We start from the raw sequence: 279,000 nt of genomic DNA on the forward strand, positions 1-279,000 counted from the left end.
CTCGTGAACGACATCATCAACAAGTTATTTTTCGAGATGCATTTACCTGGCTACCAATACTGCGAACCGGGTACCAAACTCGAGAAAAGATTGGAGAGAGGAGACAAGGGTGTGAATCCGTTGGACGCGGCATGCAAAGATTACGATATTGCTTACAATACGCACACGAATTTGGATGCACGTCACGAAGCAGACAAGAAATTGGAGCATGTCGCTTTCAGGAGGGTCATGAGCAGAGACGTTTTTTTTTTTTTTGGGAGAAAAAGTTGTAGCATTGGGCATCACTATCGCCATGAACACGAAACAAAAATTTGGATGGGGAATCCTACCTAGAGTTATTTTTAACTGGCAACGAGGTGATCTTGGTCAGCACGACGAACCCTCAGCTGTTATAGAAGATATCTGAAACCAGCTTACACTAGTTACTTATAGCTCCCCCAATTTTCTCACGATGGTGGGTTGCTACCGGCCCTATACGTAGGCCGGATAAATTCCGACCAGAGCCGGATTCGAACCTATGCCGTCTCGCAGCGAACAATCTCAAGACGAGTGAACGCCGTAACTCGCTCAGCTACGGAGGAGGACTCTCTCTCTCTCTACTCTTTCTCTAATTTTCATCATTATTGTTAAAATTAATCCAAGAGAAAATATATATTTTGTGTTGACATGGGAAATATGTAATAAAAAAATGCATGATCAATAGTTAAGGTCAAAATTTGAATAAATAGTGAGGGTGATACACGCAAGCTTCCAGGCATGTGATTTGCACAGAATTAAATATAAAATGAGAGATGGAAGGTTTTTGTTACTATTAGAATTTAAGGACGGAAAATATGTACAGCGAATGAATACTACGTTTGACTAATCGTGAAGATGAGTATCACAGTACGTTTTTATCGTTCTTATATAAACGTTGAAACGTTCTTATACGTATAAGAACGTTTACCGAAACGTTTCAACAATGTTGAAACGTTTCGGTAAACGTTCTTATACGTTCTTAAACGTTTCAACGTTTATATAAGAACGATAAAAACATACTGTAATACTCATCTTCACGATTAGTCAAACGTAGTATTCATTCGCTGTACATATTTTCCGTCCTTAAATTCTAATAGTAACAAAAACCTTCCATCTCTCATTTTATATTTAATTCTGTGCAAATCACATGCCTGGAAGCTTGCGTGTATCACCCTCACTGTTTATTCAGATTTTGACCTTAACTATTGATCATGCATTTTTTTATTACATATTTCCCATGTCAACACAAAATATATATTTTCTCTTGGATTAATTTTAACAATAATGATGAAAATTAGAGAAAGAGTAGAGAGAGAGAGAGTCCACCTCCGTAGCTGAGCGAGTTACGGCGTTCACTCGTCTTGAGATTGTTCGCTGCGAGACGGCATAGGTTCGAATCCGGCTCTGGTCGGAATTTATCCGGCCTACGTATAGGGCCGGTAGCAACCCACCATCGTGAGAAAATTGGGGGAGCTATAAGTAACTAGTGTAAGCTGGTTTCAGATATCTTCTATAACAGCTGAGGGTTCGTCGTGCTGACCAAGATCACCTCGTTGCCAGTTAAAAATAACTCTAGGTAGGATTCCCCATCCAAATTTTTGTTTCGTGTTCATGGCGATAGTGATGCCCAATGCTACAACTTTTTCTCCCAAAAAAAAAAACAAAAAAAAAAAACGTCTCTGCTCATGACCCTCCTGAAAACGACATGCTCCAATTTCTTGTCTACTTCGTGACGTGCATCCAAATTCGTGTGCGTATTGTAAGCAATATCGTTAATCTTTGCATGCCGCGTCCAACGGATTCACACCCTTGTCTCCTCTCTCCAATCTTTTCTCGAGTTTGGTACCCGGTTCGCAGTATTGGTAGCCAGGTAAATGCATCTCGAAAAATAACTTGTTGATGATGTCGTTCACGAGTCCCTTTCCTTCGGCAACGTTCCAGAATCTCGGAGGCAGCGTGTTGATAATTTTTATCAGGTAGCCGATACCTTTGTCGTCGTTCACGATGAAGTTGGAAAGTTTGCCAACATTGTAATTGGAGAGTGATGTTACCCCTACAGATTTTACTTCACAATGGAGGTTGTTGACACTCATCGAGACACACGCCTCAGAAGACAACTGGTGGATGGATAGTTGTGTATGCCAGCCACCAGTTAGGCCTGCGATCAGTTTAGTTGTTTTAAATTGTGAGTGTGTGTGTGAATTGAAACACTTCAATTTCTTACCAAGTGGTAATATATCGACGTTTTGTAATCAGTGTGTCCTATTCCGAGTTCCAGTCAGGTCGCATAATCAATGTTTCAGATTCCATTTTAAACATATCCCGAGTCGTGATTAGCCTATGTGTGCAAAAAGTGATGTTAAAACAAACTCTTGACCTCAATAATACAAGTTGTGTATTTTCTTTCAGCTGTGGTCCCCTCTTTTTTTTCGCGAGAAAATAACAAATTAACCTAATCATTAACTCAACAAATAAAAAATACATCTCTAAATTAATTAATAAAAACTGTTATTACACCCAAACCTCTATTTTATCGTAAATATAAATAAAATATCATCTTACATAGTGAAAACAATGTGAAAATTGTTCTAGTAAGTGATATATGATTGTCAAACACATACATAAATACATTATGTTACAGATTCCACCGATGTAGTTTCCGGTGAAATAATTATGATGAAATTACTTTCCGGTTCTCGTCGGTAAAACCTTTGATCGCACACCGGACACGTTTCAATGTTATTGTGAGATTGAAGTTCATCGCTGGATAATAGGAGCATTTGGTTTCGATTCGCGTAAGAGGCTACCAATGGTCTCAACCTCTTCAACTATCTTTTCAAAAAAATGTTTGATTACGTCTGGTCCTCGGTAAACATACGGTTCATCTATCCTATCCTGTCGCACAACAACAATATCCGAAACTCGAGGCTTCGTGCGGTGTTGTGGAAGAAAATTGGGGGGGATGAAGAATATACATGACTTGATTTATTTATTTCTTCTCTTGTTTTTTCTGAGGGCATATGCGAGTCTTATTCAAGAACTGGAATGATTGTGCCTTTCGAATCGAATTTATGGAGGGGTAGAGAGAGGGCCAATATGAACAGGTTAGAAACAAGTGATATTATGATGATAGCCGTCGCCATTTCAGAGTGGCAAATGTTTAACATTAATTGTTGAATTTTATTTTAGGCTAGGCATATTGACTTCGTCAATTTTATCAAAACAACCATTATTCATCCTCATCGTTACCATTAGCCAAAATAGCCTCGCTTCTTTTCTTTTCCCCCAATTTTCGTTGTAATCTCCGTTCACACTTGGCTTTTGTAGATTAACAAAAATCGTCTGAAGTTTGAACACGTCATACAGGTGCAACCTGATTTTGTGATTGTTCTCATCGATTATTCAAAATGTCTAATTTTCGCATATTCAAATACACACAAGTGGAGGGGGTTCATGCCACATTAGTGATTTTAAATTGTATTCTCGGAGCCACGCACACATTTCCTAACATTGTTACCTTGTAGTCGATGAGTTGTGCAGGTACAGCTGTGTAGTTGTTAATAAGACCCAACACAGACAAGTCACCCAACATTACTTTTCGACATAGATTTTTAACTAGAAAAATTGTTATGATTACAGTACACCCATATCAGTATTCAATAACATGGTGCCATTTTTTCTGTTTCTGTTGCCAACAAAAGCAAATCTACAGACCACAGGTTCGAGAAATAAGACATTAACTATATTTTGCATACATGTAGGTACGCCCCCGCGAGGTGTGTTATTGGAAGACTCAATACATGTGAGCAGTGGAGTAAATTTTTTTTCTTTTATTTTGATGTCCATGTATTTATCTGAACCCCCTTGTCCAACCAAAACAAAAGCTCCGGTCCCATCTGGAGACTGCAAAAACTGATATGTATGTTTATTCAGAAAAACCATCCATGGACAATACCGTTGCGCCCTCCATGTGCATTTTCCTTGTTGGCTGAACGCGAAGATGCCCGAGACTGCTTTCGAAATTGCTTTCAGCCTCGCATCACGATACAGCCGTTTTCTACAATTCTATTAGCCTACTATTATTATCTAAAACTATTTCATCACACACAATCAAAAAGATAAAAAAAATAACATTTCTCTCCTTCACTCGCTTTTAGCCTTCGTCCAGTGTCCTTCTAGATAGCAGGTGAATCGTGACTAGCAAAAATATTGAAATCGAAATATGAATTATCCGTTATAACCCCTCCTCCTTTTTTTTCTCTCCCCTTCTTTACATGCCCGCTCGATGACATTGAAATAAACGAAAACACACCGCTATGCTTAAAAAAAAAAAACATCCATTGTACAACTCTATAGGTCGAGGTTCATAAGCCTCGTACATCTCATGCGAGGGGCTGCATATCTTGTTTACAGTTTATAGTGGCATCATATTCCTTCACTCGGGAGACTTGCAAGACAGCTCATTACTAGATCTGTTTTGTCGATATGAGAATGCTTGCTATCAGTAATAAAATTTTTATGGTGTTTAACCTAACAGCTGAGGGGCCGGGGCATTCCACATTTACCTTTGCTAGTGCAATAAATATCAATATTTTTAAGTTATGCAATAATTTTTGACATTATATTCATGTCTATTTCCAAAACTAGATTTATATACACAAACAACTCGCTCTTGCAATATATTATCTATTGTGAAAAATTCTCGCATGTTCGCGAAACAGGAAATACACGTCATAGCTTCCGTGAATCGAGCGCAAGGTTACTGGAGCACGCAAAATACCGTATGCCAAGAATAAAATATTCCAAATGCAGGCATCATGCACAAATAGAATAATCGGGTTGAATTTACAGTCTAAAACCACCATGTTCTGGCGGCAAGTGTCAAAAACATGTGGTTAGAAGATTTTGATAGGGAGTGAATAAAATAGTTGTTGCAAATTACCTTTTAAACCCAGTACATGTGTAGGAATATATTGCATATAAGCTGTCTCACTCTCTCCGTATGTGTGTCAGGTGGTCGTGTTGATCGTTAGTTGTATGTCACAGCTTAACCGTACTAGGTAATATTTTTACATAAGGTAAGTTGGCATACTCTGCGAGGGTATATGTTTCAAGCTTCTAGCTGTAGAAGATTAGCTTTAGCCTATTTGAGTTTGGCTCGTCGAAAGCAACTCAAACAGTGTTGCCAGCTGTAGGTTAATTTTCCCCGTTATACAATTGCAAAAGGTGAGTTGCTTATACCCTATCTGGAAGATGTGTCCATGGCTTATGTCGTAGGTTAATTTAGTTTGCAATAAATCTTGTGTGTTGACCCTTACAAGTGATATAGCTGCCTTTCTGCCTTTGAGTCACCTGTAAGGCTATATGTGAATGGGCGAGTGAGGTTAGTTTAGTTTACGATAGATCGACTTGTCATGCTATGTACTACTTTCTGCTTTTTGAGTTACCTGTAAGACTATATGTAGGTAGGTAAGTGAGGTTAGTTTAGTTCACAATAAATCACACTTTGAATTTACTCACACTCTCTCTGTCTGTGTGTCAGGTGGTCGTGTCGATCGCTAGTTGTATGTTACAGCTTAACCCAAACTAGGTAATATTAACTGTACTTCAAAAAATAAAATTGTGTATATCTCATATCAAACTAGAAATAAGAAAAATCAAACATTAAGCATTCATGCAGATTAATTAAGCCGTAAATTCAAAATTTTGACCCCCACACAAATCGCATTACATACATACATACATGTAGAAAAACAAAAATATGCTTTTTTTCGTCCTCGTAGTGTTTACAAGAGTCCCCTGTAAGTAAGACTAATCAGGGGTGGACCTACAGTTTCAAAAACCACTTGTGCAAGTATCGAATCCTTAAATACCACTACACCATAAGAGGGAGGAAGCCCGGTGAGAGGGGGTAGAAAACTAGAAACATTAACACCGCTATTGCCAGTTAGCATCTTCTTCATCTTATTGCATACTTATCATCTTATAGAAGATTACGCCGTCAACTTGTAACTTGTAGGTTAGCCTCACCTGTGAAATATCATATATTTAAAAAACAAAAAAATTGTGAAGCAACTAGTCAGTGTTGCCAACTCCTATTGGACGAATCTTCGACAACAACTCTCTCGCATAATTCAAGCACGAAGACTTTCGCGACAGACCTCGGTGCGAAAAATAAATTTCCCTACTGGTCCAAGCACACTCTTCCACGCATACAAAAACATTTCGACAAGCACATGTACAATTTGGATTTCACCTCAACAGTGCTGCAGAATAACAACAATCCAGCCAATAAGGCACCTCTGATCAAATTAACACTGCACACTACGATCAAAATCCAATATAAGTTAGTTCAATGCGCAAATTAAAAAAATAATAACTCACAAAACTCTACAGAGGCATTAGGCTTTTGATAGCTATGACCGTTAGAACTGGTGTTGAGCACCCACGCACCCTGGCGAGGTTATAGAGGCCAGAAATCCTAAAAAATAAAAAAAATTATTATTTGTTTGTTTGCATCACAATACAAAAATAATAAAAAGCACGCGCACACATGTGTGGCACATCGTTCCCGCGAGAGAGGTTTACAAAAATCCCGATATACATTGGCGCCCGGGACTTGGAAATAATACGTATTCGCTCACCACTGTTGCCAGCTATAGGTCTCTCTCCCTCCTCATCTTACAGCAATGTTGGTGTGTGTGTGTGTGTGTGTGTGGCACATTGTTCCCGAGAGAGGTTTACAAAAATCGCGATATACAAACATTGGTGTCCCCGAGACTTGGAAGATTACGATAAAATGCATTCATACTTCAAAAATAAAAAAAAAAGCATTTACTCATCACGCTGTGTCAGCGCAACAAATAAATGCGCAGAACATGATCTACCCATGATAGATAAATAGGCGCGCGCGTGTGTGTGTGGCACATCGTTCCCGAGAGAAAAAGCCGTGTCCGGATTGGCAAGCACTCCATCCCGTTCTCTCCCGTTGCTCTCGCATGCCGTCGAAGTCACGTCCAAGTCGTCCGAATCTGCATGTCCCCTTGTAGTACGGCTGTCACTTTTCCCGCCAGGTATCAGCCCGAACTTCACCCACCGCGCTCTGGGGCGCAAACAAACATGACAATAATTTCCACCTATTTACTACTCATATTAAAAATATAACACACTATTTCATCATTTACAATTTTTCTGCATTCAGTATTATCGATAAAATATTAAAATATAACTGAGTTTTACATCCTCTAATCAGTAAATATTGTCTGTACAAAAAAAAAATTAGAATATGGCTGCCAAGCGCAGCGTCACAGCAAATTCAAGCATGCATCTGTCGCGCCTCTCTGCTCTTCCCTCCAACTCCACGTCTACCGCAAATTCGGACAACAGAGATTGGCTGAGTCCCGGATGGAACAGCGCTCTAGGTAACATCTGTTGCTAATTCGGACGCAGCCCTGGCTACCTCCACTAGTCAGTATTGCCAACTCCCATTCGTAGGTTAGCTTCGCCTGTAAAATATCATATGGTGAAATATTCTTGAGGTGAGTTGGCAATACTGAACCGCAATTGATGTTGCCAGTGTTGCCCGGGACTTGGAAATAATACGTATTCGCTCACCACTGTTGCCAGCTTAGTCTCTCTCTTTATCTTACAGCAATAGGTATCTCTATCTTTTTTAGTTGCAGATGGGTTGCCAACACACTCTAGTTAATAATACTACATATTATACGCACACACGCACACACATACTGTGTTGCTATCCATCCATCTCTTTCTCTTTTACGGCAGTATATATTTGTTGCCGGCACTCCTTGCTAAATTGGCTAAACCCTTGCCAAGTAAAAAAGCTGTAGATAGATGTTGGCAATACTGCCGGTTGTTTAACTCTTCCCTCTCTCTTTTTTTTTTTTTTTTGTAAAAAACTATGGCAAAAGTACCAGTAGGTTGGCAAATTGCTTTATGCACTGTAAGGCCTCAAGCAGAATTGCCAGCTCCTCGCTTTAGGTTAGGTTAGACAAAAACAAAAATCTTGGTGACTTTTCGAGTAAAATGTTGGCAACTCTCCTTTATTCTCGGGATTCATGTCAAACTGCAGTTTGCCGGAGATGGGGAACTGGTAATAATTCAAGTTGTTGTTGAATATGTAGAAAGTCTTGCCCACATCCTCGTCGTACTGGGTCAGGATGCTATTCAAGTGTATAATCAACAAACCGTTGAGTTTAGACAATAGGGAGGGCAACAGGTCCAAGCTCGCAGGTGGCGACGGTGCACTTTGGGCGAATGCCTCCATAGCCTGCTTCCTGAAGCCAAACAGGTTCATAGGCATTGTTATTTTATTTTATATTTAGCGATTCGTTTCGAGCCTCAAATAATAATTCGAGCGTCAAATAATAATTCGAGCCTCAAATAATAATTCGAGCCTCGTCAGTACTGCCACTATTTGTAGGTTAGCTTAGCCAGTGAAAGATATAGTGGAATCTTCGGATGGGTTGGCAAAACCCCCTCAAAAAAGCTAAAAAATTATACAGCGTAAAAGGCTACGCCGAGTTGGCAACACTGTGAGGTTAACATACACCCAAAAGGCTACGCCTTGCCCGAGTTGGCAATACAGCAAGACAAACCTCAAGCAGTATTGCCAGCTCCTTGCTTGAGGTTAGGTTAGACCCAAAAACAAACCTTGGTGATTTTTTCAAGTGAGGAGTTGGCCACACTGCGAGAAAAGCCTCAAGCAGTGTTGCCAGCTCCTTGCTTGAGGTTAGGTTATACCCAAAAACAAAAACCTTGGTGATTTTTTCAAGTAAGGAGTTGGTAACACTGCGAGCGCCACCGAGCGCCATTTTCGGGCGTTGAACCGGGCCACCTGTACTACTCACGCTCAACTGTATATTTTGAACGTTGTCGTAAGAAGGCACGTCGACATAATTTTTTATTAGCGTTTTCAGTTCGGAATCGATTTTCAGAATGGGGTCGAGACATTGCGTTTGGAGCGTAGCTATTTCCGACTCTAAACTTTTGTTTAAGGTCTCCTGCAAAGAGATCAAATCGCTCCTCAACTTTTTAATTCGGACGTCCAACATGAGAATCTCTTCTGCGTGGTCTACACGCTTAGTGTGGCCGAAAATGTCGTTAGGCATTTTTTGGTAAACGGTTATTTATAATAGGATAGACGATTCGTAATTCTACGAAGAGAGGAATGAGTTTGTCGTAATCTCCTAGGAGTTGAACGTAAAGATAATCTCCTGCAGAAACATCGTACGTAATGTTAGAAAGCATCTTGTCGTGCTTGATTCGAAAAATGTTCTTGCCGGTAGATATTTTGATTTCGCCTACGTTTTCCGGATTCACGGTGATTTGAAGTTTCCCGTCGATCGGAATCTCGTAGAAATGTAAATTGTTATTGAAGACGTAAAACATCTTGCCCACATCGTCATTCAATTTCGTCCATATACTGTTGAGGTGAACGATCAGTAGACCATTGAGTTTAGTTAACACGGAAGGTAGATCTGTCGTCGCGCGGTGTACAGTCTCCATGTTGATCTGTTTTCGGAAACCAAAAAGATTCATTGTCCTTGCTAGTTACTTATCGTGTATGTGAGACAGTTTAAGTTTATTTTTTTTTTCATTTGCATTGCCTACAATTTTTACTAATTTCTAAACGATAGTGCCCCCAAGGCAACGTGTGGATTCTACAAGACAAAATACATCTTTTATCGTCATGCGGATCTAATTCTACTTTCCTAACTTCGTTTGCTGTAATCACGTGGTCTACACTTTGGATTCTTTGTTCTATACTTAGTATCGTCGATTGTGAGTAAAGGCAATCGATGTAATCGTGGAAGGTGAGTTTGTTCTCCACCGTATTTTTGCCCACACCTTTTGCTTTCTTCGTGACGCTACTCTCTGTTCTCATGGCATACATCTTCGAACGCAAACCCGCGAACTCGACGATAATATCACCGTTACATTCATCTTTCAGTTTACCTAGGACTTTTTTGTTGAGGGAAGGAATCCCAAATCTGTTGGGTTGAGGATACGCAGAAGTATCGAAATACTCGAGCATGGAAGGATTTTTTATGTCTTCGTATAGGTTATGTGTTTGTATGCTGTAAATGAAGCTGTCGGTGTCCGTGTACAAAAGTGATATCTTATCATTGAAGAAGGGTTTCATCACGTCGTAATGAAATTCGAACATGTAAAGTTTCGACAAGTCGAGAACCGTTGCGCCAACGTAAATTGGTTTTCTGAATTTCATCAATTTTATATCTAGGTTGAAAAGTGCCAAATTCTCGTTATAAATTTTTCTCGACTTGAATCTAGGATCGGCTATCCACTTCATGCATTTATTTTTATCCGAAACCAATTTCACGTCTACGTGATTCCGCACGTTTTCCATCGTCTTGCCATACACCGCGTTATTCATCAATTTAAAAAAAATCTTTGTCTAAATCGGAAGTGGCAACCGTCCTATGTTGCGTGTTTGTTTCAATGTACGGTTTGAGCCACTCGGAATGTTTAAACCTGAGGACTCTTCTAACATTCGCTACCTTAGCACCCTTCCCGATCAAGAATCGGAGATTCGAGTAATGAACAACGTATCTCTTTTTCCCCTCTAGAGTCAACAAAAGCTTGCATTGATTAGAATGAGGCGAAGATTTGAACTCGGACGCCGGTGGTAAATCGCTGAACAGATCGTGTAAATGGTCGGGGAATTCGATATCCACCTCTGCGAAGAAGCCATACTCACTATCGTCGAAATTTTCTACATCTATTGATGCCCATTCGAATCCCCCGTAAGGAAGTTTCTGTACCATGGCATGTCCGTAGAGATTATTAACGTCGGCGTAGAAGATGTAATTCGATGCTCGATTTGAATCATAATCTTCTTTCATGTGCACGTTGTTGGCTTTTGCATATCTCTGCACACATTGTACCATCCCGCCCCGAATCCCCCTCTCGATGAAAAGTAACATGTCCACGTCCGATATCAGTTCCAGCTTGACCTTTGTCTGGAATAACATTGCCGACCACGCTAATCCCGGTAGACTGTAGAAATACGCTGGATCTAATTTGTAAATATTCGTTGCCGTTTTTCTGAACGCTTGAAAAACATCCGCGAGTATCGTCACGTCTAATTTTAAGTAGGCATCGTGGTAGTCTCCGAGTGTCCTACATTCTAATTTCTCCCACATGAGTTGCGCGTGTTGGTATTCTTCGTCCGTGATTCCTTTCTCTCTGAGTCTGCTGTAAAATTCTCTTGGAGGTGGGAGAGCGTCGTCGTTAAATTTAGAATTATCACTAACGTATTCGTAAGGATAAATCCCTTTACGTCTAACGAGTTCTATGTCTACGTTGGGAAAACTAGCTTTTGTAATTTTGAATTGTTCGTCTCGAAATTTGCTGGCAAGAGCGTCCAGGCTGGCAGAGAGAAATCTGTATGAATCCAGAAACCTCATCTCGATGGTATTTTTAGTCTCGGGAATCATAACTTTCTTACTTATAGAGATGTATCGTTCTTCGTTTTGAGCAAGAATATCTATTTTTTGAGTGTCGTATCCAAGTTTCCTAATTAATTGATGAAAATCGTAATTAGAACCATTGTGAAAGAATATGGGGATGAATTTTGGTTTTTGGATTTTGAGGTTGCACGCATTACAGATTCCGCTTATGAAGCGACCGTCCGTATGCGAATGGTGAAACACTTAACGATTGTCGTCTGTGAAGTGGTTATCGCACACGGGACACTTGACAGTGTCGTAGTAATTTTGAAGTTCGATAGCAGATAACGGAAGCATCGGTTTCAATGTTCGCAGCATGCATCCAATTTTCCCAACCTCCTCGATCATCTTTTCGAAGAAGCGTTCGATTGCATCGTGTCCTCGGTATACGTACGCTTCATCTATTTTATCCTGTCGCACGACAACGTAACCGAAACTGTTTGGTTCGTGTAGCTGGTAAGGTGTGGTGGAAGAAACTTCGGGATCCGGATCGCAGTACGAGAGTGGTTTGAGGAACGCCTCGAAATCAGCAACGATGATGGCCGGATGTTCCGACAACGCCTTGTGCATCTTGAATTCTTCCACTTCGTTCTTTTCGGGCATCAACATTCGAACCGGTCTGTTGTTGCCGCAATATATTTTATGTTCGGCAAGTTTATCGGTAGCAATCTGACGTCCGGTGTATTTTCGATAATCGACTTGTTTTATATCGTTGAATGTGGTTAGGCATCTCGGGCAAACTTCGATGCAATGTTCATACTTGGTAGTTTGACTTCTGACCAAACGTGATAGAGAACGAATGAGACAGTAATGGTGAACGCTGTCGTTTGAAATAAGAAGAAGATTAATCACACGAGCATCGTCATCGTCGATATCGCTTATCCTGACGGGATGCACGAGATATTTATCTGACGTGAAGGAATATACATTAATAGCGATGCGTTTTCCTGCACGATTTTCAAACTTTGTTATATCCGACAATGTCACCGGGTATTCGATGCCAGACATTACACTTTCAAACTCGGACTCGTATTGTTTGTAATGATAAACCCGTTCTGGATGATTTGACCAATGAATCGGATGAAGTTCTGACAACACACACCAAAGGAAACACTTTTTATCGCTGTTCTGTATATTTAACACAGCCCTCTTGTGTTGAATGTTCGGTGGAAGAGGAACGTAGCTGGAAGCGCGAAGAGGCGAGAATCGGTTCACGTAAACGGTTAACGTGTGAGGACTTCCACACAGAGACCATCCCGACCCTTTAGCCTCGAAATCGTCGTGTTTCTTAACCAGTTCATTTGAGAGATCAGAATAAAATTCGTCCAAATTATCGACGTTCGCCAAATGAAGAGCCTGGTTTTTTGTTCGATGATAAAAAATACTTGTTGTACCATCGACTTTTTCGTATTCGGAAAATAGATCAACGTATACTTTTATAGAATTATTTTCCAATTTATTTTTTAGAATATTTATCACGGATGTTTTCGTTTCACGCAAGAAACTAAGAATGTCCCGGCCTGGTTCCGAAGTAAAAGAGAAATCCTGAATATGACGGTTGAATGCAGATCTAATTGGTTTGCGTTCATCGGATAATTTAACTTGTTTGGAAGTGGAAGCTTCCGTTTCTGAATTATCGATTTTTCTTTTCAATGTTCCTCGTTCGGTCGATGGTTTGCAAATTTTAAGATGTTTACTTAAATGTGTAATGCTGATCATCTTTCCGCATCGAGCACAAGACTTAGAAGGTAACGAACGATTAATTCTCGAACCTGTTTCGCTACATCTTGCCCTGTGTACCGATAAATTGTTCCTTGAGATTAGCTTCCCACAAGTAACACATTCAGTTTTATCATTTTTACGATTGAAACTGGTGGTGGATGCCATTGCGCTTTCTCCAAAATCACAGAAATAAAAAAAAAAGTGTCTAGTATATATAGCGATACAATTTTTCAGGTATGTTATTTTATATAGAATTTCTTGGGTGTGAATACAAAAAAAAAACTCAAGAATTCAATCTATACTGTGAATAGAATTTCAGGTATGTTATTTTATACAGAATTTTCTTGGGTGCGAATACAAAAAACTCAAGAATTCAATCTATACTGTGAATACTATTTTCAGGTATGTTATTTTATATAGAATTTTCTCGGGGTTCATGCGGCATGGTCGCAGCCGGACTCTCCCCTTTCAACGTGAACTTTGGGAGTGGCGCGCTTTCCACGACGGAACGTCCGTTCCGCCCGGCACGGAAGTTGATGTTTATCGCGGCGTTACGAATCCAACAGGCTGCACGGAAGCTGATCTTCACGTGTATTTCTCACGGGACACGCTCAATGCCACGTGCATACGCAAGATTATGGCCTTGCGTAAAAAAATCAAAGAATTTAAAAACGATAAGACTTTACCGCCGGGCAAACTGCTCGAAATGGACGCCAAACAGAATACGGCTAAATTGATGATGAATAGCATGTATGGTCAAATGTACGAATTGAAAGACATTCCGGAAGAGATTCGCCCCCACGTCAATCAATTCTACGTTCGAAGGCCGTACGGAAAAACCTGGGGCTCGTTCGTTTCCAAGAACCCCGCTTGTGCTTCACTCGTTACTTTTCTATCTCGGACCATCTTATTGAAATCGCGGGACGTGGTGGAAAATTTCCCCTCGAACCCACGTCCGCGCATGATGTACATGGACACGGATTCGCTTTTCATTCTCATGGACAAGCGCCATCAGGCTAACCTAATCGATTACCTGCACGAGCGGTTGGTTCCCGAACTGCGGGTGAAGGTCGAATTCGTGTTGTAAAACTTTTTCGCGCTGACCAAGAAAAAATACGTCGTGCAGCTGGCCGACAGCGACGAGGTGCAATTCAAAGGGTTGAGGACCGCCATAGACGTGCGAGAGAGAAATTTTTTACTAACAATCTTGAAAAAAGCATGGGACGAATATTTCAACACTGGATATCGTACCACGGACTCGGTCGAACAGATCGTCACGAGCATCGTGTGGCCCACGGCGAAGCAGAAGCAGGTGGTGGTCAACGATCGCACCAACATCAAGATCGTCTGCGAGTTCAACAGTCCGTTGCCCGAGGACACCGTGTGTAGCGTCATCCTGATTGCAGAGAAGTCCCTCGCGTACGACGTGAAGAACGAGAGGGTCACAGAGCAGTTTTAAAATATATTGCCTTCGTCGAGTAAGAATGGTTTTTCTACATTCCCAATTACAAAATTTTTAATCTAAAACACACCCAAAGCACTCCAATAGGTTTGCAGAGGATCAAAAAACTAACTTGACAAATAGAATTTCTTGAAAAAAAAAACAAAAAAAAAAAACATTGAGGGACGCGCGCTTGCTTATACTCTCTCCCCCAAGCTCTATCCTATTTGTTCACTGAACATGTGTGTGTGTGTGTGTGCCCTTCACGCGGCACAGTCGCTACAATATAATTGTTTTTTTTTTTGCATCATGAGGAGAAAAACATCGTAGCAGGGGGGGGGGGGCAAAAACATCGTAGGAGAGAGGTGTCCCGGTTTAGGTCGTAGCAGGGGGAGGGCACACATTGTAGAAGATCACACATGAGTTTAAAAAAAAAAAAAAAAACATCGTGGCAGATTACGCTGAGAGTACAAGGTCGTGGTAGATTACACTGAGGAACCTTACAGTAAGAGGAGACAGCCTCCTTATAGGAAAATGTCGTAAGTCATTTCAAAAGTGTAGGTCAAAAGGCGAGGTAGCATAAGAGCAAGATTTTGCAGGAGGTAAAAAAATATAGCTTAAAAACTGATGCCAGAGCTTTTCTTCTGTCCAATTTTCTCTCATTGTAGGTTAGTTTAGTCCGTAAAAAAAAACGGATTACGCTGAGAGCAGAAGCCTAAATATTAGCAGGTCGTGGTAGATTACACTGAGGGACCTTACAGTAAGAGGAGACAGCCTCCTTATAGGAAAATGTCGTAAGTCATTTCAAAAGTAGGTCAAAAGGCGAGGTAGCATAAGAGCAAGATTTGCAGGAGGTAAAAAAAAGCTTAAAAAGTGATGCCAGAGCTTTTTCTGTCCATTTTTCTCTCATTGTAGGTTAGTTTAGTCCGTAAAACGTCGTAAAATAAAAAGTAGGTCAAAGGGTAGGCCCAGAACGTTGGGTTCCACCTACTACCTAAGTAGGTCAAAGCGCGTAGAGGCTCTCGTGTAGTTTAGCACGAATAAAATGGATAGGTTAAGTTATATCACGTAAGATCGTGATATACCTACCAAGTGCGAGTGGGAAAAAAAATAATGCATTGAAAATTGTACTAAAAACATCGCTAAACGCTAAAACGTTGACAAAAAATTGTCAAAATATGTCAAAAAGTGATATTCAATTGATAAAAAAAGAGGATACCTACAAAGTGTGGCTTTGAAACGATAAGTATACACTACTGAGGGGGATCGTCGATAGGCTATGACAGCCTTTGGCCTCTCGCTTAGCAAACGAGAGAAACGTTGTAAGAGAAAACGGTACGATATTTTGAAACTCTAGGAGTTATTCTTATGTTAGCACACAGTGAGACAGTTTCACATATGATATGCTTAAAAATAAAATAATAATGCGCTTATTACATACAAGTCCCCCCCCCAAGGGCACCCTCTGTTTCAAACAGAGTGGAAAGAACGACGTAAGCCAAGGCTTCTGGTTTTTTTTTGTCAATTGTGTGCTGAGCACACGATCAATGACTTAGAAGAAATACATTCTTCGCTATTTTTGTGTGATGTTGGACCAGCATGGCTTTAATAGAATACTTCCGCATTCTTACGCATATTATTTTCATTGCACGGATCTGAGCCAAGCCTTAGTCAAATACGGTTATATGGATACCGACGTTTTATAGATGGACAAAGATCTGTGCGCAAATAAGGACAATAAGTAATAAGTAAATAAGTTAATGAAGAGTGTAAGAGGACTTCTTCCATAAGTAATTACGAGACGGAGATATTATTATTAATCCGTGCATCAAGCAAGCCGATTGCCTAATGGCGACAGTTCGCACATTAATTGTCTTAATGTCCTCAGGAATCGCTCGCAAGTCCGATTCGTGAAATCTGCCTTCGCTTACAACCGCGCTCCCAGCTGCAGACTCGTATCACGGCAGCTTTTTGGTTTCAGCCGAATGGACTTCGCCTGTATTGAGCTACGGCTCGATTCATTCTCTCTTTCTCCCTCCGTGTTTAGCTTGGACGACCAGTTTTACCAGTCCTCGCGTTCTGGGTTTAAATTCTCCGTCTTTATCTCTAAAGACGGAACTTTCTCGAGACAAGTCGCGAATGAAAAGCCACCAGCATCGAACGAATTTCACTCTTGCATCGCCTCGGATAATTGCAATTCAGCTTTCACACGGTTTTTTCTCACACGGCTTTTGAAAGCTGACACCATCCAGGAGCTCTGCACGACATTCCTGCGTATGTTCGTGGCTCGCAGTTTTTACCTCGCCTTGAGATTGAGAGTATAAAGTCCACATATATCCCCCCCCCCACCTTCCCCGGAGATTTCTATGGTACGAAAGGACATCAGCCCGTTAAGTTGTGTATCTTTTTTAGCCTAGGCCAATGTCTTTTGTTTTTTTTAGCGTCGCATAAAAAGGTTCTTTTTGGACAACCCCAACGAATCTCCCAACTTTCGGCGTTAACCTTAAAATAACCCTTCGTTTATTCCGTACGCTCACCAGGTCACCTTCTCGACATAAATCGTCGCTCAAGCCGATACCTTTTGCCTAATCGCAACGAATCTTCTTACTCATAGCATTTCCGCCGCAGTGAAGGAACATATATATTGCCTTATTGCCCTTCTCTTTTGGATTCATTTTTCGATTTACCCCCCTTTTATTCACTTTACTCTCCTTTTTGTTCCCTTTGTACGATAAAGTAAACACCCCCCCACCATTGCTGCCAACGTGGACAACAGAGGCCAGGACATTTAATTTCTTCCACGACTGTAACTACCCTCTGGAAGAAACCCTTGCCGCCCCCTTAGGGAAGATGATGTCCTTCATAACATTATTATTATCGACGATTATTATTAGTATTATTTTTTATATATCGATATGATAGAAACCCCCTCATGTCTGAACAGGTTATTTATTTTTTTTTATTTTTTATTTTTACTAACTTCTCTCTCTCTCCAAAACCCTAATCTATGTTCGTGTCATCCTGGAACCACCGGAGGCTAGCATTTCTTCCGGAACCTCAACCGGGAAATCCAGCACTCCGGCAGGACCGCTGGTATCTGCTCAGCCCTAATCTTAACGAATATTTTGTTTCCTTTTATTATCTGATACAATGCTCTTTTGGTTGCTGATATTATCTTATAATTTTATTGTAACAGACAAGTTAATGCGTTGGTAAGTTTCTAAACCCGACTAAAACAAATGTAACGTCACTGCTTCTCAACAAATGAATTGCCAATATACCGATTGAATCACTCATATGTAGTCGTCTTGATTTCAACGGGTATATTCTGGTCTGTGAATACATATCTTATCGTAAGGTTACCACAAGATTGAATAGGTTTTCTCGGGCAATCACCTGGCTGATTGCCCGAAAAAACCTCTTCAATATTCGCCGCCAGGAAAGCTTCCAGGATTATACCACAAACTTAGCTTTAGTAAGTCTCAAGTTTCCGGTAAGCAGAAATTGGCGATTAGTTGAATAGTTCTAGTTGCGTCTGCACTAGAACTATTTCGACCCTTCACCTTATTTGGAAGAAACCCTTTGATACTGTGATATATTAATATGCTCTCAGATAACAGACAAGAATAACTCTTGCGTAAACGGACGTGCTTAATCTTATATTTGTTAATCTTAATATTGATTAAACACTCTTGACATATCTTGAAATATGTCAGTGATAAAGATATAAGTTTCGTACTTGCAAACATTTATCTCATTTGGAAATTTATAAATACGAAACAGGGTATAAACTTGAAACTTGATGAGTATGCTTCAAATTTCACTATGGGAAGTTATACACACAACATAGTATATTAAAATAGTTGCCTCAATTTGGCTATTTAAGAAACTTACTTTACAAACATAAAAATTTTATAAACAATCCATGCAAATTAAAATTATGCGATTATGTAATGTATCTTCAACAGTAGTTTGTTGAAAAAAATTTAACCACTAAGCTGGAGAACATGCCGATGCCCAATTTCGTACCCATAGACAGTGGTGTGCCCAGGACCCCTTGATTACAAGGCGACGACGTTACCACTGCGCCATCGGGGAGACCCTTGAAGAAGACATGTCTAAAGCTATTTGCAAATTTAAAAGTAGATCTTCTAACGCTCCAAATAGTGTAGGTATTGTAGAAATCTTATGAAGAGAGCAATTGTTCATAAGGTTCCTAAATATAAGACCAGAGAGATTTCCTGCTATTCGTAAATTGTAGCAACGGTGCTAGATTGATCACAAATCTAATAGGTAACTTAAATAATGATCTCTAGTGAACTAATTGTAGAAATATTGGACGTAGTTCGGTATCTCGCCATTGCTGTACTCCACACTCAGTAACATTAAATTATATTACCTAAATAAAAATAAATTTTCCGTGTTTGTATTGCATTATTGTCACCAGTTATCATTCTTGTATTTACTGTATTATCCCTATGTAATTGAAGACTAAAATTGGTAAACGCTGTAATTGCCACAATAATTCAAACACCGTTTTCCACGTTAAACTGTAAAATGTGCCATGCTTTATAATGTGGTGCATGTGAAATGTAGAGAGGTCACTAGTGTGCACGTTCTTACGGGCTGATGTGCGGAACGATGCGATTTCCCAACACTTTCGCTTTTGGCACTTACAACGTTTACCACTTTTAGTCCTCAATTCTCTCACATGTGCTACACGTTCCCCAATCTCCTGTATCATGTATCGTGACGTTTCATTCGTGTATTTGGTCATCCATTCGTTAAGAACATAACAAAAATAGAATAAAATGTACGGTTATAATGATATAAGTAGCAAATTACTTGATAAACTGTCAGTTTTCTTGCGACACTGCCCCTACATAAGCAACTATAATTTCATCCCTCTCATCCTAAACAGCACTCTTGTAATATAATGAAATAATTACCATGATGACATTTATTAAAATTGAAATCGAATAAATTCTACGAAGAAGTTGTAATTTGTCCGGAATAAACTCAAAAGGAATGAGTATTGTAACCTTAACAATTAATATATTATTACTATACTAATAGTGCTAATACACTTTGTTATAAAACTTCCCCGTTCCTCTAGATTATATTACATAGTACACACTAGCCCTAAATATATTCAACACATTTATTTACTGTAGCATGTGCATCTATCTATTTACATCATAACATACTTGTGAACTCTGCATTACGTAACAGTACATTGTTTGCCCAGTGCGTTGTCGTTCGTGCACATCCACACACGTCACTAGCCGTTCCTTAGCACTGTAACAATGTTCGCTCACAACGGCCATGGCGCAACAACTGACACACGATTTCGAGCGAGCGTTCCATGGACCTTCAGAGCAGGGTTGTCAACCACGAAAACGAAATCATTCCCAAGAAACCGGCCAGTTCTCAACACAGTCGAAACAGGATACATGCAAGTATATGGGTACGGGGACTTCTCTTTCGGATATCGACTACCATCATAACTCGACACCTTGATTTTTTCGCACATCGGAAGCACAGTTCATGGAAAATGTGTGATAACCTCCATTTTGCTTCTTAGTCAAATGACAACGTGATTAAGAAATCAAGTCATTGCGACAGTTTTGGGTTTTGATTTATGTAATTTCCTCATAAAAGTGATTTACATACTGGCTGTATGCAGATTTATCGTAGTCTTCACGCTGAGAAAATGTACTTGAACTTGAATTACTTTCAAGTAAAGTGTTGCAGGCTTTGGGTACGAGATAACCTTCAGAATCCTCGGGTAAAGTGTTAGTTTCAGGTAACGGCCTTGTTCCATGACCAGTCGAAGTGTTGACCTCTTCATGCACTATGACATCTACACCATGTGGTCTATGCAGCCCAACCATATTAATACTTTGTTGCGCTTGATTGACCGGGGAATAAAATTTAATGTTAAAACGAGAACAAATATTCCTTATAAACAACTGACAATAACATTTGTGTTCCTCATTTAGCCCCTTGCACTTACCGAAAGTAACCAATAAGATAAGGCTAACGACAACAATGAGAACAGTCAACATTATGCAGAGCGTGGTCCACAGAAATCCATTGCTTGTTAAAATATGTTCTTGTCCTTTTGTTTGTGGAATGTGGACGCCAACAGGGTAGAATTCGGATTGTGTGATGCCAATGGACGATGTGGCTGTGACGTCTTCAGTATACACTGCATTATGGGTAACTGTCACGCTTGTTTGTGATTGTTTTGGTAATGTAAACGTAGTGTCATTTTTTGCACATGTTAACGAACTTTCTAAGATCCACTTAAGTTTTGTACCATCTGTTTGAAGACAACTGACTTCATAATGGTTGCTCTTCATGGACTGGGACAAGTACAGATTACGCACATCGCTAAGATCACAACTGCACGACCAGGGATTGTCAATCAGTTCCAGCTTCCTCAAACTGATTAGTGGAATCAGCACAGTCGTCTGCAAAGTTTGGAGTTGGTTACCAGTGATATCAAGTGACTCCAACCTCTTCAACTTACTGAATGCTACGGCAGGGATATGATTTATACCACAGTTTCTTAGCCTAAGCACTTCTAGTGATTCTGAGATTAGAAAAGGACCATCTTCTTGAAAACTAAGATTATGATTTCCACTCAAATAGAGCTTTTTTAACGATGTGTTATTAACGAACAATGTTGGAGAGATATATTGTAGTTCATTTAAAGTAAGATCTACGTCGGACAAGTTCACTAAGTTTGTAAACACATTAGACTCTATTAGTTTTAAGTGACTTGCGGAAATATATAATGATAGCAGATTAGGAAAGTTTTCAAGTCCATTGTCATATAATACGGATATGTTATTCTTCGATATTTCCAGAACTTCTGTACCCGTTATGAAAATATCCTGCGGTATGTTGGTGAGTCCTTTGTGGGTACAATTTGCTTGAATTCTTTTACTGCTGTAGCACTGACACAGTGTACACAGAGGAACATCCCTTTCACTTTTCAAGGCCACTATGTGAAGGCAACAAACTATGAGAATCCAATGAATCTTCATTCTGCTGAGGTTTCTTTAAATATCCATTGAACTAAAACGGAAAAGAAAATTTTACGTTATTGGAAATGTTTCAATTAGAAATCCAAAACAAACATATCTACAATATAAAATCAATTTTCATTTGCAGAAGTCCATACACAGAAAAAATAATGAATTTGTTCTGAACGAATGAAAAACGTATGGGCGATTCCATTGTAAAGGGTGTGATATTTAGACAAATTCATTTTTAAATGATTTTCTTAGCACCTTCAAATATGTTACTCTATCAATTCATGTAATTTCATTTTCCTTCATGAAAGTTAATTTATTTAAGAATATTCCTCCTCCATCTCAATTTTCAGCTACAGAAAATACATTTTTCTAATTGTGACAGATGTGACACTTCCGAGACTCCTCAGTCTTTCAGGAAAAAAAACTGTCAAGTGTATGGGTTTACTGGAACAATTTAATTTTATTTTCACAAAGCAAACCTTACTCGACATTTAGATGCTTTTAGTTTCTAAAAATATCACTACCTACTTTTTTGTAAACATTTTTGACCTGTAACGGGTGTGACAAATTTTGTGACGAGTGTGACATCGTGCACATTATTTACTGTGTAGGATTATGGAACAATGCTAATTCTAAATTCTGCATAGTTTTACCTTTATTTTCATATAATTGGTACTCTCAATATAAATAAAGTTAACCTTGTTTGCCCATTTTCACATGGAATAGCTGATATACAAGATTTATAGTATTGCTACGTCGATAGCCGATATTTAATAAATCCTCTTTCAACATTATTACAATTAACCCCAGCACTCCCATATTATTATCTGCAACCTTACATTTTCCTTTATATGTATTTTTTTCAAATTCTATAATTTTAATGCATGCGTGATATACGTGCATGATTTAGCGTTAATGTCAGGTTATTTAAATATATAAATATATCCTGGTTCGCTTCTAGGAGTGGACCTAAATCGTCTCTCCCATACTTTTAATTCATCGGTAACTTGGAACAACTGTGAGAACAAGCAGGGCCGGATTAAGACTAAATTGGGCCTGATGCTTGAAATCTTCGGGTGAACAATGAACACAACGACGTTATAGTTACGTCACAGCGCAAAGAATAATAGTAACTGTATAATAAGAAACGCTGTGTCTAGGCGTCCGAATTGGGGCTCCAAATTGCATTCTAAGATTTATTTTCAGGTTAATGTAGCAAAAGAAAACTGTTAGGCTTTTGGAAAATTCTCGTCTGTTTTCATCTAGGCCTATTTCAGGAATGGGCTTAATGCTGCAGCATCAATAGCACCCACCTTAATCCGGCCCTGAGAACAAGCCCAAGAATATGTGGAACCTTACATTCACATAATGTGGAATGTGCAGGGAAGAGCATTACCTTTTCAAAGGCTTATTATTTTCCATATACCTAAAAGGAGTATCCAGTTGACATACATTATCCTTGTATGGCTGAAGGATAGTTTCAACATCTTTTAGGTTATCCAGTTATCCTTAGATTTGTAAAAATTAATTAACGAATTAGAATCTAGATTTAAACAATCATTGACACTAAAATAAAGAGGAGATCACTTTGTACTATGATGCGACATAACCGGCTATTGAAATTATGAGAACAGAGAGGAAAAGATATGTTGGCACAAGCACATTGGCACTTGCAATTCTGCAATGGATGGAAATAAAAACTCTTCTTCCTCTAACATACGATTAAAATTTCGTACCTTCTTACGTAGTAAGAAGTATCATGGGGAAATCCAGCAGATGGTTGGAAGGACACTTGCCCCATGGAAAAAGAATTGTGAAATTTTCCATAAAAAGTAAAGTAAATGTTATTTCCTTTTAAATTAATTCAAAATAAAACATTAGTTTTGATAGGGGCCCAAGTATTAGTACATGGCTACTGGGTTGCCATTCTGGGGAATAATAAGAAAAAAAAACATTGTGATATATATTCTGTTGTTGGCTTTCAATGTCGAGCCGACATGCGTTGCGGACTGTTTAGCACAGCGAGCTACGGCGCCAGAGTTTCTAGGTTCAATTCCCGGCATGGATGTTATTTGTAAATGTCCTTTCATGAATTTCATCATATTATCACTCATCCTCGTCTTCGCGATTAGCCAGAAGTTGTAGAAAAGCGGAGTAAAATAAAGCAAATCAATGAACCAATCAGTGCCAGTTACTCTTGCAGGCTTATGTTAGTTGTCAATTAATTATTGTTTTCGTTTTTTATAAAAGTGTTGCCTTTTGTCTTGTTCTCCTAATCGCAACCTGCAAATGAATGCCTCATCTATGAACCTTGCAACGTCCTTGTCAATAATCCTGACATTATGACGCATTTCTGAACATTTGTGGTTGACGACCAACCTTCATGTTAACCTCTAAGAAAAATGTGAGAAGCTAGAAGATTTGGTTATGAAAGACAACAGCATGTGATAATGAAGATATTGGTTGATGGCGAAAAGTTGTAATATTGAATGTAACAATTAGTAAGTTACATATTAAGTATTTTTCAGTGCTTTTATGCGATTAACGTTGATTAATCGGCTCCGGTACCCCTTTCTACACCCTCGATTTCAGGCACATTTCAAATATTTTCGTAAAAATATTTGGTTCCTCATAACAAACAGTGTTTTCAAATAGCGCGGAAGATAATTTTTTAAATCTACGTTCTACGAAACTTAAGTTTTTTTTTAAAAAATAAAATTCCTTGCGTAACGTCAAAAAGGTTTTTCAGAGCTTCTATGATGGCTGATGATGGATTCATGTCACAGGAGAAAGTCTGAAGATTTCGGATCATGGATTCATGTTACAGGCGCACGTCTGATTTTTTCTTTTTCTTCTTATGATTGACTTGTGCAATGGGAACATTTGCGATTGGGATATGTTATTTGTGTGATATATTGGCGGATTAGACATTTCAGACATTGGATTTCATTTGTGCGACTTCAGAAATTGAATTAATTATTTCTTTTTGGCAACTGCAGGCCGTAAAGAGGAGGGTTGTATTTTCTAAATGACTTGTTGGGTGGGATAATTTGCGACTTCTTTTTTTTATGATGGGAAGGGTGGTATTCTGTGGAAAAGGACAACAAGGACTTTCAACGTAGGAGTTACTTCATTTTTTAACTTAAAATTTAACTTCGACCCGCAATTCAGTGCCTGGCCTTGGTAAAAAGAGGTAAGTTACCTTCTTAGGTGTAATTGTAGCCTTCATTTTTGGTATCTTCATGTGTCAATGCAGAAAACAGTGAGAAATAGTGTTGGGGGCAGGTGACTCCGGCCAATTTCTAACATGCCTTTAAAAGGGACTCTATAGATAAAGGCGGGGCCGCGGTAGCGGTAGGAGGCGGTAAGTCAGTTACCCCAGGGGCGGAGCCCGGAATCGGTGGGATATTTGGACACAACAATTTCAAACGGCAAAATTTCAACTTTAAACGGCTGTACAGTCGTAAATACTTCTCTCCGCGCTCCAATTTTTTTTATTCACAGTTAGGATCACATAATCTTCATAAAGGAAAAAAAATAATTGAAAGTTCGAGGGTTTAGAATAGGGTACCAGACCCGATAAATCTTAATATTTGTGGAAGTGTGTAGGTTTCTTAACATCGAAGAAGATAAAAATTGAAAACATATCTGAATTTTGTTACTTGTGATAGTGAAACACATATTTCTCTGCACGCGTAGAGGTTAGTGTAATATAAGTAGTTGTGGTTCCTTCCGTGTTAAGCAAAACCTGAGAAGTCCGATGATGGGAAATTTGCCCCCACACCTCCCCCCAGGGCAGCTTCGGAAAATTTTTTGAGTACTCCCATGCACTGTATTACGTAGACATTTAAGCTAGAATTGCAAGATGAGGTTAAGTCCTGGTCAAGCCTACGTTTTTTACCTAACATTTATAATTCTGTAGTTCCCAGAAATTTCTTCCAAACGAGAAGTCAATGGCAAGTTGAAGAATTTAAAGTTAAAGAAAAGGCTACCGTAGGAAATTTCACGACTTTGTATCTGAAGGTGACTTTCTGATTCTGATAAGTGAAACAAACTATGATCCAATTGTACATGGAAACATTTGATGTGACGTGGCTATAGAAGTTGACAGTTAGAGCAAACTAAGACTAATTTCTGCTATTTGAGACATTTTTCTGCATTGTTACTTATAAGTTAGGTCTTATGTATGATGAACGTTTACTTTAAATATGATACTCACCTTAAAATTTGAATAAAAGGACACTTATATGAATTCGTAAGGACCGAATAGCACTCTGGGAGAAAGAACGCCATTTGTGTCTAGTTTATCTCTTGACTTCGAATACAGATAAGATTACGAGGTTATTCATTGCAGTCTCAAATGGACAATACAACCTGTGAAGAATTTCTAAGTTAAGGTTATGATAAGACACTAACTAACTCCCTAACCTTCTTAAACCCGAAGGTTTATGGCTGCCGAAACACAAGTCTTCCATCTGTATCTCTCCTGGACAAAATCAATCCAATATTTTCAATCCTTTAGGTCCATCTCAACGTTATTCCTCCATCTTCTTCTTGGCCTTCTTACTGGTCTCTTACCATCAGGTTTCCCAACAAGAATCGTCTCTTCCCTAGACATGAATACAAATTATGCAGTTCTAAATTATGTAACCTTATCTACTCACCTGTCTACTCATCCCTTTTATATCCAAATATTTTTCTAAGGATTTAATTTTGAAATACTCTTAAGAGAGTTTAGCTAAATTCCCAAACTGAAACCATAACGGATTTCAGACCAAGTCGCAAGCGATAGCAACACGTGACACGACGAAATGACACGCCACACGTACCCTTTACTGGAAGTAAATATGGGAGAGGGTGAACAGAGGGTGTCAATGAGATTTTGGAAGATTTGAAATTTAAAAAAAATGTAGTTTTTGCTTTGCAATTTCCGTGATAGTTCTTGATTTTTGTGTGTCTAATGGTTTACGTTCGTACCGAAGCTCTTCAATGTCCACAGCTGTCACACAAACAATGCAAGAAGTCAAGCGTCAAGGGCGCACGACAGTACACTACTGGAGAATTGGACCAAAAAAAGAAAAAGATTTGGTTCAAATTGGTGGTCAGTGAAACACGGCCGTGCATATCAGAGTAGGTGGCTGGCCCCCATGGCGGAGTGGTTAGCACATCGTGCTGCGACGCCAAGGGTCCCGGGTTCGAATCCCGGTCGGGCACGGATGTTTGTGAGTGTCCATTCATCAATTTCATCATGTCTTCACTCATACCCATCTTCGCAAATTAGACAAAAGTGGCACAAAAAGTGAAGTAAAGAAATCAAATCAATCAATCAATCAGAGTAAGTGGAGTCAGTGTGACAACTCACAATGTAGTCTTTCTTCTCCCGTTTTCTGCGGTGTAAAACTTCAGAATCTGAATCCAATATGATCATAACATTATGAGACCAGACTCTTTGGGTTCACGCCGTTGATAAGGAATGATCATTCTCTTTCTATGGTGCGTAAGATCACCGAGTCGAAAGGGACCTGGTCATCAGTATTTCTAAAATAAGACTGTAAAAAAAAAGATGGCAAGATTAGGGACTACTAAAACAAAAAGTATATGTACCCCCACCCTTTTCGAAATACCTGGGCACGCCATTTGTGGGCCATCTACTCGGAATTTTATCATACATACGAGATGTCACGATAAGTTTATGGATTGTTAATTGATTGATTTAGTTTATTTTACTTCGCGTTTTGTGCCTCTTGGCTAATTTGCGAAGATGGGGATGAAATGATGAAATTGATGAATGGACATTCACAAACAACCAAGCCCGACCGGGATTCGAACCCGGGACCCTTGGCGTCGCAGATCGATGTGCTAACCACTCGGCCACAGGGTCGGGCTTATGGATTGGTAATAAACTAAGGTTTATGAAATTTTGAAAGTAAATCCCTTTCAACTAGTATCGCGCCCATGAATAAAACTTGTTTCAATACGTTTAAGGTATCGCTATCTAGAATCAAGAAAGGCGTGGTTAAATCATGATAAAATTACTTGAAAAACCTGACAAATTGACACCAGATAAATTTTATCGGAAACCTGCGTGTCTAACTGTTAAACTCACCATTAGATCAAAATATCACCATTTTGCAATACTGTGAAATAAATTAGGTGTTCTTAACCTATGGTTCGCTGACCGACACGAGGCAGCATTTCTCTCCAAGGGTGTACCCAGGAACTCTTGAAGAAATGTTACAGCCTTCTACACTAGTCAAGAAGGTGACAGAAGATCAGCATATTTAAATATCGGTTTTCTGGAGATATGAAATAAACCGTTACCATTTTTATTAGTAGGCATTAAAGATTATATAAACTTTCAATTATAAACTCATCATATTCATATCGACAAGGAAAAATCCCTGCGATATTTATGAGCTCATTTACACAGAGTAAAACATCCTTTTCTGTTCCTAGTTATCATAAAGACACGTATAACAACATTTGGTAAAAGTAGTCAGAACTCGGAATGCACATTTTAGCTATCAAGCTCGATATAACTATGGACTTGTAATGAAATGCATCAGTCTCATTCCTTGTTAATAATAGTAATAATAATAAGAATACATTTCTTTATTAAGCGGCGTATAGGCTGCTCTGCCACCTAACCCCTGTCAATGTAATGTTAGATGTATGATAACTGCAGTAAGCTATACTGTTCACATTATTGTTCATTTAGTAAAAAAATATGAGTATCGCAATAAATTGTATAACTGTATTAGTGAGCAAGATGCAAGTGCGTTGGGAGTCCAGAAAAGCAAGAGATATTTAAATATTGTTGTTGCAATTGAGAAGTTAAGAACTGCTCATACTAATGAAATAACAGAAAACCGATAAACGTTTAGTTAACTTTGCTAGGATCGAAATGTTTGTGCGATTTGTTATAAATATAGCCAACTCGATGGCTGAGTGTGTTGAATGTTCGGCGTGTGATCCTACGGCCAGAAATTCTAGGTACGCGTGATTCTCTGGATATGGGTGTCTCTTTGTAGGTATCCTTTTATCAATTTACAATAGTGTAATAATGAATTATCCTCATCTTAGCAATTAGCCAAACGTTGGAAGTAAAGCGACATTCCTGTGCAATGCCAATGCGACTTTCTTATGAAGGAGGCATTTTGATGTCTGAAATCCAGATGTTCAATTGTATTAATATAATTATCATTCTGGAAATACTAAATTCAACCATCACTGAACATCTATCTAATGAATGAATTTGTTAATGTGGCAATCTTAAACTACGTACATATACACAGTCCAACATTTAAGTAATGGGACGGGCTTTATCAAATGAAAAGGAAACAAACTATTTGAACATTTCCTGTTTATTAGTTAGTAAAATATATACAGTATCTCTCCTGCATCAATAGAGCAATTGCCACTGCTGGCCAACGATTGTAGCAATCTGTAAGTCTTGATTTTGGTATGACTTAAAGAGTCGACGCCACAACCTGTTGATCTTCCTGTGTTCATCAGAAGTACGTAATTCCAGCAACAGGTTCACTGACGAAACATGAAATAGTAACGGGGGATAGATCTAGCGAGTAGAGAGGATGATTCAACATACTTTTTTTCGGGCTAGGAATACCTAGACAACCACTGCAACCATGGTGCATTATCGTGGAGCAGGAACCAATTGCTCGATTCATAATACTAAGGTCGGATAGAACAGTTATCTTACAATATCATGAGAGAACCACTATAGTAACACCCACAGTTTCATCCACTGGAACAAGTACATGATGAATAATGTCTTTGCTATTAAAGAAAAATCACAATATTGCCTTCAGCATAGACATTAGGAGTTGCATTTTCTTGCCTGTTGGTAAATTTAGCGACTTCTATTCTGGGCTTTGTCGCTTCGTACGAGAACCATACAGAAAATGCTCCATTTTATGCTCCACAATAATGGAATTCAAGAAATATTTATTCCTGCAAACAGTTTTAAGGATGTTTTTCATGAAACTTGATGTTCACTCGCTGCTCCATAGCGATTACGTAACGACACACTTACAGCTCCATCACGACATGGCAGCATCACTCCCAGATTGTCCATCGCAAGTTCATGGGGTGTTGTGATTGTTGCCAGGTTGTAGACCACGAACACGCTACTTCACAGATAGAATGCACACTTGGGAAAACATAAAATCAGTCTCATTACTTAATTGCCGGACTGTATATCACGTTTAGAAAGAACAAAACTGACTGTAAAATGTTCCAAAATGAGATTCTCCGAGCACGGCACCTGCTTCATTGCAGGTGAAAATCATCACAGTCCCAGTTAAAAAAATATATATATATAGGAAAAAAGTGGATGAACAACATACTGGGGTGTTGTGTCATGCATTAAAGATTGTGACTTCAACGAGAAATTTCAATACCACAGTTTGCAATGGTATCTTCTATTTTCTGAGGTAGATTACAACGTGTTGTTTGATAAAAAAAAAATGTTACATCAAGTTCATTCATTATCTTCACGATATTCTTTTGTTCTTGTACCAAATTTAAGGAACAGCTCATCAATACAACCACAAAACTTTTTCATGCAAATTAAATGGCAAGTTTTCATATTTGTACATAACCTACCAGTGGGATTAACTTCCAAAAATATGGTGGACCCAATTCAATGACTTGTTACTGTTGCAGTGTGAATACACATATAAAAATTAGAAAAATATTGAAAATACCATATTGTGACCTGCTGGTGAAATTAACGTTCAGTGTGGTCTGCTTTCCATGTTGAACATCATGTTGAATAATTAAGAAAGAAATTAACAGTTGCAGAGTACTATCAAGTGTTTTATTTGACTAATAATGAAGTAAAAGTCAAACAGCATTGCCATTTTGCATAAACAGATTTTCTTTCTGGTGTCCAAAACTCCTGATAGTTGCCATTTTGTTTCAACATACTGTACCAAATTGATGACATACACACGGTTCCTAAGAAACTTTTTTCTTTGTAACTTCTATAAATGTATTTGTTTTCTTTAACAAATGATTCCAAGTGCAGCAATAAGCATTTTACATTGGAATGTGCGTACAAAAAGTATCTGAAATAAACAGAGCTACCTAAATAAGTACCACTTGGTCCCTTCACCAATTAAAATTTTCGGAACATCCTGGTTTACCCTACTCTTAAGGAGTGACACTTTTGCCAAAAATACATCCTTTAACTCGTCTATGCCTTTCGTCAATTTTCGTTGCTTGGATCTGTCTACTGCGGAAACTATCGGTTTGTTGCCAAGGTACATATGTTCACACTCACACAAACACCACGTACAATACCTTCGTGTGGTCTTCAAATATGCACATTACTTAATATAATTCTATCCTTAAAATATATATGAATAATAGTTTGATTTATGAAATAAAATCATTACCTCTAGTAAAATGTACTGGTACAAACATATGTACACAGCAAAAATTCAATTCAGGTGTTACACTCAGGTCCCATCGCGAAGTGTAAACGTGTGAGACCTTCGATTGTGTTCGTGCTTACTAAAGCACCATTGTTCACCAAATTTTTCATGAGATTATGTTATTAACTTACAGATCCATAGTGGGGATACGTGTCACAACGTTACCCTTTCCAATTCACACCAGTGCCATGTTAAATGAGTGAGACAACATGGAGTCCGCCTATATATAGCCCTTTTCGTCTGTAATGTGTAACTGCAGACATTTGTACACATAATTTCCGTTTTGAGATCAGGTCCGTACTGTAGGAGATTGTCAGTTTCATTTGTACAATTTCAAATAGCATAGTGTATAGGTTTTTACCCTTAATTTTCTGAAATACTCACGCTCGCATTTGCATTAAGGAGAATTTTTATGCACTCCGAATAACTCCCTTCCGCTGCACAATGCAAAGGAGTTTTGTTATTCTGGTCTCTGCAATTAACATCAGCCCCTTTTGCTATAAGTAATTTACCGCAATTAACCAACCCATTTAGCATGGCCAAATGTAAAACAGTTCTCCCATCATTGTCAACAATATGAACGTCAGCCTTTGCATTCAGTAGCTCTACCAGGCAATCTCGCATGCTGCGTTTGTCCTCTTTCCAAGTATTACTCGCGGTCTTTCTCTCTTGTACTTTGCTACTGGGTGGATTCATTTTCGTACTTGTCCTGTTATTCCTGCTTGTCTTTCTTGGTGATTCAGTTTTGACGGGAGAATTTTCATTTTTGTCTTTTCCTCGTAGTAAGCAGTGCAACGGTGTTTCTTTCTTGCCTGTTACAGCGTTCACTTTGGCCCCACAGGATATTAACTGCTTCACACAATTTATGTGACCATTCTGTGCAGCCAGGTGTAACGGTGTGACACCAGATTTCGACTTAACGTTCACCTTTGCTCCTCTTTGCAAGAGTAGTTCCATACACTGGCTATAGCCTTCTTCCGCAGCATAATGTAAAGGCGTATTCTTGAACGAATCTACAGCATTGACATTAGCTCCATATTGCAATAGCTGCCTCAAGCATTCGGTATGTCCCTCTTTAGCTGACAGCATTAATGGAGTCACGGACTTGATTTTCTGAGCGTCCACTTCTGCGCCCTTCTCAAGCAGAAGTATCACGCATTCCATCTCTCCGTTCTCAGCTGCTAAGTGCAAGGGTGTTTGCTTCTTGTAGTCCCTGTGATTAACGTTTCCGCCGTGCCCAATCAAAGTTTTCAGGCATTGAACCTTTCCTGCTCCTGCTGTGATAAATAATGGCGTTTTCTTACCACTCCCTTCCTTGTTCACTTTAGCACCAGAAGACAACAGGAGCTTGACACATTCCAACATTCCGTTCCAAGATGCTTTGTGAAGGGGAGTCCAGGAAAGGTTGTTTAAAAAATTGACGTCAGCTCCACTCTCAATGAGTAACCTCGCGCACGTCACGTGTCCACTTCTGGCTGCTAAGAACAACGCTGTGCTCTCTCTCTTCCCTGGGCTGTCTACCGACGCTCCTTTGGACAGGAGCAAGGAAACACAATCATAATGTCCCTTGTCCGAAGCCCAGTGAAGCGGGGTCCACCCATTCTCGTTCACAAAGTTTACATCTGCTCCTTTATCAATCAGTGTAACAGCACATTCTTTGTATCCGCTTCGAACTGCAAGAAACAGAGGACTACTGCCGTAATTCCCACTGCTGTCAACGTGTGCACCTTTTGATAAGAGCAGTTCCACAAACTCGACAAATCCATGTTCGGCTGCAATGTGTATGGCCGCATCACCGTCTTTATTTCTACACTCCATGTTTCCTGTGTCTGTTGTTAAAATATCTATTACGTCAGAAAATCCAAACCGCGCTGCGTAGAGTAACGAATTCTTCAAAGTTTTCTTTCTTTTCTCGCGCGAATCGTGTAAAAGAAGACAGTGCGTGCAATGACGCCAGCCATTTTGCGCTGCGTAATCTAGCGGCGTGAGACCTATGTCATCCGCATATTCACTCAGTGTACTGTATCGTAACAGATACTCGCAACATTTAACATGGCCTTTAATGGCTGCTACATGCAATGGTGTCATACCATCCCTTGATCTGGATAGTACATTCGCATTATGTTTTGTCAATGCTGAAATGCATTTAACATGTCCTGCCTTAGCAGCAAGATGCAACGCAGTCTCCCCTTTATTATTCGTAGAGTTTACGTTGCATCCAATATTTATTAGCAACTGAATACAATCGTATGAGCCTCTCGTAGCAGCGCTACGTAATGCTTTATTCATTTCTTCAGCCTTGGCGTATTTTGATAAAACTTTAATGGCCTTAATTTGATTGTTCACAGCAGCAATTTCAACAACATTTTCTAAATAATTATCTCTTACAGAGACATGTACAGTATCAGAATGTAAATATTCTAGAATAAAATATAAACACTCGTAGTGGCCATTCCCTGTTGCCAGGGACAAATGCTCTTCAAAATCCACATTGGAATTAAGTGAAATGTTGATCTTCAAGAATTCCAGTAAAGTTAAAAAGTGCCCATTACAAGCAGCCAAATGTACAGGGGACATTTTGACTTTATCCTTTAAATGTAGTAAAACACCATAGCATAGAAGATAGGAGCAACAATCCCTAAATCCTTTTGATGCCGCTAAATGCAGAGGTGTTCTGCCACAAATGTCTTTCCCATCTGTGCACACACCCTTAAGTATGAGATATTGAACTAAATCATTGCGGTTGTTTTCAGATGCGACGTGTAGTAGATTGCAACCATTCTTGTCTCTTGAAGTGAGGGATTGTCCCTTTTGAACAAGATATAGAGCAGATTCCTTGCACCCGTTAGCAGTTGCCAAATGCAATGGAGTCTGCTTCTTTTTATTTATAGATTCAAGAAGAGCACCAGACATCACTAAAAAGTTCATCGTTTCCCTACAATCAGAGACAACGGAGATGTGAGTGGATGAATTTCCCTCCTTATCCCAAACATTTACATTTTCTCCGAAATCCAGTAAACATTCGAATATGTCTGCGTTTGCACACTGAACTGATTTGTGCAGTAAAGTCCTACTTCTTGAGTTGACGGTTTCCACAGCAACCCCACAATCCATCAACAATTTCACGCAATCATATGCGGACGATTCAACAGCCCAGTAAAGAACTTGAGAATAATCAAAATGCCACCCGTGCTCCATCAGAACAGCAACACAGTCTTTATGGTCATGCATTATGGAAAGCATTAGTGGAGTTTCACCTCGGTCGTTGGGTATATTAAGGAGAATGCACTTTACCTTTACCAGGAACTTAACACAGTGTACCCAACCTTTCTCACACGCAAAATGCAGAGCCGTGTATCCTTCGTCGTCTGTCGCAGTGACATCTGCTCCTTTCCGCACAAGTTCTTGAACGCAATCTGCACGTCCGAACGAAGCTGCGACATGCAAAGGTGTAAGCCCGTGTGTAGAGCGATTGTTAAATCTTGATCCATTCTCCAACAAGAACCTCACACACTCACTGTTACCTTTCTTAGCTGCCACATGGAGTGGTGTGAATGCATTGTTGTCTAGGGAATTTACGTCACTTCCCGCATTTAACAACAAAATAACACACTCCACGCTTCCTCCCAGGGCGGCAAGGTGTAAAAGTGTCTGTCCTTTATGATTATTCTTCTTGAGACACAACCTCCAATCTATTTGTAATCCTCTACGTGAGGTGTATTCTCGTTGTATATATCTTCGTACGAACATTTCTCTAAAAAAGAAGACACGTGTTAGTCATTCAAGTTCAAGATGTGAAAGCAGCAAAATCAAAACATATAGCGAATTGATAACAAAAAGACAGACTAGTAAAGAAATATACCGGATGTTTCATAAATAATTGAGTGGTTACAAAAATGTATGCAAGTAAAGAATTGTATTGGACTTACGTTAATGAAACCAGTCCAGAACGAACGAGGGACTCAGTATGTGCGTGTATGTTTCTTTAAGCTGAGGGTTCATATCCCTGCAGCTAGGCGACACTCAAATTATCCACATCACTCCTAGTGTTTTGTGCAATGTTTTGGTCCCCAAGATCACCGGACCTTACACACCGTGTGACTTCTTTTTGTGAGGTTTCAAAGACAGGGTATTCATTTCACCGATTCCGCGTGATATCGTAGCCGTGAGTAAGCGTATCATCGCAGCGTTAGACACTATCGACAGGTCCATGTTGATCCGAGTGTGGCAAGAAGTAGACTATCGTGTCGATGTGTGCCGTGTCACCCATGGTGCACACATTGAACATTTCTAGGTGTAAAGAAAACTGTTTCAGCTCCTAGTTCGTTCTGGACTGGTTTCATTAACGTAAGTCCAATACAATTCTTTACTTGCAATATTTTTTTGCGTCCTCTCAAGTATTTTTTGTTTGGTTTTTAGTTGGTGTTTTAAGTCCACTTTATGCACAGTAAGGCTAATTGGGACTGGACCTACAGTTTAAAGTGGGATCCGAACCACTTGTGCCTCCACCTGGTATCGAACCCGGGACTCAAGTATTTGTGAAACATCCGATAATTACTTGTTTCTGTAGGGATTAAGCTTTCCCATTTATAAGGATTAAAATTCCCTTAGATTTATTTACAGCTTTCAAACACTTTACATTAAAAATTTTCTGGAAGATTAATGACCTGAACATCAGCTGTTACCTGTTTGTGGTCTTGCCACTGTGAACACAAAATTGAATCAACTTGATCAAAACAACGTAAAGCAGCGTCCACATAAGCTTAACAGAACACCGTTCCGTAACCGCGTAGCGTATGAAGATTTATACGGGGCAATGTACGCGACGATGTTACGGCATGAGAGATTTGCAATCCGCACCGGAATCCGCACCGGAGTCCGTAACTGCAACATTGCCGCGTTCCACCAGTTGAGTGTGTACAAACATGGAAGTAGATGCAGCGTACATTTACCTGCATTACGCATTGGAAAGGAAAGGAAAACAGAGAAGTTGGTGGGAAACACAATGATACAAACGTAGAACTAAATATGGTGGTTCAACCTGCTGGCGGATATGAAGTTTCAATCAGTTAGTGGACAGTACAAAACTTTACCAGAATGTCGCCAACAGGTTTCGAATATTTGATGAACTTGATAGGGCCTAAGGTAGCAAAACAGAATACTAGATATAGGGAAGCAATCTCGGTCCAAGAAAGACTGGCTGTGACAGTGCGTTGTGTTCAATTCTGACGCCAGCTGCTCCCACACATCATGTCTTAAAATTTTGTTGAAATGCCTGGGATGTCTTGTATCCCATTAGATCTCTTTCTCTCTGTATAACTCAATAAAATTTAGAGTACATTCTTGGGTCCACTCCATGTTTCTCTTCGACTGTCACGGAATGAGTGTTACGCGTCTCTGTTCTATGCACGTCCAGACTTGCTGCAACTTGAACGCGCTGAGCCCTTTGATGCGACGCGATAAAACCGACAAGTCATGGAACTGTTGCGGGCTCTGGTTGCGCGTGCAAGATACGCAATACCGTCCAGATACGAACGCGTGATAGGCTACGCGGTTACGGAACGGTGTTCTGTTACGCTTATGTGGACGCGGCTTCACAATCGCAGGTCATAAGTAAACAAAAAAAAAAATATTGTACAGATACACAGACACAAATGCGTACGAAAAGAAAGTAATAGAATAATATTAAATATCGTCATTCCAGGAGGTAACAAAGTTTGTCCGGGAGAGTCAGTTCGGCTGGGAGGGTTTGGAAGGTTCCAATTAATAATACTTGATCAAACAGATAATTACAAATTGACCCATTCATTTGTCTCTCCATGCGAACACCAACCTCTATCACACATTAATTTGATAGCTTTCAATCATTGAAGGACCCGTTCTTTGACAGGAGCGTTATAGACCAAACCTTTAACTAGCTATTTCATAAATATATTCATCAAATCCAAGAACAGCCGTACATACCTTGCGAACAAATTTTACAAATGGTAAAGGGGTGACTTGGATTGGAATCCTGGATAAGACATGGAAATTTCGCTCAGATTGTTCCTTCATTATCTCGTCCAATCACCATTCATCCTCATCGTTGCGAGTAACCTGGAGATGAAGAAAATTTCTTAAGATAAGATACACAAATACGAAAGAAATCAGGTGGTTAGTTATTATCTAACTGTTTACTTAACAAGTGTCACTCCGTTTCAGCTTAGTCACCGTTAAGATGGTTCAGCGCGGCTGGTCCAACCGGACAAGCAGTTTTATCAAAAGTTGTACGCGACCATTTGCTCAAGATTTGTAGCAGGCTGGATGGGTATTTACTCAATTTTTACAGCTGAGATAAATTTATCCTATTTTTTTAAGCTTATCTTATCACATTTAGTACAGCTCATGCCATTACTACGCACCCGTGTGTTAAATAATTAATATGTTTCAATTTCTATAAATTGTAGGAATTTGACTCATAATTGTACTGAACTCATCCACATAAAAGTAGCGCGTGGTTGAAGGACACATTCTACTGTGGGTTCTCTATACTTTCCACTACAATTGAATTTGAAAAAAGTATTGCCTACCTTTTACTCATTGGTCTAAAGTTTACTTGTAATATTCTTACAATTAAGGAAATACAATTTTCTGTTTAATTAAAAATTCAACTTACATTGTGGTGTTAGTGAAAGCAGGAGAATCAGATGCTTCAAGAAGAACACCGCACACGACATGATGTAGACTTCAACTGGCTGATCAAGTATCTTATCAGCATACCGAACTCCACCTCCTTCGATAAGGTAATTTGAATGATAAGGGAATTGGAATGATAATGAAAATACTGTTTTTTACGCATCTGTTGCGTAGTATGGGCGTAACTTTGGACTTACCTTGTGGGAAGGGCAGAATCAAAAAGTTTTCTATTACATAAAAATAGCGTCCACAACTATTTTTTAAAAATAACTGTTACATTTACGAAATTATAAAAAATACTCATTACTTGCTCTTCAGGTCCTATCGGAAGATAGTAAAAATACTATGTACTTGTAAATTTTAATAAACTTGAAAATTTTGGAGCCACGAGCTCCCCTTACACCCACCAAATTGCACCCCTGCTGCGTAGTACGTGGAAGATATACAGATTGGTCAGGATCTCTGAATATCGTTACCCCACACATTTTAGTCACCTGATAGCCAGTGGCGGCGATTAGGGGGGCTGATGGGGGCAGTTTCCCCCCACTTTTCGCCATTCTTGCCCCCGCACTATGCTAAACCTTATCTACAAAGGGAAATATACCGCCTTTGCCCCCTCCCCCCAGTTTTGGCACCTTGCCCCCACAGATTTGGAACCCAATCACCTCCACTGCCTGATACACATGAAGTCCATTCCTAAATATGGAACTTCGATGCATTATTCGCACGGACACAATTATTCATTTCAATCCCTTAAATGTTATGCTCAATATCCTGCAGTATGAGACAGGCAGAAGCACATCAAATCCAGCTGTAATAACGAATGTATAATCCTAGAAACTTGAAAGGTGCTTGCCAGATATAAATTCTTAAGTCAGAACTGACAAAATCGTTAATTCGTGTATCTGCACGTAAAGCTAGATTCAAGTTTTAAACTGTATGGGCCTCTCCTATGGTGCAGTGGTAGGGTCGTCGCATTGTAATCAAGGGGTTCCGGGTTCGATACCCGGTAGAAGCACATATTGCTTCGCATTCCACTTTAAATTCAGTCGTAATTAGCCGTACTGTGCATAAAGTGGACTTAAAACACCAAATCATTAAACTGTATGGGTAGGGAGTCAGTAATTAAGACATCTTGCTACGTCCCCGGCTAGGAGTATGATAACTCTTTTACACTAAGGTCTTGCTGGGTTTAAGTAACAGTCTTAATATCACATAATTAACGTTTTATTAACAGTAAATTGATTTGACTAGAAACTAGTTAACATACTTCACTCTACACGTTTAAAAGACACTTCCACTCAGATGTCTACTTTAGAAAGCCTTGCATACGCAAATCTTTCACTTAAATTTCAACTCTGCTATTTGTAGCAGATTAGAAACAACAAATAGTCACAAGATTACTCACATAATGCCTTGAAAAATCACAAACTTAGACTTACATTAAAATAATCTTTCCTTTGCTTTGTAACCAAACTCCAAGGAAGAAGAAAATCTCTAACTTTTCCCATCGTCACCAACTCGCTTAATTTTGCGGAGTTGCCAACCTCGCACAGAAAATTATCATATGAACATACAGGTCCTCCTATACGAGTGATAACACTAGAAATCTACTTTGACCATAAAGACCGTGTTATACAATGAACGAATAACATTTGGTCAAATGAACATAAACAGAACTAATAAGTCTTTTGATACGACAAAACTTGGGTTGTTGCAATCTTTAAAGAAACAAATTATATTCATTCTACGCCTTTAAGATAAATGCAAGGATTAGGGCCAATTAGACGCTCTGGTTGCGACTAAGAGCAAGACATTTAGAAGACAAGACCTTCAGTCAAGCAGACTGTATTCTTTAGGCATTTTTCTTGTAACCTCGAGCGAAGTTGAAGACAGCGCAGATCATTTATACGATATACTAAACACAACATGTTATTAATTATTTATTTTCTAAAATAGCTTCAACACGGTATATACGCTAACTATTTTGCAACATTGGAAAGCATTTTGAGATATGGCATCCAATTTTGGGAAAACTCGATACAATGCCAGAGGATTTTTAAAATACAAGAACAGGATTGTCTATTTTAGCAAAATGCACATGAAACCGAAACATGGAAACTTTTTTTTAACTAACATTTCCAAATTTACATCTTCTTGAAACACTTACTTTCATACACAAAACGAAACAAACTTAGATACTCACAATTACAATACATTCCCAAAATGTGGCTAACTACATACCAAAAAGGAGCATTTGGTACACTCTATGCATCCAGTTACACAATTTCTTATCAAATAATTACAAAAACATTGAGATTGTTGGAATATACTCTATATTCAGTTCACTAATTTCAGAAATTAAATAATTTTATATAATAAAATAGATTGTATACATTACATAATACTGTTCTATAATATTGTAGTTTTACAATACAAATGTACTATCGAACAAGAATATAAAGATAAAATTAGTTTTGTATGTTTTTATATTAGTTTATATCATTGTTATAGTACTACGTATAAAACTATACTGCCTAATATAATATGTGCTTTGTCAATATACTATTATCTCTAATGTACATGCACAAATGCCTCTGAAGGATATTATCGGTATCAAATTCTCAATATTTCTCAGTACCATAATATGAAATCTTGGGGCCAGTAGTTTTCATCACACAATTATAACGTCTGAAGATGAGAGTGACGTTAGCTCTCGAAAGCTCGGAAGCCTATCCAGAGATCACCTGGCTGATATCTCGAGAGAACTTCTTCATCAACCCCAACTTCATTTAAATAGGAAATATTACGAGCAGTTCTTTCTTGTCAATAAAAATAATAGTAATTTGTCACCGGAGTCGTAATGTACTGTGTTACTGGATGTGGTCTTTTTTTTCGATACGAGAAGACAGTGACGGCGAATGGGTTCCAAAACCTGGTTGGACAAGGTGCCAGAACTGGGGGGGGGGGGGGGGCAAGGACAGTTTATTTTCCTTTATCGATAACACAGTGCGGGGGCAAAATTGGCGAAAAGTGGGGTCAACTGCCCCCTCGGCTCTTTATCGCCACCACTGCTAGAAGACTATAAGTATTTAGTAAATTTTGTTCGTTTTTGTTTGTCAACAAACAATATTAATAATTTGGTATTTCCATGTTAATGGCCATTCAAATGTTCATCGGTGTTTCTCGGCTACAGTACAAAAATTAATACCTTCTGTATTCTGGCTACCATATCCATCCATTTTTACGTATAAATACGTTATTGAAGATAATACGAAATTCCTTAGTAGTCACCAAATTTCTTTTCGAGAAAGCAAATAAGCTTTAGACCTTCAAATACTGTAACATAAGATTGAGACTCATTATTTCATCAATATCCTACATATCATTATTAATGTTAGATATATAAAGGATTGATTGATTGATTTAGTTTATTTTACTTCGCGTTTTGTGCCTCTTGGCAATTTTGCGAAGATGGGGATGAGTGATGAAATGATGAAATGGATGAATGGACATTCACAAACAACCAAGCCCGAGCGGGATTCGAACCCGGGACCCTTGGCGTCGCAGCGCGATGTGCAGATATATAAAGGAGTTATATGTTTTATGAAATAACTTTTTTAAGAAAAATAGTAATTGTGATAACATTATCAATTTCTTCAAACGTTTATTGAATTGATGAAAATACCAAGATTTATTTGTCAATACAGTATCTAGAATTACATTATAATTTTTTTTTACATTTATTTGTGTACAATAAAGAACAGATGTGGGTAAGGATTGTATGCGGAAGTTAAAGGCGTGCAGAAACCTTTAGGGACTATAGTGATAATAAACAATCCAAATATGTGTCTTAAAGGGCCATATATATATATTATGAAAATAATTGTTTGATAAACAGAACATTTTATTTTGTATATTTTTAAATATAAATGTGTTAACATAAATTAGCGCCAGTGATAGAAAAATTAAGGTCAATTTAATGTACTGTAAAACAATCTTAGGCAACACATTAATTTTGGATGAATAATGCATTAAATCAATAGTATTTTTAATTCGTAAAAGTGGATGAAGTAATGCTAAAAATGTTTCCATAATGTATAAGTAATCACAACAGGATTTATGTGTTCTACTTACTTGTGTAAGCGAATCGCAATAATGATGTTGAAAAAGTATCACAAATATCTGGTCAGATCTCAAACCCAGATTTATCAAGTATGCAGGGAGTTGAATAATGCTGTAGGATATCAACAATGCTTTCTTGCTTTTATAAACAACCCCATATATTTAAGTTTTATTTCGTTAAAAACCAAGTTGCTGTGATACCAGGAAGAGAAAGACAACGGCAAACCCATAAACTAAAATGGACAGTCATTTGTTTTCTTCTCTCGCTTCACCTTCGTTGTTGCTGTGTGCCTGGTGTTCCTAGCGCAATTGCACTTGAATGTGTGCAATTGCGAACGTGTGCTTCATATAGCCTACTACATACTTATTATATGTACATATATTTCCAGAAGTGAGTAGGTTAAATCTGATTCGCTCTCAAGGTCGTATGAACGCTGTTGTCACCGATCTCCGTATTTATTTTTCTTGACCGATTTTATCTCACAATAATCTAAGTTCACTTTGAAACTGGAGAAAATGGACTTCCAGTCTATGTTTATCGGACCCACAAACGTCTATGGGTCTACTCGGTGCAACAGAGCAGAACCGTTGATATTTTTTATATTTGAGACTCTTCATTAAAATCTTGAAGAGAGCCGTTGTTTTCACGTCGCCAGTTTGATTGTGATTTAATTAGAACCGCTTGTTTGCCACTTTTGGCTAATCGCGACGACGAGGATGAGTGATGATATGATGAAATTGAGGAAGGAACAATCACGAAGAACACCCATGCCCTGGCCGGGATTCAAACCCGAGACTTCTGGCGTCGCTGTGTTACCCACTCGTCCATGGAGGTCGGCTACACGTCGCTAGTGACAGCGTAATTATACTTTACACAACATATTCAAAACAATGCAATGGTCTGTGTATCACGCGATTTGCTGTCCCATTTCTGCATTTGGGTTGGCTGTTATCCAGCTTGTTGGAAAATTTCATGTTCAGAAATTCGTAGTAGTGGTAGCTCGAATATGTCAGTGCTGTGCGAGAGACAGACCGATTAGCTTTGGATCCATTATGCTTACGTTCAAGCTGTCTAGCTAATAGCTTAACCACAAGTCATGCAGATGTAGGGGGAAAATTTATAAACTTTCAGTCAATTTCTTCATAAATGTGATCTGAGAACCCTTTGTAAGTGGACGATTCTTCATCTTCACGCATAGTTTCCTCACACTGTTCTTTGATCAGAGAAAGGGGTTCCATTCTAATACAAGCAGGCGAAATTTGACTGACTTGAGAATATCTAGTACCAAAGCAGCAGCAACAGCTCTGATGGTTCTTGCATTTCTTTACGCAGTTACTCGTAACAATCAAAACTAGAATCACTACCACGACTATGACAGACAAAAGAATACACAACACTGTCCAAAGCATTTCTGTTATTAGCAAGTCTGTTGTACTTGTCTGGGTTGTAATGTACGTTGAAAGATATGTGGTACTGGTTGTCTCGATATGACGTGTTGTGGTGTCCGTCGTTACAATGGCTATACTTGTAGATGGTAATGTGGAACGTGTTTCTTTCATTGTACACATGTCATAATTGCTGTGAATCCAGACAATTTTGGTGCTGTTTCGCAAGAGGCAAAGGATTTTTTGGTCGTTGCTAGTCAGTGAATGGTTAACGTACAGACTATGTACTTCAATAAGTTCACAACTGCACGACCAAGGATTATGACTAAGCTCCAATTTTGTTAAACTTTTCAGAGGAACCAAGACAGACACTTGTATTGATATTAAGTGATTGTAGCTGATATCTAGCGACGTCAAGGATCTCAAGTTTGCAAATGCCATAGTAGGTATGTATGTAATATTGCAACTTTTAAGTCTAAGCGTTTCTAGAGATTCAGAGATTAAAAACGGACCATCGTTTTGAAAATGAAGACTTGGATTACTACTTAAATATAACTTTTTTAGTGATGCGCACTTCACAAATAAATCTTTAGGGACAGTTTGTAGTTCGTTTGAACTTAGGTCAACTTCAAACAGGTTCGATAAGTTTGAAAACACGTTAGGTTCTATTATCGTAAGGTGATTGTTTGCGATATACAACCATTGCAGTGTCACATAATTATCAAACACATTGTTACATAATTGGGTAATATTGTTATCATCAACTTCTAGAACTTCTACTCTGCTTCCCACAGTTACCTCTGGTACAAGCGATAGTCCCTTGTGTGTGCAGTTTACTTGCATTCTTCTGGTGCTATGGCACGTACAGATTCCACACAGAGTATCCATTTCTGCGCAAATCAAAGTCTCACATTGCAGACAACACAATATCAGAATCCAATGAATCCTCATTCTTCTACAGGAAGTTTTGCCACAATCATTTGCACTGAAATGGACATACAGAGTACAGTATACTCACATTGAGCTGAGTGAAACTAATGTTATATATATTGCGTTCGTTCTGGCTCTGGGCCGAGATAGCGCGTGACATGGAGTAGATGTCGGTATTTTCGTCCGTAACACATCGCTTATTTACGCACATGTCTTTGGCACGTAGACAATTCTATTCATATTGAATAACGAGTACTAACCTATGTTATAATAGTTGTTCAAAGTTTTTCACATAGTACCTCGGTCCACAGCCACTCTATAACCCTGAGAGTAGAGGGATTGGAGCTGTTCAAAGTAATACTTGGTACGAGGCCTATTATTTTTATTAATTTAAGCACAGTGGAAAACCTATTTTGACGATGTTTTGTTGATTTTATACTATTGCAAATCTGTGTTTTTTCACCTCATACTTCGTACGAGTGTCATAATTTCTTTCGAGTTAAAGTACGTAACACCTACACCCACGCACACCCACGCACACCCATGCACACCAACACACACCCACGCACACCCACACCTACACCCACGCACACCCACGCACATCCACACCTACACCCACACACAACCACGCACACCCACACAAATTTACTTCCGGTCTACTTCCGGTCTACTTCCGGTTTACTTCCTGTCTACTTCCGGTCTACTTGACAGACACCTGTGGGTTTTTCTAGTTTTTTATAAGTACATATATTTTGGTGGTTCAAAGCCACACTTGGTACGAGGCCTATTGTTTTTATTAATTTAATCACAATGGTAAACCTATTTTGACGATGTTATTGTCGATTTTATACTATTGCAAATCTGTAATTTTTTAACCTCACACTTGGTACGAGTGTCATAATTTCTTACGAGTTAAATACGCAACATTGCGATGGCTCTTAAGGTAAACTATTGTTCAATGTTTACGCAACAAGTTATTACGCAGACCCGTATCTAGCGTGTTGTTGGTTATGACGTAATGGGTGTCTTCTGATTGACTTACTGTTTCGGATGTTTTCATCCGCGCTTAGGTTACTTAAAGGGTTTTCGCATTACAGGTCAGTCAATATCGTGAGAGTGTTTTGAAGAGTACGGATGTGTTGTTGCAGTGTTAAAAGTGAAGTATTTAATTTATTTTAAAGCTACATACTATTTATTATTTTAAGTTTAAAAAAGTGTATCAAGTGATTTTTTTCATAGTAATTTCGATCAGATTGAGTTTTGATGTGATCAGATGTTACTTGTTGTCTCCGGAAATTCTGTATAAATAACACAGCTGAAAATTTTATCGTAATAGCTACAATTATTTTATTTTGAAGGCGGTTCAAGTCGTTTTTCACACAGATTGAATTTTGACTTGATTGTGCGTTTTGTATTTTCCCCGAGAAAATTTATATATAAATACCGAGAAACTTCTATTTAAATAACACCTTGTGAAAATGACAACTCGTATAACCGACTTACCACTCGAACTGCTGCACAAGATTTTTGCGTACACATTCGACGGAGGTGAGGATGTCGCGAGGCTCGTCGACTTAAGCAAAATAGCGCCTGAATTTCGTCCACCGTGCGAGATGATTTTTATGGACAATCTTCGCAAAGTAAGTGGTATGAAAAACGTGCAGAATCCCGATTCTCTTTCTCGGGCTGCAGGCAAAAAGTTGGCCGATAGGATGGGCGAGCTTCATGAGGCGAGGGAAGGAAAGAGACGATATACGGACGATTGGTATGAGTCAAACGCGGAAACAGACAGCATCATCACACAACTCATCGCATTGACTGAGGCGCGAACTTTCTTCCTGTCACGTGAATTGTGTTGATTGGAGAATTTTCCCGATTAGTAAATTGAGGTTATAAATATAATATATTCTTACTATTTATGTGCGTCTAGTTTTATACACCACACATAAAAACGGTTACACAGTGCAACATAAACTCGTCTATTTTGTTAATTTGGTGTTAAGTAGTGTATTTGGTGTCTGCATGTGTAGTACTACGTTCTGGAGAAGTGTAGTGTGTGGTGTATGGTTACATGGTGCGAGCTAACTAAACAAATGAATGTTTAAAGCAGAGGCAATTGTTGAATTTTTGGAACTTGAATACAGCTATTCGCCTATTTGGTTGAATACAGTTCTGCTCTACCTGCCTGGTGCTGGGATGTACCTGCACTCCACTATATTTCTAAAAGTGCAGCGAACTAGTCGGGGCTAATAATTTCTTAATTGCAATTATTTTTCTAAAGAAGGTGACACACACAGCGTAAATTTATTCTTGTAGTGTTTAATTGATTAAATTGCTTTATTTTACTTTGCTTTTTGTCCCTTGCTGCGACTGTTGTACATTTAAAGAAGGTAGGGAACATGTTTCTAAGAGGTATGGATATAATTGATCGAGATAGAGATTGTGAGAAAAGCGAAAATGTGTAAGCAGAGGATAAGGAAAATTTTATATTTTGAGTTCCTTATCGTGATAGAACAAGGAGATAAACGGATTAATTTTTGCAGGCAACCAAATCTCATGAAATATTGATAAAAGATACGCTTTCTATTAAAAATGTAATTACTTATAAACATAGAATATGTGATATTCTCGAAAAACTTAACTTCTCTTCCCTCCCTTCAAGAATTCGAATCCTGTTAAAACAAACAAAAAAACTATCAACACGGACAACAAACATGTATCACAAAAAATAATATCATATGAACTAACGATTTTTTTTAACAAACCTATTTTGTTTAATTAAAAAAAAATCTAAATTTAATATCTAATGAAAGCATATGATAACAACTTATTTGAACTAGTTTCTAAATTCAAATATTTAGGAGTAACATTAACAAACGAAAAATATATTAAAGAGGAAATAAAATAAAAAGTAGGCTTAATTCAGGAAATGCATGTTACTTCTCTCTAAGAAACTAAAAGTTAAAATATACAAAACAGTAATTTTGTCTGTAGTATTATATGGATGTGAAACTTGGTCTATTATATTGAAAGAGGAAAATAAATTGAGAGTATTTGAAAATAAGATTGTTAGGAAAATATTTGGACCTAAAAGGTATGAGAAGACACTTTAGTGGAGAAGGTTACATAATTTAGAACTACATAATTTGTATTTATGTCCAGATATTATTAGAATAATTAAATCAAGAAGACTTAGGTGGGCATGCCATGTGGCACGAATGGGAGAGGAAAGAGGAGTTTACAGGATTATTGTTGGGAATCCTGATTGTAAGAGACCTGTAGGAAGGCCAAGACGAAGATGAATGGTTAACGTTGAGATGGACCTAAAGGAAATCGGTAAGGATGGGAAAGATTGGATTGATCTTGCCCAGGATAGGGACAGATGGAAGGCTTGTGCTGCTGCAACCATAAATCTTTGGGTTTAAGAAGGCTAGAGAGTTAGTTAGTTAGTTATGAAAGCTAAACAACTATAAAATATTACAATCCCTGGCATAAAATGAATTTTAAAAAAATGAAACTTATTTCCACGTAATGAACCTCAACCTATACAATTGTACATTTTTTTTCATTCTGCAGTATTTAAATGAAACAGACTTAAATAAGAATTGGGAAGCACGTACATAGTAAAATAGAATCAACAGTTAAATAATGTATACACAAAGAAAAAAGTAACCAATGGTTCGCATAACCTAATAGAAATAGACTTAGGTGGTTAAATAACACCATGTTTAGAAGTAACAAAATAAGATTACTTGAAAAGTAAAATTAATGCAATTGAAATAAACGTATCAGAGGTGCAAATACATTTAGAAAGGAGTGGCAACCTAAAGTAAACTTGATGAAAAATGGTCAAACACTCTCACGATACTGACTGATCTGTAATGCGAAAACCCTTTAAGTTACCTAAGCGCGGATGAAAACATCCGAAACAGTAAGTCAATCAGAAGACACCCATTACGTCATAACCAACAACACGCTAGATACGGGTCTGCGTAATAACTTGTTGCGTAAACATTGCACAATAGTTTACCTTACGAGCCATCGCAATGTTGAGTACTTTAACTCGTAAGAAATTATGACACTCGTACCAAGTGCGAGGTTAAAAAATTACAGATTTGCAATAGTATAAAATCGACAAAAACATCGTCAATATAGGTTTTCTACTGTGCTTAAATTAATAAAAATAATAGGCCTCGTACCAAGTATTACTTTGAACACCTCCAATCCCTCTACTCCTGAGCTTTGGAATGTACATGTTCCAGGGAGAATAAACAATAAATTCAGTGATTCATGTAAAATTGAAAAAAAACTTCCAACAAACAAGTTAGTAGAGTACATTTTGTTCTTGATATTTCATTCTGTACTAGTACTAGTGGCATCTAGTAGACTACAGGATAGGTTTGACTCATGTTGACAGTGTATAGCCTCCTCGATGGCGCAGTGGTGGCGTCGTCGCCTTGTAATCAAGGAGTCCCGGGTTCGATACCCGGTGGAGGTACAAGTGTTTATGATTCCACTTTAAACTGTAGGTCCAGTCCCGATTAGCCTTGCTGTGCATAAAGTGGATTTAAAACACCAAATGAATCCAATCATATTGACAGTGACATTTTGCTTCTCCTAATGCATACTTCTCTCCCTCAACATTTTGGCCATCAATAATGAATCACCCCCTATACATAATTTATATCGAAATGCTTCAAAAGTAGTTAACAAAATCTGTTACGTACCCAATAGGACCAACTCATGTAAACGGTTTGCTAAGGTGGATAAGAGATGGCAGCACGAGGTGTGCAAGATTGAAGATTAACACAAGAGACGCGAATGGCAGAGTTAATAAGAGCAGAGTAATTTGGAAAGATGAATAACAATAGAATCCATTATAAGAGGATGATGAAAAGATATGAAAGCAATAAATTAATGTAAATACTTAATAAATTAGATTGGTGCTCATATGTAAATATACCTGAAAACTAAAGAAGTGAATACACTGATACATATTTGTGCGTTTTAATAGATCTCGAATCTGTTAGCTTGATTTACCATCCCCTTAGTGGACATTTTGATTTATACCATTGGCTGCGCGTTCCAGTAGCGAACTACGTTATCTTTGGTTGCACCTACTTGGATGCGCGTTTCAGTCGTCTGGCACCAAGTATACACTTTGTTGGACTTATTTAGTGTTGGCGCGTTCCAGTCGTTGCCTCAAGGGAGGAGAGTAGAAATAAGCGGCGTAGACATCAACCCTCACCCTCGAACTTGTAACCCTCTATGACTTGGTGTGAATGAAGAAAAAGTGAAGGTCTTACCAGATTGTGAAAATAGAATTTAGTGAAGATGGAAAATCTACATATGAAAATACCAGAGGAATTGGAATATAGGATACACTTTCCAGGGATTACGTAAGAGTGCAGAAGGAAGCCCAGATCCAAATTCCCACAAAGAAGGAAGTCCATAAGGAAGTCCAGATCCAAATTCCCACAAAGAAGGAAGTCCATAAAGAAGTCCAGATCCGAATTCCCACAAAAAGGAATTCCAGAAGGAAGTCTAGATTCGAATTCCCACAAAGACGGAGGGCCCGAATGAAGGAAGTCAAGTTCCGAATTCCCACAGAGAAGGAAGTCCAGAAGGAAGGAAGTCCAAATCAGAATTCCCACAGAGAAGGAAATCCAGAAGGAAGTCCAGATCGGAGTACCCACAAGGAAGGAAGTCCAGCATATACGAAAGAGGATTATACAAATTAGAAAGAAGAAATAAATTCGTAAAGCATACAAGTTGAATTTAAATCAGAATCACAGCAATACGTCGCTTATTATGCAAATATCCAAATCCACGTGTCCTTGTTTAGATAATATAATCGTTTAAACGTCACCATAGAAAGGCTTCCTGTCTGGTTTCGTTTTCAAAAAGAACCTTACCATGAAGATATATTAACCGTGGTTTAATATTAAGATTTATGTACCTTGCACATATAGAGGTAGCATAAATAATTTGCGCCTAATTTTTGCGACTTGAAAATCAGGAACCAGACAGAGAGGAGAGAAAGAATCATTGAATATGGAGAAAAAGGATAAAGTTGGAAATGAGAACGTAGAAGCTATGATGAAGGATGATGGAGTTGGTTTGAGCTGCTGTTTTAAGTCCACTTTATGCACAGTAAGGCTAATCGGGACTGGACCTACAGTTTAAAGTGGGATCCGAACCACTTGTGCCTCCACCGGGTATCGAACCCGGGACCCCTTGATTACAAGGCAATGACGCTACCACTGCGCCATGGGGGAGGCCGAAGGATGATGGAGAGAAAAGGGAAAATTTCAGCTGTTGTGGAGAGGAAGGAAACAAGGAAGAAATTATTGTAAGGAAATGAGACACTGGATGTGAGAAGGAATAAGAATGGAAAAATATATATCAATAAGCGAAAGGAAAGAAGGCTACATACCTAAAAACTGCAAGAAATAAAAAAAAAAGAAGACAGAGTAAATTAATATAATAGATTTTTCAAAGAATGTTGATGCTGATGGATGCCAACGCCCAAAGGGTAGAAATGAAGTTTGATGAGAGTAATAGAAGGGTAGAAGAGAAGTTAGAAGAATGTAATAGAAAGGTAGAAGAAAAGTTAGAAGAGAAAAACAGGGAATTGAAAGAAACGCTCGATGAAAATAGTAGAACATTGGAAGCAGTAAGATATGAAAGCAAGGAAATGTACGAGAAGATAAATGAGACTTGCTAAGAAAATAGAAGACTATTGGAAAGAAAAATAGAAGAAACAACTGTGCTAATTGAGAGAAAAATCTTGGATATAAATAGGTGAATTGAGGAGGAATTTTCGAAACTTAGAGAGGAAAATATGCAAAGAGCACTGACAGCATGGAAAGAAAACTTACTGAAAATAAACTGCAGATAGAAGCTACATTTTCTAGAATAGATGAAAATAAAAGCAAGATAGAAGAAGCCAAAGTCTTAATGAAAAATAGAAGATGGGAAATAAACAATAGAATTGAAAAGGAAGTTGTAAAACTCAGAGAAGTAAGCACGCAGGAACTATACGAAGTTCAAGAAGAATCTAGGATTATGGAAAAGGAAATTGTGGAAAATCGAACTGAAATGAATACAGCAGATAAGAAGGGAATGGAAATGGGCAGAAAATTTAATGTGGCAGTATCAAGAATAGATAACACAGATAAAGAAAGTAGAAGAAGTGGAAAAGAAGTTAGGAAAGCTATTCGTCAAAGAAGGAAACATGAAACCTAGCTTTCGAGAAGGTCAAGAGACTTATGTTAAGAAAGAACTGCGAGGGGAGAGTTCAAATGATGAATCGACGACGGAGCAAGAAGAGAAGCGGAAGAGATATCGAATAGCAGGACGGCACAAGAAAAGGAAATGGAAGAGTAGAGTGGGTGGAAGTAATAATGAAAGGCTGTTAGATAGATTGGAAAATGAATTCCCGAGGGACGATAACTATAGGACCAGGATCCCTAGGCACAAGAACTGCAGGATCTTCTAAAATTCAACGGGAACATATCTGATAAATGCCCTAGAAAGTTTTTAAGAGAACTAACAACAAATGTCAGACTTATGAGGATCCCCGAAGGAATGATTGTGAATGCTATAGAGACATGTATCGAGCAGTCGGAAGCAGGATGGTACCAACTAAATCAGCACAAATTCATAAATTTCGAGGAATTCAGCCAGAAATTCCTGAATTACTAATGCAGTGAAGACATAAACGAAAGGCAACTTGAAGCTTTAAAGAGAAGATATGTAGATTGGTCCAAAGTAGATAGCTTAGAAGAATATACGTGGGAGACCCTTAGACGCTTCAAAAACCTGAAGGAAGGATGTAGTGAAGGAGCTAGTTATACAAGTGGTACAAACATTGCCTTTGAGAATACAGAGAGCTATAGCAGAGGTTAAGATAAAAGCAGTGGATGATTTGATCAAATATTTAAGAACCAAAGATGTGCTAACGAAAACTAAGAACTCATGGAACGATAAGGAAGGTAGATTCTATGGAAAGAGGCAACATTCAGAAGAAGAGGGCCGCTCAAAACCGAAGTTCCGAAGACAGGAATTTGATGTAGGAGAATAGAAGTAAGAAACCAGAGACCAGGGACAGAAATAAGAGATGTAGGAAGAAACAATGGAAGATATGAAAGGAACAGGGACTCTGCCGAAGAGAGAGAGAGAGAGAGAGAGAGAGAGAGAGAGAGAGAGAGAGAGAGAGAGAGAGAGAGAGAGAGAGAGAGAGAGAGAGATGAGAGAACGATATAAAGCGAAGAGCTTGGAGAAACTATAGATGCCGAAATAATTTCCCAAGATATGGAAGAGGAGAAAATCAGCTATGGAGGAACAGATATGAACAAAACGAAAGAGAATATCGAGAGAATATGCCTAATGAAGAAATGGAAATAAAAAATGTACCTCCGGATGTAGAAAAAGATGAAGCCAAAGAATTAGCCAGAAATTATGGTAGTGACGGAAGAAGATTCCAAGAGGAAAATAGAGCAGATGAAGACCCAAGGAATGCAGAAGAGAATAGAGGGTCGTACATGTAAGGCTCTTGCAGCATCTCCCAGGTGTGAAAGCAAAAACTGAGGAAAAGGCAAGGCAGGGAGAAATTGTAAATAGAGATGTAAATAATAAGAGAGAAAGTCTTGAGTTATATTTAATAGAAGAGCAAAATTTCAATGATATGAAGCCAGGAAGAACTTTTTACGTAAAGGCAAAAATTATAGATCTAGAAGAAAAGTGTCTTATAGATTCTGGTAGTGTGGTAGAAATGATGAGCTATGATTGTTGGAAGAAGATAAAAGGAAAATATTCACAAGGTCGTCTAGATGCATCAGAAAGGGATAAAATAAGATTGGTCATGACAGCAAAGAAAGAAGAATATAAAATACAAGGAACCATTAGCGTAATGATGAACCTTCAAGGGTTAATTTTTCCTGTTAGATTCCTCGTAGTAAATGGTTTAAGAAGTGATATGATATTACGAATATTATTTTTGGAAAAATATGATGGTCATATTTATATCAAAGATTTAATCTAGAGTCATTGGCAGAATAAAGACTAGATGTTCCTATGAAAACTGTAAACAGCAAAATGGAGAGAGAAGAATGCATTAGCAACCTCAGTTTAATGTACGGAAAGATGAAGGCAGTGTCAAATGATATATGTGACTAACTAACTAACTAACTAACTCTCTAGCCTTCTTAAACCCGAAGGTTCATGGCTGCAGCAACACAGGCCTTCCATCTGTCCTTATCTTGAGGAAGATCTATATACTCTTTTCCATCCCTACCGATTTCCCTTAGGTCCATCTCAACGTTGTCCCTCCATCTTCGTCTTGGCCTTCCTACAGGTCTCTTACCATCAGGCTTCCCAACAAGAATCCTGTAAACTCCTCTTTCCTCTCCCATTCGTGCCACATGGCCTGCCCACCTAAGTCTTCTTGATTTAATTATTCTAATAATATCTGGACATGAATACAAATTATGTAGTTCTAAATTATGTAACCTTCTCCACTCACCTGTCTCCTCATCCCTTTTAGGTCCAAATATTTTCCTAAGGATTTTATTTTCAAATACTCGTAATTTATGTTCCTCTTTCAATGTAAGGGACCAAGTTTCACACCCATATAACACTACAGGCAAAATTACTGTTTTGTATATTTTAACTTTTAGTTTCTTAGATATTAAACGAGAAGACAAAAGTTTATGAAGAGAGAAGTAACATGCATTTCCTGAATTAAGCCTACTTTTTATTTCCTCCTTAATATAATTTTCATTTGTTAATATTACTCCTAAGTATTTGAATTTGGAAACTGTTTCAAACGAGTTGTTATCAATAATTAGATTTTGATTATTACCTAACACTTGGTTTCGGCCTGTAAGCATATATTTAGTTTTCTCTTTGTTAACTTCCAAACCTATCTCTTTAGCAGTTTTGAAAAATATTTTAGCATTATTCTTAATTGTGTTCACATCATCCCCCAGTAAGTCTACATCATCTGCATATGCTAACAACTGAGTCACACCATTTAATTTTAGTCCTTCTTTATTTTCTTTTACCTTCATAACAGCATATTCTAAGGCAAAATTAAAGAGCAATGGAGATAATGCATCTCCTTGTTTTAGCCCATCATGAATTGTAAATTTGTCAGACATATTAATACCCACACGAATTTTACTTTCTGTTTCACTGGTGCATATTTTTATCATACTAACAAGCTTCTTAGGTATTCCAAACTCTACTAATATATTATATAATTTATCTCTTTTGACCGAATCATATGCTTTTTTGAAATCAATGAATAGCTGATGGACATTTTGATTATATTCCCACTTTTTTTCAAGTGTCTGTCTGATGTGAAAAATTTGATCTGTAGTTGATCTCTTGCGTTTAAATCCACATTGATAATCACCTATAATTTCATTAGCATATGGGGTTAGTCTTGTTAAAAGAATGTTAGATAATATTTTATATGTTGTCGAGAGTAGAGAAATTCCACGGTAATTATTGCAGTTCATTTTATCACCTTTTTTAAACACAGGAACAATTATGGATTCTTTCCAATGTTGAGGGATTTCTTCTTTATTCCATATTAAACAAATTAATTTATGAATTTGACATATTAATGAATTTCCACCATATTTAATTAACTCGGCTGGTATTAAATCAGTGCCAGGTGCTTTGTTATTCTTTAGCCTTTTAATAGCATCTTTAACTTCAGTCTAGTTAGGTTCTGGAACTAAAGGTTCTGCTGTGTGGACTTCATTCACTTCTGATTTATCTCCTACATGGACGTTTAAAAGGTCATTAAAGTAGTTCTTCCATCTATTTAGAATATCGCTTGGGTCAGCAAGAAAATCACCGTCTTTATCTTTTATCAAGTTTACTTTAGGTTGCCACCCCTTTCTAAACTCATTTACACCTTTATATAAATCTGTGATATTTTTATTTTTGCTGTTTGATCAATTTCGTTAATTTTGCTTTTCAAGTAATCTCTTTTTTAATTCTAAACGTGCGGTTAACTTCTCGCTTTATTCTATTATAATTGTTTAGATTTGTATCATCAGAGTTATTTAACCACCTAAGTCTAGCCTGATTTCTTATTTCTATTAGATTATGACATTCATTATCAAACCATGGCTTACTTTTTCTCGGTTTATGGTATCCTATACTTTCTTTAGCTGCTGATTCTATTGCATTACGTATGTGCTCCCAATTCTTATTTCCGTCTGTTTCATTTATATTTTCATCATCATTTCAATCCTGCAAAACATCAAACCTATTTGGCAGTTTAATTTGGTAATCTTTCTTAATTCTTTCATCAGTAAACTTTCCTGTATCAAATTTTAGAACTTTTAGATTTTGTTGCTTATGATTTATCACTGAGAGTCTCTCTCTTAATTTAGCAATTACTAAATAATGGTCATTGGCACAGTCAGCACCTCTATGTGTACGAACGTCAATTATACTAGTATGCCTTCTCTTATCAATGAGAATATGATCTATCTGATTATGAGTTTTACCATCTGGAGAAGACCAGGTATATTTATGGATATCTTTATGTTTAAAAGTGGTACTTTTCACAATTAAATTCTTTGAGGTTGCAAAAGTAATCAATCTTATACCATTATCATTACTTAATTCATGAAGACTTTCTTTACCAATCGTGGGTTTAAATGTCTCTTCTTTGCCAATCTGTGCATTACAGTCACCTAACAGAATTTTCATATCATACTGAGAAAATTTATCAAAGACCTGTTCTAACTCTGTATAAAAATCATCTTTAGTATTATCATCTTTATCTTCCGTTGGTGCATGTATGTTTATTAAAATGATTTTACACCACCTACCCTGTAAAACTGTATATGATATCCTATGATATATGTGAAGAATTTGAAAATGAAATGAATAAAGAAGATGATGAAAACACTGCATCTGTTGAGGAAATAAAGAATAAAGTTGATGAGTGCAAAGATATGTTCAATGAAGAGAGGAAGGAATTACAAAAACATTGTTAGCGCATAGGAATTTGTTTAGCCAAAAACCAGGACACACAAGAGAGTATTCCTACGAAATAGAAGTAGATGCAGAAGGACCTATAGTATCTAAGCAGTATCTGATACCTTTTGCGAAAAGAAAAGCCGTAAAGAAAGAACTTCAGAAATGGTTAATATGGGGAATTATAGAAGATTCAAATAGCATACATGTAGGTCCTATGCATGTCGTTGACAAGCCCAACGAAGGAGTTAGACCAGTCTTAGACCTGAGAGTACTAAACAAACACGTGTTACTTCCAAGAAACCAGGTGGATAAAGAGACGAGATGATACACTCATTTGTAGGAAGTAGATATTTTACCTCTTTTGATTTGAACCTGCGATATTTTCAAATTGAGATAGAGAAGAAGTCAAGAAAGTATACAGCATTTAGATATGGCTTAAGATTGTTTCAATTCAGAAGATTACCATATGGTTTAAACTCATCTGTTTTAGCATTTATGACTACCTTATACAGGATATTCGAATTGAGCACAGGATCTTGGAAATTTAGAAAGAAAGTGATATCGGAACTGTACAGTGGGATCCATGAGTATTACCGTGCAAATTGCCCATCACCATGTTCATGCCCTTTATTTGACCCAATAAGGGCTTCAAGAATTAAAGGAAAACTCAAAACAAGCTCTTGACAACTTCTGTACCAGCATACATAAAAACTGATCCCTTAAGAATTCATAGGATGTAAGAGAAAAATTAATGAAAATAGTCATGGACAATTTGCACGATAATACTCATGGATCCCACTGTACAACAAGAGAAATAGAAGAAAATAACTTAAAGAAAATAAATATCGAGAAAGGAGACTTAGTGTTTTGTAAAACCCACCCAGTGAGCAAAGCTTCAGAAAAAGTTATTAAAAAGCTATTCTTTATATATGAAGGCCCATATGAAGTTATAAGTATTTTCAGAAATACAGTTTTGCTAAAGCATTTAAAAACAGATGCAGAAAGAAGAGAGAATTTAGACAACATTAGAAGATATAACTGTACAGAGGAAAAGAAAGAAAGCGCCAAGGGGAAGGTATAGACTTGTAAATATGGATACATGTATTTGAAAAAACGAAAATTATCTACATATATTATATATACACACTACGATGATTTTTTATGGCCAATGGGGGAATATTGTGTTACGTACCCAATGGGACCAACTAATGTAAACGGTTTGCTAAGGTGGATAAGAGATGGCATAACGAGGTGTGCAAGATTGAAGATTAACACAAGAGACGCGAATGGTAGAGTTATTAGGAGCAGAGTAATTTGGAAAGATGAATAACAATAGAATCCATTATAAGAGGATGGAGAAAATATGTAAAAACAATAAATTAATGTAAATACTTAATAAATTAGATTGGTGCTCATATGTAAATATACCGGAAAACTAAAGAAGTGAAAACACTGATACAATTTCGTGCCTTTTATCAAATCTCGAATCTGTTAGCTTGATTTACCATCCCCTTAGTGGACATTTTGATATATACCATTAGGGGCGCGTTCCAGTCGCGAACCACGTTACCTTTGGTTGCGCGTCTCAGTCGTTGCACCCACTTGGATGCGCGTTTCAGACGTCTGGCACCAAGTATGCACTTTGTTGGACTTATTTAGTGTTGACGCATTCCAGTCGTTGCCTCAAGGGACGATAGTAGAAATAAGAGGCGTAGATATCAACCCTCACCCTCGAACTTGTAACCCTCTATGACTTGGTGTGAATGAAGAAAAAGTGAGGTGTTACCAGATTGTGAAAATAAAATTTAGTGAAGAGGGAAAACCTACATATGAAAAGGAAGTCCAGATCCGAATTCCCACAAAGAAGGAAGTCCAGAAGAAAGCATATACGAATGAAGATTATATACATTATAATGAAGAAATAAATTCGTAAAAGCATACAAATTGAATGTAAATCAGAATCAGAGCAATACGTCGCTTATTATGTAAATATCCAAATCCATGCATCCTTGTTTAGATAATTATAATCGTTTAAACGTATTCATTGGAAGCTTCCTGTCTGGTTTCGTTTTCAAAAAGAACCCTACCCTGAAGATATATTAGCCGTGGTTTAATATTAAGATTTATGTACCTTGCACAAATAGAGGTAGCAAATCCCCCTAGCAATTATACAAATACCACACTGTGTGTGTCTAATTGACATAATAAAATTCAAAGAAGTTATGCTGTGTAAACGCAAAATTATACTGCACGTTCCTAAAAATAATATGTTGTGCACAAATTTTCGCATGAGAAGCAGTGGAACGTAACTACAAAAATGCTGTTTTCAATTTCGTTTAAATAAAATTCCTCTGATAGAGCTCCATTCTGAGTCAGATAGACATATCTCCACTTTTAATGACATATTAGTAAGAATACATTATTTCCTCTCTCCAATAAATTTGATAAATTGGAGTTACATTCCCTTGCTCTCTCACGACGATTAATTTAAATTTATTTTAAAGAGAAATTCATAAAAAAATAAGAAACATATCAGAATGTTTTAGCCATCATAATCATTGACATGTTCATCTTGTTAGCAAAAGAAGCCGTGACCACAATGTGTACTTCTGTACACCTATTCAGCTTTAATTAGACTACTGTTGACAATATTCAATGCACTTTAGGATGTAACAGCGCTCACGTTTTCGAAATTCAGAAAAATGTAAACTTGTCTGTTCCATGTACAGTGTTATCCACGAGTATTACCGTGCAAATTGTCCATCGCCATGCTCGTTCACTTTTTTTGACCCAATTAGAGCTTCAAGAATTAAAAGAAAAGTCAAAACAAGCTGTTGACAACTTCTGCACCAGCATACATAAAAATCCATCGCTTAAACACACATAGGATATAAGATAAAAATTAATGAAAAAAGTCATGGACAATTTGCGGAGCAATAGCTACTAGTGGATCCCACTGTAGCACACAATAAAAATGTATTCGTGGATATCAACGGAGTTCCTAACGAGTGCAATCCTGTATGTTTTTTTTGTTGTTGTGATGTGTGTTTCTGATATTTGTGAGATAAATATAACTCATAAAATGATATGTGGCAACGATGAGAATTATTACTGTAAACGTTTTTCTTGATGCTTACATTAATAATTCCCATTATTATATTTGTTTCTTTAATTCATTATCTATTCATTAATAACGATTAACAAGAGTCAATGGAACGTCGAATTAATGTTGAATGTTCCTTCACACATGAACGGTTATTTTTAATATTTGTATATTCCCACGTGACGGGGCTACTATAAAGGATTCATTCGATTTCAAAACACTTTATTTTCCATAGTATTGCACATGCAGATATGAATGATACATGAAAATAACTGTATACTCACCAAGTTTTCCTCATATTCTACAAATGTTCTGTGTGTGCCCCTCTTGTCACACGACACACATCCAAGTGGTAGCAGAGTTCCACCCATACATTTTGCAACAATCCCCTGTCAGTGGTCATCAGAGAAGCATTGATGCGTTCCCTGAGCCTACCCTGGTTTTTTTCTGTACTATCTTGAATGCACGCTGCACTTCAATGACAGATGAATATCTCGCATATTCCAACACACAAAAACTCTTTTCTCGGTTTGTCAACATTTTGTACTGGTGTGCCACGATGCAAACTTCGTCAATTTACAGTTATTTTCATGTATCGTGCATATCTGTATGTGCAATACTTTGGAAAATACAGTGTTTTGAAATCGAATGAATCATTCATAGTAGCCCTGTATATGTCACATGTGTTATAGTTTCACATAAAAAATGTTTTCCATTGTTCTAGCCTTGAGTCATAAACTCATAATATTTACCTGTGTAAGTTGTATGCGTAGAATCATCTGAAATTTCTTTCTTTCCAATTCATTGAACCCTTCTTATCCTTCAGCGCCATCTTTGTACAAAGTACCTCAGGCAACCTACTGCTCTCCATTCAATGATATAGCCAGAACTGAAATAATATAATGAAATTTAGCAATGCATATGATTTTAAATTCTGTTTACAAAAGTTAGATTTATGTGTTAAACTGTATTACTCGTATGTGTGAACAGAGAATATTTAGACAACCTGTAATCGATTGTCATATTTATGGCGGTACAATATGCCCACGAATAGAAGATCCGTGGAAATTGATATTAGACAGATTGTTGATTGTTTATAGCGGAAACAATAATTTCATCCAACTTGAATCCTTAATTTCGAAAAAATACTAAAATTGAAGTATCTAAAGTAAGAGTCCCGTGCGGGGTTGCTAGTCCCCCATCGGGCGCCTCCCTAGGTGGCGGATATGGGAACGCCCTCCAGATATGAAGGGTACCGGGAAACCGGGGCGGACCAAAACTAGCAAAAGAAGGGCGGACCAGGCTCAAGAGCTGTAGTGAAAGCAACTGGTCTAAGGGACGGAAACCCGAATCAAATGACATGGGGAGATGGCCCCATAGCCCTGGTAGGCGACCATCTAGGGGAGTAAACCCCAACAGAAAAACCCCTCCAAGGGTTAAAATGGTTGAGCGTTAGGCTGACAACCTCACCTCGTAAAAAAGCAACTTGTTAAGAAACCTGCACATCAGCCTCGGATAAGGATGGGAAACACAGATGATGAACTAGGCAAGAACAAGGTACATGATTGGTCCATAGCAACATGGAACGTCCGAACAATGTTAATACCAGGTAAAATGCAAGAAATAGCCAATGTAATCACACAACGCAAAATTGATATTGTAGCACTACAAGAGATCAGATGGCAAGGACATGGTAAAATAGACAGAAAAGATTACAGCGTATACTATAGTGGAACAAAAGAGAAAACAGGACAATATGGAACAGGGTTTATAATAACAAAAAACATAAGAGAAAGAGTCCTATCATTCGAACCAATCAATGAGAGGATATGCAAAATAAGAATTATGGGTAAATTCCAAAATATTAGTATACTGTCGGTACATGCTCCAACCAATGAAAAAGAAGATCTAGAAAAAGAACAATTCTATGATCAACTAGAAAGAACAATAGAAAAAATAGCAAGATATGACATCATAATAATTGCAGGTGATTACAACGCAAAAATAGGAGTGAGAAATAGTGACACAGACATAATTGGTAATCATTCCCTACACAAAAACAGTAATGAAAATGGCGTACTTCTAACACAATTCGCAATAAGAAATAGGCTGGTAATTAAAAGCACCTTCTTCCCACATAAGAAGATACATTTGGGCACATGGAAATCACCAGACGATGAAACAGTAAATCAAATAGATCATGTATTAATAGATAAGAGACACTCCTCAACAATTATAGATGTAATAAGCCAAAGAGGACCAAACTGTGATTCAGATCATTTTCTGGTAAAAATTAAACTAAGAGCAAGATTAAGCAATAATCCAATCAAACAGAACATACGAAGAACAAAATGGAATTATACAAAACTTGACAACCAAGAAAACAAGGTGAATTATCAAACAGCAATTAAAAATAAGTTACAACAAAATACTCAAGAAGAAACAATAGAAGGGAAGTGGAAAAGAATTAAAAAAGTGTTAACAGAAGCTGCAGAAGAAGTAATAGGCAAAGAGAAAACATCAAGGAAGAAAGAGTGGTTTGATGGAGAATGTCAGAAAATAATCAACCAAAAAAATGTTGCAAGAATGAAGATGCTGCAAAGAGAAACAAGAAGCAGTTGTAATAAATACAAAGAACTAAGGCAACAGGCAAATAATTTATGTAAGAAAAAGAAAAAAGAATGGATAAGAAAGAATATCCAAGAAATAGAGCAACTTAGTCAACAGTCAGAGATTAGAAAGTACTATGCAGCAATAAAGAGAATAAATAAAGGATATCAACCCAAAGAGATAGGATGTAAAAGGAAAGATAGGGAGATAATAGGAGACAAAGAAAGCGTACTAGAAAGATGGACAGAACACTTCCAAGAACAATTATACAATGAAACATATAGAGAAGAACAAATAGAAAATAACGATGAACAAAACACAGAAGGAACACCAACAAGAGAAGAAGTTGAGAAGATAATAAAAAATCTAAAAAACAATAAATCACCAGGAGAAGATGAAATAACAGCAGAAATATTAAAATCTTCTGGACCAAACATGATAGAAGAAATATACGAAATGATAAAACAAATCTGGCAAGAAGAACACATACCAGAAGCATGGAATAACGGAATATTGTGCCCAATACACAAGAAAGGTGACAAAACAGAATGTAGTAATTATAGAGGCATCATGTTACTTAATACAACTTACAAAATATTGACCAGCATCATACATACAAGATTAACAGCAATAACAGAAAACATAATAGGAGAATACCAAGCAGGCTTTAGGCAAGGAAGAAGCACAATAGATCAATTATTTATAATAAGGCAAATAATGGAAAAACATTATGAACATAATATAATTCTCTACATGTTATTCATAGACTTTCGTAGTGCTTTTGATAGTATAAAAAGACACAAATTAATACAAATTATGACAGAATTACAAATACCTAATAAATTGATCAGATTAACAAACATGACACTGCAACGCACATATTTTAAAGTCAAAATATGGAGCGATATGGGTGAACTAACAGAATATAACACAGGTGTAAAACAAGGAGATGGACTATCTGCATGCTTATTTAACATAGCACTACATGCAATAATAAGCAAAATAGACAAAAGAGGAACAATATTTACGAAACTCAGCCAAATTAACGCATATGCCGACGACGTAGTTATAATATCCAGAACAGAAGAAGAATTAAAGAGAACATACAGGATATTAGAAGAAGAAGCAAATAAAATTGGGTTACAGACAAACATGAATAAAACCAAATTCCTACTGCTGACTCCAAAGCAAGATGGAAAACGTTACCATCAATTTACAATAGATGACAAGAAATTTGAAGCGGTAACAAACTTCAAGTATCTTGGAATGACGATAAATGATCAAAATAACATGCACGATACAATTAGAGAAAGAATAAATGCAGGGAACAAAGCATATTATGTCAACATACAATTACTAAAAAGCAAGTTAATTAGCAGATATACCAAACTATTGATTTACAAAACACTTATTAGACCGGTAATAACTTACAGTGCTGAGGTATGGACAATGAGTGTAGAAGACGAACAGCAATTAAGGAAAACTGAAAGAAGAATAATCAGAAAAATATATGGACCAATCAAGGATGGAGATTTCTGGAGAAGCCGAAACAATGAAGAGATAAATTCCATCTTAAATCAAAAGGATATAGTAAGATTTATTAAAGCCAGAAGAATTAGTTGGATGGGTCATATAGAACGTATGAATAAGGATAGAATGCCGCGAAGAATCATGTATGAGAGAATGTACTCCACAAGAAGAAGAGGCAGACCCAAACTAAGATGGCGGGATAGTGTTTTAGAAGATCTACAAAGAATGGGAGTCCATGGATGGAGGGAGAAGATATTGGACCGAAATGCTTGGAGGCTGATAGTGCAGGAGGCCAAAGCTCACCCAGAGCTGTAGAGCCAATTGGTAAGGTAAGTAAAGTAAGAGTACTTTTGTGTTGTAGGAGAGGGTAGAGTGGATGAGAAATAATGAATGACCCAAGTATTTTTTTTTCTTTCGAAAAGAGAAACTTTATGATCATTGAAATGGAACTCCCTGGATATATGGGTTATTAGAACGTGACTCGTGAAATATTCACGTTTCAAAAAGTCATATTCGGTTTAAGGGGTCCTTTTGTTTTTGCAGTTTCGGAGACAAATATTATGGTATTTTTACGCTATGCAACTTGGGTTTGAATTTTTTTCTCGCATGAAATGCACAGTTTAAAGTAATTTGCCGAAATATTCACCATTTTCTCAGATTGTTAGAAAACTCAAAGTAGAACAGAACCCTAGATATAAAAGTAATCATTCTTGTAATAGATTGAAACCGCGTTTTAAGAGGAACATTGCCAAATTTGTAAAGTATAAGACAAAAAACATTTAAACCCTGTCTCGGGTATCTGTGGAGCAAAGCCTCGCGTGAGAGTAAAGGAGAAAGCATGCGGGCGGAGCAAAGCAGTGAGCGCTGCTGCAAACGGCTGGCAGCTGCAGTCGCGTTGCCCATCATGCACTAACACCCCCTCTCACGCGTTCATTCCTCGAGCTCTCCCGAGTCTTGTTTTCGTTCGTTTGCTCCAGAGTTTCCCCGGATTGAATGTTCAGAAATCCAATATGTCTACTAATTTCTTTATTGAAAATGGCAGAAAAGCAGGTATTTTTATAGGACGCACATAATAGCTCTTAATTCATCTTCCCTTTGCTATATGACCTTTGGATTTAACTGTGCTACAGGGTGAATTGTGAAACAAGGATTTTTTTTTTACGCGTAGATTGAAAACGGTGAGAGATACGAAATGGGTTAATTTTTTAAGAAAATAAATTCGATAAATAATTCCTGAGTTAACTTACCAATAGAAAGACGAATGTAGTGTTTCCTGGCAGCCGTTTTAATGGTGTCACCACTGGCGAAATAAGGGAGGGGCTGGGGACGTGTATCCAGGTGGAACTTCAAATGTTGCTTCCTAAACATCCTGAATATAAAGTTTAATACTAGTAGCTGGAAGCAAAACATTCTGTCAATATTCAAACAGTATCCACGAATATATTCATTACACTCAATACTTTTATCATTAACCTTCACAATTACTTTTAAAATATTTACAAATATTAACAACTATATTTATATTTTAAAAAAAATCCTTTTCTCCGGATTACTATTTCTAAGCAGAAAATTGCCTTGAAGCAAAGTTTGTCAAACTTTTAATTTTTTACTTACCATGATTGATCTCGAGAAGGTCGAAGAGTTTCTTCGTATGTTTTAAGGCACTGTTTTTAAAAATCCATAAAAGCACACCGCATACTTGATAGTGTATTTTCTCAAAATATGATGAATGGGATGTAATTAATATTGTAATGCAATCTAAAATAATATTTCAAGATTCATAAGTGAAAATGTAGTTGGAAATCTATTTAATTACTTTGTGCAGTTCGCAAGAAATGCACACCATACATGTCACCTAACACCATTCACCATACTGGTCACTTTGCAGTTTCTGAGTTGTTGAAGGTTGGGTATATCTACCAAAATGTCCTAGACCCCCTCCCATGACCATCGATTAGCCTATCCGAGAAGAAAGTGACCATAAAGCAATGTTTTCTGTTTGGAATGTGATTTTTACCTCCATTTAAGAATTTTGTTTAGCCTTTTTAAACGTAAACCCATTCACGGCTTTATATATGATAGTGGTCCCAATGTTTTCACTGATATGATATGATTGTTCCAAACATGTGCGTGCTTATTTAGTCCTTTTTTCAAATAAAATATTTCTGAATTTCAAATATGTATTTATTTTATAACTTAATGCAAGCAACCTCACCACACTAACTGAGCTTTGCAAGTGTCAGATAGGCCTACATCCTGACTTGGGTGCCACGGAAAAATCTCGAAACATTACGGGCGCCGTGAAACGAAAACGTTTGGGAACCCATGACTATGAGTGTGTACTGTCATGTCACCATATTGCATACACCCATTCTGTACCAGGCTAAGATAAAAATATACTGACGAATACTTGATTATAATACTCTGCATTACAGAGTAATGTAGTGACTGATTTAGTTAATATTACTATATTCAATACACTTAAATTATATTAAGAGTACTTACCATAAAAATTGAAATTATTGCTTAATAATTCTTAAATATGAAAAATCCATGCCAACTTAGCAACGAAGAACCATGACATACTCATTCTGTTATCAAAGAGAAGATAAGATATGAGAGACACCCGTATGAAGGAAAATGAAAGGGTGTTTCCACAAGAGAGATTTTGAATTGAATATTTAGTGCTAACACACGATTAAGATCTGTTTCCTTGATACAAAAAATGCATTTTGGTTTTGTTCCGAGTTTGTGAAAGACACTTTTTTTCTAATATTCACCGTAATTTCTTTACGCCCACACTAGCAAATGCAAACATATACTTTACTTTATACATTCCCGCACCGTGGCCATGCTGTCTAGGCCATAATGCTTTAGGTTCCGCCTACGGGACGATCGCTGGTTCGAGTCTTCTGGGGGAAGCGTAATAACTTGTCTCCTCAGATTTCGGTCTATGTATGGTACAGGTGGCCACCCACTTACGCAAGGAAATTGGGGAGCTACGAATGAGTAGCGTAACCCGGTCATGGAAACCTACACCAACGACTGGGGGGTCGTCGTGCTGACCACACGTCACCCCTTCACTGATTGGACACCTCTGCTGGGGCATGTGGGTGTGAAGTTGGCAGTCGGTGGGTAGCCTCTGGCCCTAAATAACCACCACGGGTTATTTGTACCCACACTTTGATGAGCATAACACTCCGTTGGCATTTAGGACTCGGCACTGGTAGCAAAAGCCTTGTAGAACTGTGTAGTCTGTGCTCATGTGAGATGAATATTAACTTAAATTATGATATTTGCATTACTTTAAGGGGACGATGTGCACTCCATTTACACCCATTGAGATGACGGACAACCTGACCACGATAAACACTGTGGATTGTTACGTACCCAATAGGACCCAGTAATGTAAATAGTTTGCCAAAGAGGAATAGAGATGGCAGCACCAGGCGTGCAAGGTTAAGAATTGGCATAATATATGTGAATAACTTTATAAATAAGATCAAAGCAAATTGGAAAGATGAAAAACAATAGAATATATTATAAGAAGACAAAGAATAAATATGAAATAAATAAATTAATATATACATTTTATAAATCAAATCAGTGATCATATGTAAGTTAATATGAAAATTAACGAAGGCAAAGCACTGATACAAGTTTGTGTCTTTGACCAGATATTGCATCTGTTTGATTTATCATTCCCATAGCGGAAATTTTGTTTACATCAGTGGCGTGCGCGTTCCAATCGACGCCCCACAGCACTTTTTGGTTGCGCATTTTAACCGTAGCACCTACTTGGATGCGCGTGTCAATCGTTTGCACCAAGTATACACTCTGTTGTACTCAATTAGTGTTGGCGCGTTACAATCTCAGCCGCAAGGGAGGATATTAGTATTATTCCCAAAGCTTAAAGGAAAAAGTTGGAAAAGGATAAAGGAATTCGTTAAATAGTCAAAACATAAACAAATTGAAATCCAGAGGGAAGTTTACAAAGAAGACAAGAAGGAAGTCCAGATCCAGATCTGTCCATTACGAAGGAAGTCCAGATAGAAGAATATTCAAATAGAGAAAATAAATAATAAAAATCATATTGAGATGAAAATTGACTGTAAACGAGAAAATTATAGAAGAACGTAGCTTATCATGTAAAATTCTTACTCCATGTATCCTGTGTTTACATAATATATTCGTTTAAACGTCTCCATTGGAAGGCATCCTGTCTGGTTTCGTTGTCTACAAAGAACCCTACCCTGTAGATAAGCTAGCTGAGTTTTAAGATTAAGGTTTATGTACCTTTGCACCAAGTGAAGGTAGCAGGTTGTGTGAGGAGAAACGAGAAAATCAGCACCTGTGATTGTGAATTTTCTAGGCCGTTCTTATGCGAATTATTATGGGAGAAGTAATCCAGTTGGTGAATTCATTCGCTGTGCATGTTGCAAGCCGCGCGGTTGGTGCTGGATGGATCATTGCTCCTTTGTTCTATGCTTTTGTGACACTTTTGTCACTCCATTTGCTCACATTATATATAGGAATTGTTCTTGCTGTTGTTGATTACAACTTGCTTGGAAGCCATAAACTTTATCCTACAAGCATCCGATGTTAGATAAGTATTGCCATTGTAAGTAAAAAAACAAGAAGTGTGAATACTGACAACATATTCTCACTTTTACCTTACCATAATTCATATATTCATACTTTGAACGTCCAAACGTTGATACACAATTATTCACTTCTTATAAGATACTAAGATTGCAACGAAACCTTCATGTTCCACAGTTTGTTCAGTAGTCATAATAAGACATTTGAATGAGACACTAAAGCAACAGCTAGAGCAAAAAGACACGTACATAAATCATGTGAGTTGCACTAAAGTACTCTTCAATCTTGTTTTTATTCCTTTTCCATAAGAGGTGTGACATTATGCAGACAAGTGTTTAAATAGGTGCGAACGGGCAATATGAATTTACCATGTCTTTTTTCTGCCTTATGTTTATTTTTGAGCTGTGCAATGTCATTCCGTATTGTAGATGCATATATATATCTCCAAGCTTTGAGTAGTAGAGAATTATTTAAAGCTTTGTTACTAATTCATAACTGATGGAAAAATATTTTTTCGCTTCTAATTGAAATAAAATATAATTTAATACTATTTTTTCAGATTTTGAACTGTTGTCAGTACGATGCATTTTGTCGTCAATCCATCCAACAGCAGTTAAGTTCCAAATTTTCGGATCTGCCAGCCCTGAAGGAAGTCCTGAGTACGGGCCTGGGAAGGAATATTATGAAATTGATGAAGGTAAATTTCATCGCATCCCCATTCGACGACTCAGTGGTCAGGTTGAAATAAAGCATCATAGTTTATGCTGTGCACACTAAATTAAAATAACTAGACCTACTGTTCTTGCTCTCCTCTGCTCCCTAATATTAATTCCTTCCACTGTCTGCTTTGTTTCCATCTCAGCCTCAATCCAATGTTTGAGCATCCTTTAAAGAATTATGAACACCTACGTTTAAAAACAATATCTCATTTAAAATAGGAGGCATTAAATTTTTTTTATTACCTTTGCGAAAAATCCTTTCAGGAAAGAAGCACAACTTTTCGGTTGTGCACTCCTGAAATATAATCGCCATTTTCTATACTGACTTGTGCATACTCAGGTACAATCAATCCTCTTTTGTGCAATGAGCAGTTTTGTTAATCCATAAAAAAATGTGAAGATATTTCATCATAAATGTAGTAAGAGTTCAGAAAATTGTGAGAATATTATTAAATATGTTATACCATTCACAAATGTAGCGAGTTAAATGTTTCTATCACTAAGTACACTGTCCAACAAAATTGAAGTTTTTGTCTGTTAAAAGATAAGTCCCAAGGTTTTGCGAGAAGAAACGAGGTGAGAGTCTAAAAAGTGTATCTTCAGAGACATATTACACCCCAGAGCATGATAGTTCTGAATCAAATAACTGATACGTTCTCTGTAATTTTCTGACTTGTAGTTTCTGAGGAAATGTATGCAAACTTCCTTCAAAGATTGCCAAGCAGCCAATTCCAGCTCATTTAGGTTCTTTTCAAAGTCATAATCTTTCATTAGTTTCCTGATTTGAGGGCCAACAAATATTCCCTCTTTTAGTTGCGCCTCAGTAATTTGCGGAAACCTCTCTTTGAAGAACATAAATCCACCACCCTCACGATCCATTTCTTTTACAAAATTCTTCATCAGACCAAGCTTTTTGTGGAGAGGATGCAGTAAGATTTTGTCTGAACTTACAAGTAGTGGATGAACAAAATTCTCCTGTCCTGCGATGAGTGACTCTCTCTTCGGCCAGTTCTTTTTAACAATGATTTTTTCTATCTCTGCTGTCCCATTTCAATAGGAAACAGCAACATTTGGTGTAACCTAGTTGCAATCCTGAGAAGATAGCAATAACTTTTAAATCTCCACATATCTGCCAAGAGTATTTACAGTACTAGGTATTTGTTAATAACAGTTTCATATTTTCATAACTTTCCTTCATGCCCCAGGAATATGCTACGGGAATGCTTGGATATTTATCTCCATTGTGCAGTAGAACTCCTTTCAAACTTGTTTTCGAAGAGTCAAAAAACAAACGCCATTCTTCACTTTTATGGACAACACGTAGTGACTCTAATAGACCATCGATGATACAACAGAAAACAAGGTCCTTATCTTCAGCATACATATCTACAAAGTCTTTTTGGCGTTACCGGAAAAAAGTAACTCTAGTGTCACTCTCCAACAAATGCCATCCTTTTAATCGCGATGCAAGCAGTTCTGCTTTACCCTTACTTAACTCTAGATCTCAAACTAAATCGTTAAGATCCTCTTGAGTTATTAAGTGAGGTTCAGCTGTCGAAACACTCCCCACAAAATCAGGATCATTATGCAATTCGCTACATTTGTCAGGAACACTTTCCCTTTCTTCCGTTACACATATGTCATCTGGTGGAGCAGGTATGGGAACTCCAGGTCCATGAGGCACCTGTCGAGTTGCTGATTCTAGTGATGGATATTTCACTGTATGCCTTGATTTCGAATTTATCCCAGATATATTTGTCAGCAAAAATAGCAGTTTGTTATACGATCCTTAGGTTTCCGCCATATTATAGGAACTCCAAAAGGCATATAACGAGATCCTCTCAGCCAACCACTCAAAAGCGTTACACAGTTCGCACAACAGATATCAGGGGCCCATTTCTTGTTTTCGTCTATCTTATTGCCAAAGTAACACTCAAAGCTCTTCTTACACGAGGAGTAAATGTTCTCCTATTTGCTTTCAAGGTCAACTCACCACCGATATAACAAAAATTGTTCCTGTCATTTACGCAACTTCTTAACATGATTCTGTCTTTGCTTCGAAACACTCACTGGAACTGAAGAACACTCAGGAAAAGCTTCTTTCCTCCAGTCGACTTGCTATTGAAATGAGAAGTAGACATAACAGTTAAATCACAGCATTGTGTTGTAAAGTTAATCGTTGTCAAATTTTTCAGTTGAATTGTTTAACAAGTTTACTTGTTGTCATTCATGCAGACATCAAAGGCATAAAGTTACCAGCGTATTGTTGGAGCAAAGACATAAAAGTATTTTAAATATTGAACACCAATCAGCTAATTATGGACTGCATGCTGCAATAATAATGCATAATTATATTTTTAATGTTACAAAAAAATGGTGGGTGATTGACAATCTCTGACTTCATTTTCGGAATCAGCAGGTGTCAAAACATGAAGAACCGTTGAAATTTTACTTTTAACAAAACCATTGTTGCACAGTGTTATTATCAATGCTCTGCCCTTGGCTTATTTCACTCCCTGCAGCTTGAATGTATAAACGCCAACAGTTGCTATCTTTAAACTTAATAAGGTGGGCTGACACCACTAGGAGAGTTAGCCTGTGATTTGTCAACTGGCGTGTGGTCACTTAAGTTGATAATTGATTTATGGACACTGTCGATTTATGTTCAACTATGCAAACATAAGAAGTGAACGACACTTTCACCAACTCTGCATGATGGAACCCCATATCAATTGCATACATGGGCTTAATTTTCTTTTAAGGTATAAGATAACAAAACTATTATCTGATCAATCATTGTCAAGATACTGTGTAAAGGGCAATAAATAAACAATTTCATGCTGTGTTTAGCCTATAACTGCGCCATAGGTAATAAGAAACCTGTACAATATCCCACACAGCACACAAACGTCCAAAAGATATCCACTGGATATATTTTGTATATTTGTGTCGGAAGTTCTGAATATCCTAAAGATATCCAGGAATGTCCAATTGACATCCACTGGATATCTGCTGGGTATCTATTTGTCCGCATACGTGATATCCAAAAGATATCCAGAAATGGATATGTTTTGGACATTTTCGGATCACTTTTGAACATGTTTTGGACATCAAGTGGGACGTAATCTGGACATTATGCTTTGATTTAGACATTTTTGTACGTAATTTGGATATTGTATGAACACAAAAAGTACATATGTCTATGCTAAATATAAGGAACGGGTATTCCCGGTTGAGCTAAGTAGGATTTACTCGATTTTAGTCTCGATTCTATTGTAGCGTTTAGTAAGACTAAATCGAAATTTTCTGATTCTAAGAAGAAAAATATTAAATCACTAAATAGAACAAGTAAATAAGTTTCAATTTATTACTCCATATTAACCATATACATTCGTATTTGGAGGGTTCAGTACAGTTCATATAAAATAAAAATATATAATTACAAATTTTCTATAATTTACAATCTAGATATTCACTAACACTATATTCCTTATTAACTAATAGTTTCTTTAATTTATTTTTGAAACTTGTCATACTTTCTGCTTTTATGTCATTTTGTAAATGGTTGAATATTTTAATTGTGGCCGCGGTGGCTCAGGCGGTAACGATTCTGACTACCATGCTAAAGGTCCCGGGTTCGATCCCCGGCCGGTTCAAATCCGGGAACTTTTCTAACGATGGAAGCGGCTCCGGCGCCCACCCAGCGTCGAATAACATGGGTACCTGGGGGAAACCCTGGGGGGTAAAGGCGGTCAGGGGCGTGATGCTGATCACATCACCCCCACTCACGACCGGATCAAGAAAGTGTGGGGCGTTACCCCCACACCCCCTATACGCCTTCATGGCGTGGTGCTATGCACAGGGGAACACTTTACCTTTTTTTTTTTTGAATATTTTAATTGCCATCTGTTGGGGTCCTTCTTGAACTAATGTTAGCCTGGTGAAGTAAGGCTTTAAGAGCTGCTTATTTCGGGTGTTATATGTGTGTTCTATTGAACTTCGCAGCGCAATATTTTTTCTTGCATATAATGACATTTCATATATGTACAGAAACGCTAATGCTTCAATTCAATTATTGTTTCAATTGCAAGATAAAATATAAAAAAGTATACACAACGGGAATACTATGATAATTTTCTAGGCGTGTGCGGGACAGAACTTTTTGGGTCGGGACGGGAAATTTTTTAAATCCCGACATTCGGGAGGGGAAAAATTCGCAATTTCCTGACAAAGTCGGGAAATTTTCGGGATTGCTAATGTTCAAAATTTCCCGAAGCTCTGGAAATCTCGAATTCTACACGTAATTTTCACTTTAAGTGATTGTTTTCGCATTTCTGGTACAAAAACGAACAATTTTCCATAAGTTACAGACATTTACAATGCAGAAAACGCCGAGAATTAACGACTTTTAAAAATGACCATTCGGTATTTTCCGACTGCTCGGGATGCCGAAAAGTAGGGAATTCATTTCGCGAAGTGGGGATTTGGAAGATAATTTTTTTTCCCGATCCCGGTCCCGACTTTTCGAGATCCAGCACACTCCTACCAGTTTCTAATATTCAAAACATATCCTATTTATGTTCATTGTTGGATAACAAATTTTGGATCAGTTCTATACATGTATTAGATATCCAGAATTGTATGTATTTTGGATATCCAGTTTTGGAAGAGATCTGGCGACGTATTGGATATTCGGAATTGGACAATGTTTCTTACAACCAGTTCTACACACGTTTAGGCTATGTATTAGAAATCAAGAATTTGTCGAGTTTTAGATGTCCAGTTCTGGATATCATAAGACGTCCAGAAATTTATATCTAATGGACATTCAATGGATATCCATAATATCCATGGATCTTATCTGGACATTGTGGATATCCAATGGATATTCCTGGGAGATTTTTGCTGGTTGGGATAATCCGTCTGCCTTTATCGCCGAAAATCTCAAGCGCGCATGCGCTGGCTGGACGAATCCAATGCCAAAATGGGGGTGGATTGGAGAAGAGAAACAGGTTCAGTAAAAAAACTGTTTGCTGCTGAGACAACGTGGAAGTTTCACAGCTAGCAACGTCGCCGGCAAAAGAACGTTAAGGTCAGCCGCACACCATACGAAACTATTGACCCGAGTCAGCGTGCGACAGGTTGCGACGGTTAGCGACAATACAACGAAGGCCCTTGGAATTTCGTCTTGCGTGGAGCAGTTTGGAACAAAACGATCTGCGCATGCGCGAATCGATTTACTTCAGGCAGAGACATCTAATCACAGACCAGAGACTCGGGCAACTTGAAGCCAGCAATTAAATGTTGTCATTGAATCTTATATTAAATGGTTAATTTCGTATAATCTAACCAATTATTTGCTAGAAATATATTCAATTCACAACATATAAACTGATATATCAATTCTACATACACATTGATACACTAATTCTGCTGTAAACTGTTATAATGCATCGTTACCCACTTCCCAAATTATAAAAGACAGACCTAGGCCTTTTGCGTACATGATCGAAATCTCCTATTCTATTTTAGCTAACAAACAAAACGACTCGTCTTGTCGTATCGCGTTTATGCAAATATTCAATTATATTTACAAAATTGGGAGAATTATAGATTCATATACACAGATGCATCAAAAAATAAAGAAGAAGTAGGATGTGCTTTTATTGACTCTTCAAATGGAAATATTAAAAAGTTTAGACTACATGGAGAGTATTCTATTTTCTCGGCAGAAGCATATGCAATATATCGTGCATTGATGTACATTAATAATATTCCAGATAAAAGGATATTAATATTAACAGATGCTAAAAGTGTTTTGTACAGTGTGCAATCTTCATATAAAAAGTTATATAAGGCATCAGCATTGGTACTTTACATAATAAGATTGTATGGTAAGTTAACTACAGAGGGAAGGACAATTCATTCTGCATATATGCCAGCACATTCAGGGTTTCATTATAATGAACTGGCAGATAAAAATGCTAAAGAAGCAAGAATTATGGATCGCAGAACGAATATATTATTATCATATACAGATATGTTACCAAGAGTTAAAAACAAAATTCAACAAGATTGGGAGATATGGGTCAAACAAAAAGTTACATATATGGGTCATTCATATAAAAATGTACTAAATTTAAACAATAAGACTCCGTGGTTTTATACATTTAATATAACCAGAAAGTTTTTAGTTTTAATACTAAGATTGAGATCAGGTCACATACGTTTAAATCACCATTTATATAAAATTAATTTAGTAAATTCACCTATGTGCAAGTGCAATCTAGATCAGGAAGATGCTCATCATGTTATATTTCAATGTCCAGTTTATACCACTCAAAGGGAGATGTTATTCAAGAATCTAATAAAAAAAGGAATACCTGTTCCAACTTCTTTATCCTGCTTAATATCGTCACCAGATGTAACAATTGTATTTATCATTTGTAGATTTTTTCATGATATTAATATAGACATATGAAAATTGTAAATATTCAAAATGTGTAACTTGATATAGTCACCAGATTTAACAATTGTATTTATTATCAATTTTAAATTTGTATGATAATAATGTAGATAAATTATGTATAAGAAAACTGTATATATTCAAAATTTGTAATTTGTGTAACAGTGTCATGCATGACATATTTTTAGGACACTTGGTGTAGAGCTGGTATAACAGCTAAAACCAATAAAGTATGAATGAATGAATGAATGAATGAATGTCGTATCGCCTTGTGACTCGTCGTGTCGTGTTGCGTTGCGTTGCGTCGCGTCGCGTCGCGTCGTATCGCTTCTTCTCCGGTGAGCGGGCTGCATAAGAGTGTTAAAAGCCATCACAAATCGAGCGTAATGAACCAACGATAATATAGAAGTGAAGGTATTGAAATCATAAATTAGGAACAATCTTCTTCCGAAGCAATGAAATCACCTCAACCTTTAAAGCATGAAAATTTATTTACGATAGACAATCGTATCCAATTGCATAGAGTATGTGGTGTAATGTCACTTTACGTAACGATTATAAAGAAGATACATTTTATCCTGAATTAGACGAACATAAGATTGTAAATACACCAGTAGCAGTTATTTAAGTGATTTGCAAATATTTTCTGGTTTCATATCATTTGGAATAGAAAAAAAAAACATGATGCATAAACTAGACAGTGTTAATGCAAAACAACAAAGAAAATACAAAAATATCTTTCAATGTATTACACATTTATTTCCCCATTCCAATTACATGTGAGACTTTATTAGCTAAATGTTAGTGTAAGTTGAAGCTAAATTAGACATTATTGAGAAGCTAGAAAAAATAACAGCTCAAGCAGTGGCTTAGTTTTTAATTCTAATTTGGAGATAACTGTTTAATTAGACACATTACTAAATTAAGACACATGATAACTTTTCAGAAATATTTGATAACATTCGGCACATTCAGGTGCCTGAAATGCGTGAAAATTATTATATTTGTGTAAGTGAAAGTGACGTAAAGTATATCATCGTGTTTAAAATATACAGAACAAAGTCATACTTAGATTGGTGTTCCCTTCGTGTGCAAGAAGCATAGAAAATGATGAAGTGGATACTTAAGCATTACAATACAGAAGATATATTAATGATATGACTCACAACATGTATTTGGGTTAGTACAATCGTTTTCATACTTCTCGCACAAGAAGGATCTTCTATAGTTACATTTGAGATCATTAACTTTTCCCGTCTTAAGTAAAAGTCCACAGTCTTCATTCCCGACATTGTTAGGCTCTCCACTATTCCAATTATTGTACATGCCATATACGAGATCACCTGCAGGAAACAAAAGTACACTAATTACCCAAAGTTCATTAAATTGTGAGATTATACGAGGGGTAGTTAAAATTTATAAGCACTTTCACCATAACTTTCTTTAGGCTGGCTGCACAGACAAGTTCTCTCGTCTTTTTTTCTCGCTTTTCTGTTCTTTTTTCTCTCTCTCTCTCTCTCTTCCTCTCTTGTTTTTTCTCGCTTTTCTATTCTCTTCCTCCCTCTATGGGTTATCTATTTCTTTATCTCTTGCTCGCATCTCTATTTCTTTCTTCTCTCCGTTTCTGCTTGGTTTCTTTCAAATGTCTATTTCCTATGTCTTTCGCTTTTCTGTGTCCTTTCTTTCTCTCTCTCTGATCTCTATTTCTATCTCTATTGCTAGCTTCTCTATTACTTTCCCTCCCTCTCTCGCTTCCCTATTCCTATCTCTCTCTTTCTCTCACACTCTCTCTCTCTTTCTCTCACTCTCTCTATCTCTTTCTCTCTCTCTCTCTCTCTCTCTCTGCGTGTGTGTATTGTCACGCTTTTTTATTTATCTTTCTTTATCAGCCTCCCACTTATGTTTCCCGTCTCTTTTCTTTTCTCGCTCTGTGTTGTTCTAGAATTCTCTCATTCTTCTTGTTCTCTACCGCTACTTCTCTCATCTCTTCTCTCATCTCCTTCTTCTTATCTTCCTTAAAACACTTCGTGTAAACATGATGTCGATTTTGACATCCCTTGGAAAATTTTCTTAAGGTGTCCATGTAGTAGTACTCAAAACATTGTGGTCTGTTCATAAATTATTGTGTATTCATGTACAGTGTCTCTCAAAAGTTTTAGGACAACGACATTTTAAACTAGGCAACCCAATTTACACAAGGCGTTAGTGTGTTGCATGTAGAGTTAGGCTCAATTTCAGGGTTGCCACATGCACATTAGGTATTTATAAAATACGCGAAAGAAAGATTTCCAAATATTATTGCATAAAACTAGAAAAAAATCAGTATTACATTTGTTGCAATACTCTCAGAAAGAAGGTAAAGGTAAAGTGCTCCCCTGTGCATAGCACCACGCCATGAAGGCGTATAGGGGGTGTGGGGGTAACGCCCCACACTTTCTTGATCCCGGTCGTGAGTGGGGGTGATGTGATCAGCATCACGCCCCTGACCGCCTTTACCCCCCAGGGTTTCCCCCAGGTACCTTCCACCTACCACCTCGCTTCCATCGTTAGAAAAGTTCCCGGATTTGAACCGACCGGGGATCGAACCCGGGACCTTGAGCATGGTAGTCAGACGCGTTACCGACTGAGCCACCTCAGAAAGAAACAACATCGATTTTATAGTATTTCATTGTTGATGAGTCTACACAAAGGAAAAGTGGAGAGAGGAAACGAAAGGGAACAAAGGAGAGGAGAAAAGAGAAAGCAAAAGGAGAAGAGAAAAAGTAAGGAAGGGAAGAAAATAGAGGACAGAGGAAGTGGATAGGAGAAGTAATAAGGAGAAAGGAAAAAGATGCGAGGAGAGATGAGGAAAATGGAGCAAAGAGGAGAGAAGAGAGGAAGGAAAGCGAGCTGATAGAAGAAAAGGAAAGGAGTTTGGAGAGGAGAGGAGTAGACAATAAGAGGGTAGTGGAGTGTAGAGTAAAGGAGAGAAAAAGAGAAGAACGAAAAGAAGAGGAGAAGAGTGCAGAGGAGTCGGAAATATAAGACAGGAGAGGAGATAAGAGGAGTGGAGAAGAGTGGGATGGAGACAAGAGGCGAGAAAAGTAGGGAAGGCGGTACGAGATAAAAATAGAGGAGAAGGACGGGAGAGAAGAAGGAGAAGGAGAAGTTAAGAACAGAAGGGACTGGAGACGAGAGGAGAGAAGGGGTAGTTGCAGAAAATATGTCTCGGCGTCAAGAACTGATGCATTGATAAAATTATCGACATGAAACATTCATTAACATTTTATAATGTATTGGAGAATGTATTAGATCGGTGCGAAGTTCCTTTTGGCCGAGTTCAGACCAAGATAAAATCTTCCACGTAAGATCTTTGATTTTACCTGCGATTATACCACTAAAAACATGAATGTAATTTTCATATTTATCCAATTTTTCTCCTCTACTCGGTTCGTTGAAATTTTGTTATTTAACATTTCCCCTCCCCCCATCGTTAATTCCAATCTGAATCATTCCGTTTCATACGGCGTGGACAATGAACGCAATGGGGTATGTCTAAAACGTACGAAAAGTTTCTGCCACCGAAGGGGTTTGAACCTACGACCATCAGATTATCAATCCTTAACAGTAACCACTACCCCACAAGCTTTCGCTCCTGAACACAGGTAGAAGGAGCTGACCAATGTGAAATGCAGATCCAACCCCCCTCCTACATGTCATGTGCAAAGAAAACTTGTTTGTAACAAAGAAAACGAAGGTAATACGACTGGGCGAAAATATTTAATGGAGAATTACACATGATGGAAACTTTTCAGTCGATATTTGTGAAGGTATCTTTGCATTGAACTCGAGTGGAAAAAGGGTTAATATTAGTGTGTCCTGAATTGCCACAAATATAATGATTATTTGATTAATATTTGTCAATCAATGTCTTTGAAGCAGAACACAATTATCGTTAGAGTATCATAATTCAAGATCTGATACGTGAAAATATCCCTTTAATCGTGTGTCAATTAATTTATTTGTTTTTTTTTTTTAGTAAATTCCAGTTTTAGGACAATCTAGCCACTATACACTATTATTACAAATAATGTTGCCATGCTCTTGTTTAATAGAAGGAGAATTAAATAAAAGAGAACACCTCGTAAGGAGGATCGAACCTGGGACCGCTAGCAGCCTATATAATTTCATTCAATTCTCAATTTCAGGACTTTTCAGGACAGACAATCACAAACATCAATACCCGAGCCGGGATTCGAACCCGGGACCCCCGGTGTTGTAGCGCGATGTGCTAACCACTCCACCACGGGGGCCGACACCACTACACCACGCCCTTATCTTCCGTTGAATCAACAATGTTTAAGTATTCTGTTCCTCCAATATTGTAAATGTCCTTGGATATACATGTAGTTGAATTTTACTTCAATTTTGAATTGTTTCTTGTGGTATAGCAGCTATCTTCGAGAATATATTTTGGAAGTGATGAAGAAAAACAAGAATATTGGTAGTTGTTGTGAAAATGCTAGTTACTTCTTCTAACTTATTATGTTGATTAGACATTATTAATGAAAAATATCTTGAGCCTTGAACATTGCAGGGCGATGTTCTCTTCTTGTGATACTGCAACATATGAAATGCTTGTTTTCTGACGCAAGTCTCTTGTCCAGAACAGTCTTATGAAATGTATTTGCTGTTACGTATGGTAACATGAAATAATTACAGCGTTTGCAAAAACGTTTGCGAACTGCTAAATGTGCGTGACGTTATACGTAAACAGGCGGAAAATTGTATTCATAAAATCACATCACATTTGACAGTGTTAGTCAATAGAGAGTCGTGGAACAGTGTGTTAAGGTGTTGGATTAAATCCTACTTATTTTACTATTTCGAAGAACAACAATTTTTAAGGTAGAACAACAGTCATTCCGTTCCGCTCTTTATTTCTTTTAAATTCTTACACGTTCCTTTAATTGATTTAAAGAATAAATAAAAGTATTGCTTGCTTTTCTGTCATTGGCCTAGACAGTGGAATTATGCGTGCAAAGTTCCTGAAAGCTCAGATAGGTTAAACCGTTTATTGATAATCGTGAACTTTTCGTTTAATAGATAATATTTGGTATATTATCCTTGTACATAGAGACACTGTACATAGACACACACACATTTCTTTTTAAAATAAATCTTTATTACTTTCTATTCTCACCTTAAAAAGATGCAGGTACTGCGCACCGTTGCGTACTACCAGGAGAAAAGAACTACTTCCTGCAATGCAACTCTCAGAAAAACTTTACTGGTCGCGTTTCCAGCTGGCGGTTGGAAAAGAGCGAATCAGGGATCAGTTGAATAATCTTCGACTGGCCTCGGGCATTTACGTGTCACAAGGAGCGAAACAAATGAACGTCGGGTGCACCGTTGCCAAACGTACTGTAAAGCGAGGGAGTTCTCCGACAACGATATCGTCAGCACCACAAATGAACGGGAGTTAATGGTACAACTGCACACGTGGTGCTGGAAAATGATGTTTCCGGAACGACTACCCACAGGTCGATATGCAACTGGCCAAACGAAATACGCTTGGCAACGTTGCTTCGGGAGTATGATGTTACCTCTGCAGCTTTTACTTCGCAACTGAGTTGGTCGACACCCATCGTGCCAAGCAGTCCTGAAGACGACTGGGTGACAGAAACAGCCAGGAATAGCGACGAAGGTCAGCAGCCACCTGGAAATGCGACCAGCTATAGGAGAATCCTTACCTTCAACTGTCTCGAAGACTCCCTCTCTGTTGACATCATGAATCCCCAGCAACGAAATACGACCTTGAAGCAAATTCTTTATTCCATTTTCTTCCTCTGCCGAATTGACGATAGCCAAATGGGCCCCTTCCAATGCGCAAATGACAATAGCTTCTTCCCACGTCTTGATATCAGTATGGTATATGTAACGCCCCAGACGCTGACCCGGAATGTAGGGCCCTATAATGCACTGTTCACCTGTAACAAATAAAATAAACTTAAAAGTTTTCCACCTGTAGTCCAAAAACTTTCTATTGTTGCTCAACGCTTCAGGTGTAAACATGGGCGTCGGGGGGGAAGGGTCCGTCCACCCCTTTGGAAATTGGCAGCGTTCATTTCGAGTTACAAATGAGCAAGAACATGCTATTTGTTATTGTTAAGTGTTTACCCTAGCCCTCCCTTGCCGTACGAGAAACGTATGTACTTGAGGGGTTCTTTCATAGGCCCACAAGTCTTTTTTATCATTAAAATTCAAGAACCGTTTTCTTTTTGAATCACTTCTTCCTTTCTTGATTATTTATGTATATTAATTATATTAATTACAAAAGTTACGATCATTAATAAAAAAAAACGAATATTGCATGGTGTCACACACATATTTTCGCTTAAACTCACAGAAAACAATAACAATTACAAAAAAAAAAAACATCATTACCAACCAATTGTACACTGTCACTGGATGCGTGTCTCGATTAAACCGTATTCAAAAAATGGTGCCTGATAGGCCCAAGTGCATATTGCCTCCTATTTACTTTATATTTATGGTTTTGTGAACAAAAATAATGCAGAAATATTGAAATATAGATGGTGGGCCTGACAGCCCCTCTCGGGTACGCTAGCGTTAATAACAAATTAGGTTAATTTAGTTACTATTTGATCAGAACCGAAGTAAACACTACACTAAATCAAAAACAATCAGAGTACAATACAGTAACCACGTTATATTTTCATTTTCTACTATTTATTTCAAAGAATAAATGATTCCAACATTTAAATAAAATAATATCTATAGTTTTATGTAACATAAGTTTCATGAGTAAATTGTCACCCTAACTTTTACAACCTTTTATTGAACGAGCTGTGTAATAGTTAAAAACAAAATACAATTGCCAACGTTGTCCAATATTACAGTAACGCAGCAATTCTATATTCTATGTCAGTAAGATATGTATTCCGACAAATGAAAACTTTATGATACAATCATTTCAAAATATTTGCATTACAAATTCAAGTCTTATATACTTCGATGACATGTTCCGATGAAATCATTATATTGTAAGTGAATAACTGGTATAGTAAAGTATTTCTAGGTAAATTTACCTTCTTTTGTAAACTTTAACTACATATAGGCCTATTAAATGTCATAGAAACACCTTACTAGAAAATGAACCTTAAAATTGAAATTCATAATGTGTTCTTAATTGTTAGAGATTTTATTCTCACTTCAGGTCCGATCGTTTCATAAGTAATATATGAAAGTCATGCGTCATATTATCAGTATTCCTGCGATCAGTATTTGAGTAAATATAAATTAAAATGTGAACTTACCTGGCAGAAGATATGCATCACATCCGAATATTGAGATCAACAATAATATTACAGCAGTTGAGAAAATATTCATGGTCTTGTTTTAAAGTTATACTCTGTAAAATAAGAAATAGGATGTTATTTAGTCAACTTATTTAGGAGAAACAGAGGATTAGAGGATCTTTCCGCGTATATATTGAAGGGTGGAAAATGGTAATATGTGTCGATTTACCAAAAAATGTGAATCTTCATTGTCGAGAAAGAACTATGAGATTCTTGCTATCAAAATTGAAAATGATTTTTTTTTCGGACACAAAGATTTCATCTGTAGGAATAGACACCGTATGATAATTACGCAAGAAATATTTTGGAAGAAATAGAATTTATAATTATTTACATTCAATTGTTAAATTTTTTTTAAGTATATCCAAATTCGTTCATTACTTTTATTGAGTTGAATTTCCTTACTATACATGTGCAATATTTTCGTTGAGAAGCAAGTAAGGGTAAGAAAGCACACGTTGAAACACAAAACAATCATAAACACTACTTTCTATAGTTTTGTATGTGGATATTAATTCAATACTTACAAACGTAGAGACACGTTGTTACTTTAGCTGAAGGAGAGTGAAACTCATTCAGTGTAGAAGACTTTATCAGAGAATATGTACGGCTTCTTTTCCATTATCTCTTCATCGACATTATTTAGAGTACAGTGCTGTATGAAAGTTGAGTGATGTGATGGTAAAATCCACAGAGAGCAATACAGCATGCATATTAAGATATTGTTGACAAAGAAAATGTGTATTATCAGTTTCTTTCACCAGCGCCAATTCTCCTGATAAAGAAATTGTTAATGTCCGTGGTTGGGGGTTACACTGTTACAATGTGTCAAAAAAGTTATGTCATGATGCAGTCGTGCTGTGAATGAAGATAGCCAACGCAGGTGTAACGCCCTTTTAGGCCAAGGCAATTTCTCTTCAGTATATTTTTCCTTGATTTTTGCTTCTGTGTGAAAGAAAAATATTTTACGATTGATTTTATCCTAGCCGTTAAATTAGAAATCTCAAAGAGTAACATTTAAATCCCTTAAAAAAACAACAACTGGTATCTATTTTACGGAAATAATTCCAAAAATACCCATATGGCCATTTCCTCTACTCAAAATATATTCATCAAAACCTCGAACGAAAACAAACCTCTGTACAGGTAGATCCTCGACAGGGCAGCTTCAGCTATCAGCCGTTTAGCTCTGCCTCTCGCTTTCTCCTCTTATGTACTGTTATGTGCGGCCTTACTCTACAGATTCCTGATGCAGAGTGTAGCTGCTGTGCTTTATTACACTACCTGCTACTAAATATAAAAATAGTAAGGCGCTCAGAACCTTAGAATACCAGATTCTATAATTTGCCACCACACTTAACTCAAAACGATATTCCACTTAAGTAGTCGAAAAACCAGTTTCAAAGTTATGGGATAGCATAATATGTCCCCAAGCTTTTGTTTAATTCCTTACATCTTCATTGGCCTTGCCAATAGCTTGCCATATATCTAAAATAACATCAATTTTAAACTGAACTCGTTGGCACATCAACCCTTTCAAAGTGAGGGCCTGCCAAGTGGTTTTTCCATTATGTGACGAGACGGAGCCCGCTAATTCATCTTTCAAGTGGCTCCGCGATTATCCTCAGGATGATGGCTTAATAGCCCCTACCCCAAGAAAAATATACGAGGGCGTGCTGACCGAGTTTCTAACAGCAGAAAATGTGTCCCCCAATTGACATTCATCAGAGATTGAAGGCTTTTTATGGCAATGAATGTGTAAGGTCAGTACTGCATGATGTTGGGCTGTTCATACTCACAATGAAAACCCTGCCGAGGAACTCTCAACGTGTGTGACAAAGAACTTCTTCTCGTTTAAAAAAAATTCAGGTTACAATTTCAAAATATCTTATAACATAGTAAACACATATAGATTTTCCTTCAATTTCACATATTTTACGAGGGCTGGTCAAATATATAAGGAGATAAAGAGACTTGGAAAGACATTAGCTCTCCTTGATCAGTCCATCTAATGCCTTTTTTGGGGGAAGGGGCAACTGTAACCGATTATTGTAAGACTTTTACTCCGGAACGAATGAGGAGAAAGAACACTTCAGTCCTCTCTTAAGTAATATACTGTTCTGGACTTTTGGCGCACAAAGAGTGCAGTCGGCGGTTGGGTGTTATGACGTCGCATATTTGCGGTTCGTGTCCGCGCGCTCGTTGCTGGCAAAACTTGGAAAATTTGCAGTGGCACGAGCAGTTGACATTTTGACATTTCGTTACGTTGAAATGCTGAATTGAATAGTGAGTTCGATCCCAAAAAGGAACTTGCACGGTGAACTTGCAGCCTGGAAGAAGGAAGAGTTGCAGCGAAACCGGATCGGATCGCCTTCTACAGACTGAAGCGGAATGATCAGGAAGTGCATTTAAGAAATTAGGAAGATACGTCAACAGTGGTTTGATACGTTCTTTAGTCACTTCCTTGAAAGATTGCCAAGCAGCCAATTCCAGCTCATTTAGGCTCTTTTCAAAATCATTTATTTGGTTTGAACAACGAAGAGAGATATTAGCCCATACCCTGAGAGGCATCACGTGTATTCTTTCGAGTCTTTCATGTGAACTTACTATTTGCACTTGTCAGTAATTTGATTCTGAACTATCATGCTCTGGGGTGTAATATGTCTCTGAAGATACACTTTTTAGACTCTCACCTCGATTTCTTTCCTCAAAACCTTGGGACAATGAGCGACGAACATGGAGAACGTTTCCATCAGGAAATTGGTGAAATGGAAAGGCGCTACCAGGGAAAATGGACTCCAAATATGTTGGCAGATTATTGCTGGACACTAAAAAGAGATGTTCCTCAGGCAAAGTACAGCCTAAAATCAAGTTCGAAGACATTCTAGATATGCCACTGTAAATAATATTGCATCGTATCACTATGAGGCTATATAAGATTTGTATGTACCTGATATTTTGTATGTACCCTGTTACTCAAACTCCATGAGTGATGGAAAAAATCTGTAACTAGATTTGAAATCAGCACATCAAATTCAATTAGAATCACCCCCAACTTTTCTTTTAACAGACACAAGCTTCAGTTCTGTTGGACAGGGACAGAGGGAGTAATTAAATGTTGTACTACATACAAACGCATAAATTTACTTGTAACTGATCAGGAGACAACTATGTTTAGTTTGGGATAACAATTATTGTTCTTACTCTGAAATGAATAGATATACAGGAACTCTCTATCGTACAAATCTCTCATTCAAATACATGTATTTCGCCAAAACGCACGACTAATCTTTTGACGTCATCAGTCCTTTGACGTCATCAGGATGCGGCCCGTACATAAGTATATAAGTATCTCGGAGGCCCCGTATCAACCTTGCAACGAGATTTGCAAATATTTGAAGTAGTTGGGCGTAAACAGCCACATGTAAGCTGTAAGTTCTACAAAATTTGTTGATATTTGACATGTAGGCGGAGACAAAATCCGATATTGCCACTTCATTTTGAATGCGTTGTTTTTCTACCATTTTACGTATCGTTGGTTCACTTCCCACTTCCCCTGGAATGACTGCTGGTCTTCTGGCTGGTAGGTTGTTTCCCTAGATGTTCGGTCTACTGGACGCGTTCCTATATTCGTTTTGCATCTCATAATGTGATTCGTAGTCTGTCATTTTTCCAAAAAAATTGTGTGTTCCTTGCAACACTACCGTGGGGTTTCGACGCAGGAACTGACGTCACAGATGCGATCAAATGTTGCGCTTGGTTGCCAGCATTCAGGCGGCAAAACGGGATTTTTTGAACGACTGTGCCCGCCGAAACTACGCAACAAAGAGAAAAATGTTACCGGGAAAAGTTGTTCGTTTTGATGTCCTCTATACGTTTGTGTGGTCTGTGGGCGCCATTAAAATGACACGCTGTATACAGGGTGATTGGTATTTCGACCTATTCTTGGAAATGGGTAATACTAGAGCACATTTGCAACAAATTTGACCCTATGCACCGGGAGTCGGAAATCAATGGGTTTCGAGTTATTGCAGTTTGTAGATTTTCTTGACATATCCCGACTTGCGATCAAAAAACTACTAATTGTGAAAAAAAACTACTACACCCTGGGCACTTAATCGACACGTTGCTAACAGCTGACGAATGCGTGACTACTGGAAAAAATTCATAATCAAAATTCCCATACCTACAGAAATAAACAGTCATTGGAGCACACATCACGAAGAAATTTGGAAATTATCGTTTAAATCGAAGAGGATTACTCAAAAACTGGTAACACACAGCGTAAAAATTACGGAAAAAACTTCCTCGTTTCATAAGCTCTTCGAAAAGATACAAATGTTGTCAACTGGCACACTGGTTGGAGGGAAAATCTGAATAGAAAACGGAGAAGGCGCGTTGTAGTCCTCTTTGTAAAGTGAAAAGAAGTTGTCGGTTATGAGGAATAAAGGAACGAAAATGAGTGAAATAATAATGTTATTTACGATACTCATGATTCCAAGTTGTCAGAATTAACTGTCACAAAAACTACAAATCCTGCTCAAATTGCCTCCCCCGGTTACGTATGCAAGCACGCAGCCTGTGGAGTACTTCAGACACAGTCACTCACGTTGACACACTGTCTCTTATGTATTGGGCGGCTGTCACAATTCTCTCTTATCAACTCTTCTTGGGAATCCACTGTTGTACTGTAGACTAACTCTTTCATGTAACCCCAAATGTAAAAGTCGCATGGTGTTAAATCCGGACTCCTCACCGGCCAAGGGGTCGGGCCGCCTCGACCAATCCATCGCATGGGGTAATTGTCGTCCAGCCACTGTTGCACACCCCGGAAATAGTGGGCTGGGCAGCCATCATGTTGGTAAATCATACCCCTTCTTGTGGCGAGCGGCACATCCTCCAGCAGCGTTGTCAATTCTTCCCTTCGTTTTCGTAGGTAATGCCGTTTAGGTTTTGGGGCAGAAAGAATGACCCGATCACGTGATTGTGGATGATTCCCATTTAGTGAGAATTTTCTCTGGTGAGCCATTTCTTTAGATTTTCTTGACCCTTAGGGGCCCAAAAAGCGCATTATGAAAATTCTTAATACCATCGCGGTCGTATTTAGATTCGTCCGTCCACAGAATTCTTGTCCACTTTTTATTCAGATTTTCCCCACAACCAGTGTGCCAGTTGACAATATTTATATCTTTTTGGAGAGCTTATGAAACGAGGAAGTTTTTTCCGAAATTTTTACGCTAAATGTGTTAACATTTTTTTTAGTAATCCTATTCGATTTAAACGATAATTTCCAAATTTCTTCATGACGTGTGTTTAAATGACTGTTTCTTTCTGTGGGTATGGGAATTTTGGGCATGAATTTTTTCCAGTAGTCACGCATTCGTCAGCTGTTAGCAACGTGTTGGTTTAGTGCCCTGAGTGTAGTTGTTTTTTCACAATTAGTAGTTTTTGGTCGCAAGTCGGAATATGTCAAGAAAATCTACAAACTGCAATAACTCGAAACCCATTGATTTCCGACCCCCGGTGCATAGGGTCAAATTTGTTGTAAATGTTCTCTAGTATAACCCCTTTCCAGAAATAGGTCGAATTACCAATCACCCTGTATGCTGGTATAGCATTCCTCCACATTGTGTGACAGGTTATTTAGTTCAACAGAAATCGAGAAATTTCAAAACTTTTGTGGAATTTCCATTTTGGAATAGAATCGGCATAACCTGGGATTAGTAGTGTGGTAAATTGAGAGGAAATTATTAACGATTTACAGTAAGGTTGTAAAAGTGTGTATTGTGCGATTCCGAATTGTTTATATTCATAGTGTATGTTGTTAGCCGTGGTATTTAAATACAAGAATATCATGTTCAAGCTAGAGAGCATTAACACAACAGAGAAAACACACATATGTATTTGCATAAGTTTAAATTTTATTTTCCCATTGAAATTTACATTGCATTGTTCATTAAATAAAATGAATAATTACAATTTAAGACTGTTCCTAAATCAATGATTGGTAATGATTTAAACCCGTTAACGAATTAATAATTCTAATAGTTTGAAATAATTTTAATAAAATACTACAAATTACAACATAACACATTTTGTGAAATATTGGTTAAAATTCACAAATTTTGAGTATCCGAGAGGTAGCCGATGTGTTTTATTCGTGAGGCATTCCACGAAAAGTGGTCCTACTCCATGCCAATAACAAAATTAATGAATATGGAAATTATTATTGCTTTTAATTGCATTAAGTTTTAGATGTTTGTCATTGCATATAATTTACACATTTCACCAATATAAGTTACAAGCATCTGCGGCCTATTGCTTCACAGACAAATGAAGCCAAAGTTTGCTACATTTTTAAACCGTTACACACGTAACGTACTTTTGTTAAAGCTTTTCATGCATTCAGCCTATGCCATCATACTATTTTTTTTAATTTGTTAGCAGGCCCAACAAGGTACTTCACAGTACTATGATATCAGTTCATTATGTATATTTTAATTACTTTTTGTATCTAGAACCTTAAATTTTGTATAAAATGTCACACGTAACGCTGAAATGCCCCTAGTATATATATTTTTGTGAATCAAGGTAATCTGTACACTTTGAAAATCATACAAAACAGTCATATTGCTTAGGTTAGTTTATTCTCTAACCCCCTAATAACCCGAATAATTATGAACGCAGTTTTCCATCACCGAAAACCTACAAAAATAAATTGCAAAAATTATGCACAGCATGGCATGGTGAAGCAATCATTGAAATACATTTCGCACAAAAATGGCCTCGGTTTGGCACATTGACCGTCGTTTAACTTTGCGCTCTTTACAATATTCCCGCAATTTTCATTTCCACCGCTGTTATTAGGTTCTCCATTGTTCCAGGAATAGTATATGCCATACAAGAGGTCTCCTGCAGGAAATAAAAGGAATCGAATTAGTCAAAGCCAGAACCACATTCTTATGGTGAATAAAGATTAAGATTTCGGTACAAAAAGTGGGCACATTTCGGGACGAAAAGCGACATTCAAAATGATATTTCGGTGTTAAAATGGTGAATAGAACAATAAATTTGATTTCAAAAATGTACTTATTACTAGTGAAAGGATTTTAAGGTGCAGAATTATGGTCGGGGAAGGGAGAAAAAGGTTCTGAAAATGTTTTCAAAAAGGTTCAATAGATGGTGCTGATAAAATACTCTCTTTATTATGCGCCTTCTGTATATAATTCGCGCGGACCGCTGAGAGAACTGTGGTTCTGCCGAATAGGTTTTGTTGAAGATTGTGTTTTCTTTCGCGGGTTTTGATACATTATCTTGGGAACTATTGGGGCTGCAATGATTATATTATGCCATTTTATAGCTCTCGTTCTGCTCTACAAAATGAGACTATAGGATTTTATGTAGCTGCCCAAGAAGAAGAGTGAAAATCATAATTTATTTTTCTGTCCAATTCTTTAACAAAACATGACAAAAAAGGAATGGAAAAGGTGCTAAAGCATCAATGAGAGGTAAGAAAGGGGATAAACGTGCTAATCTCACAAAAAGGTGCAACAAAGTGTGTTCATTTTACTTGATTTCATGTCCTGTAATACATATCTCAAACGATCGGTATGAAAACAGCAATATTTTTGGAAAGATACTGCTCCTTAAAATCCGTTAAAACCCGTTCCCTACTTATTTCACAAAATAGGCTTTCCCTTCCAATAGCACATTTATGTAGTTGTTAGAGTATTAAGTTTATTTCTATTTGAAGGAGTTTTTCATTAAACATTTGCAACAGAATTAATCAAGTTTAACTGAAAGGATATTTCAGACTTCTGGAAGTGTCGCGTCGGAAAATAAACTCCAAAATGATTTGGAAACCCATTTTGTACAGTAATTCCGTAGAAGGTAAGTTATAATGTGCTTTTTTGTATAATATTTGAAGTAATAAGTTCTGATAGATTAGAAGAACACATTGGTTCGGTTTAGTTGTCTTCTCTTTTGTCACTTTCGGGTAATTGCAAGGATGAGGATGAGTGATGATATGATGAAATCGATGAAGAGACACTCGCAAAGAACATCCCTTGCCCAGGCTGGGATGCGAAGCCAAGACCAATGACTCACCTTCAACTGTCTCGAAAACTCCCTCCTTGTTCAGGTCATGCATTCCAATATCTGCGTAACTTCCAGAAATACCAACTTTCGATACCAAATTCTTGATGCCGGCTTCTTCCTCAGGCGTGTTGATGATGGCCAAGTGGGCTCCTTCCAACGCACAAATGACTGTAGCTTCCTCCCAGCTTTTCTTTTCAGTGTGGTATATATAACGCCCCAGACGAAGGCCCGGAATGTAGGGGCCTATGATGCACTGCTCGCCTGTTGCAAGTAAATTACAATATTTACATCAAATAGCTTTTCTTCCTTCCTGAAACCTTAATAAGCATACGGAGTAAAAGTATAACGTAACATATTTAAACATATAAGACTTATGAACTATTCACCCGTCGTGTTTACTACACACATCATTTGTCATTTGTGTTTCACAGCAAAACGCCCCTTTTATCTGGACGACCCTCGTATATATTAATGCGTGGCTCCATTTAGTGACGGGGATCGCTGGAAACACAGGGATGTAGCTCGAAGAAAAGCGAGAGGTTAAAGCCCGCTTCAGACGAAAGCATTTTACTTAGCATTTTTCTTAACATTTACGCCATGACCAAAAAGCTACAGTGTAAAGTGAGAAATCGTATGGCATTTGTCAAGGATAGGCTCGGTCTGTATCACTTTTCGTAGCGTAACCAATCAGAAGCGACCTGTAGGTCACGTGTGCAGCTGTAATGGCGGCCGCGTGAGATGTAAACAACGTATCACTTCACATTTTTAAACTTCGATAACTATTCAACCGAGAGGAATATCTCTTTGAATTAAATTGTTTTAGGTAGAGAAGAATGGCGCTGATAAAATACATACTTTACAACGTTTACTATACACGTATGGAAGAATATTTTAGCTTTCCAATTGTGAACACCGAGCACACAGCATTGACGGTTTAACTCGACGTGCCTTTCGTGCTGTATGTAGTGTACATTGTAATTGAATCAGGTAACAGAAATGTTCCATAAAATGCTTTCGTGTAATATGCTATCTGTTATAAGATTTTTGGAAGCATTTACATAGATAGCATTTAAGCTAGCAAAAATGTTAAAGGAAATGCTTTCGTCTAAATCCGGCTTAAGTTTAACTCGTCGGCCCGCCTGGCCGAGAAGAGAGAAGATGAAGAAGACGGAGCTCTCTCCACACTTACCTGGCCCAATCGCCGCTGGCTACCCGCAGGCCCATGCCGGTGTCACCGTCTCGTCTCGCCTCGGGCATCCTCCGTGATTCAACTCGCTCGCGGAGCTTACCGCGGACATCCCGACGGTTTCTGTGATCTACGATAACTGTTCCAATTCACCCCATAGGCGACGTTATATTCTCTGTCATAATACGTTGAGCCTGCAGGTTTTCATTCCTCTACCACCGGTTGATTGTCTCTACCAGGCGGATGAACCCGGTAGCGACGGAAGAATGTTAGTGCTAGCCCAGCGGTATGCTAGATATTGGTTGCACGATTGAGTCAGCGTACTGTGTTCAGAGGCGATGTTCTAACGTTTGATCAGTCTCCCTCATGAATATACGTGGCTTGTAAATAAAGTAGTGGCAACACTGTCAGGAAGAGGTGATAACATCATGCATGCACTATCAGGCAGTGAGCCAAGTCAGTTTGGGCCCATCTCGATGTGTGGAGTGCCAAAAGTGGTCGGTAGAGCGAGTGCTGTGGTGTATGCAGGAGGTTGAAATGAACACCATTTTCTGTACTTCTCTAAAACATGTTCATAAAGGTAGAACATTGATTGCGGATCAAAATCCAGGTTGCCTGTGGACAAATGCACGACAATGTCAGTAAGACTTGCCTGAAGCCTGTGGCAACAATACGTAGCCGTATCTGATGGTTGCATAATGGGTAAGTGCATTTCTTTAGGAGGTTGCGATGCGTCCGTGAGAACAACCTCAGCATGAGGAAAATTGCATCATGCTGGGTTTCTGGAATTGTCACCATTGTGCAACCATCAGTTATTGTTCCTTCAGGCCTCATGCAAGTTTTGATCGCATTCTTGTGCATTTTGCCATGATCAAACCTGGATTTTGATCCACAATCACTGTTCTACCTTTGTAAACATGTTTTAGAGCAGTACAGAAAATGGTGTTCATTTCGACATCTTACATGCACAACAGCACTCGCTGCACCGACCACTTTTGACACTCCACGCATCAGCATGGCTCCAAATTGACATTGCTCACTGCCTGATAGCGCATGCACAGTGTCATTACCTTTACCAGGCAGTGTTGCCACTACTTTATTTACAACCCACGTATAGAAACGACAAGTGATGTGTGCAAAAAATTATGGTGCAGAAACCATAAAACCACACATTCGCCATACCCATTCAAGCACTTATCATAGCGTGATACCAGTTTGTTAATACCATCACTGTTCTTGGTTTCCGCCATTGTATTCAATCGTGTCGTGGCAGCGTCTTTGAATGGTCGTGCTGTTAGTATTAGTATTAGTATTGCTCATAGCACAGCAATAGGGGACTTCTAGGTTCAACGCTAGACAAGGGCGTCTTCGGTAAAGACAAAGTTACGTCATAAAATCACTTGAGCTTCATTCCAATATAATCACAGGTTTCGACCATATATTAAAATATCATATATTTTATGTAATTTGTGAGAATATTTTTATATACTACGTCTATAATACCATTGCTTAATAACTGCCATTAAACATGTTGTCAGTTGATTCCTAATTAAATCTAACATGATTTTAGTTGTATTAATAGTGACAATTAGTACATTTTAAACCTCGCCTTTGCCTCACTGAAAGTTAGAATGAATCACAAATTTCACGGAGATTTCGTTCTTATTTACATCACAGGTATAAACCAGAAATGTGTTACATTAAGGAAGACTGACAGGTACAACCATGGATTACACAGAACCATATTAATTAACTAAAATTACTATTAGTGTATATTTAATTAATAATATTTTCATCGTCCTTCAAATTACCGGTTGTAATCGAGTATAAAGCGTTAAAATTACCTGGGGCAAGTAGTGCGTCACATCCAAATGCTGAGATGGACAAGATTGTAAGAAGAACCGGAAGTACATCCATTGTCTCGTTGTAACGTTATATTCTATGCAATGAAAAAAATATATATTATTATACAGCCTGTCCAGATATAATTCACCCCATAAATGTTAACCTTAGAAAACTGTCTATGCAAGTGGAGAGGAGGTCATTTGTATTAACATGAAGATGATCTAAAGTAAAATATTCCATGTACTTGGCAACACTAGGTACCATCATGCATTACGGCAAGACAGTAAAACAGTGAAAATGGCGATGGTGCAGGAAAAGGCAATTTGTGTGTTGTGGTTGAGGAAAACAAAGTCTCCTGTACAAAATGCCCTAGATTTCTTTATGTGCGGTTACGTGAAGGATATCGTCTACAGCAAGAACGTTACGAACTTGGTTGAATTGAAGCCTAGGATGAAGGGGGCTGTGGCATCAATCACAGTGGATATGATTTACAACACGTAGAGTGAATTCATCAATATACTTGATATTGTGCAAACCGCTCAGGGTGGCCATGTAGAAGTTTACTAATAATGAGAAGTATGTTCACCAAAATTCTTTTAATTCAATGAATGAGATTTCATGTCTGTTGTTTCCGAGAAACTTTTTACAGTAAAGATCTGTTATGGGATGAATAATTTATGGACACCCTATATATTATTTTAGTCACCTTCATTCCTGGAGAAACAGAATTTCTGCAAGCTTAAAAATTGAAAATGTACAGTACATTTTGTCTCTTCAAAAAACACACACTCAGTCGCAGGCGCACCATTTAATAATTACAATTCAATTTTCTTTTTTATAACTTCGCCCGTCACGTTTAGCGTAATAGGGGAGTTTGAAAACTCACTGAAAATTATACATATGAATAAATAAAATGTTACCGTTATTGCACGAACAATGAATAATACGATCTTAACACTGACAATTTCATTATTTTGCAATCTATCTTTCAAAACTTGAAAAATGCCATATATTTTACCCATATCTTCTCTTCAAATATTTATTTGTACCGTAGATGTCTATTAACGTGGTTGGATAATCGTGAATGTGAGATGGAATGATGAACTGGTGAAATAGTTTGCCAAAACAAAATGGCACATACATGGTTTGTGAGGGAAAGATGTTCAGTTTTCTTGCTAAATCACATTTTGCAACACGATATTTTGGTGGCACGATAAATATCACTGAAACTATACCAGCAAAGTATCGTATTAGCAACACACGCATGTCGCCGATACCATACTTACAGTGAAAGAAATATATTGACGATATTATTATACAAAAATATCGTAGTGTTTCGACATAAAATTTCCTATAACATCTATTCCTGAAGGCAGGGCATGAAACTAGGCGCGTGGTTGAAGTTCGCGCTGTTGCCACGTCGGAGTACAACCCGTGTGTTCGCAGATTTAAGAGAATGAAGGATCTCGTTGTAGAGTTGCTCTTTGTAATCCGTGTGATACAAACTGACAGTATTTTGCTCGAAAGGTCAGGGATGACATGGTCTGACGCTCGAACTAGGCAACGCAGCCCGGTTGACGTTGCCACACAGTGCGCGGGAACCACCTACTTTTATCCCGCTCTCGCTTTGCTTCTCCCATATGTGGCAACAGCGCAATTCTGCCCAGCCGCCTATTTTCATGGCCGTGCGTATAGTTGAAAGTATCATACTTAGAAGGTTGGCCCCCTTTCTCCTAAATTCCGAAAAATAACGTCAAATCCAACGAAAACTTCCAACATGGCTCTTTGCGTACGTTAGATTAAAATGCACCAACTTATTTCAGCCAAACCTTCTACTTACAAAAGATCTAGTCCCTTCACTGATGTCTGTGCTCATGCGGAGCTAAAACATAGCTAACTTACCTGAAGAACTACGAACCTGTTAAAGCTTAGAAGGTGGAAAGAACTTCCTGCGTAGAATGCTTTATCAGAGAAAGTTAAGTTGTTTCATATGTGAAAGAAATCCACGGGTGGCAAGATATAGCTCGTGTAGCTATGGCTGAGTAATTTATGTTCGTTACAATATTATCAGTTTCACCACAGTGGCTTATATCTTGATGCAAGAAAACTTGGGGCGCGTTGCAGGACGTTTTGTAGTTGCATTGCAGTGTGATAAATTGCTTTCATTAACCTTATTAGGTTACAGAGAAAGTTGATAAAATGTTACACGTGTTTGATGAATATCATAGCAACTATTTAGTCAGAACACCTTCTTCATTACTACTTTATCTCTTTATTTGATCAGAAACATTGCACCTAGAGTCGTTTTCATGTTCAGAAGACACAATGGGCTCTTATGGGCAATGCTTTTCTTATGGGAAATACGAGCGCGCTGTTGTGAAATTTCTGGATTTACAAATTTAGCTTAAGTAAAATCGGTTCCTGCAGTTTTGCAGGAAATTTTGTAGAGAATACGATGGTGAACACAAAAAACTGATAACTTGCTTACATAATTTTAAATAAATTAAAAACGCAAATTTTCTGTGAAAACACAATTTTTACATTGTTTTCATTCCTAACGTTGAAACATGCCGTAAAATTGAAGCACTCATTATTAAAAAAATTGACACTGTTTTTTAATTGTCATAGGTGATGGTGGTACTCAGAATTTATCAATACATTAAAGCATATTCGCATTAAAAAATATTCAAATAAAGTATGTGGAAATTTTTTATATTCGTGCAGTAGAAAATGTCGTCACTGGCCATTTCTTGTTCTGTAATTCCAAGTAAAAACTTCCAGCGACAAAGTTGTGGAGAAAATAATGAAATTATTTTTATAACCACTCAAAGGTTCCCAGAAATATTACTTCCATGCATTTATAGTTTCTTTTTAACCCGAACCGCGCGCGAAGTAAGGAGACGTTGTCTGGCCATCTTGAGCTGGCTCACCGCAGCATTCCGGCTAATCACCACCAAGTTTTCGAGTTGTCATTTTATTTCCATTCAGTAAAAATATGAACTTCATGCAGTTTGTTATAATAGAATTGAAATTACTTAAATTTAATAATTGACAATTATTTCCAATGCTGCTGTTGTGAGAAACATAAGTGCTGCGGCAAATACACGTTGTTTTTGTTTACATTACTGTCGACATTAATACTGAAATGAAGATCACCTTTCAGTTTCCAACGTACACACAAATTCATAGACACCATATTAACATTTGAAAGGATTTCCAACACGTGACAAAATATGGGGCTTCAAGATAGAAATATGACATGCCTTGCTTGAGTCATTCACGTCTTATCAGTTCACGTGGGCCATAACTCACTTGTTTGTTTGGGTTGCAACTTGATTTTAACCCATGTGCCAGGTTCCCCTTACTTGAGTGAGAGATCTACTTTGGTCTGTTTAGACTTTTTCCCTCTCCCGAAAAAAGTGTTTTCAGTTGTGTGAGCTCTCAGTGATGTTTACTTTTTTAAGTGATTTCTGAAGTGTCATATTCGTGCATTACACTCGCGTGTGTAGTGATCGCAATGGATCATAGTAAAAAGGGTAACTGTAACGTTCACAGTATAATATTAATAATTACATATAATTATCATTATATATACAAAATATGTAACACCTTCATTGTGAAGGAAGGTCATCATTTCCCGGCGACATGAGCTAGCGCTGTATTGGCAACACTGTGCGGTTTCTCCATAAGCGCCGTTGTGTCTTCTGAACGTGAAAACGACTCTAGGGCAAGCAGATAGAAACTGACCTTTTTTCCTGCAGAAAATTTATTGCCATATCATGATGATTCTGTAGTTTAAGTGCATTTTACACTCTGCCTTGGGAATCGCTAAAGACAGCAAATGAAAACAAGTCTCTGTTTGGCCAATGAACGTGTGAGAGGCGGAGTGATTGCATGGAGGGGAAATCGCGGCTGCAGCCGTTTATATATATATATATATATATATATATATATATATATAAAATCAATCAATACGGAATATCAAAGATACAAGTAATGTCAGGCGAGCCTTAAGGACCGGGAGTCCTCGGGGGTGTCAAGCTTTATTTATGATTACATAAACGTGTTTATTTGTTTGTTTGAATTTATTTTAAAGTCCACTCTGTGCGCCGACGGAACGAGTTTACAATACCGGACAGCTCTCCAATTTCTATGAAATTTCGCCTACTCACTAATTGTGAACTACTGATCACGAATCTGCATGTAATCATTGGCGGTCGAGTATGGAAATCGAGAAAAAAACGAAATAAACTATGTTTTCTTAACGTAACGTAACCGTACCATAAGAACAATAGCTCCAAGGAAGACGCCATTTTCCCAACATGAAGAAATCAACAGGCAAGACAAGGTATAGTTCTGTTAGCTCAAATGTTAATTTTTCTTTGTATTTATGCTAATGGAACCTAACCTAACCTCGTAGGCATTCCTCGTCTGACGTCAGCAAGATTGTTGTGCGTAAAGGAAGACCATTAACGAATTGCGAAAGAAAGATGGTTCCGAATTGCTGTGTATGGACAATCACCGTGGTAACTCGCAAGGTTATTTTACAAGTTCTACACGTAAATGTACAATTTTAACAAGTGACCGCCAAATATGAACCACATATATGTCATCAGGACACCGAAATTAGTAAGTAGGCGAAATTTTATAGAAATTGGAGACTGGTCCGGTATTGTAAACTCATGCAGCACAGACTGCTAATCGGGACTGGACCTACAGTTTAAGTGCCGAACCACTATGTGCCTCCACCTGCTGCGTGGCTATTTGTTTTAAAAAGAGTTGGATATTATTGAAAAAATATATTAAAGTTACTGTTGCATAACACAATAACTATATTGAAAAATCATGTAGCAATTTAAGCTAAGATATTGATGTTATTTTGTGTCATTATGTAGGTATTAAATAAACTCTACAGAATGCTGCAGGGAGAGGATTTCTTTCTAGCGTCAAATAGTTCGCACGGATGACGTTAGATAGTGTAGGGAATTGAGAGATTTTTCGGTCGAGCGAATAATGATCGAACAGGCAAAACGAGCGGTATACGCTCGAAGCCCAGTTGTGCACGCATAACCGTAATTGGTCTGTGGTACTGGGACCTCAAATATGGATCGTCAAGACGCGGTGAAAATGAAACTTAAGTGGACATAGTCATTATCTCTATGTTAAAATGTAGTTTAGTTTATCTTACCAATACATGTATGAAAATGATTGTGGACTGAAACTACCAAAGCGGATATTTTACACATACGTGTCTACGATTATTAAGTTTTAAGTCCACTTTATGCATAGTGGGATCGGAACCACCATGTGTTTGCACCGGGTATGGAACCCGTGACTCCTTTGATTACACTGCGCCATCGGGAGGCCACTCTACGATTATTGTCAGATTAAATTAATTTTCCATTGTACACGCTCGAGGTTGAGAGACTCGAAAGAGTACGAGCGAGCGAAATTGGTCCCATGCAGAACTGTAATACCTACAATAAATGAGTTCTTTAACAATAACACTTAAAGTACTTATTTTTAAAATACGGCTATTATTTCTAGTTATGAAACCAGTGTACAAACATTGGCGGGGGTAGGGTGTAAAATAGGGGAGTTGCCGGAAATCAATCTCGCCCTGGTGAAAATTTCATCTTGAGCCTTGCCTGAACAATGTACAGAAATGCAGAAAGAGATATGAGTGTATCATAAAGAAAATATTTGTGGTGAAAGGACAATGCATGAAAGGAAGCCAATAGAACAGGTACGAGTGGCGTAGAGCATACCTAGATAGTGCTTGACGGGATTGTGATAAAAATTGATTGATTTATTTTCTTCGCTTTTCTGCCACTTTCGGTTCATCACGAAGATAAGGATGAGTGATGATATGAATATGATGGAATTGATTAAGGAAAACACACAAATAACACACGTGCCAAGGCCGGGATTTCAACATGGGGCCCTTGACGTCGTAACGTGCCGTGCTAACCACTCCGCCACGGAGATTAGAATTAAGAGGTGGCGGTGTTATGTTCTTCGCAGAGGAGAGTACCTTGAAATTTTGTGAAAAGTCTTTGTCCTTAAGATTTGAAGTTGTTTTCCAAACAAATTAATCCTTTCAATGAAAGTATTTGGACTAACACGTTATCGGTTAGTCAGTATTTTTGATAAGACATGGAAGATATGCTTTTGCAACCGTAGTGCTTATCTCATTCTGTTAAATTTTTTGCTCCTGAGAGATGAAACTACAACCTTCCTGCTACAAATTTCACGGTGAGTGTCTAATAGCATTTTTCATCAAGCATATTTTAATTACACACACATGCACAGACAGACATATGCTGATGACCTCCGAGGCGGAGTGGTTTGCACAGCGTGCTAGGACACCTGGTGTCCCGACGTGGGTGTTCTTTATGTGTTTTCCTTAATCAATTTTATCATATTATCTTTGTCTTCATGATTAGCCAAAATTGGCAGAAAGCGAAGTAAAATAAGCGAAATCAATCAATCGTATATATAGAGAAAGTCACCAAAACTGGAATCCACGACTTTTGCGACTCCGTCGTATGCGACACTAGCATTTCTGCCGTCATCTGCGACACTGTATGGAAAATATATTCCATGACAGTTGCGACACCGTCATCTGCGACACAAAGTGTAAATAGCTTCCCGTCACACTTTATCCAGGCTTAGGACTGGCAGCATCATGGAAGCTGGTGTGTTTTTGAAAACCTTTATTAGTTTTCCTTCACACTGGCATCATGGAAGCTGGGTGTTTAAAAGCTGGATGTATTTATCCTTCTTCAATGACGGATTTTTTAGATCCCTTGTCAGTATAGGAGCAGACTGCAATCCCTTGTCAATGTAGAAATATAGAATGCGTCGTTTCTCTTGTAGTTGAACCAACATCTTACTATTTTCATTCTAATTTCTGAATGTACGCCATTCTCCTCAAAAAGCGCTTAAGATCTCTATGCATTTCATAGTCGGCAAACGCTCTTTGTATTCTCTCATCTAATGTAATGTACTGACGTCGTCTACGTTTCCCTTTAAGATTCCAGGCCTTCCTCGCACATAAGTAGTAGTTGTACACAGCTTCTAATCTTAAAGTCTTCACTAATTGGTACACGTTAGGACTTGACTTTTCCGTCAATACATTAACTGTATGGTTCCATCCCGACTGCATTGTTAGTCCTGTGCCGCTGTTGGGAGCAGTTCCACATAGAAATGTCGAAAACAGAGTTGTTCATCCACTGTTCAACGAAATAATCCAAAAATGTTCTCAATATGTCGTGGTTTGGTGCATCTTCCATCACATACAGCCATCCATCATCGACGTCAGCCACAGGGAGGTAAGCCAGAGCTGAACACATTCTTATACACAGCCGCAAGTCGGGATCTGTTAGGTAATCGTTTGTCAGTCCCAACTCCTGCACCTTTCGCCACAAACATTGGTTGAAGTGATAATTACAACCACTGACCTGAGCCTCGGGAAATACTTTCTTCAGAGACGCTATTGATGCTGCACGTACGCAAATGTCGCTAATTCTGGTAAACAAATTAGAAATCGTAGGGGAAAATCCAAGCAGTGTCGCTTATGACGGGATAAAACCAGTTTTTGCCTTAGTGTCGCAAATGATAGTGTCGGAAATGTCGGAACTCCCCAAAACTGACATAGGTTTCCTAAACCGACACACCCCTATTTCACAGCCGAGAAGTCCTGCCTCTTCGCAGCAACAGGGTAACTCTATTCTCTAGGCTCTCAATTGTGCGACCAGCGAAACACGTGTTCGTGACGGTTTTCTTTGTGTAGGGAGAGATTTTTGTTTTGGGGTTTATTTCAATATTTTTGTTAGTCTGTATATTATTCATAGTGGAAGGATGAGTAAAGTTTTATAGTTTTAATCACATTATTGTAGACAGAATAATGATTCCAATTATATATTTCGTTTTATTTAGGAAGATGTGTTTTTAGATTTTTTTAGGTTATTGTTGTTGATGGCGTTGTTCAGTAAACCGACATGCGTTCCCTAAACCGTTGCGCCAGATGAAGATGTCCTAGATGCTGAATGTATTTCTTGTGAAGGACTTTATTCTGAGGATGCCAGTGGTGAATGTGTATCATGTGCAATCTTCAGGCTCATGTTCAATCTGCAGGTGCAGAACATGACATGTAGTCTGTGATTTCTGAAATTGACTTTATTTGTCCCTTTATTCTCTAATAGAAGCAATTAAAATATTATCACATAGATTCGTTTGTGTTGCTTTGTAATTTAATTCCTTATTTAAATAGATATGTTTTAAGAACCCATTTCATCAAATGGCGTAATTGTACCTTTTGTGAAACAAAATGTTGTTGTAATGGATCTTGTTACACAACTTATACTTGTGCATTGAATTCATGTTCCCATTGATGTGTGTTTGCACATGGAAGAAGATCATGGCAAAGACTTAACTCCACACATAATAACATGAATAACGAATATCTAATTGTAGTATAATTTCAACCAGAACATATATGTGTAGCAGAATATAGGAATCAAGTCGCTGTTGTGACATTGTGCACCTGAGTTTGGTCGAAGATATAACTACAAATGCTTCACCATTCAGAACCAACCGAAATCTCTTTGTAGATACATGTCAATGAGCTTATATAACGAAATAGTTGTGATGTTTATATGAGAGATTATGTTTCTTTATTTTCTTAAGGCCTTTATTCAGGAGTTAGGCATAACTTATATTTTTACCACACACTTGACTTATTTCCTTTAATAAGAACAGCATCACACTCTGCCTTTCTTATATTTCATGTAGTCATAAGAATAAAGTATACTGTTTGTAGTTAGCTGTAGGTTTACTTATACATGTATTTACCAGTTAATGTTCTTCCAGCTTTGAAGAAGAAAAACAAGAAAAGAAAGTTTCTCAATGAATGGATGAGAGGTGTGGACTAATTTCCAAATGAAAGTACATTGTAGTACCAAGCTGATGGTCATCTAATGCAAACTCTGTTGAAAGATCATCATGTAAGTACAATTGTTATCACTATGGAATGTTGTGTGCCTGTACATGATTCTGAGATGGGTGGTGAAATGGTTAGAGTCTTAGACAAGGGCGCCCGCAGGGAGGGGTCAGGGGGAGCACTTTTTCCTCCTGAGATTTCTCGAAAGAGTTAATGTAATTCGAATGCTGAAATTGTAGCGATATTTTATAATAAAAAAATATTTTTTCTTTGACTTACAGGCCGTACGTTACAGCAGCAACTATTATTATTATTATTATTATGGTTTTACAGTACCCTTCGGCACATAAAACATGGAGCAGAGGTACCATGAAAGACAGTAGATTAAGTGGTCTCTTGATTGATATATGTGCATTGTGAAGGAGTACAACAAGTAAATGAACTGGTCGTTAATCAACAAAGTGATAGTCCAGATGCTTATTGAAAGGAAGAAAGGCGAATCCAGTTTCTGTCTAAGTAGTAGACTCGAGTCTGAACTTGTATACAACGCCAAGTATTTTCAATTCAATTTGAATTTTATGATTTGTAAAGTACTAGTAGTAGTAACATAATAATAACAACAATAATAAAAAGTTTCTATGACTCTGCCCCCCCCTTGAGAAAAAATCAGCCTTGGATACTAATCCAGATAGGCATGCTTCTTTGGAAGTTACCTTTTATTATCCTGCCTCAACGTGTTATAGCAATATTACACTTTAAAAATCAGTGCATTTAAAATGAACTCGACTTAAATTACAACACACTTAATCACTCGTTTTACCTTTCTTTGATTAATATGACTTGGTTTTCGTAGTTCATTTAACAAATCATATATTGCGCCCATTAACCACTTGAAGTTTAGATTCCAAAGTTTTCTTACTTTGTTCTATTTGTCCGCCATATTTAATCACCTTGCCATCTTGTTTAGTTGCGTAGATCCGCAAAGTCAAGGCGAGAGGTCGGCTAGGGGGTTTGAAACCTAGGGCGCCATTCACAGAGGGCGCCATTAATTTTTATTTGTAAAAAAAAACGACAAGTAAGATTACAATATGTAATGGAAATATTCAAACTTGCAATTTTCTGTTTCCAAAAGTAGTAGTAATAGTAGTTTTTTAAAGATGTACTTCAGACACTAGGACATAACTGAAATATTATTATTATTATTATTTTTTACAGAAATGTTAATTACGAATCTTACATTTTTGTGAGTTTTTCTCGTGTTTTCTCATTTCAATGTTTGTAGGATGTAAATAAGAATTTAAACCGTGGCATAACAATTTTTTATTTGATTTTCTGTTTTAAGTCCACTTTATCCACAGTAACGCTAATCGGGACTGGGCCTACAGTTCAAAGTGGAATCCGAACCACTTGTGTCTTCACCGGGTATCGAACCCGGGACCCCTTGATTACAAGGCAATGACGCTATCAGTGTGCCATGGGGGAGGCCCCGTGGCATAAGAAGAAAATATGGAAGAACGCACATAAAATGTCGATGCTTGGTAGTTCGGCGGAGGGGGGAGGGGGAGGGGCAACTAGCTAGCTACGGTGCTGGATCCGCACCGTGGCTGTGCGGTGTAAAGCTTCACGCCCACTGAGATGCCGGAAGCGCGGCAACGGAACGGACCAGTTTCGCTTCCGGCGTCTCAGTGGGTGATACTAGGGATTGGATTTTGATGGCCTTAAAATTGCCAATAAATGACCTTGAAAAATGCATTTATGAATTAAAACATGCAAGAAAATGCCCTGTAAACTTAGAAAAATGACCTAAAAATTCTGAACGATTTGTAAAACAAATGTATAAACTACCAAGAGAAATTCAAATTACACATTAACATTACAGTATCTATCACATGTTCATTACGTATGGTAGTACAAGTAAGAAAGTTCACTTTTTGTCATCTTTTACACTTTAAGTACTGAGGTGCAGTACACAATGAAAATCATATGCAAATTTTCAAAAGTGAATGTCGGTTGTCGGACAAGAGCACCTTGTACATTAAAAACTTGCTCTCGACTTCCACCGACACAAGAGGAGCGTACTTGAAATGAACAATAGCTCTTGCTGTTAAGTCACTTTCAATTGCACGGAGTGCAAATTGCTTACCTGACAAAATGTCCGATACAGTGCACAAAACTTTGTACCCCTTGTTTTTCAACAATAATCCGTCTGGCGACAATATATTTACTGATAGAGGGGGAAATCACATTGTTTGAGCTGAAATGTTACACAACAGCTTGTGTCAACAATACTGCACAGAATTTCTTTGTTTCTTCAAACACGGTCGTTCAGAACTGCGCTGAAGCCAATGATAAGAGAGTCGGGAACCTCTCTCCTTCAAAGGATTGCATTTGCATGTAAAATGCCCCTTCTTTCACAAAAATGTAGAAAAATGCATAATATGACTTTTAATAGGCCAGAAAATGACTTAAACGGTTTAAAAAGTTTAAAAAACGACCCTTACTCCAAAAAAGGGTCAAAAATGCAAAGAAATGCCCTAACAAAGGCATTGATTCACTTATGTGTAAAACACGTTCCTATCTACTAATGCAATGTTTCTACCTTACCAAAAAAGATGCATTTGCATCAAAATCCTAGCACTAGAGATAACCCTTCAGATAACTTCTAGCTGGGAATCCCATGCTTCGGCTCAGCGCGGTTCTCTGCAGTGGGCGTTACACCATTTGATTTCAATAGAAGCAGACAACGGAAGTTGCTTTGCCGGATATTTCCGTGTTTCGCCGCCTCTCATTGGGCGTCAAGCTTAATGCTTGGGACTCCGGCAACGGAACGCGCGGAGGTTGGAGTCTCCTGCGGGAAGTGTGACAACCTTGCGACCGGTGGCCACCCACCATCGTGAGGAAATTGGGGAGCTACGAATGAGTAGTGTAACCCTGTCATGCGTGGGAGTTCGTCGTGCTGATCACATTAATATTACATTACAATAGCGTGTTTCAATTATTCTAAAATGGCGCATGTTTTGGAGGGGGGCTTTGGATGTTGAAAATTTAGCTGCGCCTTGAATTTTATGGTGTTCTGGATTCGAGTACATATGTATGTTAAATATACCATCGCATAATTACTTTTATATTTCATATTTATTCCTGCATAACATCTCAGAACTGTTGGTCTGCTGTTCGAGTAGAAAAGATTGGACAATTGAAAATAGGCCCGAGTCTTCTCAATCCACACCATGAATAGAGCATGTGTAGACAATACATGGAAGTGGTAATGTGGTAATGGTAGTAGTGAAGACTGCTTGTAATCAAGCGGTTCAGAGTCAAACTGTAGGTCCGGTCTCGATTAGCCCATCTGAGCATAAACAAACCCTACAAGTGGTAGTCCGTTCTTGCCAGAGATCGAGAATTACACTCTGTCTCGGGAATCTGTGGAGCAAGGTCGCGCATAACGGTAGAAAAGAGGTGAAAGCGAGCAAATCAGTGCGCGCTGCTGCAAACGGCTAGTTTGCTGTAGTCGCATTTCCCCTCCATGCGGTCACTTCCCCTCTTACGCGTGCATTGGTCCAGCTATCTCGAGTCACTACTTGATTTCGTTTGCTTGCTCCAGATATTCCCGTAACAGGGTGTAGGTGAATGGAAAACATGTCGTATTTGAAATCTCAACTGCTAAGCGTGACATATTGAAATAATTGGTTCTTAATAAAACTTACTAATTGCTCGACTTTAATGATTTTATAATAATGGAATCATGATGAGTAGCAATATTATAAAGTACATGCAAAATAATACAGGGTGAGTCAAAAGTCAGGAATCATAGTGTTATTCACCGATATGCTCAATATGTTGACCCTCTTCAGCAAAGCATATGTTCAGACGACGCTCCCAGTTCTTCAGGACACTGAGGATTGTGGCAGGCGGTATCCTCCTTTGCAGATGGTGTAGTTTTCGAATCTGGGTGGAATAAAGCATTGCCTTCAGGTGACCCCATAGGTAGTAATCTATTGGTGTGAGGTCAGGGGACCTTGTCAGCCACTCAGCGGGGCCTCGCCGATCCATCCACCTCCCCGGAAACTTGTCATCCAGCCACTAACGTACGATTAATCCAATTGTCCTATGGCTCCTGACTTTTGGCTCATCCTGTATGTAATGTGCCACATTGACTTATGTCAATATCTAATGTAAATTATTGATGAGATAATAAAATTAAACAAATATATTTAGATAAATATTCCGGGCTGGATTAAATTAAACTTGTACTTTCTTTTAAAGGAAAACTGTCCTGGATTACATGAATACTCTATTGCAACCGAGAAGAGAGACTTCTCAGATGAAGTGTAACTTCTCCATAGATTCCAGAAATCGAGAAGGACAAACACTTCTGCATTTCGCCAATGTCGACTGCATCAATCTGCTACTGAATACAGAAATTGATATCAATCAGACAGATAACAGAGGATTCACACCTTTGCACGTGGCTGCAGAAAAAGGCAATGTAGAGTGCGTTAGAATATTAGTGAAGTCAGGGGCAACAATAAATCTCCACTCATCAGATGGAATTTCACCTTTACATCTCGCTGCTATGTCTGGACATGCTGATTGTACTGAAGAACTTGTTCGCAATGGCGCTTGTGTGAATGCCACCGATTGCAACGGCGACACACCTCTTCACATGGCGTGCGGCAGGGGATGGACAAAATGTGTTACAGTTTTGGTTAAAGAAGATTGTGTGATTCTTAACGCAACAAACAACAAAGGTTTTACGCCTCTGCAGGCGTGTACAGTGAATGATCACGCTGAATGTGCTGGGATATTTTTCCAAACTGGGTGCAGATTCGATTATGGACAGTTCCTCAATTCGGCATTTTCTAATGGAGCATATACTTGTGTGCAGTTACTTCTAGAGTGTGGAGTAGACTTGGAAAGATATAATATTAAAAGTAGGAAGCTTGTGCACAAGGCATTTCAACGTGGTGATACCAAAATTGTTGATTTATTGATTGAAAGTGGTATCGATATGAACTTATGGGATAAATTTTGTAATTTAGGTACTGACATCTCATCGAGAAATGATGTTAAAATTCTTGACCTATTGCTAGACTCTGGAGTTTTCTTAGAGCTTACCAAAACTAAGAAAACACAATCTCATTTACGAACAGTTGATTTCGCTGCACGCACGGGACACGTTCAACTTCTACTGGAATTATTAACTGGGACGTTTGATGAATCAGTCTCTAATTCAGAACTATTGCTTCTTGCTGCAAAATACAGGAATATCGAGTTCGTGTACGCACTAATGGAACACCACTCTTTTAGATTAGAACACAGCGGGGATGGAAAACGTTTTATAGAGAAGACTCTCGAAATTTTCACCTCACGTTCTGACGTACAGTGGGATCCATGAGTATTACCTTGCAAATTGTCCATCACCATGTTCGTGCACTTTATTTGACCCAATAACAGCTTCAAGAATTAAAACAAAACTCAAACAAGCTGTTGACTACTTCTTCACCAGCATACATAAAAATCCATCGTTTAAAAACACACAGGATGTAAGAGAAAAATTAATGAAAATAGTCATGGACAATTTGCACGGTAATACTCATGGATCCCACTGTACAATGCATTCGTTTATTATCGAAGTATGGCATTTGTTTAAATGAAGCTCTGCTCAGCGTCTCAACATATGGTTCCGAGAATTGTATTGAATTGTTAATACAACTAGGAGCAGATGTTAATTACTTTGGCGAGAATGGATATACTGCAATTCACCATGCTGGCAGTTCAGGAAATGTTGAGTGTATCCAGACGTTAATGGAATATAATGTGGATTTGGAATGTAGAACAAATAATGGTGAAACACCTTTGCACTTATCAGCTGCCGGCGGTCATGTTGATTGCTGTGAGATATTTTTGAAGAACAATGCTTCTTCTTATGTCCTGGATAAAGAAGATCTTTACCCTTTGGACCGAGCTGCAATGGAACGGTGGCGACAATGCACACATCTTCTGCTTAAGCATACTTTGGTCGACGAAAGTAGAATGAAACGCTTGCACTACGCCGCTCAGTTTGGATTTCTTGATATTCTGGAAGATATGACTATTAGTGAGGAGGAACTAGATTCTGAAAATGATGAGAATAACACGGTTTTACACGTTGCAGCAGAACATGGATTTACAGATGTGATTAAGTTTCTTTTGTCCAAAGGTGCATACGTGGACGTCCAAGGCTACTATAAGAGTAGTCCCTTGTTCCTTGCTGTTCGAGGAGGACATACAGAGTGCGCCGATATATTGATTGCAAATGGGCCTAATGTCAATTTCATTAACGTGAACAAGTGGATTCCTTTACATTGGGCATCAGATAAAGGCCATGTTGACTGTGTTTCTTTGCTTTTGGAGAAAGGGGCTGCAATCAATAGCATTGCAGGTAGTGGTTACACACCATTGTTCTCAGCGATTGTTAAGGGACACGTTGCCTGCACGAAAGTTCTCATAGATCACGGGGCCGATGTGAACTATACCAAGGGTCTACAATGGTCGCCTCTTTACAAGGTTTGCTACTTAGCAGATCTTGAGCTCGTTGAACTCTTGTTGTCTCGTGGTGCTAAAGTAGACCAAGAAACCATAGACGGACATACTGCCTTGTCGATCGCTGCAAAATGGGGACACGTTGAGTGTCTTGAAGCAGTGATCAACCATGGAGGAGACTGCAATCACAGAGACAAAAAGGGTCAAACGCCTTTGCATTTGGCAGCCGAAGTAGGTAACGAGAAGTGCATTTCGCTTCTTCTTGAGAAAGGAGCTGAGGTCGACGCTAAAGAAAATAACTTTCTAACGTCATTAATGTTAGGCGCAGAACGCGGACACGATGGATCCTTGATCAAACTGTTAAAGTATTCAGCTGACGTTAATGCAACAGATCAGGACGGTTATTTCCCACTGCATTACGGCGTGATAGGAGGGAATTTGAATTGCGTGAAGCAGCTAATTCATTATGGAGCACAGGTTAATACCGTGTCCAGTAATGAAACTTCTCCGTTGCATCTGGCTGCTGAGAATGGGCATGAAAAGTGTGTAGAGATGTTGATTTTATATGGCTGTGAAATCAATGTTGTCACAGATCAACATGAATCTGCATTACACAAGGTTGTTCAGGGGAAGAAAACCAAGTTGGAAGACGAGCTCCAAAACTCCGTAGATGATCCTAGGACTGATGTATCAGCAACAAATGAGGAACCAGTTAAAAAGCGCGGAAGATGTCTGTTACAGCTGTTGGAAGCAAACTGTGACATTAGTGTAGCAGACAAAGAAGTCAGAACAGCTTTGCACTTGGCTGTCATGAATAATTTACTGGATTCTGTTCTATTGTTACTAGAGAAAGGATCAAACGTTAACTGTGTGGATTCTCATGGTAAAATATCACTTCATTATGCCGCTGAGAACGGTAATGTGGGATGCGTTCAAGTATTGCTTCAGTTCGGAGCAAGGGTCAAGATGGGATGCAAGCTTTGCATCTTGCTGCAAAGAAGAAAGGCAACAATGAAGTAATTGACATCCTGATAGAAAATGGAGTTGATCTTAATCCGGAAAAATTGTGTTCTGTTAAGTGTCCGACTCATATTGCAGCCGAAAGACGCCATCTCAGTAACTTCGAATCACTCGCAATTCGTGGTAACTGTGTTAATTGCAAAAATGCGAGAGGTCAAACTCTGCTACACTTTGCAGTTGATTATAGTCGGCATGGTATAATGAATACTTTGCTATCAAAAGGGGCTGAGTTGAATACCAGAACTAATGCTGGTTTCACAGCTCTTCACAGTGCAGCATTGAAAGGATGTGACATTTGTGTTAACATGCTATTGAGAAAAGGAGCATCCACTAATGTTACTGACTGGAACGGAAAAACTCCTTTAGATTACGGTAGTGAATCAGGAAACCAAAAGTGCATTAAGTTATTACACAGATATAAACAACAGATAAATTCAAGTTCATTGAACTAACATTCATTTAATCTGAAGCGATCGGTGACTTGATTCTTCAGCTGCGTACTTGGCTAATGCGTCTGCTATGTGGTTCCCTTCTATGGATGTATGCCCAGGAGACCAGAAAAAATAATTACTGTATCCTGAGTTGGTTAGTTTGTGATACAACATTTTTATGTTAACAATGTACCAGTCTACATAGTAATCAACTGTTATCGATCCCAGGGAGTGTAAGACTGAAGCTGAATCAGTAACGATCACTACCCTCTTGAGGATTTTCTCCTGTATATGCAACAATGCTTGACGAATAGCAAACGCTTCCGCCGTGAATATTGAAAATTCTGTTAGTAATGGGTAGATTTTGTATTGCATTAGATTATATTGCAATATATTGCAGCTCCAGTGTTACCAGTTGCGGACTTTGATGCATCTGTATGAACTATGTAAAAATCTTCATGCGCTACAGAGTGTATATATTCCATGAATATGTTATTCAGCATACTTAGCATTTCCGTTCGTGTATCTTTATATGGATATGGAGGAAAGTGAACGGGAAGTATTTTTTTCTAATTTAAAATAGTCTGTCGTAAAGTACGGAGACGTTGAAAATCTAATAACTTTCGGTATGAAATCCTTAATCTACTTTGTATGCTGATTTAATTTATATTTAGCTGTATGGTTTGATGACATTTAGGCTTGTAAAAGTGATAATTTGGTATTATCTGACTGGATATGGAAGACATCTTTTTCATTAAGAATTTTCTCGCAAGATATTGTTCCCGTAGATGAAATTTTTGTTCTCCTACTTCAACAAACGTAGCACGTTTCGGTGTTCCTTTCCATAGACCAAAGATTCTACATAAACTATGATATTGTATTGAAGATATTTTCCCAAATGCCCAATTTAGATTATTGTTAATCAAGAAAGAGCCATATTCTAATCTTGAGTTTAGCATTTGCTTGTGAACAATGTGGAGTAGTCTAGGATCTGCTACCCACTTTTTCTTGACTGTGAGACATTTCATAATGTTAAACGCCTTAAGCGCCTTTTCTTCCATGTGTTCTACTTTAGCTTTCCATTTCAATTTATCATCCAACATAATACCAAGAAATTTGTGTGTCCTAGTTTGTTTTATGTGTGATCCATTAATGTCGAACACAACTGGAGTTTGTAATCTTTTTCTATGGAACACAATTACAGATGATTTTTCTACGTTAATGTTTATGCCATTGTTATCACACCATGTTCATAATTCGTTTAAAGCCAGTTGTGTTTTCTCTATACCATCAGATAGATTCTTGCTGCTTTTGTATATAACAATATCATCTGCATGTTGCAATAATCTAGCATACTTCAATACTTGTTTACCAAGATCATAAGTATACAAATCAAATAATGTTGGACTTAACACCGCACATTGCGGAAGTCCTTGACTAGTTATGCGAGCATTCGGAAGTTGATGACCGTAACGAACATAAATTTTTCTCTGTAGTAATAATCCAACTATACTTTTAATAAGTTGCTTAGTAAGATTGATATTTTTTAGTTTTTTAACAAGCAAATCTATAAGGACTGCATCATATGCATAGAAAGATCCAGAAAAACAACTATATAAAATTTGCGACGAACAATTGGCAACCATATGTCTAAAATAAGTGTAGTCAAAACATCTATTGTCCCCATTTCTCTTCTGAATCCCATTTGATATTCTGGTAATATATTGTTATATTTAATCCACCAAGTAATTCTATTAAATATAAGATGTTCATACATTTTTGATAAGCTTGACGCTAGTGCTATTGGCCGATAATCTTTAGAACATCCTGGTGTTTTTCCTGGTTTAAGGATTGGAATTATGTTTTGAGTTTTCTTTTAATTCTTGAAGCTCTTATTGGGTCAAATAAAGTGCACGACCATGGTGATGGACAATTTGCAGGAAAATACTCATGGATCCATTAGGTAGATATGCATATTGTGTACACAAATTGTTTCTGACAATTATTTTTAAGTTTATATATTTGTATGCCTAAATATACTGCACTACGTTCGTATTATACTACATGTAAATTTATACTTTTTGAATACAGAACATCCACGAGTAAATAATATTATTTCATCTGAACTAAATGTATGCATCTGTTGTGAATTTTTAAACATGGGATTCGATGTAACGATTTCCATTGTCCGTTATTTTGAATCTTGTGACTTATTTAGTTATGTGTTTTGCATAATAAACATTGTAAGATTATATTATTTGCATTATTTTTGTGGAAGACCTGCTTTGGTTAACGCGGCAAAAATTATTATTGTTCATTGCTTAGTTGTAAAGCTGTTTTCTTTTTCAACTACAGTTCGGTAATATTTTGGAGACACTTTGTACCCGTATTCCAATACGTGCACACTAGTATCAATATATATCATCTTCCACATTTATTATTATTATCAAACATTCAGCACGACTCCAAATCTCCGTCAGTTTCTGAGAAGCCAAGCAAAGGTCATTTGCCTTGCCCACAAAAGGTGACGGCTATATTTACGCTTTCTCTCCCAGAAGCCCTTTGTCTCCCCAACGTGAAATATTTCCATTCTTCCCTGCAACCAACCCCCTCCTCCACGTCAGCCAATAGAAAGTGGACATGGACAAAAAACCCTAATCCAACGGTGAATTTTGGCGGTTCAGTGTGCGTCTATAAGCTAGACAGATGACATCGGTGTTGAGAATGCAAGTGAAGAGTCGGAGTTGAGAATTCAAGTGACAAGTGTGTGTCTAGAACTTGTGCCGGACAGCCTGTTGTCGAGAAGCTGCGATAGAAGTGTTGAGGATTTGCCTTAACAAGTCTTTGTCGAGAGGTTGCGCTGAAAGTCCGTGTAAAAATGGTTATACTGAACATCCTGTGTCTAGAAGTCAGTGTCCGTCAATGCTGAGGGCATAGCATTTACCACATTTTTGCGATGAACGGGATAGTTTCCTTCAGAAGATAAACTATATCTTTTTACATATAAAAGTATATATGTACTAACTGGTCAGTGTACAGAAGACGGATGTGAACTGTGACGTGTGCTTCCGCGGCCTGATACATATGTAGGAATCGTCACCGGAGGGCAGTGTGATTGACACCACGGACAGTTGGAAGATCCAGGTTCCCTAACGACAGACAATGGAGACATCAATACACAAGCGCCAGGACATCGGAGTAAGTGTGACCGGAATTGAAATTAAGGTGTGGACTTGCAGTTCTCATATCATGTAGAGATTCTCAACATAATACATATTCACATCTCACAGTCCACCAATTAAACCGCTATAATTTCATATGCAACCCCATCCTTTTCCCCAATCTCAATAGTATTTTTCTATTTGTTTATGTGCACCGTGCAGGTACAGCCGGGCATCGAACCCTGGACGGCTTGGTCCCCAACCGCCTATTGTTCGGCTTCAACCAAGCGGCCCAGGGGGAAAAGAGCTAGCCTGTACAGGCAGGAATATATTTACGTATTGAATTTGCATCAATACACATTACGTGCAGCTTGTATCTTGTTATAGTTTCTTCAATCTGTAATTTCAATGACATCATTGGAAAATAATTATTATTTCTGCTATAGACATATAATTTATATTGACAGATGTAATTGTCACTTTTAAAAAAGTAAAGCTTTTCTCTGTGCATTGCATCGTGTCATTAAGGCACATGGGAGAGACGGATGTGAGCCCCCACAACATCTTGATGTCTACCATGGTGGAGGTGATGTGATCAACATCAAGATTCGAGTACTTTTGTACCTGAGAGTATGGTAACATCTCTTATAAGAGTGTGTGAGCACAAGAAAAATTTAAAATTTCCTTCTTGATATTAGTCCTCCAGGCAGTGATGAATTCAGGGGGTGGGCCTGGGGGGATCCCCCTCCGGAAATAGAACCTCCTAATAACAGGTAAGAAATTTGTGTAACATGTTCACTTTAATTTAACTTAGAACATACTGATTCAGTCCTCTTTATAATTAAAAGTCAAAATTTTGAACGGATTTATATTATAGTCGATTTTGATAAGTGCTAACTAATAATAAAATTCAATTTTATTCAAACTCAACAGTGGACACGTATAGAGCGGCAGAGCTGGTGTAACATAAGCTTCTCTTGTGTAACAAATTTCAACTTCTTGCAGCTATTTTAACGGTTAGTCAGTCAACAGTTTGCTGTGGAAAGGTGGTAACTGGCTTGTGCAATCTTTTCAAAATTTACGCTTCATTTAATTTAATTACGTATTAGAGGCAACGAGTAGTTTATAAACATTAGTATTGTTTTTATTATTATTATAATTTCATGTCCATGACATGAAATTAATTCAAAATTTGTTTTCCCTTTTGAGGAAAGAGGATGGATTCAAGTCTGCCTCCACGAAATCAAACCCTGGTCTCCCAAGTGACAGCCAGACGCCATTCCGTGTAGACATCAGTGACTCCCTTAATCGCAATCGTACAGTATTAACAATTCTAGTTTTGAATGTGCCTTTATTGAAGAACAGATAACTAGAGTTTGCGAAGATAAGCTGCAGAGATTAGATATTGGAAGACAAAATACATTGTTTCCTCGTCAAAATGGCTGACAAGTTAGTGTAGTTAGAAATGCATTCGTTCACATAGCTTCTACGGAATGTAACCTGGCTAATGGGAAAGCTACCTATCTACAACAGGTAAGGGGTAAAACACAAATATCATGTTTTTGTAATTTGCATCCATTGTGAATATTACATTACTTTTACATTTTGCAATTAGTATGTGTTTGAGGCAAATATGTTGTGATTATTAAATAAATTGGGTTATACATATATTATATATGTGTACTCCTCACAAAAGTTTGGAATATTGTTATATTAAGCGATAGATTTTGACTGATTGATTGATTTGGTGTTTTTAAGTCTACTTGATGCACAGTAAAGCTAATCGGGACTGAACCTGAGTTTTAAAGTGGGATCCAAACCTCTATGTGCCTCCACCGGGGATCGAACCCTGGACCCCTTGATTACAAGGCGATGACGATTAGACGATAGATGATAGACAAGATGGCATATGTCAGCGAAAACTCGAGAACGTGCAGCAGACAGATACAATGTGTTGTTGAATTCCAAGATCTTGCCTATCCACGTATTGCCTAATGCAACAATATTCAAAACTTTTTGTGAGGAGTGTATATACACTCACAGACACGCATAATACATGCGGTAATTGTATCGTATTCGAAATCAATTTTCTTTTATTGTGTGTGAATTTAAATTTTACCTTTGGAAGGGAGTGATAACGATTTCTGGTTGGGTACGTTATGATTGATGTAATTGGTTTTCATTTACGTCTCTTTTCTACCCTTTCGGGTAATCGCAATAATGGTGGTAAGATGAACTTGATGAAGAGACAGTCACGAACACTATTGACAAGACAGGGTGATTCTTTATGTAGTTCACAACTTCAATAATTTATAATTATTTATTGGAACCACATACAGACTTGGTTTATATGTCATTATACAGCAAAACACTTCAACTTTTTTATTAGAAATCTGTTATGGTTCAATGTGTGCACCGTTGGTCATCCTGGACACATCCCAACGAAAGTCTATTTCCTGCCAAACATTAACCAGCATTTCAGGGGTAACATTAGCGATGGCTGTTGTGATGCGATCTTGAAGTTCATGAAGATTATGAGGTAGGGTAGAGGTGTACACCCTATCTTTCACAAACCCCCACAAAAAAAGTCGAGTGGAGTGTTTCTTCGAACCAGAAGACGCACTTAGTGAAAGCCATTTTCAACGATAGACCGCTGGCGCCGCATGTGATCAACTCCGCAACTACACACTACGTGAGTCAAAACTTGAAGTGTTTTGCTGCATAATGACATATAAACCAAGTCTATATGTGGTTCCAATAAACAATTATAATTTATTGAAGTTGTAAACTACATAAAGAATCACCCTGTACAAAACAAACCGCTACATAGATAATGCCTGTGATTCCAGACGCCAGAGCTTCGATAGTCTGCAAAATGATGACGAGGGTGTGCTACGTGGAAGCAAGGTTGTCATTTGGGTGTCTACGGAAAGGGTAAACATGAAAATATTTAATTAAATTGATAAATGATTAATGAAGAAAAGAAAAATATAAAATTAAAATGAATTGGAAATAAATAAATATTACAAAGAAAAAGAATAAAAGTCTAACAACAGCAAAACATACACGCTAACGCATTCTTCATAATAATAAGACGGTTTTAATGTTATGTTGATATATGGATTTCAGTGCTTACATATTTAAGCGAATTCAATTTGTGCCCAGGGTATGCTTGCTCTTTTGTACATTGGGGTCCATGAGTATTACCGTCCAAATTGTCCAGCACCGTGTTCGTAACCCAATAAGAGCTTCAAAAATTAGAGGAAAACTGTTGACAACTTCTGCATCATCATACATAAAACTCCATCTCTTAAAAACACATATGATGGAAGAGAAAAATTAATTAAAATAGTCATGGACAATTTGCGCGGTAATACTCATGGATCCCACCGCACAAAGTATCTTTGTGTCAATTAAAAAGTATTTTAATTGCGTAGCAGAAAGTAATTAAAGTAAAGTATTCCGTGGCGCAATGGCCCTTTGAGAGCCAGGCCCTGGCAATTGGCTTTTAGTTGAGTGAAGCGTATTGTGTCCCATCAGTGGCGTACGCAGAGGGGGGAGCTGATGGGGCTACAGCCCATCCCGAAATTTTGAGAAAATAAAAATTCTGAAATGAAAGCAGTAAAGAATCCGCCTGAAAATGACCGCGATTTCAAATTTTCTCTTTGAACAAGACGAAGGTTGAAAGTTATAATACTTTCGGAGCTTTTGAATAGAAAATCGGGAATCTCTGGAGCAAGGAAACGAAAACAAGTTTCTGCACGTGATGACTCGAGAGGGCTCGATCGGTGAACTTGGGAAATTGGAAGTGATGCACGGAGGCGGAACGCAGTTGCAGCTACCAGCCGTTTGCAGCAGCCCTCACTGCTTGGCTCCGCCCACTCGCTTTCTCCCCTTCTCTACCGTTATGCGCGACCTTACTCGACAATTATAAAATATCTAGAAGACCAGGAAAGAGAACCATTACTGCATACTATATTGATACAATATGGCTTCTCGGTGGACGAGGAAGTTTCGTGGTCGACTCATCAAAGGTATCAGGTCAGGGTGCAAGGGTCCCATTTTGAGTGTACCTTTATCAATTTCTTGTATTCATCATTCGTCTTGATTGCAGAATTGGCTAAAGGTAACAGAAGATAAACAATTGATACTAACAAAATGTAAGGAAGTACCTGGGAGTGTATTTTCACTACCATAATGATCCACTTGAAAATGTCTTACTTTATGATGTAGCGTAATACGTGAGATTAAATTTAAAAAAAACTAATTACATTTCTCTTAATTTCAGGAGTATTAAAAGGCGTTGAAAAAAGAAATTATGAGTGCTTTCCAGTTGTTGTACTTTTTAACTCTTGGCATGGGTTGCATATGCATTTCAAGTGGGCAAGGAGACTGTGAAGGAAGATGTGAATGTTTTAAAGAACATGGAAAACTAATAGCCAACTGCCAAGATTCAAATTTTCTTAAGATTCCCACTAAATTAAGTAACGATATTCAAGTACTCCACCTCGAGTTGAACAATGTACAGATCCTCTATAAAGATTGTTTTCTTGACGCTAATCTTGTACACATTGTTCACTTGTATCTCTCTGACAACATGATGGTAGAAGTGCAGCCTGGGGCCTTCAACGGTTTGGAAAATCTTGTCGAAGTTGATTTATCGAATAATTATTTGAGACGTTTAGATCCTCAAACCTTTGTCGCCAACAGCAGACTTACCACACTGTCCCTCAAATGGAACCGTGAATTGCATCTCGAAGCTGGAGTTCCATTGTTGCAAAGTACTAAATCTTTGACAAAGCTTGACTTAAGTTACTGCAACCTCAAGAACATCCACCAAGGTGTGTTTGCTGACTTGAATCTACGAGATTTGAATTTGAAAGGAAATCAACTTGTGGCATTGGGGATCGGAGTTCTGAATAACATGAAGGACCTTCTGGAATTGGATCTGTCTTCCAATCCATGGGTCAGTGATTGTGAACTGTTGAAGCTGAAAGAGTGGTACTTTAATTCCGCTTTTGATAGTTCACAAGTTCCACATTGTTCTTCGCCTGAGAACTTTGCTGGTATGTCTTGGAGTGAATTTCACATCTGCATCTCAGAAAGTGTGAAGAATATAGAACCGACTCTGTCGTTGGATGTAACCACGAAAACCTTCCAGCGTGACAAAGGTTCAAATAATGATATAATGCAAACGCTATCGTTAATTGTTCATATATGGTTAGTACTTTCAATGATGTTTACAATAATTTACTGTTAGCAATATAAAATAAGGCAATTCTGTAATCGCCGACAAAATCGAATTCGGAGGAGTATATATGAATTAATAAATTTTCGGTGATTTTCTTTCAAAATGTTGTCTTTTTGTTTAGCATATCCTATCTCAATTGTTTAGATATTATTGCTACGAATCACCTCGACTAGAATGGTCTCTCAGATGGAGTATTGAAAACGTCGTCTATAGAGTCCCTGGATGTATGGAGTCGTCGCCTTGTAATCAAAGGGTCCTGGGTTTGATCCACGGTGCAGGTACATAGTGGTTCGGAAGAAACTAAAAACTGTAGAACCAGTTCCGATTAGCCTGTCTGTGCACAAAATAGACTTAAAACTCAACTCATCTAGTTAAAAAACTGATTATGTAGATTAATAATCCAAACATAAATATATTTATATTTCATACTTGTAGAATATTTATCCCATAACTACGAACATTTAACACTTCTTGGGCTTAATTTCATAAAACAGTACTTCAATAAAATATTTTTAAAATATATTTACATAATTTAATTACATTGCATTCATCTATTAGTTTAATAGTATATAGTTTAAAGAAATCCATGCAAGATGTTTAAATTTCAACTCATATTGCCATTAATTATCTGATGCTCATGCGATTTATGAAATTGACTTTTTTATAGAATTGTGATTCTTTTCTAATCAAATATTACAATTTCTATAGCGATAATGCAAGTAATTTTCGTACCCATTCGCAATGACGATGTTTATAGAGATAATTTTCATGTGAATTTTCATCTGAACAGCACTGCCAAAACTAAGGCATGTGTCATAAGAAATTTCACTTTTAGTAAACTATATCGAACATCATTTTTATTATTCACTAAATATGTATTTCTTTGATGTTAATTTCCTTGCCAGCACGGTTGTTCTCATACAAATTTTGGAATTCTTAACTACATAACTTCACCTAAGGTAGATAATGAATACGTGCATTTATATCCCTATTCTCATATCTTATTTGTACCTATTCATTTAATAATAAGAATACAATACGAATAAACACATTATTATATGTAAATTCTTTAACGCATTAATATCAACACCTATTATTATTATTAATATTATTACTAATACTGTTGGCTCAGACTCCCACCCCGAAAAATACTTGTCAATTAGTGCCTGGCCCGCACATACTTGAGAGACAATGAGTGTCCACGGAGCAATTTATTTCTGACAGTCAAATAGTTCTTCGTTATATAACATTGCTGTTCTTATCTCATCTCTTTTATATTATTAATGGTATGTAATCAGTTGTTATCTAAGTGTCGTAAGGTCAAAGTTGTTAATCATAACTAATTTTCCTTCTGCTACATCTTACAAGATAATATGCAGAGTTTTGTGAGGCAGTTTCAAATATATTCTACTTGATGTAACATTTTAAATGTATTCAGTATATAGGTTCATAATCAATATGAAATACAAACCCATGATTCAACGAATGCTTACTTGCACTAATAATATGTGCCACATGCATAGGCGTTCGCACGGGGGGGAGGGGGGGGTCAAGGGGGCCATTGCAGATATTTCCGCGGAGGGACAAGCAGGGTATTTTTCCATGGGGCATATTACCCCGATAATAGTGTTGCCGAAGGTGTGGCCATCCTTGGCCCCCTCCAGACGTCCACGTCCCTCATTCATTATTGTACTTTCACCTAAAAATTTAGTGGAGTAAAAAAAAAAAAAAAAAAAGTAAAGTGTTCCCCTGTGCTTAGCACCACGCCATGGAGGCGTATAGGGGGTGTGGGGGTAACGCCCCACACTTTCTTGATCCGGTCGTGAGTGGGGGTGATGTGATCAGCACCACGCCCCTGACCGCCTTTACCCCCCAGGTTTCCCCAGGTACCCATGTTATTCGACGCTGGGTGGGCGCCGGGGCCGCTTCCATCGTTAGAAAAGTTCCCGGATTTGAACCGGCCGGGGATCGAACCCGGAACCTTTAGCATGGTAGTCAGACGCGTTACCGACTTTTTTTTTTTTTTTTTTTTTTTAAAGGAAATACCCCCTACACGGAGGTATCCCCCACCATTCACACTTATTTCACTTTTTACACTTTTCAATTCTTACAGTTTCTCAGTTTCTTTTCATCAGGACAAACACAAATACCCATGCCTTGCCCGGGACTCGAACCCAGAACCCCTGGCGTTGTAGCGCGCTCTGCTAACCACTTCGCCACGGAGGTCGACTACTGAGCCACCGCGGCCACAAAATTTAGTGGAGAGGAATCTTAATCGTAGTTATTAAACAAGCCGATTAAAGCTCAAAGCAACTACGGGGGAAAGCTGAAACCACAAGAGGCATTGCCCCTCCAAAACCTTGGACGAAAATCAATTCTAAAGGGGCAAGGGGGGCAAACATTGAGGTAGAACAAAGCAAGACTGCTAGAATCTTAAGAATAGCAGGACAAGAGGATAATTAAGATGGAATTAGTTTTCACATCTTTCTTGCATTTTTTATTCCAGACAGAGACTATTGCCTCCCTCGATATAATTAAAATACATTCCGCAAAATTTTCTTGCTGGCTTCCCTCTTAATTTTATTGTTTTATGTACTGCATTGTAAATTACCAGAGAGAGAAGTTATAACTACTAAGCACTTCAGACTCTTGCTGCTAAACAGTTTTGTCTTACATGTATGAACACAATTGTTTGCAGAAAAAAGAGCGCTCCACATTTCAGAGACAATTCATTTATTCGTTATGCTGCTGCATTATCTATGCATATACATATTTATCACTGCATAGATGGGTGAACAGTGATAAGACGAGGTTTTTCTTTCCCGACTGAATTTTCATCAAAGATTTTGTACACCCTAATCAGAGGGTCTGCCCACGCCTATGGCCCACATGTTGCTGTTTAGAACAAGTTGCAACCAGTTGAATTCAAAACATTAAAAGTGACGACTGGTATGAGTACACTTGTAGGGTTGTTAGACGAGGCCAGTCAGTGCCGTGAACTTCGGGATTGGTGGTAGTGATAACATCAGTTGCCAGTCAAGACAAGCATACTTGATTTCACTAGCCTGGGCAGATACTGGCGCATTAGCTTGTCCAGCGATTGGCATTAGTTGTTTATGCTTTACCAGTTGCTGGCTTCTAAAGTCTTACAACTTCAACTGATGCCTCTAAAAATTGAACTCTATTGTTTTCTACTGCCAAAAAGAATGTAGACACAAACACGTTGGCGGTGTTATATCTGGGAATGAATTTGAGAAATTGTGTAGTAAGCTGTTTCGAAAAAAAATTGGAAATTCAAAACGATATACGAGGATACAATAAGCATTTATTCCACAACAAGCTTTCAATTCATAGCTAAAAGTATAAAAAAATATATATCATAACTTTACAATGCATTGCCATAAACCCACCTAGAGATAATAAAGGGATAGGGTTTGAAATTATTTGCATGTCATTTTAATACAAATTTGTAAACATTTACGTTTGTGTTAACACACTGTACAATTCATTCTAGTGGATCTACCTACGTTACATTTTGCAACCTGAAATTCAATTAATAGCAATAAATGGTATATACTCCATAGTCGTTAAGAACGCCTACACGAAATTCTCTCACTTGGAACACTTATCTTTAAGCACGAAAGATAAACGTATTTAACGAAGATAACTTACGGCGTGATATGTATCGAAGCTAAGAAAGGACGTTTTATGTTCGTTCTCGTAAGACATATAAGTAATTTATATAGTATTTCTGCTACTTGCATCAACATACAAGTATGATGTGCTTTTGAAAACTGCTTCTCTTTCTGCAGAAGGTAAGAAATATATATTAGTTACATTTATCTATTCAGCACATATATTATGTCTATATATGCACAATATTTTCCTCCTTTTTCACACATAGAGTTTGTGTACTGAATCTTTTACTTCCTACCTATCCAGTTCATTTTCACATCAAATATGCTGCCTTGTAATTGAAAATTGCGTGTTGCACAATCTGCAACTAGTATGCGAAACTATTTGAAATTTAAGCTTATGTGAACTCTTATCTACCAACAAAACTTCATTTTTACGAAATAAGATATGTTTTTTCTTTCGAATTTGTCATTCCAGAGCTTTTTTAAAATAATTTATTTAATTATGTCAATAGTATCAAGTTTTATAAACTTTTTTGCTTTAAATGTTCTTGATATACTCATCAACTATTACGCTAGAAAATTAGAATTTCGTCATGACAACAGACAAAATTAAAATGAAATAAATAGTAAAGGGAGTGTGTGGAATGGTATCCTCAACAAAACAACATCCTAAACATAATTTTCCCTGAAGACGAGAGCAATGTATGCCCTCGAAACGTTGAAAGCAAACTCCAATTTAACCTGGCTGGTAACCCGAGAACATTTGTTTGAATCACGTCGCCAGGAAAGCTATAATTCCTAACATCCTAAAAGGTCTAAAAAATCCGACAGGATCCTCGGCCGCCATATTAGAAAATGGCTACCAAAGTACTAAATCGTAGAAAATGTTTTCAAATGACCCAAAAATCATAAAGAATGGCAGAATATCAACATGGTCTCATACGAAATGTACTCAAATGTTAGAAAAAATCGACTGGAACATTGTACGCCATGTTGAAAAATAGCTGCCAAGCAAATAGTAAGGTCATTCCAAATAACTCCTAAATGATTTCTTATAAAAATGTTAAATTCTACCTAACACAAATCAAATTAAGTTCATATTGTTTTTGGCTTAGAGTAGAGGCGGCTCAGCATTAAGAGAATGGATTTTACAGAAAACTGTATCCTGTGCACATCAATCTGATAGCTAAGGATTTACATGCAAATGAATGCTTTTTATTAAAATGGATATTTAAAAAAAATATTATTGTCTACTACTTTTCGACAATAATGTAAGGTGGACTCTCTGGTTCGATACTTGGTGGAGACACACAGTGGTTCAGATTGTACTATAAACTGTATGTCCAGTCGCGACTAGTCATTCTGTGTATAAGGTGGATTATAACACACTCAAACAAACAAGACAATTACGTAAATTACACCTATGTGTCTAGGGGAAGTGTTCACCATAAAAAGTTGTAAAAACGCATATTTTTAGTGTGCAAAAAATGGTGTATTTTATTGATAAGTTGCTATGCCATTCTAGTTGATGACATACAACATAAATATATTTTTCTATTTCCAGAAAAATAATGTTTGACGAAGAAGTGACTCTTGGAATTTGCGAACTTCCTGCATCATGAATGCTTATTGTAAGTGGTTGTGCAAACTCTTGGTTTTGGCTGGATTGGTTGGCATATCAAAGGAAGGAGGTGTTTGTGAAGGAAGATGTGAGTGCTATGTGGCACACAGAAAACAGACTGCTGACTGCAGAGAGTCTAATTTTATTAGGATTCCAAGCACTCTGTATGAAGACACTCAAGTTCTCCACATGGAGGGGAACAATATTGCTACCCTCTTCAACAATTCATTCATTGATGCGAAGGTATTGGAAGTTGCTCATGTTTTCCTCGCTGACAATATGATGCTTGAAGTCCAACCTGGGGCTTTCAGAGGTTTAGACAGACTGGTGGAAGTAGATTTGTCGAACAACAACTTGAAGCGTTTACACCCTCTAAGTTTTATTGCCAACAAAAGGTTAACCATACTTTCCCTGAAGATCAACCTTGAGTTAGAACTACAGGAAGATGTTCCCATTTTGTACGGAGTTCCTTACCTGTCAAAACTTGATTTGAGCCAATGTAAACTCAGGAACATTCCAAAATCTGCATTCCGTAATTTGACCCTACGAGATTTAAACCTCAAAGGAAACCAACTTAGGAGTTTCAGTGTTGCATCCGTGGAAATTATGACAGATCTTCTCGAATTGGACTTATCATCAAACCCCTGGTATTGTGATTGTGAACTGAAGAAGTTGAGGGACTGGTATTTTGAGTTCGGTTTAGACAGTCCACAAATACCAAAGTGTGCGTCGCCTGAGAAGTTCGCAAATAAACCTTGGACTGAATTTCACGTGTGCGAGTCGAAAATTGAATTTAACGTGAAGGAAATGTTACCAGGACAATCTTCAGGGACAGATGAAAGTAATTGGTGGCGTGCACATGCAAATGATAACGAAACACTGCAACTCCTGTTATTTAACATCTTATTATTCTTTTTGTTGTCTGTAGTGCTTGTCTTAATTTGGAAGTTCAGAACTAATATTAGAATATTTTGTTCAAGGCTATTGTGTAAGAATATGTTTCGTTAGCTTTTAAACATATGTGACCGTGGATGATCTCTTTAAACCGATAAGTTATGCGAGTTCACATATGAGTCTATGGTAGCAACTGAAAGTAAATCTCCAGACATTATTTTTTTCAAACTGTCAAAAAAATTGTCAAGTGTTTCGATCAAATTTTCACCTTAGCCACATTGCCTTAATTAAAGAAGTTAATGATACATCAGTCTTTGTATATTGATTAATACAAAGTATTACTTGTTGTACAGAGTCATACATACATAGGATATTCATCCCTGCACCACGTACGAATAGTCATAGGCGTGCGCAAACCCTCTGATTAGGGGTGGGGGGCAAAAGTCTTGATGAAAGCTCAGTCGGGAAAGAAAATCCTTATTTTATCTCACCGTTTTAATTTTATTGCATTGATATGCATGTGTCTGTGTGTAAATGTGTGTGTATATATATATATATATATATATATATATATATATACATATTTTAAATATATTCATAATCAATTCATATTACATAGGGGAGAGTCGTACAGTACCGGCCGTCCTACAGTATCGGCCAATTGCTAGTTCGGATATTTGACGCTACATAGCAGTAGTTCACGAGAGTAGGAGGGAAGGGTATGTATTCGTATGCGCTATAGTTCGGGGTCACCCGCTTTCACGCAGTATTGTGAGAGCTGTGCCTGTGTTACTGTGGAGAGTGAAGTGGCTGCGTGAGAGAAGTTATTTCTGGGGCCCTGGTATTCATGTTCGAGGTAAGTGTTTGATTCTATTGTCATATTCAGTTTATCGGTATTCTATAAGGATACGAAAACCTGTAAATAGTTTAACAAATTGAGTATAAACAAACTGTAATCGGAACTTTTATTACCACCTAATGATCGTACAGTATCGGCCACAGAGAATTTCGTACGCACCTACTGCAGTCCTGCTTGCTTTGTTTTCAGAGTAAGATGGCAGACGAGGAGGGCAACATAAGAGGTGAATGGACTGAAGAGGTCATGAAAGAAGCAGTAAATGAGGTAATGACAAACAAAATGACAGCAAGACAAGTAGCTAGGAGATAGACTGAGAGCAATTCAACGTGGTATGAATGTGGACCTGACACCTGACACCTCATATACTTTCGTATATGAAAGACTTGGACAATAAGTTTATGCCCCTCAGTAAATAAGAAGACAAAGAAGACAACTGTAGGGGTGTAAGGGGTGACCTTCCACGTAGTACACCCAAATGTCAACCTCACTTCCACGTTAGTACACCCTGGACTGAAGACTAACGAGGCTCTGGCGACTGGCCCCATGGCCAGTATAATTTTGTTTGTATTGTCCTGTTCTTTTGTCCTTATGTGTGCTGAGTGCCCCTTTACAGCCTCAGCTTTTAATGAAAGTCAGAAGATTTTAATATTTTATGATTTTAGTTCTGCAACGTTAGAGTTGTTATTTGTAACGATAAGAGGCTGGACCCCGTATAGTGTGACGGGTGCAAAATAGCCTTAGTGCTGACGCACCCAAAATTTTAAATTCAAATTCAAAATTCAAAAGACAACGTAGAAACTGCACAATGCATAATTTGTCTAGATTTATTTGAGGAAGATTGGGCTCAGTGTACCGAATGTGGATTTTGACAAATATTGAATGCTTAGACCAAGGAAATATTTTGTATTTTTGTGACTATTGTAAAAATGTGATTTCAACTCTGCCTTAAAGGACTTTATTTCCACATTTGTTAACTACCATACTTTTGTACACATGGATCACAGTTTCTTCTCAAATCTGAAGCATTTATCAATAGTTACCACCACCTGAAATTAAAATATTGACTGGCCGATACTGGACGACAATTTTTCCACTCATTGAAAATTCAGCTTTGCGTTTTTTGTATGTATCTTGTAGTTCTGAAAACATTTCAGAAAAATTAAACCCGTGTTCCTTAAAGTGTGCATTGAGGTATCATATTACTATGTTCAATCCGACTATATCCTAATCCTTTATCAGTTATAATCAATAAGCTTAAGGTGGCCCGTACTGTACGACTTTCCCCTAACTCAATTCATCCGCCCAAAACAAACCAAGAGCAAAACTTATATAAATTGTCCCTCAAATGTCTGCATTATTTTGCCTACTTCTCTCTCTGGTAATTTACAATGCATTACTGATAATGAAATTGCGAGCGAAGCGAGTAAGAAAATTTTTAGATCTAAAGTTTTGAGAACTGGAAACAATATTGACTTAATAGGGTACAAAAAAATCATGGTCGCAATAGCATTCTCTTTTAATTTTTTTTTTCATTTAGATTGTTCGGCGCCCGGCGCCAACTTCCGATAAAATTTGAAATCGAGGGGGCAATTGACCTCTGTGCCTCCTACAGGTTCTCTTGACCGTCAGGAAGAAATAATGCAAGATAGACGTGAAAACTAATACTATCTTGAGTACCCTTTTGTCCTCCTAGTCTTGCTTTATTTTACTTCAATGTTTGCTACCTTGCCCCTCCCCCCAGAATTGATTTCCATCCAAGGTTCAGAGGGTAAGGTCCCCCTGTCCTTGTGGTCACGCCACTACACTCCCATCCGTCGTAGTTGCTTTGAACTTTCATCGGCTTGAAAAATACTTCAGCAGTTTACGTCATTATTCCAACCCATAATGGAAGTACAGCACCCGTGAGAACCAATCAGAAATTATTTGAACTTTACAAAGATGTACCCATCTCAGCTTATATAAGAGCTAAAAGGTTAGAGTGGGAAGGACATGTAATCAGGATGGATGACAGCCGAATCCCCAAGAAGATGATGCAAGGAAGTGGGGAGACCCAGAAACAGATGGGAAGAAGCGGTTGGAGCAGATGCAGTCCAACTACACTGATTAACAAAAAAATAATTTCGGCGGATATCTTGGTATCCAACAAACGTTCTAAGATAATTGAAACATGCTGATTCAAAATATGCAAACCATTTGTCTGTAACACCCACCATTCTTAAGATATACGACATCAACCATTTATACATGTTTAACATTGTATCAAAGCAAACAACTCACAGACATAGGTTTCACTAGAGCACTTTTTGTTACATACAGTACTATTGAACATGGCTTTAGCTAAGAAAATAATGCAAATGCATCACATAACATATATACTATATAGTAACATCTAGTTGAAGATATAATACACATATAAAATACATACATATCGAAAATACTTCCTTAACTTAAGGTGTTTGGTTTGAATTTCTTGGCTGAAGAGTTGCGTTTGTGCTGAGCATTTGGCATGTCGTGCTGAAGCGTCCCACAATAGTCCGCCTACATTGCTCCACTCCATCGACACTGATAGCGTGATTCCATCACCGAAAATGTTCACCATGTTTGTCGCTGACGGAACCTAGGTTCTCGGGGAAGAAGTCAAGATGTGAGATGAATTTTGAGGGACATGTTGCAACCCAGCTGCCTTCTGTGCGCACTAATGCACTTCTGCACGCACTAATGCACTTCTGCACAACATTCACATAGTCAGCAGATTTATAATTTCCAAGGAAATTGGCTAGGACTGACTTGAATGCCACCCATGCATCTCTTTCAGTGCCACCCACTAAGTCTTGGAAGTGGCTTTCAGCAATGATCTTCCTTATTTGTGGACCTATGAACACACCTTCTTTCACTTTCGCATAACTCAACTCCGGAAACTTCTTGCACAGGTACCGAAAAGCTTCTGAGTCGTTGTCTAGTGCCTTCACGAAATTCTTCGAGTCCCAGCTTGAAATGAAGCGGTGGCATGGTAACTTTTTCACTCTCAACCAACGGCACACGAAGGACGTTTTTACTTCATGGCTGGATTCTATCTCTGATCAGCCAATTCTTCTTTATGTAGTGGGGTGTATGGGGCGCTTCTTCCACGTAGTGCACCCAATAGTCAATCTCACTTCCACGTAGTACACCCTGGACTGCAGACTAACGAGGCTCTGGCGACTGGCTCGATGGCCTGTATAATTTTGTTTGTGTTGTCCTGTGTTTTGTCCTTATTTGTGCTGAGTGCTCCTTTACAGCCTCAGCTTTTAACGAAAGTCAGAATATTTTAATATTTTATATTTTATGCTTTTAGTTATGCAACGTTAGAGTTGTTATTTGTAACGATAAGGGGTTGGACCCCGAATAATGTGACGGGTGCAAAATAGCCTTAGTGCTGACGCACCCAAAATTTTAAATTCAAATTCAAATTCAATTCTTTATGTAGTGGTGCTTCCTATCTCTGCTATCCCACTCGCAGATGAAGCAGCAGTACTTCTTCGCCTTCCTTATTCAACCGAGCAAGTTGCGTGCACATGTCAAACATATGAACTGTGGTGTCCACAACTTACCACTATCTACCTTTGAATCAAAGTATAGTTCATATGCTTTCTTCAGAAACGGTGTAAAAGTCTTCCGATGGGATTTCTGTTAGATAGCCGCACACGTAGCAAAACAGATCTGGTGAATTTATGCAACCTCTGGACGCCATAATCTACTGTCACTCAAAATAAAAAAGAAACAAATGAAAGTATAGTAATGCAATCTCGAAAATATTTCAACGTATTACATTAAGTATAACTGTGTACACAAACGACGAAAAAAATTTCGGTGTTGCACGAAAAATAACTAAAAACGACGATTTTTTTTTTGAGGAACAGTATTCCATGAAAAATAAAATTTTGTCGATATCTTCAAAACCTGACGTGATAATGCAAAACGGCTTTTAGATTTGAAATCAGCATGAAAAACTGTATTAGAAAATGTCAACATCATGTCAGATATCTACGGCTTGTTTATCAGTGCTATTGATAACTAGAAACTGGAAGAGGATAGGACGGGATGGAAGAGTGGGATTGGGGAAGCCTTGGACCTAATAAGGACCGGAGTGACATAGAAGAAGAAGAAGAAGAATGTGAAGCATGCAGCAATAAGGCTTTTCCGTTCTTATTGAATGTTATACCAGTGTAGAGCCTGAGCGGTGTATTGTACGGTGGAAATTATAGCTTATCGGATGGAAAACCACATATTTCTGACAGCTTTCCATTCTTTCCAAGTTTCGCTATCTGCATTAATACCCGAGTTGTCTTGTGATGCCGGACTTTTGAATCGCCCTGTTAAATATGACGGTTTGAAGCCCCTAATTCAGAAACGTTCCTGTACCACTGCAAGTAAACAAGATTATATTGTGTATAAGGTTAAATTATATAAATTAGATAGAGAATATATTCTGAATAGGAGATAAATGTTTACGAAATGAACTTTGAAAGTTATCTTATCTGCAAATAATGAAAGCACACTGAAAGTGGCTCCTTGAATCTTAACACTTTCGCTGATTTCGATGATTTGTCCTCATTAAAACAGTGGAAAGATGCAACGCAAGGATTGATGTGGTGGTCAGTCAGTATTCAAAGGCACCATTATGTAAGTGAGGATTTATTTATTCATATATGTTAAATGCATGCGCGCGCGTGTGTAATTGGCAAACTTTTCACCACCCTTAAGTGATTTTGTTCAAATCTAGAAACTATCTTTAGGCCTCCCCGAGTGGTAACGTCGTCGCCTTGTATTCAATGGGACCCGGGTTCGATACCCGGTGGAAGCACTTAGGTTTTCAGATCCAACTTTTAACTGTAGGGCTAGTCCTGGTTAAAATATCTGAGCGTGGTGTTGAACGGAAACAAAAACTACATCCCAAAACTTAAACCCTAAAGAATTTAAAGTGGTGTTCAGTAGGTTTACTTTAAACCGCTGTATATCCACAAAATACAAGGCGAGATTGGATACTTAGAACATTGCCCCAGTAAATTCAAGCGTTTTTTTTTTTAAAAAAAGTAATATAATCCCAACAATTCAAATCTATATAGCTGTACTAATACTATGACCCCCAAATAATTCTGTAAGCACTGTACTTTATTAACCTATGCTTCAAACAACTAAGATTAAATTCCATTCCTTCCTTATATTACCTTTAAAGGACACGCGTGGCAAGAGGCCCACAATCTCGTCCTCCAAAGCCCACGCATGTAGCCATCTTGGATACAGTACAAGTGGAGAAGTCACTCTTTCTGATTTCATGAATATAAACGTCTGAATATTTTTTTTTAGTTTTACAATATGTTTCATTACAGAAATATTGATGTCGCAGTTTGAGCGACGAAACTATCCTGTCATTACAGCTCCTCTTCCTTATTATTATTATAATTATTATTGGATTTCTATTTTGAAACCTGGTGGAATCATTTATATGATCTCATTCAGATACGGCAACTTATTTGTATGTATCTCGTCCGTTAGAGACAATACGTCCTAAAGGGCCTTCAAGATTGACCTCTACAGGTCGTAAATAACCTTCCAGGTTCGGTGTCTTACCATTTGGAGAAGCTGTAGCTCGGAAGCACTCGCTTTGCTGCATCCTTCATCTGCGGAGGTACCTAGATAAACTTAAACAACACCACCTTTTAAATGAATTGCAACTCACACGTATTCAGGTTAAAATGACCTTAACACTGCATTGGCAATGTTGGCTTGAGAGAAAAGCATATTACCTGTCTCGTTCTCGAAGAGATGATCAGTAAGAGTTTCAAAGTTAACTCTCACACACACGCTGTCGTTAGTCTCTTAGAACTGCCTCTTAACTTCTCTGCACTTCTCTCCCGAACAAACTTTCGAAATGGCGTTCGCCTTCCATAATAAAGATCGACTTACTTTCAAACTAAATCTGTCTCGTTCGCTGTCAGACTCTCGCTAGACTCTCTTTTTCAGAGATCACACCGCCTTCCCAAATTCAAAACCCACAACTCTCCTCTCAAACTCCAAAACCCCGACTGTCCTGTTCAAGATTCAACTTGCATGGTGTCCACCTAAGCTCCTACTTTTCTCCGTCTACCCCACTTTTTATCTCTGCAATAACTGGAAAATGCATTATGCCTGCTATATGGCTAAGCGTAACTCGAAAATGAGAGGTACGCTACGAAGTGTAAACGAAATTACCCAAACACTGCCAACTTCATTGTGTCCCTTGTGTAAGTTGATACATTTCCATTACAGTCCAATCATCTAAATAATGAGCACTTCAGATAAAGAATAGCTCGGACCATGTGCCAATATTTTTCACTCAAGTACTGTTAATTTTTCGCAACTGTCGTTATTTCCTCGAGCTTCCACTCTGTGCCTTTCTCAACAGGCTGACAAACGTGGAAGAATGCAAAGATAGCTATTGTTAAAGAGGATTCAAGAATAGATTAGTTAAATTAGACATTTTTCGAAATTACAGTAATAGAGAAATTTAGGCTAAGCGACATAGCATTGTCATGGGTGGGACACCCAGATTACATCTTTGGCATTACTACTGGTAGTTAAGCAACATTTTTCTTACTTTCTGTGCAATGAATTAAATAACTGTATGCTTTTTATTACACACTAGCTGATTACTCGGCGTTGCACGGATATTTATTTATCCCAATCTTCTGTTAGACAGGAATATAATGAATTCTAACAATAGTGTAATGAACTTGGTGTTGAACGGCATTGGGAGTGTCAATATTCATCTCGGCTGCCCTGAAAACTATGGATTCCACACTAATATCGGTCGTTTTCGATTATTTTTACATGTCACCCCCTCTAAACCCACACCCCGAAAGGTGCGATGGGTGTCTTACCCCAACAGTATTTCTTTCGAGATTGCAAGTGATAGGTGTTCCAAGTTTGGTTGAAATCGCTCCAGACGTTCGAGAGTTATGGTGGAACAAATACACATACATACACTCATACATCCATTTTTATATATTAGATTAGATAACTACTCTTAACCTACTTTCCCTGATCTATAGTTATCAGTGAACGTTTGTGTCACGGGAGGGACAAATAAAACACCGCCTCTCTACTTAATAAGACAGTTTATTTTAATATCTGAATTTTCCAATGATGAAAAATAAATTACTTGTATTTATGAGAAAGAGGGAAGGTATTTTTACATTTGAATATTCTAGTGGAGTTGAATGGGAAAGTAACAGAAAAAGGAGAAATTAATTGTGTTTTGGTGTAACGGGTGGAACACAATACAAAACAAAAATAAATTTTAAAAAAATAAAATAAACGAGTAATATGTTAAATATCTTGTTGTTGTTTCACAAGGATAAAGTCACAGCATTGCATTTAATTTTAAAAATTTAGGTTCAGGGGCACTTTCACATGGAATGTACCAATATATACATGCAATGTGAATGTATGTTCGTGTTAATATTAACAAAGTGTGTAACAATATGTGCGTGTTTGTGTCTATATAGGGTGCCCGGAAATCCCCCTTACAAACTTCTAGGGCTAGTAGAGGGGACTGAGTAGACAATATTTGGAATAGGAACCCATGTCCGGAAACGTACCGTTTCCATGCTACAACCATGACAATGTGTCGGATGTGCCTGTGTTGGTATGCAACCGGGTAGGCAGTACTTGACGTCAGAAGATCACCTGATGGCACGTGACGTCTACCCTGCCGCGGTATCCTGCCTGGAGCCCCATCCACGTGCCTCTGCGTCTCCGATGAACATGGTTGAGTACACGTTTGCAGAATACACGGACATAATCCTTGTGTATGGGGCAACAGAAGGGAATTGAAGAGCAACTCGTCGCCTGTATCAAGAGTGTTATCCACAACGTGCGACTCCAACCCATACTCTTTTTGCCAGCATTACGCAACGGCTCCGAGAACGAGGTAACTTCACCGCCGACAGGAAGGACTGTGGTGCTCCAAAGAGACGCTACACGCCCGAATTGGAAGAGGCTGTACTGCACAGGACCCGTCAACAACGATGCAAACAATTGAAATGGGTGTTTCTCGCAGCATCTTGTGGGAGGTTTTGCATGAGCAACAAATACATCCTTACCACCACCAAAGGGTACAGGCTTTGACACCAGCCGATTTTGTACCACGTGTTAACTTCTGCACGTGGTTTGTGCACCGCAGCATCGAGGAGCCCCAGTTTCCACGTCGAGTTCTGTTCACAGATGAATGAAAATTCACTAGGGAGTGTGTTCTCAATTCTCGAAACAGCCATGTCTGTGCAGACGAAAACCCTCATGCGACGCATGTCCGGAAATTCCAGCACAGATTTACTATCAATGTGTGGGCAGGTATTCTGGACAGTCATGTGATCGAGCGGTACCTTCTTGCAGCCAGGCTAACGGGTGCCGCGTACTTGATATTCCTACAGGAAGTATTGGCCCTGTTCTTGGATGCTGTGCCATTGAACGTCCATCAGGATCTGTGGTTTCAGAACGATGACGCACCGCCTCACTTTACACGTGACGTTCGGAGACATCTTACCCGAAGATTCGGACAAAGACGGATAGGAAGAGGTGTTCTAACCGCGTAGCCCTCACGATAGACGTATTTAACGCCATTGGACTATTTCTTGTGGGGTCGTATGAAGAGTATGGTGCACAAGACTCCTGTAGAGACAGAGGAAGAACTGCTGGCACGAGTTATGGTCGCTGCACAAGAGATTGACGGGACACGAGGTGTGATGGAGCGAGTGTACCGGAACATGATTCGTCGGTACCATATGTGCAACGACGTTGGTGGTCGTCACATCGAGCCACTGTTGTAGTTGAGTAGTGCCGTATGCGACACATCCAGTGCAGAAGACAGAAACGAATTGTTGCGTTTCACTGTCGACACAAGCGTTATTGTGATCAATGAATACGTAGTACGTTTCTTTTATGTTCCCTTGGCATTGTTCCAAAGAAAATTGTTTGTACTATGTACTGAGTCATATGTCATTCACTTCTGTACCTTACGTAACACCTCACTTAACATGGTTGTAATAATTGATTACACTTTAGGTCATCAGGTGATATTCTGACGTCATGTACTGCCTACCTAGTTGAATGCCAACACAAGCAAATCCGACACATCGTCATGGTTGTAGCACGGAAACGGTACGTGTCCGGACATGAGTTACTACTCCTCCACTCAGTCCCCTCTACTAGCCCTAGGAGTTTGTTACGGGGAATTTCCGAGCACCCTGTACATATAATATAAGGTTAAAGGTGAAGTTACCCGTGCATAATGCACCGTGATATGATCCACATTTTTATATGACGTCACCAGTAGAAAATATGTCACTAATGTATTTATTTTTGTGAAGGAAAGCGTAATTTCTTTGTTATTATATGTAATAATGCACCTTGTTTGTAATTTATATCTTTTGTTTATTGTTTATTATATTTTATGCTACATTATGGGTAATTTAATGTATCTTTGTTTGAGAGAGTGCACTATACGAATTTGTATTTCTAAACATGCATAGATGTCAGTTTTGTTTTGTTGGTAGAATCTTTTTGTAAATAGTGAGTGATTCATCTGTACTTGAATCTGTGTTCTCGAAATAGTATAAAAGAGAGGATATCGCGTAAGAAATATCACACTTTTTCGCCACGACGAAGCTTTTAAACTTAAAAACAACTCCTCGGTGTTGTGCATACATCCTGGTATGGTAGTTCGGGGCGCAAGCTAGGCCTATGTGATTATAGGTACGCCGATAGCCATGAATTGATGATATGCACTATATTGCAACCATTCTACGTCAAATAATAAAGTTAGCCTAAGGATTAATTTGGAAATAAAAGGCTAAAGAGCAAATAATTGCTCAGTTATCATTGCATATCTCTTGGTGAGGTAGTTCGGGGCGCAAGCTAGGTCTATGTGATCATAGACTTGCCGATAGCCACGCATTGAGTTTATGCGTTTTAGTTGAGTCAATTCATCGACAAAGCGAAATCCTCGCCTTTGTCTCAAGTATATTTGCATTATAATTCCAATAAATAAAGAATAAAACCTTTCAGTTTATACATACTGCAGTAATGTGGTTTTATTTCTCTGTGCTGTGAATATTGTCTTTGCCTAACACTATCCCTGTACCTGAGAGGAGTCTGTGTACTTCACCGAGTCTCATCGTTCACCGCTGAGTATTATTAAGTTAATATTAATAGTATAATAATACAATGCGTACATAAATATTAGAACGTATCAACCGTGCCATTGAGGCAAATTTATGGGATGTGGGGGTAAAGCCACACTCATTCTCGATCTCTGCCAGATTGGAGATGGTGTGATCAGCACCACGCTCTGGCCGCCTTTACGCCCCCCTCTCCAGGTTCCCATTTCTTTGAGGCTGGATGAGCCTCAGAGGCGCTTTATGTGGAGACGCGGCCGGAAAAATTCCGACCTTAGATCACCCTCCGTGGGAATCGAACCCGGATCTCTCGCGTCGCAATCAGATGTATTGTTATTATTATTATTATTATTATTCGGCTAAAGCAGTTGACTGCACTCGGAATGTTCACATCGGAAAGATAGGACACTACTAGTTGGCGGAGAAAACCTTGCTTGGCTTACGTTCACTTATAATCTGGTGTAGAAACTTCTTCACAAGATTCTAATTATGGCCCACGCGATTAAAAGTATCGTGCGGGGGTTTATTTGATTAATTGATTTTGCGTTTTACGTCCACTTTTTGCTCAGTATGGCTAATCGGGACTGGACCTACAGTCCCTCCAGTGAGTATCGAACACAGGGCCCCTTAGTTACAAGGCGACGCAATCACTACGCCATCGGGGAGGCCAGGGTCCTTCAGTATAACAGCTTATCATTCAACGATAGGATATCATGCTCGAGAGCTTTTCAAAACAATAGGTATTACAAGCACTTGAGCATTACACAGTAGTTTGATGTTCTATCTTTGATTTCATCAGGGGCGTGGTGTGCATTTAGGTATTGTTAGCATCGCTTTAAAAATAATCCCGGACGTATAGTGTAACCCACCAGTTTCTGCAGCGATCGAAGAAGCACAACGCCAGAACCAGTGTTGCTAATAGGTTCGATGGAGAAATCGCTACAGTGCGCCGAGGCACAGCTGTTACAGAAATCAGCTCTATCTAATGTTAAGTTTTGAATGCCATGCATTGTAACCAGAGGTGGGATTGATATGTACAGTCACGGACAGTTCTGGGTTGTAACAATCTCATTAACTTTCAATGGATTCGTTACAATTCAGTAGTGTCCGTGACTGTACATATATATGGACTAAAACTTCGCTAAATATGGACTAACACATGCGTAAAATTACCTAAAATGATGCAAAGAAGACGTCTTCATAGTGATTCATTATTTGTGTGATTTAAAATAAAGTAAAAAAGAAAATTCCATTGGATTAATGGACCTGGTGCCATTTTAACTGTTCACTCCCAAAAAGCCCGTCCACACTGGTACTGAAACTGAAACGATATGTGAGTGATTGATACACGACTGACACTACCACTCGTTTGAGAACTAATAACTTGCAAATGTGTTAAACCGCGACAATTGGACCACAAACACTCCTTAAGCAGTATTATTGCCCCTCTGTGATGAGCGACAGTCGGCTGCCTTTGTTGTACTCGTATATTTACAAATGATACCAGCTTTCGCAACAATAAGAAGAATAAGAAGTTCATATATTGCCACGAGACAATAATCTGTTTCCTTTGTTATAAACTTGTCACCCATCACAGCATGCCAATTTTAACAAAGAAAGCAACATGCATCGCATTAGCAGCAAAAATAACAGCTTCCGTCATACAATTTCTACAAGAACACGTGCGGGAGTCGAGAGTTGAAATTCTCATGCATCCACAAAGTTATTTCGTTTGAGCAATTCTAAAGTGATGAATTATGAACAATAGTACTGGAGGCATTATGGAATTTAACGTTCATTAACCAAACACATACACTTTCACATACACACACGCAATACACGCACACAACGTCAAACGAGTCAAATACTTAAAAAAAAAAATATGGTGCTTTCAATTCAACAAAACCCACCGCCACTTTGCCTTTCTTCTTCCGTGATATAATTAGTGCTTCATTAATACAGTTAGCAACACTAGTTATTAGCTAGCCAATAAACGCGCACTGCATAAAAGAAGCAACCACTACGTCATGCTATACTGCCACATTACCGTCCCTGTCGAACGCTGTGAACCGTGACCTGGAGCGCAATTCAATTCTTTTCAATGATGTCCAGCAGGGTAGAACACGTGATGCTGAGAGAGAGGGAGACGAAACGAAAATTTGGATCTGCGCAACGGCAAAGATATGTGTGTTGCTCTCTAATCCACACAGGTCGAAATTTAACGTATTCAAATATTAATCAGCATGGCTAGCTTGTTCTAAGATTGCTACTCAATAAAGTCAAGAGACGCCGGACTAAGCGATGCACTTGCCGTTTCGATTGTGAATGTCATCAACTGAAAATGACTGCGTCATTGAATACGTTTTCATGTTGAAATAGTTTAGTGCAAGGCGTTTCACAGAGAAAGCGAACATTTTACCAAAATGAGAAAACATAATGTACTGCGTAAAACTTGTCATTTTCCTTCACACTAAAAGAAAGTACACTTTTTGAATACTTTTGGTTCACTTACTTCTAAAAATTGTGTACAAAATCTGCACTGAAACCATACCAAATGGGTACGAGATGTACTGAACGGCCATTTTAGAAACCATTAAAAGTAGACTTATTGTACATTTTTATAACACCGTTAGAGCTTAGGTACTCATTTGGAACACTTTATGCACGCTTTTTAAAAAGTTAAGTCAGTGCACATTTATAACATTTTTGGTACACGTTTCGTATGACAAGAGAGATGCTATCAGATATTGGAGGCCTTATGAAAGGAAAGTGATTTACAGACTTGATATACTCCGTGCAACAAATGAATCACGCTCTGAATTTTACTGATTTTATTAATTTTACGTACAGCTGTACTGTACGATCTTTTATCAATAAAACTTGTTTGTCTTAACATTGCGTACCATTTTCACTGTATTATTTGATTTGCTTTACTTATAGTCATTTAAAATGTGCAAGTCTGAATGGATGATATTCAGCGAATAACTTCCCACACAATACATTGCGCGAAATCAGGCAGCCTCCATATTTCCAGCAAACGCACAAATCCTACATTGAAAACATTGTGCGTATGGTCTTTGCCGAAGTGATTTAAGGTAAGATTATCATCACCGTATGAGGAATGTGTACGTATAAAATATTGTAAATTTTCTCACTGTGAGAAGACAGTTTCTTGCCATAATGCACTGCGTGATGACGTTACTTTGAATATCATCCATTCTGACACCTCATGTTCTCGTGTTCTTCTTTACAATATTGGTCAGGATTTTTCTACTTTTTAACCTAATCAGTGTGATATTGATTAGCTATTCTGTGCATCAATGAAGATTGAATAGAACTAGGAGAGTTAAGATACATGCACAAAATAGCCAATCAATAACATCAGACTGATTAGGTTAAAAAGTAGGAAAATATATATGAAACCTTGCAGTAAGTTATTAACGTTACTTCCATTATATTACCTTTTTTTTTAAATCAATTGGTGAAATATGAATTGTAGCTTTCTTGGCGACGTGATTCGAATAGATGTGCTCGGGTTACCAGCAAGGTTAACTCGGCGTTCCAACGTTTCGAGAGCATACATTGCTCAAATCTTCTGGAGTGTAAAAATGGATGTTTGTTTTCGTTCGTTGTCATTACTGGGTTTTGAACAGTTTCATGTATTTCTCTGAAATCTCACTACTCATTACATTGTAATTACATGATTATCTGATGGCATCACATGATTTGACAGGATAACTCCCGCAACTGTCGCAGGGAGGAAACGTATGTGCTGTTCCGAAGACGACCCAAGACGAACACAAACAAAAAACCATAAAACCAAATAAGATGGCAGACATCAGCTCCTGAAGAAATCGAAGCCTGTCATCCGTATCCTTAGCGCGCTGGAGGGCCTGTAGTCCCTCCACGAATACGCGTAGTGGCTGAAGCAAAGCTGAATTCAGCAGTATGTTTAACAGCCGACGTAGTACCTCCAAGTTGTCAGCTCTCTGACTTGGCGGTCTCGATGAACAGGCCTGTGATTGGCTGGGAGAAGGTGCGGCCAAAGTTGGACTTGCTTCTGACTTCCGTGGTTGAACTGCACTCGGTGGTCGGAGCTGGTTTAATAGGAGGAGCGGAGACCGGGAGAGTAAACATTTTATTCCTCTCCTGGATGTTGGTGGTCCTAGCTCACTTCTTGAGACCGGATCCACTGGAAGCCTGTAATAAACGTAAATACAAGAAACAACCCTTGTAATTAGCAGTGTGCAACCGAGCACAGTTGACACACTTTACTGGAATTTCCGGTGAGCGCTTTGGGCAGTCGGTGATCCAATATCGCCGATAGCATTTAACGCATCTGGGGCCATTTGACAGTATCTTTTTCCGTGTCCGAAACGTTGACATTGGTGGCACTGTAGTAGCTGCTGGAGTCGGAGTTTTCGCACCTTAATTTTGAAATTAGAGATGGAGACGGGGTCAAATATATCCGAGGAGGGTCTGGTCGGAGTCCAATTCTGCACGTCGTAATGTGACGACAACCAATGGTAAACGTTTTTGCAAGCCCGATTGTTGGTTTCCGACGGATCTCCCTTGTTGGAAGGTGACGGTCTTTCTTTTAGACGTCGAACAGTATCCACGTGGAAGTCGAGTTCTCTTAGGGCGTAAAATATGCTTTCCTCTGAGTAGTCCCGAGGAACCTAGCGAATAAGTATCTTACGATAGTTCCTGGCAGCTGAGCCTACTGCTATAGATGTGTGCGTCTTGAAGCCCTCATCTTGAAGGTATAGCCATTCCTTGTTAAAATCGCGCACGGTTTTGCAGATTATTGTGAGTAGATTACGCTGACAGACGAATGTAGAAGGCGTGGAGGTTACCGTAATCAGTTCCGCAGTGTCAAGTACGGGTTGAGAGGAAAATACGGAAATCGGCCGAATGTAATTTTCGGTGCAGAAAGGCAACTCATCATAATGTAAAACCATGTAGACGAACAATTGTCAAATGGATCTTCATTCCGTGTCGAATTGTTCAGGCGGCGTTTCGCCCGTTTCCAGGCAACGAAGATTGAGACATCCTGTCTCTTCAAGTCCGAGGCCCGGAAAAGCACCAATCTCAACAGGGACGTGGGACTCCATCTCAGCCACGCCTGAAACCAACTTCTCCGTAAAACACGACATCAGCCAATGAGAACACCAGGATCCAGAGAGAGCCAATAGGTAAACAGTGTCCAAACTCCACCCCTTCAAAGTCATATACACATATATATAACCCTACACCGGTCTCCATTTTTACATTCCCTGAAGATGAGAGCATTGTATGCGCTCGAAACGTTGGAAGCTAACGTTGTCTCAACCTGGCTGGTATACCGAGAACATCTGTTCGAATCAATTGATTAAGTCTGACACAAATTATATGTGTCTGCTTGAATATAGGCTTGATGAAAATTCAAGTAAAAGTTTACTTTCTTTTCAGGAATTTGGTTACGAAATTTAAGGAGTACATCTTCCCAGTTAGAAGAGGAGAAATTTCAATAGCCAATACAGCTGTACCTATTCTAAAATCAAAAAATCACAAGGAAAATACACCTCTGCATCTTGCAGTTGCAAGAGGAGAACCTGATTGTTTGAATGTGTTGATAGAAGCTGAGTGTGAAATTAACATACACGATGTCGACGGTTACACACCTATGCACGTGGCGGCTGAGAAAGGCAATGCAGATTGTATTAGAGCCTTACTGCAAGCTGGAGGAAGTGTCAATGTGCATTCAACAGATGGTCTTTCACCTTTACACCTGGCCGCCATGTCTGGACATGCGGAATGTGTTAAAGTGCTTCTCATCAATGGAGCTCTTGTAAATGACACTGATTGCAACGGCGACACACCTCTTCACTTGGCTTGTCTCCGACGACAGGAAAACTGTGTTAAAGTGCTGACTTCGGGAAGCGGTGTATTTCTTGACGAAATAAACAAGAAGGGTGACACGCCGCTCAAGATTTGTGTAATGAATGACTACAAACAGTGTTCTGCAGTGCTTGTGGAAAGAGGATGTAGGATTGATTATAGTCAGGTTATCGACTGGCTCGTAGATAGTAGATCATATATTAGTATGCTGTTGTTTCTTGACTGTGGAATGGTATTCGAAAGTTCCAGTTTTAAGGGTACATACGTTTTGTACAAGGCAATTTCGTATGGTGATACTAAACTTGTTCAATTGCTGATAGAATGCGGAATCAGTGTTAGCGTATGGGATAAATCTGGTAATTCGTCAATTCGTGCCTCATTGGAAAGTTTCAATGTTCCGATTGCTACTCTATTACATGATAGCGGAGCTTCATTAATGCTTTATAATAGAAATGACAAAACAGTGTTGCCTCTAGTAGGAGTTAGCGGTTTGAATGGTTCCATTAAATTTTATGCTGAAAGTGGAAAATCATTCACATTAAAAGATGTATGTGACATTTCACTACACTCTACAGCTGAAAAATGTCACACTGGCGAAACTATTTGTTTACTGAACGCGGATGCAAACATATTTTATAGAAACAGTAGTTTGAAGAATCCAATACGCTTAGCAAATTCAAGTGGATTTAAAAATTGTTTATCTCTTTCCCTTAAAGAAGATACCCTTGAAACCATATCCCATGGACAAAAAGAGTCCCCTCTGTATTTAGCTGCACAAAGTGGTGATATTCGTGTCCTACTGGAACTATTGAGAAATCAAAGTGTTCATCATTTTATCAACAGTTTTTCAGAACCATTGCATATTGCTGCTGTATACCGTCATGTTGAGTGTATATATGCGCTACTGGAACACTGTTTTGGTGAAATGGATCTCTGTTGCAAAGGCAAAACAGTTCTTGAAAGAATTGTGGATATTTCTGCATCACGGGATGACGTAGAATGTATTCGCTTATTATCACAATATGATATTCTTTTAAACAATGCCCTACTTTACAGCTCAAAACATGGCGCAGAGAATTGCATTCAACATTTAATAACATTTGGAGCCGAAGTTAATTTCGTTGATGAGTATGGATGTTCGGCAATTCACTATGCTTCTAGTTCAGGAAACGCTAATTGTGTTTCCAGATTAATAGAACATGCAAGTGATTTGACGCGCAGAACAAAAGATTGGAAAACACCTTTGCACTTTTCTGCTATCGCTGGTCATGTTGATGTATGCGAGATACTTTTGAATCACAACGCTCCCTCTGATGTAGTGGATGAAAGTGAACTTTCTCCATTGGATATTTTATTTTTGGACATCTATCATGTGGTCCTTCTTTAACATATATTTCTTTCAGCTGATTCTGGAATGGTGGTGAGGTGCTTGTGCAGTCTTTTCGAAATTTATGCTCAATTTAATTTAATTATGTATTAGATGCAAGGAGTAATTTAGAAACATTAGTATTGTCTATGACCTTTCTCACGTAAAATTTGATATCTCTCCCTGAGGAAAGAGAATGGATTCAAGTCTGCCTCCACGAAATCAGAAATCACACCCTGGCCTCCAACATGACAGCCAGACGCCATTCCGTCTAGACAGCAGTGACTCCCTTAATCGCAATCGTACAGTATTAAGAATTCTAGTTTTGAAAGTTCATTTATTGAAGAACAGATAACTAGAGTTTGCAAAGATAAGCTGCAGAGATTAGATATTGGAAGACAAAATACATTCTTTCCTCGTCAGAATGGCTGACAAGCTAGTGTAGTTAGAAATGCATTCGTTCACATAGCTTCTACGGAATACAACCTGGCTTATGGGAACAGGTAAAGGATAAAAACACAGAATATGTGTATCACTTTTTTGTAATTTGCGTCCATTGTGAATATTACATTACTTTCACAATTTGGAATTAGTATGTGTTAAAGACAAATGTGTTGTGAATATGCATAAATTGTGTTCTACATATATATGTGTGTACATATACACTCCTTACAAAAAGTTTGCAATATTGTTACATTAGGCCATAGATTTTGACTGATTGAGTGGTTTGGTGTTTTTTAAGTCCACTTTATACCCAGTAAGACTAATCGGAACTAAACCTGAAGTTTAAGTTTTAACCTCTATGTGTTTCCACTGGGAATCGAACCCGTGACCCCTTGATTACAAGGCGACGACGATTAGACGATAGATGATAGACAAGATGGCATATGTCAGCGAAAACGCGAGAACGTGCAGCAGACAGATACAATGTGTTGTTGAATTCCAAGATCTTGCCTATCCACGTATTGCCTAATATGACAATATTCAAAACTTTTTGTGAGGAGTGTATATACACTCACAGACATACATAATACATGCGGTAATTGTATCGTAATCGAAATCAAAATTTTTAATTGTGTGTTAATTTAAATTTTACCTTTGGAAGGGAGTGATAACGATTTCTGGTTGGGTACGTTATGATTGATGTAATGGGTTTTCATTTACGTCTCTTTTCTACCCTTTCGGCTAATCGCAATAATGGTGTTAAGATGAACTTGATGAAGAGACAGTCACGAACACTATTGACGATACAAAACAAACCGCTACATAGATAATGCCTGTGATTCCAGACGCCATAGCTTCGATAGTCTGCACAATGATGACGAGGGTGTGCTTCGTGGAAGCAAGGCTGTCATTTGGGTGTCTACGGAAAGGGTAAACATGAAAATATTTAATTAAATTGATAAATGAATAATGAAAAAAAGAAAAATATAAAAATTAAAATGAATTGGAAAGAAAGAAATATTACTAAGAAAAACTTACATGCAAGAATAAAAATCTAACAACAGCAAAAAATACACGCTAACGGATTCTTCATAATAATAAGACGGTTTAAATATTTTGCTGATCTATGGGTTTCAGTGCTTATATATTTAAGCGAATTCAATTTGTGCCCAAGGTATGCTTGCTCTTTTGTACAGTGGGGTCCATGAGTATTACCGTGCATATTGTCCATCACCATGTTCGTGCACTTCATTTGACCCAATAAGAGCTTCAAGAATTAAAAGAAAACTCAAAACAAGCTGTTGACAACTTCTGCACCAGGACACATAAATATCCATCGCTTAAATACACATAGGATGTAAGAGAAAAATTAATGAAAATAGTCATGGACAATTTGCACGGTGTAAGGGTGTACCTTAATCAATTTCTTCTATTCATCATTCGCCTTGATCGCAGAATTGGCTAAAAGTAACAGAAGATAAAAAATTGATACTTAGAAAATGTGAAGAAGTACCAGGGAGTGTATTTTCATTACCACAATGATCCACTTGAAATTGTCTTACTTCATGATGTAACGTAATACGCGAGATTATTATTTTTTTTAAAAAAAAACTATTTACATTTTTCATTTCAGGAGTATTGAAAGGCGTTTAAAGAAGAAATTATGAGTGCTTTCCAGTGGTTGTACTTTTTAACTCTTGGCATGGGTTGCATATGCATTTCAAGTGGGCAAGGGGACTGTGAAGGAAGATGTGAATGCTTTAAGGAACATGGAAAACTAATTGCTGACTGTCAAGATTCAAATTTTGTTAAGATTCCCATTAAACTAGGTAACGATACTCAAGTACTCCACCTCGAGTTGAACAATATAGAGATCCTCTATAAAGATTGTTTTCTTTATGCTAATCTTGTACACATTGTTCACTTGTATCTCTCTGACAACATGATGGTAGAAGTGCAGCCTGGGGCCTTCAACGGTTTGGAAAATCTTGTCGAAGTTGATTTGTCAAATAATGATTTGAAACGTTTAGATCCTCAAACCTTTGTTGCCAACAGCAGACTTACCACACTGTCCCTCAAGAGGAACCCTGAATTGCAACTCAAAGATGGAGTACCATTTTTGCAAGGTACTAAATCTTTGACAAAGCTTGACTTAAGTTACTGCAGACTCGAGAACATACACCAAGGTGTGTTTGCTGACTTGAATCTACGAGATTTGAATTTGAAAGGAAATCAACTTGTGGCATTGGAGATTGGAGTTCTGAATAACATGAAGGACCTTCTGGAATTGGATCTGTCTTCCAATCCATGGGTCTGTGATTGTGAATTGTTCAAGCTGAAAGTATGGTACTTTAATTCCGCTTTCGATAGTTCGCAAGTTCCATATTGTGCTTCGACTGAGAACTTTGCTGGCATCTCTTGGAGTGAATTTCACACCTGCAGTTCAGAAAGTGTGAAGAATAGAGAACCGACTCTGTCGTTGGATGTAACCACGAAAATCTTCCGGCGTGACAAAGTTTCAAATAATGATATAATGCAAACGCTATCGTTAATTGTTTATATATTCTTAGTACTTTTATTATTGTTTATCATAATTTCCTTTTTGCAATATAAAATAAGACAATTCTGTAATCGCCGACAAGATCGAAGTCAAGGGAGCATATATGAATTATTAAATTCTTGGTAATTTCTTTTCCAAAATGTTGTCTTCTTGTCTAGCTTATCCTATCTCAATTGTTGGGATATTATTGCTACGAATCATCTTGACTACAATGGTCTCCCAGATGGAATATTAGTAACGTCGTCGCTAGAGTCCCTTTATGTATGGAGTCATTGCCTTGTGATCAAAGGGTCCTGTGTTTGATCCAAAGTGCAGGTACATAGAGGAAAAGTTCTAAATATGGGCCCCCTTTTTATTTTTTCATTTTCGGAGGAAAAAAATAATATATCAAGAACCTGCCTTTAAAATGCATATCTATGAAATATATAATTCAATGTAATAACATGCTAAAGTATAGAAAGTCTCCATTTATTTTTTAAAAAAAGCAATTTCCAAAAAAATGGTAAAATGATGTATTTCAAAATTGTGGTCTAAATATTGACTACTAGTAACAATATCACAAAAAGCAATTAAAATTTAAAGGAAACAGTCATTTATCGGTAAAACATTATCAAATTCATATTTATGAATAATCTGCTGTTTTGAAAATCACGCGCAACCGGAAAAATCGAAATTAAGAAAAGCATCCAAATATTTATTGAAAATGTGATCTCAACAATAGACCTCATGTCGTAGCCCATATTTAGATCATCACGCCATATTTCTTCTGCAGTTTATTTTCTCTCTCTGTGGTACATATTTCACAAACAAATCAACGCATTATAAAAGTTCACATTTGTTTTATGTACCGCTAATATCATAACCTATGCAAAGCAGATGAGAATACAGAAAACGCTGAGTTAAAACATACCTGCAAAAGGTTTTCGGAGGTCGCAATTCTGTCTGTGCACTAAATGGACTTAAAACTCAACTGATCTAGTCTAAAAACTGATTATGTAGATTAATGATCCAAACAAAAATATATTTTATACTTTTAGAATATTTATCCCATAACTACGAACATTTAACACTTGTTGAGCTTAATTAATTTCATAAAAAAGTTCTTCAATAGAAGAGTTTTTAAAATATAGTTACATAGTTTAATTATATTGTATTCATATATTAGTTTATTAGTCTATAATTTAAATAAATCTGTGCAAGATGTTCATATTTCAATTCATATTGCCATTAATTTTCTGATGGTCATGCGATTCATAAAATTGACTTTGTATAGAATTGTGATTCTATTCTAATTAAACACTACAATTTCTATAGCGATAATGCAAGTAATTTTCGTGCCCATTCGCAATGACGATGTTAATGGAGATAATTTTCATGTGAATTTTCTTCATCTGAACAGCACTGCCAAAAGAAATTTCACTTTTAGTAAACTATATCGAACATTCTTTTTATTACTAACTAAGTATTCAATTCTTTATTTCTTTGATGTTAATTTCCTTGCCAGCACGGTTGTTCTCATACAAATTTAGGCATTCTTAACTATATAACTTCACGTAAGATAGATAATGAATACGTGCATTTATATCCCTATTCTTATATCATATTTTTACCTATTCATTTAATAATAACAATAGAATACGAATAAACACATTACTATATGTTAATTCTTTAACGCATTAATATCAACACCTATTATTATTAATGATACGCTTGGCTCTGGCTCCCACCCCGAAAAATACTTATCAATGAGTGCCTGGCCCGCACATACTTGAGAGATAATAAGTGTCAACTGAGCAATTTATTTCTGACAGTCAAATAGTTCTTCGTTATGTATCATTGCGTTTTTTCTCATCTCCTTTACATTATCAATGATATGTAATCAGCTGTTATCTAAGTGTCATATGTCAAAGTTGATATTCATAATTAATTTACCTTCTGCCACATCTTACAAGATAATATGCAGAGTCTTGTGTGGCAGTTTCAAATATATTCTACTTGATACAACATTTTAAATTTATTCAGTATATAGGTTTCTAATCAAATATGAAATACAAACCAATGCTTACTTGCACTAATAATATGTGCCACATGCATAGTCGTTATCGACATTATTAAACAATTAAGCATTTTCAAGCCGATTAAAGCTCAAATCAACTGCTGGGGAAGAATGCGAGCACAAGGGGCAATAGGCATTGCCCCTCACAAACCTTGGACGAAAATCAATTCTAAAGGGGCAAGGGGGGCAAACATTGAGGTAGAACAAAGCAACACTAGTAGCTGGACAAGAGGATAATTATGGAATTAGTTTTCACATCTTTCTTGCATTTTTTCTTCCAGACGGCCAAGTCACTTGCGGGGGGAAACAGAGGGACTATTGCCTTCCTCGATATAATTAAAATACATTCCGTAAAATTTTCTTGCTCGCTTCGCTCTCAATTTTATTGTTTTCTGTACTGCATTGTAAATTACCAGAGAGAGAAGTTATAACTACTAAGCACTTCAGACTCTTGCTGCTAAACAGTTTTGTCTTACATGTATGAACACAATTGTTTGGAGAAAAAATAGCGTTGCACATTTCAGAGACAAATTTATTCGTTATGCTGCTTCTATGTTCCTGCATTATGTTAAGTTGAGGTTTTTCTTTCCCGACTGAATGTTCATCAAAGCTTTCGTCCTCCCTAATCAGAGGGTCTGCGCACGCCTATGGCCCACATGTTGCTGTTTAGAACAAGTTGCAACCAGTTGAATTCAAAACATTAAAAGTGACGACTGGTATGAGTACACTTGTAGGGTTGTTAGACGAGGCCAGTCAGTGCTTTGAACTTCGGGATTGGTGGTAGTGTAACATCAGTTGCCAGTCAAGACAAACATGTTTGATTTCACTAGCCTGCGCAGATACTGGCGTATTGGCATTAGTTGTTTATGCTTTACCAGTTGCTGGCTTCTAAAGTCTTACAACTTCAACTGTTGCCTCTAATAATTGAACTCTTTATTGTTTCTACTGTCAAAAAGAATGTAGACACAAACATGTTAACGGTGTTATATCTGGCAATGAATTTGAGAAATTATGTTCATAGGCAGTTTCGAAAAATTTTGAAATTCAAAACGATATCCGAGGATATAATAAGCATTTATTCCACAACCAGTTTTCCATTCATTGCTAAGATATATAACAAAATCGAACACAACTTTACAATGCATTGGCATAAACCCACCTAGAGATAATAAAGGAAGAGGGTTTGAAATTATTTGCATGTCATTTTAATACAAATTTGTAAACATTTGCGTTTGTGTTAACACACTCTCCAATTTATTCTAGTGGATCTACCTACGTTACATTTTGTAACTTGAAATTCAATTAATAACAATAAATGGTATATACTCCATAGTTCTTAAGAACGTCTACACGAAATTCCCTCACTTAGAACACTTATCTTTAAGCACGGAAGATAAACGTATTTAACGAAGATAATTTATGGCGTTATATGTATTGAAGCTACGAAAGGACGTTTTATCTTCGTTCTCTTAAAACTTATAAATATTTATATAGTGTTTCTGCTACTTGCATCAACATACACGTATGATGTGTATATATTAGGTACATTTATCTAATCAGAGCTCATATATTATGTCTATATAATGCACAATAATTTTTATATTTTCCTCCTTTTTCACACATAGAGTTTGTGTACTGAATCCTTTACATTCCTACCAATCCAGTTCATTTTCATATCAAATATGCTGCCTTGCAATTGAAAATTGCGTGTTGCTTTTAACTTGACTGAAGTTAAAGATGCTATTAAAAGGCTAAAGAATAACAAAGCACCTGGCATTGATTTAATACCAGCTGAGTTAATTAAATATGGTGGAAATTCGTTAATATGTTAAATTCATAAATTAATTTGTTTAATATGGAATAAAGAAGAAATCCCTCAACAGTAGAAAGAATCCATAATTGTTCCTGTGTTTAAGAGAGGTGATAAAATGAACTGCAATAATTACCGTGGAATTTCTCTACTCTCAACAACATATAAAATATTATCTGACATTCTTTTAACAAGACTAACCCCATATGCTAATGAAATTATAGGTGATTATCAATGTGGATTTAAACGTAACAGATCAACAACAGATTAAATTTTTATTCAGAAGAATAGAAGAAGTAGTTAAGCCTTCTACAGAAGAATAGAAGAAGTAGTTTATCCTTCTACAGAAGAATAGAAATAGTTAATCGTTATACAGAAGAATAGAAGAAGTACTTAATCCTTCCACAGAAGAATAGAAGAAGTAATTGATTCTTCTACAGAAGAATAGAAGAAGTAATTAAGCCTTCTATAGAAGAATAGAAGAAGTTAACCTTTCCAAAGAAAAAGAAGTTAACCACTCCATAGAAGAAAGGAGGAGAAGTCAACCTCTTTCCTAGAAGAAGAAGATAACTTTTGTATTGAGAATTTAAGCATATAATCTTTGTAATTATAAAGGTTTCAGAATATAGATTCTCATCCTTATATCCATTGGCATATATCCCTGCTTTCTGATTTACATTCCAAAGAAAATAACCCATAACCCTCGAGATTAGTAGTACTACATATTCCAGCAAGTTTTGTTTCATTTTTTTGAATGTACATATTTACCTCCAAATCTGCCTAATTTGATTGTACAATAATAGTAATGCAACACTCAGTAGCGACTCAAGCAAGTTCTTATGCTCGCCAAAATAACAAAGATAACAGATAACACCAGAGATTTATTTACACACCACATAACACCCCCAAAAGTTCCTCAACACCCCCTAAATGTTTCACAAGGGCTCAATTTATGGTCATTTGGCTCTAAATTTACATTAGACCCCCATAATTATTGACTTACACCCCAGATGTAAACATTCTGGATAAACCCTTGAATAACACACAAAATTGGCATGTAAGATAAGGAGCTCTCAAAGTCTCATACAATATCTTATCGGGAATAAAATGCAATTCGTTATGTTCGTCATTTAGGATTACTTATCACAATATCAATATACTGATTGCGCGAAGGATGCCATTTTTCAGCACGTATAAGTATATTTTCAGTAATGTAAAGTGTTCTTCTGATTTTCCTGTTGCAACTGTCGTCCTTTAATTAGAAAGAGAACGTTACATACATTGCTTTTGGTCGAATGTGGATGTGAAATCATATTCAATACAGAAAATGTATTAACAAATCTTCATACGCCAATTTCTACACAAATGACGTCATGTAAGGAGAGGTGCACTTCAGTCTATAGGTAAGCCTAATATTTTCTTAACCCCTTCTGACCCTTTGTATATGATCATGTACATCACTTTTATTATTTTTTTAATGCGTGATTTTTCAGCATTTAATTTTTTTTCCGCATGATTTTTTACATTTCGTCTGCTGAGAAATCGCTAAGCTACTGCCATCTGGTATCACCTTCAGAAAATAGAGAGTAAATAGCAATGATGGCGGGAATAATTGACGACATTGAAAGTAAATATCCTACATTTTGTATCACTTTAACATATATTTAGATTAAGTCATGAATATGCCAAAAAAGTATGAATATGTTTTCAGAAAAAATAAATGTTGTGGTTTTTGTAACAGAACACCTCTTAAAACCTAATTTCTATTTACTACATCAATCATAATTCCTCTAGATTTTGTATACAAGTTTCCGTATTTCCCACCACTTTTGAATGAACCTACTTTCTTTCCAGATTCTCTTAAATGTTAAACTCAGTTTCTTAGACGTGTTGAGTTAGAATCAACTACACTCTGTCTCCGAAATCTGTAAAGCAAGGCCGCGCATAACTTCTGAGAAGGGGAGAAAACGGGTGGACTAAGCAAAGCAGTACGCGCCGCTGCAAAGGGTTGGTAGCTGCAGCAGCGTTTTCTCTCCCTTCATTCTTTTCGCTTCACAATGTTAGCACTTGTTGTCGAATAATCTTCACCGGATACCTCTTCTAATATTTTAGTCTTGCTTCTTTCTAATCAATTTTCTCTAGCTAGGCGATTAGATGGTTCGGTGTTATATGGCCCATTACCCTCGCTTGTAGCTGTATCGTCTTAAAAACTCAGACCTAGGGCGACCATATGTCCAGTTTTGACAGGGACAGCCCCATTTCAGAGACGTGTCTCGGTCGTCCCGTCGAAATTATTAAAAAGCCAATACTTGTCCCGTTTTATAAAAGTCTAGGAGTTTGCGTGAAAGCCAGATCTAAATTTGAGAGATATTTTCATGCTGAAAAACGTTGATGGAACTTTTAAACTAGTGTCAAGCAACACTGTGGCACTGTGTTTGAAGCACTTCTTAATAATCAAAATGTTCCATTGTCGACCAGAATGTTTGAGCAGACAATAGTTTACTGTTTTTCCGCGTCTCGACTTGCATTGCTGTGTGTCTGTTCCGATATTTAGCAATGAATAATCATGGACAAGACGCGAACATCATGCAGTTTCAATACGGACAATGCAACTAGAATTTAAATTCCTCCATCTTGATACAAATTCAAAAGATAAATCTCGCGTTGTGTGTCAGATATGGCGGGGTTTTTATGGACGGTTGGTGAAGAATAAAGTTCTCAAGAAGATTGGGTAGTCTGATAAATACTTCAGCATAGGACTAACATCAAAGGTTGATCAAAAGGAAGAAGAAACGATGTGTAAGTCATACCGAGATTATAATAATGAATATCTTTTGACAACGGGAGATCATATTTCATTTATTGTTTCATTTATGTGACCCATACTGTAATGAATAATAATAATACGTTAATATAAAACCAATTTTATAATTAGGCCTAACCCATTATAACTATTATTATTCAGGACAGCGCCCGGGGGTAAACTCAGCTCCTTGGGAGGTTGCGTTTGTAGGTCAAAATATTGTGGTCACCCAACTTAGACCCCATAAATTCCGACAACAGATTTTTCTCTCCGCATTAGGGTTTTGTTCAACAAAGAAGTTCTAGAGGATTATAGATGGAGGGAGTACTTTCACTCATTCGCATCGTCTTTACAGAAACTGGAAGCTCTTGTCCGACCTCTCAGTTCCACAAAAATGATCGGTCAAGATAGACCCACGTTGTAGATATCACCGTCGTCATGGTTTTGTGAGGTACAGGACTCCAGAAACCTTGTAGATATCTGGTGCGTACATTTGTAATATGCGAGGCTCACGTCTGTATTTGAAGTTCACAGTGTAAAACTAGACAAAAATATTTCAGGCAACCGACGACGAACAATATATTTATGGATATTATTTACATATTTATGAACACAAGTTGTGTAATCACAGGTTGGGATTTGTACTTCAGGGTTCACTCGAGAAGAGAATGGTAAAATTGTTCACACACTATGTACACACTATGTTAAGAATTTCTCCTCAGGGTAACCTCATTCGAGAGCGCCGACCCATTAATAACGAAGACAACTTATTTTTCAGTTAGCTAACAAACAAAATATCTCAGCTTGAGAACTTTATTCCTTCGGAATTCACATCCAATTTGAAACTTACAGAGAATCCGACAGCTAGGTGCGTTTAACCTATGTCACAAACTGTTGAATTGTGGCTTCGTTCGAATTGCAGCCAGTTCTTGTAACGGGCGGGCGGGAGACACTAACACAGACATTCGAGATTTAAAACAAACAACAAACGTGCAGTTGGTGCAGATGTAACGAACGCTACGTGGTGGATATCTCCTTGCAAACGACAAATAAAATTGGTCGCAAACATGACGGCTGTGCGCATTCTGAAACCCACATATAGGCAACCCAAGCACCCTGATAGATTTTCAGTGGTTACACGAATACGCAAATAATCTGATAGTGTGCGTGTTTGCATTTGAAGTTGAACACTTGCAAGTCATAAATTGCTAATTCCTGTTACATATTTTAACATAATATGATGTTGACCGATTGAAAATGGTAGCTCTTGTATGATTTGGCACTTTCACCTTTGCAATTACTCAAAAGTGGCAGATAATCCACAGGTATCCAAAAAAGTTCGTGCCGTTGGAACGAAAAGTGAAAGTCAAACGGCATGTGTTGGCAACCCTGTCTGGACGATGTCAGAAGTTTACATTCCCGGCAACCGTCAGTCAGTGCAGAGTTGGGAGGCGTGTCGATCGCATAGACAGCAGGTCTGTAGGAACTACAATCCTGAAGGAAACATGTTAGTGTAAAAGGACGTTTTACAGCTGTTTACTGTATGAGTTTAAATTGGGCAGCAATGCTGCTCGAAAGATATGCTCCGCGTTTGGAGAGGCATCAGTGAGTTCAGTCGATTTGCATCGGGCGATGAAAACCTCCAGGACAAGCCTCGAGCTGGACGCCCCGCCACTATCGACGAAGCCCTGCTAAAGGAGACCATCGAGCGTGATCCACAGCAAAAGTGAAAAGAACTTGCACAAGGGTTTGGAGTGTCGGAGAAAACCATTCGATTGCATCTGCACAACCTTGGGAAGACTTGGAAGCTCAGTAAGTGGGTTCCTCACGTTTTGTCCGAGGAATACAAACGCCAGCGGCTCGCCATTTGCTCATCATTGCTGTCACGCCACAAGAAAGCCCCATTCCTGGACCAGATATTGGCATGTGACGAGAAATGGGTGTTATACAGTAACCGCAAAAGAAAACATAATTGGTAGTCCCCTGGTTCTGTTGCATTGACTCCCAAAGAAAACATTCATCATCAGAAGGTACTGCTCTGTGTTTGGTGGACCAGCGCTGGTGTTGTGCACTTTGAATTGCTAGAGCATGGTAAAACCATCACATCCGAGGCGTACTCGTCCCAGTTGCAAAGGGCTGCAGCTGCACTGAGTCCTAAGCAGCCAGCACTAGTCAACAGGAAAGGAGTGATCCTTCTTCAAGACAACGCTAAACCTCATACGGCGAAAGCGACCAAGGAGGTAATCAACACACTTGGTTGGAAAATTTTACCTCATCCTCCTTACTCCCCGGACATGGCCCCATCCGACTTTCACTTGTTTTTGGCCATGAATACCCATTTGCGTGAGCAACAGTTCCGAAACCGAGATGATGTCACGCAGGTCAATTTTTTGCTTCTAGGGACCACAACGTATACAAACGCGGGATTTATAAGCTTGTATCTCGTTGGGAACATGTAATTGAAGCTGAAGGAGCTTATTTTGCTGAATAAAACACATTTGCCAGAAATTACAGAGTCTTTATTTCTCACTGCAAAATACGCCATTAACTTTTTGGATACCTGCTAAAATAACATGAAACAAAAGAATACAACATCTAATGGAACTGGACTAATCCTTGTTCTAATCGCAGAGATAATCTGTTAAAATTAGTCATTTGCTTTACGAGACAATGCACGTTAAAGAGATCTAGGCAAATGTTTAACATGCTCTGTATTTTAAGCTGGCGGCGAATCGATATGGGCATATGCATGTCTTTGGATCAATGTGTAAAGTTTGGTTGGAAAGAGTGAGCTTCAAGTAAAGCTGTGAGCTTTGAGGGAGCATTGAGAGGATATGGGTACAATATGACGTATATAGAAATCTTGGGAATGAACTGGTTCTAAATAGTCACATTTAACATTTCTAAGTACGAAATTGTCTGGCTAAAGTGATCGTCTACTTCACTACACTGTCTCTATGTAACTTGTAAGTTTTCAACTGTTCACACACCACGATACTTCAAACGTTGTTTTCTGGTAATATCCGAAACACAAGATTGAATGTAAAGTCTGAAGTAGTGATATGTATTGCATTTTGTAATGGTAATGAATTTTCTGTTGTCTGAAGATGAATCTCCTACATTTCTTATAAATAATAATAAATCAAATAATAACAAAGTATATATGGAAATAAGATCTTAATTCACCTAGCTGCAGTCTTGGCTAAGCCAATAATTTTTGAAGATCTTCTAATATTTATTTTTGGTATAACCAAAATGATTTCTTGTTTAAACCTTGAACGTTGTTACATAGATAAAGCTAATCTTTCAAAATATAGACAGTTTGAACTGTGAAAAAATATTTTTTTCTCTGCTGAGGCATCACGGCGGGTCCTTTTCCTTTTTGCACATGTTTATTAGTCAAGAGAATTGAATGTAATATTTAATTTTTATTCCAGGTCAACTCCTGTTGAAGATATGGAAAAAGGATGAAAATAATTTCCAACAGTGAGTTCTAATCAGCAATGATCCTCAGAGTTCTGTTGACATTCATTATTGCCGTGGTCTCTCTAACATTGCCTTGTCCAACGCATTGCACATGTTATAAGGACGACGAACTACTCACGTCTGACTGTAAGCACCAGTCAATTGTTGATTTACCATTACTTGAAAATGAAAATTTAGAAGCGCTCGACTTATCTTACAATAGGATAAAGGAAGTAAAAAACAACAGTTTTCACTCAATACCGAAACTTAAGTATCTTTCTATATCGAACAACATTCTACTAAAACTGGAAGTGGAGGCATTTTCTGGCTTGACTAACTTACTTGAATTGGATCTCAGCAATAATTATTTGGGAACAATTAACAAGAACATTTTCAGTTCAAATCCTTTCCTAAATTCACTGTCACTAAGGGGTAATCGTCTTAAGAGTTTGCCAGATAGTGGACCTTTTCTTGCAAACTTGCATTCTTTAAAGATATTGAATATTGCCAGTTGCAAAATATCAAAATTACCTGAAAATTCTTTCAAAGACATGGAAAGTCTACATGAAATAGACGTGTCGTCCAATTATCTTATAACATTGGACATCGAAGTATTTAGTTCTCTGAAACAACTAGAGAATCTTAACGTTTCTGACAATCCATTAGTGTGCAATTGTAGTTTGAAAAGGTTCTGGTCTGTGATCAAAATGCAATGCAACATGTGTTTAAATCGTCTAGTGTGTCAGGAACCTTTGGCTTACAGAGGAAGGCAATTCATGTCTGTTCAGCATATGATGATGTGTGACTCGACTTTAAATGCAACCTCAAGTAAAGGAACATCTCCTCTGACAACTCAAGCATCAGTGAAGAGAGAAAACAATATACCTTTAGCTGGTGCAACAAGAAAATCACCAACGGATTTAACTCGTCTTGAAACTGAGCCTGATGGTGGCCATGATGATGATGAAGTAAAAATCCTTGCCAGGACTAAAAAACCTGGCAAATCTTCAAAGGAAAGAGGATTAATGATATGGACTCAACTGCTAATAGGACTGCTAGTGATCATAGTTGTGGTGTTAGTTATAATTTTGGTAAGGAACAAACAGATTAAGAAAAAGTACAGAGTTCGTGATAGAGTCAGTTCTGGAGAAATAGAATTACTGAATATGGAATCTAACAATTAAAGTTATAAATGTCATTTGATGTTAAGGTAACTGTACTTTGAATTTTATGATGAAGTGGCTATTGACATGATAAAATGCTACGTTGCATTCGTAAAATATAAAATTAACAATCTGTGAATATGTATAGGTGACATAAATGAATTGTCAAATTGTAATCCTGGCATGAGGAGTTGAGTAGCAAACATTGTCATCTAATTGTAAATAAATTGTTTATAACTAATCAAATCATGTTCATGGACAAATATAGCGAAATAATCCAGGCAAATTAGAGTAAAGATTCACTTCAAAAACAACCGACCATCTGAGGGCGATGTGTGGTCAATGAAGGTGTGGCTTCAGAGAACATCAGGAAATTAGGTATATTGAGAAGCTTATGATGAGATAAGCAATGCAAAGTAGAAAATTTGTTACGTGTATAACTTTGTATAGTGGTGTAACTTTAATTTTGGATCTGTTTAAACAATGGGCAAAATCCTCGAGATGTATTCGTGGTTGTGTCTCTTTGGGGCGACGCTCTGGTTCAGTTCTTCATTTTGCTGCCTTCCATCGTCCATATGACATGCTGTTGTCTCTCCTCTTGGAGGATTCTTCTGGAGGTTCGTTCTCTTTCCAGTTGTTAAGGTTAAGATTTGGTTGCTGCAGGTTTCTTTGGTATACGGGGGTCACTATTTATATTTTGAGCCTTGGCAACACTGATTGAAGTTAGGCGCGATTTGACGTTTGCACGGAATCGTCTGGCATTATTGACCATAACGTACTTCAAATGTTTCGTCAATAGCTTCATTTGTGTTGTATATGTTGCCTTGGATATTGCGCGACAACAATAAAATGGAATTAACTCGTGAACATTTTCCTGCGATGATTTTTTACGATTTTCGGCGTGGATTATCAAGACAAGAGTGCATCGATCAACTTACTTCTACATTTGGCGATGAAGCCCCATCCTTTGCCACTGTGGAACGCTGGTATAACGAATTTAATCGTGGCCGCCATTCGCTCACCGACGAGATTCGCGAAGGTCGTCCAAAATCAGTTGTTGTTCAAGAAAACATTGATGCTGTGCAAAACCTAATACTGCAAGATCGTCATGTGACATACTGTGAGATTGAGGCAACGATAGTCATTAGTTCCACCAGCATATATAAAATATTACATGATCATTTAGCTGTGAGAAAGGTATGTTCTCGTTGGATCCCACACAATTTGACAAAAACTCAAAAAGACGCTCGCGTCAATTGGTGCAAACAAATGCTCAATAAATACAATCGTGGTGCTTCAAAAGACGTATATAAGATTGTAACAGGTGACGAATCATGGATATATGCATATGAGCCGGAACGTAAACAGCAGTCGACTGTATGGGTGTTTCAAGATGAACCCAATCCAACAAATGTTGTTCGCGCTCGAAGCACATCGAAACAAATGGTCGCCTGTTTTTTTTCGGGAAAACTGGTCATGTGGCAACAGTGCCTTTAGAGGAACGTAGAACGGTCAACTCTGAATGATACACAACAATTTGTTTGCCAGAGGTCTTCGGTCAAATACGGAAAACAAACAAACGCCGTCGCATCATTCTTCATCGAGACAATGCCAGCTGTCACACATCTCGTCTAACAACCGACTTTATGAACAGTCAAAAAATCGAATCGATGGGTCATCCGCCGTACAGTCCTGATTTGGCACCCAATGACTTCTTTTTGTTCCCGAATGTCAAGAATAAATTGCGTGGACAACGATTTTCGTCGGCGGAAGACGCCGTTGATGCGTTCAAAAACCATATTATGGAGGTGTCTCAAGATGATTGGAAAAACTGCTTTGACAAATGGTTCGAACGAATGCAAAAGTGTATTGACCATAAAGAAGAATACTTCGAAAAACAATAAAGCAGTTTTCAATGCCAAATTCCTGTTTTTCCATTGTTAGGCTCAAAATATAAATAGTGACCCTCGTATTCTCCTTGATCTTCTGAGTGGTTGGTTTTTTTGGTTGAGGAATGAGGTAGTGTTGTTTGTTTTGAATTTGGTTTCGATACCTGGTGGAGGCACATAGTGGTTCGGATTCCACTTTAAACTGTAGGTCCAGTCCCAATTAACCTTACTCTGCATAAAGTGAACTTAAAACACCAAATCAATCAATCAATCAATCAATGTTTTGAATATGAATAATTAGTCCACTCCATAGAATAAACCAGCTACGGAGTTTATTTTTTTCTGAAATGTTCTGATCTTAAGAGATGGTATATTTCTTTGTGTGGTAGGGTCGTTCCGATGTGTTTAATTTAAGATTTTGAAGCAGCTCAGCTTATATTCTGGAGTGTGAATTTCATTAGGTTAAGTCAATATAAGAAATGGATAAGCTGTTGAGAAGGCTGTATATGTATCACTGTTAGTTCATCCAGAATGTTGGGAAAGAAAGTATGAAGCTTTCTTTCTGTGGTGGTATATCTCCGTTCCTCATTATACCTTCGACTGTAGAAGGATATTGCTCTACTAGTTCATATAATGAATTAAACAGAAGAGGAAGCATTGCGCAGATTTGAGAGAAGGATGATAAGCAAAATGTATGGACCGTTCATTGAAAATAATCTCTTGAGGATAAGGACTAATGAACAACATCACAAAGAAAGAGAATATAGTGAGATTTAAAAAATTACAAGGAATACGATGGCTGGGTCATGTGCAGAGAATGGGAAAGGATAGAATGCAAAGGAAAGGGATGCAAGAGAAAATCTACGCAAGAAGAAGAAGAGGAAGACCAATGAAGAGATGGATGGATGATGTCATGGAAGATCTACGTCATTTGAAGGTGAAAAGATGGTTGGAGATTGCAGAGGACAGGGACATATGGAGGCACATAGTTGAGAAGGCCAAAGCCTACGAGGAGCTGTAGCCCCATATGGTAAGGTAAGGTAGATTCATAAATCTTATCTCCATAACTACTTTATTTTAAAATAAAATCCTTAGAAAAATATTTGGACCTAAAAGGGATGAGGAGACAGGTGAGTGGAGAAGGTTACATAATTTAGAAGTACATAATTTGTATTCATGTCCAGATATTACTAGAATGACTAAATCAAGAAGAGTTAGGTGGTGGGCAGGCCATGTGGCACGAATGGGAGAGAAATAGGTGTTTAGAGGATTCTTGTTGGGAAACCTGGTGGTAAGAGACCAGTAGGAAGGCCAAGACGAAGATGGAGAGTCAACGTTGAGATGGGCCTAAAGGAAATCGATAGGGATGGAAAAGTGTGGATAGATCTTGCTCAGGATAGGGATAGATCGAAGGCCTGTGTTGGTACAACCATAAACCTTCGGGTCTAGGAATGCTACAGAGTTAGTTAGTTAGTTATCTGCATACCCTATCCTGAAATAGTTTTTGGATGCTGGTCAACACAAGAAAGGACAAGTGCCACTGTTGAAGTCAGAAAAAGTTCCTGTCATTCATAATACGACTTCCAGTCGAAAGGATCTTGCTAATTCTTTTAAGGCTCGGGGCTCATAAAAATACAGCTTAGAATTTAGATTTGTTTATTTCATTTCAGTACACAGTACAGTTACAAGATGAGGCATCTAGAATTTCCAGATGAGCTTCCTCACTTCCTCAGGCTGAGGCTGTTGAGAGCTGCGAGAGAGCTTGTGAAGGCGGCGTTGTAGTCGCAGGCCACCTCGTTGTGGACGTAGTCGGTCCTGAGGTCAGTGTATTCGTCGTTCTCGCCTGGGCCGCCTGCAAGGGCTCCGTACAGCACGTGGGGGTTGGGGTCTGGGTTGTCCAGGGCACCTTCGCACGATGCTGGTGGATCAGGGCAGGAACTGCAAATCATAGAATACAATTAATTGGAAGTCTCACCTGTACTTCTGCATATCGCAAATAGAGCAAATCAATCAATCACCTGTACTTCTCACCATAGTAAGGTCCGATATGTGTAAAACTGCACTCGACAGTAAAGATAATAGTTGACGAAACTGTAATCACTACTTTAGTTCTGTCGACCTCCATGGCCGAGTGGTTGGCGACGCCAGAGGTTCCTGGTTCGAATCCCGGCATGGACAAGGGTGTTCCTTGTGAGTGTCTATTCATCAATTGCATCATATCATCACTCATTCCTATCGTCGTTATTACCCCCAAAGGCAGAAAAGCGATTCAAAATAACGAAAATAAAATCAAACCAAACCATTTTTGTTCTTGGTGTTTATGTTCTGTTTATGCTTAAAAAAATGTAGTTATTCTCGCGCTGGAGTTGTTCTCGAGTTTGTTGCGTTCAATATTTCTGTTGTGTGTTCTTGATCTTGGCATTCAGTGATGTGAGTCTACGTATAAACACGGAAACACGGATAGTCTACATCGGCAGTAAAAAAAAAAAAATGTATGGAAACCAAAACCTCTTCATCTAAAACTCTATCACAGTATATAATTAAGCATAGATGATTGAGGTTATCTTGGATCATGTAAACTGTGACAAGGAAAATGTTTTTACTCACGCTCCTCTGTGGTGCACATGAGTAGGTGGGTTTTCCCCGTATCCAACGACGAAGCTCCTTCCTGCGGATCCCAAAGCGTAGTCGATCTGGGACCTGGACAATTCTCTGTAAGCCTCTACGTTCAGACCCAGCTCAGCAGCCTGCAAGGACAGAATCAATGCCAAATATTAGATTCTAAAATGTGTAGTTTATCTTTTATTAAACTGCTACTTTGCTTCTCAGTAACGCAATAGCATTATAATATATACGAGGGTTACAGCAAAAGTCGTGGCAACTATTTTTTCCCCAGGATAATGCGGTCAGGCAAGAAATTGTAAAAAAAACAATTGGAAGGTCACGATATGTGCTAGCGTTTAATGAGATCTGTATCAGGATAGAGAAAAAGACAAAATACGCGGAGTCCTAAACGTTGCATGTCGGCAGTTGCTTCTCTTCCACGCCCGAATGCTCCTGCCCACCTCGCAACAGTTCAGTATGGTAGAGCATCATTCCTAAAGCTTCCACAAGCTCAGTGTGACATTCTCTCGCATTCCTTCCATGGAGAACTGCTAGTTTCACATAAGAAAGCTGTTTAACATCCTGCACGACTGTTAAACACGCACTGACTTCCCGCTTCCCTCAGTTTAATGTCTTGGCAGCCACTGCTATCTAGTGGCGTCACAATAAAATGCATGTGACGGGGTCTCCACTGTATAGTTTAAAATTTCTTGCCTGGTCCGCATTAAAAATGGTTGCCATGACTTTTGCTGTACCCCTCGTATGTACATATAATTCTCAGCTTTAAAAGGTGAATGAAAACTGTATAAAACAAAACTTCCATCGGCGCAAATGTCTAAAGAGATAGGCACATATAATTATGTACATCAATGTAACATTATCACAGGTTGACTATTGAAGAGTATATAAATATATAATAATTTGAGCAAAGTATTAACATAACTTCACAAAAACCTACAGGAAGAGTTGAGAAACATTATTTCCAAGGTATGTCGTGGCTCACTATTAAAGTACTTGTAGGTAGCAAAAAAAATCAAATGGCAAAGCAGAGTTGAATGAATTGAACGACAATTTGTTCCAAACATTTTTTTGATAGGTAATCATTTTTTTAGTTTGGCCCACCTTTCTCTAATAGGTGCACGCAAAATGAAGATAAAAACATATGTAATCGCGTTAAAATTTATACTGCATGCCTAATTTTGCCATATGTAAACAACAAATTAGACATTAATATATGAATACTGACACGGTACCTCATTTACTTCATTGCCTCCATGAAATATACTTACAACCTTACTGACAATGAAGTTCGACCAGTCACAAATATAGGAGTGCGTTGTGAAAGAAGGAGAACACATGCATATGCTGAACATATTTTATTCAGCAGGCTACATGGAACAAAGGAAAACATAAATTTCCGCTACAACGCAGCAATGTATGGTGTCCACACAAAATAAAACATTTTCGTCCATCTACACGTGACATTGAAGTTCGACCACTGTTAAAGGGGATCCTGTTTACCATGGTGTGACGCCGCCCCGTTGGCGAATAACTGTGGCAATGCGTCAGGGCATGCTGCGGACGAGTCGTTCAAGGTATTCCACATTCCTCCTGCAGGCAGGCGATAAGAGCAGCCACTGTCGTGGGTCCCCTCTGTTGCACACGTCGCTTAAGAACACGCCACACATTCTCAATGGGCGAGAGGTCGGGACTCGATGGTGGCCATGGCAGAGTTCGCACGTGATGGTGAGTCAACCATTCTCTTGTCAGCCGCGCTGTATGAGGCCTGGCATTGTCGTGTTGAAAGATGAGACGTCGCCTGTAGAACAGGTGCCTTCGCACTGTGGGAAGATGCCGCACCAGTATGCGTGTATAGGCGTGTGCATTCACAATGCCCTCACAGACGTGTAGTGGGCCAACCCCAGGTGCCGTCATGCATCCCCATACTATCACTGACGCAGGTTTCTGTACCCGACGTGCATAACATTTTGCTTCATTCTGTTCCTCCTTCCGACAAATGACTGTTTTCCGTATTTTCCCGTACACAACATTGAAAATGGATTCGTCCGTCCACAAAACCCTGTTCCACTGCCGAAATGTGCATCCCCGGTACATTCGTGCCTACCGTAGTCGATTGCCTTTGTTCAACATGGAAAGGAAGGGTTTACGTTTCGCCTTGTACACTCGGTAACCGCATCGCTGTAGGTAACGGCGAATGGTTCTGGTTGACACTTCAATGTGAAAGCGTTCTCGAGTCCACAGTCGTAATTCGGCCACAGAAACATGATTGTTGGTCTGGATATAGCGCCTAAATATCCGTAGGTCACGCACGCTCAGCAGGCGTTTTCGACCGGGGGCCTTACCTGGCTCTGTAGCACCCGTATTTTGGTGGTGTTTGATGATGCAGTGGACGGTTGACTTGGCGAAGTTCAGTTGGCGCCCTATTTCCCGTTCACTGAGTCCATCCCGTTGCAACTCCACCACTCTTGTCCTCAAGGTGTTGTCAATAGGTTTGCCCCTGGCCATGGTGATGATGTACTGCGGTTCCTCGGTGCACAGCTCGCGCTTATATACGGCGGACTCCCTTATCGTGTCCGTGACGTCATGCTTCCGTCGAATGCGCCACTATCTGGATTTTTTTCCGTATGGGTCTGGTGCCTGGTCGAAGTTCAATGTCACGCGTATAGTTCCCCGTTTTCGTTCTTTACGTGACCTTGGGTGCAACATGCTGGGATCACGATTCTTGCCTGCTCACACACCTCCTCTTACACACATGCGTCACTTCTGCGGGTCACCCATTCCACCGCCTATGCTTCTGTGCATTTAATCAAGTATTCCTTTCTGGTCGAACTTCATTGTCACCAAGGTTGTACTTACCTAATTTTAATTTTTTTGTGTTTTTCAATTATACACCGTACACTTGTAATTATCTATATTTTGTACATTTATAAACGTTAGGCTTCAGTGTATAGTTTACCGCGCATACATATATGCAGGGTGGTGCAAAATTCCGTTTACAACGCTTGGGAGGTGATTCGACAAGTAAAAATAAGGAAAAAATGCCATGTGAAAAAATGTCGAAATCGGCACCGTTTTCGAGTGACAGGCGTGCGAAAATCGCCTCACACAATGTTTAAAGCACAATAACTCAAGAAGGAAGAAATATAGCAATGTCGGATTAAAATAATACAAAGAAAGTCGTACCTGACGAATACAATGGTGCAGCAATTGAGGTCCAGTGTAAATTGCGCAAGGGGACTCACAAAGAAAGTGGGGAATCCCCTGATGGAAAATACAGGAAATTTACTACTATTTTCTACATAATGGTGAGATCGGAATGTAGCCAGTAAAAAATGACGACGTATGTCCACATGTCCCACTACTGCTGGGACACCGTCCCACACTCGGGAAATAGGAAATTCACCCGAAAATAACGCTATGTCGTCAGATTACGCTGAGGTTGATACAGAAAGCCCCACTAGAGGCGCTGGGAGTGTAGGTCACCTGTTACGTATTAGCATTGGTGGATACTACGTAGAGAGTGTAGTCGACCGTTGTTCTTCCTGCATGTTCTGCGTGTCGCAGCGTGGAGTTTAGTCTGGCGTGTGTGTGTGGTTGTATTGCTCCAAGGAATATTGTACGTAGAGTACGTATTCCAGTGTTCTTTCTCGGTTTGCAACAACTGCGTGGACACATGTGTAACATTACGTGGGTGCTAATCACGGTAGTTGTGATCCGTCACTCGGAGGGAAAGTGCCCCCCGTTGTTGGTCGGTTCTCGAACAGGACAATGGCGGAGTACTCTACCCACGAGCTTGCTGATATGCATCTCGTTTATGGAGATGCAAACCGAAACAACCGTGAAGCACGGCGTTCGTTTCACGAACGTTTTGCCAATAGGCGGTTGGCAGCACATGCACTCTTTCAAAGACCTGATGATCGACTGCGTGAAACTGTATCTCTACTATCCCGTAGGTGGGATTGTGGAAGACCCCGTACTCTGCAATTTGAAGAGGACGTTTTGGACGCGATGAGACCTTCCTGGCACCGGCACACGTGTCATTGCTCGTACGCGACAAACCCACCATAGCAATGTGTTCTGCGATCTTCAGGAGAAGGGATTGCACCCATACAAATTGCATAAGGTGCACTACATACTGCCCACGGACTTTCCCCTACGCATGAATTTCTGCCAATAGTACGTGCAACTAACTCTTGCCATTCCAGATTTCCCAACAAGAGTTTTGTGGACCGATGAGGCAATGTTCACCATGGACGACATGTTCAATAGCCACAACAGCCACGTCTGGAATATGGACAATCCGCATGCAATCATTGTGCTCCATCATCAACATAGGTTCGCAGTGAATGTGTGGTGTGGCGTAGTAGGTGACCACATGATATATCCGTAAATTTTGCCCTCTACTTTGTGTGGTGGGAATTATCGGGTGTTTCTACATGACGTATTACCTCAACTTTTGGAAAACGTGTCACTGGCAGATACACAAGGTATCTGGTTTCAACACGACGGCGCCCCCACGCACTTTGACCGGGGAACCAGGGCCTTACTCAACGCTTTTTCGGCTATCGTTGGATTGGCAGGGGTAGACCTTTACCGTGGCCACCTCGCTCCCCCGACCTCATTCCACTGGATTTCTGTGTGGGGGGAGAAATGAAAAGGCTTGTGCATGAAACCCCTGAGGAAAGTGCCGAAGACCTCGTTGCTCGTGTTAGTGCCGCTGCTGGGACATTTGGTGACATGCCAGAGGTATTTGCGCGTACCAGACAATCAATGCTTCGCCGATGCCATCTTTGTCTTAAAGTCAATGGCGGACATTTTCAACAACGTCTCTGAGTATGCCAGTGTTTGTGAGCCCCTATCAGCACCGCATAGTGTCCTTTAGTGAAAGGTGCGAGTGAAGATGCTGGAGATCGCTGTAGTACATACCGTCGATCTGCATGTGCGGATGTTGTGCGCTTCTCAGGATAATCCCTTCAAGATGTGCTGTGCCTGGAAATTTTACATGCAATTGTGTGCGTTTTCTCGCCATTCTCCGTCTTCATTCTTTCGAGGATTACCCACTTTCTTTGGGGAGCTCTCTTGTAGTATGTACAGCCTGACGACATGTGGTCATTGTTTAACTTTTGTTTTTCGTACTGCAAAGTAGTGTGTCAACATTAGGGAATTGAATACTTTTTTCTTGGTTTTCCCATATTTTTCCATTTGGGATGGTGTCCCAGCAGTAGTGGGACATTCGACAAATTGGTTTCTTTTCTTCTTCGTACCGCAATGTGAACAATGTGCAACAGGAGATTTGCAGTTATTTTCCTATTTCCCGAGTGTGGGTGTCCCAGCAGTAGTGGGACATGTGGACATACGTCGTCATTTTTTACTGGCTACATTCCGATCTCACCATTATGTAGAAAATAGTAGTAAATTTCCTGTATTTTCCATCAGGGGATTCCCCACTTTCTTTGTGAGTCCCCTTGCGCAATTTACACTGGGCCTCAATTGCTGCACCATTGTATTCGCCAGGTACGATTTTCTTTGTATTATTTTAATCCGACATTGCTATATTTCTTCCTTCTTGAGTTATTGTGCTTTAAACATGGTGTGAGGCGATTTTCGCACGCCTGTCACTCGAAAACGGTGCCGATTTCGACATTTTTTCACATGGCATTTTTTCCTTATTTTTACTTGTCGAATCACCTCCCAAGCGTTGTAAACGGAATTTTGCACCACCCTGTATATATACAAGGTGTTTCCGGGCTGATGATACAAACTTTCAGAAACTATGGAGAAGGGCACATGTATCAATTTGATATAAGGAAGCCTGGTCCGGAAACGACTTAGTCGAAAGTTATAAGCGAAAATCGGTGCATGAAGATGTAATACTTTTATTACCTGCACAAGTTTCACAAGCTGCTGCTACATTCACAACAGTTGTTCAAAGTGACGCCATCCAGCTTCGCTGCAGGCTTGACATCGTCGCACAAAGTTCTGGCGTACCCGTTGGAACAACCCCGGGTCGTTCAAACAATGTCGCAGGCAGCGAGAATTCTTGACAGGAGATCCTCTTCAGTCTCAACAGGTGCCTCGTACGCAAGACTTTTCAAATGACCCCCACGAGAAGAAATAAAATGGGGTCAGATCAGGTGACCGAGCTGGCCACGGAACAGCTTGTGAAACTTGTGCAGGTAATAAAAGTATTACATCTTCATGCAGCCATTTTCGCTTATAACTTTCGCCTAATGCGTTTCCGGACCAGGGTTCCTTATCTCGAATAGACACATGTGCCCTTCTCCATCATCCCTGAAAGTTTGTACCATCAGCCCGGAAACACCCTGTATTCACACACAATAGAGAGAAAGGGGAGGAGTTAAGGAGTTAAAGGCCTAAAGGGAGTGTGTGTGTGTAACAACTAAATACAGAAGCATTATATATATATATATATAGAGAGAGAGAGAGAGAGATCTATTAAATAGCTTTTGAAAACTATTTTAGGCGAATATAGTATAATAAAATAGTCATAGATGATCCTCAATACATTACCTCCAAGCAAATCCAAGCAATGTTGGACGCTGTTCTCAAGGTACCCCACTGGCTGACGTAGAGGAGTCCTTTCGGTGTCTTCTCCTGGTCGTTCACCATGTGGTCACAGAACTCAGTGACGCTGGCAATGTAACCGTCCTTCTCTGTCAGTTGTGCAAGAAGAACCTGCAACAATGGAAAGAACTTCAGCAATGTTATCAAACAATGATCTCTCTCTTCAATTAAAACCCTCAAACAGTACTGTGTAATACTATTCCTGAAATATTTTTATGTTAAATTTAATTTTTAAGGAAACAATTTTTTCAGAAAATGTATTGTTAACACTTTTAAACACATATTATTATTTATGACACAAAAACTACGACAATTTAAACGAAAACCAATGGTAAATTAGAACTTATATATACAGCGTGTTCCGTTCAAACCTCCTACATTTCAATTCAATATTGCTAAAATGTTATGAAACATATGGTAATAGACGAAAGAGAACTCAATGAATTTTATTGCAAGACCTCGAAGTTCACCGTTCTCTCACTATGAAGCGCGACAATCGCATAAAGCACAATGACGACTCTGCAGCAGCGAGCACAATTTGTATTCTAGTTTGCAGATACCAAATCAATCATTACGGTGCAAAGAAATTACCGGAGAGAATATGGAGGTGAAGCACCTGATGGGAAAACCATTAAGGCATGGTGTGCGAAGTTTTTGGTGACTGCAAGTGTTAATAAACAATTGGGAGGTTCTCAGATTGGATATTATTGGTGCTACAAACGGTGCACACATAGAGGTGTTAGAGATCGGTGTAGAGGTGTATTGGTGTATTCGTGTTTAGTACTTCATGCAATAAAATTCTTTGAGTTTACCTTTCGTCTAGTACGACTCGTATTCATTATGTTTCACAACCCTTTAGCAATGATGAATTGAAATGTGGGCAATTTGGACGGAACACCCTGTATATTTAAAAAACATACTCAAAGGACAGCATCATTCAGATATGTTTCACGTAATTTAACATTACTGTAAAGCGTAAAAAAAAAATCAGAATTCTTATATTGACTCCATCAGGGTAACGTGCTAAGAGTATAGGGGCCTGAAGTTTGAACCTTAGTCAGCCATTGTCGTATTGGTCTGTCACATCGTTCATTTAATCACTTTGTTATTCATCCATATTGTTGTCAAGAGGAAGAAAGTGACGTAAAATGACGAAAATGCAAACATGTTATGATAACTGTAGGATCTTGTCTTGTTCGGGTAACCCATTACAATATTTTTTTTTCGATTATCATTACAACACAATTTCTTTCTTTAGTGTATTAATCTTCAGAGCATCTTAAGCTTCAATATGTAGACTTCTGCAGTAGAGATAAAAAATGTAAATGTTACATCCTTTCAGATTGAAAATTTTAGACACATCCCTTTTCATCTATCATCATCATCGCAATTACCTAAAAGTGGCAGTGTACACTTACAGTAAGAGACACACATGAAAACGTTTTTTTTTTTCATACCACAGCCAACAGCCATTAAGGAACTTTTGTTTTTATCATTGATAATATTTTTTATCTAAAATATCTAAATTTTTCAAATGGTGGAGTTGAACATTCAAGAGACTGGATTCATATATAGCCACTTATTAAGTTTATTCTGTTCTGCAGGCAGAAACCAAAAATGGTATCGACTGTATACCAACCAACTGTATACTATATATTTTATGAACAGTGTACACAAGTGTTTCATATGAGGAAAAATTATGGCATACATATGTTGACGTTCAAACCTCAATCCTTATCTCAACTGAATATTATATTTGGAATTTTACCTTTATCTTTGCAGACTGATAAATTTTATGAGTGAGTAGTTTTTTTTATCATGAACAGTGCCTGATTAAGGTTCTGTGGTTTCCTAAGCTGAAATATTTATTCCCTCAAGTCTCATATTTTTTACATTACCAGAATATTTTTACTTGGTACAAAAAATATGCAAAAATATTATAATAATTGGGAGAAGTTTATTCCCACAAGGTCAACATGTTTCTCTCTTTATCAACTCGATACTTGTTTTTGCAGAAAGCCAGTGGGTCTTTTTGGACACCTACCACATATGCAATAACATAATAATTATACATCTTGCAGCCTCGCAGGGTGGATAAAAATGACGATTTTTAAAAAAAATTAAATAGGATTTTTTTAATTTTAATTTTCTTTTTTAAAACAATACACACTTAAAATTGCTTGTATGGTTTTTGGCACCATACATATAGATATATGTTTTTTACAGGAAGGCTTTGTAAAATATTTTAAAAGTTTGATTAATACAAATTAAATATTATATGTAAATATACATTTTTATGTTTCTGATACTGTATATATGAACCTACTCTGGAAATGTTTGTTGAGTGTGTTAATGAAACTATAATAATTTCAGTAACTTTTCTTCCAGTGAAATAAAACATTCTCGATGTGCTCTACAATTGTAACTTATATTTTTAAATTAGATATTTTTATAGTCATTGTAGCTGATTTTTGGCAATTGTTTTATGTTAGTTTGAAAAAATTGAGCTCCCATGTTTATTTTCAGTTTAATGATAATTACACTATTTATGGTTTAACATGATTAGTATTTTGTATATTTTTCTACAGAAATTTTTTGCTATTTTTGCCTATAAAACTTATTTAATTTTAAATCAAGAGAAATATGTGTTTACATTTCCTTTCGTATGAGCTTAAAACCATCAGTACATATATATTTTTCGTTTCCTTTATTTTCCTTTCTTAGAGCCTAATAAACACTATTAAATGATTATGAGATTAATGTACTTTCATCAAAAGGGATTCTGATAACTACAAATTCCTTATGAACATTATTCTACAGTTTAAATTATTTATTTAAAGTGATTTAAATCAGTGATTTTTTTCCCCGCCAAAAATCACCTTGTCGCCTCTTGAGGTTTGCTGCCCCAAGATATCCTACCGAATTTTAAGGCATTTTCCACGAACATACCTGTACTCCTGCTAGCTTATCATCCCAGGAGAAATCTCCAGGTCTGAAGTTCATGTTGAATTCCTCGTATAAGCTCTCAGCGGTGTCCAAATATGTCTGGTTGTTGCTCGCCCTGTACAGCCACACCGCTCCCCACACCAATTCGTCATTGTAGGTGTAGGAGCTGCAAATGATTGGGAATATATAACCTTGCCCGAAATCAGTGACAACTAGGGCTAGGAGTTTCATGACTTAGCATATATATATATGCTAGAAATGCATATCATAAAGGTGTGTTTTAAAGGCATATTTGGCAATTTCTACCTGATAGAACATATGTTGATAGATTTTCGGTAAATATTCAGCATATTTTCGCTTTTTCAAGGAAAATGCAGCCATTTTCAAAGTGGATTCGTTCTTACTCTCATGTTCAATCAAGTTGTTGAATTTTTTTACAATCATACGGCCCAGTTTATTTCCTGAAAAATGGTAACACTTGGTGCCCCACTTCACCACAAGCACCATGAAAGTTATTCACAGTTTTATTCACAACGAAAATGAGAAAAGTTTTTTTTTCACAAAAGAACCATGCATTGTGCTCTATTGCAAAAAAATCACTGGGAGATTTTTTTTTTGTCGATACAGCATAAGTTGAACCGAATATCATTACAAACTTTAAACATGCTCCTATTGTGTCAGCCGAAGTAGAAAGAAGCTTTCCTCAGTGCAAGGCATTGCTGGCTGACAATAGGCAATCATTTGTATTTGAAATTGTACAGAAATTATTCATTGCACATTGCAACTCAGGACTTGTATAGTGAACTAAAAATAGTATGTTAAAAAAATTCTCAACACATGTTAAATATTGATATTTGAAAAAGTTCAGTTGTAAGGGCATAGTTTTTTCAATTTTAGGTCATAGGCTCATATTTTGCATATTTTGGTGATTTTAGGTCATAAAAATCCTAGTGATAACACACCACATTAAATTAGAAGTAACGTTGACCAAAATTTCGAACAACGTTAACGTCTGCCACTTTAATTACACGTAAAGATATATGAAATCACCCCTGAGACACCCTACCGAATGGACTCACTCTTGGATTATACGTGTTGGTATCTAATAATCATGATAACCATAGAATGACAAAATCTTGGAGGTTTGTAAGACATTTACAAATTCTATGTGGATAATTAATCCAAAAAAAGCTACCGTTTCCTCTGTTCCTCTGTAGTCGTTGTGACGATATAGCAAGGTTTCTTGCCAACAGGCCCTCCTCACTCAAACGGCTGATGATTGGGCCCTGCACCCCTTGCATTTCCTCCTGGCAAGAATCCTTGCTGCCTGTGATGGGCCGTATTAGTGGTGACGTTACAGCAGACGACGGAGCACGTGTTGAGTCTAAACAAAGTGGAAACGTGTTTTCTTCCTATCCAGAGCCATTGAAATTTCCATTAAGAATTGTGACAGCAGTTACGAAGCATAATTGTGATGTGTATCGTACAATGTAAAGATGAGGTTTCAGAGAATATGACTATATAACCATACAAAGAATAAGGTAAAGAATAACCGGAGTAAGAAAATCATGCATTTTATACAAAATCTAGAAATTCCAGTTCCGAGCACAGCCGAAGCAGGCCCGAAGCTGACCCGATTTCAAGTCTGTCACGCTGCCGCCCATTGGCTGCGATTCCGGATCGGACGTCGTTAGGAGCTTTCGCTTTACTAGATTTCCTACTCAATTTATTCTTTACATTTGTAAGGTATGTGTTATATATAGACCTATTCTCTGAAGTCTCATCTTCACATTGATGTAGGATACGCATCACAATTTTGCTTCATAACTGCTTTCACAATTGTTAAAACTAACCCTTCCGATGTAAATTTCAATGGCTCGAGATAGGAAAAAAATACGTGGTAGCTTTGTTTGGACTCATGACGTCACACTATTATGGTCCACATCATCAGAACGACTTCACGGATGTTTGAGCGGATGCGACAGAGCTTCTTGCCACGCTGTCGTGCCTGCATCGACGTTGGAGGCCGCCATTTTGAACACCTACTGTAACGTTTACGTCGTAGAATTCTACGATACGCTGTAGTAATGTCCGCATTAAATCTACAAGCCGCAGCTTTCAGTTCTCTTATTCCACTGTTTATTCCAGTTTGATTCAAGATCATGGAAACGCCCTGTATAAACATGCCCAAAAATGATAAGGTTGAATAACGATAGGACTTACGTGTAAAACGAGGCTTCTGGGATAGAGTCTGAGTACTTCGCGCGGAAGTTGTAGGCGAAGTCGTACATCTGGACGGCGTGGTCCAACAGGGTAGCCGAGTAGTCGGGGTCAGTCGTCCGGAAGGCTATCGAGGAAGCGGCGAATGCAGCCGCGGTCTCTGCAGCTATGTCGGAACCTGGACAAAATGAATTATTTATGAGATAATCAACAGCAACAATCAATAGAAATTAAATTATTGTATCTCTCTTGAACTCTTGTTTACTGAGAAAAATCTCACAAAAATAAAATACAGGGTGTTTCAATGAAACGTGTCTTTTTTAATACGACAGAAAAGATGCCTGTTTTTTATGGGATCCTTCAAGACCTTTCCAACGCCGTCTGAATCACTTCTACAGATGCCCTGATTGTCGAAATAAGGTAGCTCGTGTTCCCAAGGTGGCCCACGTTAAGAAGTATTTAAGACAGCAACAAATGGCACTACATTAATATATCCAGTCCCGTTCAGGTGCACCATGCAGAAAACGAACTGTCTCGGTCGGCCAGCAGCCATTTTAGTTAAGTTATTTTGTAACCCCTGGCGTCGTAGGGTCTGTGCAGACCACTCCTCCACGGAGGTCTGCTATTCGTGAAACGTGAAAAAACATGAATAAATATGTCAGTGGCGTATAAGTGGTTAGACACACACTTTGCTCGTTCTTGATGTCTTTAAGGAAGCCAAGTTGCTATCTCCACGAGAGGCAAAAAGTAAAAGTAAAGTGTTCCCCTGTGCTTAGCACCACGCCATGAAGGCGTATAGGGGGTGTGGGGGTAACGCCCCACACTTTCTTGATCCGGTTGTGAGTGGGGGTGATGTGATCAGCACCACGCCCCTGACCGCCTTTACCCCCAAGGGTTTCCCCCGGGTACCCATGTTATTCGACGCTGGGTAGACGCCTGGGCCGCTTCCAACGTTAGAAAAGTTCCCGGATTTGAACCAGCCGGGGATCGAACCCGGGACCTTTAGCATGGTAGTCAGACGCGTTACCGACTGAGCCACCGCGGCGCAGGTTGCAAATTTCAAAGAATTCGGGTTCCATCGTTTAAGAATTCAGGTTGCCAACTTCCAAGAATTAGGTTGCCAACTTCCAAGAATTAGGTTGCCAACTTATAAGAATTCAGGTTGCCAACTTATAAGAATTCAGGTTGCGAACTTATTAGAATTCAGGTTGCCAACTTATGAGAATTCATGTTGCCAACGGCAGAATCGTCATTATCACATTTTTGAAATTAGGTTTATTCACAGTTTCTACTCGATTTTTCTTCTGTATTTTTCCCCCTAGGCTTCAGGCTTCGCAGGTAGCGTAGCTAGCCTAGAATATACTCTCCTGAAATATGATTCCTTAAGCACAAGCATAATTTCCTAAGCCAACTATAAGCCGTGGGCCGCACCTTTGGGACCCATGGGCCACCTTGGGAACAGATGTAACGGTTTTGCAATTCTTTTATTTAAATAAAAGTTACAAGCAATGCTCCAAAATATCCATTTGGTACTGATAGGAGTTATTTCTTTAATTTCAGAAATTTTTCTCTCAGAGATTTGTAAATTGCCCTAGAAGCTTAACTAGGGCCACCTTTCGTTCACCTACTTTATTGCAATTTGAAATTTAACAAGATGTTGAAAAAAATTGTCAAATCGCACTGTTTTCCCCACTGTAATTTCTGAAATATAAAAGATATGGATCTACAGCACTTTTAGTATATCAAATTTCAAATGAAAATTGAACCTTTTGAATTTTACATGGAATGGTTCTTCAGTTGTACCATCATTCTCATCGTCGCCGATAACCTAAGAGGTTGAAAAGCGAAAAGCGACGTAAAATAACTGACACACACACACCCACACAATACAAACACAATTCAAGTTAGTGTCAAGAGATCAGCAGGTAATCCGTTGCATCAGGCATTAGCAGCTGAAGTATTTAGTTCTAGGAATCTGGCAACCTCTTTCTTCTCACCTGGGCTGGTTTCGTCGATCTTGAACGCTGGTCTCTCCATGGTCATGTCCTCAGGCCTTCCCCAGAAGCCATGGTCAAGATTGCCATCCCCCACCTGGGCGTAGAACTCGGTGGGTGCAGTGTGGGCCTTGATGAAGTAGTCAGTACCCCACTTCAACGTTGCCAGGAGGTAGTCGGTTTGTCCTGTAATAAGAGTATTATTTCAATCAAAGATAACATATATTCCTTCAAAAGATATTCCTGTCTGCTAGTCAGGCCTACCGTATGATGAGAGTTTATGTAGAAAGTTTGTAGTACTAGAACGGATTAAAATTTATAAAGGAACGTTTTATAAATATTTCTGTAGTAATTATCACTAACTAACTAACTCTCTAGCCTTCTTAAGCCCGAAGGTTCATGACTGCAGCGACACAGGCCTTCCATCTGTCCCTATCTTGAGCAAGATCTATATACTCTTTTCCATCCCTACCGATTTCCTTTAGGTCCATCTCAACGTTGTCCCTCCATCTTCGTCTTGGCCTTCCTATAGGTCTCTTACCATCAGGTTTCCCAACAAGAATCCTATAAACTCCTCTTTCCTCTCCCATTCGTGCCACATGGCCTGTCCACCTAAGTCTTCTTGATTTAATTATTCTAATAATATCTGGACACGAATACAAATTATGTAGTTCTAAATTATGTAAATTTCTCCACTCACCTGTCTCCTCATCCCTTTTAGGTACAAAGATTTTCCTAAGGATCTTATTTTCAAATACTCTCAATTTATGTTCCTCTTTCAATGTAAGGGACCAAGTTTCACATCCATATAATACTACAGGCAAAATTACTGTTTTGTATATTTTAACTTTTAGTTTCTTAGATATTAAACGAGAAGACAAAAGTTTATGAAGAGAGACGTAACTTGCATTTCCTGAATTAAGCCTACTTTTTATTTCCTTTTTAATATAATTTTCATTTGTTAATATTACTCCTAAGTATTTGAATTTGGAAACTGGTTCAAACGAGTTGTTATCAATAATTAGATTTTGATTATTACCTAACACTTGGTTTAGGCCTGTAAGCATATATTTAGTTTTCTCTTTGTTAACTTCCAAACCTATCTCTTTAGCAGTTTTGAAAAATATTTTAACATTATCCTTAATTGTATTTATATCATCCCCTAATAAGTCTACATCATCTGCATATGCTAAAAACTGAGTCATACCATTTAATTTTAGTCCTTCGTTAGTTTCTTTTACCTTCCTAACAGCATATTCTAAGGCAAAATTGAAGAGCAATGGAGATAATGCATCTCCTTGTTTTAACCCATCATGAATTGTAAATTTGTCAGACACATTAATACCCACACGAATTTTACTTTCTGTTTCACTGGTGCATACTTTTATCATACTAACAAGCTTCATGGGTATTCCAAACTCGACTAATATGTTACATAATTTATCTCTTTTGACCGAATCATATGCTTTTTTGAAATCAATGAATAGCTGATGGACATTTTGATTATATTCCCACTTTTTTTTTCAAGTGTTTCTCTGATGGGAAAAATTTGATCTGTAGTTGATCTGTTACGTTTAAATCCACATTGATAATCACCTATAATTTCATTATACTAGTAATTATACTATAACAAATTAAAGTTTCCATTGCGAAGTATGTACAGGGTGATTGAAGTTAGTTATAAGTTGTGTTTTATACAGCGTATATCGATACACTTGTATTTTGAATTGTAACTTCTGCAAATATGCTGTATAAGGAAACACTGCCGGAGTACTAATTCAGGCGAGTGTACTACTGCCATCCATACGGAAAATTAATGATGATTGTCATATTTCCTTCTATGTACTTCTTTTTTGCGATATAAGGAATGCTAAGAAGATAAGCCACTTGAAGACAGTAAATTATTATTGGTGTGGTAAGTCTAATGTGTCAACAATGCATTAATAACCTAAGCGCTTATTATTCTTGTATGATGGAACGCTGTATTTATGCAAACACGCTGAGTGGTCGACTCACGAATCAACCTCATCGTCAAGGCTAGCATAAAACAAGAAAAATGTATACAAATATGTATTCTAGAAAACAAACACCTCAATTACACCTGGTAATGAAAGAAGCAAACTAATGAATATGAAAGTGGTATATATTAGTAAGATTTGTAGGCATACCTGCAGCATCATATGAATCGTGGTACTGGATAAATCCCCAAGCGAGAACCGTCACAGAGTAGGCCATAGGGAACCCAAATTTCACATGGTCACCAGCTGAAAGAAGAGGAAGAAAATACACTTAAATACTTCTCTAGGTGTCGAAAATATCAATCATATTAAAAAAAACAACTGTCGTATTTTACAACAATAATACTATAATTAACACGTTAAAACGAGAAATGAAAACAAACCTAACTTACATGCATATGCACGTGCCAGTGGTGTATGCTGAGTTCAAGATGTGGGCTACTTCACCAGACTGTAGTGTCCGAATTGAAAAAAAATAATGTGCTGAAAGAGGGTTTTACCCGTTACCGTTTTGTAATGAATTAATTAATTAATTTTGATTATTGACATGGAATTGCCTTCCTGTCGAAAACAATAAAGAATACAAAAGTTTTCATCATAATATTTAAAATTATGTCTGATCGAGATGTGTCATTAGTAGGGAACGGATTTTAAGGTGCAGCACCTTTATAAAAATATAGCTGTTTCTATACCGATCGTTTGAGATGTATTTTAGGACATGGAATCAAGTAAAATGAACACCCTTTGCTGCACATTTTCGTGGGATTAGCACATTTATCCCCTTTTTACCCCCTGTTTGATGCTTCAGCACCTTTTTATTCCTTTTCTTTCATGTTTTGTTAAAAAATTGGACAGAAAAATAAATCATTTTCACTCTTCTTGAGCAGCTAAATAAAATCCTATAGATTTTGTAGAGCAGAACGAGAGCTATAAAATGCCATAATTAATATAAATTATACCATGTTTATCATAAATTATATTATTTGCTACAGTGTTGAATAAAGAATGTTAATATAAATGGTTTAGACCTGAATAAAGACATTCTATCAGCACCTTTTTCTTGCACCTTTTCAGAACCTTTTTCTCCTTTTCCAGACCATAATTTTGCACCTTTAAATCAGTCCCATAATCATTAGGCCTCGAGTAGTTCAATTCGTCAAGGCAAATTCAAATTTTAAATTATAGTTTTTTTTTAATTTTTTTTATTTATTTGAGAAATCCTGAATACAGAGAAAATCCATTTTATATCAGGATATCAACAGCGAGAAAAATAGAAATTAACAAATGAGAAGCACGCACACATATGTAACAAGAATAATACAATAAAAATAATAAAAATTAAACAATAATAATAAAACAATAACAAGGGTATAAAAAATATTAATTACTCTTCAGCTGCTTGATGCACGCATTTCTGAAAGCCTGCTTAGATAGATGGAAGCCTGGAGAATCCACTAGTGTATTGTACCTTGTTTGTAGCCTATAGAGCAATGACCTTTGTTCTAGGGATAGCCTTGAGATTTTTGTATAAAAGAAGTTGTTGCATTTGCTGTTGGTACGTGGGATCCGGATGTGAAGATGTGGCAAGAGTTCGTTAGTGAAAAGTTGTCCATTCATGATTTTGAAAAGAAATGTTAAATCTGAAACTTGACGGCGAAGGGAGGGATCATGAATTTGAAGAGTGGATAGAATTTCATGTTTGGAAAAGTTTGCAAGGGCTGGGCATCTATGTTTGACTATTCTGATAAAGAAATTTACCACTTTGTTTGTTCTCTTTATATTGCTATCACAGACCATTGACCAAATACAGGAACCATATTCAAGAATAGGTACGACGCACGATGTAAAGTAGGTTTTGAGGGCAGAAACATGTGTGATATCTGTGAATCTGTAAATTAGCCCAAGGGTTTTCATGGCTCTCGAAGTTATGTAATCTATGTGGTGGCTGAAAGTGAGTTTGCTGTCGAAAATGACTCCAAGATCTTTGTGCTGTTGTACGAACGGGATGATTTTGTTGCATAATCTATAGGATGGTGCTGTAAAATTGGATTGGAAGAATGGTTCTCATATTTCAAAGAAATTTAATCTTAAAGTGTGAGCTCATAAAATTTCTTGATTTTCCCTACACCTAAAAATCCGGGGCTTTGCAGATAGCCTAGGTATCCTAGAATATACGCCTCTGGCATATGAATAGAGTATATTTATTACAAAATAATGGAATAATCCTGAGACCAAATATGCTGCAATGTCCGAAAAGAAGGCACGAAATGGAAGAATACCACAACTTCCACACCTTCACAACTAGAACAAAGTGACCGAGAAAGTGTCATCGTATATTTCAAGTGTTTGTACATCATAAAGGGTACATGAATCTCGATACTTCTGCGCTGTCATCGTGAAGACATCGTGAATTCTGTCACTAAATTTAAATCAGTGATCACAAATAATAATAATTGTTATTTCTATTATTAGTTTACCCATATCCATAGATATGGAAACGCAGGAATAAAGCGTAGGAGATCTCTATGTTTAACGAAATGAGCAGATATGGAGTCAGTATGAAAGAACATGATAATTGGCGAAAACAGTGTAGAAACCGAAAATTGCATGATAGTTTTTAAGACTACGTTTAACTCTATTATTATTTATTTATTTATTTATCGAACTCAACAGGTACATACCTAATTACAGATCCCATGTGAAGGATACATAGTGAATACAATTACATATATTTCTGTAATATATATATACACACACACACACACACACACACACACACCTACATAAAATACATTAAAATTATTACCTATATATATATACACACACACACACACTTGATCACATATTATTTCATTAGGAAATTATGTGTTTAAGCTTAGGTTATTGTGTTAATAGTGGCTTTACTGAGGTCCCTTAGGTTCGTAGAAAAGATGTCAATGGTGTTATTCTTGATTAGCAATTTATTGTAACTGGTGCACATTCTCCACAATGGAGATTTCTTTTTAATTTCGGATTTAGCCTTCTTTATAAGAAAAACTTCGTTCTTGAGTCTAGTTTTCGAAGACGGGATTCGAACATTTATCTGGCAGAGTAGATGTTCAGCATCTACTTCGTTATTTAACAACTTCCACAAGAATACTATTTCCTGTAACGTTCTTCTATGGCACAGCTTTGTAAACCGACTTTCATATATTAGGTTGTCGTAGTGTTCAAATGTGGGGTAAACTTTCTGAAATTTGTATTTTAAAAATCTTAGAAATCGTGATTGGACTCTTTCAATTGCTTCACTGTACTTTGCTGTGTCTGTATTCCATATAACAGATGCATATTCGAGTTTTGGTCTTACATACGAATAATACAAAACTTTTAGTGTGTCTATACTCTTGAAATCCCTCCCCATTCTAAGAATGAACCCAAGGCTCTTGAACGCTTCACTAATTATTTGTTCTACGTGTTTATTAAAAGTAAGATTTGAATCAAAAATAACCCCTAAATCCTTGACTAAAAAATTTCTTGCTAGAGTATGGTTGTATATTTGATACTGAAATTCAACTGGGTTTTTCTTTCGAGTATATGATACAAAATGGCATTTATTGATATTTAGTGTTAAATCATTGTTTATTGTCCACGTTTCTAGATTTGTAATATCATTTTGAAGTTGAACACTATCATCTTGTTTGCTTATTTTCCTGTAGAATTTCAGGTCATCTGCGAAAAGCAATTTGTGTGAATTTTCAAATGAATCAGGCAAATCGTTAATAAGTAACGTGAAAAGAAGTGGCCCAAGGTTAGACCCCTGGGGTACTCCAGAGGTGACTCTTATCTTTGAAGATGTGTGGCCTTTATACGTCACGTACTGCTTACGGTTCTGCAAATAGGAAGCGAACAATTGGCGCAGTGGTTCAGAAATATTGAAGCATGCTAATTTACTTAATAAGATATCGTGGTTAACCAATTCGAATGCTTTGCAGAAGTCTGTATATATTGCGTCAACTTGACCTCCTTCGTCCAAGGTTGAACTTATAAAATTGGTAATATCGGAGAGATTGGTCAACACTGATCTACGTGGTACAAAGCCATGCTGAAACGATGATATTACAGGTTTTACGTGAGTAAATATGTAACAGTGCATGATTTTTTCGAATATTTTTGCTGGGGCTGATAATATACTTATTGGTCGGTAGTCTTGTACGTCATTAGTGTTATTGGTTTTGGGAAGTGGACAAATTGCCGTGGCTTTCCATTTTTCAGGGAATTTGTGCTTTGCAAGAATTAAGTTGAAAATTAGATACAATGGGTATTTCAACACATCACTGCAACCTTTAACTACATAGGGAGGTATCTTGTCCGGTCCGGCTGATTTCTTAGGTTTTAAATTTTTAATGGCTTTTTCTATGTCTTCAATTCCTATCTCTGTAATATTAAGATTATCCAAAGTTTCATATTGTTTATGGTTAGGCAATACTTTCATGTCGTATCTAGGGGGATCTTTTTTGTACACCGACTGAAAATGCTGTGCAAAAGCCTCGACCACTGAACGTTGGTCTGACAACACTTTATCCTTGAACAGTACAGGATCTTTGTTGCTTTTCTTATGTTTATTTGCAACAAACGACCAAAACTGGGTGCTATCTCTTGCAATATTTATTTCCGAATTGGCAACATAACTATTGTATGCATCAATAATTTCCTTATCGAAAGTCTCCCGCCTGTTTTTTCCACTTCTTGTGGTGGTAATGTTTCCTACTTATACTTTTAATAATGCTGCTCGTAAACCAACACGGGTACTGTCTTTTGCGGCTTTTCTTTAAGGGGACACATTCATCGAATATTTTATATATAATTTCATAAAACACGTCTGTAGCCTGATCAACGTCATTATTTGTTTTCAATACATCCCAGTTCGTGTTAAGCAGTTTGTGATAGATGGATGGAAAGTCGGCCTTACTGAAATTGTACTGTAGATTACGACAAGTTTTATAGCGGGTTTCTTTGACATGATTAATATCTACTAGCAGCGAGGGATGGTGTGTGTCTTCAGGAACTAGTGGTTGTGTGCTCCGTGTCACTGTTATTCCCTGTCCATTTGTCAAAATCAAATCGAGTGTCTTTCCGTTATTATTCTTTACGTCATTTAGGCTTATTAAGTCAGAGAAGTTTATGAAATTGTGCAATTCTAAAGTATTCTATAGTAATTATAAGAGTTTAATTGTTAGAGAGACATTGAGAATTTAAATTATAATTCGTTTTACTTGCCTATATGCTGAAGAAAGAAAAACAATACTTATTTTATAACAACGGGACTGCTCAGGCAAAACTACTTACAGATGGCAATACATAATTTGTGTCCATACGCTTGCGACAGACAAGTGTTATCCCATTTTAATACATAGTGAAGTCGAAACTGGACGGTTATTATTAAATTAGACTACATGTTAGACTTGATTTAAACCTGAGCAACTACATCACATCGCGATAAGTGAATATCACTGGGGAACAGTGAAATTGCGGCACAGTGTTTGAGAGCTAATTTAGGGCAATTTCATGCTGCTGAATAATGATATAATAATATATTTCCTGAATTGGCTCTAATTTATGAAATAAATGCAACTAAACCAAAATGGCGGAAACATAAGACATATATATAAATGAACTTCCAACAACCATTTAATATTTATTTTTGTGATTACAATCATTATTATAAAAATACATTTATATAGGCCTATGATCAAAATAATTAAGAAAATATGTACACAATGAAGTAACAAACTATGTGAAACGTTTTCTATACGATTTCCTGCTGTATTGCTTTTGAGGACAATCCCTCTGTAAGCTCCAACAGTAGTCGGCCATCACGTGGCGATCCCACCGTCCCTGGTACCTTTCTTCCATTATCCTTATATCCTGATGGAACCTTTCCCCCTGTTCTTCACTAAAATCACCAAGGTTCTCAGGGAATCTGTCAATGTGGCTATGTAGAAAATGTATCTTCACACTCATATTAGCTCCCAATTTCTAAAAATTTTTCAACATATTTCCAACTATATCGGGGTACACTTCTGCTCTGCGATTCCCCAAAAAGTTTTTGACGACGGACACAAAGCTCAGTCAGGCCTCAGATTCGATGTAAGACATGTAAGTTGTAAAATTGGCATCATTCATGAGTGTACGAATCTGTGGTGGTCCGTCAAAGATTCCTGCCTTCAATTTTTCAATACTTAGTCCTGGAAAAGTGTGGCATATATATTAGAAACAATCACCACTTGTATCTAAGGCCTTGACAAACTGTTTTATCAACCCAAGTTTAATATGCAGTGGCGGAAGGATGATTTTGTCCCTATCTATCAGCGGTTCATGAATGATATTAGCTTTTCCCACTAATATTTTCCCTTGGGGGCCAAACTTTTATCGTCCAATGCTTTTCTCTAGCACGACTATCCCACAAACATAGGAAACAGGGATACTTTATGTACCCACTTTGTTGTCCTAGTAAAAAAATCACCATCTTCAAATGCACACACACGAGCCACTTATGTTCAGCATATTCAATTTTTTTCTAAAACCATTTTTATGTTTTAGTATTCTTCCTTAAGGTTTGTTGAGTGTCCGATATATTGCCTAGCAATGCTTCATAAGTTGCCTAGCAACAATTTACAAATAAATAAATATGTTTATTATGGGAATTTCAGCCCATTATCAAATTTTGATATTACCGAGAAAAGCGTAGAGTAATTTTACCTCCTATATTTTCCATGGTGTTTATTTTTATAACTGGAGTCAATTCAACTGAACCAATCATACAATTGGCAATCACAGCTGTTTTGTGTGCTGAAACTGTTATTAAACTTTATGCCGCAAAATAAAATCTTTTTTTTGTTCCCCAGTGTATTCAATGCTTTGAAACTAGAATTAAAAGAGACATGATCGTTGACAACAATGAACATATCGGAATTTTAAAAATTGTTAATATTTGCAGCCAATAAACAGAGGGTAAATGCAATAAGTTGTATATATGGGCAAGATTTTGGAATCCCTGAGTTCTTTCCGACCTTCTTGGTTCAGCTTCAAAGGGACATGAGATGTTCACTGGCTTGAGGTTGTTATTGGGTGTAAAGGAACAAATGCAACAACATCGTAACAATCCCGAACCCCTCTGTCATTGGAAGCTGAGAAATATAGTTCAATTTTTTCGAGGTGGTGAACTTGTAGAAGACGCTGATGAATGAGAAAATGTAAACTTATCGCCAAGAGAATGTTATTTACTCACTGCTCATGAACAATTGTTCACATACCATCGTGACACCCTCCGTGGCTCAGAGGTTAGCACAGCTCGCATAGACGCCAGGGATCCTGGGCTCGAATCTAGATCTGGGCATGGAAGTTCATAAATTTTATCATACCATCACCCATCCCCATCGTCGCGACCAGCAAAAAGCGGAAGAAAAGCAAAGCAAAATCAATAAATCAAAACTTACCGTCGTAGTATCCGCCTGTGAGGTCCTCCCCGTTCTGTCCCTTGTCGTCAAGTGCGGAGTCAAATCTCCAGGGAATCCTGTTGTCTTCAGGGAGCTTCCCGGATCGCTCCGCCTCGTAGAACATCAGGGCAAGTCCCAAGACTTCGCCATAGTCGTATTGCGCAGCTGCAAAGAAAACACAGTGTGCTTATGTTTCTTAAACGGTAACTAATAATAATATAGACAACAATGAAACGAGCAATCCAGACCATAGCGTGGAACTTGCAAGCTTGACTACCTGACTCGTGCATTCGTTGTTCATTTGTTTGAAATCGAAAGTCATCCAGATGTTGGTTGAAGTTCTTCTACTGTGTGGAAATGTATGTACAAGAACAATTTTAAATGCTATGTGATAACTGTGGCGAAAAACAACTGTTTATGACGCGGGAAAACAATGTCTTCTTAGTTTTATCTACCGATCGTATTGAACGCTGCAGTCCAAGTGCAGTGCAATTCGAAATACTTTTAAAATGCCCAGACTTTATTGTTACAGATGTCATAAAAATAGGGTGATCATAATATTTTGACCCAAACACGAGACATACCAAGGAGATCACTTATCCCCCACCCCCATTTCCTGAAAATCGGTTAGACTTAATTATAAAATTACTTTTATTATTTCTTAAAGGATGAATCACATAAATGATACATTATAAAGAATGACTGAAATATGATCCCCCGTTGTCAAATGGTTATTATAATCTCGGTATGACTTACATAGTTACTTGTTCTCTCTGAACAACCTATATGATAGTCCTACGCTGAAGTTGAGTAAGGCAAGGAGTATTTATCAGAAGAATCAATCTTTTTAAAAGCAGCTTCATTCTTCATCAATCGTTTATAAATCTCCCAGAAAACCTTCCCCTAAATATCAGACACACAACTGTGTTAAGACTCAGTAACTTTAAATCTCTTCCCCTATCCCTCTCTTGTTCCTCTCTCCCTCCCCTCTCTCTCACCTCTCTATCTCTCCCCTCTCTCTCACATCTCTATCTCTCCCCTTCCTCTCTCTCTCTTTATCTATCATTTTCTCTCTCTCTCCCTCCCTCTCTTCCTCTTTCTTTCCCCCCTCTCTCTCTCTCTCTCTCTAGAGAGAGAGAGATATAGGGCTAGAGGGCTTTCTCCCCCACCTCTCCCTCTTACCTTCTCTCTCTCTCTCTCTCTCTCTCTCTCTCTCTCTCCATTTAGATTTGAAAAGAGAGAAAGATTAAAAGAGAAAGAAAAATACCCAACTCAATCTACCCAACCCAATCCAACCGAGAGAGAGAGAGAGAGACAGAGTGAGACAGAGTGAGAGAAAGGGACACGCCTCTGAAACGGGACTCTCCCCGTCATAACGGGACATACGGTCACCCTACATAAAAGTGACTTAATGTAAGTTAAGGTCTAGGAATTAGGGTTTCGTACACAAAAGTTTATGTTACCTACTTTCTTGTGTAATGCCTATAAACATATATTTTCCTGATATTAGAAATTCAATTCCATGTGTTGCAGGCCGAACTATACACCGAGAAAAATATGAACTTTTTCTATTCGGGACTTTCAACTCCTCCTGTTTAAATATGCTCCAGTAACGTCAGTAGACGTGGGTTTTCCGTAGTGAAAAATGTGTTATCGAATAGAAGACAAAACTGTGGAAAAACTGAAGAAGTATCTTGTCATGCGCCATCAAGTATGTTGACCTAATTAAATAGAGCATGATTTACAGATGTATTTCATTGGTAGCAAGTTTTGGTGTTCTTTAGTCTGCCTATTTTGAATGTCTTTACTGTTTAACATCCAGGTTCTAGTCTTAACTAGATTTCGCATTTATAGGTTCTAAAAGTGTGAAAATGGGACACCTTTATCCTGAAATACGCACTATCCTGCATAACGTTGTGTGTGTTGCCTAACCCTAAGGCAATGGCAGAACTTTTCATTGGAAATTTGCTATTAAAATCCACTTCTCGCCGTGTAGTTAGGCAACAATCGTTTTTCATGTTAACCACAGTCAAACTCCGCAGTTTTGTCTGTGAGGATCATCTTGTATGCTGAAAATAATCTTTCAACGAAAACATAGTCAGTGGTGCAAACTTCAATGGTGAAATGTTATGTTAGTTTGCAAGGTGTGAATGCAACAAAGCACGAAGGGACGCGAAAGTGAGCAAGACCAAACAGTCAGATCACTTTGGATTGTACAGGTAACAGTGACACCAGACATTTTGCTTTGTATAGAGCTTTGAAAAATCACCATGGACTTGGAAGAAGGGAAATCGACAGAGAGTACGTTTCAAACACGTTTGACATTTAATTTTTTCAAGACCAAACAAAGCAAATGCCCGTGTGAGATAAAAATCCTGTAAAACCTTTAAAAATATATAGAAACCTACAAGAATGTTTGATTTAGGCGCATAAATCTAAAATAGGTTCTAACAAGCAAAATATGTTTTTTAGGCTCTGTAAAACTTCATCAGTTGTTGCGTTTTGTAACGAAACGCTGACATAACTTATTATTTCTTACATGCCTGTAAAGGTAAAAAAAAAAGGTTAAAACTGTACAATCCGAGGTCTGGTAATAACACACCGTACCCAAATTTCCCTCACTAATCTAAAGTTGAAGCACTAACTGCTGAAAGCAAACAGGTGTAAGCGAATTTTAAGTTAACATTCCTTCCTCACGAAATTCCCAGACACTTCAGCGCCATCTAAAACACAGTTCCAGAAAAGAAAATTTCAAACAGTTCCAACGTTACCTGCAAAACGACCAGAGAACAAGAGGAATGCACACAATAGAGTTGACTTCCACATGGTGAGACAGACCGTTCACTTCGCCACAGCTTGCTTTATACCTAGAAGCAGAAGTACCTTGAACAATGGGAGACAAAAAAACAACTCCTCTTTCTCACAACTGTGGAAGCGTAAGAGATTACCTGCCAACTGTAAATCTGTTTCCTGTTTGAAGACGTTACTGTCTGATCATTACGGAAGTTTTTCATCTTTTTGTCATCCGCCAAGGCAAGTCATTAGCTTCTGTTTCGTAAACGCATGGAAAGAATGGGTGTAATTTCGTTCTGGTGGAACACCTGCTTCGATGTAATTTATCTATAAATGTATCAAGGTGAAATAATGGAAATATCAGTGCCAAGAAGACAACAGCATTACTGCTATTTTTATTTTGCTCTGATTGACTCAGATAGTCTCAGTGAAGGATTGATTAGCAAATCTATAGCACAATCAAGAGCGTAGATGTTTCAGAAGATGAACGAGCCTATACATGAGTCTATACGTGGGGGTCGGGAATGTGGGTCCCCGTCCTCTTTTTGCAAATTGGCATCATTCATTCCAAATTACAGAAAAGCTGAAACTTGTTCTTTATATTGTTAATAACAGAAATAAAGTTAATTTATTTAGTATTTGAGTAAAAACCGCATTATATAGAAAAATTAGTACAAAATATAGGATCCATGTTATATTCTCTTCTACCGTTGAGTTCAAATAATGAATGGTTCTAAAAATTATAGTTTTATGTGGTAGATCGCACAATATAAATTTTATGAATAATATTTTGGCATGGCTTTTAAGTTTTTTTTTTTTTTGTTGTAAGTTTTTCCCTTGGCCGAAGTAGGTAAAACTCAATACCAAAATACAATAATTATGAACTTCAATACACTAATTGTATGAAATATAAATAATAATAAAAGACAGTTGTGATGGTGAATCGAGTAATCATATAATAACAATATAATAATAATAATAATAATAATAATAATAATAATTATTATTATTATTATTATTATTATTTAGAGGGGTGTAAGGGGATGAACTTCCACCTCACTTCCAAGTAGTATACATTATGTGCTAAGTGTCCCATTACAGCCTCAGCTTTTAACCGAAGATAGAATATTTTAATATTTTAGTTACACAACATTACAGTTATGTTATATTAAGGGGCTGGATCCCGTATAGCGTGACGGGTTCAAAATAGCCTAAGTGCTGACGCACCCAAAATTTTAAATTCAAATTCAAATAATAATGTAGAATTAAATTCATTAATTTTTATTAGTTCATAACCGTTATTGTAAAGTAACAATTATAACCGTGATAATAGTAATAATTATTATTATTTCTACTATTCAAGAATCAGCCCTATACACTCTAACAGTTGAAAGTCCAGAATAGAAAAAGTTCATATAGAATATTCATAGTTCGGCCTAGAACACATGAAAGTTAATTTCGAATATCAGGTAAATAGGCATTAGACACGAAAATAGACCAAATAAACTTTTGTGTATGACACCCTAATATCCCGATCCGAACTTATATTAAATCATTTTTATGACATCTGCAAGAATAAAGAATGGGCATTTTGAAAGTCTTTCGAATTGCACTTGGACTGCAGCGCCAAATACGACAAGCACATAAAGCTAAGAACACATTGTTATCTGACTTTATAGACACTTGTTTTTCACCATAGATATCACATAGCATTTAAAATTGTTCTTGTACATACATTTCCACACGTTAGAAGAACTACAGCCAACATCTGGATGACTTTCGACTTCCGTGATTTCAAACAAATGAACAACGAGTGTACGAGTGAAGTATTCAAGCCTGCAACGATGCGAACTCCGTGCTGCGGTCTCGATTTCTCGTTTTATTGTTGTCTATATTATTATTAGTCACCTTATAAGAAACATAAATATATTTTTTTTTCTTTGCAGCTGCGCAATTAGACTATGGCGAACTCTTGGGACTTTCCCTCATGTTCTACGAGGCAGAGAGATCCGGGAAGCTCCCGGCAGACAACAGGATCCCCGGGAGGGGAGACTCCGCACTTGACGACAAGGGACAGAACGGGGAGGACCTCACAGGGGGATACTACGACGGTAAGTTTTCATTCATTTGGTTTATTCTACTTCGCATTTCTACCACTTTTGGCTAGTCGCGAAGATGAGGATGAGCGATGGTACATGCAAGATATTCGTTCGTAGTCGCGGCGAGAAATGATGCAATTAGCAAGGTAAATCGGTGAATGTTGGGTGTTACAAAATAGGTAAACGGTATCAAGTGATTTTTTTCACTCTATGTATCAAGTATCTTCCACATAGAAGACCATTGTGCCATCTTACGGTTTGTCTCATGGCGAGTCTTTAAAATGGTGTTATTAGTTTCATCTCACTGGTGAGTGATAATCAAGGCCTGGAAGTTGAGGAAATGTCTTCTTTCTTTGTGATGTAATAGACGTATCCAAGGAAGGCATTTATCCATTTCACACGAAAGGGAGTCAGAATCCGTAACCTTTATTTTGATTTTTGTTCTTTTTCCCAGTTTTTGCTTTTTGTCGTATTTTTTGTCGTATTCCATGTCCTTTTTAGGCTTTCTTTCAAGTTTTTGTAATATTTTCATACAAAATTAACAATCGCTCAACTGCCAGCAAAAGCACGTAGGAGGCGGGATTACTGAAACAATAGCCAACGTCTTTCTGTGGCAACAATTAACTACCACCAGTTGGCAATACTAGGCGCAGAGCAGGCAGCAAAGAGTGCCAACTGTATGGGTTTTATTCCTTGCTCTTTGGCAGCAATGTTAGTGTGAGAGTTAGCAGGGAGACAGTTCTACGAGGCCACTTGTCTCAGTGCTCTTCAAGATGCCTAAGGTTTAACCATCGAAGTCATGTTTCTTACGACAAAGTGTATCCGATTTCGGAGACGATGTGTTTTCAACTGATGGAACAATTCTATTCTGTAAACTGTGTGAAACAAAAGTTTCTGCAGAAAAACGATTCCATGTGCAGCAGCATATAGAGCGTGAGAAACATTTGAGAGCCATTGCACGGGCAAAGGAGAGGAAAACAGCATCCCAGCTTCTTGTTCAACAAAGTTTAGCGGCTCTCGTTCACACCAGAGCACATGATGATGACCTTGGTGGTATACTGCAATGCGGAGTAAGGTATGTGACTTTCATTAAAATTCAACACCGTGTTATCGAAAACTTTCTTCAAGTACGTCTTACGAGATAAAAACGTTTATCGTTTTTTTACGAATTTGATTAATGTTGGCAAATGTATGTGTTTTGGAAGCATGTGATGCCTGGGAACAGACCGGAACATGTGAAAAAATATTGTTAAATTGTATTAATACATGATCAGAGAAACAACATATTTCTTAGGTCTTTTTTCATATTTTTTCGGTCCTCAACTTCCGGACCCTGGTGATAATATTGGTGTTTCTTCGTGACAATATTACAAATTAACACGTACGAGATATAGTTTTTTTTACTTCATTACTCTTTGGCTTCTTTTCGGTGTTCATAATTATATAATACTGACCCATGTAGGCTTTTATTTACTACGCTAAAAGTCCTGCTGTAGTAATTTATGGCTACCACTGGTAACCTTTCACCCTCTCTATGCGGCAAGGCATTTCCTCCTTATCATTGTCGCCAGATTCACGAACATGGTATAGAACAATGTAAATTCACTATACTGTTGAGTAATAGCAAAAATTCTTGACCAAAAGCATAATTTCTTGACTTTTACTTGACTGGTAGACATGCATAAAATACTGGGCAATCCGCAGATATTGAGAGAAGCGTCTGCACACTTGCACGGACAACATGTGGAGCACATTCTGTAACAGGCAAACATCACTTTCAGTTGCCAATAACTTTTCACCAAATGAAGTTACATGAAATCTGATTTCAGATTTGACATCCTGACGAAATTCTAGCCTATGGTCATGTATCACATAACCCACATATCATTTTAAATAAAAAAAGTTAAATTCAAGATGGCGGAACGAAGATGGCGGCCGTCCCCTTGACATACTCCAAAAGGTGTCTGTCCCCGTAGGCCTTTTTGTATCGGGCATATCAAATTCCATGAAAATATATCACAGCGGATTTTACAAGGGGTGGTAAGGGACTTCTGATACACCCTGCACATGCAGTTTAAAATCTGATGTAAATACTCAAAAGCTAGCTAGCTTCACCACATAGATCATGTGTCACCACCTGGTTAAAAGAGACTGCTGAACAGTGAATTTGACCGCCTGTGGGTCTCCCTCATCGCACAATGCGAGGACAAGCTTGTGTTCTGACGTCACCGGAGAATACTTTCATTGTTAGGCTAGATGCCTAACTTATTAGGTCATGCTTGTTAGGTTTAGTTCTCTTTACATAAATAATACATTTACAATATATTTATGTAAAGAGAACCAAACCTAACAGACTTAACATAACAACGCAGGCATTCTTCATCTGACGTCAGGTCAGAACGCAACGTTGTTCTCGCGTTGTGCGATAAGGGAGACCCAAGTATATCAGGTGACTTCGATGCGTTAAAGTTGTCTTCATGATACCCTACATTCCCTTGTTTTTGTTTGCATTTTCTATGATGGTGTGACTTGGTCTTTATACTTTTTTTGCACATCGCGCTGCGACGCCAAGGGTCCCGAGTTCGAATGATGATGATGATAATAATAAAGAACCTAATTCATACACAAAAATTTGTCCCGTATTATTAATGAAAGTATAACGATAACAGGACGTGGTTGACTGCCTAGAATGTTCGTTAATATCTTCGCGACCACTGTACCAAATATCATAGCAATTATCACATTCATAGGAATGCTTCATGTAAAAGAACCAGACGTTGCAGCGAAAATTCCATTTACTTCCATTATAAGCAGACGAATACCATGCAGCTTTTCCGACACCAGCGCCTCTAGCGGTATCATATTCGAGTGGAACCAGCCAAAGAGCCCAGAACGGTGCCGTTTTCCACACTACGTTATTCAAGGCGCTGTACCCAGAAATCAAGTTGTCGCGCGAGGCCTATACCATTTCTAGTTTGATTAATTAATTCATTCCTTTATTTGGAACCTAACAGCTTTTATGCCGTTTTTTGTCCATAACAATACACACACAATTGTTTTACAATAAAATTATCAGTCCATCCCCCCTATTTTACAGATATTAGATTATTTTTTTTAAGAACATTTTGCCTTTTACAATTGTATGTTACACTTCCTTAAAAATGATAACAAACTATAACCAATTCTCACATCTGGATTAACAACTAAACTTAACAAATTTGTTGGAAACTGAACCTTTAGATTATTTAAAGTTTTATACAAGATATTTCTCTCTCTATTATATTTTGAGCATTCCAGTATTATATGTTGTGCATCTGCACTTTCCCAGCTACATTCACATTTCTTATTGTTCGTTATTCCAATTTTGGATAAATGTTGCCTAGTACACAAATGGCCCGTTCTCAGTCTATTAATTAATACAATTACATTTCTTGTAGCACTTACATGATGAAACCATGGTTTTTGTGTTTTGAATTCAGCAAATGGTCTGTATGATGCTCCAACTGTTGTAAGTTCATTTCCATACCAATCAAACCATTCGTTCAGAATTTTCTTCTTTACTCTAGGGAGAAGATCCGTATAGTATAATGATAAGTTCGTAATATTTGGAAGGCGCACTGCTTTCTTTGCACATTCATCTACATGAGAATTACCTGTAATATTGCTATGAGCTTTAACCCAAGAAAACTCAATGCTTTTTCCAGATTTTTGTATTGTTTGAACTAATTGTATGCAATTTATAATATAAGGGGATAATTTGTAAAGACTCTTGTAAGAGCCTGTAATACACTTTGCGAGTCAGTATGTATTAAGAACTTTCGTAAATTTAATTTTTGGACATATATTAAAGCTTGGTAAATTGCGTAAGATTCTGCTGTAAATATTGAACAGTCTTGGAAATAATAGGTCTGTTTTATGTTGTGGATCGTACACTGCACATCCAACTCCTGACTCACTTTTAGATCCATCTGTGTATATGAAATAAAAACTTGGCCATTGAGTAAAATATTCCGATATGTGCGAATAACGAGGGAAATGAATATTATCCAGAGACTGTTGAGGATAATCTAATGAAAAAAACAGGCCGTGAACGCATCTGTAGACCATCCTGGTATTCTTGACAAAACGAATTATACAATTCTATCCACATAGCAGATTTTCTGTTTGTTATTTTTCCTGTTTCATGTAAGTGTATCATGTTTGTTAGCACATTGTTGAAAGGATGCTCACGATATGATTTCATTTTGAAGAGCATATTTGCTGCTAACATCTTCTGTCTACATGAAATGGAACATTCACCCGCTTCCATGTATACTACTACGTTTGGAGTGCTGTTCATAACGCCTAAACATCTTCTCAAGAATTTCCTCTGTATGACATCAATGGAATTCAATTTTCCTTCTGTCAAGTAACACATTGCCAATAGAGAATAATCTATCATAGGCCGAAAATAATTCTTGTAAAATAAAAGCATAATTCGAGGATGACATCCCCACTGAGTATTTGCTATTGCTTTGAACAAATTAAACACTTTTTCTGATTTGACTTGTATTGCTTTAATTTGGTCCTTCCAAGTTAGTTTTTCATCCAAGATGACACCTAAATATTTTACTCTGGATGTAATGGGAATTCTTGTTTTTCGGGACATTGAGTGAACTATTGGAGGTGTTCCCTTTTTACTAAAAATTGTAATATTAGATTTTTCCATTGAAATGGAGAGTTTTTTACTTTCAAGCCACTTTTGCACTTCCAATATTTGTTCCTCTAAAACAGGAAAATCAGTATGAATTTGTGTCGTGGACATATAGATACAGATATCATCTGCATATTGAAGATAATTAACTGTTGGAATTAATTTCCTTTTCATCCCGATCATATATATGTTGAATAACAAAGGACTTAAAGGACTTCCTTGAGGTAACCCTTTGCAGGCTGAATACGGTCCTCTACTTTCACTGAAAAAGTGGAAATATACAGATCTTTTACTCAGTTACTTCCATAATATCAAAACATAGTTGTGAGGTATTTTTAGCTGTTGTATTGTTTGGATTAGGATATTAATATCTACATTGTCATAAGCTGCGCTTACATCTAAGAATGCAGCTAATACAATTCTGTTTCTTTTCAGTGAGTCGAAAATATAACAGGATAGAGTGATTAATCCGTCCTGGCATCCTAATCCCTTTCGAAATCTTATTTGTTCGAACTGAAATATGTTTTGGCTTTCTAAAAACCATTCTATTCTTTTTTGTATCAGTTTCTCTAATATCTTTCCTATAACTGACGTCAAAGCTATAGGTCTATATGATTTACCTACTTGAGGGTCCTTGCCTGTTTTTAAAATTGGAATAATCAACTGTTTGGACCAATCTTCTGGTACTTTTCCATTATTTAAGAATTTATTAAAAATTGTGCACATCGCCGTTAACGCTACACCTGGAAGGTGATTAATCATAGAATAAATAATTCCATCCATCCCTGGAGCAGATTCTTTACTGTTGGCGATGATTTCATTTTATAGATTTCCTTTTTTGAAATTGGAGTTGCAAATCCTTTCGCCGAACGTAGTTTTGATGTGTAACTACATAATTCATTTGGTGTTTCAATTACTCCGTCTGACGCTGTAGGTATGAGTTTCTGAATAAATTCAGTCTTCCAATTTGATTTCAAAGGGACCACATTTGCTGTACGAGGATATTTAAGCGACCTAAACTTATTCCACACATATCCCAATTTCATGCTTGGGTGTAAATTTTCACAAAATAATTTCCATGATTTTCTTTTTGCTTTTATGCATAATCTCTTTGATTTGGCCACAGAGCGTCTGAATGCTATCCAGTTCTCCGGATTTGGTTGACGTGAGTATATTCTTGCTAATTCGACTCTATGTAGTTTTGCTTCAGCACACTCTTCTGTCCACCAATATACGAGGGAGAATCAAATCGGCGGTGCACGAGTGACTACACAGTCAACCAAAAGAATTTTTCTCACGCGGTATCGAAGCGCTACCTATCCGATGGCGTAAGTGTATTGAACTGGGAGGGGACTATATAGAAAAATAATGCACAATCAAACATTATCCCTGCATTAAAATAGTGGAAAAACATTAATTGCGGTTTTCATTTGATTCTCCCACGTATCTTTGGGAAGTGTTGCTGACTACTTTTCATCACCCTGGGACAGCTCAAGTCCATCGCAGCCGAAATGATTTTTACAAACTCCTCGTATGTAATATTATCAGGTTTTAATCCATCATCCTCTGAGAAATAAATATTTAAAAGTTTAGTATAATTAGACCAATTGGCTTTGAATACTTTCCATTTGCGAATAGTTAATATTCTTTCATTTGTTGCATGGCAATAAGCCAGATAAAAATAACATGGATAATGATCGCTTGTTCTCAAGTCCACATCGGCTTCCCATGTAAAGTCTGCACAATACTTTTCTGAAATTAATGTTAAGTCTATAGATGACGGATTACTTCCATTTCTAGGCATATGAGTAGGTGAACCATCATTTATTATAGTTAACTGTTCCGCCTCCATCCATTCAACAAAAGTTCGACCCAACTTATCTGCTGCCTGTCGTCCCCACAATGAGTGGTGGCAATTGAAATCTCCAGTTATGATTAATGGAGTCTTGAATGAACTAATCATAGACCTTAAATGCTTCACTGCAATTTTTTGCGATGTATAGGAAGATGGTATATAGATCGAGATAGCGGTAAATATTTTATTCAAAATTTGCACTTGTATTCCCACTACTTCCACCCGATATTCTCGAAGAATCACTAAATTGGGATTAAATGATATGGGTTGGAATGCCAGATTTTCATGTACAAATATACCCACTCCTTTTCCGCCTTTTTGATTAATTACTGCGTGATAATTTTTTATTTCAATTGAAACTCTTCCATCCCCCCATACTTCACAAACACATATAATAAGAGGATGATACTCTTCTATCAGTTTCATGAGTTCAAGTTTTCTTGAAGGAAACGAGCATAAATTCCATTGCACAAACAAAAACATATTTTTCATGTGATAACTTACTGTTGAGCATCTTCATATGATTCAAGCTCTTCAATAAGTTTCAATAACTGTGAAGTAATATTTCCACAATCGACTAGAATATTTTTAATTCTCTGAAGATTATCATCCACAGTTATGTTCGACGTTAGTTTTGCCATAACTTGTAACAAACTAATCATTATTTGCTTTTGAGAGTCATATTGTGGGATGCTAGTTCTTAATTTTCGTTTTTCCTTTGTTGTCACTGACGTTGGACTGTTTTGGGAATTTAGTAATACATAATCTGGTCTTTCTTGTTCGTTTTGGGTTTGAGGATTGTCACACGACTTTAGATTTTGCATACCTTTATTTTTCATAACTTCTTTACTTTTAAATATCTTCCCAAGTCTTCGATCAGCATAACTATTGTTCATGTAGTAAAGATGAGATTGAGAAGATTTCCACGAATATAAGTTTTTTGATGTCCCTGATTCCTCATCTCTTAGAGTGGCCAGCACCTCATATCTGTTACCTGTTGTAATTGCTGAACTTGGAGCTTGTACAAAGGAAGACTCTGCTTTAGTTGTTTTTAACACTGGGAAATCTTGTAGTATGTTTGCATAAGAATAATCGTCTCTTTCGGTCATAAATGAACTACTAGAACTAACTTTTCTCTTTGCTTCTTGATATGAACAACCCTCGTATGCTATCACCTTCTGAATTTCTCTTTCCTCTTCTCACTTACTGCACGACCTCTCAGTTGCAAGATGATTTCCTGAGCAATTTATGCATTTAGGTACTGAAGCACATATATCATCATGTTCATAATCACCGCACCTTGGACATATCGCTTTGGACTTACAAACATCCTTTGGGTGAGAGAAACGGAAACAATTCCTGCACTGCATCACAGATTTTATTTTAGGTTGTACCTGAAATATGCTACTGAGTAGCTTTACATGCGAGGGCAACCTTTGTGATTGAAACGTTACGCTGATCAATTTGGTCGGTTTGAACCCAAATTCCCCATTTTCTTGATAAATCTTCCTCTTCATTCTTTCCATTTTGATTATTGGAATATTTCTCTCAGCCTCTGCTTCATCTTGTACTTCTTCTAAATTTATATGTAACGGTAACCCATATATTAGTCCTATTCTGTGTAAAAGACTCTTCGGGATCTTGACATTTACTTTATACTTCTTCTGAAACTCTTTGTTCAAGTAAAAGTCATTTGCATCATTGGATGTTAAAAAGTAAACCTTTGCACGATTAGGACCCGATGCCTTAACAAAATTCACCTTAATTCTAGCTTATCTTAAGTGACTACCTAACATAATAGCACTAAAACTACCAACGTTGTGTTCCGCTCCTTCAACAAGCACAATATATGGGCCATCGTGCCCAGGATAGAATAAGTCATTTTTATTCACATTGTCGTTTGATTGCATTGTACGCTCTAATACGTTTGCTTTGAAAATTTTTGGAGCATTTATAGATTCCTCCTTTCCACTAACTTTTGCTCGATTTCGTTTTGTGTTCTGACTTTTTGGTTGCTTAGCAACCGATTCAACATCCATATTTTCTCCGTCTTTATTTGAAGACGTGTCTTTCTTTACTTCCACTACTTCATCCATCTCCATTTGGACGTCCTCTTTGCTTTGATTAATAATTTCCTCGCTAGACATTTTCCCTCACTTGAATGAAATTTGTTGAATTTCTTACAAGCAGGAAACTTTATCTGGATGTCCCAGAGCCTTCCATGCTATCTAGATTTAACACTGATTTATCTTCTAAATCACAAGATTATTTAATATTAAATTACGTTTCAATAAATGTACTGTCTTGTAATAACACAGAACACTTTTACAATAAAAACGATGATTAAATCCACAATTTAAGCTTGAATTTGTCTGTAACTATATATTACGCAACTAGCTAATATTTCACCACAGACTATCTCCTTTTTAGTCTGAAGGCAATATATGTAAGAACAGTATGCGTTGTATTAGGAGCGGAAACCGATAGATGACACTAGCTATCAATGCGCTGACAGAGCCCTCTAACGGGTATTTCTGAAACTACGTGTGACTCAAAGTCAAGTCTGCATTTTGGAATGCTGTCAGGCATCGGGAGATAAGGAAAGAAAGAAATGGGGGGGAGGGGAAGATAGCAAAGAAGGTAGAAGCAATGAAGACTAGGAACGAAGAGGGAGAAAAAGAAATAATTCTTCAGTCTAAAAACCACCAAGGATTGATGGACTGCTAGGGCGGTCCTGTTTTTCCTGAAGATGAGAGTGACGTTAGCTCTCGAAAGTTCGGAAGCCTTTCGGGAAATCACCTGGCTGATTGGCCGAGAAAACCTCTTCAATATTCGCCTCCAGGAAAGCTTCAAGAATTATAATGTAATATTTTGTCAGTAGGCTCCCTTGGAGGACCCACAAGTGCTAAAGATCTTATTGCGCTAATGAAAGTATACGTAAATTTACAGTAAGGACTTGGGACCTTTGTTTTATGTATTATCACATGGTGAAATCGAGCCACAGCACACTGAAGACCACTCCACAAAAATGCAGAGACCAGTTCACAAATCCATACGTAGATCCGCAATGAGAAGGACATAGTCTGTCAATTAGGGTAAGGATGTGGTTTCCGAGTTAAGAAATTCAGGTAGTGTCGTCCCTAGGCAACTGTTTTTTTATGTATAAACTCAAGAAAGTGGCTTGTCATCCACAGAGAACAATATCCTACGTCCGCTCTTTTGTGGGCTAGGTCACCCACCAACCCTACAACCGTGCCATGGGGCAGAGATTGTCCCCAGTTCATGCCATCAGCATGTTCTCTCAGAGTCCATGAGGTATTCAAGGCTCTTGATAGCTCTTTCAATATCAACATGTCCACTCCAAGACAGGATCAGTTATCGATGCAAGTATCATCAAACCCATGTTGCCCCCCTTTTATGATGACATACGGCGGACAGTTGAAGGAACTCACGCGCAAATGTCTCCTGCGTGAGGTGGAGGAATCATCGGAAAACCATACCTCTTCCTCTGTCTGCGTTTCCTCTACATTCCAAGTGGTTAAAAGTTTCGTTCTGTTTTCACCATTGTGTTTCACGACTTTATACACATCTCTTTATGGTGCCATGTCAGTGATTTCCCGAGCATTTCCAAAGCTATACACAGTGACTCAACATTTCAGTGTGCATATGAAAAGCAATGTGGTGTGCAACATCTTCATTTAGAGTAAATAGTATCATCTTCTTTGGATACTTATTTTCATCTTCTACAATGCTGAGGAAACTGTCTGTAACTTCCTTGCTATGTACAACCAAAGCCATTAATGCACAATCCTGTAAACCTTGTGTTTTCAACTGCTTTCTATCATTGAGGTTAATAGAGTTCATGCTTGCAATGTAAACTACAGGAGACTCTGAAACGTGAAGAAAAGTTTGCATTACGTTCTTCTGAAACTCTACAATCTCAGATACAATATGGAAGCAAGGCATCACATTTACACCTCCAAATCTTATCTTCAAATGAATACTTGCAGCTGAATCCAGTGACAGAGTTTAGTTTACATATTAGAATTGAATATAGTAATATCCTCAGTTGTGAAAGAGTTTTGTTTGTCATTTTCAATATGTAACATATGTAAACACTCAAAAGAAGAAAAATATATGAAAACCTAACCTAAATCATGTATTATTCAATTTAACTCATGATTAAAATACCAATTCCGGAATTCCAAGAAAATATAGTTCATTTAAAGAAAGGTTCGTTTGTTCTGAAACTTCAATTAAACTGATTTAAATAATTATATCCGCTTATTTATTACGAAACATTTTTCAAATAGCAAAACGAACAATCTGACTTTCATTTATCACCCAAACCCCAAACAGCTCCCAAAGTCCGATTTTTAGTGAACAGAATTATGTTCATGCCTGGAGCACCGTGTTTGTAAGAACACCATGAAAGTGTTCGATGTTACCTCAGACAGTGATGAAGATTGAAAACTTTATGTTTTCAATAACTAAATGACTTTATCGGCATTTAATATAGCTCTTTCTAAATGCATTTTCTTTACAAACACTAACATATGGTTATTATGTATATTACTGTCATAAACTAATACGTGTACCTGAAATAACAACCTAACCTATGTAACACTTGCATACATATCAACATGCTTGTTTGAAGCCTCACTTTATCTAATCATTGGATGACAATCATTTTAATATTCAAGATGACCGCTCTGACTTAATAAATCATCCTATTCTGCTAATTTGACACCAACATTGTTATGTCAATATATTCGGAACATGATATTTCTAACGACGACTATTTTGAAATTGAGATGGCTGTTGTAATATCATGATTTAAATATTGAAGCCTATTTTGTCTTGTACTTTGAATAATAAACAAGATAAGAAAATTTCAATTACACTTCTAATAAACAATATGCAGGAAGTGCCGCATACGCCTACAATATTAGTTAAATTAACTTTGTATTTGCTATTTATCTATTTTCTGACGAGAATGTGTAGAAAACTATAAATGTGGTAAAATGCGATAATGCCCCTTTTTATTTTGTATACCTTTCTACTATTTACTAAATCTTGAACTCGACGAAAGATTTGTATGTGAGTATAAAATTACTTTCACATTTGAAATGTTTTCTCTCTTCCTCCCGATGAAATGTCAAATGTTCGTCAACACAATATAACTACAATTTCTGAATAAAATAACTGGACTCTTGTTTACTTCGTTGTCTGAAATAAATGTTGGTATTCATAAGAGAATATATCAGCTCCAATATTGATTTCAGACAACACTTATTCAATTATTCATCATAATGTCCTATTGATTTAGGTCAGATCGGAATCATCACCTGCATTACACAATTTTACTTACTACTGCATTTTACCAAAGGCATCAATAATTTATACCTATGTGAGTATACTCGGCACTGAGGCGATGGCAATTCCGATACAAAATATCTGACATGACTATCAAGCCCACTTGTTCTTTAGACTGTAAACGTTGTTCATGTCCAATCGCATGCGATATAACGTGTACAGACGATTATGACATTTCGTCCTTGAGAAATTCTAGCGTACTACGTCAAGCAATTTTCACGAATTGTAATTATCATATTATTATAATTGTTTTATTTACAGAATTCTGTAAACTTTGAAAATATAGATGAATTATAAAATGATCTAATATTTGAAACTAAATAAACTTAAGCTATTATGAATTCCTCCTTATCATCTTTTGACCATACTCCTACAGGTGTGAATTTTTATTCAAAATTTCGTCAGCCCATTCTTAATAGCTTGTCATTTAATTTCACACGATCCAGACTTTAATGATAGTCTTAAATTTTATCCAGGGTGACTATGAAGGTGATTCGCTGAATCACTACTTTTTCCAAATAAATCATTATTCTATTAAGGTTGTTGAGAAACGGACTCAACAAATTGCTTACTGTAATTGAAATTATTGTTGCCACAATATCATAAAGCTTGCAAAAAATTGGCACAGATCCCTCCTTTATTGGAATACTAGATTTGATTAAGAATCCGCTAATTAATCAAGCTGTTCATACAGAATTGTATGATGTAGACATATTATTAAGGCTGATGTTGTAATCAACAAAACCTCCTTAAGTATGTACTCTCTAGTTGAAAACTTATCGATTTATTACTGACAAAACAAACTCATCTTCAATCTCGAAATGTAATTTCATTATCAAGTTACCATTGTACTATTAAATATGCAAGTAATACACTATTTATAATGTAGTAATTTTAAGATGATGTTATACTTCTCTAACCTAAATCAGGATTTGAAAAATGAATGAAGAACAAAGAAATAGACGGAAGAATGTGATGAAAAACGTTCACGCTACAGTTTCACTTGGAACTTTTTGTTTTCCCGCAGTTGTGACAAAAAAACAGCAAGAACAGAATGACCATACCATCTCTCTAAAATCTAATATGCAACGGTCATTCCACAACCATATTATACAATTTCAACAAAGCGAGTATGTTATTTCTGAGGGTATAGGTCTTAGAAATAAAACAATGCAAGATAATGTTCGTTCTTCATTCTATTCGTTTGGTCACACACACAGTCATTACATGGCTATTTATTTTCGTCATAATAAAAGTAAAATTCAAAATATTATGAAACTATGTAAAACTCCCCAGATGTTATTGCAGATAAAAATAATAATATCTTCATCGCCAGATTCCTGGACATAGTGAGAATTTTAATACGATTCTTCTGCAACTACAGGAGCTTGTATGATGCCCTGAAGTGCTCAAATATTACTCATACATCAATGAGCATTCTATCCAGTATTATTAGTGTAAATTAATGTTCTATGTGCATGGGAACTTGAATATTAAGTATCTATTGTGCTTTAGCATTGTGCAAATGGTATTGTAATTGCATTTGGAATCATTTCTCTTCTTTACGCATCATAATGTCAAAATAAATAAAACATTTCTGTGCTTGACGAGTAAATAATAATGAACTAAATAATTTTTGGAAGTAATACCAACGTAAAGATCCTTGAGTGATTCTCGAATGTAGAGCTTCTCGCTAGAACGCGTTGTCGCTTCCATACCTACATGGCAAAATAATAATAATAAAAAAAAACATAACTAGCATAAATTGATTGGATGAAACTTAACTTTGACAACATGCTGAATCATTAGATAGGTTATCTCTGCGACCAAATAACGCATATATTCTGAAAGGACAAAATCAAAATTCTTGTAAAATCTGAAAAATCGTCAACGTTAACTTGGTTTTTATAGGTTGACATTAAAATATTTTATATCTCGAGAGGATGGGGGGAGCTGTATGGGTCCGGGCCTGGTTGGACCGCATGGGAAACCATTATGATTTTACTCTTACGAGATCTCTCCAATTACACCCACAACTACCACTTACCTTGAAAATAATATGAAACGGAAGCGTTGACAATTAATACTGGGATAGGAAATAATCGTGGAAAAGCAATTGACGTCATCGACTATACATGTCCTACATAACACCATTAAGCCTTGTTTCCATGCTATGAAAAACTCAATATGCTGACGAAGGCAGACATTTATTTTATTATAAAACATAAATTAAACGTAAGGTTTCAACCTTCTAGCAAGGTCTTCTTAAGACTCTCCACCAAGTACAAATGTAACAAGGTACAAAACAGGACGATATATATACACAAACATTACTCCCCTCCAGACTGTTAGAAAGTTGTTCTGGAACATTCTAGCAGGTGGCCTTCCCTTGCCAACTGTACTTTCACATAAAAGGCTAAACATGTTTTCTTCCATCTAGAATGTGGTTGATTCTTTATCTCACGCTCTTTTTCCTTCATTTTTCTTCCTTATCCTCTCTTCTTTCTCTCTTGTCCTTTCCACTCTTTCTAACACCTTCTTCCATTCTTTGTTTAACTTCAGTCCCCCATTCCAGTCCATTGTGTCTTCTTCACATTTCTTCTCTATTTCTTTGGCCTCCTTCCATTTTCTCACTATCATTCTCTTCTCCCTTCCTAACTGCTTAGCCTCATCCCACTCTATGTCATGTCCTGTTTCTCTCGTGTGTTTAAATATCGCATTTCTCTCTCTCTTAAGTCGTACATCATCCCTTTGTTGTTTCAACCTGTCTTTCAGCCTCTTTTTCGTTTCTCCTATGTACACACTCTGACATTTCACTTCGTAGATAATTCCTTCCTCTTCCTCTTCTCTGTTTTCCTTTTTCTTCTTTGCATTCTTCACTATTCCCTTCCTTTACGTTTTTATGCCCGCTTTCCTAAGCACTTTGCATATGTTTTCTGTGGTCTTCCCCATACTCCTTATTCCAAACCTCCGCTCTTTTTCTTTCTCTTCCAATTCTCCCCTGCCACTTTTCTTCCTTCTTCTGTTTATGTCCAGTCTATCCTCCTTCTCATAGCCATTCTTTTTCAGCTGTTTCCATAGGCTATTTAACAAAGCACCTGGCATTGATTTAATTCCAGCTGAGTCAATTAAATATGGTGGAAATTAATTAATATGTCAAATTCATAAATTAATTTGTTTAATATGGAATAAAGAAGAAATCCCTCAACAATGGAAAGAATCCTTAATTGTTCCTGTATTTAAAAAAGGTGATAAAATGAACTGCAATAATTACCGTGGAATTTCTCTACTCTCAACAACATATAAAATATTATCTAACATTCTTTTAACAAGACTAACCCCATATGTTAATGAAATTATAGGTGATTATCAATGTGGATTTAAACGTAACAGATCAACTACAGATCAAATTTTTCACATCAGACAGACACTTGAGAAAAAGTGGGAATATAATCAAAATGTCCATCAGCTATTCATTGATTTCAAAAAAGCATATGATTCGGTCAAAAGAGATAAATTATATAATATATTAGTCGAGTTTGGAATACCTAAGAAGCTTGTTAGTATGATAAAAATATGCACCAGTGAAACAGAAAGTAAAATTCGTGTGGGTATTAATATGTCTGACAAATTTACAATTCATGATGGGTTAAAACAAGGAGATGCATTATCTCCATTGCTCTTTAATTTTGCCTTAGAATATGCTGTTAGGAAGGTAAAATAAACTAAAGAAGGACTAAAATTAAATGGTGTGACTCAGTTGTTAGCATATGCAGATGACGTAGACTTACTGGGGGATGATGTGAATACAATTAAGAATAATGCTAAAATATTTTTCAAAACTGCTAAAGAGATAGGTTTGGAAGTTAACAAAGAGAAAACTAAATATATGCTTACAGGCCGAAACCAAGTGTTAGGTAATAATCAAAATCTAATTATTGATAACAACTTGTTTGAACCAGTTTCCAAATTCAAATACTTAGGAGTAATATTAACAAATGAAAATTATATTAAAGAGGAAATAAAAAGTAGGCTTCATTCAGAAAATGCATGATACTTCTCTCTTCATAAACTTTTGTCTTCTCGTTTAATATCTAAGCAACTAAAAGTTAAAATATACAAACCAGTAATTTTGCCTGTAGTATTATATGGATGTGAAACTTGGTCCCTTACATTGAAAGAGGAACATAAATTGAGAGTATTTGAAAATAAGATCCTTAGGAAAATCTTTGTACCTAAAAGGGATGAGGAGACAGGTGAGTGGAGAAGGTTACATAATTTAGAACTACATAATTTGTATTCATGTCCAGATATTATTAGAATAATTAAATCAAGAAGACTTAGGTGGGCAGGCCATGTGGCACGAATGGGAGAGGAAAGAGGAGTTTACAGGATTCTTGTTGGGAAACCTGATGGTAAGAGACCTGTAGGAAGGCCAAGACGAAGATGGAGGGACAACGTTGAGATGGACCTAAGGGAATTCTGTAGGGATGGAAAAGAGTATATAGAACTTGCTCAAGATAGGGAAAGATGGAAGGCCTGTGTTGCTGCAGCCATGAACCTTCGGGTTTAATAAGGCTAGGGAGTTAGTTAGTTCTTTTTCACATTCTTTCGTGCATATTTTCTTGACTCTGTCCTCCATATTCTTTATAGAGTTTCTTTTTGTCACCTCACTTACATCACTTCTATTGTGGCAAAATACCCCTGCTGCACACTCCTTCTGATGCGAAAGTTTAGGAAAGCGACGCTAACTTACGACATTAAAAGAAAATAAGATTAGAGTAACGTTAGCTCTCGAAAGTTTGGAAACAGTTCCAGAATTTACCTGGACGACAAGCCAAGATAATTTAATCGTCATTCGTTGCCAGAGAAGCTTCAAGACTTACGCCAACCAGAAATTCAATTTTTCGCTCATGCAGGTGCCAGTTTTGCTCTTCCTGATTTTACAGGTGTAATTTCAAATATAATTACACCAATGATGACGTAAAATGGTCATCAATCAAGGTTATTGAATATGGCAGCATGCATTGTTACCCTTCCGTTTCGTATTATTTAAGACAATGGACATCGATGGTTTTAAACTCCTACACTCTTTATTACGATACGAATCATTTGGATTTCCTGTGGGTCGAATGAAATAAATACGCTGCACCAAGAAGGATCTGCCTCACTTATTCAAGAAGAATCGCCATGATGCACCAATTGGTCTTCTGTCTGCTCGTCGCTTCACTCTTCACAGGCGGTGATCTTCAGGGTGTAAGTATAATTTTTGTACTGCCTTTATGAAGCTACGTGCAGTGATATTTAACCTGCTCATAACACTGGACAACAAGTCCATTTAACACAGAAAACTTGTCGATTCTCATTCAATTGTTCCACTGATTTCAAATCTGCTTACTGTCTTTTTGTATCCGTGATAGATGTTTTGTAACTCACATTTGTTTGTAATGAAATAACATATTCTGTATTCTGACCTAAAATCTACTTCATGATGATTTCATGCAGTATGAAGCTTGAGGAACATCTCTCCTGAGTGTCAGAAGTAGTCGTCTGACGTTCGTGGCTCCATGTACCTTAGTAACGGTTTTCCATGGTAGATATTTCCTGATGGAAACCGTATTTCATTGGCTCGCTCCAAACCACTCATAGCATGTCACATGCTGCATGTGATGAAACCTCTCTGCAGTGGCGGCGAATGGGTTTCTAACAGGTGCGAAAACTTGGGGGCAAGGACAGTATATTTCTCTTTGTAAATAAGTTTTAGCAAAACTTAACAGTGTCACCCAGAAAGCATAGCAGTGGCCCAAGATTATCCTGATCGCCTATTTTGCAGTCAAATTAAAGCTTAAATGATTTCCTAATCAATGGAGTTATGTTTCCTCTTCGGCATTTGAAAGTAAACTCGCGGAAGACATAACAAATAATTTTTTGGTGGTAAACGCATTACGAGACATTTTTAAATACATGCACACTGCATAAAACACAGAACATGCACAATCAGTTCCAATAAACTTATTTATGTCACAAACGGAAGACAACTGTATTTCAACTCAAATGTTACCATTGCCGTTTATTGTGATTGCAATAAACCATTGTTTTATCATTGTTGTCAACAATGATTGCCTTGCGCAGAAACTTTTTAAGCAAAAAAAAGTTGTCAGAGGCAATGGACAATTATTCAATTCAACCACTTATACCTAAAGAACCTTGGTATCAAGACAATAACCTTTCAAGAAACCCTTTAACAAGTCTTCTTAGATGTCGGCTAAATTACACCCTAGCACCTAAAGATCTGTACACTAGGAACATTGTTCAATCTCCAATCTGTCAGTGTGGTGCAGCTGAAGGAACACCTGATCATATTATATTTGAATGTCATCTTAATGCAACTACTCGTGATTATTTCTTTAGAGACCTAAAAGAAGCAGGATATAATGTCCCATACGCCTTGTCGACACTTTTGAGGAACCCGACTAAGAAGATAATATATGTACTTACCAACTATATTGTAAGAGAAAATATTGTATTATAAACTTATGAAATTAAAAATTATGAAATGTAAAACAAATGTAACTGGTGCATAGCAGCAAAGCTACAACCAAATATACAGTTATAAAGAGAAAAGAAAAGTCACTTTTATCCATGTTTTGGAACTCAAGGTGTTTATAACTTTGCCATTATACGAGTAAAAGAGCTTAATGATAGAGAAATGGCGACGAATTGAAAAAGTGTAAAAATGGAGCCCGATAGAGAAATTCTCACTTCATATTCAGAATCAGCATGCCAAGAAACATAAGAATCAGTTAAAATTATTCATTTAACAAAATCATCATTTGCAATGTTACCCCAGCAGATCTAGTGATCAATTAAAGATCTCGCCACTGCATGGATAATTGAGTGATCAGTGGGGTGCCCAGATTTTTCGAAAGGGTGGAGTGGTTACGTTTGATCTTTTAGTAGTCAGGGTTCATCTCGCCACCTTTCTCTCCCTTTGATGTTTTTATTTAAGGAATTCTGAGCATAGGAGGACTGTTATAACCCCCACCAACCCCCCTTTGGGTAAGCCACTGTGGGTGAGGTAAAATAGCTGCTAGCCCGATGTAGCAATGACACATATCAGAGTGGAAAAAGTCTTCAGATTTGCAGTCGAACAAAACCCACATGTCTTTCTAACTAACTCTTCAGCCTTCTTAAACCCGGAAAGTTCATGGCTGCAGCAACACTGGCCTTCCACCTGTTCCTATCCATCCCTACCGATTTCCTTTAGGTCCATCTCAACATTATCCCTCCATCTTCGTCTTCGCTTTCCTACTGGTCTCTTACCATCAGGTTTCCCAACAACAATCCTGTAAACTCTTCTTTCCTCTCCCATTCGTGCCATATGGCATGCCCATCTAAGTCTCTCATATGTCTTTCTATTTCTCCAATATTAATATTGAAAAATGAAACGAGAAATATCAAAATGAGCATATCTTTACAATATACAAATTATAATCAAAATCAGCCTCTGTTAACCCAAAAAAAAAATTGCATAGAAAAGTAAGGGCGGTACACACTATACTCTTCCCAGGGTATCGGTGGAGCGAGGCAACGAGAACAAGTCTATGCGCAGGTAGTGACGCGTGAAGGTTCTACAAGTGAACGACGCGTGAGAGGCGAAGTGAATGCGGCTGCCAGCCGCCTGCAGCAGCGCTCAATACTTTGCTCCACAGACTCTCGAGACAGAGTATAAGACTCCCCATGAGTGCTAGGCAAAACGAGTCCGTGAATGGAAGAATGACGTCGTAAGGTGTATTCGATCCAACAATACTGTCGGATTAAAAATTATAGATACTCGAGTTTGGACTCCAATTAAAAATTATCCAGTAGACCGCCAAAAAAAAGAGTTACATCAAAAATAACTTATTCAATTCTGCGTTAAGCTATGGTAAGCATTTATTTTTTCGAGAATGACATCTATTTTGTATCGTCGTGAGAACAAAAAAAATCAGTTTTTTTATAGTTCTGCAAACAATTGCTTTCTTTGAAATTCTCTAAATAAGAAACGGGTGATCTGATTGTAATGACATTTTAGTACAGTGCTGGCAGAAGGGTTGCAAACACAATTCTTAATTTTCAGATTTTTAAAATGCATCAATAAACAGTTCTTATCAAATTTGATTTGGGGTTTTAAGTCCATTTCTTGCACAGTAAGGCTGATAGGGACTGGAGCTAGAGTTTAAAGTGGGATCCGGACCACTATGTGCCTCCACCGTGTATCGAACCCGGGATCCCTTGATTACAAGGCGATGACGCTACCACTGCGCCATCGGGGAGGCCCTTATCACATTTGAGAAACACCTTTTTCTTAGTGTTGGATAGTCCTAAGCCCCGCGACAAGTTAAGTTTGCAGCAACTTTTCGCCCATGTAGACCCAAACGTGGGCGCAGAATGTAGTTCCGCTGCAATACTGCCGATTTTCTCAATGTCTGCGACATGAACAGCTCGGCGGTCAAGGCAAGACTCGCACGGGAGATGCTGAGCGCCGTTCTCGGGCGGTTTGATACATAAAAACTGCTGCAAACTTAACCTTTCGCGGGGTGTAAAATACGATATTGTTCTTGTTTTGAAGCTCTTTGCATCTGTCTTCAAAATCCATTGTCATTGTCAATTCACGTTGTCATGTTCTCGCAGCGATAGCCCGCAGTTTCCACGGTTGAACGGACATCACTCCGTTGAATAAATATCTGTATAAAATCGGTTTCCCAATGTGAATTGACAACGTTAATGGATTTTAAAAACAGATGCAAAGAGGTTCAAAACAAAACCAAGATATTTGTAGGAATACCCAATACTAAGAAAAAACTGTTTCTCAAAATTGATAAGAACTATTTCTTGACGAATTTGAAAAACCTGAAAATTAAGATTTGTGTTTAAAACCTTTCTGCATTGTACTAATATTTCATCGCCATCAGACGAACCGTTTCAAAGAGAGCGGTCATTTACAAAAATAATCTTTTTTTGTTCTCAAAATGGAATGCGTACTCGAAAAATAATGGTTAGCATACATTAACGCAGAATTCAATAAGCTAAATTTGATGTAACTCGTTTTTATGCAGATCTAGTGGTTAAATTTTAATTGGAGTCCGACAGTAGTCCCCTCCACGACACACATCCCAAAGAGCACCGAGGACAAGTAACCCTCAACCACTATGGCCAGTTAAAACACTTTTTAAATAATGCAATAGTACCAGGAAACTATAAAAAACTAATGACCTTACTTCAGGCACAACATTAATATATACAAGGATGGGCCGTGTACTTCCAGACGCTTACAAAAATAGTGTGAACACAGCATCCCACACGTTTAAAATCTCGATCACTAGTAGAGGTGTTGTGATCAGCGTCACGACCCGCACACTTGAAAGTTGTGAAGAAAGTGTATGTGTAACAGAAATGGTTTATGCATCAATGAATACAGCATATCTTCAAGTGTATTGTATCACGTTGTTAGTTTCAGACGCCGCCACTGGAGGCGTGAGCGTTTGTTTCTCTTACACAAGTACCGACTTGGATTGGTCGTCGTGGAACGATTCCGTGGCCACCTCGTTCGCCTGATTGGTACCCCATGGATTTCTCTATCTGGGGTTACATTAAAGAACGTGTGTTTGTTCCCCCTCTTCTCAGCAACGTCGACGAGGTGGACACGGAATCGTTCCACCACGACCAATCCAAGTAGGTACTTGTGTAAGATAAACAAACGCTCACGCCTCCAGTGGCGGCGTCTGAAACTAACAACGTGCGACAATAAACTTGAAGATATGCTGTATTCATTGATGTATAAACCATTTCTGTTACATATACACTTTCTTCACAATAAACGGTTACTTTTGTATAACTAATGTATAGAAACCGCGTATATTTTAAATTAAATAAGCACCCTAATTCTTTTCCTTTTATATACTTTTTTCAGTTACGGGTAGACGGCGATCCCACTGGCAAGTACATTAATGTATTATACTTATTTATTATTCGACCATTAATCATTTTAAGAATGTATTCAATATAGTTCTAAGAAAACCATATATTCCCAGGTAAAATTTATTGCCTATGTGTTACTGTCGTCTATATGAAGCGTCTTGATGGCGTGATGGAAACGTTGTAATGAAGCGTACACAGTGGTTCAGATGAAAATTTAAACTGTAGCTGAAGTCACGATTAGCCTATTTGTGCATAAAGTGGACTTGAAACAAACTAAGCCTCATTTTTATGTATGAAGCGCGAGCATCTACACTTTGATGCTTACATTTTCCTACATGTAAATTTCAGTGTAAACGGCAGGCGCCAATCCACACAGAATGGTTCAGCACTGGTTGCCTAATCATAATATATACCTTCAGTAAAGTCCCCGGAATTTGGCTGGTAAAAGTTCCACATTGGAGGTATCGAGAATTCATTTTCTCCGTAGGATGGCAGCACTGTACTGAATGACCACGCATAGGGGTAGAGTAATCTATCCATCAGTTTGTGCACAGCAGCTGTTTACGTTAGTTGTGTTGATGGGTGTCCTGCGACATGATACTAAGAGACATGGTAGGCTCATGCGCATCGCCGGGGGTTCCCCGGGGCCACTGTGACGTCAACTGGTGAGCAACTCGAGATTTCGCCCGCTACATCTGGCAGTGAATCTTTGTCTCTCGCTAACAAATGGACGTTTTTTTCTTTACTGAGAGTTTTCTTCAAAATGGCTTGTGCTGTGTTCGGATGCAATAACTACAACCGTAAGACTAAAGGAGGAGCTGTTAGGTATTTTAGATTTCCGAGAGATGAAAATGTACGAAAACAGTGGATTTCGCTTTGTAGAAGCGTGTGTACTTCACACATACATGTATACCTAGGTAAAATGTGGAGCATGGGGAATTTCATTTTAGACGCGAATATCGAGTGTTTAATACAAAATTTGCCTAACTATTTTTTATTTTTTTTTTATTATTATTTATTTTTTAGAATTTATGACTATTTCAAAACAGGTTTCAAGACCATATAACAATTCCAAAAGATAAAGTTCTGGAGCTTATTCTGAGCTCATTTTGAATTTAATGGGATGAAAATAATTAGTTTGTAATATGAAAATTGCGAGCAAAGCTACATGTATTCATTTTAATGCATTTAAAGGAGGTTAGCAGCATTCCCCCTCCTCTAATTTGATTCATTCCAAATCAGGAATAATCATTTCCCACCCACTGAATATGAAAATCATATTTTTAAATATATCGTACTTGCAGAATTCTACTTCAGTTGAGTTCATTTTAGAGCCACATAGCTATATATAAAATATCATTAAACTAATTTATGACAGATATGTACCGTATGCAGTGCCCTTTAGTCAGACTTCTAGAAGGTGTTTTACAAGTACTTTTCTATCAAATACGAAAACTTTGACGTATGTTAACAGCACATTTTGAACGCTTGTTGAAAGCTATAGCGTTGTGTTACCTTTTTTAAAAAATGCTGAATCGAGATAATTCCCGATCAACTTGCAAGAGATCTAACTTTGAAGTATTTGTAAAACTTTTGACATAGTAATTATTTTAATGTAATTAGCTGTATCTTATGATGGTCTTCAAACGCTGAAAGTACTACTATCATTGCATATGCTAAACCGAAATCCTTCATATCTCAGAGCAAAGTTAGAGGAAAACCATACACTCGAAATATTTTTTTCAATGGTTGGTGGACAATATGAAGAGCCGGTTTGAAAAGCTAGGTTTCTTTTCGGATAGTAGGGAAGTAATGTAGATTGAAGTTGCTATACTGTCTATCGTCACTCTCCTGCCATCTCGAAACATTTCCTTCACCCACTACACTGTTGGTTCAGTCGCAATCTTCGTCGTCAATGTTTTACCATTGTTGCGAGAATGTATCAACCCAGTCATGGAACTATTTTATGAGACAAACACTTCTCACCGTAAATAGGAAACATCGGCTTATGAATATCCTTCGCAGGAAGCCCTTTATCCCATAAACAGCACACTGTTCTTATAACGTACACTCCTCGAGCACGGTAGCTATTTTTAAACTGAGCTGCCGGTGCATGTGTCTCGTATCTAGCAACTGCTACCTGAATATCTTCGAGCTAGATTGTGCTGCTACCTAGTGACACCTTTAGAAATTACTCGCTACTATTTTCAGCTTTCCCACATCAGTTTGTGACCTATTTTCTGAGTTCCACTCGTATTTCTGGAATTCAGTCCTTATTCCAAGATTTGGCAAACGAGCCACAAAACTATTTTTTTTATATTGTAAATTAGACCAAATGAACGTTATAGGAAATCAACATGAATATATCTAACACAAGTTTAAATTAAAAAATAAAATAAATCAAATGTAAATTAAGTCCCATTACAATTGATTGAAGTGACGTGCTTTTAGCCATCTGGGTCCTTCAGCTATCCTCTATTCTTGTTCATATCTATAGTCATTTTCTTAACTTCCAATAGGGTCTTTCCTGTGTTAGTAACCATCTATGAAAGTTATGGTTCATATTCTATTCTAGGTGTTCATCTTCCTCTCCTGCTGGCTTCGCTCCCACTATTTGCTCTTTTATCTTTTTTATTGTAGTAAAATGGCCACACCATCCTATCATCCTCTCTGCAACCTCTCCAATTGATTCTATTTGAAGTTCTTTCATAATTTTAGTATTTCTGAATATATCTTGTCTAATTTTTCCCATAACTACTCCGAGATGTTTCATCTCTATTGCTCAATTTGATTTTCTCCTGTACCTCCTTTATTCCACTCCTAGCTCAACTTCTTTATTCACGACGAATTCTTTCGATTTCTCTCTTCATATACTTAATATTCCTTGAAAAGATTTGTGTACACTCTGTATTATTCTTCTCAGATTTTATGACGCTCATCTCTTATGTAATGCTGGCCAAAGTTTTTGTCGTGGAGCAGCATCAAAACTTGTCTTTAGGTATAGTTCCTTTCGTGTGATTCAATATTCATCTGTTACTTGCGCAGTGAAATACGAATATTGTGTGTATTTTTGTCTATTGAAAGCTGCTTGTTCTTCTTACATATCCACCTATACTTTATTCCTTAGCTTTTTTTAGATTTATTCTATATATTATTGAGATTATTGATCGTAGGCAGATTCATCCATAAATTTAAAATTTGACAGTATTCCACTTTTTGGAATTGGTCTCATTGTGATTCTCTCCCAGTCTGTGGGTATTTCAATTCTCTTCATCGCTTCCTTACATGTCTTCCCCATCAAATATACCACTTTCATTACTCCTAGCTTTGTTAATTCTGGGCATATTTCATCATAATCTGCTACTTTTTCTAGTTTCACTCTCTTTATTGACTCTTTCACTTCCCCCCATCTTATTATGTCTTCTTGATCTTCTTCCGTACCTACATCTTCATACTCTCTTTACTCTCTTTATTGACTCTTTCACTTCCCCCCATCTTATTATGTCTTCTTGATCTTCTTCCGTACCTACATCTTCATACCTTATTTCATCCTATTAATTTATCCTATCATTATTTTTCTCTAAATGGATTTAACATAATATAAATCCATGTCTTCAGGATAACTTTCCTGATTAATCTTCTATGTTTCTTATTCTCTTTCCATGTATTCCTATCATTGCTCTTACTGTCTGCCAGAACCATCTCTTATTTCTTTCATAGTTTTCTTTAATTTATTTCCTAAACTCTACCCAGGAACGTTTCTTCGATTGTTGTACTCCTTCTCTTGCTCTATTTCTCCTATGTACATTTCCGTTTTATCTCCCCTCTGTTTTAGTTTCCACGTACCTCCTCCATGCTCCTTCTTCTTTGTAACTGTATATTTAACCTCATTATTTAATCATATTCATATCTTCTTTCTATCCCCTACGGTTGTTAGGCCACACATCTCTATGCCTCCCATAATCAATATTCTATTAAGTATATTCAATGTTTCTGCCACTTCTTCTTTACTTTGCTTCGGCTTACTAAATACTTCCCCTCTTTTGTTCAGTTATTGATTCACTTTCCTTTCAAATTTCCTTGTAATCTATCTTTAGTTATACTATTTCAATTTTCGTGCTCTGTGATCTCTAACATTTTGAATAGCATATACTGTATTTTTTGTATTGGTGAAATTAACTCTTGAATTTCTTTCTCCTCTTCTTTCTTCTGAAATGTCATTTTTCGAATATCTTATTTATGTGAAAAAAGTATTTCTTGTAGGATGATCCTTGTCTTTCTTTTTCTCTTGCCATTTTTCACTCCATCCTCTGCATTGTTTTCCATACACACAAACGCACCCTCTCCCTTGTTCGTTTCCAATCATGGCGTTCCAGTCATATGTTTCACACTGTTCTTAAGTTTATTCATAGTATCTTGTAGGTTGGCGTAGATGATAAACTTCACACATTCATTTGCATTCTCTGCAGGTTCATAAATCTGTATAACCAGTCTCATCCATTTTCAGTACACTTCATATTAATTTTGAAACTATTACCAACTTTACTATTTTCTTGGAAGATTCATTATCAAATATTAAACTTGCCTCTTCCTTTGATTTTGAATTGATGTCTAAACCTGAATATATTAATGTGCATCTCTTATTATCAGCATTTATCTTCATCCTTTAGTTTTGGTCTAGGAATGTTCATAGTTTTGGTCTCATATTATTCTTTCTTATATTATTTCAACTCTATCTTTTCCTGACAGGTATGTTGTGTTCATGTTGCAACTATCATTCTCACTTTCTTGCATTGTCCTCAGTTTTATCCCTCCGGCTTCTTGAATTCGTTTTCTATGAGTATTTTTGGGATTTGAAACCACCTTGGTTATTAGCCCTGTTGTGAGTCTATCCCAATTAAAGGGGTGCATTTTTATGGCTTTCCGCGTGCCAGATTGACATAATTACTTCCGTCGCAGGGTGTCAACATTTCTGTTGATCCAACTTTGCCTGCGAATGTCTGGTTCTAAACCCTTTTGAAATGATACTCTAATCGGTTTTAGACCTGTACTCAATGGATTTTTATTGACATTCAAGTCTAGATCCACAGTATCTAGCGGACTCAGTCACGTCGAGACGGATGTATTCATGAACACACACTACTTACTTACTGTCTTGGCTATGGACAAGTTGTGTAACCGTTTCACGTTGCCTTCTGATAACTCTCAACGCTAGTTCACATTTTCTTTGTGCTGCTAGTGACAAATTCATTTGATCAGCTAAGGCAACATAATGGTGATTGCTAAAAGAGTATGTTCTAATATTGTTTCTTTCAATGCGAAAGATTGTTTTGCACGCTGCTAATTGTCGCATAATACTGTGTAATTACCTGAATTAAACAATAAATGTAATTTTTCTTTAATATAGCTGTACGGGAGCGAGCGTTGTACACAGAGGGTAAGTGGAAGTGTAAACTAAGTACTTATTTAATGTCTTTTTAACTATAGACACATAAGTAAATAGAGTTGGTAAAATTATTTACTTGCTACACGACGAAATTATATATTTTCAAGAATGGACAGCGAGAGAGAGCAAGCAAAATTGTGCACGTTGAAGATATGCTTTATGTGAGATTCTGAATAAAATCTTTAGAACACAACGTTCCTTTCCTCTTACAAGGAATTTACAACTAATATTGTTAGACATGTGTTTATAATAACAATCATATTGCATTGGAGGTTATACATGGTATCATATCTTACTAGTTTGACCGTTAACATTTTCAATTATATCGGCAAAAATAATAATTTAATTCTTTATTTGTTGCTACCCGAAAGAAACCTTTTAAACAATTACCCAAGTGTAATAATAACAAAGCACCAGCAAAAATTGCAAACAAAATTAATAACTTTTGGTTCTTTTTGGGGTTTTGGAAATTTGTATGACAAATTAGTAAACTCAAATAAAATAATGAAGTGCATGTTTAAGATAACCATTGTTTCAATGAAAGAATGACTATAATGAAGAACATTCCTGACAGATTCTTCACTCTCTATTAGGAGAAAATTGTGGTTACATCTGTGAATGGATACTTGAGGCAAGAAACTGTGAATTTCGTTCGAGTTCTAGACCTTGCGTATCATAGCATAGGCTCGACCTTTTTCTACTCACTGTAGTGAAGCAAGAATGCATTTTTGCAAAGGAAAAGTAGCTTTTACTCTCGATAAATATCTTACGTTTGAAGTTTTGGAAACTGCAAAAATACCGTAGATGATGTATTAAAAAAATATGCTTAATTGAAAGATTAAAAGAAATGCCAATGTTCACTGTTGCATAAAGAACAAGTTGTTCTATTATTATGTAATATTCAGTACAATTTCCAGTTTCATTATAAAATATCTATATATTTTAAATCCAAAAATGTTTGCAGAAAATTATAATATGAATATAATTTTCAATCCAATGTTTCAACCTGTCTTGATTGGAAATAGAAACAAGTTTCTGTTGGATGAAGATAAAGAAAATTGTATTAATCATTATTATATTTTTTTTATTTTAGGTGCGGACTCGATTGTAGGCGATAGTAAGTAATAACATTTTACATCGAACGATACTAGTCAATTTATTTCTATTTTGTGTTAGTGTTGACCCATTGACTTGGCCTCCTCCGTCCTTAACGATGGAGAAATGTATACATTACGAGAAAGTATAATCATTGTGTAACTCAGTAGAAACGGAGTTTTCTCCTGAAAATTCATTTATGGATTAAACATCAAAGACACGGAAGAATATTTGCGAATATTGACTAATTATATTAGCGACTACAACTTTCTCAAATTCAGCATTTTGTCCATTTTTGCAAAAATGTCAAGAATAATTGTATTGGTTGCATTTCAAAATACTTTTAACAATAAATACCAAACGAAAAATAAAACGAAGAATTAAATTTCTCTACTGTCGGAACACGGAGAAATAATACCTGTTTCTGTTATACGCTACTGTCAATGTAACGAAAAATTTTATTGTGATACGTTTGAAAAAGATTTCATATCACCTTCTTCATCTATTTTATTTCTTTATATTACAGATCAGTATTCGTCGCAACTTGGTAAGCAAAATCGGTGATATACCAAAAGAAGACAAAATATGTAATTAACTGTATCTATAACATAATGAGTTCATTGAGATATCCTAGTTGACATGAAAAGTAGAGGTGGGAAAAAAATTAGACATGAACAGTTATCGATGATAGTATCCAACTGTATGTCTGCCTGTCCGTCTGTCCGTGTTAACTATCCGTAACTTAGAAACTATAGAACCACCGGAGACATAATATGCTGCACTAATTGACCGACCATATTACACATCAATATAAAATGAACAAACTCTCATGTCTCACCGTGACAAGCGACAGTAGTTAAAAAAACTATGTATCGATGTCTGGTTACTAAAATGTGGTTACTAACAATGATCTATTAACAGTAAATTACATTTCTCTATTCGAAGAGAAAGTGTGACATTATAATATTTTTAATATTGGGGGGAAGGATTCCAGTAAATGTTGGAAATACAAGGAAATTATATGCAGCAAGATAAAATAAAAAAAATAGTCACAGAGCGGTATTCGTTTTCCCAGCTCCTCTCCCACAAATTCAATTATTTTTGTGTACATATTATTACTAGAAAGCAAACTCAAGTTCTTTCAACAGCATTCGTAGGTTCAAGAAAAATATTTTTTCCTACGAATTTGATTGATGTATAAGTTTTACTGCATAACAGCAAAGTACATTTATCTCTGACACAAGTTCTCTTTGCAATACATTTGTTGTCTACAAGAAAGGTAATTTAGAAGTAATATTCATTCAGAGGACTATTTTTTCGTCGCGCTGAGAAATATGCGGAACTTCTAATGTAAACTATTTTCAACCCGCTGTTGAATTCATTTTCGATAAACCCTTAATTGCATATTTGGTAAATGTATATAATGTAAAGTTTCATACACTGCCATTGTTAGTCAAGGCCATGTAAACTATATTTAATGAATGGGTTAACTAACGTATTGTTTCTTTCAGGTTTAGTAGGCGAAAACTTGGGCGGTAAGTAGTTAAAAGTCGTATCTTTTTCATTTCAATTAACGTAACGTGTGCTGAAATACTAACTTATTAAATTAGTTTGTGAAATTTCAAATCGTATGGTATTCAGAATTATGTGATTTAAAGATTGATTAAATCCACGTGTGGAAATTGTGGTGAAATTGGAAGTTTCTATTCTTGAACATTGTCTACAAGATTTAACCTTATCCTTAATATAAATATGTGATACAACAAATATATTCCCAAACAGGTTATCTGTAGATACGTAGCTTAAAGTTTTGATGCAATTGTCGACATATATATTTTTATTCTAGTGTATTCGTTAGTATCTGTTATTTATTTCTCATTATAATATCTTACATATCTATTTCTTTAATTTCAGCAATGTCTGCATGTAAGCAATAACAGTGGTGTACCACTGTGATATCTATGTTTATAATATATCCAGAAAACAAACCATATTTAAGAGAACGATACGATTTTTGAAAGTGAACGCATTGAGAAATTAAGTTTGAATTGGTGTATTGTTGTTAAAAAACTGAAAGATATATCTTATATAATTTTCGTGTCCGCCCGGTCGTTTGTCGGTGATAACTATTGGCAAAGTTGATAATAACATAAGATAAACTTAATAATTATATCCTAATAAGCTGCTCCTAATGATTATTATAATAAAGAACATGTCTAAATCTGTGTTATCAAAAAATGAAACTTTTTCCATCACAACCAGTTCGAAAAAAGTCGGGACGGACATCAACTAAATCGGGATATTCGACAGACTTAAAACTAAAATGACCAAATATTGCAAATTTCAGACTCCTGGAGCCTGCCTCCACATCCTTATATCCAAGAGAAGAATTGAATTTCTTACTAATTGGAAAACATAGAGATGTTATATTTGTAGCTTCTTAGAGGTTTACATTTAAATATTTCATAGTTCGATGGGCTGCCCCCCATGGCCCCTCCGATGGGTATGAACCTGATGTGCTGTTTTTTGATAAGTAGTTCTTTTGTCATATTACCATGAGAGATAGTTGCATGATGTCTTTGTGCGTATTTCTCTACGAATCTTGAATCATTTGGCAGCATTCAGATAGAATAAAGCGCTGCAATAACAATTATTTCAAATATATTTTCTCATTCAGAAACTTTTAAAGGACTATTTGTTCCCCTCAACTGAATAAAGAAAGTGTTTCATGTTCATCCATCATCTCTGTCTGAATGTCTCAGTTTTCTTACTTTCATATTCGATCGGCAGAACTCTTTTGCTAGTCTGAATTTCTCTAATTCTAAACTCGTGATTTTTAATTATATGCAGATGGCCAATAATAATGAAAATAATGAAAATGTATTTTTTTAGCTTTGCGATTAGGTAAGTGGATTGTAAATTGAAACATTTCATTCATATCATGGAAGTAAATTTTAAAATAACTGTTCCTAACAATTAGAGCTTTTGGAATCATTATTACTATGAGGTATAATGTATATTTTGAACAAAATACTTGTGTAGAAAATATGCAATTATGTTATACGTCACTGTTCTTTTCTACTATTTACAACTCTATAATAATTAATGTTCATATTTGAGAAATAAATAGATGCTGATTGGAAATTATTTATTTTTAGCCATGTCTCTATTTATACAGATCACTGTGGACAACTGCGTTGATAAATTTAAATTTTACTTCATGTTTTCTGATTATTAATAATATAAATTGAACAAATCCATTGAAGTAAACAATACTTTTATCTCTCACACACTTATTTTTTCGTTCAGTGTAATAGGAAAATGAAATTTGAATATTTTATGAATTTCACGAATCTTTACTCATATATATATATATATATATATATATATATATATGCAATATGCATTCAGGGTGTCTCAAAAGTAATAGTGCATACTGACACAGGTTAAAGTACACGATAATAGAAGCACCCACACATTCGCACACATTATTAGCATTTTACCAACTAGAACGACGTTTACAAACAATGAAGTCAGTGGCGGCTTGTAATCACACATTCGCGATTATCTTGATAACGGCTCGTTTGCAGACCCATGTTTACTCATACCTTTTTGCTTCTATTATCGTGTACTTTCACCTGTGTTAGTTTGCGCTATTACTTATGAGACACCCTGTATATATATATATATATATATATATACCTGTATATACTGTACGTGTATATATTAACGCGTGACCTGTAGATGCCACCTGGGTTCGCGGGTCACCAAGAAATGTACCTCAAAAAGGTACAGTGATGTACAAAGACAACGGCACCTTCTGTTCCACCAGCGGAAGGAAGTATGAGTTAAATCGGGTGAGCACTCTCTCATACTACTTACCTTGCCCAAACTGCCGCTGGCTGACTAGTTCGTCGATGGCCCCTTTGGATCGTTGTTAATCACAAGTTTGAACGACACCTCACGTGCCTGGTAATGTGGATGGAACGAGACTGTTCGTTTCCCCAAGTTCTGCATTTTATTCATAATTACAAACGACAGTTATGTGTCATTCTTGCAGTTTTTGTCTCCTTCGTTACTACCGGGTTGCTCTCCTCTACCAAGAAGACGATCCCGGTAGTGTCGAAGGAATTTCCTTGTTTAGCCAGCGGCATGCATGATGATGTTTGTTTGAATGGGTCAGCGTACTGTACAGAGAGAGTGATGTATTTCATGAGTTTTGAGGTTCACCATATTTACCTCATCATCCCCCCGACTAACGCAGCATCCATCTATTGATGGTTGCGTCCTATGGCAGGTGTAAATACCACGTTTGTCTTTATTGAAAGAAAAGTGTTTACAATTTTTAGAAGTGAATGACATTTACAGAACAAACTGTACTTGGAAGTCTCTTCCTAGCCGGCGATGTCTACAGAAGGAGTTGATATCTGACGGTTGGAACTCCACACTTCGGCCTAGGTCGTCGCTGATGCGGTCTTCTCCTTCGTGGGAATCGTGCTTGTCTCAGCTTTACAGCCAACGGTAACTTCGGAGTATCTGCCGGGCAGCAGCTTCATATCGTAGTACCCCTAGATCTTCGTGTAATCTCGCTGGTTGGCCGGAGTGGGTTTTTCTTTCTCGGCCAGGGGCATGTGGTCGTTCTGTAGTTTGGGCTCCTTTGTATTTGCTTCTGGGGTGGTTTGTCTGCCTGCGTCTTAGGGGGGGGGGGTGGCCCTGGAACGGGTTCTCCTGGTATAGTATCTAAGGGGGTGACTCTGATATGGGTTGTTCTGCTGTAGCCTCTCTGGGGTAGTTTGCCCTTCTGGTCTCATCTGGGGTGGTTGTTCTCGTCTGCAGGGTTGTCGTCCGGGATAGTTCCTCTTGTCTGGGGTGCTTCGCCTTTCAGTAGCCAGGTGTCCGTGCTCGTCGGGGGGGGGGGGGATGGGTTCATGGAAGGAGGTTCTCACTTATGATAGCCGTTGATTGTAGGCTAGTGTGTACGCAGTGGGTTGTTGTATGGTGGTTTGGGATGCAGTATCTTTGTGGGGATGGTGGTCGGGAGATACTTGGTGAAGGTGTGTGTGGATGGGGAGCCTGGTGGATTGGAGGCAAGATTGGCATTGTAGGAGGGGGCGGGGGTGGAACTGGGGGGTCGAATTTGCTTGTTTCAGATGTGGGTAAGGTACGATAATGTTGTGTTTTTGGCTGGGTGGAGGGCGGGATTTTTTTTTTTTTGGCGGAAACAGCATGTGCATAATTTGTAATATGTGTATGCTAGGCAGAGAGTAATTAAGATAGCGGAGAGAATGATACGTGCTGCGTACAATGAAGCATGTCCGAGATATTCCGAATTGGTTTTATGGTCGAATGCGTCTGTTTTGGGCAGCCATATAAAAAAGGGGATGATATGAAACACTTTGTGTTGATATAGAAGAAAGAGGGTGATGATAGATAGCCAGATAAAGCTAATAATGGTTGAAAAATCTGTATGAAGGAGGAAGGGGGCCTTGGTTTGTATTTTAAAGGTCTTATATTGAGTTATGTTGAGGTGGGGAATGTGCCAAGTCCAGTCGGGGTGGTATAATTTGGTTGCATTTAGAGTAGGAGAGATTTTATAGAGGTAATTTATTTAGAAGTTTAAATTGTTGGCCCATGCAGCGGGGAATACGTGAATTCATCGGTGTGTGGCTGAGGGTTCGAGTCCACAAGGCTAAGTAGGATGTATGCGAATTTCCTTGGTGATTATTACATCTGTGCTACATGCAACGTGAAGCATTATAGCCCCATGTTCTTTATATGTCAAAATGTTTATATTGCTAAAGGTGCCGTTGGCGTATTTAAAAGTTATGGTGGGAGGGGGATGATTATTGCGTACACATTAAAATGAGTATAATGTGAGTAATGACAAACATATGCGCAGGGGTCCATGGTGTCCGCTACAGTTGTGGCGTTAATTATTTTTGAAAAGCTGTAGTTTTGCCCACCATGCCTCCCTGTGTGGGATGGTAATAGACAGAACTTTTGCATGTGGATCTGGCAATTCTGAAAATTCTTTCCAGTTTGTATTAGCACGTTTTCATTATTATCTATAGCAATACACCAGGTTGAGTCAAAAGATTTTTGGTTCTTTCACATTGGAAGCAGTGGAGCCGGTACAAATTCCTGGAAAGCCAAGCAAACAGCTCGCGGTGGGCACATGATTTGCACACCACCTTGTAAAACACATTTCGACAAGGCACAGTGCAATTACGGAGGTCCGTCATGGAGGTCGACAAATTGGCCGTTCTTATCTCCTTATGGAATTATTGGAAAAAAGGGGTGAAACCTGCGAGTGAGGGAGATTTGTGTGGTGGAAGGTGAGGGCACAGTGAAAATTAGGACAGCACTGAAATGGTACAAGCGGTTCTCGTCTGGGGACATGGGTGTGTTAGCTCCGATGTGGGAGACTGGGTGCCATGGATGCAGTTGCCCTGATACAGCACATGATAGCCGATGCAAGCGTCAGTACACGTCAAACTGGCACGACAGGTTGAATCGTCCCAAATAATCAAATGGGTTTTGTCTCTCGATGGCCTCGACTTGTTCTTCACGAGTTGGAACCACAAGAGGCTGAATGACGAGTCTCCATCTGTGATCAATTGCTTCAAAATCGACGGGACAGGTTTTTGAATCGAATTGTCACAGGTGACGAAAAGTAGAACTTTGTACGAATTTCTGAAAGTGGTAAGCAGTGGTTAGTGGAATATCGTTGGTCCGGTGTTCTGGAACTTGTACCAGATGGTCATGATGTCGATGGGGACCTTGACGTTGTACAATTGCATCGGGTCCAGAATGCTATGTTCCAGAAGTACCATCATTGATGCATCGGAAGAGACCCTTGTTGGAGGTCGATAACGTCCAATGCCACCGTTCACAGTTTTTTTACCCAGAAAATGCAGGACTGGGAGGTAAATGAAGAGTTGCCTCATTCCCCCTACAGCCCTGATCTTGTGTCATCAAATTTTGAAACCCTTCTGGGACACTAAGTGACCAAGATCAGGGACTTCAGTGTAACAGAAGTTGCATTTCTTTGTAGCTAGTTTTAATTTTGCTTGTCTTAGTCTGATGGGTACACGTTCTATTAAACTCAGCATAGAATCTAGGTTATTACTGTATAGGATAATGCCATCCGTGTAACATTATTAGCTCTGAGCTATCAGTAGACTAGCTCTTAAAGTTGTACTTGCATTTGGCAGCATTCAGATAGAATAAAGCGCTGCAATAACAATTATTTTAAATATATTTTCTCATTCAGAAACTTTTAAAGAACTATTTGTTTACCTCAACTGAAAAAAGAAAGTGTTACATGTTCATGAATCATTTCTGTCTCAAGGTCTCAATTTTCTTACTTTGATATTCGATCGGAAGGGGTATTTATAGGCATAATTCTTTCGCTAGTATTGAATTTATTTAATTTTAAAAGTAATTAGTTTCAATTTTTTAAATTAGTTATGTCGTGATTTTTAAGTATATAAAGATGGCCAATAATAATTAGAATAATGATTTTTTTTAGCTCGAGAAGCGGGAGCCCAAGCCGTAATACGTAAGTGGATCGTAGATTGAAACATTTCATTCATATCACGGAAATTAATTTTAAAATAACTATTCCTATCGTTTAGCGCCTTTGGAATCATTATTACTATGAGGTAATATGTATACTTCTGGACAAAATACTGGTTTACAAAAAATGCAATCATTTCATACGTCAGTATTCTATTCTACCATTTACAACTCTATAATAATAAATGATCATATTTGAGAAAGAAATAGATGCTGATTGAAACTTATTTATTTTTAGCCATGTCTCTATTTACACAGATCACTATGATCTTCGGCGTTGATAAAGTTTAAAGTTTACTCGATCAAAGTGTGTTTATATTCCCTGATTATTAATAATAAGAATTGAATAATTTCATTCAAGTACACAATACTTTTATTTATCACATACTTATTTTATCGTTCAGTGTAAAGGAAAATTAAATTTGAATATTTTATGAATTTCACGAATATTTACTCATCACAATTTTTATAAATATATATATATTCGTGAGCGTGACAGCAATTGGAGGACGTAGATAACTATTACCAAATAAATAATCAGAAATTTTACAGAGAAGATGGATATGCTCTTCGCACAATTCCTTCTACTGCTCAGTATAGAATGAAAGAAGAAATGTTTCACGATTATGATTTGGGAAACAAGTAGATACATTTTGGTGTCGTAATTAAACGATAATTTACACCATAGACGGTTCTATGCATTTTGTATAATACTTGTGGATTACAAGAACAATTCTTAAATGTTAATTCTTCATTAAATTGTATTTTTCTTATGATTTCAAAAATGATGAAATTATAAAAAATCAGTTCCTTGAATTGTTTGTGTTATTACGTATGCAATTAGTCAATTGTTTCTCTTTATAGCCTCAGGAATAGCTACGGATTTAGAATGTAAGTGATGGAAAGGTGGAAACATTTTATTAACTTAGCGAAATTATGTGTCATATTTAGTATTTCCATGTATTGTACAGATTTGAAAAAGTTCAAATGAATACTACCAAAGGAAAAATAATTCAATATCATCTAAATTAAATTATTTAAAGACTGAAAAGAAATAAATTACAGAAATCAAATTGTATTTGTATTCCAGCTCTGTGTGTGTGTTTATACTTTGAGTTTTGTTTTAAGTCCACTTTATACATAGATATGTTGATCCATTTATGTTGTAAACATACAGTTTAAAGTGGGATCCGAACCCGGGAACCATTGATTACAAGGCGACGACGTTAACATTACGACATCGGCGAGGGCCAGTGTTTATACATAACTTACACTTGTAGCAAAATCAAGGTAGTCAATTTGAAAAGAGTATCGAAATACTCGGAGAATTGAAAAAAATAACCTTCTCAAGTACCAATCATTTTATGAAGCCACAGAGTGCTTGGGGAGGGAGGCGGGTGGAGGGTCATAATTGCCTCCGCACGTTTGGAGTATACTCAAGCCAGTCGCCATTCGTTTTGACAGTCGAAGCGTTTGTTTTCAAATTTGCAAATGCTCTAGTGCATTGAGGACAATTAGTCCTGGGTCCCACCGTAGGCCCTCTGGAGCAGATCCTCTTTTGATGACTTGGAATTGTTAAATTACTGGGAGCTCTTTCGAATTATTCCACGGGGAAGCCCAACTATTATTTACAAAACGACCTCAAGGCTGCAACACTGATCATTTTAATGATGGCGCTTCCTGCATACGCATACATCAGCGAAGAACAGTGCTTGCTCTCTGGAAGCATACAACTTATAGACATTGTACGTCAAATTAAAATTCAATGTGTCTATACATGCTTACCACGCCAGCAAATTTATAATTAGAGGAGGACGTTCGACAATGGCCTCAGTCCGCAATAATGGGTGGAAGGACCTTCGCCGTAGCTCACATGTTGCTGCACATAGATTCCAAATATTCATCTTCTTGAGCTATACAGGCGTTACCCAGAATTGAAAATATATGTGAATAAGCAATGAGTCTATGCTAAAAGTTGTGCAACTTTACATGCAGAAATCTACGTAATAAATTTTAAAAAAATTAAAAAGTTTTCATTGGACTGTCTCTTGTATATTGTTGTTTCGATAAAACAGGGAGACCCTTAGAAAAGTTGCTTATGTCCCACGAACCCTTATTACCCTCTGTCTCTCTCAGGCTTTCAATTTTAACAAATCTTCCCTTAAATTAATTTCATAATCAAATTTGATTTATTCAATCCGTCTTCCTTACATTGTTATAAAGTCCATATTTCTCTCGCTGCCATGTTTCATTCTTACTTTCTTTCACTCTCTCACTGTCTTACAGCCACTCACTTTATACTTCTCCCCTTAGTCAAACGTGTATGTGTTTATTGTTTTTGGATACTTGCACAGGGAAGACACACTTCGTGGAGACTTTCCTTGTGTTCCCATTTCTAAATGGTCCTAGGAATTTAAAAAGTCATTTTGATCTGTTTAATCCTATGAAATTAAAAGAGCCAGCATACAAGTGAGAAACTTTGGGAATATATCAAACAGGTATTGACTTATTTACCTTATGTCTTCAGAAGTTTTCACTGGGTGTTAATATTCTGGCACTTGAATAATAATAAGTACATATGTGATATTTTGAAAAGGTCGTGTGTGACCCTAACTCTCGACTAATTAAAATGTAAGAATTGAAGTAATTTATTACTAACAAAGGTACTTAATTCTAATAATTCTGTTGTTTAGAAATATGTCAATTCCGGATAAGGTAGCTTGCGAATAATTGAATTCAGTAACAGAAAAACATGATATCAATTGCATTTATGGCAAATCAAATATTTCACTTACGGATAACCTTCATGTTAGTATTTATCGCAAATAGCATGAAATTGAAAGCAGAGGAGAAGTTCTGCAATTTGCCATTAATGTCAGATTCTTAAGCCCACCAGTGTATTAGAGTGCTAATATTTGAAACTAATATTACTTACTTACTTCTTCTTCCCCTTCGTCGGGGTCCTTCAACCATCTGCTAAAACTCTTCCTATCTTGTGCCATTCTCTTAACTTCCATTGGTGTCTTCCCTCTTTTAGTAACCACCTCTGACAGCTATTGTTCCCATTCTATCCGAGGTCTTCCTCTTCCTCTTCCTCTCCTTCCTTCCGGTCTCGCTTCCATTACTTGTTTCGGTTTTCTTTCTTCTCCCATTCTCATGACATGGCCATACCAGCCCAGTGTTCTTCTCTCTATTATCTCTTAAATTGATTCTACTTGTAGCAGTTCCCTGATTTTAGTGTTCCTGATTCTATCTCGTCTTGTTTTTCCTAAGACTCTTCTGAGGTATTTCATCTCTGTTGTTCTTAATCTACTTTTATGCTTATTTTGGACCGTTAAGCTTTCTATGCCATAGAGCATTGTTGGTATAATTATGGCTTTGTAAATCCTTAATTTAGTATTTTCTTGTACCTCCTTTTTCCCTACTATTGTATTACTTATTTGGTAATATATTTGATTTGTTTTTTGAACCCTGCTATTTATTTCTTCTTCTACTTTTCCATCGGCTGTTATTATTGTTCCCAAATATTCATATCTATTCACTTGTCCTAGCTGTTCTCCTTGCCATTTTATTTCCAATCTCTCTTTATTCCCATGCTTTGATATATACATTACTTTACTCTTCTTTGGGTTCACTATCATTTCTCTTTCTTGTATTTAGCTGGCCTATTCTATTACTGTATTTTGTAGTTCCTGTTTTGTTGATGTTCTTAATGCGATGTCATCAGCATACAGAAATGATTGTACATAAACTGGTTTCAGTTTCCTATTTCCAACTTTACATTTTCGTGTTCTTCTTCTACTTTGTTTATGTATTTGATCCATTAGTATTATAAATAGTAACTGGCTGAGAATATCTCCTTGTTTAAGTCCTTTGTTCATGTTAAATTCTTTTGAATTCTCCCCTCCTATTCTCACTATTCCTTTAACTGTCTTGTAGACACTTTGTATTCTTCTTACTAATTTTTCTGAGGCTCCTATTTTCTGTAACGCTGACCACATTTTCTGTCGTGGTACTGTATCAAAGGCTGCCTTTAAATCCACAAAGGCTACAAACAGTTCTTTTTCTCTGCTAAGAAATTTATCTATGGCTTGTCGTAGCGTGAAAATGTGATCTTGCGTTTATCTTCCTCTTCTGAAAGCTGGTTGTTCTTCTTCTAACTCCTCTTGTACGTCATCTCTTAGCCTTCTTTCTAAGATTCTCGTTTATATTTTTAGAACTACTGAAGATAGACAGATTGCTCTATAGTTTTCACATTTTACAGTGCTACCCTTTTTGTGGATTGGTATGATCATGTTTCATTCCCAATCTTTGGGTATTTTAATTCTCTTCCATGCTTCGTTACAAATCTTCCACAATCATTGTACAACTTTCTTTCCTCCCATCTTTATTAGCTCTGGGTATACTCCGTCTGCTCCTGCAGCTGCTTATCCCAATTTCACTCTCTTTATTGCTTCCTCTACTTCTTACATTTTTATTTAATCTCTTCCATCCTCTTCTACATTTGCACTCTCTATTGCATCTTCTTCATTCATCTTTCCATTTTCATCTCTAAATGTGTTCTCGTAATACTTACTCCATGGCTTCAATATATCTTCAGTTTCTGTTTCGATCTTTCCTGATTCATCTTCTATGTTTCTTATTCTCTTCCCATATTTTCCTTTCATTGCTTTTCCTGTCTGCCAGAACTTTCGACTATTCCCTTGATAGTTTTTCTCTATTTCTAACCCAAACTCTTCCCATGATTCTTTCTTTGCTTGTCGGACTGCTTCTGTTGCTTCATTTCTCCTCTGAACATAGTCATTCCATTTCTCCTCTGTTATATTTTCCATGTACCTCTTCCATGCTTGTTTCTTCCTTTTAACGATTTCTTTAACTAAGTTATTCCACCATCTTGATCTTTTCTTTTAATCTCCTACAGTTGTTAAGCCACAAATGTCTGGAGCAACAGAAACTAATATTAATATGTGTAAATTATCAACCTATTTGTTGTTCCTTCCAGACGGATACTATTTCAAACAACGACACAGAATTAATTTTGGAGTAAATCATTGCACATCTATTAATTTGTATTAGAATACACATGCTACTTTAGTTTTAGAACCAATTGCATTAATTTTCAGCACAAGCTATGGACTAAAAGCGTGAAATTTTAAAGATTTGCAGTGTGTTTTATTACGCTGAATTTCAGGGATAATGTTTCACATGCTTTAATTTTTATTTAAGACGTTTTGAAACTTTGAATATTTTTCAATATAAGCATGTACCCATTACCAAGTCTTGTAAAACCCTACGCATTGTTACTGTATTTTCAGAACGAACTGTACGAGTAATAAGAGTAAGTATGTTAATGTTACAGTGCATGAAATACTTTCAAGAGTAAACAAGAAATGAGACGATTTAATGCTGCACTTAATGCATATTAATGTTGCATGTTACATTCTTAAGAGTACTCTTACAAAATGTAGGGAAATAACAGGAAACCTTTTCACTTTGCTGAAATTCGTTTCAATTTCATCGTAACGAGAAATGTTTTTCTTACATACTTCAGAGGACACTAACGTTTCTTGTATGTATTACGTGATATTCGACGTGCATTAAATTGTTACTAATACTTACTTTTTTACATTTTAGTGCAGCGTAGTTGGAGGCACAGCATTCTATCACCGTTAATTACACTATTATATATGCACTTACACAATGTATGAAGAGTTGAAACAATAAAGTGATTGAGCATATTTAAACATTGCTATTTATTTAACTCCCATATCACATAGCTGTCAAATATATTGCACATCTTTCTTATTATGTTACATTATTTTATGAGAAAGAACGCAAGCAACAGGTTAAAATTTGAGAAGAAAGTGTTGCGTTTCGATTATACTTTAAACATTATAGAATGTGGAAAATAATATGTGGTTAAAAGCTTAAGGTTTTGTATAGTGGTATCCATTAGTATTACCGTGAAAATTGTCCATGGTTATTTTCATTAATTCTTCTCCTACATCCTATGTGCTTTATGCCTATGGATTTATATGTATAATGGTGCTGAAATTGTCAACAGCTTGTTTTGAGTTTTCTTTTAATTCTTGAAGCTCTTATTGGGTCGAATGAAGTGCACGAACATGTTGATGGACAATTTGCACGGTAATAGTCATGGATCCCACTGTATTTGTCCTTAATTATGTCTACGTTTACAAGTAAGTTCACGTCCAGATGTGTTCGCAAAGGAGAAGTAAGAAGGAAAGGGCATTTCGACCGATAATGAAACATTATTCGCCATGAATCTGAAAGTATGATTTTTCCACGCAATAATGTAAATTATACGAGTTTCTTTATAGTGGGTCATTCTCAAGGCAACAAGAATGTTGGGGACAGTCACTGGTTGTTGCTTTGGATCCTATTTATGCACTCTATATCAATTGTCCTTGTTTGGTTTCATCACAAAACCCAAACGTACGCCATTTATTGATAGCTTGGAAGACATCTCAACAGGAACTTATCCGTCGGTGGTGAACAATTATACAAGGACAACCTGTTATATTCCAACGACCCATTTTCAAAGAGTTATGTAACAATTGGGTGTTACTCTAGAACAAGACAATAGAGTAAGCTACAGGAACGTTTCCTTAGAAGACGTTTTTGCTCTTCGTAAGTCAAGCTTATTCGCCGACATCTTTGCTTCAGAATTCGATCTCCTTGATCCTTATGGGACACCACTGTTCAACATTGCCTCCGAGAAATTCCTAACGGTGCCTCTTGTGCTGTTGCACAGAGGGTCCCAATTTAGGGATCATTCCACACATGTAATCAACACGTAGTTACATTTGATTAATTTCCACAAGAAAAACAATCATCGGTAAAATTTTCATCAAATTTTGTGAACACATGTCAGCTTTTCAAATTGTGAGAATATATAGTTAAAATATAATATATAAAGATACAGTTATTGTGGTATAGGGAAAGCTCGATAATTGAAAATTAATCTAGCAAAATATGATCGTCTCTATTTGTATGTATAAACTAAATACATGCTGTTGGAAATATATTAATTATCAGCCAGTTCGGTGGGCGATCAAGTTATAAGAAATCGACTTTGCAAATCGCCACAAAAGTTATTGGGTTCGAATCGTAGTCATGGGTGTACTTCGTGAATGATCTTTCACCACTTTCACCGCTCATTCTCATCGTCGTGATTCTACGAAAGTGACAGAAAAGGGGCATAAAAGAACGAAAATACAAATTCAAATAAACAGATCAGCTTATACCATAATATTAGCAATGCTTTAAACCAGGGTTGTTAAAGATCCAGGAATTTTAAATAAATTCAATTCCGGTCCAGGAGTGAAAATCAGCAAGCTAAAATTGATTTTTGACTGCAAAGAACCGTTTTTTGTGTATAGTATTGCAACTCGATCCAGGAACGTTTTCCGACTGAATTTGAATACGGTACAGGAACCTCACCTGTTCACTACAAATAGGGTTAGTGACCCAGAGAGACAACTGGTTTGAGTAGCAACAACAGCCAACTCATCACGGTCTTTTGGTTTGCAAATCTATCCAAGGTCATCTCTCCCCTTGCAATCTGTCGACGTAATCAGAATTTCATTCGTGTGTTAATATCTCGAAAACCACGTAGGGCCAAAGGAGATGTGGAACTGCTTCAACAAGAGGCACCGGACAAATGCTGCAGTGGAGGGATGTAACCCCAAACTCAACAGTGAGATAAGTAGGCAACATGAAAGAATGAAAGTCACCATAAATAGCTTAAAGGCTGAGGAAGAAAAGTCTAACGACATGATTCTTAGGAAGAAATTGATCCTGGAAGGTGTAAAGCGGAAAAATAAATATGTTTTATTGGATGAAACGGTGGCCAAGAGCACTAACAAGTACAAGGAGATTGTTCATATTCCTAAATTTTTAGGAACAGTCATATGTTTCGAAACTTGAATTTGAATATTGGGTAAATTTAATAACTGACAAAGACTTTTGCAATTCAGAATTGTGCAGTATGTATTCTTATAAAAAGTCACACTTTTGCTATTAAATTATATATATACTGAAGGGACGACTTTAACCATGTCGAAGGTTCGAGGGTTCGAATCCTGGCCTGGGAATGGATGTTTGTGAGTGTCCATTCACCAATTTCATCCTATCATCACTCATCCTCATCACCAAGAGTGCACAAAAGCGAAGTAAAATAAAGCAAATCAAATTAATCATGTCGAATTTCGTTGTTTCAACTGTAACCCACAAGGCACAGAGTGCGGAACTGAGTTCCTTTTTAAAAAATCTGTGAAATAGATTTAGGAAGTGTGAGAGGAAGTTGTAGGTCCCAAGGCAGCGCAATTAGGACACAGCCTTTTTAGGTAATATAGTGATATTCCTGTTCGGGCAGCAAGTGTTCGCAATTTGGACGACACCAAACCTTCACTTCCACCCCTTCATTCCCATCCCTGAGGGCATAGGTTCATATTTTTTTTCTTGTGCGGAACTGTTCCGAACCCAATCGAGAGAGCCCCCCTGAAATGTTTCCCATTCTAACCTAGATCAAATGGTTTCATCGAATGCTGCGTTAACCACTCCTCCATGGAGGGTGGTTGGTAGGAAGCATTGCAAGAGGTACTTGAAAAGTGGTAACTTACACCGCCTGGTTTGGTAATGTAGGACACATACTACAACACACAATTAAAATACAGAAAATTAATTGCTCATAGTATAAATGAATTGCTAATCTTCCATGACTGCCACGCGTGAGTCCTAGGATAAATTCCTCGTCTGGTTGTCTCGGTTTCTCTCCCGGAGCATTCGATGGTTAGGCTCCACAATTCTCGATTTCTGACATCGTGGAAGTGATGTGATCAGGGGAATATCAGGTAGGCTTTACTTCCAAGATTATCCGTCAGGAATAATTGATTGGAGGCTGGAGAGCTCCGTAGCCTCCTTCACAGACATCGACAAAAAATTCCTCCTTTACTTTAAAATTAGTTCTAGCGTTGTTCATAGGTTCTGTTACTGAAGCTGTGCTCTCTTTCCATCACGTAATACCGTATCAATCCATAAGATTATATTTTATTTTAAAAGCCTCTCTGAATGCTTCATGTTGACCAGGGCATTCACTTGTTTATCTCAGTTGTCTCAACCTCTGAGGCATGTAAATAATGCACAGTGTTGTGCTATGCAAACCTCCTGAGGTATTCAGGAAATAGGTAGTTTCTTCTGCCTATGGAGTCAGCGGTTTGCATAGTGGCAGTTAAAATCACGATTCGGCATGGAGGAAGGGCTCCATGGCCTGGGTAATATAGAGGTGAGACAGGCTGAGAGGGGACTGACTTTGGATTGGGATTGAGGAGTGAGAAGAGCTTAGGAAAGAGTGGACCAAAAGTGAGGCAACGGGCTGGTCAATCTGTAACGAAGCCAACAGATGACTTAGTTTATTTTTATTCTTCGAAATTGTCTTCATTCCTCAGATAGACAGGTAATTATCCTAACCCAGCCATGATTCAGGTTCAAAGGTTCATAAAACCAATGAGTGACCATTGTCTTTTCTAGTTGTTAGTTTTGCTTGTTAGGGGTTAAATCTTACTTGTACCTTTCGCACTGCCAAGCGTTTACTCGTCATGTTAATGACGAGTGCCCTTATCATCGAGGATGAACGATGAATAGGTTACATCACCCATTGATTAATTGGTTAACATTCTTGGTAAGCTCCCACGAACTTCACAGTTCGTTACGACACGAGGGTCGTGACAATATTCATCTCTTTAGAATTGATAACCTTGATCAAATACATTCTGTGTCCTTACTCAAACAGCAGAGGAAATTTGAAGCAATAACATTTCGCCTACTTTTAGCTTCCATTGATGAACACACGAAATGTGTATTCCACGGTTATCGTTCATTAAACATATCTGTGCCGACATTGCTTCCGCTTGTATTCAGTTTAAAGACTTTTCTTGGATAGCACTTACAGTCATCGGGTTGTATCAGGATGAGGAACCATTATCGTTTTGTTATATTCGTTTTAAGCACTTAACTACGATCTGAGTTTTATCCTTCCTGGATATTTCACGATGTAAGCCATTATGGTTTCCGTATGCCTTACGTAAATCGTTTTGAAGGCCTAGCTGCGATCGCAGTTTTAGCCAACGTGGATTCGTGACGTAATTCATTACGGTTTCCTGTGAAATGACCTATATATACCAGCAAGCCTGTTTGGAAGACATCAGACATTCTGCCGGAGTCACGATGCTGCTTCAAGCTGTCTTCTCTCTTCTGTTCGTCGCATCGTTTGACAGCCTAACACGCAGAGGAACGGCTGAGGCGCAAGTAAGTAGATCGTCTCTTTGTCTGGGTACTTGGATTCTCTTACACTCTTTGTCCAGACGTTAATGCTCGTTTAACGGCGGCGTTGCACACACACACTTCATTACACTGTAATGCTGTAGGAGCTCTCGCACATACATCATTTACCTAACTCCGCTGCTCTTGTTTCGTGTATGTAGTGACAACACAACACTATGCTAGACAGCCAGCTCTGTTCATCTCGCCACTGCGTATGACGCGGGAAGGGAGTCATTTGCTATTAGGTAACTTGTGCTATAAGCTTTCGTTGTTTCGTTACATGTTGCCCCCACAGCAGTGTTGCCACTTTTAAAGTTACATCGCGTAGGCGTGTGCACGGGGAACAAGAGCGGGGCAGTTACCCCCTCTAATACTTTCAATTAGAAAATTATGAAGATAAATCTTAACGCTGTTTTAACTTTTGGCTAATCCCAAAGATAAGGATGAGTTATGATGTGATGAAGTTGATGGAGTTACACTCACAAAGAACACTCATGCCCAGTCCGAAATGCGAAAACCCGGGACCTCTGACGTCGTAACGCGCCGTGCAAACCACTCCGCCAGAGGGCGGATTTCATTAGTTGAGTTGTGGCTGCAGAACAAACTGGTCATATTTACATTTATTCATAATTCATACGCTGAACTCCGTGGCGGAGTGTTCAGCACAGCACACATCGACGCCAGTGGTCCCGCGTTCGAATTCCGGCATGAGCCTGGGTGTCCTTTGTTAATGCTCCTTAATCAATCTCTCATCTTCTCGAGTAAGTAAGAGTGGTGTAAAAGTGAAGTGAAATGAATCAAAATCATCCAATCATAATTCATACATTAAATGCTAGAAGATCTCAAGCTTATTTCTGCTCAGTTCAGTGTGTCCGATATTGATCTACATGCAGAAGTCCAACTTCTAAACAGATCTTCAAGTGAAAATCGAGGGAATGTCTTGGGTGGTTGAGTGTCTACCTCGAGTGCAGCTGATACAATTTTTTGATAATGTTAAATACGTTTTCTGTTTTTCTTGTGGCAAGTTGTTTGTGTAAGGCAACGCTATCTTAGACGCACGTAAAACCAAATTCAGATCAACAACATGAGATACCCGTTTAAATCATCTTAAATTACCTGATGATGCCTTATATTGATATCAATTTTACTGAGCAAGTTTGGAGGTATTTAAGACTCTTGTAGCAACTGAAAGAAAACAACATTGTACCATAGGATATTTTCGTTAGACTGCTGTAGTTCATTCTAATGTTGGACCAACCGTGTTTCATATGCCATCCATTATTTGTCAATATGTGCATAAATATATGCACCTTCAAATTGCAAGCATGTGTGTGTGCGTGCGTGCGTAGAGAAAGCTTTAGTATAAGAACAGTCGTGAATTTTGTTTAGATGAGGGTCTCCGTTACAAACTTATATATTATTACTAATTAGGGACAAAATTACACTAGTGGGATATTCGGCGGGTCTCGACGCACCCTGTTTGTACCCATCAAGCAACAAAACAATATAACAATGCAATGTAATGAGATTTATATTTTCCTACCTGAACTTTCATCATATCTCTCCTCCTGTCTAATCCAATATGTGTGTATATATATATATATATATATATATATATATATATACATATATATACATATATATATATATATATATATATATATATATATATATATATATATATACAGGTATACTGGTAATTAGATGTATTCCCTGAAAGTGGTTAAAGTAGAGACAATTTGCAATAAATTTGACCATATGATACCCCGTCCGAAAATTAGTAGTTTTCGAGATTATCGAATTTCAATTGTTTTTTTTTAAAAAATTACAATTTTCCACATAAAAAGATGAATTGAGAAAAAACTGCTCATTGTATGGAACTTATTTCAGCGTTTTCTGTAGCTAACAAATAAGTGGTTCGTTGAAAAAATAGTTTTTTCCCAAATAACAATCACATGTAAGTAACGGGTGGTTCTAAACTTACAAGTGATGATAAAAAATTGCACTCTTAGTTTACTTGGCAACGTATTAATAACAAAAATGGTATGACACGAAGCGTACAAATTACTTAAATTACTTCTTTGTGACATTGCTATCCAACAAGGTACAAATGTTGCTGACATTCACGTTTGTATACAAGAAATAATAATTCATTCATCTTCATGTGAATGGAATCAATGAACAATACAATTAAAGAACATTATATGTCTTGCTCAAAGTGAGCACCTCCGCTACGAATGCGGGCACGCAGGTTTTTACGGACATTTGGTCTCGTAACTCATGATGTGATGGTGTCCTTGATGTGTTGACCAGATGATAAGATCCTCTCCCTGAACCCTTCTTGCGAGTTTACCGGTGTTTTGTCATGTGGCTCCAAATGTAAAAGTCGCAAGGCTTCAAATCGATCGGGGGATCGAGCTGGGCAGTCATCATGCTGATAAATCATGTCAAGTCTTGTAGCTAGAGGCACATCCTCCAACAACATTGCGTAAGAGCGTAAGAATTTATTGCAGAGGCAAGGTAGGAATTTTAGAGGAATGAAGGAAAACAATTTTTTTCCAACTACGCTTCGCTACATTTAAAAATGTGAAAATGAACAAAAAAGTAAAGATTGCAATTCTAATTTAGTGTCGCTATTGAATTCGTTTATGCAAAACATCCAACTAATAATTCTGAAACAGTTATTACTAATTCAGTTTATTATTAGAAAATAGACAATAATATTTTCAATATTTGGACCTTATTAGGGCCCAAACACACATAAAGTTACCTTCTAAACTTTTCAAATTAGCGAACTTATACACTTGTTCCCCTTCATCCAATACAACATGCAGACATTTTAACCCATCTATAATATGATTACGCCCACAACGTGGCCGAAGGTTACGCATAGGAGCGTACAAAGGCTACGTCGAAAGTACCCCAGTTCAATATATATATATATATATATATATACCGTATATATATATATATATATATATAAAGCCCCAATCCCACCACTGACTGACTGACTGGCTGACATAAATGTTCTCCATGAAGGAAGCCCCGGAGGCGAAAAACTCCCGATTACGACCACCCATGAAATAGTCCCAAAAGACCGAGAAAATTAAAAAAACGGTCGATTTGCCCTTTCTTAAGGGCGAAAATGCCCTCTTTTCACGTCCTTAGCAACCGTTGTGACGGGTATTTTTTGCAGCACACATTGTTTCCTTCAATTCTTAATTGTGGAGATACAATATTTCTCACAGATCAATAGGCATACAGATGAATGAACTCATGGTTTTGAAAAAGTGCCTGAAACAAGGGCGACATCTACATGAGAAGAAGATTAAGTCCAGATACAATTACGTATATATTGTTATACTAAATGCGAAAATATCTACATTGTGCTTGTTTCAACTAAATGTTTAGAGGCATGATAACAAACCATTCTTTAGAGCATGCCGTGCTTGTTGTTGTCCATGGAAACAGGCGTTGCTAGGGAACTTAAAGAAAGTTTATTTTCACCCCGAAAACTTCTGTAAGTGAATTATACTAGACATTTCGTATTTCAAAATACGAGCGTCAGAATTTATTACAGAGGCAAGGTAGGGATTTGAGGGGAATGAAGGAAAGCAATTATTATCCAATTATGTTTAAAAATGTAGAAATGACAAAAGGCGCAAATATCGCATTCACAATTTAGAGTCGCTATTGAATTCATTTATGCAAAACATCGAACTAAATTTTTTTAAACGGTTATTACTTACTCACTTTATTATTAAGAAGTTAGACAATACTATTTTGAATATTTGTACCGTCATGTTTGAAAAATCTGTCGCATGGAATTTTTCTAAGTCCAACGTCTTACGAAATTATGATGGTAGCTCTGAAACAAGAAAGTGTTGTGAAATATGCGATCCTCCAATCAGAGTAAAGTTGGATTCAGAGGAGTACGAGGCGTGACTCACGGTCTTGTCCACAGGAAGTTCAACCAATGCAGCATTTTCAAATATGAGATAACGTCCCCATTGGTTAAATATTGTTTCAATAACGCGAATCAGCAGAAAGATTGCGCAAAAGTTTACTTTGTCGCTTTAATTGCGTTTAATCGTTTCAAATTAGTATTAAATTGTCCCAATTATAGTTCTCGAACTTATATGTATTCATGTATGCGTATGACAATCATATATTAGCCATTAGACTAGTTTTCACATTGTTTTCATTACGTGAAATGATACTTAACTTACATTTACGATAAAATAGTGTTTTGGATGTAATAACAGTTTTCATTAATTGATTTAGATTTGAAATTTTTATTTGTTGATTTAATGATTAGGTTAATTCGTTAATTTCCGGGAAAAGAGGGAACAACAGCTGAAAGAAAATTCACAAATTGCATTATTGAAATCAAGAGTTCGTTTTAACATCACTTTTTGCACACATAGGCTAATCACGACTCGGGATACATTTAAATTGGAATCTGAAACATTATGCGACCTGACTGGAACTCGGAAAACGACACACTGATTACAAGACGTAGATACATTACCACTATGCTCTGGTGAACGCCTATAATAATGAGGAGTTGTGTGAGAGGGAAAGGGCTGACGGAAAGTATAAGATATATATAGTATTTTTTGGGGTATTGAATTTTATATTTATACACATACAAGCCTAAGAAAATATTTATTTTGATGTATGTGTGTGTGGGGGATGGGGGGTAATGAGAGGAACAGAATTATATTTGGAGAGATAGGACGAAGATGTCATTATCTTAGTTGTGGAAAATATTTTATTTGACATTCAGTAATGAAAACAATCAATAATATTTATCTTGTAAATGCCATATTTAATGTAAATTTATTTTAGAAATGGGGCGGGGATCTCTTTGTTTAAGTTCAGTGCAGGATAACAAGGGGTTCTGGATCGATGAAGAAAATGACGTCACAGATGCGATCAAATGTTGTGTTTGGTCGCCAGCATCCAGGCGGCAAAACGGTCTTTTTGGAACTGCTGTAGCGTCAAATCGACGCACGAACAAGATAAATGTTACTGAGAAAAGTTGATTGTTTTGATGTCCTCTATAGGTTTCTGTGGTCCATGTTCGCCATTAAAATGACACCCTGTATATATAGCTCCAATCCCACCACTCACTCACTCACTCACTCACTGACATAAATATTCTCCATGAAGGATGCCCCGGACGCAAAAAACGCCCGATCACGAGCCCCCGTGAAATTGTCCCAAAAGGCAGAGAAAAGTTTTAAAAATCGCTCAATTAACCCTTCCTGAAAGGCGAAAATGCCCTTTTTTCACGTCCTTAGCAACCGTTGCGAAGGGCATTTTTGCAGCACACATTGTTTCCTTCGATTCTTAATTGTCAAGCTACATTATATTTTTCACAGATCACACACAGATGAATGAACTCATGGTTTTGAAAAGGTGACTGAAACAAGGGTGACATCTACCTAGGTATATAAGAACATGATTCAGTCCAGATACAATTACGTATATATTGTTATACTCAATGCGAAAATATCTACATCGTGCTTGCTTTAACTAAATGTTTAGGGATATAATAACAAACAATTCTTTAGAGCTTGCTGTGCTTGTTGTTGACCATGGGAACGGACGTTGGTTGCTAGGGAACTTAAAGAAAGTTTATTTTCACCACGAAAACTACTCTAAAGGAATTATGCTACACTTTTTGAATTTCAAAATATGAGCATCAGAATTTATTACAGAGGCAAGGTATAGAAATTTGAGGAGAATGACGACGCAATCAGTTATTTTTCAATTACGTTTAAAAATATGACAAAAGACGTAAAATATTGCTTTTCCAATTTAGTGTCGCTATTGGATTAGTCAAATATCTATAACGCTCCAATTCCACATCCCTGTGAAGTTGATCCGACCCATTTTCGTTGCCCACCTCAAACCTAATCAGGACGTTAGTTCTTCGTTAATGGTGAGAATGCCCCTTTTCGTGTCCTTAGCAACCCGTTTCCACGGGCATTTCTTTTGCTGACATTGTCTGAATCTATCTTCATTATTAAGCTACATTATTTCTCACAGATGAATTAACTCCTGGTTTTCTAACGGTGCTTCAAACAAGAGTTACATCTACTTAAGAAGGAGATTCAAACCAGATACAATTAGATATTGCTATACTCAATGCGAAACTATTATCTACATTGTGCTTGATTGATTGAGTTGGTGTTTTAAGTCCACTTTATGCTAACCGGGACTGAACGTACAGTTTAAAGTGGAATCCGAACCACTATGTCCCTCCACCGGGTATGGAACCCGAGACCCCTTGATTACAAGGCAATGACGCTACCACTGCGCCATGGGGAGGCCCTATATCTACATTGTACTAATATTAACTAAATGTTTAGAGGAGGTATTATAACAAACAATTCCTTATAGTGTGCCGTATTTGTTGTTTACCACGGAAACGGACGTTGCTAGGGAACTTAAAGATAGTATATTTTCACCCCGATAACTACGGTAATTGATTTGTACTAGACTTATCGTATTTCAAAATATGAGAGGCAGAATTTATTACAGAAGCAAGGTAGGAATTTGAGGGGAATGACGGAAAACAACTATTTTTCAATTACGTTTAAAAATGTGAAAATGACAAAAGACGTAAGTATTGCTTTTCAAATTTAATGTCGCTATTGAATTCGTTGAAATAAAACATCAAACTAACTGTCTTGAAACGGTTTACCCAGTTTATTATTAAGATAATGCACAATGTTTTTAATATTTGTACCATATTTGAGCCCGTACACACATAACGTTACGTTCAAAACTTTTGAAACAAGCGAACCACGTTGGAGAGCGCACGGGACGTGACCAAAGGCCACGTCGAAAGTGTATGAGTCAGAAGGTCTGTGCATCCCTGTGTATCGTTATTGATTGATTGGAAGAAGATTGACAGATGTGTCAGGTTTATGTCCCTATTCAATCACCACGGTTTCCCTTCCATGTGCAACAAGTGTTCCAAAATATTGTCGAATCAATCAATTGCAAATGTGCTCACTTGCCTCCCACTGGAAAGCGTTTTCATTGCTAAATTTTCTCATTGCTATTTTTTTTATAAATATAATCCACATTTGTGCACAGAAATTAAGTAAATTAGTTTTAAATATTGCTTTGAAGAATGCTTTGAAAATCTACATTTACAGTAAATAACCTGTACTTATTGTTGACTAAAGTCAATATTCAAAAGTGTTTTACACATAGACTAACATTTTTTGGTTTCAAATGAGTTGATATATACTATATTTATCGTAAACTTAAAGTACATTCATATTTAAAAATGGATAAACATCTGCAAATGGAAAACAATCTCAAATTTCTTGTTATAGGATAGAAGTCCTCTGCATGATATAAAATTAGGTAAGACATTTTATTAATCTACAAATTTCACAATAACCTCCAATTTGCTCTTTTCGGTGTTATCTGTACATATAATATTGTCAAATTTAAAGAGAGTGCCCTTTCAAATTCCTACACTTCAGTGGCACCTATTTTTTAATATTTTTTTTTTCAGTACGAACATCAAATTGGAGTCTCAAGGATTAGCTCATTATATCCGTTCTGTACGCAATAATTATTTAACTTTCTGTGAAAGTCAGATGCAGTGCTCAAATTCTCTTCTTCACTTTTCATTAGCGGAACATTTTTTCATGCTGCCTATAACGGACGCTGTATGCATCCCACCCTCCCCCAAATAACTCCCTATTACGTGCTACTATCTGGTGGTAACGCATGGAATAGTTGTCTCAAAAATTTAAATACTTAGTACACTTCATTTCAAGGTGCGTCTGTAATATCACCAGGAAGGGAGTATAGAGCTCCACCCAAATGAAAATGTTAATTAACTGAACCGTGTAAAATGGATTGGTGAAGATTTAATGTAATGAATGAGAGTTTATTTTGAGAAATCCTGAATCTAAGTATTGCAATAATAACTCCCCCAAGAACAATTATTTTCTTTTTGTTTATGGTATTATTATTATTTAAACTCTATGTGTGTAACTTTTTCTTCATACAACTGTCTGCATTTATATTGCTACACAGTTCTAGTAAATGTACGTTTGGGTAAGGATGTCGAATCGACCCTTCCTAATAGAAACATGTATCATACATCCTTGGAAAGGGATGAATCAAGGATTCCAGAAATGTAGGATTTATGGTGAGGAAATAATTGGAAGTGGAAGAAAAAACCTGGTATTAAGTTTGTGGAACCTCCATTATAAATGAAACACAATGAGCCTAATTTACGTTCAAATGAAAGGCTAGATGCCTAATTTGTTATTTTAGGCTTGTTGGTTTTAGTTATATTCGCATAAATAATACATTTACAGTGTATTTATGCTAAGAGAACCAAACCTAACGGACATAACCTAATAACGTAGGCATTCCTAGAATGACGTCACAATTTTCAAGTATGTCCTTACTTTGTGCGATAAGGGAGACAAGTGAAGTCAGGATCTCCCTTATCGCACAACGCTAGAACATCTTTTGAATATAAAATCACCACAAACCACTTATTTCCCAAACAAATTGAAGAAAAACAATTTAAATTAACGAATATAATTTACAGCTATTAAAAAATAAAATCCTCAATATCCAAAAATAAAACGAAAATAATAAATACGGAGAAAAACACGAAATAAAGAAAGTTGAATCCTAGTGGAAATTGGAATACATATCCAGATTAAAAACCGAAGTTCGACCTGGCAATACTGTATGTTTACAACATGAAAATACGACAACGGAAAGCTCGTATGGTAAATAATGTAAGAAAGTTTATATTATTTAAAAGAGCAGGAACTTCTAATTGAAAAATGCACAGCGCTAAATCGAAGCACGAATTGAGTGCTACCAGCGAACATATTCCTTTTTGACGGCGAAACTGTAAAACACAAGGGTCGATTTTGCAGTCTAGCCATTTTGCTAATTATTAAAATGTATTTGTATAAAAATGAAGTCGCATTTACATTATTCATTCTATAAATTTTAATTTTGATGGTTATTCGTGATTTCAGTTCTTGACTTATTTATGCACATGAGGTACAATGAATTACTGAGATATTTGCAATAGAAAAAAATACCCAAACTTTCGCATAAAAGAGGTGCAGCCCCTACCGAGACGAAATCCTGAGAAGACACAACTATTTCTCTTCTTCGTATTTCGCCTTGGCTACAGTGGTATGATACTTGATGCACCACTCTGGATAAAGATTTTATTGTAGTGGAAAATATATAAATTGTGTCAAAATTATCTAACAAGGGAATTCAGTGTTCTTTAGTAGCGGGACCTGATCCACTGGATGATAAGTTGTAACATATGTTGACTAAAGGTCTTTCCTACTGTTACGGCGGCCGATCCTAAGGGAAGTGGGTAGCAGGGAAGCGACCAATCCAGCACGATGAGAAACGCAGCAGCCAGTAGAACGAGGTTCACGTAGTACTTCTTCCCGCCGCGTCTTAACTATCGGTTGGTTTGGTTGGTCTGCAGCGTAATCCCCGCTCCCCACTTCCCTTGCCAGAACTAGGACCGACCGCCATAAGAGTAGAAAATACCTATACTTACGTGTTATTTTTAAGATGCCCTGAAGAAAATTCAAATATTGCAATTATTGTGACAGGATGAAGGTGTTGAGGAGTTTTGCCATTAGACCCAGGTGTCAAAGGATCTGCCAGGGATGTTTTTATATGTCTCTCTTTATATGTGCTTTATACGAGCACGTCATTACCCTACATTATACAAGATAACATATATACTTATTTCTATGTACCATGTACACATGCCATTTAATTCAACTTATATTCATATTATTCACATCATTATCTCTGTAATTGGAGATAATCTTTCTGTCTAGAATACAAATAATAAAAGAATAGCCCCATTAATAATGATAACCATTTGTAGCAAATGTTTTGCTAATGTAAACTTGCTCAAATCAACAAGAACTTTCTCGTACAAGAATGGAATCACTGAAAAACAAATGGTATGTATCCTAAAATTTTGAACAATGTTCCAAGTATTTGTTCATGCCGGCTAAGAATGGTGATATCAATTAATACATTTCTATACCAAACTTTTGCAAGTTAAGGAAATGTAAAGACACTAAATTAATAGGTGGAAATTTTACATAAGAAATTAGTTAATTGTAGTAAAGTTTTCATGATATTTCCAGTCTCCTGTAATTTAATATAGCTATAATGTGAATTTAAGAATTATTTACCTAAAATATGATCTGTATGACTCAGTATATTAATTTTGTTAATATTTGTCTCGTAATACATTAGAGACAAAAGATTTATAATGTGGTGAAATTTTTGAAAGCTTCAACGTTTCTTTAACCATTCAGCCCCGATCAGGGATAGCGAATTTCTTTAAGGGGTCCTATTAATAGAGCAGCTGTTGTTTGTAATGTGGAGGGGTCAATTTCAAGGGGGTGCACATTCCATTGTTTCTCATTCATCCCACCTTCAACTCTATGTTCAGCCCCAGCTAGCTTATCTGACATTAAGGCAGACTTAGTTTGAAAATTAGACCAAAAGATAAGTAGAATCATAAAAATATTGATAACGCAGTACTAAATAATACAGTACAAAGATGACATTAAAACATAGGCGTAACTTGGAGTTTATATTGGGTGTGGGGCTCCAAGCTCATGGCTGAAATACATTTTAAACTTTTGAAAATCGTCTTTCCCTTGTAGGAAAGTTGTAGTGGAAATGTTACATGCATATTCATATTAATAGCTAGAGATTTCTGTATCCGTGGCGAGAATAGATTTTCGCAAGCTTTTCTCCCACGTTTGAGAAAAGTGTGGTTTTCCTAACTTTCGCTTCCCTTTAAAATTGGCGTGTAAGCCATCAATGGGAAAGGAAAATCATTTAAGCTCAAGTGTCTCTAGTTCCTCTATCTTGTGTTGGTCGTGGAATCTCGCATCCTCTTCTAATCAGCTCCAACTGACTATAAACCGATTCGTCGAGAGATTCTCTCAATCCTGTTTCACCTTCTCATAAGAATTCAGTGTTGACCATTTGGTGTTGGTACAGACGAGATCCTAGCCTAACGAATCTTAATTTCTGCAAAATGTATAACTTACAATACAAAATCGCAGGCATGTGAATGTAGTTATGTTTCCACATATTTAAATGAAGGATAGATGACGTGTTTTAATTATATACGGGTAAACACTCCCGATAAATATCTTACGTTTGAAGTTTTGGAAACTGCAAAAATACAATAGATGATGTATAAAGAAATTCTGCTTAATTGAAAGATTAAAATAAATGCCAATGTTCATTGTTGCATAAACAACAAGTACTTCTATTATTATGTATATAATCACTGCAATTTCCAGTTTCATTATAAAATATATATCTTTTAAATCCAATGGTGTTTGCAGAAAATTATAATATGAATATACTTTTTAATCCAATGTTTCAACCTGTCTTGATTGGAAATAGAAACAAGTTTATGCGAATGAAGATAAAAAAATGGTATCACTCATTATCATAATTCTTTATTTTAGAGGCGGACTTGGATGCAGAGCAGAGTAAGTAATAACAATTTATATCGAACGAAACTAGTGAATTTATTTCTATTTTTTGTTAGTGTTGACCCATGACATGGCTTTCTCCGTCCCTAATGATGGAGAAATGTATACATTACGAGAATGTATAATCATTGTGTAACTCAGTAGAAACGGAGCTTCCTCCTGAATATTCATTTATGGATTTAACATCAAAGACACGGAAGAATATTTGCGAATATTGACTAACTTTCTCAATTTCAGCATTTTGTAAATTTTTGCAAAAATGTCAAGAATAATTGTTTTGGTTGCATTTCAAAATACTTTTAACAATAAATACGAAACGAAAAATAAAACAAAGAATTAAATTTCTCTACTGTCGGAACACGCAGAAATAATAGGGCTACCTGTTTCCTTTATACTCTACTGTCAATGTAACGAAGAATTTTATTGTGATACTTTTGAAGAGAATTTCATATCACCTTTTTATCCATTTTGTATATTATTGTCTTCTTCATCTATTTTATTTCTTTATATTACAGGTCAGTTTGAGCCTGAATCTGGTAAGCAAAATCAGTGATATACCAAAAGAAGATAAAATGTGTAATTAACTGTTATGTATAACATAATGAGTTCATTAAGATATCCTAGTTGACATGAAAAGTAGCGGTTGGAAAAAATTTAGACATGAACAGTTATCGATGGTAGTATCGAACTATATGTCCGCCCGGGGTCAACTATCACAGTAACTTAGAAACTATAGAACCAAACGAGACATAATATGCTCAACTAATAGACCTACCATATTACACATCAATATAAAATGAACAAACTCTCAAGTCCCACCGTCACAAGCGACAGTCGATAAATAAACTATGTATCTATATCTGGTTACTAAAATGTGGTCACTAACAATGATATATTAACAGCAAATTACATTTCTCTATTTGAAGAGGAAGTGAGGCATTATAATATTTTTAATATTGGGGGAAGGATTCCAGTAAATGATGGAAATACAAGGAAATTATATGCAGCAAGATATCTTAAAATAAAAATAATAGAGACACAGAGCGGTATTCTTTTTCCCAGCCCCTCTCACACAAATTCAATTCTGCTAGAGAGTAAATTCAAGTTCTTTCGACATCATTCGAAGATTCAAGAAAAATATTTTTTTCCAACGAACGTGCTTGATGTATAGGTTTTACTGCATAACAACAAAGTACATTTGTCTCTGACACAAGCTCATTTCGCAATACATTTGTTGTCTACATAAAAAGTAATTTAGAATTAATATTCATTCAGACGAGTGTATTTTTTCGTGGAGCTGAGAAATATGCGGAACTTCTAATGTAAACTATTTTCAATCCGTTGTTGAATTCATTTTCGATAAACTCTTAATTGCACATTTGGTAAATGTATATAATGTAAAGGTTCATACACTGCCATTGTTAGTCACGGCCATATAAAATATAATTAATGAATGGGTTAACTATCGTTTTGTCTCTTTCAGGAATATTAGCCGAAAACGCGGGTTGTAAGTAGTTGAGAGACGTATCTTTTTCATTCAAATTAACGTAACGTGTGCTGAAATACCAACTCATTAAATTAGTTTGTGAAATTTCAAATCGTATGGTATTCAGAATTATGTGATTTAAAGATTGATTAAATCCACTTGTGGAAATTGTGGTGAAATTAGAAGTTTCTATTCTTGAAAATTGCCTACAAGATTTAACCTTATCCTTAATGTAAATATGTGATACAACAAATATATTCCCAAACAGGTTATCTGTAGATACGTACATCAAAATGCAATTGTCGACATATATATTTTAATTAAAGTGTATTCGTTAGTATCTGTTATTTATTTCTCATTATAATATCTTATTTATCTATTTCTTTAATTTCAGCAATCTCTGCAGGTAAGCAATAACAGTGGTATACCACTGTGATATCTATGTTTATAATATATACAGAAAACTAACCATATTTAAGAACGATACTATTTTTGAACGTGAACGGATTGAGAAATTAATTTTGAATTGGTGTATTGTTGTTAAAAAACTGAAAGAAGTATCTTATATAATTCTCGTGTCCGCCCGTTCGTTTGTCGGTGATAACTATTTGCAAAGTTGATAATAACATAAGATATATCCTACTAAAAACTGCTCCTAATGATTATTAACATAAAGAAAGTGTCTAAATATGTGTTAACAAAAAATGAGACTTTTTTCATCACAACCAGGTCGGCAAAAGTCGGGACGGACATCAACTGCCCGACTAAATGGTGATATTCGACAGCCTTAGGCCTAAATCAATGATCGTAAAACTAAAATTACCCAATATTGCAAAATAAAGACTCCTGGAGTTTGCCTCCACATCCATTTTTCCAAGGAAAAAATTGAATTTCTTACAAATTGGAAAAAATATCGATCTTATATTTGTAGCTTCTTAGTGGTTTACATTTAAATATTTCATAGTTCGATGGGGTGGCCTTATGGCTCCTCCGATGGGTATGAACTTGATGTGTTGTTATTTGATAAGTAGTTCTTGAATCATATTATCATGAAAAATGGTTGCATGATGGCTCTGTGAGTATTTCTCTACGAATCTTGTCATTTGGCAGCATTCAGATAGAATAAAGCGCTGCAATAACAATTATTTCAAATATTTTTTGTCTTTCACAAAGCTTTAAAGAACTGTTTGTTCACCTCAACTGAAAAATAAAGTGTTTCATGTTCATGAATCATCTCTGTCTCCATGTCTCAGTTTTCTAACTTTCATATTCGATCGGCAGAACTCTTTCGCTAGTCTGAATTTCTCTAATTCTAAATTCGTGATTTTTAATTATACACAGATGGCCAATAATAATTAAAATAATGAAAATTTATTTTCTTTATCTTTACAAGCGGAAGCTCAATTAGGTTAGTGGATTGTAAATTGAAACATTTGATTCATATCATTGAAATTAATTTTAAAATAACTGCTCAGGGTGTCAGGGTGATCCTTCCACGTAGTACACCCAATTGTCAACCTCACATCAACGTAGTTCACCCTGGACGGAATTTGGAGACTAACGAGGCTCTGGCGACTGTTCCAAAGGCCAGTATAATTCTGTGTTGTCCTGTGTTTGTCCTTATTTGTGCTGAGTGACCCTTTTTAGCCTCAGTCATTAACCAAGATAAGGAAATTTTTATTTCTCAGAAACTCTTTTATTTTTGTTACGATAAGGGGCTGCACCCCGTATAGTGTGACGGGTGCAAAAAGTGCTATTCAAATAAAATAACTTCTAACATTTAACGCTTTTGGAATCATTATTCCTATGAGGTATAGTGTATACTTATGGACAAAATACTGGTTAACTCAATATGCAATCATTTCATACGTCAATATTCTATTTTACCATTTACAACTCTATAATAATTAATGTTCATATTTGAGAGAGAAATAGATGCTGATTAGAATTAATTTATTTCTGGCCATGTCTCTATTTATACAGATCACTGTGCTCTACTCCGTTGATAAATTTAAAGTTTACTTCATATTTTCTTATTATTAATATAAAAATTGTATAATTTCATTGAAGTAAACATATGCTTTTATTTCTCACACACTCATTTTATCGTTCAGTGTAATAGGAAAATGAAATTTGAATATTTTATTAATTTCGCGAATCTTTAATCATCACAATTATACCGGGTGCGTCAAGAAACTTTGAACCGTCATAGAAAATTTATTTCCCAATCTACAAGGTTATATTTCTGAGAGTAGAGAGGCTATAGTCCAATTTGAAAAATAATCGTACTTTCTGATCAAACTGAATGTTCCAAATGGTGGAGAAGTAAATGCTCAAAATGATAGGTTTCAGCTTCTATACATTCCTTAGTACGAATCACGACTGATTTCGTACTTTGCACCAAAGTGTCCAATGGGATTTCTGCACACATCGCTTGAAACTCATCCCAAAGTGTGTCCAGGGTACGTGGTTTACGACTGTACACCTCATATTTTATTGTGCCCCGTAAGAAAAAAATCGAGCGGCGTAAGGTCTGGAGAGCGTGCAGGAAAGTCCATTGGTCCCCTGCATCCTATCCACTGGCCTGGTACATCCTGGTATGCTCGCAGATCCCTGTGATTGTGCGGCGGGGCGCCATCGTATATTGCACGAATGGCAGGAAAATTGAATCAGACAGCATTATTAGGTACTTTTCTCCAGTTACAGTACCTTCAAAACGGAAAGGACCAATGAGTCCCCTAGGAGACAAGCCACACAACACATTTTAGCAGCCATATTCACACAATAAGGTCTTGGCAAGAGAGAAGTTATGTAATCGTTTCACGTTGCCTTCTGTTACCTCTCGAACGCTAGTTAACAATTACTTATTTCTTTCAGTGCTCCTAGTGAGGAATTAATTTCAACACTAAGGCTGCATAATGATCATTGCTAACAGTGTATGTTCTAATATTTTTCTTTGAATGCGAAAACTCATTTTGTACGCCGGTAATTGTGGCAGAAATCTGTGTAATTACGTGAATTAAACAATAAAGGTAATTTTTCATTAATATAGCGGAACAGTTTGGAGAGTTGTTGACACCGGGTAAGTGGAATAGTAAACTAAGTATTTATTTAATGCCTTTTTAACAAAACACACAAAAGTAAATAGAGTTGGTAAAATTATTTGCTTGCTACATGACGAAATTATATATTTTCAAGCATGGAGACCGAGTGAGAGCCAGCAAAATTTTGCACGTTGAAGATATGCTTTATGTGAGGTTCTGAATAAAATCTTTAGAACACAATGTTCCCTTTCTCTTACAAGGAATTTACAACTAATATTGTTAGACACGTGTTTATAATAACAATCATATTGCATTGGAGGTTATACATGGTACCATATCTTACAACTTTGAACTTTAACATTTTCAATTATATCGGCAAAAAAAAAAATAATTTAATACTTTATTTGTTGTTACCCGAAATAACCTTCTAAACATTTAGTTAATGTAATTATAACAAACCACCAGTAATGAAAGAATGACTACAATGTAGAACATTTTTGACAGATTTTTCACCCTCTATCAAGAGAGAACTATGCGTACATCAGTGAATGGATACTTGAGGCAAGAAACTGAATTTCGTTCGAGTTATAGTTTTGTGTATCATAGCATAGGCTCAACCTTTCTCATCCTACTGTAGTGAAGCAAGAATGCAGTTTTGCAAAGGAAAAGTAGCCTTTACTCCCGATAAATAACTTACGTTTGAAGTTTTGGAAACTGCAAAAATAGCGTAGATGATGTACAAAGAAATTCTGCTTAACTGAAAGATTACAAGAAATGCCAATGTTCAATGTTGCATAAAGATCAAGTACTGCTATTATTATGTACATATTCACTGTAATTTCCAGTTTTGTTATAAAATATATCTCTTTTAAATCCAAAGGTGTTTGCAGAAAATTAAAATATGAATATATTTTTCAATCCAATGTTTCAACCTGTCTTGATTGGTAATAGAAACAAGTTTCTGTGAATGAGGATAGAAAAAAAATATCATAATTTTTTATTTTAGAGGTGGACTCAGTTGTAGACCAGGGGTAGTGCTAACATTCTAAATCGAACGAAACTAGAGAATTTGTTTCTATTTTTTGTTTGTGTTGACCCATGTCTTGACCTTCTCCGTGCTTAACGATGGAGAAATGTATACATTACGAGAATGTATAATCATTGTGTAACTCAGTAGAAACGGAGTTTTCTCCTGAATATTCATTTATGGATTTAACATCAAAGACACGGAAGAATATTTGCGAATATTGACTAATTACATTAGCGACTACAACTTTCTCAATTTCAGTATTTTGTAAATTTTTGCAAAAATGTCAAGAATAATTGTTTTGGTCGCATTTCAAAATACTTTTAGCAATAAATACGGAATGAAAAATAAAACAAAGTATTAAATTTCTCTACTGTCGGAACACGCATAAATAATAGGGCTACCTGTTTCTTTTATACTCTACTGTCAATGTAACGAAGAATTTTATTGTGATGCGTTTGAAGAAAATTTCATATCACCTTTTATCCATTTTGTATATTATTGTCTTCTTCATATATTTTATTTCTTTATATTACAGGTCAGGTTTCGTCGGAATTTGGTAAGCAAAATTAGTGATATGCCAAAAGAAGACAAAATATATAATTAGCTGCATCTATAACTAATAAGTTCATTGAGATATCCTAGTTGACATTAAAAGAAGCGGTGGGAAAGAATTTAGACTTGAATAGTTATCGATAGTAGTATCCAACTGTATGTCTGCCTGCGTTAACTTTCACAGGAACTTAGAAACTATAGAACCAACGGAGACATAATATGCTGGACTAATTTACCTACCATATTACACATCAATATAAAATGATCAAACTCTCATGTCTCACCGTGACAAGCGACAGTCGATAAATAAACTATGTATCGATATCTGGTTACTAAAATATGGTCACTAACAATGATATATTAACAGTAAATTACATTTCTCTCCTCGAAGAGGAAGTGTGAAATTATAATATTTTTAATATTAGGGCAAGGATTCCAGTAAATGCTTGAAATACAATAGAATTATATGCAGCAAGATATCTTAAAATAAAAAGAATAGAGACACAGAGCGGTATTCTTTTTCCCAGCCCCTCTCCCACAAATTCAATTCTGCTAGAGAGTAAATTCAAGTTCTTTCGACACCATTCGAAAATTCAAGAGAAGTATTTTTTCCAAAAAACGTGTTTGATGTATAAGTTTTACCGCATAACAGTAATGTACATTTGTCTCTGTCACAACCTCTTTTTGCAATACATTTGTTGCCTTAACGCGTCTGACTACCATGCTCAAGGTCCCGGGTTCGATCCCCGGCCGGTTCAAATCCGGATCCTTTCTAACGATGGAAGCCGCCCCGGCGCCCACACATCGTCGAATAACATGGGTACCTGGGGGAAACCCTGGGGAGTAAAGGCGGTCAGCGGCGTGATGCTGATCACATCACCCCCACTCATGACCGGATCAAGAAAGTGTGGAGCGTTACCCCAACACCCCCTATATGCCTTCATGGCGTTGTGCTAAGCACAGAAGAATCCTTTACTTTACTTTTACAAAAAAGGTAATTTAGAAGTATTATTCATTCAGACGAGTGTATTGTTTCGTGGCGCTGAGAAATATGCGGAACTTCTAATGTGAACTATTTTCAATCCGCTGTTGAATTCATTTTCGATAAACCCTTAATTGCACATTTGGTAAATGTATATAATGTAAAGTTTCATACACTGCCATTGTTAGTTACGGCCATGTAAACTATAATTAATGAATGGGTTAACTAACGTTTTCTTTCTTTCAGAAATATTAGCCGAAGACTTGGGCTGTAAGTAGTTGAGAGACGTATCTTTTTCATTCAAATTAACGTAACGTGTGCTGAAATACCGACTCATTAAATTAGTTTGTGAAATTTCAAATCATATGGTATTCAGAATTACGTGATTTAAAGATTGATTAAATCCACGTGTGGAAATTGTGGTGAAATTAGAAGTGTCTATTCTTGAAAATTGCCTACAAGATTTAACCTTATCATTAATATAAATATGTGATACAACAAATATATTCCCAAACAGGTTATCTGTAGATACGTAGTTCAAAACGCAATTGTCGACATATATATTTTTATTCTATTGTATTTGTTAGCATCTGTTATTTATTTCTCATTATAATATCTTACTTTATCTCTTTCTTTAATTTCATCAATCTCTGAATGTAAGCACTTACAGTGGTGTAGAACTGTGATATCTATATTTATAATATATCCAGAAAAGAAACCATATTTAAAAGAACGATACTATTTTTGAACGTGAACGCATTGAGAAATTAATTTTGAATTGGTGCATTGTTGTTAAAAAACTAAAAGATGTATCTTATATAATTTTCGCGTCCGCCGGGTCGTTTGTCTGTGATAACTATTGGCAAAGTTGATAATAACATAAGATAAACTTAATAATTATATCCCACTAAGCTGCACCTAATGATTATTAAAATAAAGAACGTGTCTAAATATGTGTTAACAAAAAATGAGACTTTTTTCATTACAACTAGTTGTTAAGAAGTCGGGACGGACACCAACTGCCCGACTAAATCGGGATATTCGACAGCCTAAAAACTAAAATGATCAAATATTGCAAAATACAGACTCCTGGAGCTTGCCTCCTCATCCATTTTTCCAAAGAAAAAATTGAATTTCTTACGAATTTAAAAAAATATCGATGTTATATTTGTAGCTTCTTAGTGGTTTACATTTAAATATTTCTTAGTTCGATGGGGTGGCCCACAAAGCCCCTCCGATGGGTATGAACTTGATGTGTTGTTATTTGATAAGTAGTTCTTGAATCATATTATCATGAAAAATGGTTGCATGATGGCTCTGTGAGTATTTCTCTACGAATCTTGTCATTTGGCAGCATTCAGATAGAATAAAGCGCTGCAATAACAATTATTTCAAATATTTTTTGTCTTTCACAAAGCTTTAAAGAACTGTTTGTTCACCTCAACTGAAAAATAAAGTGTTTCATGTTCATGAATCATCTCTGTCTCCATGTCTCAGTTTTCTAACTTTCATATTCGATCGGCAGAACTCTTTCGCTAGTCTGAATTTCTCTAATTCTAAATTCGTGATTTTTAATTATACACAGATGGCCAATAATAATTAAAATAATGAAAATTTATTTTCTTTATCTTTACAAGCGGAAGCTCAATTAGGTTAGTGGATTGTAAATTGAAACATTTGATTCATATCATTGAAATTAATTTTAAAATAACTGCTCAGGGTGTCAGGGTGATCCTTCCACGTAGTACACCCAATTGTCAACCTCACATCAACGTAGTTCACCCTGGACGGAATTTGGAGACTAACGAGGCTCTGGCGACTGTTCCAAAGGCCAGTATAATTCTGTGTTGTCCTGTCTTTGTCCTTATTTGTGCTGAGTGACCCTTTTGAGCCTCAGCCATAAACCAAGATATGGAAATTTTATTTCTCAGAAACTCTTTTATTTTTGTTAAGATAAGGGCCTGGACCCCGTTTAGTGTGACGGGTGCAAAATCGCCTAAGCTATTCAAATAAAATAACTTGTAACATTTAGCGCTTTTGGAATCATTATTACTATGAGGTATAGGGTACACTTATGAAAAAAATATTGGTTTAAAAAATATGCAACAAATTCATACGTCGGTATTCTATTTTACCATTTACAACTCTATAATAATTAATGTTCATATTTTTGAAGGAAATAGATGCTGATTGGAATTAATTTATTTCTGGCCATCTCTCTATTTATACAGATCATTGTGCTCTACTGCGTTAATAAATTTAAATTTAACTTCATATTTTCTGATTATTATTAATATAAATTGAATAATTCCATTGAAGTAAACAATACTTTTATTTCTCACACACTTATTTTATTGTTCAGTGTAATAGGAAAATGAAATTTGAATATTTTATGAATTTCACGAATCTTTATTCATCACAATTATACCGGGTACGTCAAGAAACATTGAACTGTCATAGAAAATATATTTTCCAATCTACAAGGTTAAATTTCTGGGAACAGAAAGACTACAATCCAGTTTGAAAAATAATTGTACTTTCTGATCAAACTGAATGTTCCAAATGGTGGAGAAGTAAATGCTCAGGATGATAGGTTTAAGCTTTTATACATTCCTTAGTACGAATCACGACTGATTTCGTACTTCACACCAGAGTGTCCAATGGGATTTCTGCTCACACCGCTTGAATATCATCCCAAAGTTTGTCCAGGGTACGTGGTTTACGACTGTATACCTCATATTTTATCTTGCCCCGTAAGAAAAAAATCGAGCGGCGTAAGGTCTGGAGAGAGTGGAGGAAAGTCCATTGGTCCCCTGCGTCCTATCCACTGGCCTGGAACATTTTCATCCAGGTATGCTCGCCGATCCCCGTGATAGTGCGGCGGGGCGCCATCTTCTTAGTAATAAAACCTGTTGTTACCGTATATCGCACGAATGGCAGGAAAATTGAATCAGACAGCATTATTAGGTACTTTTCTCCAGTTACAGTACCTTCAAAACGGAAAGGACCAATGAGTCCCCTAGGAGACAAGCCACACAACACATTTTACGCAGCCATATTCACAGCCATTTCAACAGTAATGTGGGGATTATCTTCAGCCCAGCACACACAATTATGTATATTGTCAGTTCAATTAAATGTGAATTGAAAGCACGTCCGCCATGTTGATGTTACTCTCTTGACACTAACTGGGTTGCGCAACTAGATCAACGATTCTGCTGCCACCTGTTGAGGAAACACAGTATGTAGAGGACTAAGTCACGTCGAGATGATGTGTTCATGAACACACACTAAGGTCTTGGCAAGAGAAAAGTTATGCAATCGTTTCACATTGCCTTCTGTTACCTCTCGAACGCTAATTAACAATTACTTATTTCTTTCAGTGCTCCTAGTGAGGAATTAATTTCAACACTAAGGCTGCATAATGATCATTGCTAACAGTGTATGTTCTAATATCTTTCTTTGAATGCGAAAACTCATTTTGTACGCCGGTAATTGTGGCAGAAATCTGTGTAATTACGTGAATTAAACAATAAAGCTAATTTCTCTTTAATATAGGGTTTGGAGAGTTGTCGACACCGGGTAAGTGGAATAGTAAACTAAGTATTTATTTAATGTATTTTTAACAAAACACACATAAGTAAATAGAGTTGGCAAAATTATTTGCTTGCTACACGACGAAATTATATATTTTCAAGCATGGAGAGCGAGAGAGAGCCATCAAACTTTTGCACGTTGAAGATATGCTTTATGTGAGGTTCTGAATAAAATCTTTAGAACACAACGTTCCCTTTCTCTTACAAGGAATTTACAACTAATATTGTTACACACGTGTTTATAATAACAATCATATTGCATTGGAGGTTATACATGGTACCATATATTACAACTTTGAACTTTAACATTTTCAATTATATCGTCAAAAAATAATATTTTAATACTTTATTTGTTGCTACCCGAAATAACCTTCTAAACATTTAGTTAATATAATTATAACATTACATTATGACAGATTTTTCACCCTCTATCATTAGAGAACTACGGGTACATCTGTGAATGAATACTTGAAGCAAGAAACTGAATTCGTTCGAGTTATAGACTTTGCGTATCATAGCATAGGCTCAACCTTTCTGAACTCATTGTAGTGAAGCAAGAATGCAGTTTTGCAAAGGAAAAGTAGCCTTTACTCCCGATAAATATCTTACGTTTGAAGTTTTGGAAACTGCAAAAATAGCGTAGATGATGTACAAAGAAATTCTGCTTAATTGAAAGATTACAAGAAATGACAATGTTTAATGTTGCATAAAGAACAAGTACTGCTATTATTATGTACATATTCACTGCAATTTCCAGCTTTGTTATAAAATATATCTCTTTTAAATCCAAAGGTGTTTGCAGAAAATTAAAATATGAATATATTTTTCAATCCAATGTTTCAACCTGTCTTGATTGGTAATAGAAACAAGTTTCTGTGAATGAAGATAGAAAAAAAATATCATCATTTTTTATTTTAGAGGTGGACTCAGTTGTAGACCAGGGGTAGTACTAACATTCTAAATCGAACGAAACTTGAGAATTTGTTTCTATTTTTTGTTATTGTTGACCCATGTCTTGGCCTTCTCCGTGCTTAACGATGGAGAAATGTATACATTACGAGAATGTATAATCATTGTGTAACTCAGTAGAAACGGAGTTTTCTCCTGAATATTCATTTATGGATTTAACATCAAAGACACGGAAGAATATTTGCGAATATTGACTAATTACATTAGCGACTACAACTTTCTCAATTTCAGTATTTTGTAAATTTTTGCAAAAATGTCAAGAATAATTGTTTTGGTCGCATTTCAAAATACTTTTAGCAATAAATACGGAATGAAAAATAAAACAAAGTATTAAATTTCTCTACTGTCGGAACACGCATAAATAATAGGGCTACCTGTTTCTTTTATACTCTACTGTCAATGTAACGAAGAATTTTATTGTGATGCGTTTGAAGAAAATTTCATATCACCTTTTATCCATTTTGTATATTATTGTCTTCTTCATATATTTTATTTCTTTATATTACAGGTCAGGTTTCGTCGGAATTTGGTAAGCAAAATTAGTGATATGCCAAAAGAAGACAAAATATATAATTAGCTGCATCTATAACTAATAAGTTCATTGAGATATCCTAGTTGACATTAAAAGAAGCGGTGGGAAAGAATTTAGACTTGAATAGTTATCGATAGTAGTATCCAACTGTATGTCTGCCTGCGTTAACTTTCACAGGAACTTAGAAACTATAGAACCAACGGAGACATAATATGCTGGACTAATTTACCTACCATATTACACATCAATATAAAATGATCAAACTCTCATGTCTCACCGTGACAAGCGACAGTCGATAAATAAACTATGTATCGATATCTGGTTACTAAAATATGGTCACTAACAATGATATATTAACAGTAAATTACATTTCTCTCCTCGAAGAGGAAGTGTGAAATTATAATATTTTTCATATTAGGGCAAGTATTCCAGTAAATGCTGGAAATACAATAGAATTATATGCAGCAAAATTTCTTAAAATAAAAAAAAATAGAGAAACAGAGCGGTATTCGTTTTCCCAGCCCCTCTCCCACAAATTCAATTCTGCTAGAGAGTAAATTCAAGTTCTTTCGACACCATTCATAAATTCAAGAAAAGTTTTTTTTTCAAAAAACGTGTTTGATGTATAAGTTTTACTGCATAACAGTAAAGTACTTTTGTCTCTATCACAAGCTCTTTTTGCAATACATTTGTTGTCTTAACGCGTCTGACTACCATGCTAAAGGTTCCGGGTTCGATCCCCGGCCGGTTCAAATCCGGAAACTTTTCTAACGATGGAAGCGGCCCCGGCGTCCACACAGCGTCGAATAACATGGGTACCTGGGGGAAACCCGGATCAAGAAAGTGTGGAGCGTTACCCCCACACCCCTTATATGAATTCATGGCGTTGTGCTAAGTACTGAAGAGCACTTTACTTTACTTTTACAAAAAAGGTATTTTAGAAGTATTATTCATTCAGACGAGTTTATTGTTTCGTGGCGCTGAGAAATATGCGGAACTTCTAACGTAAACTATTTTCAATCCGCTGTTGAATTCATTTTCGAAAAACCCTTAATTGCACATTTGGTAAATGTATATAATGTAAAGTTTCATACACTGCCATTGTTAGTTACGGCCATGTAAACTATAATTAATGAATGGGTTAACTAACGTTTTGTTTCTTTCAGAAATATTATTCGAAGACGTGGGCTGTAAGGAGTTAAGAGACGTATCTTTTTCATTCAAATTAACGTAACGTGTGCTGAAATACCGACTCATTAAATTAGTTTGTGAAATTTCAAATCATATGGTATTCAGAATTATGTGATTTAAAGATTGATTAAATCCACGTGTGGAAATTGTGGAGAAATTAGAAGTTTCTATTCTTGAAAATTGCCTACAAGATTTAACCTTATCCTTAATGTAAATATGTGATACAACAAATATATTCCCAAACAGGTTATCTGTAGATACGTAGTTCAAAACGCAATTGTCGACATATATATTTTTATTCTAGTGTATTTGTTAGTATCTGTTATTTATATCTCATTATAATATCTTACTTTATATTTTTCTTTAATTTCATCAGTCTCTGAATGTAAGCAGTAACAGTGGTGTAGAACTGTGATATCTATGTTTATAATATATCCAGAAAAGAAACCATATTTAAAAGAACGATACTATTTTTGAACGTGAACGCATTGAGAAATTAATTTTGAATTGGTGCATTGTTGTTAAAAAACTAAAAGATGTATCTTATATAATTCTCGTGTCCGCCCATTCCTTTGTCTGTGATAACTATTGGCAAAGTTGATAATAACATAAGATAAACTTAATAATTATATCCTACTAAGCTGCACCTAATGATTATTAAAATAAAGAACGTGTCTAAATATGTGTTAACAAAAAATGAGACTTTTTCATCACAACCAGTTCGACAAAAGTCGGGACGGATATCAACTGCCCGACTAAAGGGTGATATTCGACAGCCTTAGGCCTGCGTCAATGATCGTAAAACTAAAATGACAAACTATTGCAAAATACAGGCTCCTTGAGCCTGTCTCCACATCCATATATCCAAGAAAAGAATTGAATTTCTTACAAATTGGAAAAAATATCGATGTTATATTTGTAGCTTCTTAGTGGTTTATATTTAAATATTTCATAGTTCGATGGGGTGGCCCCCATGGCCCCTCCGATGGGTATGAACTTGATGTGTTGTTATTTGATAAGTAGTTCTTTAATCATATTATCATGAAAAATGGTTGCATGATGGCTCTGTGAGTATTTCTCTACGAATCTTGTCATTTGGCAGCATTCAGATAGAATAAAGCGCTGCAATAACAATTATTTCAAATATTTTTTGTCTTTCACAAAGCTTTAAAGAACTGTTTGTTCACCTCAACTGAAAAATAAAGTGTTTCATGTTCATGAATCATCTCTGTCTCCATGTCTCAGTTTTCTAACTTTCATATTCGATCGGCAGAACTCTTTCTCTAGTCTGAATTTCTCTAATTCTAAATTCGTGATTTTTAATTATACACAGATAGCCAATAATAATTAAAATAATGAGAATGTATTTTTTATCTTTACAAGCGGAAGACGAAGGTTAGTGGATTGTAAATTGAAACATTTGATTCATATCATTGAAATTAATTTTAAAATAACTGCTCAGGGTGTCAGGGTGATCCTTCCACGTAGTACACCCAATTGTCAACCTCACGTCAACGTAGTACACCCTGGACGGAATTTGGAGACTAACGAGGCTCTGGCGACTGTTCCAAAGGCCAGTATAATTCTGTGTTGTCCTGTCTTTGTCCTTATTTGTGCTGAGTGACCCTTTTTAGCCTCAGCCATTAAAAAAGATATGGAAATTTTATTTCTCAGAAACTCTTTTATTTTTGTTACGATAAAGGCCTGGACCCCGTATAGCGTGACGGGTGAAAAATTGCCTGAGTGCTATTCAAATAAAAAAACTTCTTTTAACATTTAGCGCTTTTGGAATCATTATTACTATGAGGTATAGTGTATACTTTTGAACAAAATACTGGTTTACAAAATATGCAATCATTTCATACGTCAGTATTCTATTTTACCATTTACAACTCTATAATAATTAATGTTCATATTTGAGAGAGAAATAGATGCTGATTGGAATTAATTTATTTCTGGCCATGTCTCTATTTATACAGATCACTGTGCTCTAAATGTTCCAAATGGTGGAGAAGTAAATGCTCAGAATCATAGATTTAATCTTCTATACATTCCTTAGTACGAATCACGACTGATTTCGTACTTTGCACCAAAGTGTCCAATGGGATTTCTGCACACACCACTTGAATCTCATCCCAAAATGTGTCCAGGTTACGTGGTTTACGACTGTACACCTCATATTTTATTGTGCCCCGTAAGAAAAAATCGAGCGGCGTAAGGTCTGGAGAGCGTGCAGGAAAGTTCATTGGTCCCCTGCGTCCTATCCACTTTCCTGGTACATTTTGATCCAGGTATGCTGCCCGATCCCTGTGATAGTGCGGCGGGGCGCCATCGTATATTGCACGAATGGCAGGAAAATTGAATCAACTAGCATTATTAGGTACTCTTCTCCAGTTACAGTACCTTCAAAACGGAAAGTTCAATGAGTCCCCTAGGAGACAAGCCACACAACACATTTTACGCAGCCATATTCACAGCCTTTTCAACAGTAATGTGGGGATTATCTTCAGCCCAGCACACACAATTATGCCTATTGGCAGTTCCATTAAATGTGAATTGAAAGCACGTCCGCCATGTTGATGTTACTCTCTTGACACTAACTGGGTTGCGCAACTAAATCGACGATTCTGCTGCCACCTGTTGAGGAAGCACAGTATGTAGAGGACTAAGTCACGTCGAAATGATGTGTTCATGAACACACACTAAGGTCTTGGTAAGAGAGAAGTTATGTAAGCGTTTCACGTTGCCTTCTGTTACCTCTCGAACGCTAATTAACATTTACTTATTTCTTTCAGTGCTCCTAGTGACAACACTAGGCTGCTGCATAATGATCAGTGTTAACAGTGTATGTTGTAATATTTTTCGTTGAATGCGAAAAATCATTTTGTAAATGTGGCAGAAATCTGTGTAATTACGTGAATTAAACAATAAAGGTAATTTTTCTTTAATATAGATTTGTTGACATAGGGTAAGTGGAATAGTAAACTAAGTGTTCATTTAATGCCTTTTAAACTATAGACACATAAGTAAATAGAGTTGGTAAAATTATTTGCTTGCTACACGACGAAATTATATATTTTCAAGCATGGAGACAGAGGCTGTAACGTGGGCTGTAAGTAGTTAAGAGACGTATCTTTTTCATTGAAATTAACGTAACGTGTGCTGAAATACCAACTTATTAAATTAGTTTGTGAAATTTCAAATCGTATGGTATTCAGAATTATTTGATTTAAAGATTGATTAAATCCACGTGTGGAAATTGTGGTGAAATTAGAAGTTTCTATTCTTGAAAATTGTCTACAAGGTTTAACCTTTTCCTTAATATAAATATGTGATACAACAAATATATTCCCAAACAGTGGTGAAGAACTGTGATATCTATATTTATAATATATCCAGAAAACAAACCATATTTAAAAGAACGATACGAAATTAATTTTGAATTGGTGTATTGTTGTTAAAAAACTGAAAGATGTATCTTATATAATTTTCGTGTCCGCCCGGTCGTTTGTCTGTGATAACTATTGGCAAAGTTGATAATGACATAAGATAAACTTAATAATTATATCCTACTAAGCTGCACCTAATGATTATTAAAATAAAGAACGTGTCTAAATATGTGTTAACAAAACATTAGACTTTTTCATCACAACCAGTTCTTAAGAAGTCGGGACGGACACCAACTGCCCGACTAAACGGTGATACTCGACCGCCTTAGGCCTACGTCAATTATCGTAAAACTAAAATGACCAAATATTGCAAAATACAGGCTCCTGGAGCCTGCCTCCACATCCTTATATCCAAGAAAAGAATTGAATTTCTTACAAATTGGAAAAAATATCGATGTTATATTTGTAGCTTCTTAGAGGTTTACATTTAAATATTTCATAGTTCGATGGGGTTCCCTCCCCAACATGGGTATGAAACTGATGTGCTGTTATTTGATAAGTAGTTCTTTTATCATATTATCATGAAAGATGGTTGCATGATGATAGCTCTGTGCGTATTTCTCTACGAATCTTGAATCATTTGGCATCATTCAGATAGAATGAAGCGCTGCAATAACAATTATTTCAAATATGTTTTGTCCTTCACAAAGTTTTAAAGAACTATTTGTTCAACTCAACTGAAAAATAAAGTGTTTTAGGTTCATGAGTCATCTCTGTCTCCATGTCTCAGTTTTCTAACTTTCATATTCGATCAGCAGAACTCTGTCGCTAGTCTGAATTTCTCTAATTCTAAATTCGTGATTTTTAATTATACACAGATAGCCAATAATAATTAAAATAATGAAAATGTATTTTCTTTATCTTTACAAGCGGAAGCTCAATTAGGTTAGTGGATTGTAAATTGAAACATTTCATTCATATCATGCAAGTGAATTTTAAAATAACTGTTCCTAGAGCTTTTGGAATCATTATTGGTATGGGGTATAATGTATATATTGAATAAAATAATTGTGTAGAAAATATGCAATCATTTCATACGTCACTATTGTTTTCTACTCTTTACAAATCTATAATAATTAATGTTCATATTTGAGAAATAAATAGATGCTGATTGGAACTAATATATTTTTCGCCATGTCCCAATTTATACAGATCACTGTGCTCATCACCGTTGATAAAATTTAAAGTTTACTTCTTATTTTCTGATTATTATTAATAAATTTTGAATAATTTTATTCAAGTAAACAATACTTTTGTTTATCACATACTTATTTTATCGTTCAGTGTAATAGGAAAATGAAATTTGAATCTTTTACGCATTTCACGAAACTTTATATATATATATGCAAACGGACACAGGTGAAGTGCACAATAGTAGAAGCACCCTCACATTCGCACACATTATTAGCATTTTACCAACTGGAACGACGTTTACAAACACAAACAATGAAGTCAGTGGCGTCTTGTAAACACATATTCACGATTATCTCGAAAACGGCTCGTTTGCAGACCCATGTTTGCTGGTACCTTTTTTGCTTCTATTATCGTGTACTTTCACCTGTGTCAGTTTGCTCTATTACTTATGAGACACTTTGTATATACAGGGTGGTGCAAAAGTCCGTTTACAACGCGGAGCAGATGAAACGCCAAGTGAAATGAAAGCGCAAATGTAAATGGAATTTTGTCGAATGACGCACCGTGTCAGAGCTACAGGATGCCGAAATCGTGTGACATATACCGACAAATAGTACTCATAGAGAAGATGCTGCACGATATCCCCAAAGAAAACACACCTGGGCAAGCGACTGATGCACCAATCGCGTGTTGAAAATGAATGCGGCAGGGATTCCCCACAAGAAGTGAGGGTTTCCCGGGAATATGTCCGATATGGAACACAGGTATCGAATGGGGGTACAAAGGGAAATGACGGAGGTCACAGTACATGAAGAACATTTCGCCAGGAAATGTCCGTAAAGCTGGCTGCAGAAGGGGATTCCGCACAGAAGAGGGGACACAGACAACATGTGCAAGAGGTGTACTATGATGACACACACGTACACAAGTAGTATTCTTTATTGGCTGTGGAAATGACAACGATACATATCACAGACGTTGTTGAAAATGTCCGAAAGCCACATCCACACAGCGTAGCAGGGACGCTCTGGTATGCTCAAATACGTTGGGAATCTCAGTGACCATCCCAGCAGCGACGGTAACTCGAGCAACGAGGTCCTCTACACTTTCCACAGGGGTTTCGTAGACCAGCCTCTTCATTTCGCCCCAAAGAAGAAATCTAGCATTGTGAGGTCGGGTGACTGAGGTGGCCACAGAACAGGTTCACGCCTACCAATCCACCTATCACCGTATGTATTGTTGAGTACAGCTCTGGCTCGGCGGTCAAAATGTGCAGGGGCACAGTCATGTTTATACCATACATCTTGCCTAATTGCATTTTCCAACAGTTCGGGTAGAACTTCCCGTAGGAACACGCAATAGCTCCCACCGGACAAAGTATTAGGCAAGACGTACAGACCTATCAGGTTGTCCCCGACAATACCATGTGAAGAGCTAAATAAGATTAGTTTAAACTTAATGGTTTAAACCAGGCAGCAACGACTCAATAACTGAGTCTCATCAATCTTGAGACGGGCTAAATGACATTAGTTTAAACTTATTTGTTCTAAGAAAATTTGCCTGATAACGCCAGTAACGCCTGCAGATCACTTCGGAATGAAATTTCTATACCTTATGATGCCAAGTTGAAAATACTTAATTTACAGACAACAGAACCCACTTTCCATAATAGCAACACTAACCCCATTTACAGACACATGCGGAATTCCCCCCTCTGAAAAGAAAGAATTAAACATTTAAATACTGTCACGAACAACCAAATACATACGAAAGAAAATGTTAAAGAATGGAAATATGAACACAAAGAAACATTGAGCCCATTTATTGTGTTGAACATTTACACATGTTTCATGCTTGTATTGTCAGTGAGCTGATTTAAGAGAATTTGAACTGAGCTTTTCAAATTTAACTGAAGCATATACTATTTTAGTACCAAGGAATGTATCTCCTTATTGAACTAAAATATGTGAATCAGCTGTCAATACGTTGATCGTGAATATTACCATATATGGTCATGTGACCTTCAAGAATTTAACAATACCAAATGTACTCCATGCAGTACAAATCTGCGATATATATGATATATGTGACCAACGAGAATTTAACAATATCAAATGTACATCATGCAGTATAATTCTGTGATATATTACGTCCAATATTTATCATACCCAAATTACCACTTTATATATATAATCAAATATCACACGGGATTCGCTCGAGATGTTAAGAATTCAATTTTCAGACATCAATGGCGTCCACCCACATTGCGCTCGTCCACGCGGTGCAAACAATGATTTATTCGTTTTCCAAAGTACCACACGGATCACACGCTAGCATGCTATGAAATACGTTAACAAACGGGTAGTTCTACCAACGAACGTCTATACATGAGCTCACGCAACGCTAAAAGTACATATGCAGCTTACCTCCATTGTCATATCACGAGGCAAAATCAGTTCCTCATCCCACCTTATTTTGTTTCAGCATTCCAAGTCCAGCTGGCCTTCCCAATGATCCGTGCTTATTCAAAACATTCACTCAACGTTTTTGGCCTTTAGGCAGAGTAATGTAATCGTGCAACTCAGGCCTACACGCAGAAATCCGCAGATATTCGTCAGCGTTTTTTCATTCCGATACCGTTTGCTCAGCCTCCATCACGCGGGAATCCTCGCTCACTCCCCTTTCTTTCTCTTCTTCCAGTACTCGTTTCCCCGTCCCTTTGTGCACAGCACGATTGTCTTTACCAAATCAACTTAAAAATATATATGTTTAAGAAACCACACGTTAACATGTATGTGTATGTGTTAAGAATCCTATTGTAATACATATTGAAATAAACTTTTTGCTTTTAACCATACGATGGAACTTAGATCAAAACGCTGTAAATTTTATAATTTTCCGCCATAACTGCAAATTGCCCATGTGTGCAGCGGCCAGCACTTCAAAATGTCCCCGTGCATAAGCAAACCGCAAGCAAATCGTATTTCAAGCAAAGGAATTTACTTTTTAAATATGTAAACCGGCCAGAGCCATCTAGCGACTCTTCGCGTAACCACGGAAGCAACAAAGTTTTATTTCTGCATTGACATTCCACCTGTCGTGAATTCTCCACACTATAAGAGTGCATCGTTTTTGGACGTGATTTGGGCTACTTTACCCCAACAAACACGCTCGAAACTCAAATAACCAGAATGCCTTATGACAGCTCGTCATAACCACACCACACATTCACTGCGAACCGTCGCTGAAAATGACGCTCAATGATTGCATGCGGGTTTTGCACATCCCACACGTGACTATTATGGGTATTGAAGACGCCTTCTCTGGTGAATAGTGCCTCGTCGGTCCACAACACTGCATTTGGAAAATTGGGGTTTGCAAGGGTTTGTTGCAGCAAATACCACTGACAAAAATCAAGGCGTAGGGAAAAGTCCGTCGGCTGCAAGTGTTGCACCCTCTGCACTTTGTATGGGTGCATACCCTCATCGTGCAACACGCGTAACACATTGGTATGGTGCGTGTGTCGCACATAGGCAATTGCACTGGTGCTGGTGCTTGGCGTTTCCTGTATCCTGTCCAAAACTTCCTCCTCAAATTGGACACTGCGCAGTCTGCGCGGTCTGCCACGATCCCACACCCTAGGTCGTACAGATCCAGTTTCACGTAAAGGAGCATCCACATGTTGAAACAGGACATGTGATGATAGGCGCTGATTTGGAAATCGTTCGCGATACACACGCCTTGCCTGATGGCTGTTTTGGTGTGCCTCACCGTAAACGAGATGCATATCGGCAAGCTCGTTGGTGGTGGATGTCGCCATTCTCAGGCTCACAAAGGAGCACACGAATACGTACGAAACTAACTTGTGATGTACCTTTCACGACTACAGCACTGAACACTTAACACTCAGGTTGTAACGAGTGCACTCACGGTCCCCGAAATGACGTGTCAATCATACCCCGGCACGGGGCCAAACGTCGTTATGTGTACGGGAAACCGGTCGTGACTCTCGGTCCGGGTTTTCAAGTTCGGTACTGAGACGGTCGTTTATTGTCATACTATTGCCAGGCGGAGATTAATACCTTGAAATATTAATCTGTTTTGTTTACCTTGGATATGTAGATTCGAACAATCATAACACACTAATAGCATAATATCCGGTACCTGAAAAACGTCAAATAACAACACTGACGAACGGTAAAAAGTGAATATATATTGTAACAACAAAAAAAATATTGCAATCAACAACTGTTTACAAAGCCTCCTGAAATTCTCACAACATTCACTCTTCTCTCTTTCACACACATGAGGTATTTTTACATGTGAAGTATGGATACAAATCATGGATCTCATTAACATATCATTCCTTTTAATTTTTAAAACTTTATGTGAATTTAGGGCATTTGTCTGCCAGCTCCTGTGCTCTTTTAAATTAACTTAAGTGCCAGCCCTCGGAAAGCGGTTAACTAAGACAATTGGGTCGGCGTGGTGGAATCTTTCGTTCGAATGAACGTATGCATCCAGTCCTAAGCACGACATTATACAAGTTTCTCGGACGGGGGTTATACACATAAGCCTCTCTCGTCCAATGAGAACAACTACACAATTACATAGGGATGCAAAAACTTAATTGGCTCCAGCTGCCGGAATACACAAATCAATCGTCGGCGCGAGCAAAAATTACCTTAATAACCACTATGCAACAAATAATACTACTTCATGCGCACGACCTTGCAATAAAAATTACGCTTTCCACAATTAAAAAGGACTCATCAGTCAACTATTGACAAGTTAAATGGCGCGACGGGGCGGTCGGTTACACAAAAAATGGAGCACACTTTGACAATTTTCACTAAATATTAAAGAAATGAAATGGAGCTTCTAACGCTGAATGCAGACAATTAAATTAGAACATCTGAACATGAAATTACCCTTTTTTATAACAATACCAAAAATTATCAGACGCGGGGGGTTAGGTTCGGAGTTTCCTGAGTCACTTTGCAAATAAGTGAGGCTTCGGCGTTAACAGTACGGTGTTGGTACTAACAATGCACGTTTACATGGACATAGACCCTCTGAAGTATACTCTACCAGACTCTGCTACGTTGCGTGGTCATTCATCTCTCCTTAACGCGGGACTTGCACACGGTTCCTTTGTGGCGAAATTGTTCTCCGAGGTCGATCGCGACGAACAATAATTGCGACGATATGGTGTACTTGCACCTCCTCAGTACTTCGGGGTTCCTCTTGTCACTAGCGTCGGGTGTACGTGGTCACGCGCCGGTTCGGAATATCTCTAGTGTCGGGCATCAATTGGACGTCGTTCTGGAGTCGTCCTTCTCTTCTCTTTCTCTCGGGTAACGGGCTTCAGTTGGAACGTCGATCTGAAACGTCCTTCGGGCTTTGGTTGGAACGTCGATCTGGAAACGTCCTTCGGCTTTGGTTGGAACGTCGATCTGGAAACGTCCTTCGGGCTTTAGACAGTGTTTGGCTTTGATGTCGTCTTTGGTGCTGGCTTCACCGGATGGTAGCGGCGCATCGTTGCGGGTGCCGGGGAGGCGACGGCCTCCCTTCTCTATCTTCTTTAGCCCTCCATTATTATGTAGTCCACGCTTGGCAAAAACAAATCACCGCGTAATCTTCACCAAAATAAGGCGCACGCTGGTAACTCTCTATCTGCGATTCGCTCACGGTACGTAAGGAAACAAAGTTCACGGACACAAAACAATAATCACGCGAGAGTGTAGCGCGGAGATGCTTTCTATGAAATCCGGATAAAAACTGTCTCTCGAATCGTGGTACTCTTGTTTATACGTCACTTTCGAATTTGTCCGTTGGGAAGGACGCTCAAGTAGCTTGGCTTCGCTTTCGGAGGAGATGTGAATGACCTGTGTCCATTGTCTTGAAACGCGGTCGGCAGCGCGTCTTCGATCCTTGCAGGCTTGGGCTCCAGCTGATTTTTCTGGTCATCCGTGAAGAATGGGTTTGCTCCCCGCTGTGATTTGAAGCACGGTCTCGACGAAAATAATCTTTCCATTTCCCCGTGTTAGTGCAAATATGTCATGTTCTAAGCCGAAAAGATAGTTCTGCTGTCACTCAAGAAAAACCCGTCCCCAACTCCCGACGTCTGGCTCGGATACAAATTTATCCACAAATAAAGAACCTCACACTTTTATATTTGAACATAAAATGAATCAATAAACAAAAAATAATTTATATCGAACTGCGTTTTACATGTCACTAGATACCGTGACATCTCGCCCTCCTTCCGATTCAAAAAATTCTGTAGGCGAATAAAATTTTTCACTACTCAGGGGCACGAAATTTCGACTACAATTTTTTTTAACACCCTGTACAAGAAAAGTAAACCAGTTCGATAACACAAAACTCATGATATAAATGATACCTCCAATTTACATAATATATCAACATATTATACACTCATAACTTTACACAAAAATAGGATAAATGTACCTCACATCCTGATCAGAATTCAAACCAAAGACTCGCTTGTGCTTTTATATCGCGCTAACCACTCTTGGAGCTTTTCGTCGGAGCAGTTCCACCTTTTGCAGTTCTCTGCATGTTGCGGCGCTAGCGTTTTTCTGGTGGTGCAATCTACCAGTTCAAGTATGTTAGTGGCTAGCTTGCTCTTACAGAAATACGGCCCGTCGTACTTAAAAAACAGCTTCTTTGTCTTTCCCTCAATTTGCGAGCTGAGTCCGTGATTTTTCACGAACGCGAGGTCACCTGCTTTAACCCCTGCGCCGTTTCGTGCCGAACTTGAATACCCGGACCGAGAGTCACGACCGGTTTCCCGTACACATAACGACGTTTGGCCCCGTGCCGGGGTATGATTGACACGTCATTTCGGGGACCGTGAGTGCACTCGTTACAAGGTGTCCAACCCGTACAGACAACACAGATGGTACGCACTACGTACTTCATAACGGTCACTTTAACAATGTGCTGACAGAGTGTCAACGCGAGTGACTGTCTGAAGTACGCCACAGGGTGCGTGCTTGCATACGTAACCGGGGGAGGAGATTTTAGCAGGATTTGTAGTGTTTCTAACAGTTAATTCTGACAACCTAGAATCATGAGAATGGTAAATAACATTATTATTTCACTCTTTTTCGTTTCTTTATTTCTCACAACCGACAACTTCTTTTCACTTTACAAAGAGATCTACAACGCGCATTCTCAGTTTTTATCCAGATTTTTCCCCCAGGCCGTGTGCCAGTTTACAACATTTGCATCTTTTTGGAGAGCTTATGAAACGAGGAAGTTTTTCAGTAATATTTACGCTAAGTGTGTTACCAATTTTTTGAGTAATCCTCTTCGATTTAAACGATAATTTCCAAATTTCTTCATGACGTGTGCACCAATGACTGTTTCTTTCTGTGGGTATGGGAATTTTGGGCATGATTTTTTTCCCCAATAGTCACTCATTCGTCAGTTGTTAGCAACGTGTCGATTAAGTGTTCAGGGTGTAGTAGTTTTTTCCCAATTAGTAGTTTTTTGGTCGCAAGTCTGAATATGTCACGAAAATCTACAAACTGCAATAACTCGAAACCCATTTATTTTCGACCCCCGGTGCATAGGGTCAAATTTGTTGCAAATGTGCCCCTTTCCAGGAATAGGTCAAATTACCAATCACCCTGTATATATATATATGTGTGTGTGTGTGTGTGTGTGTGTGTGTGTGTGTGTGTGTGTGTGTGTGTGTGTGTGTGTGTGTATGTGTGTGTGTGAGCGTGACAGCAATTGGAGGACGTAGATAACTATTACCAAATAAATAATCAGAAATTTTACAGAGAAGATGGATATGCTCTTCGCACAATTCCTTTTACTGCTCAGTATAGAATGAAAGAAGAAATGTTTGACGATTATGATTTAGGAAACAAGTAAATACATTTTAGTATCGTAATTAAACGATCATTTACACTATAGACAGTTCTATGCATTTTGTATAAGATTTGTGGATTACAAGAACAATTCTTAAATGTAAATTCCTCATTAAATTGTATTTTTTTATGATTTCAAAAATGATGGAATTATAAAAAATCAATTCCTTGTAGTGGTTGTGTTATTACGTATGCAATAAGTCAATTGTTTCTCTTTATAGCCGCAGGAGCAGCTACAGATTTAGAATGTAAGTGATGGAAAGATGGAAATATTTTATTAACTTATCGAAATTGTGTGTTATATATAGTATTTCCATGTATTGTACAGATTTGAAAAAATTCAAATGAATACTACCAAAAGAATAATAATTCCAAATTATCTAAATTAAATTATTTAAAGACTGAAAAGAAATAAATTACAGAAATCAAATTGTAATTGTATTCCAGCTCATTGTGTGTTTATACATTGAGTTTTTTTAAAGTCCACTTTATGCATAGATAGGTTAATCCGGACTTGACATACAGTTTAAAGTGATGTCCGAACCACTCTGTGCCTCCACAAGGTATCGAACCCGGGAACCATTGATTACAAGGCGACGACATTAACATTACGACATTACGAAAATCAAGGTAGTTAATTTGAAAAACAGTATCGAAATACTCGGAGAATTGAAAATAATAACCTTCTCAAGTACCAATCATTTTATGAAGCCACAAAGTGCTTGGGTGGGGGACGGATGGAGTGTCATAATTGTCTCTTCAAGGTTGGAGTATACTCAAGTCAGTCGCCATTCGTTTTGACAGTCGAAGGACAGGACATTGTAGCGTTTGTTTTAAAATTTACAAATGCTCTAGTGCATAATTACTCCTGGGTCCCACCGTAGGCCCTCTGGAGCAGATCCTTTTTTGATGACTTGGAATTGTTAAATTACTGGGAGCTCTTTCAAATTATTCCACGGGGAATCATTGATCAATTGTCATTTTAATGATGGCCCCTACTGCATACGCATACATAAGCGAAGAGCAGTGCTTGCTATCTGAAAGCATAAAACTTATAGACATTCTACGTTAAATTAAAATTCAATGTGTCTATGCATGCTTACCACGCCAGCAAGTTTACAAATAGAGGAGGAAGTTCGACAATGGCTTCAGTCCGCACGCAGATGGGTGGAAAGACCTTCGCGGTGGCTCACATGTTGCTGCACATTGATTCCAAATATTCATCTTGTTGAGGTTTACAGGCACTACTCAGACTTGAAAATATATGTGAATCAGCAATGGGTCTACGCTAAAATGCAGCAAAGTTATGCAACCTTATTTGCAGAAATCTATGTAATAGATAAAAACAATAAAAAGTTTTCATTAGACAGGGAGACCCTGAGAAAAGTTGCTTCTGTTCCCACGCACCCTTATTACCCTCTGTCTCTCTCAGGCTTTCAATTTCATCAAATCTTCCCTTAAATGAATTTCATAATCAAATTTGATTTATTCAATCCGTCTTCCTTACATTGTTATAAAGTCCATATTTCTCTCCCATCCATGTTTCATTCTTACTTTCTTTCACTCTCTCACTGTCTTTCAGCCACCCACTTTATACTTCTCCCCTTAGTCAAACGTGTATGTGTTTATTGTTTTTGGATACTTGCCCAGGGAAGACACACTTCGTGGAGGCTTCCCTTGTGTTCCCATTTCTAAATGGTCCTAGGAATTGAAAAAGTCATTTTGATCTGTTTAATCCTATGAAATTAAAAGAGCCAGCATACAAGTGAGAAACTTTGGGAATATATCAAACAGGCATTGATTTATTTATCTTGTGTCTTCAGACGTTTTCTCTGGGTGTTAATATTCTTGCACTTGAATAATAATAAGCACGTAAGTGATGTTTTGAAATGGTCGTATGTGGCCCTAACTCTCGACTAATCAAAATGTAAGAATTGAAGTAATTCATTACTAAAACAAAGGTACTTAATTCTAATAATTCTGTTTGGAAATATGTCAATTCCGGATAAGGTAGCTAGCGAATAATTCAATTCAGTAACAGTCAAACCTATCAATTACATTTATAACAAATCAAATATTTCAAGATAAACTTATAACCCACATGTTGGTATTTATGGCAAATAGCATGAAATTGGAATCAGAAGAGAAGTCCTGCAATTTGCCATTAATGCTAGATTCTTAAGCCCACCAGCGTTTTAGAGTGCTAATATTTGAAACTAATATTAATATGTGTAAATTATCAACCTATTTGTTGTTCCTTCCAGACGGGTACTATTCATCAACTTTCAGCACAAGCTATGGACTAAAAGCGTGAAATTTTAAAGATTTGAAGTGTGTTTTGTTACACTGAATCTCACGGATAATGTTTCACATGCTTTAATTTTTATTTCAGACGTTTTGAAACTTCGAACATTATTTAATATAAGCATGTACCCATTACTAAGTCTTGTAAAACCCTACGCATTGTTACTGTCTTTTCAGAACAAACGAATAATGAGAGTAAGTATGTTAATTTTACAGTGCATGAAATGCTTTCAAGAATGAACAAGAAATGAGACGATTTAATGCTGCATTTAATGCATATTAATGTTGCATGTTAAATCCTTAAGAGCGCTTTAACAAATTGTATGGAAACAACAGAATACTCTTTCAATTTGCAAAAATCCGTTTCACGTTTCATCGTAAAGAGAAAATTTATTCTTACATACTTCAGAGGACACTAACGTTTCTTGTATGTATTATGTTATATTCGACCTGCATTATATTGTTACTTATACTTACTTTTTTACATTTTAGTGCAGCGTAGTTGGAGGCACACCATTCTATCACCGTTAATTACACTATTATCTATGCACGTACACAATGTATGAAGAGTTGATACAATAAAGAGATTCAGCATTTTAAAACATTCTTATTATGTTACTTTTTTATGACAAAGAACGCAAGCAACATGTTAAAATTTGAGAAAAAAGTGTTGCGTTTTGATGATACTTTAAACATTATACAGGGTGGCCCGTAAGTCCCTACCCATTCATATATCTTATGTATAGTGTAGGCTATATAGTTTTCTGTGTGCTGTTGCCCATACAATTATGCGATGCCATGTTCTGTGAGACATTTTCCGCAACGTAGCAGTTCCCATCCATATGTTATTATATAATGTTATGTTATTATTCTTCGGTTCGTCTCATTATGCCCTCTGTGTGCATGAATATCTCAATGATACTTTTCCTAACAAATGGATAGGTCGTGGTTCTGAAATATCCCCGGCGCCTATGAAATGGACCGCAAGATGTCCGGACTTGCCAATGTGTGATAACTCTCTTTGGGTATACGAAAGCGAAACAACGTTATAATTCCGATGATGAGTTGAGGGCAGCTGTTACAGCGGCATTTGGAACAATAACCCCTGCTATGTTGCGAAAAATGTCTCACAGAACATGGTGTTGCATAATATTATGCAGCGAGAATGTAGGACAGCACACAGATACACTGGACACATAAAATATGTGAGTGAGTAGGGACTTACGGGCCACCCTATAGAGTGTGGAAGATAATATGTGGTTAAAAGCTTAATGTTTTCTACAGTGGGATCCTTGAGTATTACCGTTAAAATTGTTCATGGTTATTTTCATTAATATTTCTCCTACATTCTATGTGCTTTTATGCGATGGATTTATATATATACTGGTGCTGAAATTGTCAACAGCTTGTTTTGAGTTTTCTTTAAATTCTTGAAGCTCTTAATGGGTCGAATAAAGAGCACGAACATGGTGATGGACAATTTGCACGGTAATACTCATGGATCCCACTGCATTTGTCCTTAATTATGTCTACGTTTACAAGTAAGTTCACGTCCAGATGTGTTCGCAAAGACGAAGTAAGAAGGAAAGGGCATTTCGACCGATAATGAAACATTATTCGCCATGAAGCTGACAGTACGATTTTTCCACGCAATAATGTAAATTGTCCGAGTTTGTTTATACTGGGTCATTCTCAAATCATCAAGAATGTTTGGGACAGTCACTGGTAGTTGCTTTGGATCCTATTAAGTGAGAGGCGGGGTGGATGTTTGAAAGAAGTAGCTAAACTGAAAGTTTTCTTTTTTAATCCATCAATGTTGTGATGTACACTCTTACAATATCCTTACATGATTGCACATACTTAAAAGTGACGAGGTGTAACGATTTCTTCACAAGCATACATCTGGAGTATTGTATTTTACATTAGATGTTATGATTAATTTTCTGTTGCGATGGTAATAATACATTCACAAAAAGTACGCTGTCCACAAAACAGATGATAAATGAATCAGTATGACTTTTCCACTTTTTTATGCTCATCGAATTTATTCTGAATATTGTGACATAATCTTGATTTGCACGGTTAATTTTAATCTTGCTGATAAACTTAATAATAATATTAAAGACCGTCGTCGCCTTGTAATCAAGGGGTCCCGGGTTCGATACCAGGTGGAGGCACATGGCACGGTAGTTCGGATCCCACTTTAAACTGTACGTCCAGTCCCGATTAGCCTTACTGTGCATAAAATGGACTTAAAACACAAATTAAAATCTAAAATTAAATATCTTGTCTGAAAAATATCATTAAACGACAAACAACAATAAAATAGGTAGTTGTTATTGCTATTTGCAA

The 279,000-nt window shown here is 37.4% G+C and overlaps 9 protein-coding genes and 3 long non-coding RNA genes across 13 annotated transcripts; 6 read left to right on the forward strand and 6 right to left on the reverse strand.

The window, feature by feature from the left end:
• Positions 1 to 20,078: 20,078 nt before the first annotated feature.
• LOC145982770 (uncharacterized) lies at positions 20,079 to 21,728 on the reverse strand. The gene has a single exon (XM_083116134.1). The coding sequence runs from the start codon at positions 21,726 to 21,728 to the stop codon at positions 20,313 to 20,315; it is 1,416 nt and encodes a 471-aa protein (XP_082972260.1). The 3' UTR covers positions 20,079 to 20,312.
• Positions 21,729 to 31,368: 9,640 nt separating this feature from the next.
• On the reverse strand, positions 31,369 to 33,289 carry LOC145982777 (uncharacterized). The gene has a single exon (XM_083116140.1). It carries the CDS (start codon positions 33,263 to 33,265, stop codon positions 31,541 to 31,543), a length of 1,725 nt encoding a protein of 574 aa, XP_082972266.1. The 5' UTR covers positions 33,266 to 33,289; the 3' UTR covers positions 31,369 to 31,540.
• A 17-nt stretch (positions 33,290 to 33,306) lies between these two features.
• On the reverse strand, positions 33,307 to 34,927 carry LOC145982771 (uncharacterized). Its single transcript, XM_083116135.1, has 2 exons — positions 33,566 to 34,927; positions 33,307 to 33,312 (listed from the first exon to the last, which is right to left on the reverse strand). Exons 1-2 carry the CDS (start codon positions 34,925 to 34,927, stop codon positions 33,307 to 33,309), a joined length of 1,368 nt encoding a protein of 455 aa, XP_082972261.1.
• Positions 34,928 to 76,087: 41,160 nt separating this feature from the next.
• Positions 76,088 to 82,733, reverse strand: LOC145982775 (mannose-binding protein C-like). Its single transcript, XM_083116139.1, has 3 exons — positions 82,652 to 82,733; positions 81,065 to 81,301; positions 76,088 to 76,675 (listed from the first exon to the last, which is right to left on the reverse strand). Exons 1-3 carry the CDS (start codon positions 82,722 to 82,724, stop codon positions 76,482 to 76,484), a joined length of 504 nt encoding a protein of 167 aa, XP_082972265.1. The 5' UTR covers positions 82,725 to 82,733; the 3' UTR covers positions 76,088 to 76,481.
• A 5,978-nt stretch (positions 82,734 to 88,711) lies between these two features.
• LOC145982778 (hemolymph lipopolysaccharide-binding protein-like) lies at positions 88,712 to 108,069 on the reverse strand. 2 transcript variants are annotated; one of them, XM_083116141.1, is made up of 4 exons: positions 107,884 to 108,069; positions 93,821 to 93,915; positions 90,800 to 91,051; positions 88,712 to 89,605 (listed from the first exon to the last, which is right to left on the reverse strand). In XM_083116141.1, exons 2-4 carry the CDS (start codon positions 93,891 to 93,893, stop codon positions 89,421 to 89,423), a joined length of 510 nt encoding a protein of 169 aa, XP_082972267.1. In that variant the 5' UTR covers positions 93,894 to 93,915; positions 107,884 to 108,069; the 3' UTR covers positions 88,712 to 89,420. The 2 variants fall into 2 exon arrangements, with proteins under 2 accessions (XP_082972267.1, XP_082972268.1); XM_083116142.1 differs by lacking the exon at positions 107,884 to 108,069 and adding an exon at positions 95,740 to 95,778.
• On the forward strand, positions 94,119 to 111,182 carry LOC145982772 (uncharacterized). Its single transcript, XM_083116136.1, has 5 exons — positions 94,119 to 94,318; positions 107,032 to 107,699; positions 108,485 to 110,206; positions 110,239 to 110,682; positions 111,142 to 111,182. Exons 1-5 carry the CDS (start codon positions 94,119 to 94,121, stop codon positions 111,180 to 111,182), a joined length of 3,075 nt encoding a protein of 1,024 aa, XP_082972262.1.
• Positions 111,183 to 115,324: 4,142 nt separating this feature from the next.
• On the forward strand, positions 115,325 to 119,162 carry LOC145982773 (SLIT and NTRK-like protein 6). Its single transcript, XM_083116137.1, has 2 exons — positions 115,325 to 115,435; positions 118,191 to 119,162. The coding sequence occupies exon 2, from the start codon at positions 118,221 to 118,223 to the stop codon at positions 119,160 to 119,162; it is 942 nt and encodes a 313-aa protein (XP_082972263.1). The 5' UTR covers positions 115,325 to 115,435; positions 118,191 to 118,220.
• A 3,670-nt stretch (positions 119,163 to 122,832) lies between these two features.
• Positions 122,833 to 157,990, forward strand: LOC145982774 (uncharacterized). The gene is made up of 6 exons (XM_083116138.1): positions 122,833 to 122,968; positions 124,356 to 124,992; positions 146,001 to 146,730; positions 153,909 to 153,948; positions 155,257 to 155,533; positions 156,794 to 157,990. Exons 2-6 carry the CDS (start codon positions 124,410 to 124,412, stop codon positions 157,924 to 157,926), a joined length of 2,763 nt encoding a protein of 920 aa, XP_082972264.1. The 5' UTR covers positions 122,833 to 122,968; positions 124,356 to 124,409; the 3' UTR covers positions 157,927 to 157,990.
• Positions 157,991 to 161,463: 3,473 nt separating this feature from the next.
• Positions 161,464 to 188,498, reverse strand: LOC145982768 (endoglucanase A-like). The gene is made up of 9 exons (XM_083116133.1): positions 188,429 to 188,498; positions 185,658 to 185,822; positions 178,333 to 178,428; positions 176,168 to 176,350; positions 174,174 to 174,348; positions 171,954 to 172,116; positions 168,951 to 169,115; positions 162,402 to 162,541; positions 161,464 to 161,732 (listed from the first exon to the last, which is right to left on the reverse strand). The coding sequence occupies exons 1-9, from the start codon at positions 188,481 to 188,483 to the stop codon at positions 161,516 to 161,518; spliced, it is 1,359 nt and encodes a 452-aa protein (XP_082972259.1). The 5' UTR covers positions 188,484 to 188,498; the 3' UTR covers positions 161,464 to 161,515.
• Positions 188,499 to 212,426: 23,928 nt separating this feature from the next.
• On the forward strand, positions 212,427 to 221,230 carry LOC145982776 (uncharacterized). Its single transcript, XR_014441144.1, has 6 exons — positions 212,427 to 212,450; positions 217,841 to 217,870; positions 218,973 to 218,996; positions 219,501 to 219,521; positions 220,486 to 220,509; positions 220,889 to 221,230. It is a non-coding gene; the product is annotated as an uncharacterized LOC145982776 (long non-coding RNA).
• Positions 221,231 to 226,476: 5,246 nt separating this feature from the next.
• On the forward strand, positions 226,477 to 232,290 carry LOC145982769 (uncharacterized). The gene is made up of 4 exons (XR_014441143.1): positions 226,477 to 226,535; positions 227,417 to 227,443; positions 231,868 to 231,890; positions 232,187 to 232,290. It is a non-coding gene; the product is annotated as an uncharacterized LOC145982769 (long non-coding RNA).
• Positions 232,291 to 253,007: 20,717 nt separating this feature from the next.
• On the forward strand, positions 253,008 to 261,853 carry LOC145982779 (uncharacterized). The gene is made up of 3 exons (XR_014441145.1): positions 253,008 to 253,040; positions 254,568 to 254,588; positions 261,830 to 261,853. It is a non-coding gene; the product is annotated as an uncharacterized LOC145982779 (long non-coding RNA).
• The last annotated feature ends 17,147 nt before the right edge of the window (positions 261,854 to 279,000 follow it).

The sequence above is a fragment of the Lepisma saccharinum genome, unplaced genomic scaffold (genome assembly GCF_977018435.1).
Source record: "Lepisma saccharinum unplaced genomic scaffold, izLepSacc3.1 HAP1_SCAFFOLD_408, whole genome shotgun sequence".
Lineage (NCBI taxonomy): Eukaryota > Metazoa > Arthropoda > Insecta > Zygentoma > Lepismatidae > Lepisma > Lepisma saccharinum.

Excerpts from the sequence above, each read along its gene's own strand:
- LOC145982770 (XM_083116134.1), bottom strand. The coding sequence starts at position 21,728 with ATGAAGATTCATTGGATTCTCATAGTTTGTTGCCTTCACATAGTGGCC.
- LOC145982777 (XM_083116140.1), bottom strand. The coding sequence starts at position 33,265 with ATGACACCATTGCATGTAGCAGCCATTAAAGGCCATGTTAAATGTTGC.
- LOC145982771 (XM_083116135.1), bottom strand. The coding sequence starts at position 34,927 with ATGTTCGTACGAAGATATATACAACGAGAATACACCTCACGTAGAGGA.
- LOC145982775 (XM_083116139.1), bottom strand. The coding sequence starts at position 82,724 with ATGAATATTTTCTCAACTGCTGTAATATTATTGTTGATCTCAATATTC. Across the intron at positions 81,302-82,651 it reads TGATGCATATCTTCTGCCAG|GTGAACAGTGCATTATAGGG; the intron begins GTAAGTTCACAT and ends TATTTGTTACAG. Across the intron at positions 76,676-81,064 it reads AGTCTTCGAGACAGTTGAAG|GTGATCTCGTATATGGCATG; the intron begins GTAAGGATTCTC and ends TGTTTCCTGCAG.
- LOC145982778 (XM_083116141.1), bottom strand. The coding sequence starts at position 93,893 with ATGGATGTACTTCCGGTTCTTCTTACAATCTTGTCCATCTCAGCATTT. Across the intron at positions 91,052-93,820 it reads TGACGCACTACTTGCCCCAG|GCGAGCAGTGCATCATAGGC; the intron begins GTAATTTTAACG and ends TACTTGCAACAG. Across the intron at positions 89,606-90,799 it reads AGTTTTCGAGACAGTTGAAG|GAGACCTCTTGTATGGCATA; the intron begins GTGAGTCATTGG and ends TATTTCCTGCAG.
- LOC145982772 (XM_083116136.1), top strand. The coding sequence starts at position 94,119 with ATGGCGATGGTGCAGGAAAAGGCAATTTGTGTGTTGTGGTTGAGGAAA. Across the intron at positions 107,700-108,484 it reads GGAAAGATATAATATTAAAA|GAGCAGATGTTAATTACTTT; the intron begins GTAGGAAGCTTG and ends TAATACAACTAG. Across the intron at positions 110,207-110,238 it reads TCATTATGCCGCTGAGAACG|TTCGGAGCAAGGGTCAAGAT; the intron begins GTAATGTGGGAT and ends GTATTGCTTCAG.
- LOC145982773 (XM_083116137.1), top strand. The coding sequence starts at position 118,221 with ATGAGTGCTTTCCAGTTGTTGTACTTTTTAACTCTTGGCATGGGTTGC.
- LOC145982774 (XM_083116138.1), top strand. The coding sequence starts at position 124,410 with ATGAATGCTTATTGTAAGTGGTTGTGCAAACTCTTGGTTTTGGCTGGA. Across the intron at positions 124,993-146,000 it reads CAAAGGAAACCAACTTAGGA|AAGTGCAGCCTGGGGCCTTC; the intron begins GTTTCAGTGTTG and ends ACATGATGGTAG. Across the intron at positions 153,949-155,256 it reads GTTCACTCGAGAAGAGAATG|TCCCCTGGTTCTGTTGCATT; the intron begins GTAAAATTGTTC and ends CATAATTGGTAG.
- LOC145982768 (XM_083116133.1), bottom strand. The coding sequence starts at position 188,483 with ATGTGGAAGTCAACTCTATTGTGTGCATTCCTCTTGTTCTCTGGTCGT. Across the intron at positions 185,823-188,428 it reads GTTCTCTGGTCGTTTTGCAG|CTGCGCAATACGACTATGGC; the intron begins GTAACGTTGGAA and ends TTTTCTTTGCAG. Across the intron at positions 178,429-185,657 it reads CACAGGCGGATACTACGACG|CTGGTGACCATGTGAAATTT; the intron begins GTAAGTTTTGAT and ends CTCTTCTTTCAG.